We start from the raw sequence: 239,492 nt of genomic DNA, 5'->3' as shown, positions 1-239,492 counted from the left end.
TTTTATTATCACTCAGTTTCAAATGTTCTCTAATGTCCCTTGTGATTTGATCCATGGATAATTTAGAAATGTGTTACTTAATTTCCAAACATTTTTTGTTTATCCAGATATCTTATTATTAATTTCTAATTCAACCATGGTCAGAAAACAGACTTTGTATAATATCTGCATTAGTTTTCTAGGGCTGCCATAACAAAATATTACAAAATGGGTGACTTAAAAAGAGAAGTATATTGTCTCACAATTCTGGATGCTTGAAGTCAAAAATCAAGATGTAGTTAGGACCAAGTTCCCTCTGTAACCCATAGGGGAGAATCCTCCCTTGCCTCTTCCTAGCTTCAGGTGGTTTGCTGGACATCCTTGGTGGTCCTTTGCTTGCAGCTGCAAGACTTCAATTTCTGCTTCTATCACCACACAGCAGTTTTCCCTCATGTGTTTATGTCTCTGCATTTTTTCTTCTCATAAGGACACCACTATCATCTATATGTTATAGCTGTCAGATAAGTCAGACCTATATACATGTTAAATTTCACACAACAATGTTATATCTTTGCTTTAAACACTCATATGTGTTTCAAGGAAATTAAGAGGAAAGTCGTTTTTATATTTACCAGATATTTACCATTTCTGGTAATCTTCATTTGTTTCTGAAGATTCTGGTTTTCAATCTGGTATAATTTCTCCTTTAGCCTGATGTATTAGGCCATTCTTGCACTGCTAAAAATACATATCTGAGACCAGATAATGTATAAGAAAAGGGGTTTAATTGGCTCATGGTTCTGCCGACTATACAGGAAGTATAGTGGCAGCTGCTTCTGGGGAGGTATCAGGAAGCTTCCAATCATGGTAAAAGGCAAAGAGGGGCACAGGCACTTCACATGGCAAAAGCAGGAGCAAGAGACAGATAGAGGAAGGGGGTGAAGTAAGGGCCACACACTTTTAAACCACCAGATCTCATGTGAACTCAGAACAAGATCTCACTTATCACCAAGGAGATGACCCAAGCCATTCATGAGGGATCTGCCTCCATGTTCCAAACATCTCCCAAGAGGCCTTACCTGCAACACTGAGGATTACAATTCAACATGAGATTTGGTAGGGACATGCGTTCAAACTATATCACCTGAATAACGCTATCATTTCTTGAAGTACAGATCTGCTGGAGACAATGTATATTTGTTTTCTTCTATGTAAAACTATTTTTATTTCACTTTCTTTCTTGATGGATAAGTTCTCTGGATATAAAATTCTAGTTTAAGAGATTTTTCCCCCAAAAGATATTGTTCCACTGTATCCCATTATATTATATTTTGTATTCCAGTTTCCTCTAATTCAAACATCTAAATCATTTCTAGATTATCAGAAACATTGTTCCCCTATGTAATGTATTATTTTCTCTGGTTGTTTTGGGGTACGTTCAAGATTTTCTCTTTATCTTTGGTTTTCATCAGTTTGATTAGACATGGTTTTCATGGTATTTATTTTGTTCACTGAGATTCCTGAATCTGTAAATGCATGTCTTTCACCAAATTTGGGATATTTGCACCCATTATTTCTTTTAAAAGTTTTTTTTTTTTTTCCTGCTTCAATCTCTCTTTCCTTTCCTTTTGGAACTCCAGCTATATATGAGTTAGAACTTTGATACTGCCCCATTTGTCTCTGAAGATTTCTTTCCCTTGTTTGTCAAATTGGATACTTTCTATGGATCTATCTGCAAGTTCATTGGCTCCTTACATTGTCATCTACAATTTTTTGCCCATTTCGATTTCTTAAAATTTCAGATATTGTATTTTTCAGTTTTAAATTTTCACCTATTCCCTTTTTATGGTTTCTGTTTCTCTGCTGAGATTCCCAATCTTTACATTCACTGTAAGCATATTTCCTTCATTAAGCATAGTTGTAATAGCTGCTTAAATACCATTGTCTGCTAATTCCAACATGAATCATTTCAGAGATGGTCCTTATGAATATTTTTCTGTTGAGAATGGGTCATATTATCCAGCTGCTTCATACATATACCATATAGTTTTGAGTAGCATCCTGGACTTCATGAATACTGTATTGTGGAAACTCTGGGTAATATTATATTTCTCTGATGAATGTTAATATTGTTATTTTAGCAGGCAACTGCAAACTGACTGATCTAATGTCAGATCAATTCGTTTACCTTTAGCTGAACTGCTTGGAGTCTTCTCTGCATCTACAAAGTTCAGAGGTCAACCAGAGAGCAGAGAGTTGGAAAGAATTTGTTCAGAGAATTTGTGCTTCCTTTTCTTTGTCACTTTCCTTTCTGATAATTCCTCCTCCCTTCCCAGCAGCTTTGGTGGGCCCAAACTCTATCCCTTCACTACTCAATCTAGAAAAACCTGCCAGTTTTCTGTCAGAGCATTAGCTGTTTCCATGGCACAGATTAGGGCTTACCCCCAGGCAAGAATCTGTGAAAGAGGAGACTTAAACCCTTTGCCATTCTCTTTGTCCAGCTGGTGACTCTCCAGAATCTGCCTGCTTTCTGTTTTCCAGTCTCTTAATTGAGTTGCCTTTCAAATTTTGTCCTGACTTTATATTTTTGTCTTCAGGAGGGTTGGTCCAATATGAGTTTACTTGGCCATAACCAAAAGTAGAACCCATGAATTTTTTCAAAAAAAATTTTAATTACAAAAAGGCTATATTTTCTATTCTCCTTGTTAAAATTTCAAATCATGTAGATGGAGCAAAAGTCCCTCTTGTTCCACTCTATTTCATTCTCTTCCCCCAAGGTAGCTATTAGTAGTTTGGTACACATCCATCCAGATCTTTCTCTATGAAATAAAGTATATATGTGTGCATACTAATATAAAATTTTGGAGTTTCACATATGTAAATTAGATAGGTGGTATAAAATGGAGGTTAAGATCGTAGATTATATTGTCAAACTGCTTGAATTCAAATCCACATTGTAGCACTTATGACCTATATTACCTTAGTGAATTTCTTCAAACCTTCTGTGCCTGAGTTTTTCCATTTGTAAAAGGGGGATAATGATATTGCCAACCACGTAGGTAGGGTTATGATAATGGCAATAATTAGTACATATAAAGGATTTGAGACATGTCTGGCATAAATTAAGCCCTCAATAAATGCTATGATTTATTATTATTCTGTAACTCACTTCCCCCTCAACAATGTTTTAAATATTTTAAATATATAAATTTAATTTTTATCCTGCTGCAAAGTATTTCATAATATGGAAGCACCAAGTTTGGCTTTTCCACTACCCTACTGATTAACATCTGGGTTGTTTTTTACTTTTTTGCCTCTTCTGTGAATAAGACCATAAAGAACATCCTGGTACATGCCTCTTTTTCTGCATAGAAGAGCATTCCTCTCAGAATAAATACATAGAAGTAGACTAGCTGGGCCAGAATATATGTACATTTCAGTTTTGTATGGAATAAAGCAAATGAACAATTGAGTGATAGTCTGATTCTATCACTACTGCTACCCATGAGAGCAAGGATTCTCAAGGAGATACAGATGTAAGGTAGAAGAGTTTAATAAAATCCTATGTCATCCTAAGTATAATTGGTAATATCAGTACATACTCATATGGTATTGTACTTAAAATGCATAACAACCAACACAGTAGTAATAAGCATTTTTAGAACTCAGAAGGTGGTCTTGAAAATCAGGTTCCGGCCGGGCGCGGTGGCTCAAGCCTGTAATCCCAGCACTTTGGGAGGCCGAGGCGGGTGGATCACGAGGTCAGGAGATCGAGACTATCCTGGCTAACATGGTGAAACCCCGTCTCTACTAAAAATACAAAAAACTAGCCGGGCGTGGTGGCGGGCGCCTGTAGTCTCAGCTACTTGGGAGGCTGAGACGGGAGAATGGCGTGAACCCGGGAGGCGGAGCTTGCAGTGAGCCGAGATCACACCACTGCACTCCAGCCTGGGAGACACAGCGAGACTCCGTCTCAAAAAAAAAAAAAAAAAAAAGAAAAAAGAAAATCAGGTTCCTTGGAGAAACAGCTGATTAAAGTCCTTTCAGTGGCCTACAAGGTCTAGTATGATCTGATCCCAACCTTGTCCTTATCCCCCACAACTTTCCCCATTACACTCCCCTCCTGCCACACCAATCACCCTATTTAATACTGCAAATCATTCCTTGACTCCAGCACTCTTAATATGCCTCACACTTCTAATGTTTATTTTTTTCCATAGCATTTAGTATCTTCTAACATACCTATATATGTATGTATACATCAATAAATCTATCTATCTATCTATCTATCTATCTATCTATCTATCTTATGATATTAGCCAAGTATTGCCAAAATAGTTTGCACTAACATACCATCCCAATTCTCAGTGACTTAAAACAACAATCATTTGTTTTCAATCACATATCTCTGGATTGAATGGGAGTTGGCTCCAAGCTGCTATTTGTATCTAATCATCCTCCACTTGTTTCTTATCTTCCATGGATGAGCAGGCTACCAGGGACATGTCTTTCTCAAACTTATGGTAGAAGCACAAGAAAGCAAGCCCAAACACACAATCACATGTTAAGCTTTTGTAAACATCACCTCTATCAATATTCCATTGGCTAAAGCAAGTCTTATGACAAAAAACCAACATTAATGGGATAATACACAATAACACACTCTGTCTCTAGTAAGAGAAACTGTACAGCCACATGGCAAAGAGTATAGATAGAAGGAAGGTGAACATTCAGAGACAAAAATTATATCAACTACATTTATTATGGTTTATTTTCTGTCTTCTTCAATTAGAATATAAATTCTACAAAGAATTGTTTTGTCATTGATATATTCCAAGTATCTAGAACAGTACTTGACACCTAACAGGTGCTCAGGAAATATTTCTTGAATTAATATGTGAATGAAGTATTTGTATAAGAATTAATTAATCCCTCATCTTTGCTTCCACAGCACATAGTTTAGACTTCTCAGGTGGCACTCAGTACATCAAACCATGTGTATGGTTTCCTCAGGAGACACTGTGTACCTACTAGTACATCCACATTCTCAGCAGGAAGGGAGAAAGGGAAGAGCTCTCAAGCCTCACCCTCCTACTCTGAAGCCTGAAAAGGCACTGTAGTTTGGGTGGGCATGGCCTGCTACTCTACCCCGTACGCAGTGTTCTGCTTGCAATGACAAGCAAAAAGCAAAGGCCATGACAGGCAGCCAGCTGGGCACTTCTGACTCAAAAATAACAACTATAATCATGATGTGAAATCAAAGGAACAAGAAATGCAGAATTGTTCTTTCTACCCAAGCAAAAATTACCTGTGCCATCTCTCATCCCTGACAAATTCCGTGTTAAGCTAGCTGTCACACTGGCAAGGGTCTGGAACAATTTCCTCTAAGATGTTAATGATTGATAATGGCATATTGCTTTACCTCCTTTGCAGTGCCTTAATCCTAAGGATCTAGAAGGTGAGAGAGAAGCCAGATGTGGGCAAATGGCTTTTCTAATGCTCCATAAGTCATCTAGCAGAGGGCCTGGTCAATATTAGTATTTTTACACACACACACATACACACACACACACATACACATCAGTATGCCTGGGCTCTCAACCACAGACATTCTGATTTAATTGGTCTGGGCATTACAATTTTAAAAAGCAAAGCTCCCAGAGTAATTACAGCATGCAGCAAAGCTTGAGAACCACTGCACATAGCTCAACACAACTGCCACAAACTAGTAAAGACCTGGGGGATGGAGGACTAAGAAATTTCTCTCTGCTGGAACTTCCCTAATAAGTGCAAAAACATATTGTTATCTCTCCTACCTTCAAGCCAAAACTTCTTTTTGACTTTACTTCCTCCTCCACCTATATTTTCTTTTTCCCTTTATAGAAAGACTTATGAATAGGATTGTCTACACTCTCAGCCCCCTGTTTCTTTCCTCCTACACTCTCTTGAACCTGCTCTAATAAGATGTCGGCTTCCACCACTTCTCCAGAACTGCTCTTATAAGGTCACTAGCAACATCCATAATGTAAAATCCAAGTATTACTTCCCAGTTCTCATCCTAATTGATCCATCAGTGCTCTTTCGCTGCTAATCACTCCTCCATGAAATACTTTCTTCACTTGGTTTCTATACGGATATACTCCTTTGTCTTTTACCTTTATGACCATTCTTCTCAATCTTTTTTGCTGATTTCTCCTCATCTTCCCAACCACTAAATGTTAGAGTAACCAGGGCTCAATTCTAGTACCTCTTCTCTTCTTTATCTACACACATTCCTTAGAAGATCTCATTCTGGGTCTTAATTTTATATACCATCAATACAGTGGTGACTCCAACTACCTGTTTGAAATTCACACTTATATGTCAGGTAGGTATTATAAATTTAACATGTTTAAAACTCTATTCCTGGTCTTCCTCCCTTAACCTGCTCCTACTATAGTCTTTTTCATCTCAATAAGTGGCAAATCTTTATTGCCTTTTGCTAAGATCCAAAACCTTGTAACTATACCTCACATCTGATCTATTGAAAATTGTCAACTCCACCTTCAAATTTTATTGAAAATCTGACATCTTCTCACCATGTGCACTATGCCAGTCTGGCCCAAGTTACCATCTTATCTTGCATGGATTATTACAATGACTTTCTAACTGATGTTTTTGCTTCTGTCCTGGCCCACTTTAAACATATTCTCAAGAGAGAAGCAAGGGCAATCCTACTAAACAATCAGTCAGATGACACTCCTTTTCTCAAAATCCCCTAATAGTTTACCTTGTCCCTCAGAGTTAAAACCAACATCCTATCCATGACCTACCTTCGAAGCCCTACATGATCTGGCCCTGTTCCCTCTCTGACCTCATCTCCCTCACTCTGTCTTCTCCAACCACACTGGTCTCCTTGCTGTTCCTTGACTACACCAGGCACTGTCTTACCTTAGGGCCTTTGAACTTGCTAGATTTTCTTCTTAGAACAATTTAATCCCAGATATCCACATGGCTCACTTCTGTAGCCCCTTCAAATGCCACCTTCCCTGTGAGTTCACCCTATCCCAGAATTGCAAACTCCATCTCCACCCTCATTGTATACACTCCACCTGTTTGACCCAACATAGTATATATTACAACATACCACAGTATATACTTTTCTTATTTACCTTGTCTTTTACCTGTCTCCCCTATTCCCACCAGATGTATGCTCTGTGAAGGCAGACATTTTTTTTCTCATTCTTTTCTATTTTTTTAACCAATGGTCCCCAGAGTCTATAAAAATGCTTGGCAAAAATGTGGTGCCTGATAAGTATTTGTTGAAAGAATGAAAGAAGAAAAGAAAGTAGAAGATATATTTTTATTGATACAAATTCTTTATATCATTCTTTATTTAATGAACTAGCTCAAAGATAGAATCTCATTTTTTTTTTTTTTTTTTTTTTTTTTTTTTTGGATCAAGGTAGTTATCACAGTGGTTAAAGGCATGGGTGCTGGAGTGTGGCAGTCTCCATTTATAAGCTGTATGACCTTGGGCAAGTCACTTAACTTGCCTGAGCTTCAGTTTCCTAATGGGACATGTGAGACTCAAGTGAGACAATTCAGTAAATGGTCAGCTTCTCTGCAAAATGGGTCAAAGCATGCACTACAAGCATGAAGAAACAAAATAGTAAAATAGTCAAGTTGGCTCAAAAATATTATGACCAGCCAGACACAGTGACTCACGCATGTAATCTCAGCACTTTGAGAGGCTGAGGCGGGAGGATCACTTGAGGCCAGAAATTCAAGACCAGCCTGGACAACAAAGCAAGATCCCATTTATCAAAAAATAAAAATAAAAATAAAAAATAGCCAGATATGGTGGCACATGCTTTTAGTCCCAGTTATTCAGGAGACTGATGTGGGAGGATCACTTGAGCCAGGAGTTTGAGGTTACTCTAAGCTATGATCATGCCACTGCACTCCAGGCTGGGTAACAGAGCAAGACTCTGTCACAATAAAAACCAAATGAAAAAACAAACAAACAAAGAAAAACACATCGGGACCGTGGACCTCAACTTAGATCTCTAGGCTGAATGAATTTCTACCCTAACTTGAACTAGCTATATCAATTGATTCATCAGAAGCCAAGTTCTTTGAATTCATATGTGAAATAATAATGCAGGGACTTTAGCTGTGGCCTGGATTCAAATCTTAGTTTCATATCATCTTGAGTGAGTTACTCAACCTTTTTGAGACTTAATTTCATCCTCTGTAAAACGGGAATAAAAACAACACCCTGCCTCATACGGTTGTTGTGAGAAGTAAATGAGATAAAGCATACTTAGCTAAGTACATGGCGTATAATATTATTATAATTATTGTTATTTCAATAACCCTCATTCAAATACTACAGCACTCTAATACCTAATAAATATTACATGCTACATAAGTAGTTATTTAATATATGAAGTTTTTCAAATTTGAGCCAAATCAATCTGCTCATTAACACATACCTGGGGATCATCAGCAGAATTTTTTTCTTTGGCACTTATGGACTATAACATAGACACCAAATACACCATTCAGGACCATCAGTGATCAGGCAATTGGTGAGGATAATATAGCAGCATTTTCATTTATGCTTCTAAAGCAACTGAAAAAATACATTCAATTTTTAACATTTCAGGAAGAGATGAGACAAAGTACAGAGGAAAGAACAAATGTTTTTCTATAATAAGAATTTGTCAGTTAACCTGAAATCTAACATCAACATATGTTGGTAAGGGAAACAGGGAGGTGGGGGTCTATTTTCCATGGGAATTCTTAGTGGCCCAGTCTCCTTGATGAGTTAATATTCAACTGGTACAAAAATATGGAAATTGATGTAAAATTGCTTGTGAAACTTTCCTGGTGTTACCCAAATGACAAGAAGATTTAGTAAACACAATGAAAAAGTCACCTAGAACTCTGCCTAGTTGTACATGGTCAAAACACCTAGTTGATTTATTTATTTTTTTTTTTCCAGTTACTTTGGTGACAGGCAGACATAGACCAAATTTTATTTTATTTTTTCTTGTTTTTTTATCTGATGCCTTACTTTTGGCAATCGAAACATCTGAGCTTCCATAAGTTACAACGAATATGACACTGAAGTACCAAGAACAAAGAAAAGCTAGAGATATTTTGAGTGAAACCAAAAATATCAACCTTGGGCTTTAAGAATACTTCTCTTGGGGGTCTGTTCCAAGATGGCCTAATAGGAACAGCTCCAGTCTGCAGCTCCCAGCATGATCGATGCCGAAGTCAGGTGATTTCTGCATTTCCAACTGAGGTACCTAGTTCATCTCACTGGGACTGGTTGAACAGTGAGTGCAGCCCATGGAGGGTGAGCCGAAGCAGGGCAGGGCATCACCTCACCCAGAAGGTACAAGAGGCCAAGGGATTTCCCTTTCCTAGCCAAGGGAAGCCATGACAGACTATACCGGGAAAACCAGGACACTGCCACCTAAATACTGCACTTTTCCAACAGTCTTAGCAAACGGCACACCAGGAGATTATATCCCTTGCCTGGCTTAGCAGGTCCCATGCCCATGGAACCTTGCTCACTGCTAGTGCAGCAATCCAAGATCGAACTGGGAAGTGACAGCTTGGCTGGGGGAGGGGCGTCTGTCATTGCTGAGGCTTGAGTGGTAATCAAAGTGGCCAGGAAGCTCGAACTGGGTGGAGCCCACCTCAGCTCAACAGGGGCAGGCCTGCCTGCCTTTGTAGACTCCACCTCTGTGGGCAGGGCATAGCCGAACAAAAGGCAGCAGAAATGTCTGCAGAGTAAAACGTCCCTATGTGACAGCTCTGAAGAGAGCAGTGGTTCTCCCAGTATGGTGTTTGAGCTCTGAGAACGGACAGACTGTCTCCTCAAGTGGGTCCCTGACCCCCGTGTAGCCTAACTGGGAGACATCTACCAGTAGCGGCTGACTGACACCTCATACAGCCAGGTGCCCCTCTGAGACAAAGCTTCCAGAGGAAGGATCAGGCAGCAATGTTTGCTGTTCTGCAGCCTCTGCTGGTGATACCCAGGCAAACAGGGTCTGGAGTGGACCTCCAACAAACTCCAACAGACCTGCAGCTGAGGGATCTGACTGTTAGAAGGAAAACTAACAAACAGAAAGAAATAGCATCAACATCAACAAAAAGGACATCCACACCAAAATCCCATCTGTAGGTCACCAGCATCAAAGACCAAAGGTAGATAAAACCACAAAGATGGGGAGAAACTAGAACAGAAAAGCTGAAAAGTCTAAAAACCAGAGAGCCTGTTCTCCTCCAAAGGATTACAGCTCCTCGCCAGCAATGGAACAAAGCTGGATGGAGAATGACTTTGACGAGTTGACAGAAGCAGGCTTCAGAAGGTTGGTAATAACAAACTTCTCTGAGCTAAAGGAGGATGTTCAAACCCATTGCAAGGAAGCTAAAACCCTTAAAAAATGATTAGATGAATGGCTAACTAGAATAAACCATGTAGAGAAGACCTTAAATGACCTGATGGAGCTGAAAACCATGGCATGAGAACTTTGTGACGCATGCACAAGCTTCCATATCCAATTCGATCAAGTGGAAGAAAGGGTATCAGTGATTGAAGATCAAATGAATGAAATGAAGTGAGAAGAGAAGTTTAGAGAAAAAAGTAAAGATAAACGAACAAAGCCACCAAGAAATATGGGACTATGTGGAAAGACCAAATCTACGTGTGATTGGTGTACCTGAAACTGATGGGGAGAATGGAACCAAGCTGGAAAACACTCTGCAGGGTATTATCAAGGAGAACTTCCCCAACCTAGCAAGGCAGGCCAACATTCAAATTCAGGAAATACAGAGAACACCACAAAGATACTCCTCCAGAAGAGCAACCCCAAGACACATAATTGTCAGATTCATCAAGGTTGAAATGAAGGAAAAAGTGTTAAGGGCAGCCAGAGAGAAAGTTCCGGTTACCCACAAAGGGAAGCCCATTAGACTAACAGCAGATCTCTCAGCAGAAACTCTACAAGCAGAAGAGAGTGGGGGGCAATATTCAACATTCTTAAAGAAAAGAATTTTCAATCCAGAATTTCATATCCAACCAAACTAATCTTCATAAGTGAAGGAGAAATTAAATCCTTTACAGACAAGCAAATGTTGAGAGATTTTGTCACCACCAGGCCTGCCTTACAAGAGCTCCTGAAGGAAGCACACATGGAAAGGAACAACTGGTACCAGTCACTGCAAAAATGTACCAAATTGTAAAGACCATTGATGCTAGGAAGAAACTGCATCAACTAACGGGCAAAATAGCTAACATAATGACAGGATCAAATTCACACATAACCATATTAACCTTAAATGTAAATGGGCTAAATGCCCCAATTAAAAGATACAGACTGGCAAATTGGGTAAAGAGTCAAGACCCATCAGTGTGCTATATTCAGGAGACCCATCTCATGTGCAGAGACACACATAGGCTCAAAATAAAGGGATGGAGGAAGATCTACCAGGCAAATGGAAAACAAAACAAAAAGCAGGGGTTGCTATCCTAGTCTCTAATAAAACAGACTTTAAACCAACAAAGATCAAAAGAGACAAGGAAGGCCATTACATAATGGTAAAGGGATCAATTCAACAAGAAGAGCTAAATATCCTAAATATATATGCACCTAATACAGGAGCACCCAGATTCATAAAGTAAGTCCTTAGAGACCTACAAAGAGACTTACACTCCCATACAGTAATAATGGGAGACTTTCACACCCCACTGTCAATATTAGACAGATCAACAAGACAGAAGGTTAACAAGGATATGCAGGACTTGAACTCAGCTCTGCATCAAGCAGACTTAATAGACATCTACAGAACTCTCCAGCCCAAATCAACAGAATATACATTTTTCTCAGCATTACATAGCACTTATTCCAAAATTGAACACAGTTGGAAGTAAAGCACTCCTCAGTAAATGTAAAAGAACAGAAATCACAACAAACTGTCTCTCAGACCACAGTGCAATCAAATTAGAACTCATGATTAAGAAACTCACTCAAAACCGCATAACTACATGGAAACTGAACAACCTGGTCCTGAATGACTACTGGCTAAATAACAAAATGAAGGCAGAAGTAAAGATGTTCTTTGAAACCAATGAGAACAAAGATACAACATACCAAAATATCTGGGACATATTTAAAGCAGTGTGTAGAGGGAAATTGATAGCACTAAATGTCCACAAGAGAAAGAAGGAGAGATCTAAAATTGACACCCTAACATCACAATGAAAAGAACTAGAGAAGCAAGAGCAAACAAATTTAAAAACTAGCACAAGGCAAGAAATAACTAAGATCAGAGCAGAAATGAAGGAGATAGAGACACAAAAACACCCCTCAAAAAATCAATGAATCCAGGGCTGGTTTTTTGAAAAGATCAACAAAATTGATAGACCATGAGCAAGACTAATAAAGAAGAAAAGAGAGAAGAATCAAATAGACACAGTAAAAATTGATAAAGGGTATATCACAACCGATCCAACAGAAATACAAAGTACCATCAGAGAATACTATAAACACCTCTATGCAAATAAACTAGAAAATCTAGAAGAAATGGATAAATTCCTGGACACATACACCCTCCCAAGACTAAACCAGGAAGAAGTGGAATCTCTGAATAGACCAATAACAGGCTCTGAAGTTGAGGCAATAATTAATAGCCTACCAACCAAAAAAAGTCCAGGACCAGACAGATTCAAAGCTGAATTCTACCAGAGGTACAAAGAGGAGCTGGTGCCATTCCTTCTGAAACTATTCCGATCAATGGAGAAAGAAGGAATCCTCCCTAACTCATTTTATGAGGCCAGCATCATCCTGATACAAAAGCCTGGCAGAGACACACACAAAAAAGAAATTTAGACCAATATCCCTGATGAACATTGATGCAAAAATCCTCATTAAAATACTGGCAAACCAAATGCAGTAGCATACCAAAAAGCTTATCCACCAAAATCAAGTTGGCTTCATCCATGGGATGCAAGGCTACTTCAACGTACACAAATCAATAAATGTAAGCCATCACATAAACAGAACCAAAGACAAAAACCACATGATTATCTCAATACATGCAGAAAAGGCCTTTGACAAAAGTAAACAAAATTCATGAAAAAACTCTCTATATGCTAGGTATTGATGGAATGTAGCTCACAATAATAAGAGCTATTTATGACAAACCCACAGCCAATATCATACTGAATGGACAAAAACTGGAAGCATTCCCTTTGAAAACTGGCACAAGACAGGGATGTCCTCTCTCCTATTGAATATAGTGTTGGAAGTTCTTGCCAGGGCAATCAGGCAAGAGAAAGAAATAAAGCGTATTCAATTAGGAAAAGAGGAAGTCGAATTGTCCCTGTTTGCAGATGACATGATTGTATATTTAGAAAACCCCATTGTCTCAGCCCAAAATCTCCTTAAGCTGATAAGCAACTTCAGCAAAGTCTCAGGATACAAAATCAATGTGTAAAAATCACAAGCATTCTTATACACCAATAACAGACAAACAGAGAACCAAATCATGAGTGAACTCCCATTCACAATTGCTACAAGGAGAAATACCTAGGAACCCAACTAACCATGGATGTGAAAGGAGCTCCTCAAGGAGAACTACAAACCACTGCTCAATGAAATAAAAGAGGACACAAACAAATGGAAGAACATTCCATGCTCATGGATAGGAAGAATCAGTATCATGAAAATAGCCATACTGCCCAAGGTAATTTATAGATTCAATGCCATCCCCATCAAGCTACCAGTGACTTTCTTCAAAGAATTGAAAAAAACTGCTTTAAAGTTCATATGGAACCAAAAAAGAGCCTGCATTGCCAAGATAATCCTAAGCAAAAAGAACAAATCTGGAGGCATCATGCTACTTGACTTCAAACTATATTACAAGACTACAGTAACCAAAACAGCATGGTACTGGTAACAAAACAGAGATATAGACCAATGGAACAGAACAGAGGCATCAGAAATAACACCACACATCTACAACCATCTGATCTTTGACAAACCTGACAAGAATAAGAAATGGGGAAAGGATTCCCTATCTAATAAGTGGTGCTGGGAAAACTGCTAGCCATATGTAGAAAGCTGAAACTAGATCTCTTTCTTACACCTTATACAAAAATTAATTCAAGATGGATTAAATACTTAAATGTTAGACCTAAAACCATAAAAATCCTAGAAGAAAACCTAGGCAATGCCATTCAGGACATAGGCATGGGCAAGGACTTCATGACGAAAACACCAAAAGCAACAGCAACAAAAGCCAAAATTGACAAATGAGATCTAATTAAACTAAAGAGCTTCTACACAGCAAAATAAACTACCATCAGAGTGAACAGGCAACCTACAGAATGGGAGAAAATTTTTTTAATCTACCCATCTGACAAAGGGCTTATATCCAGAATCTACAAATAACTTAAACAAATTTACAAGAAAAAAATCAACCAACCCCATCAAAAAGTGGGCAAAGGATATGAACAGACACTTCTCAAAAGAAGACATTTATACAGCCAACAGACATATGAAAAAATGCTCATCATCACTAGCCATCAGAGAAATGCAAATCAAAACCACAATGAGATACCATCTCACACCAGTTAGAATGGCGATCATTAAAAAGTCAGGAAACAACAGGTGCTGGAGAGGATGTGGAGAAACAGAAACACTTTTACACTCTTGGTGGGACTGTAAACTAGTTCAACCATTGTAGAAGACAGTTTGGCAATGCCTCAAGGATCTAGAACTAGAAATACCATTTGACCCAGCCATCCCATTACTGGGTATATACCCAAAGGATTCTAAATCATGCTGCTATAAGGACACATGCACATGTATGTTTATTGTGGCACTATTCACAACAGCAAAGACTTGGAACCAACCCAAATGTCCATCAATGATAGACTGGATTAAGAAAATGTGGCATATATGCACCATGGAATACTATGCAGCCATAAAAAAGGATGAGTTCATGTCCTTTGTAGGGACATGGATGCAGCTGGAAACCATCATTCTCAGCAAACTATCGCAAGAACAGAAAACCAAACACCGTGTGTTCTCACTCATAGGTGGGAACTGAACAATGAGATCACTTGGACACAGGAAGGGGAACATCACACACCAGGGCCTGTTGTGGGGTGAGGGGAGCGGGGAGGGATAGCATTGGGACATATACCTAATGTAAATAACGAGTTAATGGGTGCAGCACACCAACATGGCACATGTATACATATGTAACAAACCTGCACGTTGTGCACATGTACCCTAGAACAGAAAGTATAATAATAATAAAAAAAAGAAAAGTCATGGGAGAAGAAAAGTCAATGGGAAAGGAGAGACAAAGGAAACTACAAAAAGGCTAATACTCTCTTCTTACAAAGTGGGAAATCAAGAAATGCTGCTAAAACTGAACCGAACAAAAAAGAGGACCTTACTACATTACTTAAAGTTCTAAAGTAGAAAATGAAGTCTTGAGAGAAGAAAGCATAGGTGAAGGAACACTATAAGGGACTAAATCTTCTTTTTCATTTCTAGGAGTCAGTAGAAACTGTGAAACTGGCAAAATAGGTTTTATCTCACATATTCATTTTCACTGATTTTTGGTGGCTGCCTGGGGCCCTCCTGAGTAGAACTTCATATACAAGGCCCAACTCATTGAGACAGTGTGCTGTGATCAGTTAGTGCTGTCTGCCCAGGTGCAGAAAGGATCAATGACATCATATATGTCATCTCCACTTGCAGCAACACTGGGTCATCTGCATACAGAGGGCGAAGAGAAAGCATTAGCAGCAGTACTAATGGGATATATCAGATTATAGAGAAACACAATGGTGAGGGGCTTAGTAATACAATAAATTCCTATGTGAGGCTTTTTGTTTAAATTGACAACATTCTGAAATATACAAAGGAGATAAGCTGTAGAGAAGACTGACCAAAAAAGGGAGGTTTATATCTGTACTGTGTAAGAGTTGGGTGTCTTAGTTTTCGAATCCTGCCTTTCCCAAGTCTTACAGAAAAATTTAAGCAACAGAGTTTTGAAGACAAGTGCCTCCCTTGGCTGGATTGTATCCAGTGGCTTATTTAAAGTCAGTGAAATGTATTTTGGGTATTGGAAACCTTTGATGGAAAAAAACTTATCATTGCTCCAATAAAGCCTCCCTACTGTATGAATTACCTAAACAGAGGAAGCCGAGATAGCACAGTCCCAGCTGTACCATCACACCAAATCCTGGGAACACAAGCAAAGCTTGAAGTCTTAACTCTACTTAAATCATGTGGAGTCTGGTGACTTTGCTGGTCTCCTGCTCAGCTGCAAACCATGTGAAACCCTGAGCAGACTCCCTTGGTGGCTAATGTCTCTAATAAAAACACAACCTCCCCCCCAAAAAAAATGTGGCACATATACACCATGGAATACTATGCAGCTATAAAAAAGGATGAGTTCATGTCCTTTGTAAGGACATGGATGAAGCTGGAAACCATCATCCTGAGCACACTGTCACAAGGACAGAAAACCAAACACCACATGTTCTCACTCATAGGTGGGAACTGAACAATGACAACACTTGGACACAGGGCGGGGAACATCACACACTGGGGCTTTCCGTGGGGTGAGGGGATGGGGGAGGGATAGCATTAGGAAATATACCTAATGTAAATGATGAGTTGATGGGTTCAGCAAACCAACATGGCACATGTATACATATGTAACAAACCTGCACGTTGTGCACATGTACCCTAGAACTTAAAGTATATATAAAAAAATGTATCAGAAGTTGCACCTAAGAAACTGATATGGTTTGGCTATGTCTGCACATGAATCTCATCTTGAATTGTAACTCCCACAATTCCCACACGTCATGGGAGGAACCTGGTGGGTGGTGATTGAATTATGGGGGTGGGTCTTTCCTGCATTGTTCTGGTGATAGTGAGTGAGTCTCACAAGATTTGATGGCTTTAAAAATGGGCGTTTCCCTGCACAAGTTCTCTTCTCTTGTCTTCTGCCATCTGAGACGTGCCTTTCACCTTCTGCCATGATTGTGAAGCCTTCCCAGCCACATGGAACTATAACTCCATTAAACTTCTTTCTTTTGTTAAAAAAAAAAAAAAAAAAAAAAAAAAAAACACTTCTCCCTCTACCTAGCTTTATTGAGGTGTAATTGACAAAGAAAAATTGTATATATTTAAGGTGTGCTATGTGATGCTGTATATTAGGTTACCAGAACTTATAACTGAAAGTTTGTACACTTTGAGCAAAATACCCCACCTGTGATTTGTGACAACACAGATGAACCTAGAGAATAGTTCTTGATAGAGAATTAGCAAACCTTTGTTTTCCAAATAATCACATTCTTATTTTTATTAAGTATATGTTGCATGTGAGTAGCTCTTTGTCCTCTTTTCCCCAAAGGAGACTTCATATACATTATTTCATTTGCTCCTTAAAAAACTCCTTAAGATCAATAAAGTAATACTCTACTTCCATTTATAGATGAGAAAACAGGCAGAGAACTGGTTAGTGAATTTTTGAAGGTCACTTAGATGTCTAGTGATAGAGTTTAGGTTAGAACTCAGGTTTCCTACATGTTGATCTAAAACTTCTTCCAACAACCACCATACCTCCTTATGATGTAACTGCTTTACATATTTTCCTGAACCTATCTATCATGCTGATCCTCATGAAAACAAATTCTTTCAAGGAAACTATCCAAAATTATTTACCTCCTTTAAAAGTCTCCTTAGGCTGGGCACAGAGGCTCACACGTGTAATCCTAGCACTTTGGGAGGCTGAGGTGGTCAGATCATGTGAGCCCAGGAGTTCGAGACCAGCCTGGGCAACATGGCAAAATCCCATCTCTACAAAAAATACAAAAATTAGCCAGGCATGGTGGCCTGTGCCTGTGGTTCCAGCTATTCAGGAGGTTGAGGTGGGAAGATCACCTGAGTGAGACCCTGTTTAAAAAAAAAAAAAAAAAGTCTCCTTAAATTACCTTACTCTTCTTCCTAGCCTCCCACCACCTTTCCTTCCTATCTTAGTTTGTTTTGTGTTGCCATAACAGCATATCCGAGACTGAGTAATTTTGAAAGAAAAGAGGTTTATTAGCTCAGGGTTCTACAGCCTGGGAAGTACAAGAAGCATGGACCAACCAACATCTGCTTGGCTTCTGGTGAGGGCCTTTGTGCTGAGTCAAAACAAGGCGGAAGGTCAAAGGGAAAGCAGATACCTGTGAAGAAGCAAAACCCAAGGGACTCCTGGCTTTATAACAACCCATTCTCACAGGAACTAATCAATTCCCCTTAAAACTAACCCAGTCTCACTAGAGTGAGAACTCACTCACTACTGGGAGTATGGCACCAAACCATCATTGAGGGATCTGCCCCCATGACCCAAACACCTCCCACTAGGCCCTATCTCCCAACACCACCACATTGGGGATCAAATTTCAACAGGAGTTTTGGTGGGGATAGACTCAAATCATAGCACTGCCCTACCCTCATTCCCACTGACACTCACAAGGAAACCACAGAATCTAATAAATAGTGTGCTTTAGGAATTTGAGGGCCTTCTCTCTAATGTCTAATTTGTTGGGTCTCCCCATTGAACATACAATTTCCTAAATGCCATGCCATATTTTGGATGGAATCCTCGAAGACAGAGAAAGAGTATTAGTGGAAAAACTGGTGAAATCTGAATAAAGACTGGAGTTTAGTTAATAGTAATGTACCAATATTAATCTCTTAAATTTGACAAATGTATTCTACTTATATAAGATGTTAACATTAAGGGAAACCAGTTGAAGAGTACATGGAAACTCTCTGTAATTTGCAACTTTTGCAACATTTCTGTAAATATAAAATTGCTTCCAAATAAATGTTTATTAAAATAAAATTGCAAAGCCATGCACGGCAGCTCATGCCTTGTAATCCCAGAACTTTGGGAGGCCGAGGCAGGTGGATCACTTGAGGTCAGGAGTTTAAGACCAGCCTGGCCAACATGGTGAAACCCTGCCTCTACCAAAAATACAAAAATTAGCCGGGCGTGGTGGTGCACGCCTGTAGTCCCAGCTACTTTGGAGTCTGAGGCAGGAGAATTGCTTGAACCTAGGAGGTGGACGTTGCGGTGAGCTGAGACTGTGTCACTGCACAGCAGCCTGGGCCACACAGTGAGATTCAGTCTTTTTTTCTTTTTTTTTTTTTGAGATGGAGTCTCGCTCTGTCCCCCAGGCTGGAGTGCAGTGGTGCGATCTCTGCTCACTGCAAGCTCCGCCTCCCGGGTTCACGCCATTCTCCTGCCTCAGCCTCCTGAGTAGCTGGGACTACAGGTGCCTGCCACCTCGCTCGGCTAATTTTTTGTATTTTTAGTAGAGACGGGGTTTCACCGTGGTCTCGATCTCCTGACCTTGTGATCCTCCCGTCTCGGCCTCCCAAAGTGCTGGGATTACAGGCGTGAGCCACCGCACTCGGCTGAGATTCAGTCTTAAAGAAAAAATAAAAATTAAAATTAAAAAAATAAAATTGCAAAGTAACAGCAACTTTGCAATTAACTTGTAGTATATCTCACCTAGAATGTATGTATTTCTTATCATTATCAGCACATTTTTATTTTCCTCTCTACTTTTTGTGTACCTCCCATGTTAGTGGGAGTGGGAGCAGTGAATGAAGAAAAAGTACTTTCCCAAAATACTTTTCAACCAATTTCCCCCTTTAAACACCTATCACAGTTACCAGTAAATGCTTCTCAGAGTGCTAAGCACATGACACCAGTCTGAAAAATAAGCCTTGTATTGACCTTGGAAGAGTAAAGTTAGGAAGCAGCAGCTGGCTGCCCCTTGGCTAAAGTTAAAACAGTATCCATCACGTACCTCCCCTCCCCCAACCACCTACCTGATCTTTTCCCTAAATCAAGGTTCATAAGCCACAGGCTGGGGGAATTAAAGGGAAAGAAAATCCTCAAAGCCAATTCCATATTTAAATAATTTTGTAAGCCATATAAACCACCTCCCTTCCTCTTATAAACATACTTCTCACACAGGATCTACAGTAAAATTATTCATTTTCAGCATTTTGCCTCTAAGTGGCACTTGTCAGTATCATGAGGTACATAATTGTGACAGAAAAAGGAAAATATCTTAGGAAATCTAGATTCAAATTGTGTTGACACTAATGATAGCATAATTTTAGTAGACTCAATGTTCTTTAGTAAATGGGGAGATAATCTAAAACATGACTAAAGGATGCTAATTGTAATATTGAGCCAGAAACCACATTCTTTCCTAAACTTTCTCCACCACACCTATCCTGTTTTCTGAGCAAAACTATCAGGAGACAGGGGAGGAGAAATAGGCTAATTAATATACTACATTTTTACTACAAAGATGATGCTCCTGCAAAACAAGTCATTTTGGGGATGGTCTTTCAGTACCTTGGTTCAGCAGCAAGGAGCCATATCTACTTCCTTTTTCCCCAAGACCACTCCTTTTTACCAATGAATATGCTTGGGGTTTGATTAGGTAAAAGCCTTTGAGTTTGAGGGGGATAATTTTTGGTGTATTAAACCAAGGTGTGCTTTCATTTCAGGTGTTTCCTGTTACTCCATTATCATTTTCCCATTTAGGCAGCTTCACTCTAAAGCATCCATTGCCTCAGAGTAGGGCCAACAGAGCATCAATAATGGGGTTAACAAACATCGCATGTTCTCACTTATTTGTGGGATCTAAAAATTAAAACAATTGCACTCATGGACATAGAGAGTAGAAGGATGGTTACCAGAGGCTGGGAAGGATAGTGGGGAGTGGGAGGAAGGTGGGGATGGCTAACAGATACAGAAAAAGTAGAATGAATAAGACCTATGGTTTGATAGCACAACAGGGGAACTATAGTTAATAAAAGCTTAATTGTACATTTTAAAATAAAGAGTGTAATTGGATTGTTTGTACCATGAAGGATAAATGCTTGAGGGGATGGATACCCCATTCTCCATGATGTACTTGTTTTGCATTGCATGCCCGTATCAAAACATCTCATGTACCCCATAGATACACCATGTACCTACAAAAATAAAAATAAAAGAGTCCATTGTTGCCTTTTGAAGTTCAGTAGAAACAAGTGTCAATCAATTTGAGCCTAGATAAATAAGCTGTGATATCGTCACAAGACACAATATCATACAGCTGTCAAAATGAGTGATCTAGAGTCACACACAACAATGTTGATGAAGTTAGTGATATGATTTTAGGTGAAAAGAGGAAGTCCCCAAAGGTAAGATATGATACCTCTTTAACAGAATTAAATATAAAAATTAATTTTTAATTTTTAAAAATCATGGCAGTTTTTAAAAATTAAAAATTACTTTTTATAACACATGGATGCAATAAAATGATATGAAAAAGAAAACAAGAGAATGATAAGCATGGGTTTCAGGATGATTGAGGTAGTGGGTGGTAGGGGAAGGTAGGGATATGATAGGGGGTAGAACACATGACTAGGTGTAGGCTACTGTTAAGGTTCTAATTTTCTAGCTTTTGTTTTGAAAGGAGTCTATTACAACTATTGAAAATAAATAACTAGTTAAAGCAAGAAGAGCCACGTATGGAACAATGATAAGGGTGTATCTTAAAACAAGGATTATGATTAATTCACTTCTGTGCACTTAAGGATCAATTTTTAAATACTTAATAACAAAAAACTCATAGAAATAATTATTTAAGAGCAACAGTTTTTTGTTTTTGTTTTTGTTTGAGACAGTGTCTTGCTCGGTCACCCTGGTTGGAGTGCAGTCACGCCATCACGGCTCACTGCAGCCTTGACTTCCTGGGCCCAAGCAATCCTCCTGCCTCAGCCTCCCAAGCAGCTGAAACTACAAGTGCACATCACCATGCCTGGCTAATTTTTAAATTTTTTTTGTAGAAGAAATTAAGAGTTATTTTTATATTAAGTGTGATGCAAAGGATATTAGCTGCATCTGATGCATTTGAAGTCCAAAGAAGCCCATATGAGAGTTAGAGTTATAGATTACTGAAGCTAAAAGAAATGTGTATGATTTGCCATGTTTCCCAGGCTGACAGTAGCAGGTTCTGAGTTTCCTTATCCCTTATCCCAAGACTGGCCAGAAACAGTGGACATGGGGAGAAAAGCCTTCCTTACCCCCACAACAATATAAAAATATTCCGAATGGGAAAGTCAGAGAGTCAGTGGGGAACCTGGTAGTGTATTGGGTCAGCACAGTGAGCCATGAGCAGGGGTCCTATGTCTGTCACTTCACTGGGAAAAGTTCTGGGGACAGGAAGAACCATGGACTTCCCAACTAGTTTAGGGAACTCAAGAGGAGACTGACCCTGTTGGACGGGGAAGGACACAGGAGTAGTTACCTACAACCCAGATTTATGTAGGATCACAAGAAATGTCTACAGATGGGCCCAAGACAGATGGGCCTGATTCAGCTCCATTTAATTTCCTGAAGCTCCAGAGAGACAAGGAGCGTATGTCTTTGAGGGGCATGGAAATGGTTGAGAAAGACTGGACCTGAAAAGTCCTGTGGTGGCGAACAAAGGACAATGCAACAGTGATCGACTTGAATCCTCAGCCAAGGACTAGATGAGATGTGCCACATCCAAGCAGATGCCAGCATCCCCAGCCCCTACATCACCCTAACCCCATTCTGAGGAAACTAGGAAATCTCCAGAACTTGGATACAGCTGTGGAGCAAGCAAAGGAGCCTGAAATAACCAGGAATAACTAAGATGGAGGGTCTACTACTGGCCTGAAGGAAGACATGGTATTCTTACATAACTGAGTTTATGGCCTGATATATGTTGAAACCCCTGAATGCATAAGCTGTCTAATAAAGCCCTTTGGTTATCTGGGAATATAAGGTATGGAGGCAAAGCAGACAGATTACCCTTGCCTTTACCCCATAACTAGCTGTGTGACCTATTTTAAATCTCTAGGTCTCAGTTTCATTTATATAAAATAAGGGTGATGGCTAGAGCCCAGGCCAAACTCTGACACTGCCAGTAATTCACTGTGTGACCTCAGGCACATCTCTTTTCTTCTTTGGTTCTGTTTCCTCAGCTGTAATACAGGGGAAATAGATGAACTCTACACATTTCCTTTAAATCCAATAAACTATAACTCTAATTCTTATATGGGCTTCTTTGGACTTCAAATGTAGTAGATGCAGTTAATATCCTCTGGGTCACTACGAATATAAAGGTAAATCTTATTTTCTTCTAAAAATTTTATAGCCAAATTGGGTTTGTAGAAGATCATTTAACCAAATCTGCAGCCTGTCACTCAGATGGCCAAAAACAGCTGAGACATTAATATTTAACCATGAATAACCAGCAGGACTCCTCTGGAGAGCTAAATACAGTCAATTTTTGTTATTTTTCTAAATATTAGTGGCTTGGCTGTCTCTGCTACAGAACAGTTTCTAGGGTTATGAATATAATCAAACAACCCTATTCTTCTAATCCAACCACAAAAGAGAGAAGGTGGGTCTGTGTATAATTCTTGGCCCCCTATTTTATTTATTTGCCTGTGAAACACCATAGAGATGGGGAGGTGGGGAGAATGAAACATGGTGGGCACAAGGCTGGTGAGCTAAAAATCTGGGAATAGAGGAATCAGGCGACTCATTATCAGGGTAGTGTGGATACAAGGAAAATAGGGGTAGTGGGGCACACCAAGACATGTGTAGACACATGGGCTGCAGTCTCAAACACACGGAGCCACAGAGCAGGTAGGATAGAGAGGGGTTAAGAGCACAAGTCAAAGATTCAGACAGACATGGGCTTGAGTTCTGGCTCTATCCCTTACTGGCTGTGTGAGCTTCCTCAATTTGTAAAAGGTGGGATGACAATAACAGTACCTATCTCAAAGTATTGTTGTGAAGCCTAAATAAAAGAATACATGTAAAAGTCCTTACCATGCCCAACACACAGTAAATACCTAACAAATGGTGGAGTTCTGATGACTAACAATAAGCTCAATTTCACAGAATCCCAAAGCTAGAAGGAACCCCTGAGATCATTTTACTCAGTCATTTGTTTGCATAGATGAAGAAGCCGAGATTCGGAGAATGGACTTGTCTCACGACACAAAGCTAGCTACTAACACCACCAATACTAGGAACAGGGTCCCCGAAGTCTGTTTCTAAGATCTGTCCACTCCACATCACATACTTATATACGTTGGCAGAATTGTAATGAAGGTCACTTTAGCCCTTTTGTCCTTCTATCCCTCCTTTTTCCATTCTGGTGACTACTACAAAACCATGAGTGATCCCTATTGGGGTAGATCTCTATCCCTAGGAGCCATCCTATCCTTAGGGAAGATCATAGCAGAGAAGAGTGGCAACAGCTGCTTCCTCAGCAGCCAGAGCTGCCTTCTTCGGTGTACATGCACTTTGTGCCAGGCCTTGTACCCAGGATGTCTGCAACAAGTGCCCACTGCCCTTAGGAATGAAAAAAGATTGTTGTCGTTTCTCTCATGAAAGTCACATGGTGGCTTTTTTTTTTTTTTTTCAAAAAATGTCTTCCTCACCACCATCAGCAATGACAATATCATTTCGTGATGTACTTAGGGTGATATCCAAAATAGTTAACTTCTAGTCTAGCATGGGCAATAACCAACTAGAAAAGATGTCAGAAGGCCCATGGATCAGGGGTGAAGGCCTTCTGCCACCCTGCCAGTAGCCCTTTAGTTATGAATTGTGTGAAGTACCCAAGGGTCCCTAAGGAGGGACAGGAGCAATGGAGACTGCAGGGGACAGTTGAGGAGGCTTGGGGAAACAGCCGTTCACCCAGTGGCAAGGAAGTATTTTGATGTTTTAACAATGGTACAACTGCACTGGACTGTACTGTGAAGTACTCAGTAAACTTGGATGTACTCAGGTAAGGTTTTAGGCCTGGGACTAACAAAGGAAACTAGCCAGAGCTAGGCCTGGGACTGGCCCTCTGGAAACTCACATGTTAGACAACTCTGCCCACACCAGGGTTCTAAGACAACTGGGCAGAAGTGTGAAACCTCTGCTGGCAAGTGAGCAATGTACAGCAACTCATGACTCCCAAGGTTAAGAATGCTTCTTGGCTGCCACTGCCTATGTCTTCAAGGGCTGCAACTGGCAAACAGCTCAGGAGCAGTTAGATATGGTACTTAGTACTTTTACACGAAGTCTTATTTTCTTGCAATGGATAGATCTGGTGCTGTTCAGAATAAGAACTGAAGGGAAAGTCTCTGGTCTCTGGGGGACGTCAGACCATCTTTCCTAACACACACACCATCTTTTTTAACCCAGACAATTTGCCATATAGCCACTTCCCTTTTCCTTGTCTCATGACGTAAGGTGTTCCAAGAAACCACAGAAGTACCAAATCTCAACAGTGACTCTCCAGAGAGATATTTAGCCAATGTTATTTAGGAAAAAAAAAATAGAGCTCATCAAATGGGCTGCATAAAGATGACAATTAATTTAAACAAAATTAATCCGAAGAACTGCTATTATGGGATTGGCTGATTACATAGGTAGATAAGATCCACTAACTACCATTTTCCCTGCTGGACTCAAAAACGACATTTTTGTGATATGTGAATAAGTAGTACGAGCAACACAGGTCTGTCCACAGAAGGAACTCCTCTTTATAAGTACTAAGACTCAGGAGTCAGGACAGTCTCTGGGGGTGTGCACTTTGGCCTGATGGCCTCCCCCCTAAATGCCCCTTGCTTTGCTGTGCCACAATTAATCAAGCTTTCTAGGTTTTAGTTAATTTCAGGACCCCAATAAATTGGTTTGTACTGGCATTAGTCCAGCCCTGATAATTTCACAGCCGTGTGCTTGGAAACTGCTGCAAGTTTGCACAGGACTTAGCAAGCAGGGAGCTTGGGGGGAGAAAGCATAAAAGGAACTCTTGTTTGGCTTAAGTTCCATTAATATTGGAGAGAGCTGAACTCTAAGTGACAGAAAAACATGGTTTAGCACATGGACTTTGTAGCTGGGAATGGGTTTCTCTGTGTTCTTTCAACTCTCCCTCCCCTTCGACTCATGGTGGATTTAAAAACAATAAAATTAAATAAACCCAAACCTTTAGTTTGACATTTCTCTTTGTCTGATTGTTCTCAAGTTTTTGTCTCTGATTTCACAAGAGTCCCTTGAGGAATAAGCAGTGGAGCCCATAATCTAGTAAAAGGTTCTTTGGGTTTAGGCATTTTATTTTTAAAGATATGATTCTTTGAGGGTTTTTTTTTTTCAATTTCAGGGAGCTTTTATGACTTGAGAGGTTACCAGGAAAATTCAAACACAGCAATAGGAGGGGTCTCTAATGAGGATAAAAATTGGGGGCTGCCTGTATAAATTAGCTGCAGTGGAGAATAACTCCAACAACTAAGTCTTGCAGTCTTTTAGAGACACAGCTCTGTCTCTGGCACTTGGGTTCCAGAAGGTCCTGTAGCCAGAGAAACACAGGTTGGAAAGGGCCAGTGAGTTGAGTGAATGGACACTTGGATTAGGATTTTACCATGAAAGACTGCTAGAGCTTGAAGCAATCTATGAGATCATGGAGTTCAATTCTTACATTTTACAGACGGGGAAACTGAGGCCCACAGGGAGCAGGGGGTTGGGATATGACCCATCCAAGGAAGAGACAGAATTAAAGCCAAGAGTCATAACTCGCAGTTCAAGAATCCTTCCAGATTCTGATGCTGCTTTCCTTGTGGCAAGAACATTATATTTTCTCTAATATGAAAAGGAGAAAAAAGATTTGGACACTTGGTTATAGGGCCAATGTGAGAGTGACTGTTTAGATTTTCAGATTTTCTTGGCAAAACTCCCTGGACGTGCAGATTCTCTGCTAGGTTTTTAAATCATCCAAACACAGAGAACACTGGAGATGAGTGTTTGACTATGTCTACATGATGCCTAAACAGACAGTTGATTCAGTCAAAAAATATTATTCATGTTGCTGGTTTGGCAACACAACCAGTTGGTGGACTGAATCTTTTGCTTTTTAACTCCTGAGAGGCAGTGTGAGGTAGAAGAAATAAGCTCCAGACTGGCTGTCAGAAAACCTGGCTTCCAGACTTGGTTGTGCCACTTATCTTCCTCTCTGGGCCTCAGTTTTTTTCTCTGTGAATTAATCAGATTTGGACTAAGCTGTCTCTAAGAAGCTTTAGAGTTTTCACCTTCCAGGGTAGTATTCTATGCACAGTCACTTTCCGGTATGGGATAGGACAGGATGATGTCCCCGCCTGTGGTCTTTGCCATATGAATATGAGGTCATAGCCCTGCAGTTCTAGTGTGAGAAGAGATTTCTGGATGTGATTCACAGCCTATTTCAATATCTCTCTGAACTTGGGTTCTAAATGGGCGGCTTCCTGTTCTCTGCAGTCCCTTCCCTTAGTCTCCTTCCCATAAGGAGAAAAAAAGGACAGCATTCAGTTTACAGGAAGAACTCAGCAGTACTATTGGGTTCCTGTACTGTGTCTTCTGACCTCCCCAAGCTATCTCTCACCCTTCATTAGCCCATACTTCCCTCTCAGATTACCCTATGCCCAAAGGCTAGGTAATTGACCAGTGGGATTTTTAAAAAGACATAGAGAACAAGGAAGTAGAGTTGATCTAAAGACAGGTTCCATGTCAAGTGTTGAATCTTACTTTTTCTGGTTGATTTCTGACTCATCCTATGAATAAGATCTCCTGGCTCATGCTCCTAACTATTCCATTAACTTGGTGAAGCTTTTTGAGCAAATTCAAGCCAGTAGTGTTCCAGAGCCAGTTCTCACCAGTTTGTGAGAAGCCATTGTGCGCAGCTTTTACCAACTTCACATTAAGTGACAACACATTGTTAGTCTGAAATTGGCCATGTAGGGGATATTTACATAACAGAAGTCGGAAATTGCTACAAATCAGGGTTTTTTTTTCCTCCCTAAAAAGCCACTTCTCAGATGGTTATCACTGTACATAATGGTTCAAACTCAAACATCTCTAGGGTTATGAAAGTAATGTGAATGAGTAAAACATGCCTGAGGGTAACAAAAGGGTCACAATGGGGAGTGGTGGGGACCGTGGCAGTCGGCAAGCACATATGCTGTCTAAAAGCAGCGGCTACTACTCTATTCCAGTCTGTGTTACCATGGAGAGATGCCGGCCCAGTGTTCCCAGCAAATCTACTTTTTATGAGAAACTGGAATCAAGGTCTTTTATGTAAAATCTCCCAATAATAAAAATTAAAGATTGTTTGGAACCAATTCAAATTTTGAAAAAAAAAAAAAATGTGGGCAGGCTCTCCTCAGCCCTTGGGTCAGCAGTTTGTCATCTTTGCTTTATGGAATCTCTGGTTCCATAAAAAAATGCTCTTATCCCTGGGTTATAGCACTGAATCTAAGTTGCCGGCATCTTTCCTAATGAGAAACAAATTTTCTTTCCTTGAGAACTAATAGAATAGGCAATGTAGATCTGAGAATATCCAGGTGGCTTCTTATGATTCTATTCTGGCTTGAGTCTTGTTTTCTAGTCCATGTGACATGACGCTAGAGAAAAGCATACTAGCCCCAAATCTGCATCTAACATTTTATGATAGTGTCCAGGCACCAAGACAATAGCTAGTGCTTGTGCACCTGTGTGCAAGGAGAGAGTAATTTACATCTTGGCATTAGTTTCTTTACTGTTCCTGTTGAAGGGATGTTGGCACTCCACTCTCCAACTTACTCCCTGCCTTGAAGAATAGGGTGGGAAATTGGGTTAATTATTGGTTTTCTCTTCCTGCTTTTATCCCCACTCTCTTCTAAAGACAGACAAACTGAAGCTTGACTAGCTAATAAAGAACTTTACTGAATGTGAAATAGCTTTCACATTTGGACTAAGTGGATGGAAGCAGGGAGGGGAGAGTGAGGATAGAAACAATTATTGTGCACCTGCTATATTCCAGGCACTCCACATACATTAGGCCATTGAACTGCCACAGTTACCTTATCATCATCTCATTTTTACATACTATAAGGAAACAAGCTCAGAAAGGCTATTTGACTTTTTGGGATTCTAATTCAAGTACGCTTGATTCCAAAGTCTTAGTTGTCTTGGTTCTTTGTGCATCATGTTACTTCCCTGAGGAGAGCTAGATGCTGTGGTTAAGATAATTAAACATTGATTTTTATTGCTTCTGCTGAAAAATAATAATAAATCAATCTGCTGCCTAGCTCTGGGAATAAAGGTGAATAATCTAGGAAGTTCATGGTGGTTCTAGGGAACTGTGGATGTTTTGAGGTCCTATAGTAAGCTATCTAGGCAAATGAAATTTGATAAAGTGAATAAACTTTCTATAGGAATAGAGCTTCTAGAGGGGCAGTTTCTATTCCACCATATTGCATTTTTCTATGCATAGCATAACACTTGGACATATTATGTCTCCGATTTTTCATGACATCTTTGATTAAAAGTTTTAAACACCTTTGTATAACTGCTTGGAAATGCAGTTAAACTATCTGAAACAAATCTTCAGTCAGAAGTGGTGTATTTATGCTCTGCCCATATGACCCACTCATGGTGATGGTGAGGCACACTATAATTTTGCATCAAGAAATTCACTCCTTTCACCTTTTAGGTAGTTAATATAATCCTGTATACTATGATGAGTTTATCTTGATTTTAAAACATAAATATGTTCCTGAAATTTTCTGTAAGCCAAATCTTGCTTTTACAATGGCCTTTATTATAAATCTGGAGATGTGTTTCTTTGGGAAAGGAATCACTTAAAATGCTTCCAAAAATATCTTAAAATCATTTAAAAATTATTTCTATAAGATAATATTCAGATATAACACAAAGCACAAATAAAAAATATTTTGCATTTTTTTTACAAAAATAATGTTTTTGTAAACGTTAAGTGTGTAAAAGTTAAGTTACAGCTTAACTTACAAGAATACATTAAACCAAAGAGAATCTGCTCCTTTTAATTCCACCTTCGAGAATCTATAACCTACTCTTGCTATTTACTTATTTGTTTTTCCTAAAATTTCCTAAAATTCTAGGAAACAGAATTGATTTCACTGATGCTAACAGACAGTATTGAAGGTTATACTGTAAAAATAAGCAACACATCACTTTTGTTAAGATTTCATTAGCCAAAGCAAATCCAATGGCCATGCTTAATTTCAAAAAGGGAAGAGGAGTAAAATCCTACCATGAGCTCAAAAGGAAGAAAGCTGGAAATATTAGATGAACCATACCAATTCTTTTTTCTAGCAGTTTTAGAAATGGCTAGCAGGAAGAAAATACAACAGAGAAAATTTTCAGTAACAAACAAGAACATATACAAATAACAAAGGGACTCATTAGAATATAGCTGAATAATCCTAAAGGGTCTTTAGAGAGAATTGTCAACTTCTATATATTGAATCAAGTGTCTGATTAATACAAACTCTAAGTTGGTGGCAGCTTTTCTAAAAAGAGGTAAACCTATAGTACAATATACTCATCAATCTTTATGTATTCTGCCATTTTTTGAAAGTTAGTTTAATAACCTGAGTTTTCTATGTCCCAGTGGGACAAGAAGCACTTAAAAGGCAAAAAGTCAATGCTATCAAAAAATTGTTTTGTATATAATCATTTCATAATACTTTGACTTACATATTTATTTTTTAATTAAGTATGAGTTCTGCAACACATACAGCATAGAAGATCAGCACACAACAATTACTTGTATTCATATATAATAGCAATGAGTGTGTGGAAACTGAAATTAAAAATACAATAACATTTACAATTGCTCCACAGAAAAAGAAATATGTAGATACGAGTCTAACAAAATATGTATATAAGTCATATGCTGAAAACTACAAAACACTTGTTAATGAAATCAAAGAAGACCTAAATAAATGGAGAGATACTGTGTTCATGGATTGGAATGTGCAGCAAATTAAATCTGTCAATTGTCCCCAAATTGATCTATAGGTTTAATGCAATTTCTAGCTAAATTCCAGTAAGATATTTTGTAGGCATAGACAAGTTTATTCTAAAGTTTATGTGGAAAGGTACAAGACCTAGAGTAGCTAAAACAACCCTTAAAAAGAGGAATAAAGTGGGAGGACCCACTCTATTTGAAATTCAGGCCTACCATATGTCTACAATAATCAAGACTGCATGATACTGGTGGAGGCATAGACACATAGATCAATGGGACCGAATAGAGAAGCCAAAAATAGATTCACACAATATGCCCAACCAACGTTTGACCAAGGTATAAAAGCAATTCAATGAAAGATAGCTTTTTCAACAGATGATACTGGAGCAATTGGACAAAAAAGATAGGCAAACTATGAACATCAACCTAAACCTCATACCTTTTATAAAAATTGACTCAAAATATATCATAATCAAATGTAAAACTTAAGACTATAACACTTTTCAAACAAAAATATAGAAAAAAATATTTGGGATCTAGAGCTAGGTAAAGATTCTTAAACTTAATGCCAAAACACGATTTATATGACAGAAATTCGATACATTGGACCTAAAACATTAAAAACTTTTGTTCTGTGGAAGTTCAAGGGAAGAGGATGAAAAGAAAAGCCACAGACTGGGATAAAATATTTGTGAATAAGATATACAGGTGTCAAATAAACAATGAAAAGATGGTAGATATCGTTAGGTATTAGGGAAATGCAAGTTAAAACCACAATGAGATATCACTCTATACCTACCAGAATGGCTAAAATAAAAAATAATGACAATAAAAGATGCTGGCAAGAATGCAGAGAAACTGGATCTCTCACACATTTCTGGTGGGAATATAAAATAGTACAGTTGCTCTAAAAACAGTATGATAGTCCTTGCAAAACTAAACATGCATTTACCATACAACCCAGGAACTATATTGTTGAGTATTTATCCCAGAGAAATGAAAACTTATGTTTATGCAAATACCTGTAGACAATGTTCACAGCAGTAGTAACCAAAATCTAGAATCAACCCTCCAATAGATGAATGGTTTAAACAAATTGTGATATATTCCTACCGTGGAATATCACTCAGCAATGAAAAGGAACAAACTATTGATACTAGGAACAACCTGAATGGGTCTCCAGAGAATTATATCAGGGCGGTGAGAGAAGAGAGAAGAGACAATCTCAAAAGGTTACATACCATATGATTCCATGTAACATTCTTAAATGACAAAATTATAGAGATGTAGAACAATTTAGTTGAGTAGTTGACAGGGAGTAGGGAGCAGAGGAAGGGAAAAGATGGGTGTGACTATCAAAGTGCAATACAGGGTATCTTTGTGGTAATGGCACTGTTCTATATTTTTACTGTGGTGGTGGTCACATGAATGTACACATGTGATAAAATTGCATAGAATTATATACATAGGCAAATGACTGGATATAAAACTGGTGAAATCAGAGTAAGATAAATGGATTGTATCAATGTCAGTGTCCTGGTTGTGTACCATATTTATGAATGATGTTATCATTGGGGAAAACTGGGTGAAGAATATTTGAGATCTCTTTGAATTATTTCTTACAACTGCATGTAAATCTACCATTATCTTAAAATAAAACTTTTTAAAAAATGAGTATGATATTATGCTCTCATCCCTATTTAATAAGTAGAGAAAATAAGGCATGAAGGTAATCATCACTTAAGTTTCTATAAGACCTGGTAGGATTCTAGATTAGGACCCACCCAAATGGGAGTTCCCAATTCAGAAATCAAGATTGGAACTAATACAAAATACCAGGATGACTAACATTTACACTAATGGAAAGCCTTTCAGAGATAAGAGATAAGCATAAGAGATCCTAAGCAAGTTCAATAGAATCAACTCAATAGAACCAATTGAGAATAACTGCTTGCTTTAAACCACTAGGTTTTGGGATGGTTTGTTATGCAGTAATTAGAATTCTACACCAAACAAGGGGAGTGAGTGGTTGTAGCCAAACAGACGAACTTTTAAATCCCAGTGAGTCTATTTATTTTAAATGCCAGAATTTATGTTTGTCTCAGACTATCCCTTGAAACTCATTTTCCAGAATACTCTGTAAGCATGTTGGAAGTAATGATGGGAGTTGGGTAATGCACGCACAAGGGAAATTGAACAACCAGTCCTTGCCCTTGAAGAACTCACAATCTAGTAAGACAAAACATCACTGCATTAAACAGCATGAGAACAGTTGTAAGGCAACAAATCAGCAAATTCAAACCGATATACTACAGCACAAATTGAATGCATGTGGCAGTGTATGGCTACCCAGGCAGCAGGACGGAGGAAGACATTTTGGGCCCTGAAGGCAACATTGCAGTAAGGGCCCCCTTTCCTTTGTTAACAGTGAAATAAACATCTCCAGCAATGCAGGGGCTAGTTGGATACTATTAACACTTCTGAAAAAGAAAAAGGAGGTAACATCCAGGGACAATTATTCTTGTTTTAATTTTTCTTTGTTCTCTGTTCCTGATAAGTGTTTTGGTTTTTTGGTTTGTTTGTTTGTTTGTTTTGGCAAGCCACAATTTCTCTGAGCATCAATTTCCTCATCTACAGACTGGAGATAACAACCAGAGAGTAGTGGGTTGAAAGTCAGGGAATCTGGATTGGAATCTCAAATTTGTCATTTACTAGCTGTGTGACCTGAGACACATCATCCTCTTCCCCCAATTTAGTTTCCTCTTCTGTGAAATGATGAGGTTAAGCTGAATGGTTCAGAAGTTCCCCACCAACTCTTAACACTTGAGACCTCAGGTAGTTCGGTTGGTTTTGAGAGTAAAAAGTAATGTTGATGTATGTGAAAACACTCCGTAAGCCATAAAGTACTATACAGATGTTAGGAATATCAATATTTATCTAGTTCATCTAGAAAAAAGCCCTGCGTTTCTTCTCCAAATTTAGGGGCTTAAAATATTGTCTGTCAAGGCAGCACTTTCTTGGACCTTAGAAGTTTCTGACAATTCTTTGCAACTATCACTTGTTGAATAAACACAAATTTGGAGTAGGCAGGCCCACCAAGGCATCAGCAGTGCTACTGTGATTTCAAAGTTGAGCTCTTGGCCCAACTTAGAAGCTTAGGGACTTAACAAAAAAAATAGTGGGTATGGTGGGTGGCACCATGTTTTCTTCAAGACACTTAACAGTTAGAAGAGCCCCTTTCCATGAGGCTTGGGAGCCCAGTTGGTAAGAGAAAGCGGATTTCTAATCCCTGACCCTACACACACCCATCTCCACTCCGCCTTTAAGGACACCAAACCAAAGCTTTGTCACTCTACTAGCCACAGTGTGGATCTGGGAAACCCCCTGAAATGATAAGCAGCATGCTAGGGCATGATTTGCGAGGCCAGTTCATTCTGAGTCCAGGACACCAGCTCAGGACCAGACCAGGTGAACACCTCGGAAATGCCTTGGTGCCAGAGGAGAGCGGGTGTGGGCTTCCAGGCAGGGGAGTCCGAGGGTAGTCGGTATCTTCAGGGCGTGCGCGAGTGGTGGGGAGCTCCGAGGTGCATCCAGTGCAGAGTGGGAGGAGGGACCGGAGGAGCTGTGCGGTCCCTTTAAGACCCCAACGCTCTCCTAGCCAAAGGAGGGGGGCCTGCAGTGGGGGCGGTGTGTGATGGGAAAGTAGCCGGCTGAGTCTCACACTTTCTAACGATTTTTAAACTTTCGGGCCGGGGGAGCAGAAATAAAGCCATTGTGCCGGGGCGGAGAAAGGGTGCGTGCTTGCAGCGGCTGCGTGCTTGCGGACTTCCCGCCAGCGCCGAGTGGCCGCCTTCTTGGGCCAAGTGGGGAGCGAGCGAGCGAGCGGGCGGGCGGGCAGGTGGCCCCGGGCCGCGGCGCCCGCGCCTTGGCTCTGCCCCCGGGAGCCAAGCAAGCCGCTGCTCCCTCGTGGTGTGAGGGCGGTGATGTTTTTCCTCCCACCCACTTTTGAGTTCCCCCTCCCCCCTCGCGCGCACTCTAGCTCTCGCCACAACCTGCGAGCCCCAGACCTCGGACGAGAGCGCCCCGGGGAGCTCGGAGCGCGTGCACGCGTGGCAGACGGAGGAGGCCAGTGCCCAGGTTAGTGAGCAGTGCCCGGCGCCCGCTTCCCTCACCTTTTCCAGCCTTTGCACAGGTGGGTTGCCTTCTCTTAGTCGGAGCCGTCCCTGGAAGTTTCCCCAGGGTGCCCCAAATTCCCCTGCCACCCCAGCCGGTTCTATGGTCCAGCAGCTACCAACCTGGATGGAGGTGGGGCCCAAGGCTTCTGACCAAAGCAAGTTGGGGATCTCTGAATTCGAACTCACAGCTCGTCCCTCCCCACTCGGCCTGCATTTCTCTCTGCTCTGACGCTTTGAGAGGTCACTTGGGTACTCCACCCTGAGCTACCCAAGGGGCTCTGCAGTCCCTTTAATCACTGCCTGTGTTCCTGAGCCTGTTTTCTCATTTTGCTGATGAATATGTGGTAAAGTTAATGTAACAGAGTAGATGGGCGAAAGGCTCCCTATCCTGTGCTCTGGCCATCTGCCTCATTTTTTGGCCCTGACTACGGGGGTCAGAATTTGAGACACTAGGCTCTGAAAGCAACGTGGTATATTGCCAGAGCATAGGGCCCGGAAAGGCTGCTTTCCAGTCCCTCCCAGCCCTGCCACTAAAGATATTTGAGTTCTCTGTGTACCCCCAGTGCCCATTTTGAAGGTGAAGTTGTGTGGAATGAAATGAAATGATAGAAAGGTGTTTTGCAAGCCAAATGCGAGGCATTGTTTGGCAGTCATAAGCAGCAATGAAGGCATTTCCTCCAACAAGAGATACCCTGGGTTAAAACTGCCATTTTCAGTGGCAACACACCACCAGTTAACCGAACTTTTCTTGCTGGGTGGTAGAGTGGGGAGAGGATTTCAGCTGATGGACAAGGGCCTGAGACTGCAGTGTCTTTCTTATTGTTTGTCGGAAAGAAAATTGCTACCCTAGGGGCTGTCCCACAGATGATAGTCAATGTGAGATTACAAGGTCAGTCAAGCCTCTCGGGAGGATTAAAGAGACACTGTGGGGCGTGAAGAACTGGCTGACATGTGTTCATCCCTTATCCTTCCTGTGGGTATGTCTCTTTGCTTCTGTTCTACCCAGGAGACCTGTTCTGAAAGTGGGCTCCTGACACTTGATGGCCCAGATTGCCTTGCAGTCACAGCTGGGCGAGGAGCAGTTGATCCCTTTGCTTAACGCAAATGAACAATGTGAATACTTGTTTCATGGAAGCACCTTAATAAATACCTTTCTTTTGGTACTTGATACATTTCTTTATCTTGTAAAACACAGGAATTCTCCCATCCCACCTCCACTACCAGTGTTGCAGAGTTTTGGTTTTTTTGTTGTTGTTGCTTTCTTGTTGGGTCCTGGATCCCCTGAAACATGTCAATGGCTGTATGTCTAAGTAACCTGTAAAAGAGCCAGTGCGAGTTCAATGGCACAACAGCCTGTGTGAAGCAGACAGAGAGTTAATGCAGAAATAACTCCAGTTAACTGGGTCAAAGTATAATTTGAAAAATTAAGGACAGTTTGGCTCTTTGCAAGAATAAGAGTCGGCTAAGTTTGCTGAGCAGTGCTTGCTTCTGTTTACTGCTGCAGTCCCAACACATGTTTTGAACCACCCCCTTCCCCAAAAGAAAAAGCTGAAGAGATAAAGAGAAATTGAACAGTGAGGAGATCTGGGGAGGGAGCTCTTCTTGGTTCATATTTCTGCACAGAATACAAAGGCAGGACTTCAGGATCTTGTAAATCAAAAGTGAATATTTATAAAGCGATTCATTTTCTGATGTTCTCCATCACAGCCTGGGAGGCCACACAGATGACAGGAACGCCAAAAGAGATTAATTGCTCTCTAGTTACCAACTTTTTTATTTGCTTATAATATTAGTTGGGACCTAAGAAAGGCAAAAAATCTATGAGCTGCTTTCTTGCCAACTTGAGTTAGGAAGCAATGCTACTGTTCACCGAATCGCCCAACCATTGTACAAGAAAAGCAGCCCTGTTGATTCTTGCATGGGGAGACCCTAAAACCATGGTTTCAGAAACACCCACTGAAATCCAAAGTGGTTAAAAATCTTTCTCTTTCAGAGGCTTGGGGAATAAACTTATTAGAGTAGGCTCAGGAAGAACCTCACTGAGGTGGGTAGCTGTGTTAAATTGTTAATGAAAATGTTTTGTTTCAAAGAAACATGGTAGCCCTCAAGGGACAGTGACATTCTGAGTGATTGAAAGTGGGCCACAAACTCACAGAGGGGACCAAGACATCAGAACTCAGGACTTTGGATGGGTAGGAACATGTCCTAAGAGAATTTGGTTCTTTAAGGAGCAGGGAGGAGGTAAAGAAAGAAGGCAGACAGTGCTGCAAATTTTGCCTGATAGCACAAATTACTCTATCATCAGTTCTTCCTTGGTTATGCATTCATGATTTGAAACCGTGGATTTTGAATGACCCAGGCAACTTCATAGCATTTAAATAGGAGCTGTGCACCTACTTCAGAGCCCAAACATATTCAGCTCTCCAAAATGATCGTTTTGCATTCCTTCAAGTTCTTTATGTGCAATATTTAGTTTGGACTCTCTGGAAAGATCAATGAGTTCATTTCCCATTCAGATTGAATCTGGTGTTTTTAGAACATTTCAGTATTTTCAGATCACCCATTGGAAGAATTTTGCATACTCTAAAGTCTGTGGAAATGACCCATGACTAGATATGAGCTACTGCAAACTTTCTGTGTTCCAAGGTTGAAAAGGTTTAAGATTTCTACTCCTTATACTGGGAATGCCAATCTCATGTTTTGAAGAACTGTAGTTGTTTTAGTGGTTTTTTGCATGGTGGTGCAAGGTAAACAAATTATCTATTTAATTTGCCCAATTTCCCCCAAAAATGGCCCATTTGAAATCTCCATTTTACGATGGACTTCATGGGGGAGGAATATGTCTGAAACATTTTAAGCAATAAAACTTTTCAGGTGTTTAATTGCATCCATTTGCTAATTACATCTATCTTTTCCAACATTAGCTGCCAAACCAAAGATCCTTGTAGATCTCATAGAGGACAGACAAGAAACTGATCAATTTGTACTTCATTCCTAAAGGATTAATGGTAAAAGTAGTCTTGAAGCTAAGATTAGTTAACTTTCATTTCAGAAATTGCTTGGTCTCATGCCTGTTACTTTTACCTTGTTTGCTAAAATAACCGCTTTTGCAAACTAAAGTTTCCCTTTTCTCCCAAAAAAATTTCTTGAGAAATCAACTTTAATTCCCTTAGAAAGGAAGATTTCAAAATTTATTTTCATTTTCCTATGACTTGCCTGTAAGGACTTAGCCTCAGCTTTGGATAGGAATGCACCCTCTTTCACTTGAATTTTCGCCCACAAGCTTTGCAAGACAGGAGAGGCAAGTCCTTTATCTTGTGCAGGCAAACAATACTTACACTTATGTAAATTCTCTGGCATTATTTTTTCTAGCAGGTTAGAAGCCTGAGCATCAGTGACCTCTATCAGTTCCAGATCTGTGTTAAGTCTTTTTTCTGCTTTCTTCCCAACAGCTTGAAGGTTCTGTCACCTTTTGCAGTGGCCCAAATGAGTAAAAAGTGGAAAATGGGAGGCATGAAATACATCTTTTCCTTGTTGTTCTTTCTTTTCCTAGAAGGAGGCAAAACAGAGCAAGTAAAACGTAAGTGTCTTGCATTTGGAAAATAATACACTTCTTATAATGTCTTTGAAAATGTGGCTATAATCTGTAGCAATTGTGATTTAGCCCAAATGTGGCCGTGCCATTATTCTAACAGAAGAAAGTGAATGTTACTGGTTTATGCATGAATTGATAAAAGAATGAGAGCTTTGAATCAGGCCAACTAAATTTGGGGCTGTTTTTCTGATTATCATGTAGTCTTTGTCTCATAGAACATATGACACATTAGCTTATTTTCTCTTTCCTGTTGTAAACTATACAAATCTCATTACATTTTACGTAACTCTAGAAATATCTGACAGATGAGCTGGAATTTTCCCAAATTTCAGACTCTTCAGCAAAGGCTTTCAGTTTATGAAAAATAATGACACAGAAAAAAAAAAAAGAAAAAGAAAAAGAAAAGCAGTCTCTGCCTATTCCCTTACGCTGAAAAATGAGGAAGGACGAAACCTTCCTATGAACTGGGCTCAGATGAAAAATCCTTTGAGGAAATTGAGATTCCAGGGACCGTTAGCAAATTGGATGCCATTTATTGAAAAGAACATCCCTGCAAAGCCAGGGAATATTTCTAGAAAGTCAGCGATCCGTGTAATGGGCTAACACATTGGAGAAAGCAGAGAGTGGCAGGAAGTGGGGGCGGGGGGATAATTAACCCTCCTTGCTGCCACGTTTAGGAGATTTATCAGTTACCATCGACATCTCCGTTCTTGCTGCCTTTGCACAGTGTGGGTCTTACCTTCTTTGGGCCACTTGCAGCCACCTCTGAGGTAGATACTTGCTCTAAATTTGAAGGAAAAGCCTAAGCTCTAGTTCTCCTTTTTGACAGCATCAAAAGAAGCACAAAGTGGAATTGGTCCAAGAGGGGCATTCTCTGCTCCACTGAACTTATTCATGAGAAGGAGCTGTGAAAATATTCATGGTAGGAACTGAAGCAGCATCTGAAGCCCATCACTTAAACCTTTATCTCTTTTATCACATAAGTTAAATAGATCAGGCAGAAGGCTTGCTGACAAGGAGAACAGTGCCAAGCCTATTCCATCCTTAAGTGTGTTTCTGTCCCACTACAATTTTCATAGTAAATGTCGTCTTCTTCCTGGGAGAAGTAGTGTTTAATAGTGTTTTTGATTAGGCTTTTGAGCATAAGCGGTCTATGGTGATATCTAGTATGATTGGGACACAAAAGGAAGTTTAGTGGGGCATGATCTCAGCAAGGAAGCTTGGATCAGCCTTTACTCTTGTATCCCTCAAATTGCATCCTTCTTCTACCGCTTGAATATGGTTCATCTCAGAATCCTCCTCTTCTAGAAGCCCTCCTTGATTTAAGTGGATGTGACAGAAGCATCCATGCATTGTCAGCTCAGCTCACAATTAGCTGGGCTTAGGGATGAAAAATTACTCAATAAGTACAATGTACATTATTTGGGTGATGGTTACACTAAAAGTCCAGACTTTATATCCATGTAACAATATATCCATGTAACAAAACTGCACTTGTACCCCTTAAATTTATACAAAATAATCTTCCTGTCTTAGAGAGAAACTTCCCTTATAGCCTGTTAATGATGACCTCATGGGGAAAGCTTGTAACTCTCAGAAGACCATCTCTTATGGAAAGCCTTTCATATTTATGAAGAATTGAATAATATTGTCCATGAAACTTAGACAAAGAAAGATGTGACTTAAAAAAAAATTATAAACCCAAATCGACTACTTTCTAATATTTCCTTGTGCAGATGAATTTGTTCCAAGCCCTTTTGATATTCAATTGGTGCCAAATTGATTATGTAACAGATGGCCTAGGGCACCAGATCTGGTCCAGTGTTTCAGGCTTATTGTCAGATGATGAGGCTAAGGTCATGGTCCTTCCCTTAATGAGCCACTGAGCATCATTATTTGTGTCCACGCCCAAGCTAACTGTTCTGAAGACATGCAAAATCATCTCTGCTAAAGGGAAAACCTCAAAGCATATGTCCTATGTATGTTGCCTTGATATATACATGCACATACACAAACACACACAATATGCATGCACAGAGATTTATATTGCAGCTCTAACAGTGAGAAGTTAGAAGCAGTGGAAATGTCAGTTCATAGATAAATAGTTACAAAAATGATCCAGGTAATGTAATGCCACCATTAAAAACACTGTTTATTGAAAATTTGGCGGCCCTGAGAAATGCTTGTTAACTTATTTTTAAGTTTCTTAAATTATAAAATTAATGTGTATGCTTATTATGCAAAACAACATGAAAGCATCTGAGCTTCATATGGAACATGTATCCCTAAACTCCCATTCCACTCTCCTGGGATAACCATTATTAGTGGTTTGCTGTGTGTTCTTCCAAACTACTTTCTTTGTTTTATAAAATTATACATACATGTCTGTACAAGTTTTTGTTTTACAAAAATAGGATACTATATACACTTTTCTGTGACTTGCTTTTGCTCAATAATGTGTGTAGGACATCCTTCCATGTCAATACATTGCAATATAATAGTGCCGTATTCTTTCTAATGCCTGCATAGTTTGCAGTTGCGTAAGTTTGCACTGGGTTGTTTAACTAGTCTATATTTGTAGATACTGAGGTTGTTTCCGGTTTTTGCTATTAAAAGTAAGGCATTATGAACATCTTTAGGCACTTATTCAAGTATTTGTGAGAAATAGTCAAAGTGCATGTTCAGTTTTAATCTTGATAAGTACTGCCAAATTGCCCTTCATATAAGTTGTATTAATTTATGCTCCCACCATCTACGTATGAAAGTACATTTCTAATTCCTTCACCAAGATTACAATCAATCTTTATATTTCGGGGCCATTTTAATAGGACAAATAATCTGTCAGTTTTTCTTGGTACTTTTCTGTTTCTACAGCATCTTTTCAATTATGTATTAGTTCAATTTTATTTCTTCAGTGTATTGTCTATTTTTTAGTTTGGTTGCTTGTGATATTTATTTGTTAAAAACTTATTAACCTTTTATATTTTAAATATTATTTTTGATATGCCGCTTGTTTTAATTTTTAAGTTGTATCTTTCCCATATAGAAGTTTTAAAATTTTATGTAGTCAGACCTGTCATTCATTTTCTGTATGGCTTCTGGATTTCTTATTCCTAGGAAGGTCTTTCTCACCCTGTATTTTTATATTTTCTTCTACTGCTGCCATAATTTTATGTTTTACCCATAGTTCTCTATTCCATCTGAAATTTATATTCCCGTATGGTATGCAATGGGGAACTAATTTTTTTTAAATCTCCGGATGGTAGGTTTATGAATGTTATTTTTGCTCACTTTTATGCTTCTGTCTATTCCAAAATTTCCACAATTGGCAAGTTTCACTTTTAAAACAGGAGAAAAGCTCTTTTTAAAGTAAAAGTACATCTTATTTCCCATATTTTTACTGTGCAATTCTAGAGACAAGTTGGTATGGGAGTAGATGAAGAAATAGAGGGGTTTTCTAAAATTAAAAAGGAAAGCAACTGGAAAAACTTCAGAAAATGGGTAAGAGTAGGTATGGGTCATAAACTCTTCATGTCTCTCCTTGTCTGACACCATCTTACCAAAAGAAGGCAAAGTTTTTTATCTTGCAGGGGCTGGTTAGAATATAAGCTTTTAGGTCAAGAATTGGGCTTTGTAGCCTGTTTGCTCTCCTATTTGGGGCATCAGGGTGGAATGACGGGGGATGCCATTATGATCAAAGATGCTCACTCAGTTGATTCAGAAATCTGAAGATGTGGAAAAAATGCTTTGTTTGTGGAAAGCTCATCACAAGGAATGGTGAAGGTGGGTGCTGCCACTTGCTGGTAGCTAATTAGCCATAGTTACAATTTCTCTTATAAGAGGCAAGACAGGCTCAGGAAACCCGAAAATACTGATAGTGCGTTGCAATGGATGAATGAGCCATTTGTTGCTTACATAAAAGTTTGTTACTGTTCAGCATCAGCAAGGTTTGAGGTCTTTAGCTGGGAAAAGGTCCTTCTGTATAACTCCATTATGCTCTGTTGTTAAAGTTGTAGTCAATGAGGCCAGGAAACTCTTTTGAAGTTCAAAGGAGCGTAACATTCACAGCATAATATTCATGCAAATATGGGACAAATGGGCTGAAGAGTTTGCCCCTTTGGCAGATCTAACTTAGGTAATGAACTATTGATCAAAGTGAGGTTGAAGAATTGAGTTGTTAAGAATATTCAATTATGTATTTCTAATAGACCAGCCTGTGCCAAGTCTGGCAAAGGTTCTGGAGAGAGAAATTGTTCATGTATTTCATGGAGTCCACTCCTGCTTTACAAGGTGAGTTAACTGGATCTTCAAGGAACCAGATTGTCACTTATTTTTCTCCTCAAGAGAAAAGCTTCCAACATTCAGATTTGGCTAAAACTGGGCCTCTGGACTTCTCAGGAAAGGCAAGCCACCAAAACATTGAAGGGAAGGAAGAAGATACTTAGAAAGTTTGAAACATGTGAAGCCCACTTAGAACTTCTCTGTCTATTGTGAGAGCCAGCCAGGAAGGTGTGAGTTTTCCTGCTCCAGATTCTCCCTTGGACATTTGAGGTGATTGTTGAACAAGCAAATTAGTGGACCTGTTCACATCTTAGAAGTTTAATTAAGTGGAAGTAGAAGAAAGGAATACTTAAAATTAGATAGCTTAATGCTTTTCAAAGTATACTCTTAATTCTTTTTTATTTTGGTGAGGGGGCAGTAGGTTTTGTAATGGAGGCTCTGTAGTTAGCCTAGATCCAATCCCCAGCTCCTTGACTTACTTACGTACCTTGGGAATGTTACCTAACCTCTCCAGCTTTAGTTTTCCTATCAGTACAGTGGGGGAAATAATAGCATAATGAGCATGAGCATTGTCGTTTGAAGAAGAAACGAGATTGTGTACACCAAATGCTTTGCATAGTGGCTGACACATAGTAAGTTTTTCGTAAGTGGTTGCTATTAGAGCAACTCTCTTACAAGTCAAAGATATTATCCCCTTAATTTTAAGGTGAGAAACTTGAAACTCAATGAGGTCAAGTGACTTTGTACAAGGACAAGCAGAAAGGCCCAGCCATAGCTAGAACCAAAACCCAGGTCTCCAAATTAAGTGTTCTGTTCACTATGCCTATCTGCCTCCTGGAATTCTTTGAGAAAGTCAGTTCATTGTCTTGAATAGAAGCCCAGTCCTTTATACATGGCAGCCACTTAATACATAAGAGATGACCCAAGTAAATAAATGAAGATTTTCTAACCCAAATTCCTAAGAGGGGTAGTATACTATTTGGGAATTAAAAGACTGAGACAAGGACTAAAAAAATTTTCAGGAACCTACATTAGCTGAACCAAAGGAAAATTGTGAGGAAGGTTAAAAGTATGTGCCTCTATGTCTATGCTTCTTATATTTCCCTGACTTCTCAGTAGGATTGGAATGTTTTCATAGTTTAATGGAACGAGGACTATGCTTAAAGTCAAGAGACCTGGTTTCTGGTCAGTCTTCCATTGTTTGTCATGTGGTATTGGTTGAGTCATTCGTGTTCTTTGAAGTAAAGATTCACTACTTACAAATTGAATAGAATTATTGACTTCTGGACTGAAAACTAAAGAATAGTATAGGGGCTGGGGAGATGGAACAAGGGAAACAAAGGCCCTGGTTTTGTGCACTTGGAGCAAACCATATGGATGTTTAATATTGTCACAAGATAATTGCAAAGAATATTTTATCCATTTAAGATTTGTAGCCTGTCCGCTTCTAGAAAGATTAGATACACATTAGAGATGAAAGAATAGGAGCAAGATAATGTTTTTAAAGATGAAATAAAATAGAGGCCATCTGAAGAAAATCGAAATAATAGATGTTTTTAACATTTGGTTTAGTAGATTATAGCATTTATAATGTAAATTTGGCTTATGCCTCCCAAAAGGATGAAAAGAGAAACTTTGGGTTTGTTGTCAAGAGAAAATTTACAGTTTCATCTACAGAGATTATTCCCACCTTTAACCCACTCAAGCAGTATTGATCATGGGATGTTTGAATAAGGTACATTCTGGGTATCCTTGGTTTCATAGAAAATAGAATTGTCTGTTTGGCGTTTCTTTACTGACCCTCTGTAAAGGAAGAAGGCAAATATTATAATTCAATAAAGGACTTTCTATAAGCATAAGGAAATGCATTCCAGGTACTTTCCCTTTGAATGATCTAAATTGGAGGATAGAACATGGAAATGTTAAATAGATGTTTAACACGTCTACTAGACTGGATTGTCAACTATCAGATGCCCTAAGCAAGCTTTCTATTAACATGATTTGTTTCTGATTTTAAAATAGATGCTCATTGTTAAACATTCAAAAGGTGCATAAAAGTATAAGGAAAACAAAAATGAGCAGTAATCACAATGTGTATGGATAACCATAGTTAATTGATACATATACTTGTAGTCTTTTTTTCTAAGCTCAGTTATACAAACATACTAGTTTACAAAACTGAAGCACTTTTTAAACAGGATGGATCAGGGTTTGTTTATTTATTTATATAAATTTAGGGGGTACAAGTGCGGTTTTGTTACAAGGATATTTTGCGTAGTGGTGAAGTCTGAGCTTTCAGTGTAGCCATCACCTGAATTGTGTACATTGTATCCAACAGGTAATTCCTCATTCCCCACACTTCTCCTACCTCCCACCTTTCCACATCTCCAGTGTCTATTTTTTCCAAAATGTATGTCCATATATACACATTATTTAGCTTCCACTTGTAAGTGAGAACATGCAGTATTTGGCTTTTTGTTTTTGAGTTGTTTCACTTAAGGTCAATTCACAATGGGAGTCTCTAAAATGCACCTGTAGTGAAGAGATATCCCATGATGTCTGTAAGTGAAAGCTGGGTGGTTTAGATACCAGTTGCAGGATATACATATTTGATTCTATTGTGGAAAGTTCAAGAGCTCAACTTTTATTCTTTACCAAAGGGAACAAAAGTATTCCTGATCAAACAGAAAGTCTCCCTTCACAGAGATTTGCACCGCTACAGTGCTGATAGGAAGAACAATTTGGTTTTTTGAACAGGCATTTTTATTTTTGCCCAAAGTCCTAAGTCATATGACATGGAAGAGATGATATTTGTCTGAAAAAATATTAAGGTCAGATTTCACCAGCTTAGCAGCCTTTCTGTAAAAGGATCTCCTTTTGATGGGTTTGCCCACCTGCTAATAGGAAAGTGAAATAACCACAAAGCAAGTAGTGAGAGGGCCATGCTGTGGGAGGCCCAGGCAGGTGAATCACAAGGTCAGGAGTTCGAGACCAGCCTGGCCAACATGGTGAAACCCCGTCTCTACTAAAAATACAAAAATAATTAGCTGGGCGGGTGCCTGTAATCTCAGCTACTCGGGAGGTTAAGGCAGGAGAATCACTTGAACCCAGCAGGCGGAGGTTGCAGTGAGCCGAGATTGTGCCTCTGCACTCCAGTGGGTGACAGAGCAAGACTCCATCTCAAACAAAAAAACATAAAATACTCAATATATAATTTTGGGCAGGAGATCCAGCAAGAAGGAAAAAGATAATTAACTTCTGAATGAAGGAAAAAGCTGCATACACAGGATGGAGAATTTTGCTGCTTCATTACTTTCTTCTTCTCTGGTGTCCGCAGACTAGAAATGAAGTCTTAAAGTCCTGAGAAAATATGACACAGTCTTCAACTCTAGAAATCCAGTTGTCAGAGAAATAAGAAACGTTTTCCCCTTAACTACTATATCTTGCCCTTCCTACATTCTACTTCAAGTTTGATAAGTGACAGAAGAGAAGCACTTATGCCTTTATTTTTTCTTCACTCTTCTAGTAGCCTTTTTAAGAAATAAATAATTTAAAAGGAGTTTGTTTACTTGATGTGTCCGCTCATATAATGAATAGCAGAGATTCATCTTTTTTTTCCACTGACCACGTGTTATAATAGAATAAATATTGTTGTAATACTTACATGACAATGTGTCTACAGTAATAGCTCTTATCAAAAACAGTTCTTGGGAATTTTTTCTTGATTTTGGACTGGTGATGAAGTTACTGACCTTTGCCTAATCCTGGGAGCTGGTCAGTAATGATTGGCAAAACATTGATGGCATAGTGACACGTATCTGTTGTTGTTTACTTTTTTATCATCATTGTTCCTATTAACAGGGGCCCCTAAAGTAGCAGAAATAGCCACCTCTAATTAGGGCAAGCTGATACGTTTGAAAAATAGCTGTGATGTTGCAGGTTGAAGGTCCATCTCACATGTTGGAATTCCTTTGGGACCAAATTTTACTCTCAGACACCATTAGTTAGCAGTAAGTCATGCATCCTCCAGTTTCTATCTCTCTGTTATTGGCAAGTGATCACCTTAATTTTCTTGCACGTATCTCCTGGAAGCTGGCGAGGCATCCTTATTTCAATAAAATGAGCTGATTTGTGCTTTTTGTCCAAGATGATATACTGGAGTTTTATGTATTATTGATTATACTGCATAACTCACTAAATTATCTCCTGGGTAATGTCAACAACTTTTTAAAATTTCAAACTTATAAGCATGTACTGAAATTGACTTTATCATAGTTTCTCAAATTTAGTGATTGTCCAATGTGTTCATGGTGAAATTAGTATAATTGTGCTAACCACTCAGTATTGGACAACCATGCTCAAACTTGTCTTAAAAATTATGGTGTTCCAGCACTTTTGGAGGCCAAGGTGGGCAGATCACCTGAGGTCGGGCGTGGTGGCAGGCGCCTCTAACCCCATCTACTCGGGAGGCTGAGGCAGGAGAATTGCTTGAACCCAGGAAGCAGAGGTTGCAGTGAATAAAGATTGTGCTATTGCACTCCAGCCTGGGCAACAAGAGCAAAACTCCATCTCAAAAAAAAAAAAATTATAGTGTTTACTTTTTTGATGTGCTATAAAAATATGAGTGTCAGTAATTGCAGAAGCATTGTTTAATAGCACTAATGGCATTACTGTTCAGCTCCTTGTCTGCCTTCAGTTCCTAAATTTACTCCTTCCAGGAGCTGTAGGTTTCTGTCTGGGTCATAATTAGCCAAATCCCATGTTGCTGAGATAATAAGACCAATACAGTTGATGAAATACCATTATGTTTTCATTTTAGATCAGGTTTCTATCAGGTTTCAAACACTTAGTGTTTGAGTAAGATATTTGCATCCTCAAGAAGCATAGTTTGGAAGACACTGGTATGTGGGATAAATGCCACGTGAACAAATGAGGAAAGTGCTGTTAGGTTTAAAGAGAATGAAAAATAACTTTTAGCTGGGGTAATCTTGTCTTCCCATCAAGATTTCAAAGCCCTTAAAAGCATGAGCACTATTTTATGCATTATGTATTGTCACTGATATAAATACAAAAATGCAAAATAGTCTCTGCCAGCTGCACTATTTTATATAGTCTTTGTTGAGTATTACTTGACTTCACTACAAACAACATTGATTTTTAAAAGGTGATCAAAGCTGTATTAAAAAGGTATAGTGGAAAAATAATTTGAGAAAAGTTTAGTAAAGAATATGTGGAAGCTCTTTACTTTCCAAGTTCTAAAAACAGTGACCTGCACCTTACCAACTATGTAGCAGGAGAGGCAGAATTCTGTAAAGGTTATTATAGTCCTTGGTTCTAAAGCTACAAGATATAGGTTTGAATTATATTTCCATACCTTGATTAGTCATGTCAACTTGGGCAAGTTACCAAACCTCTCTGTGCCATTGATTCCTCAGTGGTAAAATGGGGCCAATAATGAGACCTACCTTGTAGGGTTGTTGTAAGAATTTAGTGAATTGAGATATGTACAACCCTTAGAGCAGATCCTGCCTCATAGGAAATGCCCAACAAATATAACTTGTTTTTATTATTGTTATCACCATTCTCATTTGGTTCTATATTTTTCTTGCACTTGGTTCCCTGGCTGCTTTTTACACTTATCATCTACCTCCTAGCCTTTGAGCCAAATTAGGGGCAGAAAATTCAGATGGCTCAGCTTTCAAACTTTGTCTAATAATACTCCTTAGAGGCTGAATTTGGGGAAGGTGTAATCTATTGGCTGAAATCAGTTATTTCGGTTATCTGTGGTTTTCAAGAATAATGGTGAACTCACATATATTGAAGCGATCCATTTAATAGTATCAGTGAAATAATCTATCTTAAAGACTTTTTAGAGAATAGATAGCAACTTGGCTAAAAGTTACATATTAAGAATACCTTCCTCATCACATCAATATATACTGTCCTTTTGGAAGCAGACTTTCCTGCAAGTCAGAATCTTAAACAGTTTGGAAGAGAGTTTTGGAAATGTGGAAATGTGCAAATGCACTTGAAACCCACATTTGTATAGCTTGTTTTATTTTAGTGCTTGAGTAGTCTTTTCAGTGGTCTTTATCTTTTATTATCCCCTTTCTTCTTTATCAAGTAAGAAAAGGGTAGGTTTTTCAACCATGCAGAACATATAGCTGATAGAAAAACTTATTCAGTTTCATATTTTAAATAGGTAAATATTATGTCAACCTCTGAGCTAATCCAAGCAAGAAAAATAATTCAGAATCAAATGCATAATATACAGGTTATAGCTTACTCTGCAAAATGGATTTAAATCTACAAAGTAACTTTTAGCTTACCTCCATTCAAGTTTTAGTTGCCCCAGACCCATGTAAGTATGAATATTTATGCTAGCCTAGTAATGCCATTTGAAGGAGCCACCTTGTAGGATTTGCTTCCACATGTATACTCAGATTCTTTCTGAAATGTTGAAGTAAGTTGTATATGTGAAAAGCAAATCACTTAAATGTTTGTCAGTGAGACTACACATTTATTGTACAGAAACAGTAACTCTCATCTCACCAAAATGGTAGAGAAAGATGCCTTATTTAGATGTTAGTCTTGGGAAATTCATAATCATCTCTCGTCAGTTAAATATGCTGGGATTATTAACATATTTAAAATATTTCTTACCATGTCCTTGAATGTTGTGGAGCAGAAGTTTAAAAAGTATTGCTAAGACTTGACTGAAAAACACTCAAATTCTGCCTTAAAAGTATGTTCTGTTTTCTTTCAACTAATAAATATTTTGAGCACCTACTTTTAGCCCACAAATAGAGATTAATATAACAATGTTGACAATGATGATAGTATCATAAAAGGGGAAATAAAAATGGTTACTAAAATGAATATATATTCAACCTTGCTGATAAGAAAAAGAAAGAAATATTGGTTCGATTTTCCCTTACTTACCAAGTTGCCAAAACTTTAAACAGTCCGTTGCTGGGCAGTCTCACTCACTGCTAATGGGAAAGTAAATTACTGCAGCTTTTCTGGAAGGTAGTCTGGTAACGTAAATAAAAATTTTGAAAGTACTCAAAACATTTGACCCAAGAAATCTACTTCTAAGATTTTGCATTAAGAAAATACCTAATGTTGCAAACAGAACTTTATGTATAAGGATCTTTGTCATAATTTATTTAATGGAAAGAAATGGAAACAACCCAGTGTTCCAAGATAGGGGATTGGTTAATAAATTGTGGTTCAGCTGTGTATTGGTTTAGAACTATGTAATTAGTCAGGAAGTATGGGGAAACTATTTAATGTCACAGGAATGTTCTGATATGTTAATTTATAATGTAGTTTATAAAATGTATATAATGTATGCTGTTAATTTTGTAATAAAACCTTTATACACATAACACATGGGAAAAAAAATCAGAAAGAGCTTCCTGTTTCCAGTCTGATACACAGTGATCTTGGAGGTTGCTATTCCTGTTGTCACAAGAAAAAAAAACTGAATGAACTGAAAATCAACAATAGATGCAGTAAGATGGGAAATAGAAATAAAAGGTATACAGACTGGGAAGGAAAAAACAGCATTACCTTTGTTCATAGATGACATGTTTTTCTGCGTAGAAAATCCCAATGGATCAACAACAATGACAAACACACTCCTGTAACTAAGAAGTGATTATAGCAAGGTTGAAGTATACAAGGTTAATATAAAAGTCAATTGCTGTTCTGTCTACCAGCAATTAACAAGTGGAATTTGAAATAAAAAATACAATATTATTTCTATAAAGACTCCTTAAAATGAAACAGGTATAAATCCAACAAGATATGTACAATATCTATATGATGAAAGCTATAAAACTCTGATGAAAGAAATAAAAAACTAAGTAGAATGGAGAGATACTCCATGTTTGTGGTTAGGAAGACTCGATATTGCCAAGATGTCAGTTTTTCCCAACTTGATGAATAGATTCCATACAATATCAGTAAAAATGCCAGCAAGTTATTTTGTGGATATCAACAAACAGACTCTAAAGTGTATATGCTAAGGCAAAACCCAGAACGGCCAACACAATATTAAAGAAGAACAAAGTCACTACCCAACTTCAAGACTTACTATTAAACTATGGTAATCAAAGTTATGAGTTATTGGCAAAGTAATAGAAAAATAGATCAAGGGAATGTAATAGAGAGCCCAGAAATAGACCCAAATAAACATCATCAACTGATCTTTAACAAAGTAATTAAATGGAGAAAAACAGTCTTTTCAATAAGTGGTGCTGGAACAACTGGGCATCCACATCCAAAATATAAATAAATCTGGACATGGATTTCACACCCTTCACCAACATTTACTCAAAATAGAACACAAACATGAGTGTCAAATGCAAAACTAAAAAACTCTTAGAAGATAATATAAGAGAAAAATTTAGGTAACCTTGGATTTGGCAATGACTTACTTTTTTAACTTTTAGTTTAGGTTCAGGAGTACATGTGCAGGTTTGTTAATACAGACAAATGTGTGTCACGGGGGGTTGGTGTACAGACAATTTTGTCCCCCAAATACTAAGCATAGTACTCAATAGGTATTTTATCTAATCCTCTCTCTCCTCCCACCTTCATGCTTCAAGTAGGTCCTAGTGTCTGTTGTTACCCTCTTTTTGCCCATTGGTTCTCATTGTTTAGCTCTCACTTATAAGTGAGAACATGCAGTATTTGGTTTTGTGTTCCTGCATTAGTTTGCTAAGGATAATGGCCTTCAGCTCCATCCATGTTCTTGCAAAGGACATGACCTCATTCTTTTTTATAGCCTCGTAGTATTCCATTTGTGTATATGTGCACATTTTATTTATCCAGTCTACTGTTGATGGACATTCAGGTTGATTCCATGTCTTTGGTATTGTGAATAGTGTTGCAGTGAACATATGCACGCATGTGTCTTTATGGTAGAATGATTTATATTCCTTTGGGTGTATACCCAATAATGGGATCGTTTGGTCAAATGGTAGTTCTGTTTTTAGGTCTTTGAGGAATCACCACACCGCTTTCCACAATGGTTGAACTATTTTACATTCTCTCCAGCAGTGTATAACCTTCCCTTTTCTCCATAACCTTGCCAGCATCTGTTATTTTTTGACTTTTTAGTAATAGCCATTCTGATGGGTGTGAGATGGTATCTAATGATGAGTTTGATTTGCATTTCTCTAATGATCAGTGATACTGAGCATATTTTCATGTGCTTGTTGACTGCGTGTGTGTCTTTTGAAAAGTGTCTGTTCGTGTCCTTTGTCTACTTTTTAATGAGGTTATTTATTTTTTACTTGTAAGTTTGTTTAAGTTGCTTACAGATTCTTGATATTAGACCTTCATCAGATGCATAGTTTGCAAATATTTTCTCCTATTCTGTAGGCTGTTTACTCTGTGGATGCTTTCTTTTGCTGTGCAGATGCTCTTTAGTTAGATTAGATTCCACTTGTCAATTTTTACTTTTGTTGCAGCTGCTTCTGGCATCTTTGTCATGAAATCTTTGCCAGTTCCTTCTTCTAGAATGGCATTTCCTAGGTTATCTTCCAGGGTTTTTATAATTTTAGGTTTTACATTTAAGTCTTTAACCCATCTTGAGTTGACTTTTTGTATGTGGTTTAAGGAAGGGGTCTAGTTTCAATCTTCTGCATATGGCAAGCCAGTTATCCTAACACCATGTATTGAATAGGGATTCCTTTCTACATTGCTTGTTTTTGTTGACTTTGTTGAAGATCAGATGGTTGTAGGTATGTGACATTATTTCTGGGCTCCTTATTCTGTTCCAGGCGATTACTTTTTAGATACAACACCAAAGGTTCTATCCAAGAAAGAAAGAGTTGATAAATTTGACTTCGTGAAAATTAAAAATTTCTGCTCTGCAAACAACACTGTCAAGAAAATAAAAAACCACAGACTAGGAAAAATATTTGCAAGGGACATATCTGATAAAGGACTGTTATCCAAAATATACAAAGAACTCTTAAAACTCAATAATAAGAACACAAACAGCTCTATTTAAAAATGGACCAGAGACCTTAGCAGACACCTCACCCAAGAATGTATACAGATGACAAATGAGCTTATGAAAAGATGCTCCACATCATATGTCATCAGGGAAATGCAAATTAAAATAAGAGTGAGATACCGCTACACACCTATTATTATAGAATTGCCAAAATCCAGAACACTGACGACACCAAATGCTGGTGAGGATGTGGAGCAACAGGAATTTTCAGTCATTGCTGATGAGAATGCAAAATGGTACAGCCATTTTGGATGACTGTTTGGAAGTTTCTTACAAAACTAAACTAAACATACTTTTACCATATGATCCAGCAGTTTCACTCCTTGATATTTACATCCCAAATTTTAAAATGTATGTCTCACAAAAACCTGCACATAGATGTTTATAACAGCTTTATTTGTAATTACCAAAACTTGGAAGCAGCCAATATGTCCTTCAGTAGGTGAATGGATGAATAAACTTTGGTAAATGCAAGCACTAGAATATTATTCAGCACCAAAAAGAAATGAGCTATCAAGCTGTGAAGAAACATGGAGGAAATGTAAATGCATATTACTAAGTGAAAGAAGTCAATCTGAAAAGGCTACATACTGTATGATTGCAACTATATGACATTCTGGAATAGGTAAAACTATGGAGACAATGAAAGGATCAGTGGTTGACAGGGGTTAGGCAAGAGAGAGGAATGAATAGGCAGAACACAGAATATTTTTAGGGTAGTAAAATTGCTCTCTTTGGTACTATAATAGTGGATACATGTCATTATATATTTGTCCAAATCCATAGAATGTACAATACCAAAGGTGAACCTTAATGTAAATTGTGGACTTTGAGTGATAATGATGTGTCAGTGTAGGTTCGTTAGTGGAAACAGTTGTACCTTTCTGGCAGGGGATATTGATAATTGGGGACACTATGCATGTGTGGCAGTGGTAACAGGGGGTATATGGGAAATCTCTGTACCTTCCTCCCAATTCTGTGAACATAAGACTGCTCTAAAAAATTAAGTATTAATTTAACATATAAAAATACATAAATACATTTAAAATATTTATACAATACTTTCCCACCCCCCACGGTTTATGGCTACATCAAATTTCTCTTCAGCAACTGCAAGCAAAGAAAGAAAGGAGTGAAATATTTAAGTTGTTGGAACAAAAAGGCTATCAATCTGGAATTCTGTATTCAGAGAATTTATCTTTCAAAAATAAATGATAAATAAAGACTTTCTCAGACAAAAAGTGAGAGAATTTGTCACCAGTAGACCTTCCTTGCAGGAACTATTAACAAAAATTCTTCATAAAGAAGAAAAATGTCGTAGGTCAGAAACTTGGATCTACTTAAAGAAAGGAAGAACATTAGCAAAATAATAAGTGAAATAAAATCTTTTTCTTTTTCTTAATTGATATAATAAAGAACAGTTAGTTCAAAATAAAAATAGCAGTGGTGTCTTACATGTCTGTAGCTTATGGGAAAGTGGAATGAGTGACAGGTGTAATAAGGAATGGAAGGGAGGAATTGAGAAAATTCTGTTAGAACACACCTATGCTACACATGCAGTGGTATAGTGTTATCTAAAAGTAAAAGTGGACTTGGATTAATGTAAATGTATATTGTAAACTCTAGGGCAGCCACTAAAAACTTCCTTAAACAAAGTATAACTGATATACTAAGAGAAGAGAGAAAATGGAATAATATAAAATGTTCAGTTAAAACCAGAGATGACAGAAAAAGAAAGGAAAACAAAAAAAAGTAATAAAAAAACTAGGGCAATGAATAGAAAGTCATTGCAAATACGGTCAATATTAAACTAGCAAATCAATAGTAACTTTAAATGTGAATGGTCTATATAAACCAATTAAAAGACAGAAACTGTCAGGGGATTTAAAATCCCCAAAATCCAACTATGTGTTGTCTATAAGAGACCACTTTATTTTTATAAATATTTCTAATAAATTTTATTGTGTACATTTAAGGTATACAACGTGATGTTGTGAGATACATATACATAAAAATTGTAACTATAGTGAAACAAATTAGTATATTTATTCATCTTACATAATTATCCATTTTCCCCCACAAGAGCAGTTATAATCATATTAATTGAACAATTTGTCCCTTCAAGTCAAATTCATCAGTTCTGATGGGTCAGATTCCTCAATTGTGACCAACCATTGAAGGTGAAATTCAAATTTTATTTTTTTAGTGGTTTTATTTTTGAGAAAATTTTTATTTCACCTCTCCCAATGGATAGACATTTATTTCAAGATACACTGCATCCTCTTATTGTCAATACTTCAAACCTACCAGCTACTGACATCTTGAAACAGCATAATTTGTTATCCATGACTCCTGAAAGTTCCTCATGTCACCAACCCTTATATGACACCAATGTAAAGATGGCTGTTTGTGGAAATGTGCTCACCACATTGCCAAGTGTCTTGGGTCTCCTTTTGAAAAGAATATTTTTTTCACAAAAGCCAACATATCCCCGAAAATGCAGCTTCATCTTCTATTGGTATGGTCTGTGGAAGTCACAGAGGCTAGAATTTCGGTCCATATTATGGTTGATAACTACAATTTCTGTTGCAAAGTATGCAAGCATTACTTTGAACTGCATCTGATGAAGCTTGGTGGTCTAGGCCATTACTTGCAGATTGCCAAATCCTATTTTAGGAACAATGCTTTCAATTCCCTTTTATTACATGTCTCAGAACAATATCCTGTTAACTAATATGATGGTTCATTTTACTGTATGTATGAGAAAAATTTCGTGTTAAACAATATATTTTGACTTTTGGTTTTAGTATGTTTTAGTACAAATATCCAGGGACAAATTCTTCAGTTGAATACATCCAAGAGGCACATTGTTCAGTTGATCTGCTATAATCTAATCATTTAGCAAAAATTCTGAATACAGTACACTATCATTAGCTATGGTTCTCATGTTGCACATTAGATCTTTAAGACTTGTTCATCCTGTATATCTGCTACATTGTATTTTTTGACCTGTATCTCCCATTTCCACCCCTCTACACCAATCATAGTCACCACTGTTTTATTCTGTATCTCTGTGAAGTTGACCTTAAAAAAAAGATACCACATAAAAGTGGGATCATGTGATATTTTTCTTTGTGTGTCTGGCTTATTTCACTTAGTGTAATGTATACCAAAGAATATTTTCAGCTATACAAAAGAGATCCTGTCATTGCCATAAGATGGATTGACTTGGAGGACATTATGCTAATGAAAGAAACCTAGTTTAAATATAAAGACACAGATGGGTTAAAAGTAAAGGGATGGAAAAATATGTACTGTGCTAGCTCTAATCAAGAGAAAGCTGGAGTTGTCATATTAATTTCAGACAAAGAAGACTTTAGGACAAGGAAAATTATCCTGGAAAAATGAGGGGCATTACATATTAATAAAGGGGTATATTCCTCAAGAAAACATAACAGTCCTTAATGTGTTTGCACTTAACAAAGCATCAAAATATGTGAGGCAAAAACTGATAGAAATGCAAGGAGAAATACAAACTATTATAGCTGGAGGCTTCTATACCCCTTTATTAGTAATTTATAGATCCATCAGGTGAAAATCAGTAAGGGCGTAGTTCAATTTAATCATCAGTCAACCAGATTTAACTGACGTCTGTAGAATACTCCATCCAACAACATGAGAATATACATTCTTCTCAAGATCACATGGAACATTCACCAAAATAGACCATATTCTGGGTCATAAAGCATACCTTGTGAAACACAAAATAATAGAAATCATACAATGTATACCTCCACGCCATACTGGAATTAAACTAGAAATCAGTAACAGAAACCTGTACAATTCCAAATTATTTAAAGATTAAAAACCACACTTCTAAATAATACATGGGTCAAAGAAGAAGTCTCAAGAGAAATTTTTAAATATTTTGAGCTAAAAGAAAATGGAAATACAACTTATCAAAATTTGCAAGCTGCAGCAAATGCAGTGCTTAGAAGGAAATATATAGCAAGGAATTAATATATTAAAAGTGGAAAGATTTAAACAATAATACAGACTGCCACCTTGGGAAGCTAGAAAAAGAAGAGTAAATCAAATCCAAACTAATCAATAGAAAATAAATTTTAATGGCTGCAAAAATACAGTTAGATAGAATGAATAAGATGTAGTATTTGGTAGCACAATGGGGTGCTTTTATGGATTGTGACATTGGTCATTTCTAAACTTTTTGCCTAAACCAGAATCACAAAGATATTCTCCTTGTGTGTTAGAAATTTTAAAGAATTAGGTTTTAAAGTCTATAATCCATCTTGAGTTTATTTTTATATATAGTATGTGATGTGGATTAAGGTTCATTTTAGTTTATGTTTTGTATATTACTATCCAAATATTTAGGCAGCATTTGTTGAAAGTACTATCCCTTTTCCATTGAATTCCCTTTACACCTTTGTTGAAAATCAATAATTGACCACATGTGGGTAGTTTTTGAATCTATTTTATTCTGTTGATCCATTTGTCTAACATTTTGCCAACACCACGTTGTCTTGAAAACGTCAGTCTGTTGTTGTTGTTTTTGCTTTTGAGACAGAATCTTGCTCTGTTGCCCAGGCTGGAGTGCAGTGGCACAATCTTGGCTCACTGCAACCTCTGCCTCTCAGGTTCAAGAGATTCTTGTGCCTCAGCCTCCTGAGTAGCTATGATTACAGGCGTGTGCCACCACGCCTGGCTAATTTTTGTATTTTTAGTAGAAACAGGGTTTCACCAGGTTGGCCAGGCTAGTGTTGAACTCCTTGCCTCAAGTGATTTGCCTGCCTCAGCCTCCCAAAGTGCTGGGATTACAGGCATGAGCCACCACACCCAGCCAAAAACTGTAATTTTATATTAAGTCTTCAACATGTTTCTTTTGCAAAATTGTTTTGGCTATTCTACTTTCTTTGCCTTTCCATATACATTTTTCATTAAATTACCAATTTTTATAAAAGATCATGCTGGTAATTGGATTTAGATTGCATGGAATCTATAAATCACATTGGAGACAACTGATATCTTAACAATTTTGTGTCTTGCAATCCATAAGTAAAATGTATCTCTCCATTATTTAGGCCTTCATTGATTTCTTTCATCAGTGTTTTTTAGCTTTCTGAGCGAAGATTTTACACATATTTTGTTAGATTTATACTTCAGTATTTTCAAGTTTTGGGGGAAGCTATTGAAAATAGTACACTTTCAACATTCAATTTCTAATTGTACATTATAAAATATATAAATGTGATTTATAAATTCTCTATAGTAACTTTTTAATAGATTCTTATAGATTTTCTATGTAGAAAATTATGTCCATTTGTGAATAGAAAGTTTTATTTTTTTACTTTCCAGTATATAGGCCTTTTATTTGTTCTTCTTACCCAATTTCACTGGCTATTATCTCCAGGAGTAGTGAAGCAGACATCCTTGTATAATTCCTGATCTTAGGGGTAAAGCAGTCTCTTGCCATTAAGTGTAATGTTAGCTATAGGTTTTTTGTAGATGCCCTTTATCAGGTTGAGGAAATACTCATTCTACTTTGCTGAGACTGTCTGTCATGAATGGATGTAGAATTTTGTCAAGTGATTTTTCTGCATCTGTTGCAGTGATTACACGATTTTCCTTCTTTGGTTTGTTGATATGGTGAATTACATTGATTGGATTTTGAATGTTGAACTAGCCCTGAATTTCCAGGATAAGCCCCACTTGCTCATAAAGTATTATCTTTTCTACATATTGTTAGATTTAGTTTGTTAAAATTTTGTTGCGAATTTTTGCATCTGTGTTCTTAAGGGATATTGGTCTGTAGTTTCTGTTCTTGTAATATATTTATCTGGTTTTGGTATCGGTGTAAAGCTTGCATTAAATATTCAGTTGGGAAGTATTCCCTCCTCTTCAGTTTTCTGGAAGGGTTTGGTAGAATGTTTGATATAATTCACCAGTGGAGCCATCTGATTCTAGAATTTTTTTTGTAAGAAAGTTTTCAACTACAATTTAAATTCCTTTAAAATATACAGGACTATTCAGGTTAGCTATCTTTTTTGTTTTTTGTTTGTTTGTTTGTTTGTTTGTTTTTTGTGAGACAGAGTCTTGCTCTGTCACCCAGGCTGGAGTGCAATGGCGTGATCTCAGCTCACTGCAACCTCTACCTCCCATGTTCAAGCGATTCTCCTGCCTCAGCCTCCTGAGTATGGGATTATAGGCACCCACCACCATGCCTGGCTAATTTTTGTATTTTTAATAGAGATGGGGTTTTACCACGTTGGCCAGGCTGGTCTTGAACTCCTGACCTCAGGTGATCCACCCACTTTGGCCTCCCAAAGTACTGGGATTACAGGTGTGAGCCACCACACCCAGCCTCAGGTTAGTTATCTCTTTTTGATTGAGCTTTGGTAATGTGTGTCTTTCAAAGAATTAATCCATTTTATGTTGTTTCAAGAATTAATCATTCTGTGTTGTTAAACTAACTGACATATAGTTATTCACAGTGTTCCCTTTTTACCCTTACCCTTTTAATGTCTGTAGTCACTGCAGTGAAGTCCTCTTTTGTGTCTCTAATCTTAGTAATTTTTGTCTTCTCTCTTTTTATCTTTGTTAGTCTTGCTAGGGGTTTATCAATTTTATTGATCTTCCTAAAGACCCAGTTTTGATCTCACTGATTTTTTCCTATTGATTTTCTGTCTTCAATTTCATTGATTTCTGCTCTATTATTCTCTCTTTTTTTTTTTTTTTTTTTTTTTTTTTTTTGGTTATTTTGTCCTACTTTTTCTAGTTTAAGATAATGATTTGAGACTTTTCTCCTTTTCCAATATAGGTATTTAATGATATGAATTTCCTTCTAAGTGCTTTTTTAGCTGAATCCCTAAGTGATGTGCTGTGTTTTCATTTTCATTTAGTACAAAATACTTTCTAATTTCCCTTTTGATTTCTTCTTCAACCCACAGACTATTTATATGCTACCGGCTTCTAAAAAGTGGTTATCTTCCTGTGCTGGGATTATGTATAATGTTCCTTGCTTCTTTTCTATTGTTGCCCTTCTTGTGTGTTTGTGTATGTTTTCCGGTTTTCTACATTGAGCATGTATTAGCTTTCTAATTAGAAAAAAGTCAATGAATATAAAATAACACTCTACATTTTATAGCACTTTATAATTTACAAAGTGCTTCATTTAATCCTCTGACGTCCACTTGAGAAACATAATATTTCACAGATGTTGAAAAGGTTGTCAGGGTTTGAGTGACTCACCCAATGAGGTTATCAGGATTTGAGTGACTTACTCAATGTCACACAGATAGAGTAGGTTAGGACTCAAATCTAGATTTTCTGTCTCCCAGTATATTGTTCTGAATAAATTGAAAATAAAGTTTTGAAAAATAAATTGGAATTCACCTTGTGGGTATTTGGAAAGATTCATAGAGGTTCTTTGAAGCAATCATTGATACGAGGCATCTATCTCAGTTTAGTTTTAATTTAAATCTCTGATTACTAGTGAGGTTAAATATCTTTTAATATTTATTCTCTGGTATTGTTTGGCCATGTCGCCACCCAAATCTCATCTTGAATTGTAACTCCCACAATTACCATGTGTCATGGGAGAAACTCGGTGGGAGGTCAGTTATGGGGGCGGGTCTTTCCTGCACTGTTCTAATGATAGTGAATCAGTCTCACAAGATCTGATGGTTTTTAAAAAGGGAGTTTCCTGGCACACGCTCTCTTCTCTTGAATGCTGCCATGTGAGATGTGCCTGTCACCTTCCGCCATGATTGTTAGACCTCCCCAGTCACGTGGAACTATAAGTGCAATAAATCTCTTTCTTTTGTAAATTGCCCAGTTCCAGGTATGACTTTATCAGCAGCACGAAAATGGACTAATACATTCTCTGTTCCCATTTCTTCTTTTCTGAATTGCTGTTTCTATACTTAGATTATTTTTCTATTGGATTGGTTGGTCCTAATTGATTTGAATGATTAAAATCTTCCAATACTAATATTTTGTTTACTATTTGTTCAGAATATCTTCTCTTAGTTTCCTCCTTATCTGTTTTTATTATTTCAATTTTGATCTTCAGGAAAATGTGCACTGGAGTGAGGAAAATTTGTGTGTTTGTTATAAGAGGAGTTCGTGTGTTTGTTATAAGAGGAGTATTGCTTTATTTTGATGAAAAGTGGGAGATAGAAGAGGATGGGATTAGAAGATAAGCCACTTGATCTTGGAAATTCAATTTACCAATCATTTGTCAGTTGCTTACACTTGCATATTGCCTATAATTGCTTATTGCCCACAGTGTACTAGGCCATGTGATGAATAGAGAGTAAAGAATAAATGTTACCTACTTTCAGGGACACTGATGGAGAAATATAACATGTAAAGTAAGGCAGTTAACATGGTATGTGCTCAAGTGAACTGTGGTATAAGATAAGCTGTGGCTCTCAAAATTTCTGTTCCAGCAAAGGGGAGTGAGTGGTTTGAGTTAGTTGGGAGTTGTATTAGTCAGGGTTCTCTAGAGGGACAGAACTGATAGGATATATGTATACATGAAAGGGACTTTATTAAGAACTGACTCACACGATCACAAGGTGAAGTCCCACAATAGGCCGTTTGCAAGCTGAGGAGCAAAGAAGCCATTAGTGGCTCAGTCCAAGCCCCAAAACCTCAAAAGTAGGGAAGCCAACAGTGCAGCCTTCAGTCTGTGACTGAAGGCCCGAGAGCCCCCAGCAAACCCGTGGTGTAAGTCCAAGTGTCCAAAAGCCGAAGAACTTGGAGTCTGATGTTCAAGGGCAGGAAGCATCCAGCATGGAGGAAATATGAAGGCCAGAAGACTTAGCAAGTCAGCTTCTTCCACCTTCTTCTACCTGCTTTTTCTAGCCATGCTGGCAGCAAATTGGATGGTGCCCATCCAAATTGTGGGTAGGTCTTCCTCTCCCAGTCTACTGACTCAAATGTTAATCTCCTCTGGCCACACCCAAAAATACCCAGAGATACCCAGATACACCCATATAGGATACACCCAGAAGGATACTTTGCATCCTTCAATCCAATCAAGTTGACACTCATTGTTAACCATCACAGGAATTGTTTATGCAAGAATTCTGTAAGTTGAATGGGAGCAGGGACTTTGTATAAAAATTTTAGCTCATTTCATCTGCAGCACTTAGCATGTTGCCTGACAGTTAGTGCTCAAATATTTGTTTAATGATTGAGTGATGTTAACATGTGTAGGCAAAGCCAATTATAGAGACCTAACACAATGCATAGTCTATCGTTCCTATACCACCAACAAACAGCTCTGAGAATGTTCTGATACATCCACATTTCAGACATTAGCTTGCATTTCCAAAGAAAGGGAACACAACCTTTTCAAGAAAAAGAACACGTGATATGCACCCTTTATCATTGTAACAGAGCGGTAGTTAAAATTTTGTATTGCTGACTATGGCCTTACAGTATAGTTTGAAATCAAGTAGTGTGATGCCTCCAGATTTGTTCTTTGTACTTAGTCTTGCTTTGGCTATGTGGGCTCCTTTTTGGTTCCATATGAATTTTAGAATTGTTTTTTCTAATTCTATGAAGAATGAGTGTGGTATTTTGATGGGGATTGCATTGAATTTGCTGATTGCTTTTGTCACTATGGTCATTTTCACATTATTAATTCTATCTGTCCATGAGTATGGGGTGTGTTTCCATGTACTTGTGTCGTCTATGATGTCTTTCAGCAGTGTTTTTAGTTTCCCTTGTAGAGGTCTTTCGACTCCTTTGTTAGACATGTTCCTAAGTGTTTTATTTTATTTTATTGCATCCTTTGTAAAAGGAGTTGAGTTCTTGATTTGATGCTCCGCTTGGTCGCTGTTGGTATATAGAAGAGCTACTGATTTATGTACATTAATCTTGTATCCAGAAACTTTGCTGAATTCTTTTATCAGTTTTAGGAGCTTTCTGGAAGAGTCATTAGGGTTTTCAAGGTAAACAATCATATTGTCAGCAAACAGGGACAGTTTGACTTCCTCTTTACCAATTTGGATGCCCTTTATTTCTTTCTCTTGTCTGATTGCTCTGGCTAGGACTTCCATTACTTTGTTGAAGAGGACTGGTGAGATTGGGCATCCTTGTCATGTTCCGGTTCTAAGAGGGAATGCTTTCAACTTTTCCCCATTCAGTATTATGTTGGCTGTGAGTTTGTCATAGATGGCTTTTATTACATTAAGGTATGTCCTTTGTATGCCGATTTTGCTGAGGGTTTTAATCATAAAGGGATACTGGATTTTGTCAAACGCTTTTTCTGCATCTATTGAGATGATCGTGTGATTTTTGTTTTTATTTCTGTTTATGTGGCACACCACATTTATTGACCTACATATGTTAAACCATCCCTGCATCCCTGGTATGAAACCCACTTGATCATGGTGGATTGTCTTTTTGATATGTTGTTGGATTCAGTTAGCTACTATTTTGTTAATGATTTTAGCATCTATGTTCATCAGGATATTGGTCTGTAGTTTCCTCTTTTGGTTGTGTCCTTTCCTGGTTTTGGTATTAGGGTGATGCTGGCTTCATAGAACAAATTAGGGAGGGTTCCTTCTTGCTCTATCTTGTGGAGCGGTGTTAAAAGGATTGGTACCAATTCTTCTTTGAATGTCTGGCAGAATTCTGCTGTGAATCCACCTGGTCCTGGACTTTTTTTGTTGGTAATTTTTAAATTACCATTTCAATCTCGATGCTTGTTATAGATCTGTTAAGGGTATCTAATTCTTCCTGATTTAAGCTAGGAGGGTTATATTTTTACAGGAATGTATCCACTCTTCTAGGTTTCCTAATTTATGTGTGTAAAGGCGTTCATAGCAGCCTTGAATGATCTTTTGTATTTCAGTATTTGAAGATACTCCTGTTTCATTTCTCAGTGAGGTTATTTGAATTTTCTCTCTTTTCTTGGTTAATCTTGCTAATGGTCTATCAATTGTATTTATCTTTTTGAAGAACCAGCTTTTTATTTCACTTATCTTTTGTATCTTTTTTTTGTTTCAATTTCATTTAGCTCTGCTCTGATCTTGGTTATTTCCTTTCTTCTGCTGGGTTTGGGTTTGGTTTGTTCTTGTTTCTGTAACTCCTTGAGGTGTGACCTTAGATTGTCTGTTTGTACTCTTTCAGACTTTTTGATGTAGGTGTTTAGGGTTATGCACTTTCCTCTTAGCACTGCCTTAGCCTTATCCCAGAGATTTTGATAAGGTTCTGTCATTATTATCATTCAGTTTGAAGAATTTTTAAATTTCTATCTTGATTTCGTTTTTCACCCAATGCTCATTCGGGAGCAGGTTATTTAATTTCCATGCATTTGCGTGGTATTGAAGGTTCCTTTTGGAGTTGATTTCCAGTTTTATTCCACTGTGGCCTAAAAGAGTGCTTGATACAATTTCGATTTTCTTAAATTTATTGAGGCTTATTTTATGGCCTATCATATGGTCTGTTTTGTAGAAAGTTCCATGCTCTGTTGAATAGAATGTGTATTCTGTGGTTGTTGGATGAAATATTCTGTATATATCTTGTAAGTCCATTTGTTCTAAGGTATAGTTTAAATCCATTGTTTCTTTGTTGACTTTGTGTCTTGATGATCTGTCTAGTGCTGTCAGTGGAATATTGAAGTTCCCCACTATTACTGTGTTGCTGTCTATCTCATTTCTTAGGTCTATTAGTAATTGTTTTATAAATTTGGGATCATTGTACTGGTATAAAAATAGGCATATTAACCAATGGAACAGAATAGAGAACTCAGAAATAAACCCGCTTACAGCCAACTGATCTTCAACAAAGCAAACAAAAACATAAACATAGGGAAAGGACACCATTTTCAACAAATGGTGCTGGGATAATTGGCGAGCCACGTGTAGGAGAATGAAACTGGATTCTCATCTCTCACCTTGTACAAAAATCAACTCAAGATGAATTGAGGAATTAAACCTAAGACCTGAAACTATAAAAATTCTAGAAGATAACATTGGAAAAACCCTTCCAGACATTTATCGGGGAACACACCCCCAATATTTCAATGTAGGTTCTTTCTATTTTCCATAAGTGTCGGCTGGCTGAGAAATAAAGAGAAAGAGTACAAAGAGAGGAATTTTACAGCTGGGCCACCGGCCAGGGGTGACATCACATATTGGTAGGATGGTGATGCCTACCTGAGCCACAAAACCAGCAAGTTTTATTAAGGATTTCAAAAGGGGAGGGGGTGCAAGAACAGGGAGTAGGTCACAAGATCACATGCCTCAAAGGGCAAAAAGGAGACCAAAGATCACATGCTTCTGAGGAAACAGGACAAGGGCAAAATCAGAAACTCCTGATAAGGGTCTAACAAAGATCACAAGGCAAAGGGCAAAAGCAGAATTACTGATAAGGGTCTATGTTCAGTGATGCACGTATTGTCTTGATAAGCATCTTAAACAACAGAAAACAGGTTCGAGAGCAGAGAACGGGTCTGACCTCAAATTTACCAGGGTGGGGTTTTTCCCCACCCTAGTAAGCCTGAAGGTACTGCAGGAGACCAGGACGTATTTCAGTCCTTATCTCAACCACATAAGACAGATGCCCCCAGAGTGGCCATTTATAGACCTCCCTCCAGGAATGCATTCCTTTTCCAGAGTAATCCTTGCTAGGAAAAGAATTTAGCGATATCTTCCCAACTTGCACATCCATTTATAGGCTCTCTGCAAGAAGAAAAATATGGCTCTTTTTGCCCGACTCCGCAGGCAGTCAGACCTTATGATTGTCTTCCCTCGTTCCCTAAAATTGCTGTTATTCTGTTCTTTTTCAAGGTGCACTGATTTCATATTCTTCAAACACACATGTTTTATAATCAATTTGTACAGTTAACACAATTATAGTGGCCCTGAGGTAACATACATCCTCAGCTTATGAAGATAACAGGATTAAGAGATTAAAGTAAGACAGGCATAAGAAATTATGAAAGATTTTTTGGGAGCTGTTAAATGTCCATGAAATCTTCACAATTTATGTTCCTCTGCTGTGGCTCTAGCCAGTCCCTGTGTTCGGGGCCCCTGGCTTCCCGCAGCAGATATTGGCTTAGGCAAGGATTTCATGACCAAAACCCCAAAAGCAAATGCAATAAAAACAAAGATAAATAGCTGTAGCCTAATTAAACTAAAGTGCTTTTGCACGGCAAAAGGAACAGTCGACAGAGTAAACAAACAACCCACGGAGTGGGAGAAAATCTTCACAATCTATACATCTGAAAAAGGACTAATATCCAGAATTCACAATGAACAAATCAGTAAGAAAAAAAAAAATCCTACCAAAAAGTGGGCTAAGGACATGAATAGACAATTCTCAAAAGAAGAAGATATACAAATGCCCAACAAACATATGAAAAAATGATCAGCATCACTAATGATCAGGGAAATGCAAATCAAAACCACAATGCGATACCACCTTACTCCTTCAAGAATGACCATAATCAAATGCAATACCACCATACTCCTTCAGGAATGACCATAATCACAATGTGATACCACCTTATTCCTTCAAGAATGACCATAATCAAAAAATGAAAAAACAGTAGATGTTGGTGTGGATGCAGGAAATGTAAACTAGTGCATCCACTATGGAAAACAGTGTGGAGATCCCTTAGATAATTAAAAGTAGAACTACCATTTGATCCAGCAATCCTACTGCTGGATATCTATGGAAAGGAAAAGAAGTCATTATTCAAAAAAGATACTTGCACATGCATGTTTATAGCAGCACAATGCACAATTGCAAAATCATGGAACCAACCCAAATGCCCATCAGTCAACAAGTGGATAAAGAAATATATATATATATATTTTCTTATATATATATATTTCTTATATATATAGAGTCAGTATATATATATATATATGTTTCTACTGAACATATATATATGATGGAATACTACTCATCCATAAAAAGGAATGAATTAACAACATTTGCAATGACCTGGATGAGATTGGAGACTATTATTCTAAGTGAAGTAACTCAGAAATGGCCAACCAAACATCATATGATCTCACTGATATGTGGGAGCTAAGCTATGAGGATGCAAAGGCATGAGAATGATACAGTGGACTTTGGGCATTTGCGAGGAAGAGTGGGAGGGAGATGAGAGATAAAAGACAACAAATATGGTGCAGTGTGTACTGCTAGGGTGATGGGTTCACCAAGATCTCACACATCACCACTAAAGAACTTACTGATGTAACCAAATACCACCTGTACCGCAATAACTTATGGAAAAATAAAATAAAATTTAAAAAGATTTTGTACATCGTTGTCAGACAAACCTGGGTTTGAGTCCCATCTCAGCTTCTTACTGGTTATATGACTCTTGATTTTCCTTATCTTTAAAATGAGACTAATAGCAATGTCTACCTTATGGGTCATCGTGGTGAGGATCCAGTGAGTGAAGTATATATAACACTAATCCCCCAATAGGAATTATATAAATACTCACTATGCCTCTTCCCTTGATGTGTAATAAAATGGGTGGAACTTGTGATTGCTTTTGAATTTTGTGACTTGGTTGATGTTTCCTAACAGGCATATTCTCCATCTCCTTCTTCACAGATTCAGAGACATATTGCATGTTTCAAGACAAGAAGTACAGAGTGGGTGAGAGATGGCATCCTTACCTGGAACCTTACGGGTTGGTTTACTGCGTGAACTGCATCTGCTCAGAGGTACAATCTCTCATGACATGTGATTTCCCAGTTTGCTTCTCAGCATGCAGAGAGGCCTTCAGTGCCCAAATGGCCAGTCACTGTGGGTGATAAAATCCTGAAAGAAAGTAAAGAAGCAGACTGGTTGCTCTGTCTCATGCCTATAATCCCAGCACTTTGGGAGGCTGAGGCATGTGGATCACTTCAGTCCAGGAGTTCGAGACCAGCATGGGTAATATGGCAAAACCCCTTCTCTACAAAAAGTACAAAAATTAGCTGGGTGTGGTGGCACATGCCTGTTGTCCCAGCTAGTTGGGAGGCTGAGGTGGGAGGATCACTTGAGCTTGGGACTTCTAGGCTGAAGTGAATCGAGATTGCACCACTGCATTCCAGCATGGTTGACAGAGCAAGACCCTATCTCATAAAATAAAAGAAGAAAGTAAGAAGAAGATTGCAAGGAAAAATAAACATTTTCTGTCTTCTGTCCTCTCTTGCTTTTTGGCTTGATTTTTATGGGTTCTCTGAGTATTTGCTATGGACAGATATTTATGATCTCTTAGCCTAATGATATAGGGCATGGTTGCAGAAGGCAGAAGAGCCTGATAGTGGGAGTGGAGGTGAAAGCTCAATAGAATGTTTAGATTGTAAGACAAAGTAGTTTTTGAAAATTATTTTAAGGCTGACCTTTAGGGAGAATATTAGGACAAATTATAAACTGGTTCATTGGGAGAGTGGATTTTATGTTGTCTCAGCCAATAACTGTAATTAAGACTGAGTTTGTGAAACCTTGGCCTGTACCTCTTAAGGATTAGAGTTCCCTTGGCTTAGCCTTGGCTCCTGTCCAGTCATTTAGAAAGGATTTTGCATGGCTTGAGTGCCATCTTTGCAATAGGTAAAGCAGGTTGTTCCATCTTCTTCCCATGGTCTTGACCCAGGAGCATAGCTCTGGTCCATCTTTCTGAACAAACCTCTACCATCATATGTTAGGCTAGAGTTTCTTGTTGTCTGCACTATAGATATTTGGTTGGGGGCTGTCCTGCACATTGTAGGATGTTAAGCAGTATCCCTGGCCTCTACCCATTGGATGACAAGAGCACCATCCCCAATCATAATAACCAAAAATGTCTCCAGACCTGGCCAAGTTGCCTGGGGAGCAAAAATCACCCCTGGTAGAGAAGCGGTGCACTAGGCAAATTGGAAAGGGAGGCCTTGTACTAGGCATTGAGAATTCTGAACTTACACAATGGATCTTCAAGACCAGCTTCTTACTTGAGACCTTGTGTAAGGACTGCACCTCTTCCCTCATGCCCAGCTAGAGCAGAAACAATCACTTGCAGCCTGATTCATTTACCATTTGAACATAATTTTGGGCTGTCAGAATTTTGAGCATGTGGAAACATAATTATCAGGTAACATCAGGCAGTATTAAGAGGCTATGAGGTTCTAGAACAAAGACAGACCAAGTTTCCAACCCTGCCTCTGCCACTTATGAGCCACTGGACAAGTTGCCTGACCTCAGTGATATTCGTTCATCTTCCTCTTTTTATAAATGGGATAGTGATATTGCCATTTCATAGGGTTCTGGAACGGATTAAATTTACAAATCCATTTAAATCATTTAAAACAATGCTTAGTCATGGTAAACATTCAAGAAATGTTAACAGCTGTGATTGTCATCATTGCTGTCCTTATCATTGTGGTTGTCATCATCATTATTATTATTAATCTATTAACTCTAGAACAGAATTCAGTATGTAGCATTAAGGAGGATTCCATTTAGACCTCAGCTGGGAGGTGTGGTTTCTGATGTGCTTCAGTGATCTCAATTCAAGATTATACCACCTGCCTCTGAGAAGTGTGATACGTGAGGAGCTTCTGTGTGTTGCCAAATGCAACACTCCAAAAAGATTATTCTAGAAAGTACACAAGAAAAGGAAAAGGTTGTGATAAGGCAATTCCAATTTGGATAAAAGAAGCCTGCCTCTTTAAATGGTTAGGGCATGTATTAAATAGATCATTTGGGGATTGATTAACTGCCTGAGATGGCCTGATTTTGTCGGATTCTTGACGCGACACATTGAAGATGGACAGCTAACCATTGGGAGCTGAGGCTTCGCTGTCTGCAAGGCAGTCAAAATGTTAAAATGATTGATCCCAATGCCAACAGCTCAAGCACAAGGCATCTTCTATTTCTAGGTCCTCTTCACTACTTTATTCCCCCACAACAGCCTGACAAATACAAGTAGCCCTTGCTGCAAATGATTTATGGATGGTAAATGTAAATGAAAAATTTATTTCCAGAGTATGTCTTTCTTCTAGAAATGATTGTGAGCTGTCAGAGCGAGGGATCTTGGAATTGTAGATCAGGCAGGGACGCAGTTGCCCCACCCAGGCATACTACCTAATCAGCTAAATTGCAAACTCTAGCTTGTTCTCAGAAGAATTTTGGCTAAAAAGGAAATGAGAAGAATCACTCGGCCCACTGGGCCAAGGCAGAGTTATATGGAATCCAGGATCCATCTGCTAGGGATGCCTCCTTGCCCAGGGCTGGGTAGCAGCTCAGGGGACCCATTGCTCATTGTGTCTTTCATGTTATTGGACAGGTGATTATGAAATCAGAGTAGGTTCTTGGAAAAGACATGCAGCTAAAGCTGGGGAATGGTAGAAATACCATAGAGCCAGGCCAGAAGAAGCCTGTCACAATTAATGGGAAGCTTTGAAAATTGGAGGAGTGGTGATCTCAGCCTTAGAAAAATATGCCAGTAAACTATCAACCAACCCAGGAGAGGTGCTGGTGATGAGAAAAGGGAAGAAAATGTTGAATGCATTCAGCTTATTGGGAATGCATTATTCACTGCCTGGGTGAGTCCCTGCATGACTGTTTCCCAAACTGGCTTGATCCCAGCGACCTTTGAAAGACATTTATTTTTTCTCATTGCCTTCTCTTTTTCAGAATGGGAATGTGCTTTGCAGCCGAGTCAGATGTCCAAATGTTCATTGCCTTTCTCCTGTGCATATTCCTCATCTGTGCTGCCCTCGCTGCCCAGGTAAAGCAGTTTGTCTCTTTCTTTCCTAGCTGTGGTTCTCTATCTTCCCTCTTCACCCAACTCATCTCATCTCCATAATTCCCCAGAAGGGAAACTTCCAGACAGATAACAATAGGAACCTTTAGGCAGTCCAAACTGGCCTCTAAATACTTTTTATAGCCCAAATGGGGTACATTCTAGGCTCTAATAAGTTATTGGGTACCCAGTAACAGATTTTTATTGGCATTTTAATCATTTGAAGGTTGGTGTCAATCGGAGATGGAAATTGTGGCCCAGAGATTTTCTGCTGTAAGCAGCCTCTTCCTGCCATGGGCAGCAGGCACCAGGAGAGTTGCAGCATGGCGGCATGTGTCTTATGCAATTAGTGCTGGAATTGCATCCGAGCATAGCTTCTAAATTATGAGGGGGCCGTTCATAAATCAAAGGAGCTGACCCAGTGAGGTTTATGACAGTATAAAGCTGCCTGCCTGCTGAATAGTCACCTCCTCCAGACTGCACAGTTATTATGTACACATTGTTAAAGAGTAATTCTAAGGGGCAGCCAGGCAGAGATTTTTCCCAAGGCTGTTAGGATGTCTACTTTCACGATTTGCAGCTAGGATATTTGTCTGAGGCAGGGGCTCCCTCAATGACACTTTGTTCACGTCTGACTGGGGCCTGATTCCGACCCCAAAAGTGTGTGGAATAATTCAGAGAATGCCTGTGGGCCCAATGGCAGTCCTAGAAAAAGCTACTTGACACTCTTGGGATCTGTCAAGTACAAGTCTTATCATCCTGTAAGTTGATTCTATTTCTCTTTAGGGTGGAAATTCTTGAACTAGGGTTCCTGGGTGGGCTTTTGAGGGTCAAAGAACCCTTTAAAATTGCTTGCAGTTTTTGATGTAACTATGTATATGTGTAAATTCCTTTAGAGAACATCCGCAGCTTTATTGTCAGTCCCAAAGGGGTGTTCACGAAGAACCACTACCCTAGCTAAGGTATACACGGTGCTTTTTAAGTGGTGAGGAACTTCCAGAACTTATAAGAGAGAAACCAAATGTATCAGGGCAAAAAATCTTAGGAATAAGGCTGGGAATGGGGTTCAATGAAAACCCAGTCAACTGAAATGTTCCAAGAGTGGAGGATTTTTTTTTTTTTTTTTAATGGAGAAGAAACACCCAAACTCTTTTTGTCACCACCTTTATAATATATATTTTCCTGCATCAGTAAATACACCCTAATGAACAAAAGTGATTTATTTCCAGATGGCAGATCATGCCATATCACAGGTTTTTAAATTGTGAGTGTTGGTGCTGATAGTATATGCTTTAAGATGTCAGAGAGTGACTCGGCATATGACCAACCTAAAAGTTGCTGGGGTTTTTTTGGAATAAGTCCCTAAGCGAGGCTTACTGTTTCTGTATGTGTTCATTTGCTGCTTCTTCCTAAACTGGATTGCAAAAATGTGGTATGGGCAGCGGGGTGTGGGGGTGGGGGTGCTCTGGTAAATGGGAACAATGTTTCTGATAAAGTTGTCACTCTGGAGAGCTTTTTTTTTTTTTTTTGGTCAACCTGCCAGGTAGCCTGTCAGATAGTCTTATAAAAACTTTTTATTCCCCAGAAGTCTCCAAAAGTGGTCTAATGTCATAGGAACTTATCTAAACTGTGTAAAGATTGGTCTTCCCTGGGAAGAAGGTTGAGGCATGACCCAGACCCAGAGCATACGGCAAAAGAACATAGAATAGAATATGGCTGCACCTACCCCAGATGCCTAACAGGAGGCAAGTATTGAGAAAAAGGGAGAGTATAAGCTAGCAGTTATTTTGAGAGAAAAATAAAGTGTTAAAAGAACTGAGCTCAAAAATTCCAGAGGTGAGAACATTGAAAGAAATAAACACCATTATCGTTAAGACTTAAAAAGCTCATTTTATGGTATGGAGGATAGAAATAAACTATTCCTTTTCTTTTCCTTCTTGCTCTTGCAGCTCACTTCTCCATAAGTTCATTTTTCTTCTTGTTAACTATAACCTTTAACAGCTCTTTCTGTGGGTAATAGTCCTAAAATTCCCTAGTCCTTATATACCAAAAAAGTATTTACTTTGCAATCATTCTTGAATGATAATTTGGCTGGGTATGAAATTATATGTGTATGTTCATCTCCCCTCAGCACTTTGAAGATACTACTAAATGGTTTTTTGGCTTTTTTGTTTGCTTGTTTATTTGTTTGTGGTTAAGAATTCTGCTATTTGTAGTTCTTTTGTGGGTTCTTCTGTTTTTTGTTTTTGTTTTTTCCTTCTAGCTTTTAAAACTTTCTTCTTTTCATTGATGCACACAATGGGATGTGTAAGTTTGATTATTCTCTTCAACCTGCTCAGCAGATGATTTTTTCAGCCAAAGGAGTCAAATTTCTCATCAATTTTTAGTCAGTTTTTTGAAAATTATCTCTTCGCCTTCTTATTTTTTCTCATTCTCAAACTTATCTTTGTTGTATATTATTGCATCTCATTTAATTTATCCTTTATGTCTCCTTTAATTTTCCCTCCTGATATTCTCCCTAAAATGATATATTACTTCAAGTCTATTCTCCAATTCATGAATTCTTTCCATGCATACTATTTAGGCCATCTGTTGGGGTTTGTTTGTTTCCTTGTTTATTTTCAATAACCTTGTTTCCCCTCAGGTTTTCAAGTTATTTAAAAAGACATCTACATGATGCTAATTTATAACCTGTTATTGTTTTGGGGGATCTTATTCTCTTTTTTACCTCTTTAAAATATTTAAATGTTTATTTGAAGTCCATTTCAGATTGTTGAAATATCTAAATATTTTTAGATGTGAATTGTCACCTTTGCTGGGTTTCTTGACAGCTTTTCTCAGTCCTGAATTTTCCTTGGTTTTCTACTTTTTCTTTCAAAGCTCATTATCCATGGGTGTTTTTGTTTGTTTGTTTTTGTTTTTGTTTTTTCTTGCATGAGCCCTTCCTTGTGGAATGGTTGTTGCAGGCTTTATAGTTCACTTTGCTCTAAACCAGGTCATATATTAATGACTCGGTTTGGGCTGCCTCATGCCCGAATGGTCTATTTCTACCTCTGTTTTCTTGTGCACTACTAGTCTCTGATAATGATCATGGACAGAGACCTCATCTACAACTGCCTACCTTGGACAATCAGTGTTTTTTAGGGAACACTGAATGGGGAGAGCTATGTCAGCCCCTGTTTACGTGTGAGTACTATGACCCTAGTCCCCAACTTCGCATGGGAAGCCACTTGCAAGCTGCAGTTTCTCCTCAGCCATTTGGATCCAAACTACCCATATTCAGTCCCAGCTGCTGATGGACCATATGGCTTTGGCTCCCACTTATTGCTGTACTTTCCTCCTCTATTTTATTCCACAAAGAGTTTTTTTATGTTTCTGAATATGATTTTACAGTTTCCACATTTTATTTATTTATTTTTCTAGTTCCACATTTCATCTCTCTTTGTTTTGAAAATAACAGGGATTTCTCATGTGCTCTCTTTGCCATATTGAACCAAAATGCAACCAGCTATTCTTTCTTCCTACTGAAGATAAAGCAAGAGTAAATAGCTTTAAATCATAGCAGAGAGGAATGGAGCTTTACAAAAGGAAGAACTTTGGAACACCATGGCTGTTAAATCCTAGAATAAATGACTAAGGAGAATTTTAATCTCTTTACTTAATATTTCTAGAAATAAAAAGGTACCCACCCATCTGAGATAGAGTTGGCACAGTCGTACTTTGAGACAGGGCAATGGATGTGATGACTCCTCTGTGTTCCTTCCACCCCAGTGATTATTAGGCATGAGGAAACTCATGCCTTCAGGGTCACAGAAATGTTTGGTCAAAGAAAAGGGCTCTGGTTTTCTGTCTTAACCCAATGGAAGGCACTGTGATGAAAATGTCTTCATTTAAGAAGAAAATATTTAAAGCCAAGATGATGAATAAGCTCTGTATAAAAAGGAGAAGACAAACAAGCAAACCATATACTCCAGATATTGGCTTTACATACTGTCCTATAGCAGTATTGACTTAGAGGAGCTTTTGCCTAGGTAGTAACAGACTCAGTGGAAGTGTCCTACCTATCATGCTTAGAGCTTAGTTTCCATTGAAGGAGACAGAGGAGCCATCTCATTTCATTTGTTTATATATTTCCCATGGCTCTTGCTTTCTAAACTCTACCTCTAAAATTTCCAAGGATCCCACCTATATTTGAAATTGTCTCCTACAGCTCCTGCTAAACCGTGGAAATCATAGTATGCAGGCAGCTCTTCCAGAAATACCAGAGAGAAATCTATGCTGATTCCCACAAAGAGCAAATAAAACTATTTTCATCAGCACTTGTCCAAGTCTTGGCAGAGGTCAAGTCTTAGTCACATACCAAGTGCTCTACTGGGCCCAAAGAGGCTACATGGAGGCTGGAACATTCTTAATGGAAAAGTCAAGACTGCATAGGACTCATGAATGTCATTAAATTCATCCTGGTCTCTAAGCAGGACTCTGTGGAGTCCCTGATAATTAAGAGATTTTAGAGATTTGTAGGAATTAAATTCCCTATCTTCTCTTTTGGGGGAATGAAGTGGTAATGCTGGAAGGGAAAGTAAAACAACATGACTTATTTTCATAATATGTGTGTGTGTGTGTATAAAATATATATATTTCATCATATATTTATTATATATATGCACAGAGAGAGAATTTTATCACAAAAAGAAGACTTTTATAGTGATCAGGAGTCTAAATCGTATTATCTAAGAGGGCTTTTTAAAATGGTCATTCCACTGAGAATTTGCTGTTCAGAATTAATAAATTTGGGTTTTCCTGGAAGTATTCCAGCATTCCTGTGTTATTAAAGAGCTCTTATAAAATTGCCAAAATAACTGATTTGATCTGGTTAGCAGAGACCTAACCCACAGTGTTTCCTTTTGGCTAGGTGAAAAAGTTTGGCACTATGAATGGTTTTAATAGGAATAGTGACAGTGTGGTTTTGCCAAGAGAGACAACCCAATCTTAGATATTCAAGGTAGGTGAGGGAAAAGACCTTACCAGTGTTGCACTATAGTGTGTGTTCCCATAAGGAGAATGTGGGAAGCCCTGTGTCATTTCTCTTTCAACAATGGTTGGGTTGTGAGTGAGCTAGCAAACACAGGTATTTCTGCCACAATATGATAGGCACATATCTGAAAATCCTCACATTCTATAAAATAGTACACTGAAAAATAACAGGGCTTAAGGAAAAAGTAGCATTGGAGAAAACCACTCAAAACGTATGCAGCTTTGTAAGCAGAATACTAACAAAGCAACTGTACTAATGAAATACTAACACAGTTTAAAAAGGCATCTTACATTTCTAATAAAATATTACAGTAAATATAGACTTCTAGAATTCACCTTTTAAAATGGTAACATTAGCTTGAAGGAAGGATGTTTAAGGAAGAATTGAAGCTGCTGAGTTATAGAGACAACAGTAAATTGCTCAAAGATCAGGGAGAATCATGTAATAAGCACTTATAAGACAGAGCATGCGGCCCAACTGAGGCAAGAGGAAGAATGTAGGGCAAATGGCTTGCTGATTTCAGTTGAGTTAGTGTACTTGGCTTTTAGCTGCAGTCACTTGGTAGTGCAAAATATTAATTTGCTGGGTAATCATATATGAACTAATGCAATTTCTATTTTATACCAACTTCATTCCCTTATGTAGCACTCACATATGAACCACTTGTGTTACACAAATCCACACTATAGTGCAGACTGTGTAAGCTGAGGTAGATACATGGCATTTGACTTTAGACAAGTTTAGAGTAAGAGTTGAAAATCACTTGTCTACTCTGAATTTGCTTTTTTTGTCTTTAATCACTGACCTATCTGCCCTTGTGTTCCCCTTTTCTCCCATCCATGCATTTATATTAAAAAGGAATCTAGAGTCTAGGTCTATGACTATGTCTGTCTATATCTGTGACTTCCACTGTTACAGTAACCAAGTAGACAGGCCTTTTGTGTTTCCTCCAGTTTTTATCTAGGGCAAAGGTTCAAAAGAGAGATTTATTTATTTTTTTATTGTGGTAAAACATGCACAACATAAAATGTACGATTTTAGTGAATAATTCTGTGGCATTAAGAACATTTACAATATTGTACAAGTGGTAAGAACATTTACCACTAATCTAGTTTCTGAAATTTTTCACCACCCCAAAAGGAAACCTACAGTCACTCTCCATTCCCCTTTTTCCCTAGCCCCTGGTAGCCATGAATCTACTTCTCTATGGATTTGCCTATTCTGGATGTTTTGCATAAGTGGAATCATACAATTTGTGGCCTTTTGCATCTGGTTTCATTCACTTAGCATAGTGTTTTCAAGGTTTACCCATGTTGTAGCATGTATCAGTATGACTTTTCTTTTTAGGGCTGAATAATCTTCCATTATTATGAATAGATCACTTTCGTTATCCATTCATCTGTTGGTAGTCATTTGGGTTGTTTCCACCTTTTGGCCACTGTGAATAATGCTGCTATGGACATTTATATACAAGTTTTTGTGTGGCATATGTTTTCAATTATTGTGTATATACCTAGGAGTGGAAATTCTGGATCTTATGGTAATTTTGTCTTTAATTTATTGAGGAATCACTCTTAAATTTTAAGGTTGCCCCATCTTCTTTTAGTTCATTTCTTTGAGTACCTACTGCCAGCCATCCCCATGGTTGCTGCTGATTTGCTGCTGTTGCCACCATCCATATCTGATCTCCATTGCTCTCTTCTCTCTTCTATTCTCTTCTGAATTCTATATTCATTTGTGTCTTGGATTTTATCAAAAAAGATCAATTCCTTGTTAACAGTAACAGTCAATTCACATATTGTTTTCCTTAGTAAGGTGACTACAATAGCTGTAATGTGCAAGATGATCAATCAGGGTCCACTCCTTTGCCTGCAAAAGATTGGTATATATATTACACATAATAATTTTATATATGTATATATATACACACACACACACACGTATATATATATATACACACACACACACACGTGTGTATATATATATGTCTTTATGGGTCCAGAGTTATCCAAAAGCCTAAGGATTCTGAAATGTTGGTGTCTGGAGAGCAGATATTTTGCTTTATTATTATTATTACTATTTTAGGTTACTGAGGGGTTGCCAAAGGAGATGTTCACTTTTGATCACTAGACCTTCCGTGTCCATACTGACTGTTCTCTTAAACCCCTTTAACTATCTTCTATGCCTTATTTCCACTATTTTTCTCATACCATTGGTCCTTGGACACTTGACACAGTACAAGGGGTTAAAACCTTCTTCAAGAAAGTAGCATTCACTGGGCGCGCTGGCTCACGCCTGTAATCCCAGCACTATGGGAGGCCGAGGCAGGCGGATCACAAGGTCAAGAGATTGAGACCATCCTGGTCAACATGGTGAAATTCCATCTCTACTTAAAATACAAAAAATTAGCTGGGTGTGGTGGTGCGTGCCTGTAGTCCCAGGTACTCGGGAGGCTGAGGCAGGAGGATCGCTTGAACCCAGGAGGTGGAGGTTGTGGTGAGCCAAGATCATGCCACTGCATTCCAGCCTAGCAACAGAGTGAGACTCCGTCTCAAAAAAAAAAAAAAAAAAGTAGCAGTCAGTTTACCTTTACCAGATGAGGTGATCTTTGTCTCTGGTAAACTCTGGGAATTTAATTTCTTTTTAAAAAGAATGTGATTTCCTTTTGGTATGCTAGAACCCTTATGTCGTGTAAGAACAAGGCTTTTAGGCGCATTATGGCCTTCCATTATGATAGAGCAGAACTCTTAACTTCTATTTCTTTCAGTGAACATTAACTAAAGCTAGCCTCACACAAAAGTAAAGAAGGCGATACCACATTGAGGGATATCAAGAGGCCCATTGGTCCCAAATAAATCTTTCATTTGCTTTCTATATGCAAGAAACTGCCACCATTATAATAGTTTTCCAGGGTTAAGATAGTGTTTCCCAAAATTTGCTCCAGAGAACATAATTTTGTGGGATGGTAATTGAGTTTACTAGGGAAAACATTTGTATGGTAAAATAAATTTGAGTTTCTGAATTAGAAAAAGTTCAACGTGTGATTTTCAATGTAAGACTTCTCAGAGTCACATATACACACACACACACACAGACATATACACACATTTATAATTTAAGAGGAATAAGTTTTTTATTTTTTAATTGACACGTAATAATTGTACAAATTTATGGAGTACAAAACATAGGGATATTTTGATACCTACAGTGTGTAGTGATCAAATCAGAGTATTAGCATATCCATCACTTCAAACATTTATCATTTCTTTGTGCTGTGAACTTTCAAAATCCTCTCTTCTGGCTGTTATTGTGTATCATTTAACCAACCTCTCCCTATCCTCCTCTTTCTGCTACCCTTCCCAGCCTCTAGTAACCACTATTCTACTTTCTGTTTCTATGAGATCAACTTTTTTAGCTTCCACATATGAGTGAGAACATGCAGTGTTTATCTTACTGTTCCTGACTTATTTTGCTTAAGTTAGTATTTTCAAGGCTCATTCATGTTGCTGTGAATGACAGGATTTCTTTCTTTTTTATGACTGAATACTACTCCATTGTGTATGTATACCACATTTTCTTTATCTATACTTCTGTTGGTGGAAACTTACGTTAATTCCATATCTTGCTATTGTGTGTAGTGCTGCAATAAACATAGGGATATAACTATCCCTTTGATATACTGATTTCCCTTTTTTTTTTTTTTTGGATATATACCCAGTAGTAGGATTGCTGGATCATATAGTAGTTTTATTTGTGCTTCTTAAAGAAACCTCCATACTGTTTTCCATAGTAGCTGTACTGATTTACATTCCCACCAACAGCATATGAGTTCCCTTTTCTCCACATCCTCACTAGAATCTATTATGTTTTGTCTTTTTGAACATAACCATTCTAACTGGGCTGAGATGATACCTCATTGTGGCTTTGATTTGTATTTTCCTGGTGATTAGTGATGTTGAGCATTTTTATATACTTGTTGTCTGTTTATATGACAGAGCCTTGATACATTAGTATACATTATGAATCTACCAGAGAGGTATATGGGATGTAATATTGTCTAAACTTATTCAGCCATAGGACCTATTTTTTGGAGGCACTTTGCAGAATTAGGGTTCTTTATTATGTGCTTCGAGAAGTGTTGTATTTTGCCATTCAATTTCTAGGAGTAATTTATGTTATAGCAATAAGCTATTGGAGAAGTTTGTTAGGGTAGTAGGCAATTTTAGCCCAAGACCCTAAACTAGTACTACTCAAATTTTAACGTGCTCAAGGATCACCTTGGGAGATTTGATAAAATGCAGACTCCCAGACCCTACACCAAAAATCCTGAATCATTTAGGCTGCAATGGGTATCATGCATTTCACACAAGCATTGCAGTTAATTCTAATGCAGTCGGATTGAGGACTGCACTACAGTAATAGGGCCCAGGGGAGGTTTTGAGAAAGGAGGTCAAGAGAACTGCCCACAGAAAGCCGTTCTGGGTAAGATCTTGCAGCAGTGGGATCTCCAGGGGGCTGTGGGCAACATGACAACATCGTTTCACTGATAATGGAGCACATAGACACTCTGGAAACACATTTTCCTTGTGTGACATTTCCCCAGGACCAACCCTGCAGTAACATGTGCACAATGTGCCATCTGGCCTGCCCCTCTGCTTTCCCAGAGCTCCCACCCAAAGGCTGCCTCCTCTGCCATCTTCCACATTCAGAGTCCTTGGCTGTCATGTCCAGAAAGCAAGACCCTCCGTAGGGAGCTTCCCCCTCTACCCCGCCCATTGTTCATGACTTGTTGTTGGCGAGAAATGAATGGCATTTCTCGGAATTAGCCCAGGAATTTCTGCTGATAAACAAATGAAACTCTCAAAGGGAAAAGCAATCAACATAGTTTGAAATAAAATCAGCGTTTTCAGCTTAGTCTGTTTTTAACTTAGTTTGAAATAAGAGTCACATCTAGGGTACTTTAAGGAAAGAATTAGCAAAATATCCTGTGGTGGGCTTTCATATGAATTGCAGGATTGACCCTTGAACCAGGGCCTGTTTTCTTCTTCAGTAAGCAGAAGAAGCAATTATTACCTTGATTTCCTGTGACCTGTGATTCTGAGACCTGTCCAGCCATCGGATCAGCTCTGCCCAAGCCCACCCCCACTTCCCTGCCAAGTTGCCTGACACCTGAAATTGTCATTACAGCTTAATCTTTTAAATTTAGGCCTTGTCCTGATAAATTCACCAATATTTGAAGGTAGTAACTTAACTCTTATTAATCATTTTTAATTTCATCTGAACACAGGATTTAGAAAGCAGAATTTGATTGTAGAAAGAGGAGGCAGGTGTTGTAGGGGAAGATCCCGAGGCCGCTAAGCTCAGCTGGGCACCTGAAGAGTTACAAAGGGATAGGGGCCTGTTGAAGGAAGGGCCTAGGGAGTCAAGCTGTACCTACCCCGAAGTCCTGCAGAACACCAGTAGTATTGAGGATAAGTTCTTTATTTGTGGCAGAGGACACAGTGGTTTCTAGGATGAGTTGCCAGCTCTCAAGTTTTTCACTTTAGAGTTGTTAATTTAAAACCAATATGTTCTCAAAGTAGCCAAATATCCTTGCTATCTGTTGCCTAGAGCCAAAGAGTTTCGCTTCAGGGTTTTGGACGCGAAATGACTATAACCCAAAAGGTTTGCCAGATTATTTGCAGCCACTAAGATAAGCAGTTGTCTTTATTAGAATGATTTTTGTCTGATTTTTGTATTTAGAATTTTATACTATCAGCTATTCCCTAAAAGAGATTTTAGGAACTGGCAGACTTAGGGTGACAGTTACTGAAATCTGTTCCAAAATCCGTCTCCTCACAGGACTCCATTTTTGGCCATCAAAATAGTCTATTTTATAAATGTCTTGATGTGTTGTCTTTTGTCTTTGCCACATACACTCTAAGACACAGAAACTGGGAAGTGGTTCAGCAAATATATGTATGGTTAGGGTAATACTCCCAGAATTGGAGATAGGCTAAGAAATATATATACTGTATCTCTCAATAAAGGGCTAAATCAAAGCTGTCTGCAGGAGGGGGAGGAAGAAGGCTGTTTGGATTTTAGTTTAATTGGGAAGACAGAGAAATACATCAAACTTGGGAGTTGAGGTTGTTTTTTGGAACATGAAGATAATGTAAGTATCCCCACAAGCTCTTTCTCTTTTCTTCAATAAATTCATCCTGTTTTGATTTCTCCACATTCACAAGATTGTGCCCTCAGGGATCTAAGGCCAAATCAGAGTCCACACTCACCATCATACCTTTTATATAGAATATTCATTTATTATTTTAATAGGAGAGAAATGGATATTGAGAAAGAGAGGGCAAGGAAATGTGGCATGCTTTCTTCCTTGTTTTCTTTCTTTGTTTCCCTTCTTTCCTTCCCTCATTCCTTCCTTTTTTATTTTCATTCTCTTTTTTGTTTAATTTGTGATTATTTTCTTGTGCTAAAATATCCATAACATAAAATTTACCATTTTAACCATTTTTGTGTGTACAGTTCAGTAACATTAAGTACATTCACACTGTTGCACAACCATCACCACCATCCATCTCCAGAACATTTTCGTCTCCCCAAACTGAAACTCTGTACCCGTTAAACACTAACTCTCCACTTTCTACTTCCTGTCTCTATGAATTTGGCTACTCTCAGTACCTCATATGAATGGCATTATGCTGTATTTATCCTCTTGTGGTGTATGTTTTTTGCTTACCATAATATCTTTAAGGTTCGTCCAGGATGTAGTGTGTCTCTTTTTTAAATGGGGAAGAGAGAGAAGAAATTTGAGAAGAGGCTGGTGGTAGAGATGAGGAAGTGAAGTCAGGAGACAACTAAGGAGTCTTAGAGGAATCTAGCAAATGTTGTTTTCAAAGCACTTTTTTTCTGGAAGACTCCAGAGACCACACTGTCTTTGAAAATGACAGGCATGACAAGCAGTAACTAGCATTGCTGCCTGTGTGAAATGCTAGGTTTCGAAAGATGTATTCCTTATTAACATTCCCCAGGGAACTTCAAGAGTGTCATCTATTAGGAGGTGATTACTGGCAAGTTTTGTCATCTGCTTTTGGAGAAATCCATAGGAATAGAACAGTACCCGTGTTTCTTTTTATCTGGAGAAGTACTTTTCCAAAAGGGCCTCTTCTGACATTGCTTTCTGAGGGAAATTGTGTCTGGAGCCATTCAACATAGCTTTATTAGAAAGATTATTAAAGGATTAGAGTATGAAACCTATGAGTTGATGTTGAAGGAAAACTGTAATTACTGAAACTGGTGAAAGAAAGACCGGCCTTCACTAAGTTTCAGAAACATAAATGGGTCTTAGAGGAGGCTGATCAGCTTTCTCCTTCCACCTCCAAAGGGGAAGAAAGAGTAGAAGTGAGCTTCAGTATAAGAAACTTAGGCACAAAAAAGTAGTTCTGGGCATAAATAAGGGGAATGAAGTCATTTTATAGTCAATATATTAATAGCTCAAACTCAATGCTGAGTAAACACAAGACACACATAAATGCACAAACGCATGCAATATGATTCCATTAATATCAAGTTCAAAATAGGCAAAAGTAAACTATATTGTTTATGGATGTGCATAAATGTGATAAAACTACAATAGAAAGTGAATAATTATCACAATAGTCAGCATGGTGATGAGTTGACCTCCATTGGAGGGTGCTTCTGGGGTGCTGGCAATGCACTCTTTCTTGATCCATGTGGTAGTCACATGGGTGTTTGCTTTGAAAGCATCAGTACAACTCTACATTTATGTTTTAGGTATGTAAGTTATATTTCCAGTATAATATAAAGTGGGATTACATTTTCATTTGTTCCTGATGGTTCTGATTGGAGGCAAAAGTACCAGAAGACCTTGCAAGATTACAACCAAGCATAGGATTTTTATGTGCATATGGCAGTTTGGGGGGTTGTTATATTTGTCTACTTGTTTGCATTGTTTTGGTCTTCTTGATGTTTGGCTTTTGTGTGTGTGTATGTGTTTTGTTTTTTGGTTTTTGGTTTTTGGGGGTTTTTTGTCACAAAGAAGAGAAGTACCAAAACCTAGAGAAAGGTGTGTTCCTTGTCCTTTAAGTGGGCTCTTGGAATTAGTAAGTGGGCATTGATTTCCAAGTTGTAGAGTGCACACTATATCGGCATCTGGATGAAGTCATCTGGCTCCAGGCTTTTATCACTGACCAGAGGACCAGAGGGCATGTTTGGCTTCCAGGAAGTCAGGCTGGTCAGGACCACCTTTGGGAAGGAAGGAGGGCTTTGGACCTGTGGGGTATGCCTGCCCTCCCTCAAAGTGAGGTTGTATTGTGTTATCATGGGGGGAGGAAGGCAGGGGGGCTAGTAAAGAGATGGAGCCTAGCTCTGCTCTCCTTCCAGTTCACTGTGGGACGTTCACAGAGCTGATTAACCTCTTTGTACCTATTTTCTCAGCTTGTAAAATGAGATGATAATTCCTGACTTCTCTTAAAGTTTGCATTGACAGCAAACGAGAAAGTTGATACGGGAAATTGCTTTGAAAAGTGTAAGGAGGTATATATAAGCAAGGCAGTGCTCAGCAGTGAAAAGAAGGTATTTAAATCCTAGGTCCCCAGATTTCATCTGGGCATATCTGCAATATGGGCAAAGCCTGAAACCATAGCATTTTGGTACGTGTTCCTCTAGATCCCAATGATAGCAGCCTCATAACCAGGCATTGACCATGTGTCTCCAGCCTCAGGGAAAAGATGAGGGGAGTCTAAAGGAAACAAGTAACAGGTTTAATGACTGTCAGGCAAAAGGTATTAAATTAATGGCATCACCTCTGCCTTACCTTTCTATTTCCTTCTGATTAGATTTCCAGAGGTGCCTGTATGAGTATGCTGCACAATAATGCTGATATTCTCAAAGCTGAGTGAGCTCTTAACAGAAACATAAGGTAGTGTTGTGAATGCACTCAGAAACAAGGTAAAAATCTCTGGACTGCCTTGAAAAATTGAGAGGGATTTTTCTGGGGGAGGACTAGAACTGATACCTCCTCCCTCCTAAATCATAAAAAGGGAGTGCAAGATTCACCATTATGTGTTGATTAGGCTGCCTTATTCCTGTTTGGTTCCTACCTTCTGCTAATTCGTGCTCTTGCTAGAGGCTGTCATCTGGCGCCTCTTGCAGGAGCACAGTGTGCCCCTACTGCAGGGGGCCTCTCAGACCACTGGGATCAGGGAAATGAGCCATTGCTGTAGTGTTACTTCCAAACCAGGGAGGATCAGCACACACACACACACCCCTTCTGCCCCCACCAACTTCTCCAGGGCTTTAGAAATGTCTGAGGACTGTTTTGTTCGTCACAGTAATGGGAGGATGTCATTGGCATTTAGTGGGCAGCAACAAGAGATGCAAAATGTTCCACAATAAGTAGGAACACAGTGCATGGAAGAAGTGTCCCACACAAAATTCCAGTGGTGGCTCTATTGAGAAATACTGGACAGCAGCCTTAGTCAGAGAAGCCTGGGGAAAGGAGTCTCTTCCTAACCAGAAGTTGGTGGTGTAGGTCCGCTCATTCATTCATTCATTCACTCACTCACTCATATTCATTTCACAAAAGTTTACAGAGTATAAGCTTTGAGACAGATCCCATGTTGGTGCTGAGGTTTCAGAGTTCCTTCCTCGAGGAGTTCACAGTCTAGTGGAGGAGACACGCATAACAAGATTATTAAAATGTAATGTGATGAGTACTCTGGTAGAAGTGTGGACAAGGGCTATGTAGGCAGAGAGGGGAGAAGACAGGTACTCTACAAGAGCCAGGAGTCAGGCACAGTCCCAGAGGGGAGTGGACATTTGAGCTGGGTTCTGACAGATGAATGGCACTTTGCCAGATGTAGAAGAGGGAGGTGGGGAGGGCACATGCAGAGGCATGTGTGGGATCCATGACTGCAGTTGAGTATGGTCTGTGTAGGAGGGAGGAGGCTGGAAAGGTCAGATTGATGGAGGCCCAGTCTCAAAGGACCTTGTACATCCTGTGGGTAGACATTATTTTGCAGAGCCAGCCCACTGCAAAAGTAGGGAGGAGGTGCAGTTTGTCTTTAGTGTTCTTGGATGTCTTTTTGCACCCCCTTTCCTCTCTTGCAGTCCCTCACATCCTCACCTCTCTCCCAGCCACTTACATAGGCAGCTGATGAGACTCCTTCCAGCAGAAAGGTCTTAGCTTAACTATAAGAATTAACTAAGGATAGAATTCCAGATGTCAGTGGGAGAGTCTTTGGGCAGAGAACCTGGAAGAACTGAGCACTATGGAGATAGGGCAGAGGAGCTTTGTTCAGTTTACACACACTTGATGTAAGTGTAAGTGTATGTAAGCATGTGGGTGAGCGTGTATGTTGGATTAGGTGACACTGTGTGGTATGTATTTGTGTGTGTGTGTGTGTGTGTGTGTGTGTGTGTGTGTGAATGAGAGAGAGAGAGAGAGAAACGGGACAATTATAGTTCCTATCTCAAAGGACTGTTGTGAGGATTAACTGAATTAAGATATCTAAAGGAGTTAGCATAGTGCCCTGCCCGTAGTATACCCTCAATAAATGCAAGGTATTGTTGGTATTATTTTAGAATGCAGGGCCAGAGTTCAGTCTGGAGGAGGGGGAACATGCTTACTACCAAGATGGAGATGAAGATTTTACACTAAGACTTAGTGGCTATGTCTGACTAGTTTCAAGTATGTACCTAGGACACATTCTATCACTGGGATAATATAATTTTGCAGCGTGTTGGCTTATCAGAATGTTCATGTTCCCAAGTGGAGTCATAGCATTATACTGTATATATTTGGGTACTTTCTCTCTCTCTACTCATAGAACATATGGCAGGTGTTTTACAAATGATGTGGACCTGTCTTGAGGCCCAGATCAGCTGGTCTGTCCTCATGTATAGGAATATAAAATAGAAGAGCCACAGCACTAGGGCCAGAGCCAGGGAGATGCATTAGAAAGGAATTAACTTGAGAGGATCTGAATTAGGGAACAAAAGTCCTAGCCGGAGAAGGAAGGAAGAAGCAAAAAGGGGGAAAAAAAAAACAGGACAGGATACATAAGATCATCCAGCTGCCCCCAAACTGAACTTACAATGTTTTCTGTGTTCTCTTTGGAAGAGGAGTTGGCTTGTCCAGAATTCAATGGAAACTTGTTGATTGACACTGAATTGGGCACAAGTTCAATGTGAGTGCGCCTTCAGCTATTTATTTGATTTTTTTTAAATGCACCCTTTGCAATAAGACTGTTTAGTTTCTACTGGCGCCCTGGGGCAGTGAGTTTAGATTGTTAAAATAGCAGCCATTAACACTCTCTGTGTTATGACACTGTCCTTCCTACCCCCCTTTAGAGGAATCAGGCATGAGGTTGTTTTACAAAAGTTTAATTCTCCTCTCCCCACCAAAAGAAACTGAGATTCCTCCTCTGAGTCAGAGGCACGTTTGCCCAGCCCTAACCCTGAAAACCTCCAAGTCTGCCTACCCGCCTCACCACCGTCCCCACAAACACACACACGTGACTCTCATGTACATCTGGAACACACACACTTTCACATACACTCTCACAGGCTCACACCCACACCCATCCCACAAGCTAGAGGAGCCCTAGGGAGCCCTTGTGCTTGTCTTGCTGTTCTTTTGTTTTGCTTTCCTTTATTTGCTTTGTTTTGATTTGAAATCAGTCTTTGGGATTACATTGGACAATTTTTTCATGTTATTAATAGTGCTGTGCAGGGAGCATGTAAGGACTTCCTCCTCAGTCCTGGCCATGCTTCCTTCTCCAAATACAATGCTGACTCTCATTGATCAAACTGATCTTTGTCAGACTTTGCATACAATACCTCTTGGGCGAATAGCTCAGGGAGCTCTAAAAGATGCATGAATTCTGGGATTATCTAGACTATTCATGAGTCTGCTTAAAAGGAAATTTTTCATGAGAGGAGTGGATCGTTATGGCTTTCCCAAAGGCCCTGGGGAAAAATCAAAGGAGCAGAGACAATGTAGAAAGTGTGGAACTGCTCAGCTCCCAGAGCAAAGCAATAATCTCACCAATCACAGAGCCCCCACCCCCACCCAAAGTCAGCATTGGTCAGGCTGAACGGCCATCATGAGCAGAAGCCTAGGAGGCATGGAAGGGAAGTTCTGTGTTCTCTGGACATCTATGATACATGTTGTCTATACTAGCACTGTCCAATAGAACTTTTTGCAATGATGGAAACATTCTGTATCTGCACTCTCCAATGTGGCAGCCATTAGCATAGGTGGCTGTTGAACACTTGAAATGTGACCGGTGTGAGACTGAGAAGCTGCGTTTTAAGTTGGATTTAATGTTAATCAGTTTAAATATGAATAGACATATGTGACTAGTGGTTACTGTAGTGTATGGCACAGCTCTATCCCATTCACTGGATACTTTTGTGCTGCACTGAATTTAATTTTGTACCTCTTCTCTGTTCAGTGTCTTGCAACTACATCATAAACTTCTTGAAGGCAGGAATCATATATTCTACAACTACAGAAAGTTATACCTTGAAAAGATATTTTTTTCCAGCTGCCTCTCCCCATATTTGACAAATAGGGAGACTGCAAAAGACTCTGTAACTTCCCTGAAGTGACAACACTCATTAGTAACATTACCTGAGCCTGGAACCCAGGTCTCCTTGCCTCCCGGACTGTGCTTCTACCACTTCTGCCTTGTAGACAAGTTTTCAAAAGAGGAAGAGTTTTCTTCCTCTCCACTTTCTTCACTGTCTATATCTGAGATTCAGCCCCTGATACTTGGAAATAATTTGGACCTCAAGTCTACATTTATCTCCTCATCTGCCAAAGCAAAAAATAGGCTCTGGACAAATGTCTATGGGGTGAATTAATTCTCTAAGGTCTTTCTGTTGCCTGTTATCTTCTGTATTTTTAAAGAAAATCTGTTTCTGCCTCAGTGTGTTTGAGACAACCATTACTTATGCTGTCTCAGCCCAGGGAGATGGAGCCTCTGTAGATGCGGCCCTGGCCTGTGCAGGTGCTCAGGTATACATTAGAGAAGCCTATGCAGTGGCCTGGCAGGCTGATAAAAAGACTGTAGCAGTTTGAGACCTGAGCCCCTCTGTCTTCTAAATTCTCTGGACATGATGGTAGACAAGGATGTCATCAGACATAGCGCCCTCCCTTCACCACATTTTCATAGTAACCTAGAACTAAAGGTGCCTCAGGGAGGACTCCAGGGCCACATCTTACTGGTTACTTTAGAAAGTAAGAGAAAATACCCAGTAGAAACTAACCTCAGAATCACCTCCTAAAAGAAAGAACAATTCAACTTGTAGGTCCAAGTAAAGTATCCTTTCATCTCTCTTCTCCTTTCTCTGTTTTCCACCCCAGGCCTTTGCCCTCAACCCAGAGCCAACCTACAGTAACACAGCAATAGCTGAATTGAAGCAAAACCTGTTAACAGTCATCAAAGGCTGAGTTTCAGCCAAGCAGATAGCTCCTCCAGGCAGCCCTTTCAAGAGCCAGTCAGAGACAAGGGGGCAAATAGCCTGTGTCCTATCTGCAGTAGAATGGCCAGATTGTTTGGTGGTACCACCAAATGAAGGAGTGATCTGGTACTAAGATAGAAGGCTTCCAGAGACCCTCCCAGCCCTAAAAATCTTAAGCCCAAGTATAGTCACCAGATGCCAAGGACACTGGAGAAAGTCTCTGGAGCATGTAGAACACCAAGCCAATTGGAGTGCCTGCTAGGCCAGCCCAGGATTCCTAGCATTCCGGCCACGCCATTTACACCCCCACCCCCGAAGGGCAGCCAATGGCCACAGCAGAGGCCTCAACCAGCAGGCTGAGACCCTCATCAGACCCTCCAAGAGCCTACTTCTTTACTTCGGGCCTGCCTGCTTGCACTGTGCTGAGTTCAGGGAGGTGGACAAACTGTACCTCCCACTTTAGCCTAAGAATCTGACTTGCCATGGACTCTCCAGGCAATGAATCATTTTTAGCAAGCACTTAAGCAACTTTCCACTGAGTCATTCTGAGGACTGTCAGGTTTACTAATCCTGATATATACTGTGTATACCCTTTGTTCAGATCCCATACCCATCCTGATATTGGAGGAGAGGGGTTATAAACAACAGAATATTAAGGATGCGCTCATTAGAAGTCATTTGTATTAGGGTTCCCTTTGTCCCCTGTCTCTAAAAAGACCTGAAGCACTAAGAGAAATCCTGCTGGTACCAACTTTTGATCTGTGTATGCTTTTGGTTACATAGCTACCTAGAGTATGTACTCTTTACTTGGAGTGGCAGTGCACATTGGATGTCTTTTCCAGACCCTCCATGGATCTGTTTTCCTTTGGCTTCTTTTAGACCAGAGGGCAGCATTTTTTTTTTTTTTTTTCTGTAAAGGGCCAAATAGTGTATATGCTAGCATTAGCAGGCCTTGCAGTCTCTGCTGTAGCACCTCTTGCATTGTAATATGAAAGCAGTCATAGGCAATATGTAAATGAATGGGCATGTCTATGTTCCAATAAAACTTTATTTACAAAAACAAGTTGCCGGTCATATCTGGCCTATAACCCCTGTTCTAGACACAACAGGCTAAGTCAAATTAGTAGGTGAGACTTAGTTTCAGCTGCTAGAGTGCTTGTGCATGTCACATTGGGGAAAAATCACTCTTATCCTCCATTCCTTTGGGGAAGAGAGGTAGAAATTGTAGGAATATTTTCATCTTTCCCATTTTGAATATCAAAGCCCATTCCTCATCAAATATTACATACTCTGTAGTAATCAGAATTGGCTAAAGTATGATGCAGTAACAACCTACAAAGTTCAGGACTTAAAACAACAAAGATTTATTTCTTACTCATACTACCTCTTTGTCTTAGGTTGGTGCATGTCATTATCACCAACGGACCCTGGCTGACAGTGCCTTGCCATCGGGAATTTAGTTCCAAAACTATGGGAAGGGAATATAACAAACTGTGGACAAACTGTGGCCTGGCTGTTTAAGACTTTTGGCCAGGAATGACACAGGTTACTTCTGCTCCTCTGGCATTGGCCAGAGCCAGTCACACGACCATGACTTGACTTCTACAGGACAGGGAAATGCAATACTACCATGTGCCTGGAAGGAGGAGAATTTGAATATTGATGGAAAGCCCTAATGACAACCACACACTCTAAGAACTCCTTTTCAGTTTCTTCTTCATGTGATTCCTTGCCTACCTTTAGGTTATCTGGCCTAGTTGTATCTTTTGTCTGACCCTACCTGGCCTTCCTCAGCCATGCTTGTCATTGACATTGATACATGGGGGAGGGACAACTTAGGGACTAAAGCACTGGGACAGCAATTATTCCCTAAAATGCTGTGTAGACCAGCATGAACGTGAAGTCAGGCCTCAGAGCCAGGTCTTACATGCCATTGGATCCAAGGGTTGATTGCCATTGGGCAGCAAGCCTAGGAAAAATTGGACCTCCCGTAACTCTGGTTTTGATTTCACTTTAGTTTATTTTTAATGGGAATTTAAATCAGAGAGGAAGTTCTAAGCATATTGACTTTAGGCAGTTCCTTCCCTTAGTGCTATGGAGAGCAGTTATCAAGAGGGAAGAGGAATATGGAATGTGAAAGGTAGAAAGTATAGGTGATATTAATGCAGTATTATGGGCTAAAGTGAAATATATGGCCCATGATTTTAGAAGAAGGAATATATTTGCAAAGACAAAAGAATTAATTGGGGTAAGCCAGTTGCTCTAACAGTCCCCAAATCTCAGTGACTAAAGACAATGAATGTGGGAGTGGAGGGGCCTATAGAGAGGGAGGGCTTTTGCTCCATGCAGTCATTCAGGGACCCAGGCCCCTTTCACTCTAGTGGTCTTTCCTTCCTCTAGAGTCTCACAGTTTATCACTGGAGCCTCTGGTATGTGGTCCTTAGTTTAGGGAAAAGAAAGCAAGGAGAGTTTTGCAGGACGTTTTATAGGTCAGTCTTCTAAGGCATGTTTATCATTTCTTCCCACATTCAATTGACTGGAACTCATTCACATGGCTCCACCTAACTGCAGGCGAGACTGTGGAATGTAGTGTAGCTGGGTGCCAGGGATGGAGGATGGAGATGCGTTTAATGAGCACACAACATTGTGTATTCTGCTGCATACTTGTCTTGAGCAAGGGTGATTCTTTGTAGGAAGGGTTCAGTCTGACTCAGTCTTGACTGAAGTCTTCACTAACGTACTCTCAATATTGAAAAGGTTGCCCCTTACAGAGCGTTGTAGGCCTTGGTTGAATGGGAGACTAGTCCTGACCGCAGAAGCCTTAGATAAATGCAATTTCCCCAATTCTTACATTTTACTTCATAATTCACATGGCCTCTGGACCCATATGTAAGAGCACTTGCATTCTCACTGATACAGGTTTGGGATATGTATCCTGGGGCAGGAACGTGAAATAGATGACATTCAGTGGTATCATGAGCAGTGATCCTAGGAAATTCATTCTGAATCCTAAACTGGGCATAAACCATTCTTAAAAAGTAAAAGGAAACCATTAAAATTGGAACTATAGAACTAATCTTTGTTTCATTTTTGGCCTGGCTACTGGGGCATTCAGAGTCCTTTAACACACATAGAAGAATTATGTTAATCCTATTCATTTTTTTTTTTGAGACGGAGTCTCACTCTGTCACCCAGGCTGGAGTGCAATGGCCGGATCTCAGCTCACTGCAAGCTCTGCCTCCCAGGTTTATGCCATTCTCCTGCCTCAGCCTCCCGAGTAGCTGGGACTACAGGCGCCCACCACCTTGCCCCCTTTTTTTTTTTTTTGAGAAGGAGTCTCTCTCTTGCTCAGGCTGGAGTGCAGTGGTGCGATCTCGGCTCACTGCAAGCTCTGCCTCCCGGGTTCACGCCATTCTCCTGCCTCAGCCTCCCGAGTAGCTGGAACTGCAGGCCCCCAACACCACACCCGGGTAATGTTTTTGTAGTTTTAGTAGAGATGGGGTTTCACAGTGTTAGCCAAGATGGTCTCGATCTCTTGATCTCGTGATCTGCCCACCTCGGCCTCCCAAAGTGCTGGGATTACAGGTGAGGTATTTCTTATAGCTACTTCTCGGTTCAGGTTTTTTCTATTTTCAATTACTTCATGATATATGTTGTTTGTTGAGAACAGGAGGAAAAAAGAAAGCATGGCTTCTTCTTGTTTTATTTAATGCTCGGTTTGAAGACTGGTATTTGTGAAAAAAGATTTTTCTGTGTCTATCGTGACTTCCTGAGCAGTTGGTTTTATATGGTGTAGTTTTGGAAATGAACTTCAGCTCAAAGAAAGGCTCAACTCTAAGTTTGATGTGAGCCAAAGGAGTGCATCACCTCTTCGAGGACAGCTAAATCTTTGCTCTCTAATCTAAAGCTGTTCACAAGAATGGTAAAAGCACTTTTATGTTCCTTTTCTCCCTAGCTATATTTCAAACATTTAGGAATTAGATGATTTGTATCTATTATTTTTTCTAGTACAGAGCTTCACAAACACTTTGGGGCCAGATAATTCTTTGTCATATCATCTATCCTGTGCATTGTGGGATATTTAGCAGCTTCTCTACCCACTAGATGCCAGAGTACCCTTCTCAACTCGTGGCAACCAAAAATGTCTCCAGACATTGCCAAATGTCCCCTGGGAGAAAGTTGGCCCCAGTTGAGAAGTACTACTGTAGTTGTAAAGTTGTTTTTTGTTTTTTTTTTTTAATTGGAGGTAGATACCCTCACTTTCCTAGAATCCTGATCTGTATTTGACATTTCTTGCAGAGATGGGAGTTGGAAACAAAGGTTATGGATGGCAAGGAGCTCAGTTCTAAGATTGCCTGAATTTATACCTCACTGGCGTGTGGATTGAGGCCATATGGAACAAATATGACATATGTTTGTCCAGTACAGGTAGCAAAAAGGTTTCTCAATACTCATTAACCTTTGAGAAGCTGACTTGTTTCTACAGCATTATTGAAGGTTCTAATTAAGATGAACTCTTAGAATCTGAATCACTGGGAATCTTATTGAAGTGCAGACGATGATTCAGTAGGTCTGGAGTGCGGGTGTGAGATTCTGCATTTCTAACCAGCTCTCAGGTGGTGTTAATGCTGCTGGTCCCCATACCACACTTTGAGTAGAGGGTTGGTGGTCTCTGGAGAAGAGGAGCTGGCTATCTAGACATGATTTTTAGGTTCTGCAGAGGGAGTTGTTCTTTCCAAGATTGTTCTATTGGCCCAGTAAATAGTGAAGTAATCTGCAGTTCTTAAACATTCCTTCCTTCTCCTCTCAAGAAGGTACAACCTGCAGTGATAGTCTCCCTCCCCTCTCTTTCATTCTCTGCAGCCATTTAAAGGTAATATGAGATAAGTTAGTCAAGTACTTCCTTTTGAGTAGCTACCTCATATTCTTTGGACCTTCTATATGCTCATGTGTGAGGGAGAGTAGTTTCCTTTCTGGAGGAAATAGTGGGAAAAACTTAGGAAAAGCCATTACAGTGTCAGAAATAGGTGGCTATTTTATCCTAGCTGAAGTTTCAGATAATACAAAATCCATCTCTAGAGAAATATAGTATAGCTCCACTTCTGGGGTCACTTCTGGTTTGACCACTTCCTAGCCTTTGTTTCCTCATCTATAACTGTAGGTAATAGCAGTAATCACCTTAGAGGGTGAACGTAGGAAGAAAAAAACTAATGAATATCAACTTGAAGCTCTGAGCACAGAGCCAGCTCAGTGTAAGCACAAGCCAGTAAATATTAGTTCCTAATCTTATTGGTGTGATTATTGTCATTATTGGAACTGTGACCCTCAGACTCTTTTTGCCTCTAAATTGTTTGCATATGTTATACTCCTATCAGTGACATCTTTCATCATGTGCAGTGATTCTCAATCAGGGATGAGGTGGTAGGTATAGTTTGAAATCACTCCCACCAGATACCATGGTCTCCTTGTTCCCCTTTTGAGAATTATTGGTCTAAAGCAATGACTGAATCTCATATTGTTTTCCCAGCCTTGGTAAGTCCAAAGATGATAATATACCTTATTTATTTGTTTGATCTCTGACCCCTATCATCACTTTTCACTCTAATCACTTTAATATGAGCATCTGGCTGCCAAAAGAAGAAGCCCAGTTTCAAACTGGAAATTTTTATTAATATTTGACATATTTTTACTTTTCACACCTTTCTTTCCTAAGGAATTGTCACCATCCCATGGCAATCAGTGGTGGAGTTCTTTAGAATCTAGATTTCCTAACACCTTCCCTTTCCTTTCTGTGTATTGTGTAGTCTTAACTAAATGACTCTCCCCGCATCAGGAATTTTGGTCTGGGTTCTTAAAGAATTTCCTAGGAGAAGCAAAATGATACTTTGTCTTTTCCTCTAATAGTTCCATGACATGGGAGATGAGCTGCTTCCCTTGGTCTCCAGGAAGAGGTAGACTGGATATTCCTAACAGCATTCCCACTGCTCTAGCAGCCTGGAGCCTTGTGTGCCACCACCTTCCTTGCAACCTCTGCCAGTGGCCTCCAGGGGCCACTTTCTGAAACCAGCTGCTAACAGTTTTCCAAACAAAATAATATGTGCATTGGGGGATAACTTTTCTCAATTAATCCTCAAGTACTGAATGCCTCTTTTCTTCCTTTAGTGCGTAATCTGATAGCAGTGGGCTCTTTCAGTCACCTCCTGACATATTCTGCCCCCAAGTTCATTATCTCTTTTCTAATCATCTCAGAATAGTTTTTCAAAAATGTAAATCTCATCAAATCATTTCACTACTTAAATAACTTCCCTGGCTTCTCATCATATACGGGAAAAATATCACCTCCTGGACTTGACTTCTTTGTGTCTCCAGGTGCCTGATGTCATTGGGCTGTTGTTGCAAGTGGTTCTGGTTATTAGCACTATACAGTATTTCACAGGGGAGCATTTTCTCTTGATTTATAGGGCTTGCTAATGAAAGAAAAGATATTGGAGATGCTATCAGTCATCTAGGAGAAACATGTTAGGTCTTAGCTGAAGGTTGAGTGTGACTAAAGTTGGGAGTGGGGTCCTGGATTTGGCAGATAGTAGTGTCCACAAGATGGCGAATATCCAGATCCTCAAAATATCTAGGTTTTGATGTGGTGCAGGGCAGTGCTTTCCAAGGAGTTTTTCTGGGGCGTTCATAGTTTTTACTTAGGTGAAAAAAAGAGTCTGGTGGATAAGTAAAGTCAGAGAAAATGCTGAGTTGTTATTAAACAGGTTTCTTTACTATGGGACTTGTGAGATCCTTTTAACACATTGAAAGGGACACTGTGAATGTTGAATATGGATCTTTTCCCAACCTCATTTAAGCACAGAATTTTGTTTTCACAGAGCATCTTGTGGACTAGTAGTGCTCTGCAGAGCAGACTTGGGAAATGCTGGTGTAGGCAATACAAAGGAATGCTTGACTGAACTCCCCACTGTCTCATCCAGATGCCTCGCATTGTTTCTGTAAATGCTGCTTGAGGGTAGTGACTAATTTGTCCATTTCAAAGGGTCACTGACCTTCAAAAAAAAAAAGCCTAGTTCTCAAAGGATTAGAACTAACCAAGTAATAGTAGGACTCATTCTTAATTTATTCAGGGAGAAGAGGAAGGCAGTGAGTGACACATTACCACACAACCTGTCATTAACAATGAGGCATCATGAAGAATCATTGATTTAACATTACACCTCCTGGTAATTAGAGATTTTTAAAACCCATAGTACAGTAGCAAAGGAATAATACAAATCTATCAGATTCACCACGGAAGGGATTCTTTTTATTGAACTACATAATCCAAGTTCACATGAAGATTTGAGGTTGAGGAATTAGCTTCTGAAAACAGAGAGATTTGTGTTTTATCTTCCTCAATTATTAGACTGGATTTTAGTGGGCTTCTCTAGCCCTCATGTTTTGTGGCTCTAGGTAAAATGAAGAGACCTAAATTTGAATCGTTGCTTTGGCACTAAATAGCAGTGTCCCCTTGGCATCTCTGGGCCTCATTTCCTTCTGTCAAAAGAGAAGGCCATTTCCAGTTTCCTCTTGGAGATAGAACCCTAGGAGGCTTATGTAATGAGATTGGAATGGTCCATGAGCTGAATAATGGAGCTGATGATAAAGCTGTTCAGTAAAGTGAAAGAAGAAATTTTGACAGGAAAGAACATAAAGATTGTCTCTGAAGATTGGATTATGAGAAACTTTCACAAGTAAGTACTCTCAGCACACAGAAAGCTGAAAACAAGTGTGCATAACCTTAGAGCCATAGAATCTGGACAGAGTTGCTTGCAGAGATCTCATACGGCTGAAGTGAAATCCACAGCCCCCCTGCTTTGTATGGCAATAGAGAGGGTACTTCTTTTGGGTCATGAAACACTGAGAATCATGAAACACTGTGGATTCTGATTGAACCCACAGACCCTTTTCCCAGAAGAAATCGATTCTGTAACTCATGTCTGAATCACTTTTGAAAATCATACTTATTTCTCTCCAGCTATCTGGCCTTAAATGAAGAACCACCTTGCCTCTGGATATGCGTATTTATATGTTAATGGAATTAATACTGTATTAAAATTAGCATGTATGACTATTTGAATATTTGTTCCTTCTTGCCGTGCTCTGTTCTTTTTTTTTTTTTTTTTTTTTTTTTGAGATGGAGTTTTGCTCTTGTTGCCCAGGCTGTGCGATATACAGCACAAACTGTGCACTACAGCAGTGTGATCCCGGCTCACTGCAACCTCTGCCTCCCAGGCTCAACCAGTTATCCTGCCTCAGCCTCCTGACTAGCTGGGATTACAAGCACCTGCCACCACACCAGGCTAATTTTTGTATTTTTAGTAGAGACAGGGTTTCACCATGTTGGCCAGGCTGGTCTCGAACTCCTGACCTCAGGTGATCCACCCACCTCAGCCTCCCAAAGTGCTGGGATTATAGTTGTGAGCCACTGCGCCCAGCCAGCATGCTGTGTTCCAATGCTAGAGCCAGCAGGAGATAGAGAAGTAGAAGGCATAAACCCTGTTTCCTTTGTACTTATTGATCAGTTAAAAAGCAGCATACTTTTATATTAGGTGCTAGACTGTAGGATACAGACAGGCAGACCATGAGAGTTGCTGCAGAAAATCACAGTGTATTTGATGGGCCCTGGGGGCTGCATGTGAGTAAGCAAAGAGTAGTCTGTGGGGAAAGTTGGGGCTAGCATGAGTCAGGGCAGAATTGGCCAGTCAGAGGTAGAGCTTTCTTTAGCCAAGTGGCATATCCTCAGGGGATACATTTTTGACATGAACTTCATGACCCTGGCTGGGCCATGCTGTGATGTGGCTCCCGCACATGGAACTCCAACCTTTGGGTGTGCTTACTCACAAGTAGGTGACGGACACTACAAGACTAGAGTTGCTACCTGTAAGGCAGCACATCACAAGCTGAAGGGACTTTTCTAACTTCTATGGGATATAGTAACTCTGGACACTGGACCACCAAAGCAGACAAAATTATACATCTCTTTTTGCCTTCAGATAGAATGTATTTGGTAAGCAGGAGATAATCATAATCAGTTGGCTTTGTTGTATGTTGCTTCTTTACTCCCTGAACCTTTTAAAAAAACATAATCATTTTTGTTCTTTATAATATATCCCTGTGAAAGAGAAGCAGGTGAAATGATTACCTCCGACACACACATACACATATCCACACAGAAAGTTCTTTAGAAACTGAAGCCCAGAGATGCAAAGTGATAGCAGTTCCATCATACAGCAAGCAAATAGTGAAACTTAGCTAAGAATACATGGGCTCTCCCCCCGCCCCCCAAAAAAAGCCCAAATCTATACCATTTGCAAGCACTCTGCTTCACAGAGACATGGCCCTTTCTTGCACATTCTCTCCTCAAGCCATCCTTCCTAGCCATCTGTCTGACAAGATGGCATATTCAGGCAGGGTCAGCTACTGACTGACAGCAGCTGAAACATTGACGGAAGTGGGATGAAAAACAGCCTGCAGATGGGGTCCGGATGAGGAGGGGGAGAGCTGGGATTAGACTAGGGTGTGAGCTTTCAGCGCCCTCTTCCACTCTCTTCTCGCCAGCTGGAGCAGCAGATGACTGTTTCCTCTCACTCGGCACCTTCTTGGTTGGGACAGAGTGTTGTGTCTGTCTGTTTAGCTGCAGAGTGATCTGCTGAATCTGCTACAAGAATTTCCTGGCCTGGGACCTCACTGGGGGTTGGGCCAATGGTAGAAGTAGGGAGGCCACTAGTCTTGTTGAAGATGTGATCCCACAGAGTCTCCTGGAAGCTTTCAAGCAGGAAAATCTTCCCCCCATCACCCCCTCCTTTAGCTGAGCTGTTTGGCTGACCCACTCCATCTCCCAAAGTGGATACACCATGGCTGGTGGCACTGGGCAAAATTATGACTTGAGATTGATGCCCTCTACCCATTTGTGATTCTCCTTTTCTTTTTAATTTACCTTTCTCTTCTTCACCTGCCTATCACCTACAAAGCACCTTCATTTTTCCCAGGCCTGCTCCAGTCTGATACCCAGCCTTTGTGTTTGTATTGTATAATGTTTGGAGGTTAGTTTTTTTTTTTTTTTTTTTTTTTTTGGTAACAGCTTTATTGAGGTATACATACATACTGAGGTTTACATGCTGTAAAATTCACCCTTTTATGTTGTAAAGTTAAGTTGGTTTTAGTATATTTACAAGATGTTGCATCCATCGCCACTATCTAACTCCAGAATATTTTCATCATCTCTAAAAGAATCCCCATACCTACTAGTAGTCACTCCCATTCTCCCCTTCCCCAGCTCCTGGCATCCACTGTTCTTTCTCTCTGTGTGGATTTGCCTATTTTGGACACTTAATGTAAATGGAATTATATGGTATGTGGTGTTTTGTCACTGGCCTTTTTTTTCACTTAGCAGAATTTTTCAAGATTCATCCATTCTAACAATAATATTATATTTTATGGATATACCATATTTTGTTCACCCACTCATCTACTGATGGACATTTGCGTTGTTTCCATCTTTTAACTATTATGAATAATGCTGCTGCTATAAACTTTCATGTATACATATCTGTTGCAGTTCCTTCTTTCAATTTTTTTGTGTATATACCTGGGAGTGGAATTGGTGGTTCATATTGGTAACTCTGTGCTCAACTTTTTGAGAGACTGCTAGATTATCTTCCAAAGCAGCTATACTATTATTTTTTTACATTCTCACCAGCAGTGTATAAGGGTTCCAATTTCTCCACCTACTTGCTAACCCTTGTTATTATTGTCTTTTTTATTATAGCCAACCTAGTGGATGTGAAGTGGTGTCTCATTGTGGGATTCCCCCCAACAGCGCCTTTCTCTTTACTGGGGAATAGTTCCAGTCTTGTGCACTCATTACTGTGAAGATATTAAACCTCTCGGAAAGATAGGGCCCTTCTCTAACTAATGATTGAATCTGGGAGCATTTCAGGCATTTTGGCAGAGTGGAGAGGAAGAAAGTTTAGGGACATGATGAACTTGCCACTTTTGGAAGCTCTACCATCGCAGGAGCAATCTGCTCTGCTGATTGTTTTCCCTTCCCACAAAGAGACCATCAAGTGCAGAAGTAATGAAGTGACGTTTTCTTGAAAAGGCAAGACAAGAGCTGGGCAATGAAGGGTGGGAGGCCAAAGGATGCCTGAAGGGGGAAATGGAGAGGCTTCCTAAACCAAAAAATATTAAATCCTTTCTGAAAAGCACCTTCAATAGTGACCTAAAACAAAGATGAAAGTCAAACCAATCAACGATTACTTTTGTTTAGCAAATCTGGAAAACATGTTGCAGGAGGGGACGCTGGAAACGATGGTTAAAATACAGTGGGAGCCATGGCAGTTCGAGCCTGTAATCCTAGCATCTCAGGAGGCTAAGGCAAGAAGGTCAGTTGATCCGAGGAGTTTGAGGCTGCAATGAGCCATGATCACACCACTGCACTCCAGCCTGGGCAACTGAGTGAGACCCCAACTCTAAAATTAATAAAATAAAGTAAAATAAAATTGGAGTGTTGGCCAAGGAGTTCACTCTTTCTCTCTCTTCCATGCCTTTTAGGACTACTCGTAATCACAAATAACATTTGTGACCCTTCTGAGCATAAATTCACCTGTCTGGGGTCCTCAATAAGTCCAAAGTAGAGTCTTAGTGTTTGGTAAATAGCTCTGGCTAGAAAGCAACTGCTTGGCTAAATCACGCCTGATGGTCTTCCCACTGAGATGGGAAAATGGGGCAGATGGTGTTCACCCAGGAGCTGCGGCATAAAAGGATTCTTAGTGGATGTGATGGCTCAGAAGTGAATCTCTAGTAACCACTTGGGATCTGACAATTTTTGAGAAGTTTTACAGGGCAGTGAAAGACTGTGAAAGACTGCACGGGGTAAAAACAAACCTTGTCATTACATTACAGGTGTTGAGAATTTCTAAAATTTACAGTATATAATACTGACTGAAAAGTAAATGTCACTGCTACTTTGGAGTTCAGCATAAGCCTTATACAGAGGCAGGGTCTGCCAGTGTGGTAAGAGGATGACCACTGTAAGGGTTAAGTAGCCCCACATCTCTTTCCCTACCAGCCTGCTTTCTGCCCTCCAGAAACCCTACCATTTATAGCTAGTAGTAAAAGAACAACAATTACATTTATTGGGCATTAATATGTACTTGGTGCTATGCTGAACAGATTATACGTCTTACTTTGTTTGATCATCACAGCAACCTATGGGGTAGGTACCATTATCATCCCCATTTTATAGATGGGGGAACTGAGACTCAGAGATGCTAAGAATTTGCTCAGCTAACAAGCAGTAATTACTAATGGAGCTTTAATTTGAATCCAAATGGGACACTATGAAGTAAGGCTTCCCCTCCCCCTAGGACAGGTCTTGGAAGCTGCATTTTCAGCAAGTTCCCTCATTCAAGTCTTAAGTTCTAGAAAGTTTAACACTCTTTACCCTATGTTCTACAGCCTCATTATGAATAAAACATCAAAGGCCTATGTTACAATGTAATTATCTAGCAAAGGACCCTGTTTTAAAACACTATCTTCCATTTTCATTTCAGTATAAATTACTTAATGGGATTAGTATTAAGGCCTGCCAGCATGACCTTAATGTGATGGGCCACAGAAGAGTTAAGTTTTTATGGGGGAGGAGAGTTTGGGGAAAATCTAGAAATCATTGGACTCTACCCAAGGAAAGCAGATCTAGTTAAGTCGTCACATCAAGAGGCCCAGGGGAAAAGGAAGTGATGGCAGTTGGAGTGCTGGGGGAAAAAAAAAAAGAAATCTAAAGGTAGGCATCACTGATTCAACTGATGGACCCATTTGAAGCAGGGAGCATCCCAAGGAAAACGTCATCTGAATCCACATAGCCTCAGAATATGAGCATTGTTACTTTTTGGAGGTTGGGGGAGGCTGCAGACACCCACTGTTCTTTGTTTTTGTTTTTGTTTTGAGACAGAGATTTACTCTTGCTGCCCAGGCTGGAGTGCAGTGGCACAACCTCAGCTCACTGCAACTTCCGTCTCCCAGGTTCAAGTAATTCTCCTGCCTCATCCTCCGGAGTAGCTAGGATTACAGGCTCCCACCACCACGCTTAGCCAATTTTTTGTATTTTTAGTAGAAACGGGGTTTCACCATGTTGGCCAGGCTGGACTCGAACTCCTGACCTCAGGTTATCCACTACCTCCACCTCCCAAAGTGCTGGGATTAAGAGGTGTGAGCCACCGCGCCCAGCCCACTGTTTTTGATACATTCATTCTGCAAGATGTGTTGCATGCCGGATGTATGCTCTTACTCTGCCTGACTGAGATGCAGCTAGATCCCAGTGGCTCCTCCCTCCATTGCAGCGGTGCTCTGGTAGAAGGCCATGGGTGGTTTCCCACTAGCACCCTTGTTTGTCTGTGTTCCTTCCATTTGGGCCAAGGACTGAAAGACAGCTCAGATTTACACAATTACTTTAACACTGTTTAAGAAAGCAGTGTAACAACCTCCACTTTGCCCAGAGGGAGGGGCTCGATAATGTCGGTGGAGAGAACCCACTTATTGGAATAAGACTGGGAACACAAAGTCATAGCTAGAATCTCTCCCACTAGTAGGAATACAACCAGGCTTCTGTTGACCAGCTTTGTAGGATTGATTTTCTATGGTTGGAAGGGACCCAAAATGTTCACCTAGTCTAGTCTATGGCCTTCAAGTAGAAGTTTTTTCAAACATAGTCTTCAAATGTAATGAAGAATACATTTATATCGTTCAAGAATATGAATGCATATGTATATGTACATGTATATATGATTATATATCTAGGTATACATATAAAAGAATGCAATAGAAGATCTTATTCACCTGACCCACACTCACCCAATTCTTATCTTCTCCCTACAACATGTAGTTCCCCCATAACTTTTAGTAGTTATATATCTTTCCAGATTTTTATGGAAATGTAAGCAAATATAAATATATATATTTTTAAAATATTTTTTCATTTACATAAAAAGTAGTTTATTGTGCGCATCATTTTACACCTTGTTTTCATCATTTAATAATATATCTTTCTGTATTAGTGCACAGAGAACTTATTTTATAGAACTACATAATATTTTGTTATAATAATGAGCCATCATTTATTTAACCAGATTTCTATCAATGGACATAGAAGTTGTTTCCATATTCAGCCATTACAAACAATGCTGCAATGAATAACTTTTATATGTTTCACATGTGCAAGTATATTTGTAGAATAAATTCTTAAAAATGGGATTGTTGGGTCAAATATATATGTATTTTTAAATGAACATATATTGCTAAATTACCCTTCATTGTGTTTTAATCAATTCTTCACAGACTTACCAAGAGTGTTTTATTCAAACTTTTGGATTTTTCTAAATCTGATAAGAAAAATGGTATTTCATTGCAGTTTTAATTTATATTTCTCTAATGAATGAGGTTGATTTTTTCATGTCCAAGGGTCACTTGTAGTTCCATTTCTGTCAACTGTCTATTTATATCCCTTTTTCATTTTTACCGTTGGGTTATGAATCTGTTTCTTGTCAATTTCTAGAAGCTCTTTATATATTAGGGACAAATAGGATTTTAATCCCCAAACAGCAAATATGTGAAGAGATTCTATTCCAGTGTTTTACAGTGTCTTATGACAGCAAACCCTTTCTTCAAATGAAATCATAAAAAACTAATAAAAACACATTCACTAATAAAGTAAGACGTATTCTGTTGAAGTAGAAATGGGGAAGGGATTTTTTTTCAGATCCCTCAAGTACGTCTGAAGAATCCTAAAGCAGCGCAGAACCTAGTTTGAAAATAATTTCCTTACATGCCTAGTTGGCCTGTGGTTTCAGTTTCTAATAACCCTTTCAGCAAGGAATATTTTTTAGTATCTAACCTGAATCCTTATTGATGCAGTTGATACTCCTCCCCACTTAACAATGGCAATTTGTGATTATCTGACCTCTCTTCCTTTATGAACCTTTATGTGTTGTTTATATACATTATCATTTAACACCTTTTTGTTCCTTCCCCTCCAATGAAAGCAGGATTTTACTTGAAGTCAGGGGAATGTCCTATTTTTCTTTGTAGCTTTAACGTAACGTAGTGCCAGGTATTGTCAATGTATAGTCAAGTATCTATTAGTGCCAGGTATAGTCAAAGACCTCCACAAGTGCTTGTTGAAGGAGTAAGAAAACAAGAGAGAAATAGTGTTTTGACTCATGTCTCCATAGCACCTACCATACACATCAGTACAAAGCAAATGCCTTTCAATTAGTTATCCATGGAAATTGGGAAAATTCCTTCATATTCTTCAACTTTACTGCTTTCCTCTCTGTGCCCTCTTTCTAGAGCAACATCGTCTACCATTTATTGTGAATGTTATGTACCAGATACTTTTGGGCTTTTAAAATTAATTATCACTAGCCGGGCGCGGTGGCTCAAGCCTGTAATCCCAGCACTTTGGGAGGCCTAGACGGGCGGATCACGAGGTCAGGAGATCGAGACCATCCTGGCTAACCCGGTGAAACCACATCTCTACTAAAAAATACAAAAAAACTAGCCGGGCGAGGTGACGGGTGCCTGTAGTCCCAGCTACTCGGGAGGCTGAGGCAGGAGAATGGCGTGAACCCAGGAGCGGAGCTTGCAGTGAGCTGAGATCCAGCCACTGCACTCCAGCCTGGGCAACAGAGCGAGACTCCATCTCAAAAAAAAAAAAAAATTAATTATCACTAAACCTCACAGCCATGTAAAGTAGAAGGCGTACTGAAACCTTCCTAAGATCACAGAACCAAGACATGCCAAAGTTGGTGTCTTAGTCTGTTTGAACTGGTATAACAAAACACCATAAACTGAGTAGCTTATAAACAACAGAAATTTATTTCTCACAGTTCTGGAAGCTGGAAATCCAAGATCAAGGCACCATCAGATTTGTTCTCTGATGAGGGCTTGGTTTTTGGTTCAGAAACGATGCCTTCTCCCTGTGAGCCTATATAGTAGAAGGGGCAAACAAGCTCCCACAGGCCTCTTCTAATAAAGACACTAATCTCATTCATGAGGATGTTGCCCTTATAACCTAATAACGTCCCAGAGGCCCCACCTCCTAAAAGCCATCACCTTGGGGGTTACGATTTCAACATATGAATTTCAGAGGCACACAAATATTCGGATCATAGCAGCTGGGACCTCAGAGACCAATGTCTGCAGACCCCAAAGACCAGGCTCAGTTTTTTTCTCTTGCATCGCTGTGAGATACGCACAAAGGAACAGCATCCTATTCTAGGGGTTTCTTTCGTGGCCTTTTTGTCATTCTCTCTTCCCATATATTTCTGAGACCCGGGGTAAAGCCCTTTACATGATATAGTTTTACTTTGTTGGATGTATGTGTCTCTCTGTGTGTCATGGGTAATTAAAGAGAATATAACCTCTTCTTTCTAGCCTTTACCTTCATTTCCATGTCGCTTCTCCACCCACCACCCCCCCAACAGCCTGCAAATGTTCCAGGACTGTATCAGTAGAATGACAGAGAACCAAAGAAATGCTAGAATCAGGCTCAGCCATCAGAAGAAAAGTAGGAACCAAAGTAATGGCAGTAATGGCAAAAGAAAAGATGGCTTGGCATCAAGGAGATTAGCAACTGATCTCTGAAAGCTCTGGGGAGGTTCGTATTTATAACATTGGGAGTAGATTTTTCTCCTGACGTGCAAGCTGCTTTTCTGACTATCCAATAACTGTCCTACTATGGAAATGATCATTTTATAGGGTGGGGAGAGTGGGGAAGAGAGCAGTCAGTATGAGGACTTGGTTCCAGCGTGTGGGAAGAAGGGTAGCACCAGGAGAGGAGAGAAGGTGTACAAAAAGCAGTGAAGTGGAACCACAGACTTCGTGGTAAAATTTGCCAGTTGCTCTGAAGGACCAAAAAAAAAAGGTCTGTGGCAGTTATTGACACTGGGGTGTTAGTTAGTGACAAGGTGTAAGTGTACCCTCTCATAGAAGTCTTGGGATTATAAAATCTGATTGCAAAAGGCAGCCATTTAACCTAGAGGAATGGACTTCCAATAGTGGCATTTTAAGCATCAGTGTGAGAAAAGGTGGTAAGAGACATTTAGGATAAGGGGGTATTTTTTGAGCATCCCGGAAATCATAGTTCTACTTACATATGAGATCATCCCTCACTTGGGGAGAAGAAACCTCCTCTTTCCCAACACATCTGTGGTCACATGGCTTAGTGCTTGTCTGCTCACCCTATGATGGTTTTTTCTCCAGTTCTCCTTTTAGTGCTAGGTGGGAATTTGACTGGAAACAGAAGAGATGGGGGAGGCTAGAAGTCATGCAGCCTGGTCCTTCCTATTGTAGCATTCCCTGAGGGGCCCTGTAACCAGCTTTGCTTTGAAGTGATTTTCTGCTAGTTTTCAGTCAGGAACCCGGAATGTGTTCCAAGGATAGTTGGTTACTAGCCCAGCCAACTTTGAAAATCTGGGAGAGGAGAAGGTAAAGTGTGAGGTGGCTTTTCTTCCTTCCGCAGTTAGGAAGCATGCTGTGTTGGCCCTCTAAAGATGCAAGGGGAGATTTGAGTCCATATCGCATTCCTAGAAATATTGAGGCTTAAAGAGGTAAAGTGCCTTGTACAAGATTGTGGGGAGTCGGTACCACTGAGTTGGGATTATGACTCAGTGATCCTACTCTGAAGCTTTAACACCCATTCTGTGAAGAGCACAAATTTGAAGGCAGGAAAGCTATGTTTCTGAGTTGGCTCTCCTGTTAAACAGCTGTGTGACATGGGACAAATCTTTTGGAGTACTAGTAGCCTCATTTTCAGTAATTCGCCCCCACCGCTAACATATACACCATTAAGGTTGTTGGAAGAATGAAATAAGAATGAGAAGATGTTAAGACTTTTATTGCATAAAACTAGCCTTAAGCATGACCATAATTGGTTTCTTTTTCTTTGATTCTACTGTGTCTTCCTCTCTTTCTCTTTCTCTTTCTCCTTATCTCCTATTGAGTAGAATAAGACTCCAATGCCAGGTTACTCAGAAGACTATTGCAAGGAAGATTCTCAAGATCATTCTTTCTCTGGAAAATCTCACCCTGCAGTTGCCTTGCCATTGATCCCTTGGTAGAAGGCCTGGTTCAAAAATCAAGCCACATTCTTTTGAGGCAAAATAATTCCAAACTTCTTTTTTTGTTGTTGTTGTTTGTTTGGTATTCCAAACATCTGCCAGCTCCTGTAAGAGCCATGGCAAATATTATTTTGTAGGTCACTGTAGTTTTCCTTCACCACATAATGCTGAGATTTGAAATAATTAGAGCCCAAGGGGCAAATGGGTCTGCTTCTGTCCTTTCTCTGATGGGTTTCACTCATGTCTGCCAGCTGCAGCTGTCTGATTGTATACGCTTGTGGGCAGGGGCAGGGCCTCTTAGCCCAGACAGAGAGTCAATTAGTATGAATTAAACTCTTTCTAGGAGCTAAGGCTGTCTTTATAGGCAAAAGTAAGGAACTTTCTTTATATCCTGTAAAGGGTCATTAATAAGTAGTTAACACTCTAAGAGTGAATTGCTCAGAAATAGATGTTAGATCAATTTATATAGCGAAGTATAGAATTGAGTTAGTTACCCAAATCACTGAAGCCAAAGGAAGCGCATTGTCTGTTGTCTGGGTATTTTAGGCCACAACATTAGGGACAGCATAGCCTTCATGTTCTAGTGGTTTGGGTTTTGGTTTTTAATTAAATGGTCCCTTCCTTATTATAGGTTTAAAGTGATTGGCACTCTTTTTGATAGTGGCTATGAGAGAAGGTTCTAGAATCAGTCAGACATCAATTTGTATCTTAGTGCTGCTACTTGCAAGTTGTGTCACCTTGGGTAAGTCAATTGATCTCTTAAGCCTTAGTTTCCTCATCTGCAAAATGGGCATAATCATAATGTCTACATCAGAACATTATTAGTAAGAGCCAATGAGATTATGTATGTAAAAGCACTCACTCCTGCCTGGCACATAGCTAGGGCTTGATAAATGGTATCTATTATTGTATTATTATTATTATGGATGTTATTATTGTTAGCCTTATCGTTTTCACTACATCCTGAGAATGATTTCATTCTTTTGTTTGTTTGTTTGTTTTGTTTTGTTTTATTTGAGATGGAGTCTCGCTGTGTCGCCCAGGCTGGAGTGCAGTGGCACAATCTCGGCTCACTGCAAGCTCCACCTCCTGAGTTCATGCCATTCTCCTGCATCAGCCTCCTGATTAGCTGGGACTACAGGCACTCACCACCATGCCTGGCTAATTTTTTGTATTTTTTAGTAGAGACAGGGTTTCACTGTGTTAGCCAGGATGGTCTCGATCTCCTGACCTCATGATCTGCTCGCCTTGGCCTCCCAAAGTGCTGGGATTACAGACGTGAGCCACCATGCCTGTTTTTTTAAACAGTTGTATTGAGGTACAACTTACCCACCATAAACTAGATTCATATTCCTTATAGTTTTGACTGATGGAAAGAAAGGATGGTTCAACTCTCTAAGCCCCTCCTTAATGAAACATACAGTTCCCCTGATTTCTCTCCTTCCACTGTCTCATGGCAGGCACTTTCCAAGCTCTGGTTGTATCTATTGTTGGTTTCAGTTCCTTTTTTCACCACTCACTAGCTTTGTGACTTCAAATAATTCACATAACCTCAGCAACCCTATTTCCCTAAAATGAAAATGAAGGTAAGAATTTACCCTACTTGATTCACAGGGTTGTTATAAAGCTCCATTGTAATAATATATGTGAAATCTCTTTGTAAATGGTCTGCTGGGTTACTATAATTCACAAATATGAGTTTCAATAATATTCAAATGTCATATTGTGTGCTTCAGACATTAGATGCCTTGAGAGGTCCAGATTGTGGCTGGAGTTATTTAGAGAATGCTTCGTGGAGGAAAGGGGGCATAAGCTGAACCTTCAAGATCAGATAGGACTTCAATGGGTAGAAAAGAGTCGGGGAGTGGGCAGTCTTGGTGGAGGGATTAAAAATAAGCAAAACCACAGAGGCTGGAACAAATAGATAAGCACAAAAGTGATTTAAAATGTGGGTGGTGGCTGGGCGCCGTGGCTCACACCTATAATCCCAGCACTTTGGGAAGATGAGGCAGGTGGATCAATTGAGTTTGAGACCAGCCTGGTCAACATGGTGAAACCCCATCTCTACTACTACTAATACTAATAGTAACAAATAGCCAGGCATGGTGGCAGGCGCCTGTAGTCCCAGATACTTGGGAGGTTGAGGCACGAGAATCGCTTGAACCCAGGAGGCAAAGGTTGCAGTGAGCAGAGCTCGCACCATTCACTCCAACCTGGGCAACAGAGTGAGACTCAGTCTCTAAATAATAAATAAATAAATAAATGTTGGAGGGAATAAAGTTACCAGGGCAATTATAATAGATGGGTCCCCTTCTGAAGCAACCGGGGGAAAAGATTAAATAGAGGTAGCATGGACTCCTTCCTTTGAGGAAAGATAATATCTTATTCATCTAGGAATATTAGCTCCGTCTAGGCAGGGACCTTGTCCGTGTTCTCTGATCCCTCTCTAACACATATTACAAATCCCGGCACATAGTAGGTGCTCAGTAAATGGTCAACAAATAAAAGAATGGATAGATGGTTGGATGGATGGATGGATGGATGGATAGATGGTAATGTCAGCTGCTATATTTGTCTGGCTATTTTAGTGTTATTTAAAATCATTGGCCACTGGAGCAAGGACTGTCTTAAAACTCCCTCTATGTAGTACAGGTCCGTCTGCTGTTGGGATTTATGAAATTCTTTTCAATGATGCCAATACTCAGTGTAGTTTTTCTCCACCCTGTTCTAGAAGACTCCTTGCCCCCAGTGAACAATAAGGTGACCAGCAAGTCTTGCGAGTACAATGGGACAACTTACCAACATGGAGAGCTGTTCGTGGCTGAAGGGCTCTTTCAGAATCGGCAACCCAATCAATGCACCCAGTGCAGCTGTTCGGTAAGACCATACATCTTAACATTCCTGCCAGGCCCTACCCAAATACAAGAGCTTCCTCTGTATTTGTACTTCCATTTGTGCCTGCACTGTCAGGTGTTTGAATAAAACATGAGTTGCATTAAATCATAATCATAAATTTAGGAGAATTTCATTGTGGACTTGCTTTCCTAATGGCCTTCCAGGAACCCTTCTAGCCCTAGAAGAATATGCTTCTAAGAACTAAGAACAAGGTTTAAGGAATAACATTTGGAAGATAGAAATTTAGGAAATCAGGATTATTGCAAAGACAGACCAAGTAAATTTTATCCTCTCCCTTGCCTTGTGCAAGACTGAGCTGTGACCATCAGATCATCTTGTATAGTTTTGTATTATCCCAGAGAGCTTGTTCCTTTGGTTTGGAAGGGAGAGTCTAGTGAATATTACAAATGAAAGCTATGAAATAAATCTTCATTCCTTTAAACCCCCAATCCAGCTGGGGTACCAAGGATGCCATGAAAAGAGAAGAAAGAAACAAGACTATAATTGGTGGTTCAAAGGCTCAATGGCATCCCTGACAGACTACTTTGTACCACCTTAGACCATGATGCTCGACTAGGATTGCTAACTTTTCTGTGACTTAGTCTCTGGCATGGAGGAATTGTAGGAGAAAAAAAATAATGTGTAATAAAATGTAGGAAGTACTGAGAACTGACAATGGGAGAGCTGGGGGGAAGGACATGCCATGTTCTGAGTCCCTGCTCTATCTCAGGTATTAAGTGAAGCCTTTACACTTATCCTAGATGCTTCTGATCTTAATTCTATTTCTCCTTGGCAGGAGGGAAATGTGTATTGTGGTCTCAAGACTTGCCCCAAATTAACCTGTGCCTTCCCAGTCTCTGTTCCAGATTCCTGCTGCCGGGTATGCAGAGGTAGGTGTGTTATATCCCAAGAGCCCTGGGTGGTGCTATCCTGTGTAGTAGAATTCAGAAAAGAGGAAAATGCCTGTCCAGTGTCCTAGGGAAAGGTAATTTTTATGGTAGCCTTAGTTTTTAAAGGTAGTTTAATTAACAAAGGGCAAAAGTAATTAAAACATTGATTTTAAAGACCACAGTCTTAAAAAAAAAAAAAAAAAACTGCACTGGATGGATTGCTGTGCTTCAGGGGAGGATGGGAGAGAGTCATCAAATGTGAAAGTGAATATATTTATTTCTCCATCCTTAATCCCTTCTAGCTTGGCCCTTAAATTATTGTATCATAAAACACAGACTATTTTCGTTCATAGCCTTAAAAGGAAGAGTGGACCTTGCAAAGAACTGATGTGGCCATTTTGAAGACTGTGCAGGGCAAATTTAGGTATATTTTTTAAACCCCATAATAAGATGGTGACAAACTCAGTAAAAGCAAAAACAGAAAGCATTTTCTCAAATTATATTCAAAATTGAATTATCTTCTCACATCAGTCTTTTCTTCTTTAGGTTTCTCTCTCTCTCTCTCTCTCTATATATATATATATACACACATATACACACATATATATATACACATATATATATATATATATATAGGCACTAGTTTTTTTCTGTAGGTTCCTGGGATCAAATGTAATCCCCTTTAATTTCTCCTTTGTTACCTCTTCTCAAATTACCAAATCTGTCGGCAGTTATCTGTATCTCTCCCTTTTCCCACTTTCCCACTGGCAATATCCTAATTTTGTCCTCTTTCCTTCTGTCCAGTCAACATATTTTTTGACCATCTACTGTATGCTCAGCATTGTGCTAGAATTGGGGTATTTATATTGATAAATACAGTAGACATATAGGGCGGTGCTAGACCATATGTCATCTTTATGTGAGTTACAAAAAGGATTCCCTTACGTAAGATACTTTATTGCCATTTTTCAGAAAATCCCAAGGAATGCACCCCTGTAGCTGTGGCATCCTTTTGCAGTACACAATGTACACAACAATATATATATAGCATACATAGCAGCCAAGATACGTTCTTTGCTCTTATGGAACTCACCAGAAAAGACAAATAATAAGCAAACATGAAAATACAGACAATGTGAGTACTGTGCAGAAAATAAACAAAGGACTGAGACAAAAAATAAGTAGTTTATTTAGATTGAGTTGTCGGGAAGGCCTCTCTGAGAAGGTGACATTTAAGCTGAGACCTGAAAGATAAAAAGGAGTCATCCATGCAAAGAGCCCAAAGAAGAGCATTCCAAGTAGAGCGAAAAAAGTTCAAAGGCCCCAGGCAGGGAAGAGCTTAGAGCATTCAAAGAGCCTAAGGACCAGTGTGGCTGAAATGTAGTGACTGTGGTTGAAACTGGCATGGGATGAGGCTGGAGAGGTGACTAGAAGTTAGACCATGCGGGACTCTGAGGGCCATGGGAAGGATTTTGGATGCTCATTTTTAATGCATTGGGAAGCTATTGGAAGGTTGTGAGAAAGAGTATGAAGTGATCCAATTAACATATTATAGGATCTCACTGGCTACTGTGTCCAGACTAGATTGGAGGGAGGCAATAATGCAAGTGGAGAGACTAGCAAGATGGTTAGGGTAGTACTCTTTTCAGTGTGAGAAAACGAGTGCTTGGACTGGGAACACAGTAGTGGTTCAGAGTGGAGCCTTTGGAGCCAAACTGCCTTGGTTCTAATCCCAGCCTTGCTACTTTGAAGTTGGATGACTTTATTCAACCTTTCTACCAATCTTTAAAGTGAGGATAATGTTAGCTCCTACCTTCAAGATGTTTGTGAGATTTCAATGAGATAAGAGAAGGACCTGGCACAGTGTCTTGTATATACTGAGGACTCAATAATTAGAAGTGGACAAATTTGAAATATATTTGGAGCCTTGGTTCTCAACCATGGGTGCATATTGGAATTACCTTGGTAGACTTATACCAGATCAGGAGGAGGAGGAGGTGATTCAAATATGCAGCTAAGGTTGTAAACCACTGAGTTAGAGGAAAAAAATTATAGGATTTGCTGGTGGGGGATGCGTAGGTGACTCCTATATATTACTGCCATTTTAATCTTCCAAAAAGTGATCCATCACCGTGTTACACCCCTGTTCAAAAATTGTATTCCAACATCTATTTGGACTTACTATATGTCAGTCCCAGCTCTAAGCATTTTACAGATATGAACTCACTTAATCTCATGACAACCCTATGTGATGAGTACTGTCGTTCTCCCTGTTTTATGGATGAGGAAACTGAGGCAGAGAGAGGTTAAGAATCTTACCCAAGGTCAGGTAGCTAGTGAGTTGAAGAGCTAAATTTGAATCCTGGCAGCCTGGCTCCATATTTCAGGCTTTTAACCACAGTGTTCTGCCACTGAAAGGGATGACTCCCTGTTGCCGCTCAAATACATATCAAACCCCGACTCTGACAGTGAAGGCCTTTTGTGGTCTAACCTCAAGTTACCTTTATAGGTCAATATTCTTCCATTCATGCACCTCAGGGCCCACTGCATTGTTCCTGGGCTCTCACCTTTTTACCTTTGCTCTGTCCTCTTCCACTCGATGTTTCTCACACCTTAGTGCACTTCAGAATTGCTCAGAAAACTTGTTGAAGTTCAGATTCCTGGATCACACCTGCAGAGAATCTGATTTAGTGGCCTTGGAGTGGGATCCAGGAATCTGCATTTAAGCAGATCCCATCATTCACTCTGATGCAGAATGGTAGTCTGTGGACTGTCACTTTGAGAAATCGTTCCTGAGACCATGTAGGTAACTTGGGACAACCTGGAACCATGGTTTTTTTTTTTTTTTTTTTTTTTTATTCTGAGTTTAGTGCACTTAAATTGAGCCTATTAAAATTCTGAAACCTCAGTGAACCAATGGAAAAGCAACCAATTTCAGTTTCTGATTGGTTAAAGCATCTAAGTCCAACCATATGGCAACCAGTTTGGGATGAATGAGTGGTGGCATTTCATGATAAGGAACTGTGAGAAAAAGGAGACAAAAGGGCTGCCTAAGTAACAACTGCACATGTACAGGTGGGATGGAGAAAATGTTTCCTCTTTCTGGAAAATTCTTTTTCTCCATCCCTGCCTGTGGAAATCCTGCTAGTCCTTCAAGACCTAGCACAAATGCAGCTTCCTCAGATTCTATTGCAGGCCGTCCTCAGGTCACATTTTGATAAGTAGTAGTTGGAAGGCCTTTCTTTTCTGCCTTCCCACTTCCGTCCCTAATTTCTCCACCCATAAATCCTGCTTATCCTTCAAAATCCAGTCTAAATGCCACTTCCATGAAACGTTTTTAAATCCTGCAAGCTAGAAATAAACCTGTCTCTACTCTAAGACTCCTCAGCACTTAACCTGTGCTTCACTGGGAGCATTTATCACCATGTCAACTTCTGTTTTTTGTTATTTGTGCGCATGTACTATCGTCCGTATCAATGCATAAACTCTTTAAGACAGATACTCTTTTTCATTTATCTTTATTTCCCCCACTGTGCCAAAGTAGGTGCTCTTTAAATGAATGCACACTAGATTGGAATGATTGCTAGAAATTTAGTCATGATTTGAATTAGGTGCTACCAAAAAAAAGAATATGGTTTTTGTGCATTTTTCCCCCTGAATTACTGATTGACTGTGGTAGATGGTGTTGACTATACACTGATTCCTGGTCAGTAGGAAATTACTTGGTCTCATTCCTGATCTCCAAGTTGTTGTTTTTCCCCCATACCACTTTAGGACACTACAGTTAACATTGCTTTTTGGAAGGACTGACCTTGTTTGGACTACCAGTGTATGCTCATCCCTTTTAATATGCTATTTGTACCAGCCCTCATAAGTCAATATGCATTTAGTTACAGCCTAATTTAACTTATGTTTTGGTAAGGCCCTGGATCTTTCCATATATGTTTCTCATAATGTGTGTGTGTGTATATGTCTGTACTACAGTGTAGCTATTACATTCCAGTCAAGAAAGATGGATATTTTGTTCCTCACCTCCTTTCTCATCTTTGCCCCAACTTAATTTCAGTGTGGCTCAAAAGAAAGAAAATCCATACTGAGCAGAGGTGTACATGTGGTTGCTAATATAACCAGCTGGTCACTATAATCCAGCTGTTAGGCTGAGATTATTCCCTTTGGGGAAAAGGATATGTGGAATCTAAACTGAAAAACAATTGATAATAGAAAGGAAAGGCAACAGTGAAAAGACATGTCACTGCAACCTAGAGGCAATACAGTATAATGCAAAGGACAGAGGCTCTGAAGCCAGAAGGTCATAGATTTGACATTGCAGGGCTACCACCTACTAGCGCTGTTATCTCGGACAAACTATTTAACCACTCAAAGCCTTGGTTTTGTCAGGTATAAAAATGGAGATTATGCTTAGTACCTATGAAATGGTTATGCAGATTAACTGAGATGGCATAGAGTGCTAGGAGAGGGCCTAATACAGAGTTATTGGTTTATGAGTAATAATTATTATATTTTATATAGTAATTACTATATTTACCCTCGAGTTAAGTAGCATTGCACCTTCTCCTCTATCTCTGATAGTTTTGCCTTTTTAAAATTTAATCTCCAGACAGAATTTTAGTTCTAGTCCTTTTTGTGGTAACAGATCCTGGAACTAGCTGTTTTCTCTACTGTTCTCTTGTTACAATTTAAATTTCTTTTCTTTTTTACGTCCTCAGAAGCAACAGATAAAAGCTAGTTATTACTGGCCATGTATTGTCCCTTTATGTACTCGATAATTCATTAAGTTCTTTCTTTGCAACCTCTTATCCAGCCTAAATGCACAATTTTCTTTCATCTTCCTTTATAAAGACTAAATCCTACACTTTCATAAAAATTGTTGTTCTTTCATTGCCTCCAGTTTCTTTGCATCTTTCAGCTGTATATAATGTGGTTGAAACTCCTTTGAAGTTCTAACTTTTGAGGCACCTAGTTATTTTTTTCCCATGGAAATGACGTTTTTACAACAATGTATCTTATATAAGCATATTACTCATACAGCAGGGAACCCAGACACCTCTCCCCTATGCTGGCCACCCTAACTGCAGACCAAATACTGAAGAAGAAATAATCTTTTGACTGGTGAACTTGCAAACCTTCATATAAAGGGCATTGAAATAGCCTTTCTGCACTGTCCCCAAACCCTAATGTGTGTCTTTCTTCCTGGGTCAGACAGCAATCCTAGGCACGGATTGAATCTCAGCCCTAGCCTCTGTTGGCTAGACATGTCTTTGAGGCTAGGACAGTCAAGAAGAGCGTTGGCACAATGTGTGTCATTGCTGGCACTTCAGCAAACCTCATTAGGACTGGAAGCACAGTGCAAACAGTCACTGGAACCTTAAGGGAAACTTTGTCAGAAGAAAAAATCTCTTCAGAGATTATACTACTGCCACATCCTGGGAAGGCAGGCTTCAAACCCAAACCCACACCCAGCTTCCCTCCACCACTGATCATTTCTACTTCCTGTCTCCTGCTTATTTTGTCAAAGCAACAGGGAAGGCTATGTACTTGGACACTAGACAAGGGAAAGGTATTTGGGGTAGGTATTAACTGTATTGAAAGCCAAGTATGCATTTAGCAAATGGCATCTAAATGTAGCACGTACAATGTGCCAGACCATGTTCTAAGCACTTATGTGTGGAAGAGCTCACTTGATCCTTGCAAAAACAATAACAACTATTTATATCCCCATTCTACGGATGAGGAAGCTAAGGCAGAAAAGTTGAGTGATTTGTCCAAGGACAAATGGTAGTAAGTGGCAGAGCTAGAAATTTAACCTGGTCAGTCTGGCTCCAAAGTTTCAAGCTCCTAACTTCTATACTACCTTTTGGGACCCATTCATAGGAGTATGACAAGGATATCTCCTAGTACAGGGGAGTAAAGGGAAAGAGGGGACATGCATGGCACATTGTTACGTGCAGATACTCCTAAGAGAGTATCTTACCACACTTTCCATCTTTTCCCATCAAGGCCTTAACTTACCCTTCTCTCACTCTAGGCTTAAAGTGTAAATAAAGTGTCTTGAGTGTAAATATCTACTTTCTTTCATTCAGCAAACATTGTTAAGCAGTCACTAAGAGCCTGTCACTGCACCAGTGCTAGAGATACAATGGTGAACAAAAATGGACATGGAACCTGCCCTCATGGAGTTTTAGTGGGGAAGACAGACACCATATCATGATATAGGTAATTATAAAATTGCAACTGTGCCACATGCCACAAAGGAAAGGTGTTATAAAAGCTAATAATTGAGAGGGGTTGACCTAGTCAGGGAGGTGAAGGAAGACTTCTAAGACTGTCTCTCCAGCCTCAACTCACACCACATTCCTCCTTGTTCTCTGCACTCCAGGGTGAGGGAAGATTGGCTCAAAAATTAGGGAGATAACTGGTGGCAGTCATACACTTCTGGGATCTCCAACTTCTGATCTGACCATGAATCCAGCCCCTCCCCAAGGCTGTAGGTGTCCATAATGTTCTTTCTACATTATGCGTGATACATAATACCCTAATCTAGGAATTTTCTTTTACTCTTCTTTCTTTTGGCTGTTTCCTCTTTTTCAGAGACAGGGTCTCACTGTCACCCAGGCTGTAGTGCAGGCACAGTTGTAGCTCATTGCAGCCTCAGCCTCCTGAGTAGCTGGGACTACAGGCCTGCACCACCATGCCTGGCTAATTTTTTTTCTTTTTTGTAGAGGCATGGTCTCGCTATGTTGCCCCAGGCTGGTCTCAAACTCCTGGTCACAAATGATGCTCCTGCCTCAGTCTCCCAAAGTGCCGGGATTACAGACATGAGCCACTGTGCCTAGCCTAGGAATTTTCTTCTTGAGAAACTACTTGATCATGCTACCATTCTTACCATATTATCCAATCTAAATTTTTCATCTTGTTTTAAAGACCTTCTGTGAAACAGTCTGATCCTTCCTTAACCTACTTTCCAGCCTCATTTCTCTGACACCAACACACACATCTGCTTTAGGCTGGCTGGCTGATCTCTCTGTTCTGTTACATGCTATGTTTCTTCCTACCTTCCCTCCTGTTATGTGCTTCACTTACACTGTTACTTTTCACAAGCTTGGAATAGCCCCCCCTCCTCTTCTACCTATTCACATCCCACTCATCTTTCAAGGGTCCAGTTGAAGTTGCACCTCTTCTAATAGTTTTGCCTAATCACTCTAGTTCTCATTGATCTTCTTTGACCACCTTCAGGGCTTCATCTGGTTCATAGAGTTGAGCATTCAAAAATATATTCTTGCACTGTTATTGCTTTGTGTCTTCCTGTTTCCCCTAGCATAATATTAATCATATATCATGCTGACTGATTTATTTAAAACAAAGAGAGCCACAGTCACAAAAAGCTCTTGACAGCATTCCAAGTGCAGACGCAGTAGGGAGGGAGGAGAAATGGCCGAACTCACAATTTGCTCAACCCAACCCCATTCATCCAACATATGTCAAATGAGCCCAGGGAGAAAATGGAAGTCACTTTTTATGAAATTGTGATATTTCTGCTAACTCCTTCAAGGTAAATGAAACTGGAAGCAACTGTTTAAAAGTAATTAGTCAGTGTTCAAGATAACTGCCATTTTACCTAAGACACTTGATTTCTCTTTCCAAAAGAGCAGCAAAATTGCACCTCAGATCCCATCTCGGCTAGAATCCGGGATCTTCAGGGAAGTGGTATGTGAGATACTTCATTGATTTTAAACATCATAAAAATTGACCAGATTTTTCAAAGTTTTCAAAATCAAAGAAAACTGAAGAAAATAACAGCAAATCCAAATATAGATTCTTACAAATCAGTCTCAAGTTGTTTTTGTTTTGGCCCACATTTTCTGCAGAAACACCACCATCTCCTGGTCGTGATGATAGGAAAGAAACATTGTTAATGAGAAACACTACTTTAAAAAATGAAAATTCATCTTATATAACTGAAACCTTATGCCTGTTGATTAGCAACTCCCGACTTCCCCCTCCAAGGTGAACAAGTTCTATGGATCTGCAGTACAACATTGTGCGTATAGTTAACTATATAGTATCGTACACTTAAGTTTGTTAAAAGGGTAAATCTCATTAAGTGTCCTTACCACAATAAAATAAAAAAATAAAATTAACTCAGTAATTTTTGAGTTTATATGTTCTCACCTAAACTTCAAAATACAGTCTGTCCTCTATATTCACTGGTTGCACATCCATGGATTCAACCAACTGCAGATAGAAAATAATTTTTAAAAACACGTTAACAGTAACAGTACAACAATTTTAAAAATACAAATTTTAGAAACCAATATAGTAAAATGACTATTTACATAGCATTTACATTGTATTACATTTTATAAGTAATCTAGAGATTATTTAAAGTATATGGGAGTATGTGTGTAGGTTATATGCAAACACTATGCCATTTTTTATCAGGGACTTGAGCATCCATGGATTTTGGTATCTGGGGGGTGGTCCTGGCACCAATTCCCCATGGATACTGAGGGACGACTGTGTATTGAGATACTCTGATCTTTTCATAGCTATCAAAGAGTCTCGCTGTCATTAGTAATACCTTTTCAAAAGTGAATCATTTATGTTCATGCGTATGGGATCATTTTAGAGATTTGCCATCCTCACCTACCACTCCTCAACTTCTAAATCCCAACTGGATCTCCTTCCATGGAAACATTCCAGATTATTTTTGCTTTCTCTCCATCTCTTGTGCTCAAAATTCATCCCCATGTGCTTGCTGACTGTCCCAGGACCCCGTCCCTCTGAGGTCATCATGTTCCTTCTTGGCATGTTTCTTATGTCTAGAATATTTCTTGTTGAATAGAAAGTCATTCAGACAGTGGATGGGAAAGCGTTGACTTTCATATTGAGTTTAACAAATTAGTAGCAGTGATTCCTAATCGGCCATCTGCGATGTCCTCTCAGGGTCAATAATACCCCATTCTGTTTCTGGGATTGGAGGACTTTTGTGTGTGTATATGAATCTGTTTCTACAATAAAAATAAGGAATTCCGAGTGAAGCATTTCAGAGCAATTATTTCTTCATGAGTGGTTAAAGCCACTCTTTCTTCAGTCTTATTCTTTCTAACTCCATCAGGGAATTCCATAGCTGCCCAGAAACACCATTGGATGTGCCCATTACTCACATTAGAATAGTCTTTGTGAGCTTAGACTCCAACAATTCATAGAAATCACCTTGATTTGTTGACTGACAGTGCAAACAGAGGTAAGAGATATATGAGAAAGAAGAGCAGTGTATACAACTGATTGCTTTTCATTTTCAGGTTGACCAGGCAGTCAACATGGGTAGGTCATTGAGTTTCCCCTCTGGGTCCTGCTTTTTATTTTGAGTTCATGGATGTGGTAGCACAGGACTCTACTTTATTTGGGTACTTGGATATTTTTTTAAGACAGAGTCTCACTCTGTTGCCCAGGCTGGAGTGCAGTGGTGTGATCTCAGCTCACTGCAACCTCTGCCTCCCAGGTTCAAGCGATCCTCCCACCTCAGCCTCCCAAGTAGCTGGAACTACAGGTGTTCACCACATCTGGCTAATTTTTGTATTTTTAGTAGAGATGGGGTTTCCCCGTGTTGTCTAGGCTGGTCTTGAACTCCTTACCTCAGGTAATCTACCCGCCTCAGCCTCTGAAAGTACTGGGATTACAGGTGAGAGCCACCTTGCCCGGCAGGTACTTGGATTTTTAACACTTCACTTTATAACTTTGTAAATTGTACTTCTACCAATTAAGCAGATATCTGTCCTGTCAAGCCTCATTTTTAACCAAGAGAGAAAAGAGATTTTAATTAAGATGCAAACTCTTTTTTAAAAAATTGGAAATAGAGGACTGGCATAATTATGAGAAATTCTAAGCCAGTTTAGAAGGCACGAGCCGAAGAAATCTCTCTAGTCATTTTTTAAAATATCTCCAGGACCCTGTCTTCCAATGACTTAGAGATGAAAAGATTCCTTTTCAGTATGTAGGCATACAGTTATATTTGCTAAGCTTTGTTTGCTTGCTTGTTTGTTTGTTGGTTGGTTTGATTCAAACCCTTTTCTTTGTTAAATACATAGCACACTTGTGGGAGTCCCTTAAGCCAGATATTCCCCCATGTGTAAGCTACCCTTGAGGAGAAGGAGGAAAAAGAAGTGGAGGCAAAGAATGGGAAGAAAGGGGATTAGGAATAACAGCTAACATTTAGCTGACACAGTGTGCCAAGCACAATTCTAAATGCTTTGCATATACTAATTCATTTAATCTTCACAACCCTATGAGGTAGGCATTATTGTCTCCATTTTAGCAATAAGGAAACTAAGGCACATAGAGGTTAATTCATTTGCCCAAAGTCACATAGGTAGGAAAGAGCAGAGCCAGGATTTGAATCCAAGCTGTTTGGCTCCAATCTGTTCTCTTATCCATTATATTATACTGCCTCGCAACTTGGGGAAGCAAAGCAAATTTGGAAACTCTTACTTCTGAGGCTACTGGGAGGAACAGACTGTGTGATGACCATCTTTCCGGGAGCCAGATATGGTAACAATCCAGCAGATGCATTGGGACTGCTCTTGGAAGGAAAGAATCTGTTTCTCACCATAAACTTGGATCTGTTTAACCACATCTCCTTTGAAAGAACAGAGTGTGGATGGTGGGCACCATCCAGCTCATAGTTTCTCTATTCCCTCTCTTCTGATTTCCTCCTGAAAACGCATGCATTCTCACAATGCACTTTTTATAAGTATTTATGATTTTTCTGGACAAATAATTTTGTACTTTTCTTCAGATTTGGCTTGCTACTATTGGCAGGAAGTCCCCCCATTGTGTGTGTTTTGGTATTTCTCAAAGAGCTATTTTGTTAAAAATGCCAAGATCTTATATTGACAGCCCAAACAATAAAGTACTTCATTTGACAATAAAGTATTTTTTAAGAAAATAACTCTCTGATCCTTTTTATGGCTGTATAGTATTCCATGGTGTATATGTGCCATGTTTTCTTTATCCAGTCTATCATTGATGGGCATTTGGGTTGGTTCCAAGTCTTTGCTATTGTGAACAGTGCTGCAATAAACATACGGGTGCATGTGTTTTTATAGTAGCATGATTTATAATCCATTGGGTATATACCCAGTAATGGGATTGCTGGGTCAAATGGTATTTCTGGTTCTAGATCCTTGAGGAACTACCACACTGTCTTCCAAAATGGTTGAACTAATTTACACTCCCACAAACAGTGTAAAAGTGTTCCTGTTTCTCCACATCCTTTCCAGCATCTGTTGTTTCCTGACTTTTTAAGGATCACCATTCTAACTGGCATGAGATGGTATCTCATTGTGGTTTTGATTTGCATTTTTCTAATGACCAGTGATGATGAAATTTTTTTCATATGTTTGTGGGCCATATAAATGTCTTCTTTTGAGAATTGTGTGTTCATATCCTTTGCCCACTTTTTGATGGGGTTGTTTTTTTTTTTTTTTTTCTTATAAATTTGTTTAAGTTCCCTGTAGATTCTGGATATTAGCTCTTTGTTAGATGGGTAGATTGTAAAAATTTCCTCCCATTCTTTGGGTTGCCTGTTCACTCTGATGATAGTTTCTTTTGCTGTGAAGAAGCTCTTTAGTTTAATTAGATCCAATTTGTCTATTTTGGCTTTTGTTGCCATTGCTTTTGGTGTTTTAGTCATGAATTCTTTGCCTATGCCTGTGTCCTGAATGGTATTGCCTAGGTTTTCTTCTAGGATTTTTATGATTTTGGGTCTTACATTTAAGTCTTTAATCCATCTTGAGTTAATTTTTTTATGAGGTGTAAGGAAGGGGTCCGGTTTCAGTTTTCTGCATATGACTAGCCAATTTTCCCAGCACCGTTTATTAAATAGGGAATCTTTTCCCCTGTTGCTTGTTTTTGTCAGGTTTGTCAAACATTAGATGATTGTAGATATGTGGCATTATTTCTGAGGCCTCTGTTCTGTTCCATTGGTCTATATATCTGTTTTGGTACCAGTATCGTGCTGTTTTGGTTACTGTAGCCTTGTAATATAGTTTGAAGTCAGATAGCATGATGCCTCCAGCTTTGTTCCTTTTGCTTAGGATTGTCCTGGCTATATGGGCTCTTTTTGTTTCCATTTGAAATTTAAAGTAGTTTTTTCTAATTCTGTGTTTTACCGAACTGGCAGATTTCTTGTAGTGCTGTATATCATCATTGGAAGCTCAAATGCCTATCAATGGAGAATCCTTATACTAGTTTCCTTTTAAAGCTTCTTTCAAATTTCAACACACTTGCTCCCTCCCAGCAGAATTTATAGAATTACATGTTTGGCAGAGGCTCCCTAAGGTCATCTGCTTCTACTCACTTCTTCATCTCCAGCTTTGGTATGGAGCACTGGCATTAAAGTGCTCCCCCATGGAACCCAGCACATGGTAAGGAGAGACTTCACAATGGGTTTATTCCTCCCTGTTGTCTTCCACTTTGCCCTGATTCTGCGGATTTCAACTTCTCCCTCAAAAAATACAGAGAATACTTCCCCTGTCTCAGGGATTTGTCTCATGTCCCTTTGCCTTATGATTAGAGTGACTATGTAATTTACCATCTCAACCAAGGCACATTTTGAAAGCAAGAGCTGCAATCTTAATAATTATGCCTGCCAGAAAAACAGGCAATAAAACTGGATGGTCTGAGATAAATCCACTCTATGGCTACCCTATTTATGTTGTCTTGTATGGTTCAAAAGTGGCCACATGCTGGCTTAGTTTTGCTCTCTGAGGCTTATCTTCGTGGGTATCTCAGAATCTCATTGTACACTTAGTGCTTTTGAGAGAACAGGGTTTACTTCTCTGACCTGCTCAAGCCACCAGAGATTAATGGAAGCCATGGGAGTTAGAAACAGTCTGAATTTCAGCCTAGCTTTTGGCCACTTTTCAAATACTTGTTCTCCATTTCTCCCACTACCAGAAAGCCAACCCATTACAGCTTCATAGGGTACCACTCAGAGTATAGCTGAGGTTTGAATAAACAATACATGTGGCTTTTAAGGTTAAATGAATATTGTTTGACATACAGTACACTAGAGTTGTTTTTCATTTCGGTTCAAAAAATTGGTTAAAATTGTATCTTATTGCTTCTCGAAATTAACTAGGATCCATCTGTATCCATTAGAATCACTATTTTTTATTTTGTTTGGTTTTTTACAAAAAGCCTTGGCTGAATGAAAAAGCCTCCATCTCATTCAAGATAATTTTTTTTCAGAAAGAAGAGAAGAAAGAAAAGAAAGAAGAAAGAAAGAAAAGAAAAGAAGAAGAAGAAAAGAAAGAAGAAAAAGCAAAAAAGAAAAGAAAGAAAAGAAGGATCAGACAAAAAGAGCAAAGAAACAGATTTTTTAGGGTATTGGTGCCTACTTTTTTTTCAAGATATAATATCTAAGATTGCAAACAGACATACCTATTTTCAGCTATCCAGATAGACTATACCCAGGTCTAGAGAACCACTTATAGCTTTATAAAATGTCAGCATCTGAGACAATAATTCCAGTTTAATTATGGGTTTAATTAAATAGAATAACTCAAATGTTAAAACCTTTAGCAGATACATTATAGACTTAACAGAACATTCAAGTTTAGAGAATGCAATTTTGATGACTTTGAAAGCTTGGAGACAACAGAAATGCTAACAGTCCCTAGTATTTATATATTTAATATATATAATTTATAATGTATATAGTATATCTTATATGTAAGTATAGTGTATATATACATATATGTGTGTATTTATATTCAGGTTAAATATCCCTTGTTGAAAATGCTTGGGACTGGAAGTATTTCAGATTTCCGATGCTTTTGGATTTTGGAATATTTGCATTGTACTTACCAGTTGTGCATCTATAATCTGAAAACCCCAAATCCAAAAATGCTCCAGTGAGAGTTTCCTTTGAGCATCGTCAGCACTCAAAAAATTTTGGAGCATTTTAGACTAGGGATACTGTATATCATACAGGTGTAGTATGATATATATTATATATCATACAGGTTTAGTGTGTGTGTGTGTGTGTGTGAGAGAAATGAAATAGGGAATCTTTTCCCCCCTTGCTTGTTTTTGTCAGGTTTGTCAAAGATCAGATGGTTGATATATAGGCTCCATTAGTTTTTAATGAAGTGTTGAAATTTAGGTATGCATTCTTGTCTGCAAATGCTCATCAAATACACGTCACAACACACTCATCTGATTTGTGTTCCAGGGTATTAGTAGTCTGCTCCTATGCCTGATAGTGAGTTGCCTCCTTGATTTGCCATCTTACCTCTCTGCTCATTTGTAACAGGGGCTATGTGCTTCTATAATGCTTTGAGATTCTGACTGGACTATGAGTATTTAAAGACACTCTTTAATTAAAATCCTTTTAAAAACTCTAGGGTATAAATTCAATAAACTGAACTTCTCAGAAGGCCAGCTAAGTAAACATTTTATGTCAATACCAATCATCAAATCTACATTTTAAAAGGACATTTGATGAAGAGAGCTAGTCTATCGTTTTTCTTTTGCAACTTGTTTTCTCCCTTTTAACTACTTAAATTAGGCTTGAAACCACATTATATAGCTTTTACATTTTGTTTTACCATTTGCTGGTAAATCTTTACTGGTTTCTATTCTTCTCTCTAGTCCCGTATTTTATTTGGCCCAGCCCCACTACTGCCCACTGAAACAAAGGGGACAGGTAAATCTAAGCTCATCCCTGCCCAATCACTGTCCCCAGCTCTCCAGATTTGCAACCCAAGAGTTGTCAGATACTGATCTCCCCTTTGCCTTCTTTCCCCATCATCAAATCTTCCTTCAGGGTCTCGTCAGTTTCTTTTTATCTGTAGGAGTCTCATTCAATCCTTCTTGTGTGCACAGATGCTCATGGCCTATTACATATTACTATAGCAGCTTCCTGTATGGCCTCCCAGATTCGAGTTACTCCCCAACTAGTCTGCACTCCATTGCCAGAATGGGCTTCCACAAATATCATTTTTACCATAGGAACCCCTACAAAAAAATTGTCAACAGAATCAAATGTGAATTCTTCAGCCTTTTACAAAATTATATGTTTTTTCGAATTTTTACTGTTTGCTTTTTAAAATTTAATTATTTTCTTAAAATTTTGTGGGTACATAATAGGCGTATATATTTATGAGGTACATACGTTTTGATGCAGGCGTGCAATGTGAAATAAACACGTCATGGAGAATAGGGTATCCATCCCCTCAAGCTTTTATCTTTTGAGTTACAAACAATCCAATTACACTCTTTACGTTATTTTAAAATGTACAAGTAAGTTATTATTGACTATAGTCACCCTATTGTGCTATCAAATAGTAGGTCCATGAAGCAATTATTTACTACCCCTATTTACCTCAACAACCCACCCCACTCTCATTCTCCCTCGCTCCCTCCTTCGCTCTCCTTCTCCTCCCTTTCTCTCTACATGTTCAATTATCAGCGTAATTTATCTTGTTTTCATATCTGAAGTTTCTACTCAAGCCACACCTTGCTTGCTGTCTCCAGTATGTGACTTGCTGTTTACAAAGCTCTGGTCCTTTGCCAGTGTCACCCCCTTTGGTTGAGGTACTCTGCCTGTATCACTGTCTGTTTATGCTGTACAGCATCTACTTCTAAAAATGTAACTTAATGGTTCTTTTAGGAAGCTTTCTACGATTACATCTGACTGAGCACTCCTCCCTTCAGTGTTGCCTAAGCATGTGTATTTCATTTGTATTTGCTTTTTGTGTGTGTTTTTAGGCTGTTTCCTATATTGATTTCCCATCACCTCCAACCTGGGTGTAAATATCCTGAGGGCAAGGGCCCAGCCTGATTTTTTCCTCTTTCTGCTGTAGTATCAGGCTCTTCACCCAAGAAGTGTTCAGTGCATGTTAACTGACTCTTGGGCATAATTTTCTAGTTATAAACATAGTTGAAATCATCTTTGTTTTACAGTAGTCAGTCAGGGTTTCTACAGAGTTCAGCTTGCAGTCTACCATCTTTACTCAGACATGGAATAAAACAGGCAGACGAGAGTATATATACTATTGACCAAGCACTTAATTCTGTATCTTTTACTGCAGTTCAATTCAATACATATATTGAGCGCCTGATGTGTACCCAGCAATATGCTAAGTGCTCCAGCCTGGTTATTCACAAACTCCTGCATCCATCAGAATCCCCTGAAAGGCTTGTCAAAACCCAGGATCACCAGCCCCCACCCTGAGTTTCTGACTTAGTGGGTATGGGTTGGGATCTGAAATTTGGCATTTCTAACAAGTTTCCAGGTGAAGCTGATACTGCTAGTCCAGGAAGCAGATTTTGAGAAGCAGTGGTCTAGGAGATACAGAGGTGGTCTAAGACATAATCTCTCATTCCAAGGAATTTACAGACTCTCTAGGGAGACAAGGAAAGTCCAGAAAACATTTAACAGTAATAAATATTGTACAGTGTTTTAGTATTTATTGATTTGGCAAATATTGAATAAGTACTAACTATGTCTCCAGCATTGCCCCAGATGCTGGGGTTACATCAATAAACACAATAGACAAAAATCCCTGCTGTCGTGGGGGGATTCTAATAGGGGAAAACAGACAATAAATAAAATATAAGAAATATGAGATAGTAATAAGTGCTAAGGAGAAAAAGCAAAGAGCAGGCATAAATATCAGATGGGCGTTGGAATTGTAGATAGGGTGGTCAGAGAAGGCCTCCCAGTTCCATCATTTGACAAGTATTTATTGAGCGACTGCTATGTATCAGGCATGGTTATAGATGATAGTGATATAGTAACACAGGTAATGAACCCTTTTCTTATGGAATGGACATACCTATTTGGGAGCCAGGTACCCTGGGGCTTTGGTGTTAATTCTCACAAACTCATTATTAGACTCTGAATGGCGACTTCCCCTCTCAGCCATGGTTTCTCCATCTGTTAAATGGAGCAGTTGGACAAAGTTATGCTTGACGTCCTCTATACTTCTAAAACTTCAGGACGCTTAGTCCTTTAGGCAATCAGAAATATGTAAGAGTGTTGGAAGAAGACTTTGTAGACGAGAGAAAACCTAAATGGTTTTCACAGGCATGGGGAAGCTATGGGGTATGGGAGATGGAAGGTAATTTCAGAAGAAGAATAACATGAGCTAAAGCACGGAAGCAACAATGGGAGTCCCGTGTTCAGTGAAGAGCAAATAGCTCAAAGGGTTCCCATTGTAGAGCAGCTGAGATCATTGGGTGGGAGGTAGGTGTTCAATAAAGATGAGGTAAGGGGTGATTGTAGAGAGTCTTGGTTGGGAACCCACTGAGGATTTTGATCAGGGAATGACACGATTATACAATCAAAGTGGTGTTTTACTGTTTTACGAAGATTAACCTAGAACTAGTTAAATCTTCAGCATTCATTATTTTTTCATCAGATAATGTTTGAATTATGAAGATTCACAGCTATACTTTGTTATAAGTCACTGCCTGATTCTAATATTGCTATCAAACTAATGTTTAGGTCGTTTTCAAGCCCTAAAAGCCTATGATACTGCGTAATCTCCCCTAACACTACTACCACATGCTTGAACCGGTAACATGTTACTCTGTGTGTGTGTGTGTGACAGAATCTGGCTCTGTTGCCCAGGTTGGAGTTCAGTAGCATCATCTCGGCTCACTGCAACCTCCACCTGCCAAGCTCAAAACAGTTCTTCTACATCAGCCTCCCAAGTAGCTAGGACTATGGGTACACACCACCATGCCCGGCTAGTTTTTGTATTTTTTGTAGAGACAGGGTCTCCCTGTGTTGCCCAGGCTGGTCTCAAACTCCTGAGCTCAAGCGATCTGCCTGCTTCAGCCTCCCAAAGTGCTGGGATTAAAGGCATGACCCACTGCACCCAGCCTGTTACTCTTATGAAGGCTTGAGAGAGTAATCAGAATAGAAAATTCTTAGTACTTACACTTTTTGGTGTTGCTGGTTATCTTATAAAATATTTGTTGAATATTAGGTTTATCTTCAGCCATATGTACAATTTAAATAGTACTCATTTCAAGTGATGCAAACATCTCTAAGACAAGGCTCTTCCCATTTGCTTGCTTGGTCATAAGTAACACAAGAGCAATATTCTTGGAAATTAACCTCTTGTTTTTTAATTAGCTGAGGTATATCCACATCTCTTGTGTGTTCATTGCTCTAGAAGCTGAAAGTAGAATATTCTTCTTATAAGCAGTTACTTTGGAAGATAATGATAAGGAGTTCTCTGTCCAAAGAGTGGGTCATGTAGACCTAGAGAAAGGTGTGTCATAAGAAATTATGACAGATCAAATCCTCAAAACTCATTGTTTAATGGTAGTTTAAACAAAAGTTAAATATGACCTACAAAATACTTAACTGTCATGAAGTAAAATGAGCAAAAGTGACAATGATGGCTAAATTAGGTGGAAAGTGATTATTTTCCTTTCATTTTCCAAATTTTGCATAATGTTGCTAGGTCATCTATTTAGAAAGTGGCAACTTTCTTCAGAGTTGTTTTGGAAAATGAGGCACACCCAGAGAAATCTTTCACAACCGCTTTTTGAAGGACAGCCACAAAAGCAAAAACACTTCGAGAACTTTGGGATCATAGTATCAAAATGTTGCTGGGTCACAAGGGTGATATCTTTCCCTTCTATGAATGTGATTTGCTCTTTATTTCTTTTTAATAAACAGGGGATGGAGAATTGTCATGGGAACATTCTGATGGTGATATCTTCCGACAGCCTGCCAACAGAGAAGCAGTAAGTGTGAATAGCTCAAATAATTCAACACTCCACAGCATCAGGCCAAGCTTTCCTCTCCCCATGGCTACTATTCTAGCAAATCCAAAAAAAAAAAAAGACCCCGATTTCTAACACCATTTTTCTTCCCTTTTCTTAAAGTTTTGAATGTCATCACCAACTGGAAACCATTTAAGTACACTGTAAAATTGGTAACTGGAAGCAGGAAATGTGCACAAAGAAACCATAGCCCCAGCCCTTTGTCTAGGTCAGAAGTTGGTATTCTTTTAGGATGACTTGCCAAGTCTATGTATGTTCTCTAAGGAAGCCAGGTCACTCCTCCTGTCCTCAACAGTGAGGACCTTCTGTGGGGTTATAAGATACAACCATCTTTTTGGTTGGATTTGGTAGGTACTTCAGATGTGTCCACATAAACTCTCTCCCAAGCCTTAGGCGCTCAGTCATGCAGTTGGAAGAGAGGAAAGGTAGCAGTCTGGATTCTCCTCCCTTCAGCCTGGCAATGTCTCCCTTCTGTTCTCTGCACTAATCTCAGAATAAGCCTCACAAGTAGGCATCTTTCTATGTAAGTAATAGCATCTTTTGTTCTTTTGTATTTTGAAGTAATTTATAAACTAGAATTCCTCTCTAAAAATATATGTCTAAGAAGAGTTACACTTCAAATTTCTTAAAATCCGAAAAGGAGATGTTCCAATTCAAAGAATGTATCATACAAAATGCACAGTGGTGACCATTGCACATAAATAGGTATTCATCACATCCTTGTACAAAAAAAGTATGCAAGGACATTCATTGCATTGTTGTTTTCATAAAAGCAAAACAAATGGAGACAACCTAAATGTCTACTATGGACTTGGTGTGTACATCCAATTAATGGGACACTGTACAATTGTTAAAAAGAATATGGTACGTCTAAATGTAGTAAAGTGAATCGAGCTCCAAGATATATTAAGTAACAAAACAAGGCGCAGAATGAAATTTTACACTACCACTTCTTTATGTAAAAATTGTATGTACATGTGTATAAATGTATATAAACCAATCTGGAAGGTCACATACCAACATGTCAGGTGTGCTAATCTTAAAAGAGTAGAAGCAGGCAGGTGGAAAGGTAGATTTTGACTCTTTATATTTTCTGTATAATCTGATATTTTCCCATAAGCATCAATTATTTTTGTAATAAAATATAATCGATTTTCTAAAATCTTAGAACATCACAGCAAATATTGTATATAAGGCAGGAGTCCAGGGAATTACAGGGCAAGCCTGAGGATATTGAGCATATGAAGAAGGTGTTGATAGGGGATGCAGTAGAATGACTCATACAAACATCACAGTGCTGCTGAGGCTGGGCTTCCCGGTCATCACATGGGCCACTTCTGACTTGCATGCTCCCAGCTTGCCAACACCCAACCCAATGATTAAGCAGTGAGATGGAACCATTTCTATTTGTCTTACTGTCTATCAGTATTATTTTCTGGACACTGCTGTTTCTGAATAGTTGCAGAAGAATTGGGGAGAAGGGGTTTGGAGAACAGTACTCTGGAACTCTCAAAAAATCAGCATCCTGCAAGAGAGGGTGGGCTTCCCTGTTTGCTGGTTAATATAAACCCTGAGGAAAGATGTTCTCCATGCAACTCTATCTGCTTTATAGTGAGTGAGATTCCTTCCAGAGCCTGACAGGAGATGACGTCAGTCTCAGTTTTCTGTGTTGTGTGTTCCTCTTTTTCTCAGCCCCGATTTTTTATTGTGGTAGGAAGTTGAGCGTGGCTGAATTAGTGACTGTCAACCAGATGTCATTCTAAAACAAATTTAGGGTTCAGTCACCTTAAGCTGTGTGGCTTATTCCCTGAGAGGCCCCCACACTAAGCACTGTGGCCACCTTAGCAGTCTTGCTGGTAATGCCATGAATTAGCCTTTCTTCTTGACTTCATTTTACACTGTCCTCAACTCCAACGCTTATCTTTCAGCTTCATTGGCAGGCCTAGTGATAGTACTTCCTGTAGCAAAAAAGGTCAGGTACAGAATGTGGGCCCTTGAAATAGTTGTTGATTTTCAAAGTTCAAGACCTATCTTTAGAAACAAACATTTGGGCCTGGTAGACCAAAATGGCCATATGGTTTCACTTTATTATAAATAAATATTTTCCTTTGTTCTGAAAGGGATAGATATTGTGGGATATGATTTGAATAATAAATAGCATCTGTAGTAATGGAAAAATATATACCTGGCACGTAGTAGTCACCCAATAAATAAGTGTTGAATGAATGGGTGTGGGAGGTGGCGTAAAATGTGTGTGATGGTATAGTGGGGAGGGGGCTCCTCATTAATTTTAATGCACAGGAATTTGTCTCAAATCAGAAATAAACTCCAAATTTGTTGTTTGCTCTTGACCAGCCTAAAATGAGAAAATAGGAGAATCCCTTCTGAATATCCTTTGCAGGCCCAACTTCCTCAGGGGAAGAAGAAAAGGCAGCCCTAACAACACATTTCCTATCCAGTAGACTGTCCTTTTCGTAAACTGTTCCTATTTACCCCAAACCAGCAAAACCTCTGTTCAACAGAAATACAGCTGACTGGTTTCTTTTGCCAAGTGGTCTGAAAACCATCAGCTTAGCAAGTTTTATGAAGTGCACAGGAAGGGGAACCAGTGGTTCAAATATGACCCCTTTGTAAAAACCTGAAACAGTTTTTGTTTGATTTCTAAGTTGTAATTTCTCATGAATTGGTCCTCCTGCCATTGATGGGGAGTATGTGCACGCGTGCACACGCTTGCGTGTGTGTGTGTGTGTGTGTGTGTGTGTGGAGTGGTGTGGTACGTGGGGAGGAAGAAGTAGGCACAGACTAGAAAGCCAAAACATGAAAGCATGGATAATTTTGTTTTGGACAACAGCCAAGCCCTGATTTTTGCCCCCAGTAGATTACATTGAAATGTACCATTAAACAAAGTGAAAGGGTTTGGGATAGAAACAACATGAAACAGATAAAAATCCATGTCTCATTCACATTGTCAGAACAATGGTTTGGGACGGAAATTGGCCTAAGTGTCTTCCAGCCAGGGATAGTCCTAGGTTCGTAGTGATTAAGATACAATGTTTTAATGGCTGTATGGATTAGAATATATTCTGAAGCCGCTTTTTAAATTAAACTTTTTTATTTTGAGATAACTATAGATTCACTTGCAGCTGTAGGAGATAATACAGAGAGATCCCATATTCCCTTTGCCCAGCTTCCCCAAATGGTAACATCTTGAAAATCTATAGTACAATATCACAAACATGAGGGCCCTTTCTGGACCCTGATGTTTTCTTGTCTGCACCAATAAAACTCTTACATTGTAGACTTTAGAACATGAAATTCCTGGGGAGCCTCTACAATAGTGGGGATTTTTCAACACCAGAAAAGAATTGTTTTAGAGCCACCTCTGAAGCCTGAAATATTTTTCAGTCTTTCAAGTAAGTAAATCAAAAAATACCAAAATACTGAGCAAAATAAAAGATCATAGCTATATGGTCATTTCTAACTGGTTTTGACCTGCTCTCTCAAGCAGCCTATTTGCAGCTAATTTTTAAGATAAGCTCCAATTTCGCTTACTTCAGGGCATTAATAACCTTTTTCTCCTTTGCTCTGAGTTACAAGGTCAGAATGGCCCCTCATAAGTCTCTTTCATTTGTTTACGGGAGGAACTCTTAAAAGAACCATTACCCTTAAATCAAAGTCGCACACCGCCACCACCCACTCCAGCCCCCAAACAGAAGATCCTTTATGTCAGTGATTCCCAACCTTGGCTTCAAACCAGAGACTCTTGGGGAGTATATAAAAATCCTAATGCCCAGGCCTTCCCCCAAACCACTTACATAAGGATCCCTCGGAGTGGGACCCAGGTATGAGTATTTTTTACAGCTCACCAGGTAATTTTAGTGTATAGCCAAAGTGGAGTATGTGGTATATGTGGTGGTGAACATTGTAGCTGAATGAACTTCCGTATCTGAAAGAACTTGTCTTTGGAGCAGCTTTTAGTCAAATGGTTATAGACCACTGAGTTTGACTGGACATTCTCTCTTCCACTTTCTCCTTCTTCTCCTTCTCTTCCTCCTTCTGTTCATCTTCCCCCCACTTCTACCATCTCCAAAACTCAATCTTCGTAGTCAGCTTGAATAAACTGCCTCTCCTCCCTGGCTTCACTTTGTAAAACAAAAGACTTCAACAAGATTAGGTTCTAGGGGACTGACTGGTCTACAATAGGGTCTGTGATCAAAATTCTTGAGGATTTTTTTTTTTTTTTTTTTTTTTTTGAGACGGAGTCTGGCTCTGTCGCCCAGGCTGGAGTGCAGTGGCCGGATCTCAGCTCACTGCAAGCTCCGCCACCCAGGTTTACGCCATTCTCCTGCCTCAGCCTCCCGAGTAGCTGGGACTACAGGTGCCCGCCACATCGTCCGGCTAGTTTTTTGTATTTTTTTGAGTAGAGACGGGGTTTCAACGTGTTAGCCAGGATGGTCTCGATCTCCTGACCTCGTGATCCGCCCATCTCGGCCTCCCAAAGTGCTGGGATTACAGGCTTGAGCCACCGCGCCCGGCCGAGGATTTTTTTTTTTCGTCATGATCATTGTCCTACCATTATGATATGTCCCAGGTCTGAGACGTTGGTGCTAAAGAATAGCTTTTTATTTTGTGTTCACCATCATGAGTCAGAGAACTTCTTGTACTTGCAGCTTATCCTAGGTCAACAACCTTCCCTCTCCAATTCTATCCCAGTCTAACTGCTTCTTTTTAGGATCAGTGGGACACCAACCAGCCAAACTGTCCTCTCTGTGTTCCTTTGGCAAAACTTTGCCAAACTTCAAAAAGGACAGAGCAACCTGTAATGGCCTTTGTGGAATGTGAGCAATTATGGCAGAGAAGTACGAGCCATTGTGGGAATGAGGAATATTTGCACTGAGAATCCTATCCATGTGCATGAAAACAAATTGATGCAGATTCTTATTTGTGTGAATTTTGATAGCAATGCACCAGCGTAGGCTCCTCTTAGATAGAGAAAATAATGTCTTTCAAAAGGCTAAAAACAGTCCTCTTACTTCAGCTCCTGTTTACTCTCCCTTTCCCCTACCAGTGGCCCCTTCCTGCCAGGAGAGCAATAATAGTTCCCAAAGCGAAATTTGCAACATGTGTGTCTGGCCCATAACTTTAATCAGTGTTTTATGGGATGATATGGTCAGGGGACCCCATAACTATCTTCCCAAGGTTCCTCACTATTTCTGTCACTGAATATAAAGATCTTCCTTTTCAATTGCCTGTGAAAGATTTTTTTAATGGGTTCCCCCTCCTTCACCCCTAACAATTGCGTACAAAATACAATTAATCTTACTTGGCTTTAAGCCTTAAGGTTCCATTCTTCATTCATTTCATCTTTTTCTACCCCCAGCCTACTTTAGCTTCTGGGAGAGGGGTGGGTAGCACAATAGTCTGGTCATCATGTGTGTTGAACCCTTGCTGAAAGATTGCTTGTATGACAAGACTCTAAGCTTTTCTTAGGTGCCAGTTTTGTTCACTCAACAAATATTTGATGAGCACCTTCTAGATGCCAGGCACTAAATTCTAGACACTGGAGATGTAGCAGTGAACAAAAAGTCCTTGATTTGTAGAGCTTACATGCCAATACTGTCGTGTACTATCAATTCTTCTATCTATAAAATACCTAGGGTATTTGTACTGTGCTGTATTATCTTATGCCATTACCTGTGTTTAGAGTCTCAGTACATCTTATCAAGACTATACTCGAATCTCATCTTTTCCTCCTATCCAGTTCACCCAATGCATGATCAGGATTCAATGCTCTGAAACAGTTCCAATTACATTACTTCTCTAACTTAAAAAAAAAAAAATCCCTCAAAGCCTTCTATGCCCTCACCTCTATTGCTTACCAAATAAAGTCTTCACCCCTTAGCCTGTAATTTAAAGTCCTCCATGATCTGGCTTCAACCCACTTTTGGAATGTTATCCTGCAACTGTTCCCTTTTATGGACTCGATGTTCTCTGCTTCACCTTCTCAACTTGGAAACCTCTGCCTGGACTACTCCCCTTATACTCTGGCTGTAAAAAAGTCTACCCATCCTTCATGGCCCAGATCACAAACCCTCCCCAACTAGAAGCTCTCTCTTTCTCCTCCTAATTTGCGCAGGACTTCTTACTTCTTCTGCGGCCTCTATTTACATTCTGCCTTGCGTGCAGACTAATGTCTTAACTCTTAAACTGAAATGTGAGAGTCTTGGCAGCAGGAAGGACACTTTAACCTTTTTGGCTCTTTTCTCCCTAAGAAGTTTGCATGTGAATCTAGTCCTATCTTTTAGAAGAAGAGAGATAAACCTCAGCATGTTGCCAATGATGCTTTTACATGACCACATCCCTGTTTCTATTGGTGTAGGTGAGCATGCGGCTGAAATAAGAGCTCACCACTATAAATCAAAATTATTGAATGACTTCTAATGTGTATAACTTAATCTCTGTGATCTCATTGGTGGCTTTTGGATGAAAATTGTTCTTGTCATTTTACAGAGACATTCTTACCACCGCTCTCACTATGATCCTCCACCAAGCCGACAGGCTGGAGGTCTGTCCCGCTTTCCTGGGGCCAGAAGTCACCGCGGAGCTCTTATGGATTCCCAGCAAGCATCAGGAACCATTGTGCAAATTGTCATCAATAACAAACACAAGCATGGACAAGGTAAGGGGCATCCTTCTTTTGTATACTTCCACAACAGGGCCTCAGCAGCCCTGGTCTTTGCAGGGCTGGAGCTGGGAAAGGACTCTTTCTCCCAGGAATAGCCCATATTCACTTGTGGCTCATTTAGCATCAAGTCCATAAAGTGGGTATAGTCAGGTGACTCCAGGAGACTCTTTGGACTTCCTTAAATGCAGCCAAAAGAGCATAGTCTGGCCCCTTTTGTGCTTATGAAATAGCCTCTTGTATTTTCTCAATTGTCCCTGGGGATTGTAGGTCATTTGGGAAAATTCCTTGGGTCTTTAACAGAAAGAGTGATTGTCTGTGTTTTAGTAGGGGACCCAACATTCAAAGGTACTCAGTGCCCAACATCACTGAAGCTCTTATCTATACCTTAGAAATAGCAATTCTCACACCTCAGTGCACCCCAGATTATCCTGGGCTTCTCGTTAAAGATACATATTCCTGGCCCCACACTCAGATTCTGGTTGAATATGTAGCATATGAGACTGTCCTTAGAAATGAGTAATCCAGGTGCAGTGGTTCATGCCTCCCAGCACTTTGGGAGGTTGAAGCAGGAGGATCACTCGAAGCCAGGGGTTCAAACTAGGCTGGACAACATAACAAGACTCTACAAAAAAAAAATTTAATGAAAAAAAATTAGCCAAGTATGGTAGTGAGTGCTTGCAGTCCTAGCTACTTGGGAGGCTAAGACAGGGGGATCACTTGAGTCCAGGAGTTCAAGGTTACAGTGAGCTATGATTGTGCCATTACACTCCATCCTGGGTGACAAAGTGAGACCCTGTCTCTAAATTAAAAATTTTAAAAAGGTAAAAGAGTAATCCAGTGAGAAATCCCAAAACCACCTGGCTGAGCACCAGGAAGACTGATCAGGTTAAGACTGACATGCTGTCCACTTAGTTGATCAACTGGCTACAACAGGCACCCACAGACTTCCATAGCTTCCAATTTCTTCTTGCACAGCATTTTCTGGCCTCCACCTGCTCCCTGCGCCCCCGCCCCGCCCCGCCAAGCACGCACATACCAGTAGCAGGAGTCAGGGGAGGAGAAACTCAATCAAACAATTGACTGCTTCTTACTTTTTTAGGCCTCCTGTCAACTAGCTCGTTGGAGCAAGGGCTCAGCTGGTTCCTTTTATGAAACCACAAACATGTTTTGTTTCCTTTAAAGGGAAAACAAATCAAAAGCAGTTCTCTGAATGGGTTAAAAGCAATAAATTATTAAACCAAATGATTGAATAACATGGGTGAAAAACAATCCGTTACAAAGAACTCCTACCATAAATCTCAACAAAGCTAGTCAAGCCAAAGCTAGTTGATCACATCTGTTACTAGTTAGATGTAAATTTCAGATTACAGATAAAAAAATTAAATTGCTTTTGAAATTTGCAGGCTTAAAAAAATTCAAAATAAAACTGTTAATGGAAAATGGTGATGTATTAGAAGAATTGGAAATACTTACTATCGATCTGTGTTTGATTTGAATTTTATTATTTTTAAGTTCCAAGGATTTCTGATAAAAGTTTATGAAATAAGGAGGGAGAGTTAGGTTAAGATAGTTTGATTTTCAATTCTAAATTGCCTCCAATAGATTCCATTTGTTGTGAAAGTATTTCAAAGCTTTTTAAAGGTGTAGGGAAATGGATTTTGAAAATCCTAAATCCCACAATTTCCACAAGGTCTCTTTAATTTCAGGGCAGAGGCTCATCCCTTGATTTTCTCCATGGCCTACAAAAACCCCAGCTGGTTTACATTTATTCATTTGCCCCCACTGATTTGGATGCAACAGTTCTATTCTGACCTTTCTAATATAGTTCACTGAGGAATCACTTGTCCCCACCCCCAACTCCCAAGCTGGATGATTCAAAATCATCCCGAGAATTTTTTGGGTAAGGAGAGGGTTGTGTTTCCTTGTCGAGAATTAACCTCACCCCATTCCACTGCAGAGTTTGAGCTCTCACCCAGTCTAGACCATTCCTTTAGTCCAAATGTTCAGGGGAGAGGGAACCTAGCCATATAACACTGGGAGTCCTGCCTGCCCTGCTCAGCATGGGTCGTTCTTTTCCTTAGATCTCTTGCTAATAATGTGGTCCTCTGATATATCTACTTGGCTCCTTGTTAGCATCAAATAAGAAAAATGATAGGACTCCACCATTTTGAACTTGAATCCAGCCTAAATTTTCTTGAAGCATACTATATATCCACTTGATCACACTGTCTAGAAGGGAACATCACTGTTTGGGGAGAAAAAAAGAGGTAGGGGCAGGAAAGAGAACAGCACATCTGGCCTGTCTTGTGTGATCCTGTCCACAGCCCTGACCTCACAGTTGAGGTGTCAGCTCTCCATTTTGTCTCATTGTAATATTGTGAGCCACTCCAGTTTAGGTTATTGGAAATCTTTACATGGGTTGACCACTTAGAGTGTCCAGTATTCTAGCAGCTCTTGCAAAGGACAGGAAAAGGCAGCCAACATTATTCTTATATCTTAATGCGACTCAGTGGACTTGATGAGAAAGAGCCCAGTGATTCATCCTTCTGAGGCCATTGTCTTGCAGCCAAATCAGCCAATTCCTAGAAATGCCTCAAGTGGGACTGTGGGACTATTTCTCCCCAACAGCCCAGCCTAAAGTGATACAACCCACCCTAGAGATGTTGTTGATTGGGATGCCCACAGGTTTCCCTGGGTGTGATGAGGTGATGGGAATAATAAGAAACACACTCAGTCCTAGTCATGACTTGAAATCTCCACAATGTCTCAGCACTCTCAAAAAAGGAGATAACTCATCCTCAGACTTCCCCATCTGCAGCCCTGTGCAGTTCTTATCTTGGAGCCTAGGTCCATGCCTTATAGTAGGAGCCAGATATATTTGGTGTTGATTTGCATAGAAAGATGCTCCTGTGGCCCCTTCCCTTTTTAGGCCCCTCAGCCTGCATCCCAGATGCTTGCTCCGTTTTTTGGGTGTGTCAGGGGAGGGGACAGGGTCTCGCTATGTCACCCAGGCTGGAGTGCAATGGCGCCATCATGGCTCACTGCAGTCTCGACTTCCCGGGCCCAAGTGATCCTCCCACCTCAGCCTCCCAAGTAGCTGGGACTACAGGCATGCACTCCCACACCTGGCGATTTTCGTATTATTATTTTTGTAGAGACTGGGGTCTCTCTTTGTTTGCCAGCTGGTCTTGAACTCTTGGGCTCAAGGGATCCTCCTGCCTCGGCCTCCCAAAGTGTTGGGATTACAGGCAGGAGCCACCACACCCAGCCAGATGCTTGCTCTTTTAAGGCCCTTCAGAAGACATGGGGCCAATGACTTAACTTCCCACTTAACAAATGTCAGACTGCCAAAGGATATCTGTGAAGCAAGCAGTGATCAGCTGTAGCCAAATATCTATAGCCACTATGAGGTGGGAGACTGAGGAAACTGCCTGAAGATTAGAGGCATAAAAGGCTATCCTTTCACAAGTTACCCAGGAGGCCGGTTGGTCCTTTCTCAATCTTGACTTACCACCTTCCTTCCCACACCAAAGAGTGCCCAACACCATTAAGCTTCATACTTATATATGTTGGTGGATCAGACAGACTCATAGCATTTGACATTCTGAATGGATTTGCTTCAGGATCTGGAAGAAACTGTCCCTTTGGGAAGAGCAGTAATTTTTGCATCTAGCCTCCATGGAAAGCAAATCTCCCAAGGAAATTTTCATGCCTGGAAGCACATCCACTTGAGGCATACAAATTTTCTATAGAATTGAAAACACTAACATTACATTCTACTAGAGATAGAACTCTGCTTTCATGCATTCATTTATTCTCTCATATATATATATATATATATATATATATATATATATATATATATATATATATCTGGGCTCGGTGGCTCACGCCTGTAATCCGAGCACTTTGGGAGGCAGGCGGATCACGAGGTCAGGAGATCGAGACCATCCTGGCTAACACGGTGAAACCCCGTCTCTACTAAAAATACAAAAAAAAATTAGCCTGGCGTGGTGGAGGGCACCTATAGTCCCAGGTACTTGGGAGACTGAGGCAGGAGAATGGCGTGAACCCGGGAGATGGAGCTTGCAGTAAGCCGAGATCGCACCACTGCACTCCAGTCTGGATGACAGAGCAAGGCTCCATCTCAAAAAAGAAATATATATATATAGGCTGTGTGCGGTGCCTCATGCCTGAAATCTCAGCACTTTAGGAGTCTGAAGCAGGTGGATCTCTTGAGTCACAGAGTTTGAGACCAGCCTGGGCAACACAGGGAGACCCCATCTCTACAAAAATTAAAAAAAAAAAAAAGTAGCACAGCATGGTGGTGCATGGTAGTCCCAACTACTCGGGTGACTGAGGTGGAAGGATTGCCTCAGCCCGGGAAGACAAGGCTACAGTGAGCCACGATCACACTACTGCAGCCTGGGTGACAGAGCAAGATCCTGTCTCAAAATACATATATATATAGACTGCCTACTATGTGTGAGGCCATTTGTAAGCATCCAGAAGCTGCTGCTGAAGAATTTGGAGAAACTGCTGTGAGTAGAATATGGCCCAAGCTGTTTTTTGGTCACAGATACTACTCGGTAAACATAGCCCCATGGCTATGACAAGAACAAAAGATGGTTGATGTGTTAAGTAGTTCAGGGCTTGGGTTCTGAATATAGGGTTCCATTTTAGCTCTTTAGCTTTTAATTGCTAATACTACATTCTCTTTCAGTGTGTGTTTCCAATGGAAAGACCTATTCTCATGGAGAGTCCTGGCACCCAAACCTCCGGGCATTTGGCATTGTGGAGTGTGTGCTATGTACTTGTAATGTCACCAAGCAAGAGTGTAAGAAAATCCACTGCCCTAATCGATACCCCTGCAAGTATCCTCAAAAAATAGATGGAAAGTGCTGCAAGGTGTGTCCAGGTAAAAAAGCAAAAGGTGCGTTGGTTGGAGGCCCTGCCTTTGGTTGACTGAGATTCCCACATAGTCTTTCTAAGCTTTCTTTGGGCATCAGAAATATAACCTTTCATATAATTATAATGATAATATTTCTAATAATAATGAATTTCATTCTCTCCTCTCTTGAAAGACTGAAAAGACAGTTGCTTGGAAGAAATTTACTACCCAGAAATATGCTTGTGTCTACCACACCTCTCATGTATCCCTGAGTGTTGAACTTACCTGCTTTTCTAAATAGTAGAGAATTTAGGCTATCATGTTGATTAGGAAGAACAGTAGCAGCTTTCATTTATATCACTATTAAACCCATCAAAGTACAATCACATCCATTTCCCTTTTAAGACAGGACAAGAGGCAGGTGAGTTAGAGTAGAAGGAGACCAGGTTCTGATCCAAGCCTAAGGTGTTGAGTGACCTTGGAGATGTGCCATATCCACTCTGAGCCTCATTAGCCTTATCTGTACAATTGAAAGTTTAGAAAAATTATCTGTAAGCTCCCTTCTAACACTAGAATCCTATAATTATAGTGTTATTTATCTTTTAAAGATAAGAAAACTGAAGTACATAAAGTCAAATGACTTGCCCAGATTCATTCAACTAATGGATCATAAAACCAAGGCCTATAACCCAAGTCGCTTCCAGCCCATTGTTTTTTCTATGCCAATAGAAAATATTGACTGATAAAAAAAGACAAGTTAATTATTTAAATTGTAGTTTTTAAAACATGAGCTAAATAAAGTATTTTTTTATCATTGATTGATACTAGGATTTATCAATCCCTAATAATGGGGTTGACAGAATATAGGATGGGTAATCAAGCATTCTGTCTCTGGTGTGCCACAGGTTTCCTGTGTGATCTATAACAAGTCACTTCACCCCTCTGAGCTTCAGTTTCCTTCTTTGCAAAATGAGAGGGTCAGAGTAGATTTTTTGGGGGGCCCTTACAGCTCCAGCATTCTAACAGTCAATGATTTAGTCAATCCCAGGCACATGAATTCATCATTTTTTATGCTTTCTGCAAAGCATTTTTATAAACAGAGATGAAAATTCAAACATTTTAAAAAGCAGGTAGAGAGCTAAATTATATACTTCTTCAACTTAGTTCCTCATGACTAGAAGGCAAACATGCCCTGAATCAATGTATATTTTTTGAGCATTTTCCTGCAGGCCAGTGGTACTCAAACTTGTCTAAATATTGGAACCCCTTGGAGAGCTTCTACATATACCTGTGTCCCATCCCCAGAGACTATAATTTAGTTGATTTGAGGTATGGTCTGGGCTGTGGCATTGTTAAAAGATCCCAAAGTGAACATTATGTGCAGAAAAGTTTGAGAACTACTGCTGTAGGCCCAGGGTCATTTATGGTCTTGCTACTCAAAGTGTGGTTTATGGACTGGCAACAGCTAGGAGCTGGTTAAAAATGTTGACTCTCAGGCCCCCACTCAAGACCTACTACATCATAATCTGCATTTTAACAAGAACCTCAGGTGATTCTAATGCACATTACAGCTTGAGAGGCACTGATTTTGGGACACAGAATCTTCCTCAATGTAACAACCCCCATCTTCCAGAGTACATAGGGGGCAGGGTGTGGACAGGAAGGACAGGAGCTATTTGATAAGGTGTAGAGAACGGGGCATTGAAATTTATGAGAAAATGTATTTATTACGAGTACAGAGAGAACACATTCTTTTTTTTTTTTTTTTTTTTTTTTTTTGAGACAGAGTCTAGCTCTGTCACCCAGGCTGGAGTGCAGTGGCACAATCTCAGCTCACTGCAACCTTGCAACCTCCGCCTCCTGGTTCAAGTGATTCTCCCGCCTCAGCCTTCTGAGTAGCTGGGACTACAGGTATGCACTACCACACCCAGCTATTCAAACTCCTGAGCTCAAGTGACCCACTCGCCTCAGCCTCCCAAAGTGCTGGGATTACAAGTGTGAGCCACTGCATCCGGCCAACAGAGAGCACATTCTAAGGATGATATGGACATCTGGGACACCCAGCAATGATCACCTATTATGACTTCCAAGTCTGTGGTCTCACTGGATCCTCAAACCTTTTAGTGTCACATAGTGGTAGTTTCATGAACACAATTTTCTCTTCTGTCAGGAGTCTAACACTTAATAGTTTAAAAAGTAATGCAACAAGATAATTTCAGACAAAAACTAATATTTACGTAGATTACCCATGATAACATAAAGCTTCTCATTGTATAATATTCCAATTTTAATCTCGGGCCTTCAGACCAAGTCTTATTTCATTGTGTGCTTGAAATTTTATTGATGCTGGTGATTCAATTAAAAAGTAAAATAATCAAAAAGTTGTGAGGACGGGACAAACAAGTCATTGCTTTTAAAACAATTGTCCTCTCAGGTTGGTAATGTTTATTAAAACATTTGGTGGCCGGGTGCAGTGACTCACACCTGTAATACCAGCATTTTGGGTGGCCAAGGCAGGAAGATCTCTTGAGCCCAGGAGTTTGAGACCAGCCTGGATAACATGGTGAGACCGCTATCTCTACAAAGATAAAAGAAAATTAGCCAGGTATGGTGGCACATGCCTGTACTCCCAGCTACTTGGGAGGCTGAGGGCTGAGGTGAGAGGATCATTGCCTGGGAGATCATGGCTGCAGCGAGCCACAATCACACCACTACTCTCTGGCCTGGGCAACAGAGTGAGACCCTATCTCAAAAAAAAAAAAAAAAAAAAAAAAGGCTAAAAAATTCCACTTCTAGGAATCCTAAGTAATCAGAGACATACACAAAGATATACAAATAAGAATTTTTGCTACAGTGCTGTTTACAATACTGAAAAATTGGAAACAATCTGAAAGTTCACGAATATGGGAATGATTAAACAAATTATGGTGTATCTGTACTGTGGAATATTAATATAGCCATTAAAACTCATTATAGACTAAGATTGAATGGCAGACAAAGATGTTTGCAATGTATTTGTTAAGTAAAAATAGCAAGCTAAAAAACAATATGTATATTATGATCCCACTTTTTGTGTTAAAAAAGAAAGCATTGACCAGGTGCAGTGGCCCACGCTTGTAACCCCAGCACTTTGGGAGTCCAAGGCAGACAGATTACTTGAGCCCAGGAGTTCAAGACCAGCCTGGACAACATGGCAAAACCACGTCTCTACCAAAAATACAAAAATTAGCCAGGTGTGGTGGCATGTGCCCATAGTCCCAACTACTCCTACTTGGGAGGATGGGTTGAGCCCGGGAGGTGGAGGTTGCAGTGAGCCAAGATCGTGCCATTGCACTACAGCCTGGGCAACAGCCAGACCCTGTCTCGAAAGAAGGAAAGAAGGAAGGAAAGAAAGAAAGAAGGAAAGAAAGAAGGAAAGAAAGAAAGTGTTTATATATGCTAAGACAAAAAAGAAAAACACAAAGACTGGAGGAGCATACAGCAAAATGTTAACAGTGACCATTTTTAGGTGACTGAATTATGGGTAACTCTTATTTTCTTTTTTATTTATTTGTAGTTTCCAAATTTTCAATAGTAAATATGTGTTACTTTTGTATTTAGAAAACGTAATAAAATTTATCATGTAAAAAACTGCCCACCAGTATCCCAGTTGACAATGTATTGAAGTCTGAATGATTAAACCAATTTTTCTGGAAGAGCTATTTTTCCCACTTTCCTACTCTGCTCAAGTATGTGGAGATAGACGATTGATTGAGCAACATGGAAGAAGAGAATTTCTGTCTCATTCTGTGTATCTGCCTCTCAGTGAGCCAGACATGGGTGTCTGCATGTTGAATCGCTCCTTAGTCACATTGCCTGAGAGTCAATATCCACATAGCCAAGGGCACCTGCTCCAGGTACTCTGCAACTACAGAGCATCAGAAGGCATGCACTTGCTCATGCATTCAATCTGGAAATATGTTTTAAGTACCTACTGTGTGCAAGACACGGTTACACGCACTGAGGACAGAGATGTGAACAAGACAAAGGCTACTTGCCAGCATGGTCTTTACATTCTAGCGGAAAAGAAAGACAGTGAACCCAAATCAGTAAGGTAATTTTAGATTGTGATGAGTGCTGTGAAGAGAAGCCAAACAGGAGCAAGAGAGAGTGAATGGGGCAGGAAGCACTTTTAAAGGAATGGTCAGGGAAGGCTTCTCTAAAGATATTTGAGTAGAGTCCTGAATGACGTGAAGAGGTGAGAAGTGGGATAATCATGACATTACTGGCCTTTTAAAAAAATGACACATGACACAGAAGAAAAGGAACAAGGCAGTGAGGAGAGAAGTAGATGGAAGGAAGAATGAACGGTAAATTCAGTTATGTTGAAAAGGGAAAAGAGATAAATAAAATTCTCTGATAATCCAGCCACAAGCTTCATTGTAACAAGTGATTGCAGGCTCCTACGATAACAAACTAGGACCAATATTAAAGATGTGAGTTTCCTCTCTCTCTCTTCCCTTTGCTCTGGTAGAGGCTGACCTTGCCTTGCATATCAGTGGCCACCCACGGGCTTGGGTAAGATGTCCACTTGCTGAAGGTTCCCCAACTCACTTCTCACACTGACGTGCCAAACCCCTATTAACCTCAGTAGGGAAGGCACCAGGTTTAAGAGGCCAAAGAAAAGATCCAGAGCCAGCAAACAAGACATGGAGTTTTATTAGGGGCTTACGTACAGGGGAGAGAGTCCAGTGGAGGTGGGCTGGACAGGAGAACCACCTTACATATAGAAACAGTCCAGTGGCAGTGGGTTGGGCAGGAAAACTGCAACCTCTTGCAAACAGCATGCAGTTTATATAGCATTTTCACTGAACACTCTCCCCTTAACGACGACCACCTGGCAACCTTCATCTAACCCAAAACTCAAGGCCCCAATGCCCTGTGCAGCCCCAGGGATGAGCCTGGGGTTCAGATGGTCCTCATAGACAAGGAAATAATCTCCCAGTTGGCCACGCCCGGATTCCCAAGCTGGGAACACACATTCAGATGCGTCTGCCATACAGGGTCATTCTAAGGGTACACTTAAGTTATTGCTGTCATGAGCATTTACCATACATACAACCACAATACCATCCCAATAACTGGAATTTCCATAATTACATACTCCTTTTAGGTTATGGCATTAAAAGTCCCTATTAAGACTTAAAAGTTTTCCCAGCTGGGATAATACCTCTCCTTCATTACCCCTTCCGCAAGGAATTCTGGAAGGCTCAGGATGGGAACATTCTCTTGGGCTGTGGAAATGGCCAGAAATGACTTCAAGCACATCGTCTTCCCCAAAAGAAAATGAGAGTAGGTGGACATGTAGTGATCAGAAAGCATCTTGAAGTGCAGAGTGTGAAAAATGGCGGATATTGCTGAGTAGGTAGTTCTAAAGACAAACTTTGCTTTTCTTAGCATTTTCAAGTACCAGCCAGGGTTAAGTCAATAATGAGTTTTGTTGTTTGTAGATCCCTTCAGTCAAGTAAATTAAGCTCTTGGAGGGAAGGAGGCAGTGGTGCAAGATGACTCTTCAGGCTACTGGGAGAACTTTTAGTATATTACAGGTACTGCCAGTGCCATCATGGATTTCATGTCAGCTATAGCTGTAGCCAATATTAAACTGGTGAGCAAAGTTTGAGAAATGAATTTGGCTGTCATTCTAAAGGTAGTAATTGAATACATAGAAGTCTCTGTACACTCAGTGACCTCCTCCCTCTCTCCAACCCATGTAAAAAGTGCTAGCACATAGCCCTTAATTACCTAACATATCACCAAAAAGACTGGCCCACCAAGTAAATAAATAGCTAAAAAGGACAAAAGGAGGAAAACAAAAAGCTTGATTCCACAATAATCCACAAATTGAGTTTTCCAATCTGGAATCGTCAAGAGAAGACTATGGTTTTGTCCTTGCAATGCCAAATGGTGGTGGGGGTGGGAAAGCTAATCAGGTTACCAAGAGACATACAATAGCAATTTGATTACAACTTCTAGTCCAAATGTGTCTGATTGGCTAACAGTGAGTCTCCCTAATTAGAGTCACAGACCCAAAGCATTCAACACTCAGTGGTTTCATCCTCAACAATTCAGATATTCTTACAGATGGCATCTGTTGTTCTGATTTGAGTGTACACTTTAAGTACGCAGCTCAAGAGAGTACTGATTACAAGGCCAGCAAGGAAACTTAACTCACTGATAACCAACAAGAAGAAACTTTTTAAAACAGGGGGCTGAGGAAAGAGGAGGGTGGAGTGAAATGGAGAGTATTAGGGGGTTGGTGCCTCTATGCCTGCAAGCTGAAATTCAACAGTTTAGTTTACACATTAAATGATCCATAGTTGAGGGACCTGACCAATTTTTTGTGTCTCCCAACCATTCATTTGGCATAGCATACATATGACTAATCTGACATCTAGATTTTGGCACTGGTGCTGATCCGGTATTATTGTTCCCCTTACAAACAAATCAAAGAGCATTCAGAAATGTCAAGCCAATTTGGATAGATCCTTTGGTCAAGTATATGCACATAAATGAGTGTCATGAATGTTTTCTAAGTATACCAAAATGATGTCAGGGATGTTAACCAAAGCCCTTTTTCAGCCCATTCCCTGGGCCTCACCTGGCAACACTGAGCTGGACAGAGCATGATCCTGACCCTGTATGGAAAATCCTATGTTCCCGTAAGTGCCTAGGAGATTTGTACCTGGCTACATTTTTCCTCATGAAAGTCCATGTCTCGGTGACAATAGTAGGGGGCCAGTGTTCCAAAGAATTTTGAATTCTGTCAACACATGGACTTCAATCAAAGGTTATGTGCTCCTTTGTGATTTGTGGCTTAATCTGTGGCTTGTTGCAGTGGCAGCCTAAGCTGGGCTAATCAAGTATCGGTGGAATTTCTGTCTCTCCAAGAATGTTCTTGTTAATTGTCCACTTTTGATAAATCTAAGATGTTATGAACAATGAGATACATAAATGTAGAAGTTCACTTCTAGCTTTAGAAAACCATGACAAAATTCTACTTGCTTCCTGATTCCAGAAGAACTTCCAGGCCAAAGCTTTGACAACAAAGGCTACTTCTGTGGGGAAGAAACAATGCCTGTGTATGAGTCTGTGTTCATGGAGGATGGGGAGACAACCAGAAAAATAGCACTGGAGACTGAGAGACCACCTCAGGTAGAGGTCCACGTTTGGACTATTCGAAAGGGTGAGCAAGACAACATTAATTTCTCATCTTTGTAAGGGGGCACAGAAAAGGATGAGAGGACTCACTTTAATTTTGCTTCAACCTGTTCCTTCGTTTGGATTAGAAGTTTTTTTGATTGCTTGGAAACTGACACATCTAACGCTATTGTCATTATGGCCTTTCAAATTTAACGATGGCCTATGCTAAAGATCACGTATTGACCCTTGGGTTTCCAAAGCTGTCTTTTTCACACCACCAAAAGCTGGAGAAGTGATTCTCAACCCTGGCTGCCCATCAGAATCATCAGGGAGAGTTTTGGTTTCCTTTAAATACCAAATATCTGGGCCCTACCCCCAGAAATTATGATTAGTTGATCTGGAGTGGGGCATGGGCATCAGTGTTTGTTCGTAATGCGTCTTAGGTGATTGTAATGTGTAGCCAGGATTACAAACTATCAAACTGTAGTCTGTCATTCTTTCCAGAGTAAAGTTCAACAACCATGGAAACCCATTCATTCAGGGCAAAGCTAAGTCCCTAATATTGTGATGTGTATTATGGGGTAAAACAAATTTAAAACATCCTCCCTGCCCTCAAGAGGGTTATAGTCTTACTGGAGAAACCCCAGTCACAATGTTCAGTTCCTTTTCTGATTATTCGCAGTGACTACCACAGCAAGCCACATTCTGTTCATTGTGATCGTACAGCTCTTCTAACTTTTTGCAGGCTCAAGGCTAGTGCTGATTTAGTGTAGTCAAGGTTCCTCGTACTCCAAGTGGATAAGTGAGATTTCAGCTGGAAAATATACACATCTTTTTGCTACTGGCTCTCACATAAGGCTCAAGAGTACTCAAACTTCTGTGTGCTTCAGCATTACACAGGGAGCTGGTTTTAAATGCGGATACCTGGCTCCATCCCAGAGATAGGAATTCAGTAGACCTTGGGTAGAGTCCAAACATTTGCGTGTTTAACAAATAGGCAGATGATTCTAATGCACGTGGCACTTGGACCAAGCTTTGAAAAAGACTGCTCAGTGTCTATGAGGCTTTTTTCTCTCCCTTTAGACAACAGTCTTTATCTAAAGAATGCATTTCTTCCTAACCCTTAAAAAAAAAGATGCTTGAACATGTATATGTTTCTCATTCATGCTTATTTTTGGTCTATGCCTAGGAGTGTTGCTTTGCCATCTTTAACTCCCTAGCTCATCCATAACAGGACACCTAGGACTAGGCACTGGTTTATTGCGATTCCCCAGCAGTGGGCCCACTATTCATCATCCCACATCTTTCACCTCTCAGAGGTGTGCAGATGAATTTCAACTTGCTAATGTAGCATCTGAATAGCCCCCTGTTCACAGTGCTAGGTTATCAAGGTCTATGCTTGGTGGACACAAAAAAAAGAGGCTTAATCTACTTTACCCGTTTAAATGGGCTGGTAACATGTTGCTCCTTAACTATAAGGGCAGTTGCCAGTTGTCTACCTGTTACTGTGATAAAAGTTATTCAGGCAAGGTTGAGACTGTGGAGGGCACTCTATTTTAACTCTCCCCATTTATGAATAAGGAAGGCTGAAGGATCTGAATATTTCCCAAAGGAAAATATGCTTTTCAGTGGGTTCAATGACAAGGGTGGCTTCTCCATTTACAAAACCAACCTGCCTGCAATCCCACTGCAGGCTCTCAGTGCTTAGCCAGGAAGGCAGCCCAGTGGTTTGGCATGGACACAAGTCTACCCAGGTTGGGGGCAAGGGCAGAATTTCTAATACTGCCTTTAGCTGAAGAAGCTCCAGTAAGCACTTATGCTAGATTCCATGTGGCTTTCCCTAGGAGAGAGTCCCATGGTCAGCAGCACTATCTCCATCCACTGGAGAAGCCGAGGGGAAGCCAGTAAGCCAAGGAAACAAATGGAGTCAATTATAACCCTTGAGCCATCCAATTTGCTGGTTAAGCACATTACACAGCCCAGCTCGATACTCTTAAGCCCTAGTAATGAAATGATATGCTGAGCCTGAGCAGAAAAAAGGGAGTTGATGGTTCCAGATTGAGTGCCTGACCACTTGCTCCACTTTTTGCTTGGCCCTAGGCATTCTCCAGCACTTCCATATTGAGAAGATCTCCAAGAGGATGTTTGAGGAGCTTCCTCACTTCAAGCTGGTGACCAGAACAACCCTGAGTAAGTAGTGCTTTTCTTGACTGCTCCCTGGAAAGCACATCCAGTTTTCAATTTAGCATAGCCACAGCTAAAGTCCCTCTGCAAACTCAGTGAACATTAGCACTGCTCAGTATCAACACTACAGGATGTTCCATCTCTCTTCTGACTGACTTAGCAGTGAATGGGGTGTCTGAATGTAATCTGAAAAGCTTGGACATGGTGAATACAAACCCAGATGTAGTCTGAGTGTAGGATACCTCAGGTCAAGGGTTCCTTAATGTCTTTAATGAAACTGCTAAACACAGAGTCTCAAGAGGGTTGGAGAAAGCTCATAAGATTCCAGGTCTGGTATATTTGTGGAGACTTCACATCTGGAAGGGTGTGTCCTCTGGTGGTGGGTTTGAAAGGCAAAGAGAAATTGAAGGCATATCAATTCCTGTGTTGTGTGAAAGCTCTTTTACTCGTTGGGAACTGCCCCTGGGTGGTCATGTTTCCTTAAAAGCATTCAGGCACTCAAAAATACTTGCAGCTCTCCCACTTTCCACACTAGATGGAGCCTAGGGACTAAAATACTGCTAGGCATTGGGGCGGGTGGTGAGCACTTCTAATGGGCTAAAAGGCACACAGTTTCTATCCATAGGGAATTATAATGGATGAGACAGAACATGAAACTGCCTTCAGTATGAATTAGTATAGTTCTGAGGAGTTAAATATCAAAGTGCTCAGGGGAATTTGCAAAGAACAATGAGATGAGAGCCAGGTGGGCTTAGTTGGGGAAGGCTTCGGGGAGGAGGTGTGTTTTGAAAGAGAAGGGTATGACTGGGCAATGGGTCAGGAAGTCAGTCCAAGAAAAGGGTGCAGCCTAAGAGAAGACTCAGACAGGAGCAAACAAGAAATGTGGGTAGGGGAGAGGAATGATCACAAAGGCCACAGAAGGTGCACTAAAAGATTAGAAGATTTGGAGGTAGAAAGCAGTCATAGGGCCTGAAAAAAGCCAGTAAAATGTTTAGACATAAGGCAAGTAGCATCTGTCGTTGCTGCAAACTTACAAATAGCATAGAGATATCAATACGGTGCTTTGGAAAGATGTCTTTCGGCTATCAGATGCATCTATTACATTAAGCACATACTTGATGAAACCAGATTATGAAGTGCCCAATTTATCATGCTAGGACATTGGAATTGATCTCCAGGCCAGAGAATGCCAGTGGAGGTTTTTAAGCAAGTGAATGGTGCATTCAGGTCTGCTTGCTTGCTTGCTTGCTTGCTTCCTTGCTTTCTGTCTTTCTGTCTTTCTTTCTGTCTTTCTTTCTGTCTTTCTTTCTGTCTTTCTTTCTTTTGGAAAGAGGTCCTCACTGTGTGGAGTGAAAGGTGGACCCTTAGTAAGAGAAGTGGGATAGTCTGAATTAGGAAGTAATTATACTATATTAAATCAGTGAGACAGGGGAGGAGAGGTCACTGTGAGAAACATTTCTGAGGTTAAATCAACAAGATCAGCATCAAGGAGAGAAATGAGTTTGGAATGGGTCTGATATTCATAACTTGACTGGGTGAATAGTAATACCATTCACCAACAGTGAAACTGTGAAGAATAAGCAGGTATTGGTGAAAAAGAGTTTCACTTGGAACATGTTTAGATTAATATGCTTAAGAGCCATCTGAGCAGAGTTATCCAATAGGCAGCTGGAAAGAGAGCCAAGGCAGTCAGTTGCTTGTCTTTGGCAGGACTAATAGAAAATAACAGGACAGTATGATAATTCAAATGGAAAAGTTGGGAGTCCTTACATGTGAGTAAGAAAGGAGGCAGAGTCTAGGATCCTAGGATCAATGACAGGACTTTTGAAGTTACTTGTTTTAGTTCATACTGTGAACAAGGCATTATGCTAGGTTCCAGGGGACTTAAAAAATGATTTAGATGTACTCTGTGCCCATGGCAGGATTTGGGGTATATAATGGAGTAGAAGGTATGTGCCTCAAACTGTGTGTAGCTGAAGGAAGTTGGTATGATCCTACAGAGTCACCTAGGAGCAAAGAAGAACAAACCCAACTCCTTTATATAATGTGCATAGCAGAGCGCAGCACATTATAGAGATTCAGTAACAGCTGGTTCCTTGCCCAAATCCTCTTCTCGTTTTTTGTTTTTCCTTCTGTCTTCCCATTGAGTCACAGAGAATGGGGAAAAGGGATAAATCCAAGGGAGAAAGGAGCAGATAATTCAAGCCCATAGGGAAGGTGGGTCATGTTCTCATGTGGCTAAGGGAAAGAAAAGAGGTTCAAGACAGGTTTGGGCTTAAGAGGAGTTGGCTTAACTTGGACTAGGAGTTCTCCAGTTGCAGTACCATGAGCACAGGAATAAAAAGAAGACAAAAGACAGTATCCAGGTGGGCAGAGACAACAGGGGATGGAAGGGCTACAGCCAAGTTTACTCTGAGTGGAAAGGGATTCCATGGGGTATGTAAGAATGGATGAGGAGCCATGGGAAGTGACTTAGGGTGCTAAGGGGGTATAAGGACAGCATGTGGACATAGGAGAAAGCAACGTCAAGAAGTTTTTAACAGAAGATAGCAGGAATAGAGAAAAGAGTGATACATAATCAAATAGTAATCAAGTAACCCAAACCAATATTTGGGAACCCTAAGGGTGAGCAAAGCCCCAGTAATACAGTAGGTGCTGTTTTCCAAAGTGCCTTTTTGACCTGGTGCCAAGTAAGCTGCCTAAATAGCTAACAAGCAGATATTGAAGCATTTTGCAAATGCTAAATATACTGTAAAAATTCCAAGAATAACACTTAGGTTTTGCTCTTGAGGAGGGGCAGTTCTGTATTATTCTTGGGATTCTTACAAATGCTATGGGTTGAAATGAAAACTTCATTTCCCATTTTCCATATCTGCCACTAGAAAAGGGTTTTGGGGGCATTTTTTGAAACCAGCTGACATTTGTATTCCAAATCCCCTGGTAGGTCCATGAGTAAGTGGGTAAGCATGGGGTATATTGGTTCTATTCCTAATTTGCTCTGCTCTCCTCTTACACACTCCCGGCCACTTTGTGTTTATTTGCCTTTTAGGCCAGTGGAAGATCTTCACCGAAGGAGAAGCTCAGATCAGCCAGATGTGTTCAAGTCGTGTGTGCAGAACAGAGCTTGAAGATTTGGTCAAGGTTTTGTACCTGGAGAGATCTGAAAAGGGCCACTGTTAGGCAAGAAAGACAGTATTGGATAGGGTAAAGCAAGAAAACTCAAGCTGCAGCTGGACTGCAGGCTTATTTTGCTTAAGTCAACAGTGCCCTAAAACTCCAAACTCAAATGCAGTCAATTATTCACGCCATGCACAGCATAATTTGCGCCTTTATGTGGAGTGGTGTGTCAGCCATTGAACATCTCCTCCAAAGAGACTAGAAGAGTCTTAAATTATGTGTGGGAGGAGGAGGGATAGAACACCACAACACTGCTCTAGTTTCTTGGAGAATCACATTTCTTTACAGGTTAAAGACAAACAAGACCCCAGGGTTTTTATCTAGAAAGTTATTCAAGCGAAAGAAAGAGAAGGGAATTGCTTAGTAGGAGTTCTGCAGTATAGAACAATTATTTGTATGAAATTATACCTTTGAATTTTAGAATGTCATGTGTTCTTTTAAAAAAAATTAGCTCCTCATCCTCCCTCCTCCCTCCCTCCCTCCCTTCTTCTCTCTCTCTCTCTCTCTCTCTCTCTCTCACACACACACACACACACACACACACACGTCCATACTCACATTAAACTAAAGCTTTATTTGGCAAAGCTGGCCGAGACTCTATGTTACTTTTCCCTTGACTGGATCCCAAGTAGCTTGGAGGTTTTGGTGCCCAGGAGAGTAAATAATTGTGAACAAAAGGCTCTGCCCTTAGGTCTTTGTGGCTATTTAAGTCACCAACTATAGAGGCAGGGTGAAGAATAAGAACACTATTTCATGGCCTCATTCACTCACTTAGAAATGGTAAATAATTTTTCCCTAATGATACCACTTTTCTTTTCCCCCTGTACCTATGGGGCTTCCAGAAAGAAGTTAAATTGAGTAAAATGATCAGAAACTGAATCCATGTAAGACAAAATAATTGTTGAAGAAAGAAGCTGATAGAAGTCAAAAAGGCCATCTTTTTGCTTTCACATCAGTAAAATTTACCAAGTAATAGATCAGTACTCACTAATATTTTTGAGACCATAGTTGTCTGGCCAGAAAAATGTTATTAAATTACTAAATTCTAGAAGCTCTTTAAAAGGGAAGTTTTCCTTCTTCTCCAATTACAGGAGTTGATTTTTACTTTGCAAAGTGGCTTGTTCCTCATGAGTATCTGCATGTTGGCTCTTCAGTTAAGAAAATTATTGATCATTTAGGGAGCTGGATGTTCTGATATTTTTATCCTAAACCTTCCTACTATCCTTGCCTTATTCATCAAGCAGGTATTTTAGCTGAGAATTCTAGAGAAGGCTTCTCCTAAAATGTCTACTTGCAGCCCAATACCAGAGCATAAATTATCCATTCTGTGGTCTGGCTTTAGAAATCATCTTTGTGGGAAGACTTAATTCTTCACAGCAAGGCTCTCAGGCATGCCTTCTAGATTTGTTCCCTCTGAGGGGCAGGAATGAACTGTAGAAATGTTTTAAGGACCCAGAAACCCCATATGTCTCATTCCATGACTATAGGTGAGAGAATTTTTCCTAAGAGGATTTGACACCAATAGGGGAAAATGTAAAATGTTCAGTCTTTATGACAACCTGGCATAAAGGAGTCAATTTTTATAAAAGAAACACAAGGGCCTTATGGCCAGGGCTTCTGGGGACAAGACTCTCACCAGTTCATCACACACGTTCCCCTCGGAAGAGAGAAGCAGGACATCCCTGTTGAAAGGTCACAAAGCATTTGTGTGTGTGTGTGTGTGTGTGTGTGTGTGTGGTAAAGGGGGGAGGGTGTTATGCAGCTGCTCCCTACATCCCAGAGGTGGCAGTGTTTCCATAATGTGGAGACTAGTAACTAGATCCTGAGGCAAAGAGGTGTTTCTCCTTCTGGATGATTCATCCCAAAGCCTTCCCACCCAGGTGTTCTCTGACAGCTTAGCCTTAAGAGAACATGCAGAGAGTTTCCCTAGATATACTCCTGCCTCCAGGTGCTGGGACACACCTTGCAAAGTGCTGTGGGAAGCAGGAGCTGGGGAGCTGTGTTAAGTCAAAGTAGAAACCCTCCAGTGTTTGGTGTTGTGTAGAGAATAGGACATAGGGAAAAGAGGCCAAGCTGCCAGTAGTTAGTAGAGAAGAATGGATGTGGTTCTTCTTGTGTATTTATTTGTATCATAAACACTTGGAAAAACAAAGACCATAAGCATCATTTAGCAGTTGTAGCCATTTTCTAGTTAACTCATGTAAACAAGAGTAACATAACAGTATTACCCTTTCACTGTTCTCACAGGACATGTACCTAATTATGGTACTTATTTATCTAGTCACTGTATTTCTGGATTTTTAAATTAATAAACAAGTTAATTTTGAAAAATCATCTGTAGTCTTGTTGCATAAGTAATTGACTCTCTGGTCAATACTGACCTTGGACAGGGTAATAGGTCATGGGTGGGTGCGGTAGTTTCACAATCACCTTGACATTCTTATACTATAGCACAGTGGTTAAGAGTGTGAACTTTGCAGTCAGACTATTTAGATTTTTAAGCCCAGCTCTGTACTTACCAGCTGTATTTGTCAGTCTCCCCAACTATAAAATGGTATAATAGTGGTATTATTTCCCTTTGCCTGTAATCTTGCAGTGAGCTTTAATTTAGTCATTGCATATAAAGTGATTAAAATAGTGTCTGGCGCATAGTGAGTATTCATTTATGACCATGGATATTCACGGATGTCATGGCACTGAAATTGGCTGTTGATTTCTGATCTCCCTTTAGGTCAAGATACTTAAGAGATTGGGTACAGAAGGCCATTGACTTAGGTTTCAGTGTGGCCTCAATTTTGGTCTGCTGCTCACATTATTTTTTTTACAAGCATTTGTATAGGGATCAGAGTAAGAGTTTTGTCACATATGTTGATCCAAACCAAATCCCCTCAAGCTCCCAATACTAGCTAAATTTGTGCTATCACAGAAGCCAAAATATGAGAGTGCTTCAAGAGAGTAGTCAAACGTGTCAGGTCCTGCTGAGAAGTCAAATAATATAGATACAGAAAAGTATATATTGGTGTTAGCAACACAGAAGAAAAGTGTTGGTGTAGTGATTGGAACAGAAACCAGATGGGAGTGGACTGTAAGAAGTGTGTGGAGAGATGAGGAATTGGAGACAGCAGCTAAAGACAACTCTTTGGAAAAGTTCTACTGCAGAGTATGGAGAGATACGGTGAAGGAAGGAGCTGGAGAAGGATATGAGGTCAAAGGAAAGCCATTTTGTCTTAAATGTGGGAGCTATTTGGCCATATCTGAATACTGGGGTGGCAGGGTCCTATAGAAAAGATTGAAAATAATGAGGAAAAGGAGATTAGCCTGTCGTGTGAGATGCATAAGAAGCCATGCCTCCATGCTGCACCCCTGGAACTCACAACAGTTCTTGACCCACACCCTGGATGGAATTTTGGCCTCTGGTTGCCAACACTCATGCTGAGCTGTGCGTAGTACCCCTTTACACCCAGCATACTTTCTTCTGAAATGTTGGGCTTTAGATCCCAATATTGCTCCACCTCCATTGAGGGAACTGCAAATAACTCAAACCAGACAGCTTGGCCCTCTTTCTCCGCTTAGCCACATCCGCATTCCACCCAGTCCTGTCAATTTGGTCTCCTAAATGTAGAAAATGTTTACAGGTTTTTCTTCCCTATAGTCTCCTCACCTGCCGCCACTGTGATTCCCAGGAAGCACTGAGAAGTTCTGCCTGTTACAACATGTTACCCACCCTTTCATTCCTTTCTTGCTTTGACCCTTGAAGAAGATCAGAATATGACACCCCCAAATATGACACTTTGGCAGAAGGATTATTTTGACCTGCAGGCAATTGAGAACCAACAGATATAGACACAGTTATCTGCCTTCCCCTTATCTGCCTAAAAGCAGGGGATGAATTTCCCTTTGAGAAAGATGCTGCCCTAATATGGTTTTGGTTTATGTCCCCACCCAAATCTCAGATTGAATTGTAATCCCCAATGTTGGAGGAGGGGCCTGGTGGGAGATAATTGGATCATGGGGACAGATTTCCTCCTTGCTGTTCTTGTGATAGTGAGTGACTTCTCATGATACCTGGTTGTTTAAAAGTGTGTAGCCCCTCCCCCTCCTCTGTCTTTTCCTCCTGGTCTGGTCATGGAAGAGATGCCTGCCTCTCTTTTGCCTTCTACCGTGATTGTAAGTTTCCTGAGACCTCCCCAGAAGCCATCGTGCTTTCTGTAGAGCCTGTGGAATCATAAGTCAATTAAACCTCTTTTTTTTAGTATAAATTACCTAGTTTCATGTATATCTTTACAGCAGTGTGAGAATGGACTAATACACCCCCATTCATACCAGGGAGAGAAGAGTGACTCTAATCATTGAAGATTGGAAGTCAGCAACAAGATGAGTTTGCAGAAACAGACTGCTATGGTTTGGATATGGTTGGTTTGGCCTCACCAAGTCTCATGTTGAAATTTGATCCACTGTGTTGGAAGTGGGACCTAATGGGAGGTGTTTGGGTGATGGGACAGATCACGCATAAATGGCTTGGTGCTGTCCTTGTGGTAATGAGTGAGTTCTTACTCTTGGTTCCTTGGAGAACTGGTAGTTAAAAAGCCTGGCCTCTCCTCCTCTGTCTCTTGCTTCCTGTCTCACCATGTAATCTGCACACACAAGCTTCCCTTCTTCCACCATGAGTGGAAGCCACTGGAAGCCCTCACCAGAAACAGTTGCTGGTGCCATGGTTTTTTTTGTATAGCCTGCATAATCATGAGCCAAATCAACCTCTTTTGTTTACAGATTACCCAACCTCAGGTATTCCTTTATAGCAACACAGACTAAGACAAAGACTTTACTAAACTAGCCCTTACCCTCCATTAGTTCCCCTGTATATGTTCTAGTCACTTTCCGACATTTTATCCTCCCTTGAATCCCAAACCTTTCCTTTGTTAAAAGGCCCTAAGTGTAACCACTTGAGTATCACTTCCTTTCTATGAATTTCTGTGCATGTAAATATTAATAAAAATTGTGTGCTTTCCCTTCTGTTAATCTGTCTTTTGTTAGTTTAATCCACAGTCTCCTAGTTACTGAACCTAAGAGAATAGAGGAAAAGTTTTTCCTCCCCAACACCCACTTCCATGATGGGCTCTGCTAGAAAAAGAAAAAATGTCGATTGACCGCCTGTACCACCACACATATCAACACTGCTGCCAACTGCGCTATTCCTGGTAGGGGTTCTTGCTGCTGGTCTAGAGATGCCACCACAGTGGTGATGCTCTGGAATCCTCAGCATTCTCAAATGGTACCAGATCCTGTGCACAAGTAGAGAGAGTACCCTCTTTCCTCCCAACCTGTGATGTTACACTCTATCAGCTTATGTGAAACCAGTTAACAAATAGTTCTTGAGTGTGTATTATGTGCACCAAAGCAGGGTCTTCCTGTATCTCAGAGTCTCGCAGTTTTTTATGGAAACAAGTCATTCAGATTCTACTTTTATCCCTTTTGCCAGTATGCGGAGTCTGTGCTGAGTACAAGCCTCCAAGACAGACAGACTACTGTCTTCCAAATTCCTCTCCTTTTGCGGGCACATGTACTGCTTCCATTCCCCTCTGAAACCCTCACATAATTTGACATCAAGGGGCCCACCCCACCAGCCTAGCAAACATGCCCAGACACCTTTGAAAGCTCCACATGGGAGAGGTAGCTTCTTGAATGCAAAGCTCCACCTACAGAACACTGTCCCCCAAATATTTCATATGCATGTACAACTTTGTGCCTTTGAATATGCTCTTTCCACCAGTACAGTGTTCTTTCTTCTTCTGTGACTGGTCAACTTTTCCACTCATCCTTCAAACATCACTGCCCCTGTGGAACCTTGCCTGCTCACCTCCTGGTTTGCCACCATGTTCCCTTTCTCCTTATGTACCCTATCTTCCAACCATGGCAGGCAACTCAGGATCCTGGAATTTACCACATTCTCAGGACTTCTGAGCCTTCATACACAGCTCCCTTTGCCTGGAATGTTTATTCCCTGATGTCTCTACTTAACAAACACCTACTAATTGTTAAAAGCTCACATTGCGGCCGGGCGCCATGGCTCAAGCTTGTAATCCCAGCACTTTGGGAGGCCGAGACGGGCGGATCATGAGGTCAGGAGATCGAAACCATCCTGGCTAACACGGTGAAACCCCGTCTCTACTAAAAAATACAAAAAACTAGCCGGGCAAGGTAGCGGGCGCCTGTAGTCCCAGCTACTCGGGAGGCTGAGGCAGGAGAATGGCGTAAACCCGGGAGGCGGAGCTTGCAGTGAACTGAGATCCGGCCAAGCCTGGGCGACAGAGCGAGACTCCATCTCAAAAAAAAAAAAAAAAAAAAAAAAAAAAAAAAAAACCTCACATTGCTCAGCTCTGAAAACTTGAAAACTTGTCCACCTCCTTCAGGCAGGTTAGTTAGTTCTTCCCTACCCCGTGCTTCCAGGAAATAATCACTAAAGTATTCCTGTGCCAGCCACTATAGTAATCAATTGACATTCATGTTTTTTCATTTAATCCTCACCACAGCCCTGTGTGGGAAGTATCATTATTGACCCTATTTTAGACTTGAGAACATTGAAGGCATTCACCTTTTACATGCCATTATATGTAAAAACATGAAATGTTTGCTCAGTCATGGTCTCCATGATTAGATTGGAAGGCGCTGAGAAGTAAGGGACCCAATGTCCAGCACGTCCAGACATTCAGTAAATATTTGCCAAGTGAAGAGTCCATCTGGTGAGATTCTTTCTCCATTTGGGAGAGCAAGCAGTTCAGGGAATACATAAATACGCAGAGGCTAGGCAGATTTTCAGGACATTTTCTCTGTACCCTACTCTAAAGAAAACTAATAAAACTTGCGTTAACAAGTACAAATGAAGAAAAGTTCTTGTTTGCTTTACAAACTGATTTGCCATAAGATGTCTTTCAAAATAAATGATAAATATTGGATTTACACATTGATTTTTCTAAATGCTTAAAGCAAAATGTCCTTGCATGTGCGGCATAGGCTTCACAGTAATACCAAGCTGTGAAGAATTTTTGCTAAGACTTCAATATTGTGGATAAGTAATATCTATATTTCTACATATGCTATCTATAATAGAATATAATATTTATAATAGCTATAATATACATCACAGGCCAGGCATGATAGCTTATGCCTGTAAGGGCAACATAGTGGGGCATCCATCTCTACTAAAAATTTAAAAAATAGCCAAGCATGGTGCACATGCCTATAGTCCCAGCTACTCAGGAAACTGAAGCAGAAGGATCACTTGAACGCAGGAGTTCAAGGCTGCAGTTATCTATGATCATGCCGATCATGCCACTGTACTCCAACCTGGGTGACAGAGCAAGACCCTGTTTCATAAATATATATAAAACAATACTTATATATCTTTATATCTTTCTCTGTGTGTGTATGAATACTTACGCTCCAACATGGTGTGTATGGAGCCTTCACAAAATGGCCCGTACAACAGACCCAATGCCTGACTTCAAGTTGATGTAGACAGAAGGAATTCTAAATTGCCTCCCAGTCTAAGTAGTCCCCAATCTAAGAATAACATATTGGCCAAAAGTTTAGAATTCAGCATGCATTTTCTTACTGAAACATCATTCTATTTGATCCTCAGATTCCCAGGCCAGTCCACACAAGCCTCTTGAACCCTGAATATAGCCAAGTTATATATAGTACTAATTAGTACCCGCTTAAGCTCCATCCTGGGGGCAGGGGCAGGTGGTGAGGAGAGGAGTGAGCAGGGAGTTTCCTCTCACTTTTCTGGATGGGATGGATGGGAGGGAGGCAAGGCACAGGCCCTAGGCAAAACCTCAAAGAATACAAAGTTTGTATTTGACAGCTTCTTCTCTCCATGTCATCATACACTCTCTGGGTTCTCAGTGCCCTCATTCCTCTCTTCAACTCCAGCTATCCCACCTGCCTTGTTCCACAAAGAACCTCAGGCTCCCCCATTAACCACCTCACACAACTATCAAAACCTAACTCCCTCCAGGGCAGCTGTCTGGAATTAGGAAGAAAGCAACTTAAGTGAAGTAAATGATAATTGCTTAACCCTCAGATACCTTTTCACTTTTAAATACTTTATTATTCTTTATTACCCTCAAAATGCATTCCCCAATTACAAAAATAAAGGCAGAGGGCTAAAGTGAGTGAAAACCTTCTGGCAGTGGAAACAATAGAAGGGAATTTTGGGGATGAGAGGGATGAGATTTTGGTTGATGGTAGAAGTAGGCAGCACCAAGTAAATAGGCCATACCTGTCCTTCCTAAGCATCCGTAATCCGGGCCTTCTCCCCTTACAAAGAGTGCTAATATTATTCCTGCTCTTCCAGCTTTCTCTCTCTTTCACTTCTGAACCTGCTACTTCTCTAAAATGCCCGGGTTTGGGTTTATTGTGAGATGTAGCAGCCTGCATGGCAGCCAGAGGCCCTGGTGAGGAGGAAGGGGCTAATGGTCTACATGTGTTCCTGAAAACTGTGCCATTGTCCTCTGGCATTCACATGGGCGTTGCCATAGGAGGGAGCAGCTCAGAAAGGAATTCTGAAGCTCTGGAATGCATCCGCATAGGGAGCCCACTTCATCAAGAGGTAAGTGGGGGAGGGGAAGGAAACGCTGCAGAAGGGCATTGGCCCTTTTCAGTCCTTCAATAAAGCTGTTCACTTCTGTTCAACTTATCACCAAAATTAATAACAAAATAACTTTGGGGTCAAAACTATTGAGGAGTTCACCCCAATCAGGGAACCAGGAGAAGACAGAGTTAATACACGCAAACAATTCCTATTTCTTGTTTCGTACATCTCTTAATCTTTGTTTCCTTATCTGTAAAATAAGGATAAGAATAATCTCTATGCCATGGGGTTCTTGTCAGGCTTAAATGAGTTAATAAAGTGTTCATGAGAGTGACTGACGTATAAATGCACAGTAAATGCCTTTTAAAAAATTAGACCAGGTGTAGTAGCTTATGCTCGTAATCCCAGCAATTTGGGAGGCCAAGGCAGGAAGATCACTTAGAGACCAGCCTGGGCAACATAGAAAAACCCCATCTCTAAAAAAGTTAAAAATAAATTAGCTGTGTGTGATGGCACATGCTTGTAATTCCAGCTGCTTGGAGGCTGAGGCAGGAAGATCACTTGAGTCCAGGAGTTCAAGGCTGCAGTGATCATTCCCACTGCACTGCAGCCTGAAGGACAGAACAAGACCCTGTCTCTAAAAAAAAATAATAAAAGAAAAATAAGTTTTAAAAACTAGGGGAACCCTTTGTTCTTGAACTCTAGTAGTTAAAAGAAAAAGGAAAACAGTCTCAGGCTGGGTTAACTTCAAACAGAAAGTGGAACCTAAGCCTGTCTTTGAAGGAAGTGCCAACCTGAAATGGCCAACCAGGAGAAGCCTTTTTGGGGGTCCTGGTATAAAACAGGAGAGGAGGCTGTCCCTACAGGGCTTCAGTCAAAACTTAGTAAGAAGAAGAACCTGACTGTAGTGCCAAAGAGAGGAGGAAAAATCTACACACTAGAAATTGGGAGTTGTGGCTGTTGCATTTAGTTTTAATTACATGACTACAAGGTGGGAAAACTGGTTAACCACACTTCTTTTCTAAAAAAAAAAAAAAAAAAAAAAAAAGATCTTGGGGTTGTTTTTGACCATAATTTCAATAAAAACCCACAGTATAACATGTGACATGGTTATTTCCAATGTCCGTTTACTCATAGGCTATAATAACAGAAAAGCTTTCATTCATTCATCAGCTATTTATGGACCACATACAGTGGGCCAAGCACAACACTTGTTTCTGGGGTTCCAATGGTGAACAAGATAGATGCAGTATCTGCCCACATGGAGATTACAGTCTACTAGGGAATACAGACACTAGACAAGTTATTACACGTGTGATGGGTAGTATGAAAGGGCGAGTCCAAGGTGCTGTGACTAAGTCATAGGGACTTGTCCTCATCATGGAGAAGTAAGGAAGACCTTCCAGCGGAAATGACACTGAAGGTGAGACTTAAAGAAGAGTTAGGAAATGGGGTTCCATACCATATTTTGTTTGAAAACAGAGTTTCACTGCCTTAAAAGAGAACAACCATTGGACTAAAGCATTGATTCTTCAGGTGATTCCTGTTATAATATAGGTGCCCCTGGTAGAGACAGCTGGTAACCACTATAAATATTTCCCTATAAATAAATTCCACCAAGGAAAATAAAAAGTAGAGCCTTAGGGGGTTAGAGCACAAGACAGGAACATTTTGATGAAGGGAAGGGATATAAATCTGAAGTATTATCTGAAAATTCAGGCTTAAATGTGGCTCTCCAAGGGGAGATGAGGGAATCACTTAGGAGCTGGAGTGGGGGCAGTGGTGTACCAAAGTGAGAAGTATTTTATCAATGACTGTTTAGAATTGCCAGCATGTGGTTACAATAAAAGTCTGACCAACTTTTAGTCGGTTTTAATATTGTTTTTAAATTATTCATAAACGATGCACCAGCTTATTGATTGAATCCTGTTGGAGCACTCTCCACGCACCCCACCCCCCCGCCACCACCCTGCATGCCACTAGATGGCAGTCACACAGAAGTTGGAGAAAGGCAAACACTAGTAGTAGTCAGCACAGTTATCAGGAGCCCTTTGCTCTGCAATTCTAAGAAAATCAGCTCTCTGGAGTACCTCTTGGGATATGGCCTCTTCTCAAGCAGCTGAAGTCATTATTGTACACTTGCCGTGTTTGTGCAGGGGAAAGTAGCCATTTATTGCCCTGAACTCATGTCAGGCAGAGAGGAGAATTGAGGCAACTATCTGGTTGTCAGGCAACCAAAAACCCCTCCTGCAAGGACTAGCTGATTGTTTTCTCAAATGTCCCTTTTGCTTTGGCTAGCAGAGACCCAGTCTGAGTACGATTACTCTCCTGGATCTGAAACAAAGGCATAATCACATGGGGTGGGATTGGAAAGGACCAGATATTAACCCCAAGCCACAGGCAAGGGGATGTCTGGAGCAAGAAAACAGGCTTGAGAAGGCTCTGATGCAATGCAATGGGTAAGGAGGAGGGTGTTTGGGTGAAAGGAAAAGGTCAGTGTGCATTTGAAGTCAAAACTGTGGCCTATGGGATGCCCTGAAGTTTTGGAAACTGAGGACAAGCTCCAAGAATATTGAGACATTCTGGCAAGTTTGGAGAGGGAACACCTCCAGAAAAACACAGACAATTCGAGCTGATTGAAAGGCTTTGGATACAAAATGGGATTCTGTGTTGGATGAGAGGGGAAATTTTGTAAGCAAGTATAGGGGAAGGAAGTTCTGGGACGGAGCAAAAGGAAGGGAGGACCTCAAAAGTAAAGGAATTCTAAACGTCTTTCCAAGATGGTAGTCTGCTAAAGTTTTGGGGTAAATATGACTATCTCCTTGCCCTCCCAACAAACTAAAAAATAGACAAATTTGGTCTTGGCCACCTATTTTGCTGTCCCCTCGTACCTTTTAGCTCCCATCCCTGGTGCTCAGCACCCTCTTTTTTCCCTTGGAGTGTTTTCCAACATTGGTAGAAGTTAGAGAACATTTGGGGTTTGGCTCTTTGGAGTGGTACTAACCAAGCAATAATTCATCTATCAAAGTTTGACTACTATTATACGTATAAAAACTGTCAAATTCCTGAAGCACACATGGCACACAGAAGACTAATTCTAACCCACTAGACCTGCTTGGAGCCATTGCTGATCCCCATTCTGCTTTTAGGATGAAAGTGTTTAATGCCTTACCCTGAAGCAAGCTGATTAATTCAGACTAATATGTCAATGACTGCTAATAAGTTGATGCCCTACTAAATGAAACATTTGTACCCTATGAAGAAAGGTCTTTGTTTAATTTAGTGGTTCCTAAACATTTTGAGTCCATATAACTTATTTTATCTATCAAAACTATCTGATTATCCCATGACGGTAGTTGTACTTCTAGTGTCTGCTGATTGAGAAAATATATAATGAAAAAAGTTACTATACAGTTAAAAAGTTACATATGCAGAAGGTTTTTTCCTTTATTAATCACAACAGTACCATGTATGATTGAGAAATAGTAGCAAACATGTGTAAGATATATTTAATCAAAATAAAAGCCTTGTTCACAAGCTGATTTGCAGGTTTCTCACATAACTCCTTGGCTCCCCAGAGTATTGTGGCCCCAGATTAAGAACCACTGTCTGAACGAGAACAAAAATGATTGAAGCAGAAACTTTAAATCTCTTTGAAAGCTTCATACTGAAGATACTTTAATGTCAGGAGGGTAGGGTAGAGCCTCTCCCCAGTACCTCACAGATGTATTTTCTGTAGGAGGTCTGGGCAGGGCTAGTTAATAGCTAACAAAATAAAAATAAAGAAATGTTCCTGTTTCAGGGAGCCACCCTAAGTGCTCATGTGAATAACTTCCACAGAGACCAATGCTGGAGGAAGCTGGTGGAATATTCAGGGTTTAACTTTTGGAAGTAGAGATTGCCAAACAATAGACCATTCACTAAAGTTTGGCTACCATCAAAATACAAAAGAATCAATTTCCCCAAACAGGGCTAATGGAGAAAAGCCACACAACTGTGAATATACAAAAACCCACTTAATTGAACACTTTGAAAGGATAAATTGTATGACATATGAATTATGCTCATTAAAAGTGTTATTTTAAAAACAAAATGAGTATCATCAGGAGCACTTAGTTCAACACAGTTGCCAATATTAAGTTCCCCATATCTGAGCACCTTGTACCTCCAATATCCAGGGCCTGTGAATTTAGGCTATCCTCAGCTCCGCAGAAGGTGGACTCTTACTGATATTGTCCATCTGACTTTGTATATTCTGAGAGGAGATGATAATTAAAAACATCAGATAGTAAAGTAGAGTAGAGTGGAGGGGTTAAAATACCAACACTGAAATCAGTCAACCTGGTTCCCTGTCCTTGCGTATGACTTTGGGTATGTCATTCCGTCTCTGTGAGCTTCATATTTTAAATCCATGTGTTTCATCACATTGCTTGCTCCTGCCTCCTGACATTGCTTTATATAGAAGTGTTTTCTTTCATCTCTGAATATTTGAAGATTTTCTAGATATCTTTGTTATTGCGTTTTAGTTTATTCTATGAATATCACTGTATGATTTCTATTCCTTTAAATGTCTTCTTTTTTGCTACTTTATATCTATATATTTTTCATTTTAGATTCAGGGGTACATATGCAGGTCCCACAATATGCCCTCTCTTGGAATGTGTTCCATATATACTTCAAAAGAATGTGAATTCTCCTGTTGTTGGGTGAAGTGTTTTACAAATGACAACTAGGTCAAATGGTTGTTAGTGTTGTTTTGGTCTTCTGTATTTTTAAATTTTTTTTAAATTTTATTTATTTATACTTTAAGTTCTGGGGTACATGTGCACAACGTGCCGGTTTGTTACATAGGTATACATGAGCCATGTTGGTTTGCTGCACCCTTCAACTCATCATTTACATTAGGCATTTCTCCTTATGCTATCCCTCCCCCAGCCCCCCCACACCCCCACAGGCCCCAGTGTGATTCCTGCCCTGTGTCCATGTGTTCTCGTTGTTCAACTCCCACCTATGAGTGAGAACATGTGGTGTCTGGTTTTCTGTCCTTGTGACAGTTTGTGTAGAATGATGGTTTCCAGCTTCATCCATGTCCCTGCAAAGGACATGAACTCATCCTTTTTTATGGCTGCATAGTATTCCATGGTGTATATGTGCCACATTTTCTTAATCCAGTCTATCATTGATGGACATTTGGGTTGGTTCCAAGTCTTTGCTATTGTGAACAGTGCCGCAATAAACATACGTGTGCATGTGTCTTTATAGTACCATGATTTATAATCCTTTGGGTATACACCCAGTAATGGGATTGCTGGGTCAAATGGTATTCCTTGAGGAATCGCCACACTGTCTTCCACAGAGGTTGAACTAATTTACACTCCCACCAACAGTGTAAAAGTGTTCCTATTTCTTTACATCCTTTCCAGCATCTGTTGTTTCCTGACTTTTTAATGATTGTCATTCTACCTGGCATGAGATGGTATTTCATTGTGGTTTTGATTTGCATTACTCTGATGACCAGTGATGATGAGGGTTTTTTTTCATATGTTTGTTGGCTGCATAAATGTCTTCTTTTGAGAAGTGTCTGTTCATATCCTTCGCCCACTTTTTGATGGGGTTTTTTTTTCTTGTAAATTTGTTTAAGTTCTTTGTAGATTCTGGATATTAGCCCTTTGTCAGGTGGGTAGATTGCAAAGATTTTCTCCCATTCTGTAGGTTACCTATTCACTCTGATAATAGTTTCTTTTGCTGTGCAGAAGCCCTTTAGTTTAATTAGATCTCATTTGTCTATTTTTGCTTTTGTTGCCATTGCTTTTGGTGTTTTAGTCATGAAGTCTTTGCCCATGCCTATGTCCTGAATGGCATTGCCTAGGTTTTCTTCTAGGGTTTTTATGGTGTTGGGTCTTACATTTAAGTCTTTAATCCATCTTGAGTTAGTTTTTGTACATGGTGTAAGGAAGGGATCCAGTTTCAGCTTTCTACATATGGCTAGTCTGTTTTCCCAGCACCATTTATTAAATAGGGAATCATTTTCCCATTGCTTGTTTTGTCAGGTTTGTCAAAGATCAGATGTGTGGTGGTATTTCTGAAGACTGTTCTATTCCATTGGTCTATATATCTGTTTTGATACTAGTACCATGCTGTTTTGGTTACTGTAGCCTTGTAGTATAGTTTGAAGTCAGGTAGCATGATGCCTCCAGCTTTGTCCTTTTTGCTTAGGATTGTCTTGGCTATGCAGGCTCTTTTTTGGTTCCGTATGAACTTTAAAGTAGTTTTTTCCAATTCTGTGAAGAAAGTCAGTGGTAGACTGATGGAGATAGTATTGAATCAATAACTTACCTTGGGCAATGTGGCCATTTTCACAATATTGATTCTTCCTATCCAAGAGCATGGAATGTTCTACCATTTGTTTGTGTCCTCTTTTACTTCATTGAGCAGTGGTTTCTAGTTCTCCTTGAAGAGGTCCTTCATATCCGTTGTAAGTTGGATTCCTAGGTATTTCATTCTCTTTGTAGTAATTGTGAATGGGAGTTTACTCATGATTTGGCTCTCTGTTTGTCTATTATTGGTGTATAGGAATGCTTGTGATTTTTGCACATTCATTTTGTATCCTGAGACTGCTGAAGTTGCTTATCCGTTTAAGGAGATTTTGGGCTGAGATGATGGGGTTTTCTAAATATGCAATCATGTTATCTGCAAACAGAGACAATTTGACTTCCTCTTTTCCTAACTGAATACCCTTTATTTCTTTCTCTTGCCTGATTGCATGGCCAGAACTTCCAATACTATGTTGAATAGGAGTAGTGAAAGAGGGCATCCTTGTCTTGTGCCGGTTTTCAAAGGAAATGCTTCCAGGTTTTGACCATTCAATATGATATTGGCTGTGGGTTTGTCATAAATAGCTCTTATTATTTTGAGCTATGTTCCATCAATACCTAGTTTATTGAGAGTTTTTAGCATGAAAGGCTGTTGAATTTGTTGAAGGCCCTTTCTGCATCTACTGAGATAATCATGTGAGTTTTGTCATTGGTTCTGTTTATGTGATGGATTACGTTTATTGATATGTGTATGTTGAACCAGCCTTGCATCCCAGGGATGAGGCTGACTTGATCGTGTTGGATAAGCTTTTTCATGTGCTGCTGGATTTGGTTTGCCAGTATTTTATTGAGGATTTTTGCATTGCTGTTCATCAGGGATATTGGACTAAAATTCTTTTTTTGTTGTGTCTCTACCAGGTATCAGGATGATTCTAGCCTCATAAAATGAGTTAGGGAGGATTCCCTCTTTTTCTATTGATTGAAATAGTTTCAGAAGGAATAGTACCAACTTCTCTTTGTACCTCTAGTAGAATTCGGCTGTGAATCCGTCTGGTCCTGGACTATTTTCAGTTGGTGGGCTATTAATTATTACCTCAATTTCAGAACCTGTTATTGGTCTATTCAGGGATTCAACTCCTTCCTGGTTTAGTCTTGGGAGGGTGTATTTGTCCAGCAATTTATCAATATCTTCTAGATTTTCTAGTTTATTTGCATAGAGGTGTTCATAGTATTCGCTGATGGTAGTTTATATTTCTATGGCATCGGTGGTGAGATCCCCTTTATCATTTTTTATCGAGTCTATTAGATTCTTCTCTCTTTTCTTCTTTATTAGTCTAGCTAGTGGTCTATGTATTTTGTTGACCTTTTCAAAAAACCAGCTCCTGGATTCATTGATTTTTTGAAGGGATTTTTGTGTCTCTATCTCCTTCAGTTCTGTTCTGATCTTAGTTATTTCTTGCCTTCTGCTCACTTTTGAATTTGTTTGCTCTTGCTTCTCTAGTTCTTTTAATTGAGATGTCAGAGTGTTGATTTTAGATCCTTACTGTTTTCTCTTTTGAGCATTTAGTGCTATAAATTTCCCTCTACACACTGCTTTAAATGTGTCCCAGAGATTCTGGTATGTTGTGTCTTTGTTCTCATTGGTTTCAAAGAACATCTTTACTTCTGCCTTCATTCGTTATTTACCCAGTAGTCATTCAGGAGCAGGTTGTTCAGTTTCCATGTAGTTGTGCAGTTTTGAGTGTGTTTCTTAATCCTGAGTTCTAATTTGATTGCACTGTGGTCTGAGAGACAGTTTGTTGTGATTTCTGTTCTTTTACATTTGCTGAGGAGTGTTTTACTACCAATTATGTGGTCAATTTTAGAATAAGTGTGATGTGGTGCTGAGAAGAATGTATATTCTGTTGATTTGGGGTGGAGGGTTCTGTAGACGTCTATTAGGTCTGCTTGGTGCAGAGCTGAGTTCAAGTCCTGGATATCCTTGTCAACCATCTGTCTCGTTGATCTGTCTAATTAATATTAACAGTGGGGTGTTAATGTCTTCCATTATTGTTGTGTGGGAGTCTAAGTCTCTTTGTAGGACTCTAAGGACTTGCTTTATTAATCTGGGTGGTACTGTATTGGGTGCATATATATTTAGGAGAGTTAGCTCTTCTTGTTGAATTGATCCCTTTACCATTATGTAATGGCTTTCTTTGTCTCTTTTGATCTTTGTTGGTTTAAAGTCTGTTTTATCAGAGACTAAGATTGCAATCCCTGGTGTTTTTTCTTTCCATTTGCTTGGTAAATATTCCTCCATCTCTTTATTTTGAGCCTATGTGCATCTTTGCATGTGAAATGGGTCTCCTGAATACAGCACACCAATGGGTCTTGACACTATCCAATTTGCCAGTCTGTGTCTTTTAATTGGGGCATTTAGCCCATTTACATTTAAGGTTGATATTGTTATGTTTGAATTTGGTCCTGTCATGATGATGTTTGCTGGTTATTTTGCCCATTAATTGATGCGGTTTCTTTATAGGGTCAATGTTATGTACAATTTGGCATGTTTTTGCAGTGGCTGGTACTCATTGTTCCTTTCCATGTTTATTGCTTCCTTCAGGAGCTCTTGTAAGGCAGGCCTGGTGGTGACAAAATCTCTCAGCATTTGCTTGTCTCTAAAGGATTTTATTTCTCCTTCACTTATGAAGCTTTGTTTGGCTGGATATGAGATTCTGGGTTGAAAATTCTTTTTTTTAAGAATGTTGAATTTGGCCCCCATTCTCTTCTGGCTTGTAGGGTTTCTGCCAAGAGTTCCGCTGTTAGTCTGATGGGCTTCCCTTTGTGGGTAACCTGACCTTTCTCTCTGGCTGCCCTTAACATTTTTTCCTTTGTTTCAACCTTAGCGAATCTGACAATTATGTGTCTTGGGGTTGCTCTTCTCGAGGAGTATCTTTGTGGTGTTCTCTGTATTTCCTGAATTTGAATGTTGGCCTGCCTTGCTAGTTTAGGGAAGTTCTCTTGGATAATATCCTGAAGAGTGTTTTCTACTTGGTTCCATTCTCTACGTCACTTTCCAGTACACCAGTCAAACGTATGTTTGGTCTTTTCACATTGTCCCATATTTCTTGGAGACTTTGTTCATTTCTTTTCACTCTTTTTTCTCTAATCTTGCCTTATTGCTTTATTTCATTAGTTTGATCTTCAATCACTGATATCCTTTCTTCCACTTGATTGAATCAGTTATTGAACCTTGTGTATGTGTCATGAAGTTCTTGTGCCATGGTTTTCAGCTCCATCAGGTCATTTAAGATCTTCTCTACACTGTTCATTCTAGTTAGCCATTTGTCTAACCTTTTATTCAAGGTTTTCAGCTTCCTTGCAATGGGTTAGAACCTGTTCCTTTTTTTCTTTTTCTTTTTTTTTTTTTTTTAGAGATGGAGTCTCGCTCTGTCGCCCAGGCTGGAGTGCAGTGGCCGGATCTCAGCTCACTGCAAGCTCCACCTCCCGGGTTTACGCCATTCTCCTGCCTCAGCCTCCTGAGTAGCTGGGACTACAGACGCCCACCACCTCACCCGCCTAGTTTTTGTTTTTGTTTTTGGTTTTGGTTTTGTTGTTTTTTTTTTTTTTTTTGGTAGAGATGGGGTTTCACCATGTTAGCCAGGATGGTCTCGATCTCCTGATCTTGTGATCCGCCTGTCTCGGCCTCCCTAAGTGCTGGGATTACAGGCTTGAGCCACCGCGCCTGGCAGAACATGCTCCCTTAGCTCAGAAAAGTTTGTTATTACTGACCTTCTGAAGTCTACTCCTGTCAACTCGTCAAACTCATTCTCCGTCCAGTTTTGATCCCTTGGCAGCGAGGAGCTGTGATCCTTTGGAGGAGAAGAGGTGCTCTGTGTTTTGGAATTTTCAGCTTTTCTGCTCTGGTTTCTCTCCATCTTTGTGGTTTTATCTACTTTTGGTCTTTGAAGTTGTTGACCTACAGATGGGATTTTCGTGTGGATGTCCTTTTGTTGATGTGGATGCTATTCCTTTCTGTTTGTGACTTTTCCTTCTAACAATCAGACCCCTCAGCTGCAGGTCCGTTGGAGTTTGATGGCGGTCCACTCCAGACACCGTTTGCCTGGGTAACACCAGCAGAGGCTGCAGAAAAGCAAATATTGCTGCCTAATCCTTCTTCTGGAAGCTTCCTCCCAGAGAGGCACCCGCCTGTTTGAGGTGTCTGTCGGCCCCTACTGGAAGGTGTTTCCCAGTCAGGCTACATGGGGGTTAGGGACCCACTTGAGGAGGCAGTCTGTCCATTCTCAGAACTCAAACGCAGTGCTGAGAGTACCACTGCTCTCTTCAGAGCTGTCAGACAGGGACGTTTAAGTCTGCAGAAACTGTCTGCTGCCTTTTGTTCTACTAAGCATTGCCTCCAGAAGTGGAATCTATACAGCCAGTAGGCCTTGCTGAGCTGTGGTGGGCTCCACCAAGTTTGTGCTTCCAGGTCTCTTTGTTTACACTGTGAGCTACTCAAGCCTCAGCAATGGTGGACGCCCCTCCGCCCACCAATCTACAGTGTCGCAGGTCAATCTCAGACTGCTGTGCTAGCAGTGAGCAAGACTCGGTGGGCATGGGACCCACCGAGCTAGGCACGTGAGGGTATCTCCTGCTCTGCCAGTTGCTAAGACTGCAGAAAAAGTGCAGTATTTTGTCAGGAGTGTACCGTTTCTCCAGGTACAGTCTGTCACAGCTTCCCTTGACTGGGAAAGGGATATTTCCAGACCCCTTGCACTTCCTGGGTGAGGCGATGCCCTGCCCTGCTTGAGCTCGCCCTCTGTTGGCTGCACCCATTGTCCAACCACTCCCAATGAGATAAACCAGGCACCTCAGTTTGGAATGCAGGAATCAACCATCTTCTACATAGGTCTCGCTGGGAACTGCAGACCAGAGCTGTTCCTATTCGGCCATCTTGGAAGCACCCTCCAGTCTTCTGTATTTTTAATGACATTCAGTATACTTGTTCTATCAGTTACTGAGAGAGGAATATTGAAGTTTCCAAAAATAATTGTCTATCTTTATTTCTATCAATTTCTGTTCAAGTATTTAAACTTCTGTTGTTAGATGCATACATATTTTAAATTGTTATATCTTCAGGGAGAATTGACTCCTTTATAACTATAGAATGTCTCTCAGTATCTCTAATAATACTCCTTGATCTGAAGGCTACTTTACCTGATATCATTATTCCAGATTTCTTTTTTTTTTTTTAATTTTAAGTTCTGGGATACATGTGCAGGATGTATAGGATGTGCATGTTTGTTACACATGTAAACATGTGCCATGGTGTTTTGCTTCACAGATCATCCCATTACCTTGGTATTAAGCCCAGCATCCATTAGCTATTATTCCTGATGCTCCCCCTTCCCCTGTCCCGCTAACAGGCCCCAGTGTATATTGTTCCCCTCCTGTGTCCATGTGTTCTCATTGTTCAGCTCCAACTTATAAATGAGAACATGCAGTGTGTGATTTTCTGTTCCTGCATTTGTTTGCTGAGGATAATGGCTTCCAGCTCCATCCATGTCCCTGCAAAACTCATGATCATGCTCTTTTCTATGGCTGCATAGTATTCCATGGTATGTGTGTACCACATTTTCTTTATCCAGTCTGTCAATGATGGGCATTTGGGTTGAATCCATGTCTTTGCTGTTGTGAATAGTGTTACAATGAGCATATGCATGCATGTATCTTTATAAATGAATGATTTAAATTCCTTTAGGTATATACCCAGTAATGAGATTGCTGAGTCAAATGGTATTTCTTGTTCTAAATCTTTGAGGAATCACCAACTGTCTGCTACAATGGTTAAACTAATTTACACTTCCGCCAACAATGTAAAAGTGTTCCTATTTCTCTGCAATCTCACCAGCATCTGTTGTTTCTTGACCTTTTAATAATCGCCATTATCACTGGCATAGGATGGTATCTCATTGTGGTTTTGATTTTACTTTCTCTAATGATCAATGATGTTGAGCTTTTTTTCATTTTTTTTTTTTTTTTTTTTTTTTGGCTACATAAATATCTTATTTTGAGAAGTGTATGTTCATGTCTACTTTTTTAATGGGGTTGTTTTTTTCTTGTAAATTTGCTGAAGTTCCTTGTAGATTCTGGATATTAGATCTTTGCCAGATGGATAGATTGCAAAAATTTTCTCCCACTAGGTAGATTGTCTGTTCACTCTGATGATAGTTTCTTTTGCTGTGCTCTTTAGTTTAATTACATCCCATTTGTCAATTTTTGCTTTTGTTGCAATTGCTTTTGGCAGTTTTGTCATGAAATGTTTGCCCATACCTATGTCCTCAATGGTATTGCCTAGATTTTCTTCTAGGGTTTTTATAGTTTTGGGTTTGACATTTAAGTCTGTATTCCATCTTGACTTAATTTTTGCATATGGTGTAAGGAAGGGGTCTAGTTTCAATTTTCTGCATAAGGCCAACCAGTTCTCCCAGCACCATTTATTAAATAAGGAATCTCTTCCTCATTGCTTGTTTTTGTCAGGTTTGTCGAAGATCAGATGGTTGTAGATGTGCAGTCTTATTTCTGATTCTCTATTCTATTCCATTGGTCTGTGTCTCTGTTTTTGTACCAGTACCATGCTGTTTTGGTTACTGTAGCCTTGTAGTATAGTTTGAAGTCAAGTAGTGTAATGCCTTCAGGTCTGTTCTTTTAGCTTAGGATTCTTTTGGCTATACAAGTTCTTTTTAGTTCCATATGAATTTTAAAACAGTTTTTTTCTAATTCTGTGCAAAATGTCCATGGTAGTTTAATGGGAATAGTATTGAATCTATAAATTACTTTGTGCAGTATGGCCATTTTCACGATATTGATTCTTCCTATCAATACGCATGGAATGTTTTTCCATTTGTTTGTGTCTTTTCTGATTTCCTTGAGGAGTGGCTAGTAGTTCTTCTTGAAGAGATTCTTCACTTCCCTCGTTAGCTGTATTCCTAGGTATTGTATTATCTTTGTAGCAATTGTGAATGAGAGTTCATTCAAAATGTGGCTCTCTGCTTGTCTATTGTTAGTGTATAGGAATGCTTGTGACTTCTGCACATTGATTATTTACCCCGAGACTTTGCTGCTGTTGCTTATCAGCTTAAGAAGCTTTTGGGCTGAGACAGTGGGGTTTTCTAGATATAGGATCATGTCATCTGCAAACAAAGACAATTTGACTTCCTCTCTTCCTATTTGGATATGCTTTATATCTTTCCCTTGCCTGATTGCCCTGGCCAGAACTTCCAATACTATGTTGAGTAAGTGTGGTAAGAGAGGACATCCTTGTCTTGTGCAGGTCATCAAGGGGAATGCTTCCAGCTTTTGCACATTCAGCGTATTACCTGTGGGTTTGTCATATATGGCTCTTATTATTTTCAGGTATCTTCCTTCAATACCTAGTTTATTGAGAGTTTTAACATGAAGGGATGTTGAATTTTATCAAAGGCCTTTTCTGTGCATATTGAGACAACCATATGTTTTTTGTCATTGGTTCTGTTTATGTGATGGATTATGTTTATTGATTTGCATATGTTGTACCAGACTTGTATCTCAGGGATGAAGCCAACTTGATTGTGGTGGATAAGCTTTTTGTTGTGTTTCTGGATTCAGTTTGCCAGTATTTTATTGAGAATTTTTGCATCAATGTTCATCAGGCATATTGACCTAAAGTTTTCTTTTTTTGTTGTATCTCTGCCAGGTTTTGTATCAGTATGATGCTGGCCTCATAAAATGATTTAGGGAGGAGTCCCTCCTTTTTAATTGGAATAGTTTTGGAAGAAATGGTTCCAGGTCCTCTTTGAACCTTCCAGATTTATTTTGTTTAGTGTTTAAGTGGGTTTGATATAGAGAGCATATAGTTGACTCTTATGTTTTTATGTATTCTGAAAATCTCTTTTTTTGACAAATAGAAATTGTATATATTTATGGTGCACAATGTGATTGTTTTGGTATGTGTATACACTATGAAATGGTTAAATCAAGCTAATTTAGATATCCAGCTCACATACTTATCATTTTTATGTGGTGAGGATATTTAAGATCTACTCTCTTAACAATTTTCAAGTGTACAATACATTATTAACTGGAGTTACCACTCTGTACAATGGATCTCCAGAACTTACTCACCCTGTCTAATTGAAACACTGTACTCTTTGATTTAGATTCCACATATAAACAAGATCATACGGTATTTGTCTTTCTGTGCCTACTTTATTTCACTTAGCCTAATGTCTTCCAGGTTCATTCATGTATTCACAAATGATAGGCTTTCTTTCTTTTTTTAAAGGCTGAATAGTTTTCCACTGTGTGTATATATGTGTGTGTATTACATTTTCTTTACCTATTCATCTGCCAATGGACACTTAGATTGATTCCAAATTTTGACTGTGGTAAATAATTCTGCAATGAACGTAGAAGCGCAGATATCTCCTCGACATACTGATTTCCTTTCTTTTGGATATATGCCCAAAAGTGAGATTGCTGGATCTCATGGTAGATTTTTTTTTTTAAGAATCTCTGTACTGTTCTCCATAATGAATATACTAATTTACATTCCCACCAACAGTGTGTCAGAGTTCCCTTTTCTCCACTTTCTCACCAGTAATTGTTATCTTTTGTCATTTTGATAAAAGCAGGTGTGAGGTGATATCTCTTTGTGGTTTTCATTTGTATTTCCTGATGATTAGTGATGCTGAGCATTTTTTTATACACCTCTTGGCCATTTGTATGTCTTCTTTTGGGGAATGTCTAGTCAATTCCCATTCTTTAATCCGATGATTTTTCTTGCTGTTAAGTTGTTTGAGTTTTTTATATATTTTGGATATTAACCTCTTATCCAATATATGCAAATATTTTCTCCCATTCTGTTGGCTGTCTCTTTGCTCTCTTGACTGTTTCCTTGGCTATGTGGAAGTATTTTAGTTTGACGCAATGCCGTTTGTATATTTTTACTTTTTTTGCCTGTGCTTTTGGTGTCATATCCAATAAATCATTGCCCAAATCAATGTCAAGAAACTTTTCACCTATATTGTCTTCCACTAGTTTCACAGCATCAGGTCTTATGTCTAAATCTTTAATCCATTTTGAGTTGATTTTTGTGTACGGTCTTAGATAAAAGTCCAATTTCTTTTTTCTATTTTTTTTTTCTTTTTTGCATGTGGATATTTAGTTTTTTCAACATCAATTGTTGAAGGTATTATTTTTTTCTCATTGTGTATTCTTGGTACCTTTGTCAAAAATCAGTTGGATGTAAAATGTATGGACTAATTTCTGTGCTCTCTATTCTATTTCATTGGTCTGTATGTGTGTTTTTATGTCAGTACCATGCTGTTTTGATTACTATAGCTTTGAAGTAGATTTTGAGAATGGGTACTGTGATGCCTCCAGCTTTGTTCTCTTTGTTCAAGATTGCTTGGATATTTGGGCTCTTTTGTGGTTCCACGCAAACTTTAGGATTGCTTTTTCTATTTCTGTGGAAAATGCCATTGGTATTTTGATAGGAATTATTTTGAATCTATAAGTCATTTTCAGTAATATGGATATTTTAACAATATTAATTCTTCCAATTCATGAACACAAATATTTTTCCATCTATCTGTCTTCTTCAGTTTCTTTCATCAATTTTTTATAGTTTCCAGGGTACAGATATTTCACTTTCCTGGTTCTCTGTCTTTTGATAAGTGTGTTTTGCACCACTTACATTAAATGCAATTAGTGATATGGTAGCATTTAAGTCCATGATTTTATTATTTTCTGTGGTTGTTCCTCTGTTTCTACTCTCTTGCTTTCTTTTGTAATCATTTGGATATTTTTCAGTATTCCATTTTAATTTGTCCTTTGAACTTTTAATAAATATTTTTGTATATTTTTAGTAATTCCTGTTAAAATATACATCGTTAACTTTCCAAAATTTTAATTTGTAAATTAATATTTTATCATTTCAAATGTACTACAGAAATCTTTCCACTGTATGGATTCCCTTACACTCTCTCTGTATGTTGTAGTCATTACATATATATACAGACGAACCTAGTTTTATTGCACTTCACTTTATTGCAGTTCACAGATAATGTGATTTTTTACAAATTGAAGATCTGTGGAAACCTTGTATTAACAAGTATATCGATGCCCATTTTTCCAACAGCATGTGCTCACTTTGTATCTGTGTGCCATATTTTTATAATTCTCACAATATTTCAAACCTTTTCTTTCTTATATCTATTATGGTGATCAGTGATCACTGATATTTGATGTTACTATTGTAATTGCTTTGGGGCACCACAAACCATGCCCATATAAGACGGAAAACTTAATTGAGAAATGCTGTGTGTGTTCTGACTGCTATACTTACCAACTGTCCTCTCATCTCTCTCCCTCTCTCCTCAGGCCTCCGTATTTCCTGAGGCACAGCAATATTGAAATTAGCCCAATTAATAACAGCACAATGGTCTCTAAGTGTCCAAGTAAAAGGAAGAGTCACATGTCTCTCACTTTAAGTCAAAAGCTAGAAAAGATTAAGCTTAGTGAGGAAGGTATGCTAAAAGCTGAGATAGGTCATAAGCTGGGCCTCTTGACCCAAACAGTTAGCCAAGTTTTATGCAAAAAAGAAAAAAAAAAAAACAGTTCTTGAAGGAAATTAAAAGTGCTACTTCAGTGAGCATATAAATTATAAGAAATTAAAACAGCCTTATTGCTGATACAGAGAAAGTTTCACTTGTCTGGATAAAAGATCAGACCAGCTAAAACATTCTCTTAAATCAAATCCTATTCCATAGCAAGGCCCTAACTCTCTTCAATTCTATGAAGGCTGAGAGAGGTGAAGAAGCTGCAGAAGAAAAGTTTGAAGTTAACAGAGGTTGGTTCATGGGGCTTAAGGAAAGAAGCCAACTCCACAACGTAAAAATATAAGATGAAGCAGCAAGTGCTAATGCAGAAGCTGTAGCAAGTTATCCACAATATCTATTAATAGCTAAGGAAAAACTCTTCTGTACATAGGCCTAGGCAAAGAAATTATGATGAAGACCCGAAAAGCAAATGCAACAAAACAAAAGTAGACAAATGGGATTTAATTAAGCTAAAAAGTTTCTGTACAGCAAAAGAAACAATCTACAGAGTGAACAGACAACCTACATAATGGAAGAAAATATTTACAAATTATACCTCTGGCAAAAGACTAATATCCAGAATCCACAAGGAACTCAAACAACTGAACAAGAAAAAAACAACCCCATTACAAACTGGGCAAGGACATGAATAGACATTTCTTAAAAGAAGAAATACAAGCAGCCAAAAACACATAAAAAATGTTCAACATCACTAATCATCAGAAAAAAAATCACATTAAAATCACACTTAGATATTATCTTACATCATCAGATTGGCTATTTTTAAAAAGTCAAAAAACAACAGACGGTGGTATAGATGCAGAGAAAAGGGAATGCTTAGAGACTGTTGGTGGGATGTAAATTAGTTCAACCTCTATGGAAAACAGTGTAGATATATCTCAAAGAACTAAAAATAGGACTATTCAACCCAACAATTCGACTACTGGGTTATTTTCCTTTCCCAAGGGAAAATAAATCATTACGTTAAAAAGATATCTGCACTTGTACTTTTATTGCCGCACTATTCACAATAGCAAAATCATGGAACCAGCCTAAGTTTCCATCAATGGTTGATTGGATAAAGAAAATTTAGTATATATACACCATGGAATACTATGCAGCCATAAGAAGGAATGAAATCATGTCCTTTGCAGCAACATGGATGGAGCTAGAGGCCATTATCCTTATTGAACTAACTCAGAAAAAGAAAATCAAATATCACATATTCTTACTTATAAGTGGGAGCTAAACAATGGGAACACATGGGTGTAAAGATGGAAATAATAGACACAGGGGACTCCAAAACAGGGTAGGGTAGGAGAGGAATAAGGGTTAAAAAATTACCTATTGGGTACAATGTTCAATATTTGGTTTATGGGTCCACTAGAAGCCCAATCCCCACCACTATGTAATATACAATGTAATGTGCCCATGTAACAAACATGCACATGTACTTCTGAATCTAAAGTACATTTAAAAATAAAAGATCTGACTAAGATAATTGATTAGGGTAGTTACACAAAACAACAAATTTTCAATATAGACAGTACAGACTTATATCAGAAGAAGATGCCATCTAGGACTTTCATAGCTGGAAAGAAAAAGTCAATGAATGCCTAGTTTCAAAGCTTCAAAGGACAGGCAGATTGTCTTGTTAGGGACTAATGCAACTTGTGACTTTAAGTTGAAGCCAGTGCTTATTTACCATTCCAAAAATTGTAGTACAGGCAGAGTATATTTAAGAATTATGCTAAATATACTCTGCCCATACTCTACCAATGGAAGGGCAAAGCCCTGTTTACAATGAATGTGGTTTATTGAATATTTTAAGCCCACTTCTGAGACCTCCTGCTGAGAGAAAGAGATTCTTTTCAAAATGTTACTGATCATTGGCAATACACCTGACCATTCAAGAGTTCTGATGAAGATGTATAAGGAGATTAATGTTGTTTTCATGCCTGCTAATGCAATATCCATTCTTCAGCCCATGGATCATGGAGTCATTTCTACTTTCAAGTATTATTATTTAAGAAATACATTTTGTGAGCCTATAGCTTCCATCAATAGTGATTACTCTGATTGATCTGAACAAAGTACATTTAAAAACTTCTGGAAATAAATCTCCATTCTAGATGCCATTAAGAGCATTTGCGATTCATGGGAGGAGGTCAAAATATAAACATTAATAGCAGTTTGGAAGAAGTTGATTCCAACCCTCATGGATAACTTTGAGGGGTTCAAGACTTCAGTGGAGGAAGTTACCACAGATGTGGTGAAAATAGCAAGAGAACCTGAATTAGAAATGGAGCCTGAAGATATGTTTGAATTGCTGTAATCTCATAAAACTGAATGAATGAGGAGTTGCTTCTTATGGATGAGCAGAGTGTGGTTTCTTGAGACGGAGTCTACTCTTGGTGAAGATGCTGTGAATATTGTTGAAATATGGATTTATAATATTATATAAACTTAATTGATAAAGCAGCAGCAGGGCTTGAGAGAATTGACTCCAATTTTGGAAGAAGTTCTACTATGGGTAAAATGCTATAAAACAGCATTACATGCACAAATAAATCTTTTGTGAAAGAGTCCATTGATGCAGCAAGCTTCATTGTTGTCATAGCCATAGTCACCCCAACCTTAAGCAACCACCACCCTGATCAGTTAGCAGACATCAGCATTGAGGAAAGACACTCCACCGGCAAAAAGAATATGACTTGGTGAGGGCCCAGATGATTGCTAGCATTTTTTAACAATAAAGTATTTTTAAATGAAGGTATGTTCATTTTTTTAGACATAATTATATTGCACACTTAATAGACTACAGTATAATAGAAACGTAACTTTTATGTATGCTGGGAAACAAAACAATTTGTGAATTTGCTTCATTGAAGTGGTCTGGAACTGAACCTACAATATTTCTGAGATATGCCTGTATTACATTTACATACAATAAAAACAGTGTTATAATTTTTGTTTTCAAACATTATAAGACATGTTTAAAACCAAAGAGAAGAATAATAGTCAATTATATTTACCCACATAGTTACCATTTCTCTTGTTCTTCCTTCATCCTTGAAAATCCAAGTTTATTCTGGTATTATTTTCTATTCACTTCAAGATATTATCTTTGGTTTTTAGAAATATGACTATGATGTATCTATGCATGATTTTCTTTCTATTTATCCTATTTCAGGTTCACCGAGTTTCTTGAATCCTTCACCAAATTTGGTACATTTTTGGCCATATATCTTCAAACATATTTTTTCCACCCATTCTGTTCTCTCCTGGGACTCCAGTTGCATTTGTGTTAGGTCTTAAGGTAGTGTCTTATGGGTCCCTAAGACTCTATAGGTTTTTTCCCATCTTATTTCTCTCTTTGCATCACACTGGATAATTTTTATTATGCTATCTTCAAGTTTACTAGTTCTTTCCTCTGTCATTTCCTTTCTGCTATTAAGCTTATCCAGTGAATTTTCATTCCTTATGTAGTGTTTTTCAGTTTTAAATTTCCATTTTGTTCTCTTTTAAAAAAATGTTTATTTCCCTGCTGATAAATATTATTTCATTGGTTACAAGCATATTTTTGTTATGTAATTGAGCACAGTTGTAATTGCTGCTTTATATTCTTTGCCAACTGTCTTAGCCCATGTGGGCTGCTATACCCAAACTGGGTAGCTTATACACAACAGAAATGTATTTCTCACAAGTCTGAAGGCTAGATAGTCCAAGGTCAAGTTGCCAGCAGATTCAGCGTCTGGTGAAGGCCTGTTTTCTAATTCATAGAAAGCATCTTTTAGCTGTGTTCTCAAATGGTGGAAGGAATGAACAAGCTCTCTGAGGTCTCTTTCATAGGAGAACTAATCCTATTGACAAAGGCTCTCCCTTCATATCTTGACCTTATTACCTGTCAAAGGTCTCACTTCCACATACCAACACATTGGGGATCAAGTTTCAACCTGCTGTCAGTTTGGAAGAGTCACAAACATTCAGACCAAAGCATCCACTAATTCCAACATCATGGTATCTCTTGGCTGGTTTCAATGGTTGTCTTTTTTTTCTTAAAACAGGATCACATTTTCCTGGTTCTTCATATGTCAAGCAATTTTGTATTACAGCTTGGACATTATGAATGCTAGGTTGTAGAGGCTCTGAGATTCTTATGTATTCTCTTGAAGAATATTGATATTTAGCAGTAAATCAACATGATTGGACTGAAGCTGCCAATTCTAATGATTTAGCTGGGCTGCTTTGCATCTGTCCCACATATACATGGTTCAGGGGTCAGTAATGGACTTGAGAGGAATTTGATGGCCCCATCTCTGAGTCTGTCCTTTCTGGAATTACCCTCTCACTTTCCATTGGCTGTGGTTGTCCAGAGCTCTGTCTTCTGGTTCTTCAGTTCGGAAAGACTACTGGCTATCTGTCAGAGTGTTAACTGCTTCCCACAATCCAAACATTGGCCTACCCTCAGGCTAAAAGGAGTAAAACGTGGGAAACTCACTCCCTCCCTTCTTTTTTTTCATGTCCATGGTTTTTGCTCACTCATCAGTCCTTTGTGTCATTATTTATTGTATTTTCTTCAGAGCAGTTGATGGCAAACTTTTTCTATACAAGGCCAGATAATAAATATTTTTAAGCTTTGTGGACCATATAGTCTGTCATAACTACCCAATTCTGCCACTATAACATGAAAGCAAAAATGCATATATAAATGAATGGGTGTGGCTGTATTCCAACAAAGCCTTATTTACAAAGACAAGTGACAAGCCAAATTTGGCCTGTGGGCCATGGTTTGCCAAACCTTACTCTGTTATTTTCAAGAAGGTCAAATCTGTTAGAAGCTTACTTGGCTGTACCAGTAGTTGAAACATCTCATCAAATATTTTGTTTTAGCTAATTCATTTTAGGATACTTACACATTAATTGGCTACATAGAAATAAATTAAAATTAATCCAATTTAAAGTAGAAGAAATAGAAAAAGGTACATAAGAGAATGTCAAAAAATCACATAGGGGCTATAACCATCTTTTCATATATGCAGTATGAACTTGATGAATACGAGTTAGGTCAATGCGTGATTATGAGGCTTTTTTTAAGATTGTTTGACTTTATAAAGTACAAGATTCATTACTTTACTCAGTGAAAGTTCATTGAGCATATAATTTGTCAGATATTGTGCTAGGTAATGGGGATACAATGGTGATCCAAACAGCATAGCATAATACTTAAGAGCATGGACTCTAAGACCAGACTCCCTAAATTTGAACCCTGGCTCTGGGAGTCATTAGTTTTGTGGGCTTGTCCAAGTTACCCTGCCTCTCTGGGACTCAGTTCCCTCCATATATATGACAATAATAATGTCTCATGAAGCCACTATAAGAATTAAATGAGGTAATTATAAACTACTGAAAAATTACCTGACACATAGTAAAACTTACATAAGTGTTTGTTAAACAATACAATCTTAGGCAATCTGTGCCTCCTAGGAACATACAGTCTTGTGGGAGAGACTGACTTTAATTTGTTTAAAAAAGCTCACAAGCAAATATAAAATTCAAGTGTCGGTTAATGCTACAAGGGAGATTTACATGGCGCTATAAGAGTTTGTGTTACAGAGATTTGACCAGGGAAGGCATCTCTAAGGAAGTGATATTTGAGCTGAGGATAAGCAGGAGTATATTAGGCAAAAACATGTTTGGGGAAGAAGCAGGAAGGATGACACTATTTCCTGTCTTCCTAACCAAGCACTCTGTTTAATGATGGCATGGCCCAAGTCTCAAGCTTCTGTCTTCTCCATCATACCCAGTAGACATGGAGATGACCCTCACTAAGTGTGCCGGGCAAGTCTGATGATGTTTGTAGCAAGAAAGGGCTGCCATTCTTGAGGATTATTCTCCTCTTGCCTGGCTACCCCAAATCTGGGGAAAATCTTCACAAACCAACTGTACAAAGAATGCTTGGGGGTATTAAAGCATTTGGTCTAGAAAGCAAGGCCACTGAAGAAATCCAGCAGTTCAGATGATGAATGTAACTCTCCCTGTTAGCACTTTGGCTGTTGTATTGTTTCAAAGGCATTTGCTCCACAGATTCAGCCTTGGGAATCAAAGGAACTGTGCTGAGAAGACACTGTGGGCTGAGGCTCCTCGTGCTTCTTCGTGGTGTTCAATTCCTAAGCCCACGATCCTCTGGAGGGGCATTCTTTTCAAACCAAGGTCTCTATTTCATCACATGTGGCTAATGGATCAGAATCATCAGCCACCTGCAACAATTTTATTTCCAGGGTTCTCTCTCTTGTCAACTACAGATCAGGAAACAAATGTATGAAAGTGGATATCTTTTTTCCTTTTTCAAAATAGGAGCAGGTGATATTATTTGCAGTATGGAACTGCTGAAAACCTTAAACAATTCATTTCAGGGCACTTTCTGGGGAACATTTCCATCCGGTGTAGTGATGTGGACCAATCCAACCCACCCATTTTGTTTAGTGCACTGCTATATTTTAAAATGTTTCTTGCTCATTTTGAGAAACCAGATAAAAATTATAACAATACTTTATTTATGATGGAATTCTTTGTTTGCAATTCACTGAAAACCTGCCCAAGTAGTCTCAACCAAACAAAAAAGGAACTTACTGAACAATGTAACTGTATAGTTTGGTGAAAACTGAAAACCTAGCCTGAGCCTTATACTGCTCATTCAGTCTCTTGCTCTCTTTCTCTATTTCTCAGCTCGACTTCCTCAGTGAGGACTCCATTCTCAGGTCCAGTCTCTCTTCTTGGTCTAAAAGAGGGACGTGACTGCTACTTCCAGGGGTGCACACTACCCCATTCGTGTCAAAGAAAAGCATTTCCCCCCAGTATTCCAAAGCCAAAGTGTTAAGATTCAGTCTGATTTGAACATTTTGGGTTATATGGCCACCCTCAACCAAACACTGTGTCCAGGGGATGAAACAAGAGTCTGGCTTATACTAGTTTGTGTTCCATAAGTCCATTGGTCAACTGCCTCAAAATTACATGTATCCTCAAATGGGAATCAGGATTTTTGGGAAAGGAGAAAGTAGAAATGAGTGATGGAAAGGCAAACAACAAATGTCCACTCTGTGCGACACAAATTGTCGCTTATATTAGGTAATTGTTTTAACTTTAAACTTGTCTAAACCCCTTCACACCCATTAGCACACTAGAGCCTTGCAACAACCCTAACAGGTAATCAATACTGGAAATATTGTCCCACTTCACAGATGAGGAAACTGAAGCCCAGATGAATCAAGTGAATTCAATAAAGCTGCACTGTTGCATAGTGTTAGAGACACTTGACCCTTGGGTTGTAGAAATCTGATCCTCTAACAACAAATCCATATATTTGTATGAATTATGTTCATTGTATCTTATTTTTTAATCCCATAACCCACTCCCATTCCCTTCCTTCCTAGTCTCACAACCTTTCTAAGATATTAATATTTAACATGTAGTTTTTGTCTTAGATTGTGTTCTTTCAAACTGTGTATTGGTTTTTGTGTGCATATCTTCTTAACCTATATAAGTAGTACGATCTTATGTTGCTCTTTCTGCTTCCTAGATTTTTCTCTTTTTTTCACTTTAAAAAAAAATTATTTTACTTTAAGTTCTGGGATACATGTGCAAAATGTGCAAGTTTGTTACATAGGTATATGCATGTCATGGTGGTTTACTGTACCTACCAACCTTTCATTTAGGTTTTTAGCCCTGCAGGCATTAGCTATTTGTCCTGATACTCTCCCTTCCCTCCCCTCACCAACAGGCCCTGGTGTGTGTTGTTCCCCTCCTTGTGTCCACGTGTTCTCATTGTTCAACTCCCAATTATGAGTGAGAACACGCAGTGTTTAGTTTTCTGTTCCTGTGTTAGTTTCCTGAGGATGATGGCTTCCAGTTTCATCCATGTCCCCTGCAAAGGACATGATCTCATTCCTTTTTTATGGGTGCATAGTATTCAATGGTATATATGTACCACATATTTTTTATCCAGTCTATCATTAATGGGCATTTGGTTTGGTTCCATGTTTTTGCTATTGTAAATAGTGCTGCCAAAAACATAAGTGTGCATGTATCTTTATAGTAGAATGATTTATATTCCTTTGGGTATATACCCATTAGTGTGATTGCTAGGTCAAATGGTATTTCTGGTTCTAGACCCTTGAGGAATCACCACACTGTCTTCAACAATGATTGAACTAGTTTATATTCCCACCAGCAGTGTAAAAGCGTTTCTACTTCTCCATAGCCTCGGCAGCATCTGTTGTTTCTTGAATTTTTAATAACTGCCATTCTGTCTGGCGTGAGATGGTATCTCATTGTGGTCTTGATTTGCATTTCTCTAATGATCAGTGATATTGAGATTTTTTCATATGTTTTTTGGCAATATAAATGTCTTCTTTTGAGACGTGTCTGCTCATGTCCTTTGCCCACTTTTTGATGGGGTTGTTTGTTTTTTGTTTTGTAAGTTTGTTTAAGTTCCTTGTAGATTCTGGATATTAGACCTCTGTCAGACAGGTAGATTGAAAACATTTTCTCCATTCTATAGATTACCTGTTCACTCTGATGATAGTTTCTTCTGATGTGCAGCTAGCTTTTGGGTTTGTTTGCTCTTGCTTTTCTAGCTCTTTTAGTTGTGATATTAGGATGTTGATTTGAGATCTTTCTAGCTTTCTGATATGGACATTTAGTGCTATAAATTTCCCTCTTAACACTGCTTTAGCTGTGTCCAAGAGATTCTGGTACATTTTCTCTTTGTTCTCATTGGTTTCAAAGAACTTCTTGATTTCTGCCTTAATTTCATGATTTACCCAAGAGTCATTCAGGAATAGGTTGTTCAAATTCCATGTAGTTGCGTGGTTTTTAATGAATTTCTTAATCCTGAGTTCTAATTTGATTGCACTGTGGTCTGAGAGACTATTATAATTTCAGTTCTTTTGCATTTGCTGAGGGGTGTTTTACTTGCATTTATGTGGTCAATTTTACAATAAGGGCTATGTCGCACTGAGAAGAATGTATATTCTATTGATTTGGGGTGGAGAGTTCTTTTTTTATTATTAAAAAGTAAACTTTAATGTCAAAAATGCAAAGTTGGGGAAGACAGAAAAGATCACACACAAGGCTGTCACTTCGTACTTGGAAGGTTGCACAGTGGCAGGGCAGAGGCGCTCCTCACTTCCCAGACAGGGTGGGGGCGGACAGGGGTACTCCTCACTTCCCAGACAGGGCGGAAGCTGGGCAGAGGTGCTCCTCACTTCCCAGACAGTGGGCAGCTGGGCAGAGGCGCTCCTCACATCCCAGACTGGGCGGCAGCTGGGCAGAGGCGCTCCTCACTTCCCAGTCAATTGGCGGCGGGGCAGAGGTGCTCACTTCCCAGACGGTGGGGCAGCCGGGCTGAGACGCTCCTCACTTCCCAGACAGGGCAAACCCCGGGCAGAGTCGCTCCTCACTTCCCAGACGGTGGGGCGGCCGGGCAGAGATGCTCCTCTCTTCCCAGACGGTTGGCAGCCGGGCAGAGGTGCTCAATTCCCAGATGGTGGGGTGGGCGGGCAGAGGCGCTCCTCACATCCCAGTCAGTTGGCTGCCAGGCAGAGGCGCTCTTCACTTCCCAGACGGTTGGCGGCCTGATGGAGGTGCTCCTCACTTCCCAGGTGAGGTGGCCAGACAGAGACGCTCCTCACTTCCCAGTCAGTTGGGCAGCCGGGCAGAGGCGCTCCTCACGTCCCAGAAAGGGAGGCCACCGGGCAGAGACGCTCTTCAATTGCTAGACAGGGCGGCGGCCAGGCAGAGGCACTCCTCACTTCCCAGACAGTGGACAGCTGGGCAGAGGTGCTCCTCACTTGCCGGATGGTGGGCAGCTGGGCAGAGGCGCTCCTCAATTCCTGGACGGTGGGCAGCTGGACAGAGATGCTCCTCACTTCCCAGACGGGGCAGCGGTGGGCAGAGACGCTCCTCACATTCCACACTGGGCGGCGGCAGGGCAGAGGGGCACCTCACTTCCTAGATGGTGCGGCAGCCGGGCAGAGGCGCTCCTCACTTCCCAGACAGTGGGGCGGCTGGGCAGAGGTGCTTCTCACTTCCCAGACAGTGGGGGGGTGGGCAGAGTAGCTCCTTCACATCCCAGATAGTAGGGTGACTGGGCAGAGGCACTCCTCTCTTCGATTTGGGATGGAGAGTTCTGTGGATGTCTATTAGGTCTGCTTGGCCCGGAGCTGAGTTTAAGTCCTGAATATCCTTGTTAATTTTCCATCTCATTGATCTGTCTAATATTGACAGTAGGGTGTTACAGTCTCCCCCCACTGTTATTGTGTGGGAGTCTAAGTCTCTTTGTAGGTCTCTAAGGACTTGTTTTTATGAATCTAGTTGCTCCTATATTGGGTGCATATATATTTATGATAGTTAGCTCTTCTTGTTGAATTGATATGTTTAGCATTATATAATGCCCTTGTCTTTTTTTTATCTTTATTGGTTTAAACTGTGTTTTATCAGAGACTAGAATTGCAACCTCTGCTTTTTTTTTTTTTTTTTTTTTTTTTTTTTTTTTTCTGCTTTCCATTTGCTTGGTAAATTTTTTTCTCCATCCCTTTATTTTGAGCCTATGTGTTTCTTTGCACATGAGACGGGACTCCTGAATACAGCACACCGATGGGTCTTCATTCTTTATCCAATTTGCCAGTCTGTGTCTTTTAATTCGGACATTTAGTCCATTTACGTTTAAGGTTAATATTGTTAGTGTGAATTTGATCCCGTCATCCTGGTGCTAGCTGGTTATTTTGCACACTAGTTGATGCAGTTTTTTCATAGTGTCATTGGTATTTTGGTGTGTTTTTGCAGTGGTTGGTACCAGGTTTTCCTTTCCATATTTAGTGATTCCTTCAGGAGCTCTTGCCAGGTAGGCCTGGTGGTGACAAAATCTCTCAGCATTTGCTTGCCTGTAAAGGATTTTATTTCTCCTTCATTTATGAAGCTTAGTTTGGCTGGTTATGAAATTCTGGCTTGAAAATGCTTTTCTTTAAGAATGTTGAATATTGGCCACCACTCTCGTCTTGCTTGTAGGGTTTTGATGAGAGGTCCACTGTTAGTCTGAAGGGCTTCCCTTCGTAAATGACCTGGCCTTTCTCTCTGGCTGCCCTTAACATTTTTTCCTTCATTTTGACTTGGAGAATCTGATGATTATGTTTCTTTGGGTTGATCTTGTCATGCAGTATCTTAGTGGTGTTATCTGTATTTCCTGAATTTGAATGTTGGTCTGTCTTGCTAGATTGGGGAAGTTCTCCTGGATAATATCCTGAAGTGTGATTTCCAACTTGGTTCTATTCTCCCAATCTCTTTCAGGTACTCCAAGTAATCATAGGTTTGGTGTTTTTATACTGTCCCATATTTCTCAGTTTTAGTTCATTCCTTTTTATTATTTGTTCTCTAATTTTTTCTGGAGGCCTTATTTCAGCAAGATGGTCTTGAAACTCTGATATTCTTTCTTCCGCTTGGTCAATTTGGCTATTGATATTTGTGTATGCTTCACGAAGTTCTCATGCCGTGTTTTTCAGCTCCATCAAGCCGTTTATGTTTCTCTCTAAACTGGTTATTCTAGTTAATAGCTCATATAACCTTTTATCAAGGTTCTGAGCTTCTTTGCAGTGGGTTAGAACATGCTCCTTTAGCTCAGTGGAATTTGTTATTACACACCTTCTGAAGCCTACTTCTGTCAATTCATCCATCTCACCCTCCATCCAGTTCTGTGTGATTATTTGGAGAAGAGGCACTCTGGTCTTTTGGGTTTTCAGCATTTTTTTCATTTATTCTTTCTCATCTTCATGAGTTTGTCTAGTTTCAATCTTTGAAGCTGTTGACCCTTGGTTGGGATTTTTGTGGGGACTTTTTTTGTTTATGCTGTTGTTGCTTTCTGTTTGTTTGTTTGTTTTTCTTTAAATGGTCAGGTCCCCCTTCTGTAGGGCTGCTGCAGTTTGCTGGGGGTTCACTTCAGGCCTTCTTCATCCGGTTTGCTCTCACACCTGAAGATATCATTTGAGGAGGCTGGAGAACAGCAAAGATGGGTGCCTGCTCCTTCCTCCGGGATCTCTGACCTTGAGGGGCACTGACCTGATGCCAGTAGGAACACCACTGTATAGGGTGTCTGATAACTCCTATTGAAGGATCTCACCCAGTTGAATGGCACTGGGTGCAGGACCCATTTAATGAAGCACTTTGACTGTCCCATGGTGCAGGGGGTGTGCCATGTTGGGGGGAAACCCACTAGTCTGGGCTGCCTGGATTCCTCAGAACTAGCAGGAGGAAAGACTAAGTCTGCTGGTCCATGGAGAGTATGGCCACCTTTCCCGCTAGGGGATCAGGCCCAGGGAGATCAGAGTTCTCTCCCTAAGCCCCTGGCTGGAGTTGTTGGAGTTCTTGCAGGGAGGCCCCACCCAGTGAGGAAGGATGAGTCAGGGACAGGCCTGAGGAAGCATTCTGGTGGCAGTCTGCCACAGCCAGTGTGTTGGGCTGCAGGGAATACCTCTTGGGACCAAGCAGTCCAGCCTCCTTGGCTTTTGCAAGGGAAAAGCACTGCCTGGAGCTATAGAGATGGCTGCCACCCTTGCCCTGCCCTGGAAGCTTAGTGTGTTAGGCAGCTAGCAGTCCCAGTGTTGGCTGCCAACCATCCCCCAAGGAGCTCAGATGGTTTAGACAGCAGGCAGGCACAGCTGTGGTGATGCTGCCCCTCCCCGCAGGAACTCGGCAAGCTTAGGCAGATTGTTGCTGAGTGACTGTTGAGAATCTGTGCACCTCCACGGTTGTGACCCTAGGCCCTGGTGGCATGGGCTCAGGAGTGGGATCTTCTGATCTGTGAGTTGCATAGTTCTGTGGGAAAAGCATGATTTCCCAGACTGGGTAGCATGCTCTCTCACCACCTCCCTTGGCTGGGGACTGGGGGCTCCCCTGCCCCGTGTGGCTCTCAGGTGGGCTGCCACGCCACACTGGTCTTCTTTCTTCTCTGTGGGTCACACGAGCCACCTAGTCAGGCCTGATGACAGAACCTGGATACCTAGGTTGCCAGTAGGGGATTTGCACAGTGTTTCAGTTCTTTTCAATGGGAGCCTACAATTGCTGCTGCTTCTAGTTGGCCATCTTGGCCCCGCCCCACCCCCCACCCTCCCATTTATTAGTTTTTTCATTCAACATCATGTTTCTACATCAATCCATGTTGCTGTGCATACATTTAATCTGTTACTTATAAGTGTTATGTAATACTTCATGGCATGCCTCTACCACATTTTACCTATCCACTGGTTCAGTCAAGGACTCCCCCAGGGATTCTGCTACCTTCCACCACCACAAATAGCACTCTCATGAACATCTTCATACATGTCTCCCCATGGTCTTATGTAAGGATTTTCCTGGATAATATACTCAAGAGCAGCATTGTTGGGTCATAGGATATATGTATATTAATATTTTAATGTGACTACATTAGTTATATGACCCTCAAGCCAGTGCAGCCTTTCTTGGCCACTGTTTCTTCAATTGCAACTCCTATGAAACATTTCAGATTCCCCCTTTCTTTTATATAGGCATACTATTTTTTAGCTTTTATACCACATTTTTACTGTGCCTTTTCTATGTTTAGCTACGCGAATACTTACAACTTTGTTACAGTTACCTACAGTATTCAGTATGATGATATGCTGTACAGGTTTGTAGCCTAGGAGTAATAGTTTATACCATAGAGCTTAGGTGTGTAGTAGGATATACCATCCAGCATTGTATAAGTACACTCTATGATGTTCACAGAAAAACTAAATCACCTAATGACACATTTCTCTGAACATATCCCTGTCATTAAGTGATGCATGACTGTATGACTGTGTATTTTATATGTATATAGGTGTTATTAATTTTTATAAAACTGCATTACTACCAACAACAGAAATGACCAAAAATCCCAAATAAAACATGACCAGACATGATTGTAGAAAGATTTCTCTGGATATTCCATGAAAATGCCTTGTAAAGAAACAAGATGACTTAGGAAGCTACTGCACGAGTTCTGATGACAGAAAATGGTGGATTGGACTAGGGAGGTGGCAATGAGAATAGAGAGAAGTGAGTGAATTAAGAAAAAGAAGATTTACAAAATAGAATTCACAGACTTGATGAGAGAATTGGCTGTGGGGAGTGAAGGAGAGGAGGGCATCAATGATAACTCCAAGGTTTCTGCCTTGGATAGAATATTTGTGTCATTCACTAAGATGAGGAGCACAGGAGAAGTGAGTCGGGAGGAACTGATGTGATATGCTCAATTTTGAACACGTTGATTGCCACGTGCCTATGAGATAACCAAATAGGAAGGGATGTCAGAATAGAGGCTGGGGCTCAAGAAGTCCCAGTTTTACTGCTTAGTGACTATGATAACTTGGACAAGTCATTTTGAGAACTGGAGCCTCAGTTTCCTCATCTGTAAAATGGAGTAACAAAACATTCATCTTTATTAGTGTTATTAAAGTTATCAAATGTAAAACTTTACGTGAGAAGGTGCTTTGTAAATTCTAAAATTCATATAAATGGTAATAATAAATATTTTCATGGGGTGTGAAATGGATGTGGGGAGAAAGGGAGATTTTCCAGGGACATTCAGGAATTCTTTGGCCTGCAGAGAGACTAGAGAGCTCTGTCTGATTCATGGTGGCATCACCAGGCAAATTCCAATCTCTGGGAAACTTATTCCTATAAAGAAATTATTTCCAGTGACTTGGTGTCATGGCAATTTAGCTGACTAGGGCCAGGATTGGAAGAATTGGAGGGAGGCTGCTTAATCCTGGCAGTGGGAAATTGGGATGAGGCCAATGCAAATGTGGCAGATTGAGAAACATTTTTGCAGGCAGAAAGCATTTTTTAAGATTTTTATTGTGGTAAAATATACATAATATAAAATTTACCATTGTAATTATTTTAAAGTGTACAGTTCAGTGGCATTAAGTACATACACATTGTTATGCAACCATCACTGCCATCCATCACCAGAACATTTTCGTCATCCCAAATTGAATCTCTGTACCCGTCAAGCAATAACTCCCCATTTTCCCCTACTCTTGACTCCTGACAGCCATAATTCTACTTTCTGTCTCTATAAGTTTGACTACTCTCAGTACCTCTTATAAATGGAATCATATATTTGTGCCATTTTATTTGGCTTATTTCACTTAGCATAATGTTTTCAAGGTTCATCCATGTCATAGCATGCATCAGAATCTCATTCCACAGAATTGCCATTCGACCCAGCAATCCCATCATTGGGTATATACCCAAAGGAATATAAATCATTCTACCAAAAAGACACATGCACACATATGTTCATCACAGCACTATTCACAATAGCAAAGACATGGAATCAGCCTAGGTACCCATCAGTGGTGGACTGGATAAAGAAAATGTGGCATATATATACCATGGAGTACTATGCAGCCATAGAAAAGAATGGAGTTATGTCCTTTGCAGGAACTGAAGGCCATAATCCTAAGCAAACTAACACAGGAACAGAAAACCAGATACCACATGTTCTCACTTATAAGTGGGTGCTAAACACTGAGTACACATGGACACAAAGAAGAGAATAATAGACACTAGGGCCTACTTGAGGGTGGAGGATGGGAGGAGGCTGAGGGCCTACTTGAGGGTGGAGGGTGGGAAGAGGCTGAGGATCTATAAACTACCTATCGGGTACTATGCTCCCTGCCTGGGTGACAAAATAATACATACACCAAACACCTGTTACACACAATTTACCTAGATAACAAACCTGCACATGTACCCCGGAACCTAAAATAAAAGTTTAAAACTAAATACATAAATAAATAAATAAATAAATAAATAAATAAATAAATAAATGTGCTTTTATTATACACAGTTAATCAACATGGCAATATTTAGTGATTTATAGAAGATGAGTGAAATCTTATCACTTTATTAGCTCATGGGAGACCCTTTTACTTTTCTATGCAATTATGTTGCTGACTTTTTATTAATGAATTATTTGAATTTAATTGTAGGAGTGCTATTTTAACATTTTCCTCTGGCCCTCAACACAATAAAGAAAAGTATTACCACAAAAAAAGAATCTCATTCCTTTTTAAGGCTAAACAATATTCCCTTGTATGTGTGTACCACCATTTATTATATATTTGTTGATTGATGGACATTTGAGTTATTTGTACCTTTTGGCTATTGTGAATAATGCTCCTATGAATAAGGATGTACAGATATCTATTCAAGTCTTTGCTTTCAATTCTTTTGGATATGTACCTAGAAATGGAGTTGATCGATCATATATGATCGATCATATAATAATTATATGTTTCTTTTTTTTTGAGGAACCACCGTACTGTTTTCCACAGTGGCTACACCATTTTACACTCCCACCAATGTGTGCAAGGGTTCCACTTTCTCTATAGCCTTCCCAACGCTTATTATCTTCTGGGTTTTTGTTTGTTTGTTTGTTTAAATAATTATAATAACTAAATTAATGGGTATGAGGTGATATCTCATTGTGGTTTTGATTTGCATTTCCCTAATGATTAGTGATGTTGAGCATTTTTCATGTGTTTTTTGGCAATCTGTATATCTTTTTTGGAGAAATGCCAATTCAAATTCTTGGCCCATTTTTGAACTTGGTTGCTTGTTTCTTGATTGTTGAATTGTAGGAGTTCCTTATACATTCTGAATACTAACCCCTTATTAGATATATGATTTACAAATATATTCTTTCATTCCATGGAATGACTTTTCACTGTGTTAATAGTGTCCTCTGATTCACAAAATTTTTAGTTTTGATGAAGTTCAATTTATTTCTTTTTTTCTTTGTTGCCTGTGCTTTTGAGGTTACACACAAGAAGTAACTGCAAAATCCCATGTCATTAAACTTTTCCTCTATATTTTCTTCTGAGTTGTATAATTTTAGCTCTTTAATCCATTTTAAGTTAATGTTCGTATGGAGTATAAAATAAAGCTCCATCTTTATTCTTTTGCATGTGAATATCCAGTTTTCCCACCACCAGTTGTTAAAGAGACTGTCCTTTCCCCATTGAGTGGTCTTGGCACCCTTGTTGAAATCATTTGACCGTAGATGCATGAGTTTGTTTTTGGCCTCTTGATTCTAGTCCAATGAAAATGTCTATATGTCTGTCTTTATGCCAGTACCATACCATTTTGATTACTATAGCTCTGTAGTAAACTTTGAAATCAGAAAGTCTGAGTCTTCCAATTTCGTTCCTCTTTTTCAAGGTTGTTTTGGCTATTCTAGGTCTTTAGAGATTCTATGTAAATTTTAGGAGTGATTTTTCTATTTCTGTAAAATTATTGTTGAGTTGCATTGAACCTGTACATTGCTTTGGGAGAAAGAATTTTTGAGTCATTTTCAAAGGTGATATTTCAGTTAAACCAACACTTGTGTTTCATTTGTTGCTTATAAAAAGCACACTCGTGAGTAAAAAATTTAGGAAAGGCAAAATGATAATAATAATGATAAGTATCTGGAGAACAATGTTCTGGATGGAGAGTCAGAGATCTTGGGCTATGCAATATGGTTATAGACACAGCCTGTGTCCTTTTGCAAGTCAGTAGCATATACTATGCCTTGGTTTCTTTTCTTTTTTTTTTTATACTTTAAGTTTTAGGGTACATGTGCATAACATGCAGGTTTGTTACATATGTATACTTGTGCCATGTTGGTATGCTGCACCCATCAACTCGTCAGCACCCATCAACTCGTCATTTACATCAGGTATAGCTCCCAATGCAATCCCTCCCTCCTCCCCCATCCCCATAATAGGCCCCGGTGTGTGATGTTCCCCTTCGTGAGTCCAAGTGATCTCATTGTTCAGTTCCCACCTATGAGTGAGAACATGCGGTGTTTGGTTTTCTGTTCTTGCGATAGTTTGCTGAGAATGATGGTTTCCAGCTGCATCCATGTCCCTACAAAGGACACAAACTCATCCTTTTGTATGGCTGCATAGTATTCCATGGTGTATATGTGCCACATTTTCTTAATGCAGTCTGTCACTGATGGACATTTGGGTTGATTCCAAGTATTTGCTATTGTGAATAGTGCCGCAATGAACATACATGTGCATGTGTCTTTATAGCAGCATGATTTATAATCCTTTGGGTATATACCCAGTAATGGGATGGCTGGGTCATATGGGACTTCTAGTTCTAGATCCTTGAGGAATCGCCATACTGTTTTCCATAATGGTTGAACTAGTTTACAGTCCCACCAACAGTGTAAAAGTGTTCCTATTTCTCCACATCCTCTCCAGCACTTGTTGTTTCCTGACTTTTTAATGATCGCCATTCTAACTGGTGTGAGATGGTATCTCATTGTGGTTTTGATTTGCATTTTCTGATGGCCAGTGATGATGAGCATTTTTTCATGTGTCTGTTGGCTGTATGAATGTCTTCTTTTGAGAAATGTCTGTTCATATTCTATGCCTTGGTTTGTATCCACCCTGAGACCCAAAGGGCCTTTGAGGTAGCTCCAATTGGCCTGTTGTGGAGCTGTAAAGCTGCAGTGATATGCAAAGAGACTTCACAGGGAGGCTTTATTGGTGGCTCATAGCTGTTAAATCAGTCACTCTAATTGAACCCAAAGGAAATAAAATGACCATCTGTTTATTGACATGATGGATATATCGGCCTTATCTAATGAAGTCATCTACAAGTCTTGAAAACTATCCAGAAGGAATAATTTGGAAGGATGTGAAGAACTTTGGAAAATGTGTGCCCCCACCCCAAGCTTAACTCACCCAATTCCAAACTTCCTGTGCCTGGACAAGCTATATCCCTTTGACCATATTACTATTAACAATATGAACATTTATAAAACAAACTTAAAGCCAAGTGAAGCCAAAATGCAGATAATACCCCCTTCAAGTTTGGGCCTTCCCTACTCTGAGATAAGAGGCAGTACCTACAACCTCACCCCTAGAGTATTTCTTTGTGTTGTGACCTATAATACCTTACCCTATAGCTCCTGTTTTAGTTATATATTGCTGCATAACAAGTTACCCCAAAACTTAGCGGCTGCAAACAACAAGCATTGACTACCTTAAAATTTCTAGATACCAGGAATCCAAGAACAGCTTTACTGAGTGGTTTAGTTTCAGAGACTCTCATGAGGATGCAATCAAGGCCTCAGCTGGGATTGTAGTCATCCAAAGGCTCAATCAGGGAGGATCTGCTACCAAGCTCACACACATGGCTATTAGCAGGCCTCAGAAGATCTTCCAAGCTCACTCACATGTGCCTCCCCATAGAACTGCCTCATAAATGGCAGTGGCATACCCCAGAATGAGTGATCTAAAAAAGAGTGAGGGAGAGCCCCCAAAATGGAAGCCACACAATCTTTGTATAGCCTAACCTCAGAAGTAACATGCCATCACTTCTGCCATATTCTATTTGTTAGAATTGAATCATTAAATGTGGCCTAAAAAGTAAAGAATTACATGGGGGTTCAAATCCCAAAGGGTGGAAATCATTGGATGCCATCTGAGAGGCTGAGGACCACAACCCTCGCCCTGTCCCACATTTCTGCAGCCTTATTTTGGGGCCATCAATCCTATGACTCTAAGGACTCCCAGCATATAGGCTATTTTCACTTTCTCATACTTGCCATGCTCCCTTTCCCCCAACCCCATGACAGGACCTCTGTTCAAGTTGTTTTATCTCTGCCTGGAATACTCTTCCTATTCTCTTCATTTACTTAATGTCTGCTTATCTTTCAGGATTCAGCTCAAGAATTAGTTTTTTAACACCTCTTTTTCATTGATAGCAGTGGTATATTTATAATTTGGGTATGATTGAGGAACATCTGTCTTCCTCAAAAAACAACATGAGAATAAGAACCATGTCTGTTTGTCTTTACCATTGAACTATCAGTACCTATCAATATTCCTGACGTATAGTAGGTGCTTAATAAATATTTGTTGAGTGAATTAATGAATGAACAAATAAATAAAATACCATCATCTGAGTAATATGAAAATAAGGGCTCCAAATATCTACCAAAGTAATAATATACACAAGCAAATGCCCATGACCCCCTGACTTTGTGATGTGATTGTCATCAACAGGGCTCAGACTTCAGGCCTTTAGTTGAGATGTTCACATGCTTGGAGGTGACCTTATATTGACTTTGAGAAGAGTAGAGAGTGGAGCTGCCAGATATATCTCTAATGGGATCGAAATTCTTATTCTTAGAGGAAAGCAACACTTTAATTCTCAACACAGGGAGGGATAGAGCAGGTTGCACAATCACTATTGCCAAAAAGTTGTTTTTTAATAGCAAAAATAGCAGAATGTTTTACCCATCTAGTCTTGCCCTCACTTGGAAGCAGGAGAATGGCATGGCATTTTGATGTGCTTTCTGGTTCCTAGGGTTCTAAGGCATTCGTCTCCTTAACCAATATCCTCAGTAAGTGGTAGAGATTAGCTTGGTCCTAGAAAACCTCTGTGAGAGGAAGATATCGAGTGCCTCTGGAGCTTCTCCTGAGAAGAGCTCCTGGATTTGAAATCAAACATTCCTGAAAACAAGGCCAGCTCTGAAGTGGAAAAGAGTGAGCAGACCCTTTGTGCTCATGTAACTCACTCATTCTCCCAAGAGCCTTTTAAGGGAAGGAAATGGTGAAAGGCCCCACTTACCACAGCATAATTATTCAGGCTGATAAGCGAACAAAGAGACCACTGTCTCAATGGGGTTTGCCACCAAAGAGGGGGGTCTTTGAGCTGGATTTGCTCCAGCATCCCAGGGCTGTTGAAAGATTGGATCATTAAAAGTTTATGGCCTCATGGAGCTATTTTAAGCCTGTTCCATCCCTCAATGCTGGCCTCAAAGCTGCCACAACTTCTTTCATCCCCATGAACTGTGGCTTGGAGTGAACAAAAGTGAGACTGCTCCTTTGGAGGGAGAGGAGCCTGGGGCTGAAAGATGGGGTTGCAGGGGAAAGGGTTTGTTGTACCTAATGAGCTGCCTGTCAGCACTGTTGTCACTGCCATTGCCACCATGCTACTCAAATATTCTCAGGAAGCTCAGTAGATGGGGCATGCTCACATGGAATCAGAAAAGAAAGCAACTGCCCTGCCCACTCTGAATAAAGCAGAGTGTACCAAGTAAGAAAACTGAGTCCTAACCTCCTTGCTTGGAGGAAAAGAGAGTGGAGAGGGAGGAAGATAGGGCCTCTCCAGGGATTAATTGGTTATTCTGGAAGCAATGCAAAATGTTAAATTTGAGCTGAGGGCTGAGGTATCTAATGCCAGAAGACTATGCCTTATGTCCACAGACCTACAGTCCTGGGCTTTTCTTATCAGATGCTCCCTTTAGAGGTATACAGAATAAGTAACTATTTTGGAAATACATAGTAATTATGTTAGTGAGTGTTCTAAAAGATTTTCAAAACCCATGGGGCTCCCACTAAAAATAGGTTCCCAATAACTCATTCAACAAATATCTTTGAATGTCTACGATATGACAGAAAGTGTCCTAGGCCAGTTGAATGTAACAGTGGACAAAGTAGACAAACGTCACGACCCTCATGGAGTTGATATGTTAGTAGGGGGTGACAGACCATAAGTAAGATAATTTAGTAACTAAATACTGTGTTAAATGATGATGGATACTATGAAGAAAAATGAAGCAGGGCTAGGAAGGATACTAAATACCATGCTTGGTGGTAGGGGTTCATGATTTTAGATAGGTCAGGGAAAATGTCATGGAGAAGGTGACATTTGAGCAGAGACTTGAAGACAGTGAAGGAAGGAGTCATGTGAATGTCTGTGGGAAGATTGTTCCTGACAAAGAGGAGGTCATGTGGTAAGACCTGGCATGGTTGAAGAACAGCAAGGAGACTAATGTGGTTAAAATGATGCAAGGGGAAGAGGTGTGGCGGGAATTGAGATTGAAGAGGTAACAGGGGACCAGATGGTGTAGTGCCTAAGGATTTGAACTTTATGATGAGTTAGATGGGAAGCCTTTCAGTAAAGGAGTAACACAATCTTACTTACATTTTAAATAGATCACTCTGGCTGCTACTTGGAGGATAGACTATAGGGAAGTGGGAATACTATTAGGAGAAAACTACAGAAATCCAGGCAAGTAAGTACGGTGATTTGAGCCAGTAAGGTGGTAGTGGAGAGAAGAGACATACTGATATATAGAATTTGATATACAAATTACAATATATATAGAAAGTAGAGTTGACCAAAATTGCTAATGAGTTAGGATGTATATAATATAAAGAAAGTTAGAAATCAATAGATCACTAAAAGTTATTCCTCCAGTATAACTGAAAGTTTGTAGCCTTTGATCAACATCTCTTTTCCCCATCCTTCCTCCTCCCCCGACCCCAGTCTCTGGTAACCACCTTTATTACAGTGACATTGATGGTTTCTTTCTTTCTTTTTTTTTGAGATGGAGTCTTGCTCTGTCACCCAGGCTGGAGTGCAGTGGTGTGATCTCGGCTCACTGCAACTTCCACCTCCCGGGTTCAAGCAATTCTCCTGCCTCAGCCTCCCGAGTAGCTGGGACTACAGACACCCACCACCACGCCCTACTAATTTTTGTATTTTTAGTAGAGACAGGGTTTCACCATATTGGCCAGGTTGGTCTTGAACTCCTGACCTTGTGATCTGCCCGCCTCAGCCTCCCAAAGTACTGGGATTACAGATGTGAGCCACTGCACCCGACGACATTGTTGTTTTTATATTCCGCATGTAAGTGAGAAGATGTGGTTTTTGTCTTTCTGTGCCTGGTTTACTTCACTTGGCAAAATGTCCTCCAGGTTCATTCATATTGTTGTGAATGACAGAATTTCCTTCTTCTTAAAGCTATATAGTATTCCATTGTGTATATACATCACATTTTCTTTATTCATTCATCAACTGATGGACACTTAGGTTGGCTCCATATCTTGGCTATTGGATGATGGTTAAAGAGTACAAAGCCCCAGTTAGACATGAAGAGTAAGGTTATTTTCTTCTTTACGATATATTGAACTACATGGTGAATATACTAAATAATGTATTGTACATTTCAAAATTGCTAAGAGAGTAAATTGCAAATGTTCTCAACACAAGAAAAGATACGTATTTGATGTTATCGATGTGTTAATTAGCTTGATTTAATTCTTACACATTGTGCTCACAAGTCATAAGATTACTTTGTACCTGACAAATACATAAAATTATAATTTGTCAATATACAATTTAAAGAAAGAATGTTTGAATTCAAAAACGACAACGAAGCTTTTGGCCTAAGCAACTGGAAGGATCACCTTGTCAGCAACTGAGATGATGAAGATAAGTAGAGAAGCAGATTTGAGAGGTGGACATCAAAGTTTGGTAACTATTGAATTTGTGTTTTCCCAGTCCTGGAGGGACCAGAAAAAAAAATGGCAGCAGCTGGTGGCTATATTGAATGGGTCATGGAAGAAAATGGACTCGAATAACCTCACCATAGTTGCAGAAAGAGCTGGTTTGTGGTAGATTGAGGAAACAGACCGACTTGGACCTGAGCCTTCCTCTGCCTCTCCCTTCTCTTGCCTGGATTCCAGTGCCTCCACTGCCCCACACTCATCCTGCTGGTCAGTCCCTTATGCTGTATTCCAGGGGTTGATAAATTTTCTATAAAGAGCCAGATCATAAATATTTTAGGCTTTGTGGGCCAGTTGGTCTCTCTCACAGCTACTCAACTCTGTCATTGCAGTGCAAAAGCAATCATAGACAACACATAAATGAATGAACATCGTTGTGTTCCAGTAAAAATCTATTTTCAAAACCAGACCATGACCCAATTTGGCCTATGAGCTGTAGTTTTTCATCCCCTGCTCTAGACCTCTGTTGACCTGTCCACCGAAACACAGGCTTCATGTGTCCACTCAACCTTGTGACACAATTGCAATCTAATTTCAACATGAAATATTAAATGGGCACCTCCAGTAGCTATCCCTCAAATATGGCTGGATATTAATGTCTTGGTGGCAGAACAAATGCTCTCATTGGCGTTATTTTACTCTATAAAGTAAATAATCCGAATCAGACCCCAAAGAAGATCTTTTCATTTCAAATACAGGGAAAAAAGGTATCTCACAAACATTTAAATTTTTCCTGAATTTACCCTTATTTTTTAGCAAAAAGTTACTGGCCGCTGCTCTACAACTATCTCTGTCCTCTCCAAGCCAACAAACATGTCCTCAGTCCAATTCCTCTGAAGACCCTGAGAGGTGACTTTATAATCCAGTTATAAGGTGTTAATGGCTGCCACTTCCCAGAAAGGTTACCATCCAAAACTTACTTTTGAGGGTGCAGCACTAAATGGTCTGCCCTTTCTGGGGTCAGCACAAATTGGTTGACCTGTAAAACATCCAGCGCCAAGTGTAAGGAACAGCTCAGTTTACATGTGTGATCATTGGAACTTGGTGGACCTTTGCAAGATGGACTGTTACAATGAGCAAATTTGGATAATGCTCTTAATTTATGAAGAATATTAGATATTTTTAAAAGATGTACAGAAAAATATAATGAACACCTACATACCCAAAACCCAGATTAAGAAATAAAATATTATAGATATAGTCAAAGCATTTTTTAAACCACTCTGATCTCTTATTCTTATTTTCCTCTTATTCACACAGAGGTAACCTCTGTCTTGAAGATACCTGTGTCCCTTCTTTGTAATTTTTTTGCTTATAAATATATGCATAAGAATGTATCCCTAAATAATATACAGCATTGTTTTTCATGTTGTTAACCTTTGTATCAATGATATAATAACTATAAATATGTTTTCAAGTTGGATCTATAATTGACACATGTACTTCAAGTTTACTCATTTGCACCACTACAGCCTTCCATTGTAAGAATAACCTGATTTTATTTATCTATTATTATTCCATCAATGATTTCTTAGGCTGACACCAATTTTACACTATTTCAGGCAATGCTGCAAGGAACATTCTGATTCAGTCTCCTGGTGCCATATGTGAGAATTTGAATGCTGCTTTTTTGCTGAACTTCTCAGTCAATGTTCATAGAACACCCACTCTATATTACAGTGGCACATGTGGGAAGACAAAGTTCTCTCCTGGAGGATCTGGTGACCAAAATGCTAAAAGGTCTTCAGAATTCTTTTATCTCATTGTGGTTGGCCAAATAGTTTTGACCTAAACCAAACAAACAAGCCAGGAGAAGATGAAATGGCAAGGTCAAAATAACCTTCTTTCTTTATTCTCATATCAGTATCTTGGTCCCTGAGAGTCAAAGCAATTTATTCTTGTTTGGCCACAGACTTTTCTTGCTTGGCCTGATGGATCTGCATGCATCAGCGATGGAGGGAGACTTAAGTAGTCAATAATAATCAGTTTCTAATGTCATTTCATTAAATGCCACATATGACCAGAGACTTCCAGATGGTAGAGTCAAACCCAGGCTGTCTTGCAGTGCAAAGGCAGAAGGTAACTGAATAACTAGCCAACTCCCAGATTTCCAAATTGCTCCCCAGGCATTTCCTGCTGTTGCTGTGTTATGGAGCTAGACTAAAGGGTATCTGATGTTTACAAATTTTTACTAAGGAAGACTCATGCTGTAAAGTCAGTGAGAAACTTGACAGTTTGGACATTAATGTGGACTGACGTTTTTTCTTAAAACATTTCCCAAAGATTTTCTGTTCCTCACTGTGTTCATGTTTGCCACCTTTACGGAGTTTCCCCTAGAGACTGTCAATTGTCTAGGTCTGGCAGAAACAGGGAAAAAATTTTGAAGCATCAGTACAGATTATCACTTAAGTCAAGTTATAATGGAGGTATTTTCTCCCCTCTTGCTCCCCACTATTCATTGCATACTTTATCTCAAAAGTATCCGATACTACTTACTGTTTTTAAGAACCCAAGGAATCAATGCAACTCTATTATCTACAGATGGCAGCCCTGCATTTTGGCTAGTCTGAAAAAAAACCACTGTTTAAATCCTTACAGACACATTTACTTTCTTAGATTAACCCCTTTACAACTGCCACATAATTTCTCATGATCTCCCTTTAGGTATGCAGCCCAAAGCCTAGTAGGGAGCTCTGAGTTACCTTAATAATTCTCATGCCCCATTCCACACATGAAATCTATTTTCCTTTTCCATACGCTAGTGCTTTCTCAGGAAAAGACTGAATAAAATATGTCAATGTTAGGCTGTTTCAATGTGATACTTAATCAAGGTATTAATTAGAGTAATTCCTATTACATAATCATATGAAAAACACAATAAAATAGATCTCTTGGGACTGTGGTCAATCATTTCTGTAAGTGTAGTATTTATTACTACCAGCAAATGCTAAATGAAAGCTGGTAAACAGAATAAGTTTATTTTTTAAATTTATAATGTATTTTGACATGTACTAGAAAAATACAACTACAGTATTATATCAAGCCCATTATTTCAGAAATATTGCTGCTTAGGATGAAGCTACATTTTTTAATTGACAAAAATTGTATATGTTTATGATTTATAACATGCTTTCATATATATGTATAACATTTTTACATATATGTAATGTCATGGCTAAATCAGGCTAATTATCATATGCTCACATACTTATCATCTTTGTGGTGAGAATACTTAAAATTTACTCTTTTAGCAGTTTTCAAGTATCTAGTACATTGTTACTAACTATAGTCACCATGTTGTACAATGGATCTCTTGAAAGGCTACATTTTTTAAAGTGAGCCAATTTGATAAAAAATATTAAGTGAATAATAGCACAGATGTTTTACAGATATAGCAAAAATAGTAAAGGTGGTATGTAAATGAGTGATGCTTAGAAAACACTGATGTAGGTAAATGTTTTTGTTGCCTTCCAAGGATTCTGAAAAAATGACCCAGGAGTTCTAAAATCTATTTAGATATCATTTAAAAATATTTGCAAACAACTTAAAATTTTTAACTAAAGAAAATTAAACTAAAAGCAATGCATACACTCAAAAATGTTATAGATGCCAAATTTTAACACATTGAAGACCAATAGTGCATTAACTTGAGCTCCTCAATAGACTCATTTTTGTGCAGAATTCAAAATAAACTTTGTCATTCAGTTTAATTAAAGCATATACCATAATTCTACAGCATACTGTTGGATAAGGGAATAGAATGCCATTTGCAAATATTTATCTGTGTGGGTCAGAATATTAGAGTATTCTATATATAGAATATAGAATACTGTGCAACCAAAACAAATTACAGAAATGAATGGCTACAACTGCTTCGTAACTTCCTATTTCAAATGTTTGTGTTTATCAAAATAGTCATATTTATTAATTTTTATAATTATGTATTTGGGTTATCAAACATCTTAGTAAATTACTGCTTTTATCTGATTTGTATATTCAGGTCATGTATAGAATTTTATTTGAAAAGGGAGTTTCATTAATTAACAGGTGTGAAAAGCATTGGTGGAGATGAAGCAGCCAGTTGAATTACTAGAATTTTCACTAATGCATTGGGATTTTATATAGAATGAGAGAGGAAGATTCTGCTTAGTAATAAGAGTTAACATCCATTTAGCACTTCTTATATTTGTCAGGATAGATGAGGTTATGTTGCAGTTACAAATTACTTCAAAATTTCAGTTGTGAACCACAAGAGTGTATTTCTCACTTACGCTGCATATCTCTCATGGCTTGGTTAAGCCTCTATTTCATGCTGTCTTTACTCCAGGACTCAGACTAAAAGATCAACCTCTGTCTGGAACATTGCAGGTATATTGCAGAGGGAAAAAAGGAATATGACAAACCACATACTGGTTCTTAAAGCCCCTGCTTGAAAATAACTGGGCATTTTTGCTCATATTTCACTGACCAAACTGAGTCACATGACCACACCTGCATTCTACAGGGCAGAGATGTATAACCATTCCATGGGGAGGAGCACTGCCAGAAGGGGCACAGAATATCAGTAAACAGCTCTACAATCTACCTTACTTATTATGTGCCAGGCCCTCTTCATTTATGACTTACAGCAACCTGGTAGGGTAATTACTATAATTACCCCATTTTAGAGATAAAGAAATGGAGGCTCAGAGAGTTTAGATGACCTGCTGAAGGTCACACAGCTGAGTAGTAGACAAGCTGGGATTTACAGCGCAGCCAGTCTGGCTCCAGAGCCTGTGCTCTGAACTATTCTATAGTGCTTAGGCTGAGCTTCCCACCAAACTGACAGGTATTGAGCTTCCCACCAAACTGACAGGTATTGCCTTTCAGCACTAGCCCACAGTGGGTACGTTAAATAGATTATAAAATTATAGGGAAGACTAGAACTCCAAAGGAGCCTTCAGTATAATTCCATAGTGTATTTAATGTATTAATGTATGAATTCCACAAAGATGACAGTTTCAGTCATATTCAAATACAAAAATCAGACACACTCAAAATAGTGATAGTTCACTGCAGCTCAGATATTTTGTTATCAAAAGGTACTTCTTTTGGTAACAAAACAGTTGGTATATTTATAAAGATTACTGCTAGCCTTAGAATTAACCATAGCATGTAATCTAATTGTCTTCCTTCCTCCATAAATTAGAAATAAGTCACCAAAGGCAGAGGCTCACCCAATCCTGCTTTGGGGGTATTCCTTAATTTATACTCAAGAAAAAAAGGATTCTGAAACAAAGAGCCTCATTAGGCAGACTCTGACTAAGGAAGGACCCATGGGCCTTAGGGTCAGAGGATCTCTATTTTGGGGAACCGTACCACTAATATGGCAGCTTCCGAGTGGAGCCAGGGCCTGAGTTTTTGTATAGATATGATGCCCCTGAGGACCAGTCTATCAGGAAATAAATCACTAACTGGGCTGGAATTTCATCAGGGCAAAAGGCAGCTGGAGTTGTGAAACTGAGGACCCCTAACAAACTGGGGTAATAAACCCTGACCACAGACTGACCAAATTCACAGATTGAAGTCTAGAGGTAAATTCGATGGGTAGATTGCATTGCCATAGTAGCAATCTCTGGACTTCTCCATCCTCATTTCCTAATAATCCTGTCTTTACCTGGAACATTTATAAGCTTTTAAGCAGGTAAGTGAGTAGATAAAAAATTGTTTTTTAATGTAAAATCTGCAAAATGTCCCAGCTGAGCATACCTGTGTTTTAACTCATTTTGTCCCCATAACAACCCCATGGGAAAGATACTCATGTTAACCTGATTTTATAATGAGGATACTAAAACTTATAGACATATGTGAACTCCAGGAAGGCAGAGAATGTGACTATGTCACCTATACTTCCAGCACCTCACAAAGTGCCTGACACATAGCTGATGCTCAAGAAATATTGATAATTGAATGAATGAGTAAGTAATTGATTCCTTTTGCACTATGCACAAGCTATTAGGCCTCATTTATGTTATTTCTTCATGCAGTTCACTCCTTATAATTCTGCCTGGTCCACCATCACTGTCTGACCTTTATTAAGGCTTGAGGTGGGGTGACAGTGGGAGAAAGGTGGTGGCTTAACCAATCGAATTCACATTATTTCTTTCCACATTTGCTTTTAACAGCAAACAAAGTAATGCAGTCCTGGAGAAGGCAAATCTTGAGGAAAATGTTTTCCCAATACTATGTGCCTCATCTGTTTCCAAACACAGTCTCCACAGGCCCCATATATATTTTTAATGTAATTTACACTCCCCATCTAAACAAGGCAGTCTAAAAAGGGCACTATTCTGTATTATAGATTTTGGTCTTGATTTCCAGCCATCAATGGAATTAACCACATTTTGGCCTTGGAGAGGTTGCATTCCTGATTCTCTCTGCCATCTCACTTATAAAGGCAGAGGAGGTAAGCAGGGTGCCAGGGAGAAGGCATCAGCTTGGCATCTGTGGCATAACCACTCAGAAATTCCATTCTCTGCAAAATCGACATCTCCTTCCTGTAGGTCCTGTGGCTGGGGCCCACAATTAGGACAGAGGCCACACAGCTGCTCTCCCTTTAGCCCCTTTTCCTACCCCCATCAAGGGCAGAAAGATGCTGATGCCCAGACATCCAAGGGGGCAGGGACTTTGTCCTCTTGAATCTCCTTCCCCGAGGACTTTAAGAATAAGAAAAACTTTTCTTTGTTGGGACTAAATCCTGAATACACAAGCTCTTCTTTGCCATTCCAAGTAGGTGGTTTTTTGAGAGGTTGATCTTAGAGCCACTTCAATTGCCAGGGTCTTCCACTGGGGCTGTGGTTTTTAAATATTTCTTAGCTATGAAACATTTTCTTTTTTTTTTTTTTTTTTTTTTTTTTTTTGAGACGGAGTTTCGCTCTTGTTACCCAGGCTGGAGTACAATGGCGCAATCTCGGCTTACTGCAACCTCCACCTCCCAGGTTCAAGCAATTCTCCTGCTTCAGCCTCCCAAGTAGCTGGGATTACAGGCATGCGCCACCATGCCTCGCTAATTTTTTTTTTGTATTTTTAGTAGAGATGGGGTTTCTCCATGTTGTTCAGGCTGGTCTCGAACTCCTGACCTCAGGTGATCTGCCCACCTCGGCCTCCCAAAGTGCTGGGATTACAGGCTGAGCCACTGCGCCCAGCTTTAGCTATGAAACACTTTCTAAAAATGAAACAATATATAAAATAGACAAAAAGATAGAACTCTGAAAGCTTTCTCTCCTTATATCAGCCTCTGAACATTCTCCATGTCTGGCTTACTGACCTCTGTATCCCCGCTCTTTATTCAAAGCCTAGTACATAGCGGGAAATCATGATCGTGTATTGAATGAATAGTGGATGTCAGCGATTTGTGGCAGCTGCTGTTGTTACATGACTTGTCCTCCTGTGATGTGTGTCTGCCTGTGTATGTGCACTGAAAGAAAGAGGCACTAAAAGCTGAAGACTGGAGTGCATTGGAGCTGAGTGGCCAAGTCTTTGATGATGAGCTTGCAACAGTTGGAGTCTGAACAGGAGATGAATGGTGAATGGCTCAGCAGGCTGCTAAGTCCTGCAGATTTGCAGGCAAAGCTGGTTGATTTGCTTCATTCACTTGTTAAACCATTTCTGAGTAGCTGCCATGTGGTAGGCTAGCTCTTCTAAGAGATAAAGATGACTAAAACACAATCCCAATCCCTGTTCTCGAGAGGTTCATGGTCTAGTGCAGGAGATCGATACGAAAACAAAGCAATGCCAATAAGCAGTGTAATGAGTGTAATGGCCATAATCCATTTTTGAACAATTAAACTGACATATCGTTTCTTCCCTGGAAGTCTTGATGTCCTAGGTTTCACAGAATCTGTAGGTTCCTACTCTTCAGGGGAGGGTGGATACCAAAAAGTCATTTTTTAGCTTTGACTGACAGATTACATTTTGCTTTTTTAATCTGTAGCTGAGGGTTTAAAAAAAAGGATCCAAAAGCAAAGTACACAAAGTATGTGATACATCTTAATTTTCACCAAAAGTTAGCATTTATGTTCATTACGAATATAGGCAACAACAAAGTAATGTTACCCGTACCCATGACTTTGTCACCAATAAAAATGACAGATATTTTATATCAAACTAATATTCCTATAGTTATCTCAAAATATTATTTACTCTCATCATTACTTCAAAATTATAGTGGTTACTAGTCCTGCCACTAGATCTTATCATTTAATGCATTAATGAACTACAGGTATTATTCTATCATGAAATTGTTTTCATATTTTAATAACTGTATTTCAATATAATTGGCTTTCTTTATAATCCTATATACATTTTTATCTATTTAAAAACAATATTCTGAGAAGGGGTCCAGAGATACCATCAGACTGCTAAAGGAGACTACTATGTCACAAAATGACTATGAACCCTTGTTAGACAAGTTTTAAGAGTGAGGTTTTATCAAGGAAGAGAAGAATTTTCAAATGCCAAAAGCTTCCCTTATATATTCTAAGCAAGCACAGGGTTTTACTCTAAGCCACGAGAGAAAAGAACTTAGTCAACGATGCAAAGGAAGTTCCCACCTGCCTAGAGAGTAAAGACCACTTTTAGGATCTGTGATATGGAACTGTGGAAGAAAGAAGAAAATGAGAGGGGCAAGTAGACAGATACCAGACGGGCCTGATAAAAACCACACAAGCAGTGAGGCATGTTCCTCACAGACTAGGAAGAAGTGATGCCTCCTTAGAGAAGTCCTGCATTCATCCTGGTGTTGAAGCAATCTGACACATCCAGGTGGTAAAAAAGCAATAGGGGAGGAAGTTTTCTAAGAGCATGAATCTGATATAGCACTTCTGTTTCTTCATAGTCTGCCTCTGGCATGCAGAAAATCCAGAGTTTGAAGGAGTAGAAAGGACCAGTGGGTCACTAGAAGCCTGGGTTTGGAATAACAAAACTATAAAATCAGGGAGGTTTGCATCTAGAAACAAATAGCTAAAACCAGGGATTTCAACAACAGGTGCAACCAATGAAGCCCTTAAAAGACTGAAGGGACCTACTGCACATCACTTTTCACATAGCTGTAAGAATTGTTCCAAACCAGCCTCTCCATAGCAGAGAATAGTGAGCATTCAGAAAAATGAGCATGGATCGAAGGCTCCATTCTCCCTAACCCCACTTCCTCCAGATACATTATTTTATAGGAGGGGAAATGAAGTTAAAACATGCAAGACTCAACATTTATCCAAAAAGGCAGCTCTTTCCTCTGGCACAATGAATTATGTGTCTGTACTCCCTCCCCTCTACTCTCATGGGTGGAAAGTTCCTAAGGTAGCTTAGTTCAATTCTAGGGAATATTTTTGCTCATCTGATTTGCTGGGTATACATTCCAATCCCACTGTACATATTTTTGTGTCATGATGTAAAAGTTCAGATTCAAGAGGAAGGCAAAGGGAGAAGTGTTCAGTTCCATGAGAATGTGCATGGTGAGATAGGTGTGTCAGAAAAGGCAGTACTAAGGAGAGAATGCTTGAGATGGATGTGCCTTGAAAGATGAATATGTTCTCTGGAGGCAGTCAGGTACTTTACTTGCAAAATCAACCTTCTTGGTCAAGAAAATAACTGTTTACATGATATGATTTGAAGGGTATCATAAAGGAAGGACTTCTAATGTCCCCAAAATAGCACCCAGAACACCATCACTCAAGATCTATTCTTTTGATCTTGAATGGTTTCTAAACAAGTGCTTCTCAAAGTATAAAGTGCATATGAAAAACTTGCAGATCGCCGGGCGCGGTGGCTCAAGCTTGTAATCCCAGCACTTTGGGAGGCCAAGACGGGCGGATCACGAGGTCAGGAGATCGAGACCATCCTGGCTAACACGGTGAAACCCCGTCTCTACTAAAAAATACAAAAAAAAACTAGCCGGGCGAGGTGGCGGGTGCCTGTAGTCCCGGCTACTCGGGAGGCTGAGGCAGGAGAATGGCGGGAACCCGGGAGGCGGAGCTTGCAGTGAGCTGAGATCCGGCCACAGCACTCCAGCCTGGGTGACAGAGCGAGACTCCGTCTAAAAAAAAAAAAAAAAAAAAAAAAAAAAACTTGCAGATCTTGTTAAGTTGTGGGTTCTGATTTAGTAGGTCTGGGGTGGGACCCGAGAGTCTGCATTTCTAACAGGCTCCCAGGGGATGCTGGTGCTGCTGGTCCATGGACTACATTTTGAGCAGCAAGGTAGTAGAGTACCTTAATATGTGTAGCTAATAATAGCTAACATTTACTGTGCTTATATGTCAGGCATTGTACAAAGCCCTTCCAACACTATCACCTCATTTGATCCTCACCACAACTCTATGAGGAAACAGAATTTACAGTAATCAATTTCAAAATTTTTTCAATAATTTGCAGTTCACTGCTGAGGTGAACCTGGGACGGAATACTGGCCACCCACCTGTCTTAGACCCTAACACTTAGCTATTGCATCCCAGAAGGTATAGCAACTTACAGTGACAGTTTTTGTTGCACTTGGTGTTTTTTTCTAAAGAAGCTAGACCTTTTTATGGCAGCCAGCATGTATAGCAGATATAAATATTATTGATTTGGTTAGCAGGGCTAAGAAAGCCAAAGCCCAGTTGCTTAGCCACCCATTCATCTCCCATTGTGGCCTTCAAAGCACCACCTCAGACCCCTGGGGCTCTAGTTTACAACCTAGTGATTTGAAATCTTATGAGTTACCCTTCCTGGGGAGATTAGTGGACAATTCATTGAGAGTCAACTCAGGGTCTAGATGGAGTCTCAGTAAGGGGCACTGGAAACAGAGAGGGCACCAAAAGGAGAGAGTGGCTGTTACAAACACAGTCACATCCCTGTTTGCTCAGAATTTGTTCTATATTGGTAATGTCTTCTCTGAAGCTTGTATGAGTTTACCTGGTTTCTCCATTTCTCCTCACCATTGGCTTGTGCCCCTGAGCCCAAGAACAGAAATGGCTTCCTGGTTTACTCCTCCTAGCATCTCAGCTAATTGCTACCCCAAAGCCCTGACAACCCTTATGCCCTCCTGGGGCAAGCTTTAGAGCATCTAGTCCCAGGGTTTTAAAACTTTGCTTTGGGAAATGTGGAGCTCCTCTAGACCCTTCAGTCACACTACTGGGTGGATATAAGCAGGAAGGATGAGTAGAGGAGGTCGGCAAGGACAAGTGATTTATCCATCACAGAAGCAGATAATCTGAGAGCCTAAAGAGTTGGGAGTTCCAAAACTGCTGATTTTTGTTTCTGATACAGACCATTGTTGCAGGAAGTCAGGGACCCCAAATGGAGGGATCAGCTGGAGCTGCATCAGAAGAACATAAATTGTGAAGATTTCATGGACATTTATCAGTTCCTAAATAATACTCTTATATTATGCCTGTCTTTACTTTAATCTCTTAATCCTGTTATCTTCATAAGCTGAGAATATATGTCACCTCAGGACCACTATTGTACAAATTGATTGTAAAACATGTGTATTTGAACAATATGAAGTCAGTGCACCTTGAAAAAGAACCGAGTAACAGCGATTTTCAGGGAACAAGGAAAGACAACCATGAGGTCTGACTGCCTACGGGGTCGGGCAGAATAGAGCCATATTTTTCTTCTTGCAGAGAGCCTATAAATGGACGTGCAAGTAGGAGAGATATCACTGAATTATTTTCCCAGCAAGGAATATTAATAATTAATACCCTGGGGAAGGAATGCATTACTGGGGGGAGGTCTATAAATGGCTGCTCTACTCAGGAGTGTCTGTCTTATGCAGTTGAGATAAGGACTGAAATACACCCTGGTCTCCTGCAGTACCCTCAGGCTTACTAGGGTGGGGGAAAACCCCGCCCTGGTAAATTTGAGGTCAGACCGGTTCTCTGCTCTCAAACCCTGTTTTCTGTTGTTTAAGATGTTTATCAAGACAATACGTGCAGAGCCGAACATACACCCTCATCAGTAATTCTAATTTTGCCCTTTGCCTTGTGATCTTTATTGCCCTTTAAAGCACTCCCTGTTCGTACACCCTCTCTCCTTTTGAAATCCCTAATAAAAGCTTGCTGGTTTTGCGGCTCAGGGAACATCACAGACCTACCAATATGTGATGTCACCTCCGGCAGCCCAGCTGTAAAATTCCTCTCTTTGTACTCTTTCTCTTTATTTCTCAGATCGGCCGACAATTAAGGAAAATAGAAAGAACCTACGTTGAAATATTGGGGGTGGGTTCCCCCAATAGACCATCCTGATATAGGCATTCTGAGTCCTCCTCTGCTAACTGTGACCTGATTAATGCTGTGTCTCTTGGTTTCTGATGTGGGCTATGGAATGCTTCCCACTGCTTACCTTACCCCAGTCATCTCTCCTTCTGAAGTCAGGGGAGACTTTCTGCCATGAGTCTCAACAGATTCTGAAAATAAACACTAGATAACACTAAATGCATTTCAACCCTAAGATTGTCTCTGATTATGCTCGCATCTCATTCAACTATCTGTTTCAAATGTCATCTCCTTGGAGGCTTCCAAATGTCATCTCCTTGGAGGCTTCCTTGATCATCCTATCTAAAGAAGCACTCCCATGCCCTGCTTTGCTTTCTCATAGCACTTATCACTAACTGACTTTGAACTATATTTATTGTCTCTCTCCCTACTAAAATGTAAGCTCCAGCTCACTACAGTTTCCTGCAAAATGTAAATTTTTGCCTAAGACATAATGGATGCTCAATAAACATATGTTCAATGAATGGATAGATGGATGGATGGATGGATGAATGGATGGATGGATAGATGGATGGATAGATGGATGGATGATTGAATAAATCCAACTCACACTTAACCATAGACTTATTCATTAGATCTGTGGAGCTTCACTTTTCACAGGAGGCATATAACATGAGTTACACATTCCCTAGAACGTAGCAGTGGCTTAATAACTAACTGAATGAAAAAGAGAAATGACTATAAGGAGAGGAGCTTTGCTTAAACGAATGATTTTTGCACTTGTGAGGGCATTGTGAGCACCCACCTTAGGAGGCTATAATATCACAATCAGAATCATTTAAAAAGCACTAAGGCACTTTCTAATATTAAAAATATGTGGTTCAAATTTAAAAATTACTTATAAATTTAAAATATTATAAAGTGAAAATGTGAAAAAAAAGATTGTTTTCATGATAAAAACTACAAAAGGGACATGAGCTTTTTGTTCATCAAAAAGTCAGTATACCCTATAATGATTGCAGGCAACACTGGACTGGCAGTCTCTAGGGGCACCTCTCACTTGAAAATTCTGTGATTCTAAGCCTAGGCACATCCCATGGCATGTGATCCTGCTGTACAACATCTCTTTCCTAAGGAGTGCCTCTCATGAAAGAAAATGTTGCTCAAATTGTTTTCCCCGTAGAAAAAATAAAAATAAAAAATTACCAAACCACAACTGACCTGTGGTTAAAGCAGTCTTGAATGAGTATTAACAAGAAGAGGATGAAACAAAGGCAAATTTTCCCTCTCCTTCCCTCCCCCATGCTGATCACATTCCGTTTTTCAAGACAATGGCAGCTATCCAGCAGCGTTTAATTTATGCAAATCCACAGCAGCTCATAGGTGGAAATGACATAGCAAGGGGCCACAGAAGGCAGACCTTGATGTTCTAATTGAGATTCTATCCTCGGATGACTGTGGAGAATGTAAAATACCTCATATATAATCTGGGCTGCTTCCACTAGTGTCCAAACTTGCTGCCAGAAGAGGGGAATCAAACACTGGCAGGCTTTGACTTTTGAAAATGACTGTTTAAAATTACACAAATAATACCTGGTCATTGAGAAAACAAGTAGAGTATAAATAAATCAAGAAGTCATAAAAATGATCAGAAACTCAGGGATAACTACTGTTAATATCAATATTCTAGACCTTTTTCCAAGCATACATATACATGTATTTTTCAAATCTTGAAATTATAATGTACATTTTTTTCACTTAGCATATATTATAAAGATTCTTTCTTTCAAGACATGCAGGTCTACATTATAGTTGCAGAGAACAGACAGTGAATATGTAATTATTGGGATGATTATTCTAAAAGTGGGACTCCAGGGTCAAGGAGTATGTTCATTTTAAGATTTATGATCTTACCTTTTCCTGACATTTAGTATTATCATACAAAAATAACAATAATTATTATTACTACTAAGAGCAGCAATTATTGAGATCTTACAATATGCCAAACATTATTTTAAGCATTCTATACATATTATCTCCATTTAATCCTGTAAACTAAAAATAAAATTGTAAGCCCCCCAATAATTGAACAGATGCCTTCTTGGTCAAGGGGACCCCAGAGAAATCTGAAAAATTGAGTTTTTGATCATGATGGTAAGGGAGGTCAAACACACCTCGTTATACCCCCTCCCTTTTTGTGTCTAGGCACAACTGAGCAGTAGTAATGTTAAAATGGAGATGATAAGACTGACAAGACAGAGTCTTCGTGGCAATAAGATGCTTAATTATAAACAAGACCTAAGGCCATGCTAGGGAAGAGTTAAGTCAGACTCATAGTGTTTTCCTGGGTGTGGAACAGGGAGAGAGGAAGAACAAGAATGGGATGACTACTAATGCTTACGCAGTTTCTTTTTGGAGATGATGAAAGTGTTCTAAAATTAAACTGTGGTGATGGTTGCACAACTTGGTGAATATGTTTTAAAAACCCTATTGGATTATATAATTAGAATGGGTTAATTTTATGGTATGTATCTTAGAGCTCAGTAATGTTGTTTTTGTAAAAGCTTATATACATAAAAGTGGTTAAGTTTGCTTCACACCACTTTGCCAGGAGTTTTGATCACATGTGATGGAGTCTTTTTGTGGTCTTAGTAGATGAAGATCAGATAAAAGATCAGTCCCTCTCCTGAGTCGTGTTAACCAGATTGCACCATAGCCCTCTAGGATCTTTGTAATCAAGTTGTCTGTTTTGAGTCTTATTAGTCATGGGAATACTCATTGTCCTGTGGTCTGCCACATTCAGGATAATTTCATGCTGCAAATGAATCATATTAGAAAGCAAAAACCTTGTCTATTCTATTTTCCATTGTATCCACAATACCTGTATGGCACATATTAGGTGCTCAATAAATATCTGATGAATGAATAAATTGATGGATAAATAGACAACAGAATTAGTTGTGGCAAGATTTCGTAACTAGAAAGACTTGAAAATTTGAATCTCATGTCCACTACTTACTAAATATGCAACATCCAGCAAATCACTTAAATTCTCTCAAACCCCATTTCTTGTAAAATAGGGAAAATAATACCTCCTTCATAAGCAGTAAGGTTTAACTGAGGCAATACATGCTATGTGATAACTCAGTAAATGTTAGTTTCCTTCCCTTTTCTTCACCAATTAGAGAAGACTTGAGGCACTGCAGAGTTAACTACTGATAAATAGATTTATGTTCAGTCCTGAGGTGGCAGTAAACATGAGCATTGACACTTTCCTAAGCACAAATTTAATGTCATGTGATATCTGTCCTCAATCGTGGAAGCTGGCAGTGAAATTTGAGCCCATAAAATGCCAGAATTGGGAGGGCTCTTTGTAAGAGATCATCTAGTCCAAGCATTATACTTGACAAAGAATTCTCAAATGCCACGACATTAGTGAGCCATTTGGAGACTCTGGCTTAATAAAAATGAGTACGCAAAGAAGTAGCTGGCAAGGTGAATGGCAGACATCTGAGGGACCATTAGCGAGAAATTCCAGGAATGATTTATTGTCCTCACCCCTGAAAAAGACCCCTGTGATATTTGACAGCTTAATCACCATGGGTGTATTTATACAGGGTGAGGCAAAGGTCACTGTACAAGAGAGAACCACTAGAGGAACAGGTGTTGATCTTCAACCTTCTAAATATATTAGTCAAAGCTGAATGTCTGCAGCTGGAAAAAAAAAAAAAAAACAGTCAGCATATTTATACAAGATCCTGCTTACACTTCAATTTTAAATTTTAAATTTGAAGAAGGACCAAATTTTAGTTTTATCATTCAATCTTGGACCTCGTTTTCGTATGAAGAAACTATCTAAATTTGGTTCCCTGATGTCCAGTGAAAGGTGGTATAAAACTAAAAGAGATAGATAGTATATTTATTATTAAGGTCCCAAATGGAGAATCAAAATGATAGCTAATGAAAGAAATAATTGCCTCATTTGGAAAGTAAATAAAATAATTAATTTACTAACTTGTTTTCCATAGTTAACTTCAAGTGTGACAGATATGTCTATTTTTATTGTATGGAGAAAATGTATGTCACAGAGTCTGTCTCTTTATTTATAAAATACACAGAAGCATCAAGGATGATACTGGAAACCTAAGAGGAAAAACAACACTAGGAGGCAGTAGAGCCTAGTGGTTAGGAGCAAAGGCTTGTTATTCAGTCAAGATCAAAGTCTAGGCTGATGTAGGAAATAATCAAACATTCCATTGACACACACACACACACATACACACACATACCACAAACTCACACATTCTGGATATACAGAAATGTCTTTTTTTTTTTGAGACAGAGTCTCACTCCATTGCCCAGTGGCGCGATCTTGGCTCACTGCAAGCTCCACCTCCTGGAGGCAGAGCTCACGCCACTCTCCTGCCTCAGCCTCCCCAGTAGCTGGGACTACAGGTGCCTGCCAGCACGCCCAGCTAATTGTTTGTATTTTTAGTAGAGACGGGGTTTCACCATGTTAGCTAGGATGGTCTCGATCTCCTGACCTCCTGATCCGCCCGCCTCCGCCTCCGCCTCCCAAAGTGCTGGGATTACAGGCGTGAGCCACCGCGCCCAGCAAGTTTAATACTCTGACTATGGTAAATTTTAAGCTGCCATGACATTACTGGGAAAAGATGCACAACAGCATACCATTATGTAGCATTTCCTCCATTCAGATACAATAGATGTAAATAACCTCAAGAACATAAATACTAGTAAAATGTAGTAAACTAATTAAGGATTGACAGGTTTGGGTGTGAATTCAGTTTGTTTTTAATATAATTTAATTATAATTTTATAAAATGTAATTTTAATAATAGTTGTCTTAACAGCCAGATGGCAAATTTTCTGAAAACATTACAATTGTTCATCGCTAGCTGATAGGAGCTGGCTCCAGCACACCACTGGTTAACTCAAAGAATGTATAAAGAAGGAAATGATAATTAATAATTTTTTTTTTTTTTTTTTGGAAACGGAGTCTCGCTCTGTTGCCCAGGCTGGAGTGCAGTGGTGTGATCTCGGCTCACTGCAAGCTCCGCCTCCCGGGTTCACACCATTCTCCTGCCTCAGCCTCCCAAGTAGCTGGGACCACAGACACCCGCCACCACCCGACTAATTTTTTGCATTTTTAGTAGAGACAGGGTTTCACCGTGTTAGCCAGGATGGTCTTGATCTCCTGACCTCGTGATCTGCCCCCCTCGGCCTCCCAAAGTGCTGGGATTACAGGCGTGAGCCACTGCTCCCGTCCTTAATAAAATTTTTAAATGGACAAATTATAGGGGTGATGAACAAAACTAAAAGCTCCTTCTTTGAAAAGATTAATATAATAGTCAAATATGTGTCAAGACCAATGAAGAAAACAGAAAAGATACAAATAAAGCACATTAGGAATGCAAAATGGGATAAATGCATACATATAAAGCAGAAAGTTTTAAATTATTAGAGAATACTATGTATGGCAATGATTTATGCTGATGATTTAGAGGAATGGATAATTTTCTAGAAAAATTTCATTTAACAAAATTGTCTCAAGAAACCAAAAATGTGAATATACTAATGACCATTAAAGAAAATAGACTTGAAATTGAAAATATCACTCCAAAAACAGATCTGCCCAGGCAGGTTTTGTGGGTGAATTTTACCAAACCCTCAAGGAAATGATAATGTCATCTTTTAAAAACTCTTCTATGAAATAGAAAAAGATTAAGAGATACCCATATTATTTTATTTGCTGGTATAACCTTGATACTAAAACAGAACAAAAACAGTAAGAAAAGTACACATTGGCCTCCTTTATGAACAGAAACTAAAAACAAAATCCTAAATAAAATTTAAATAAAACTCACAAATCAAATCAAATCCATCAGTGTATAGATACAACCACCATCTTAACCAAATATATCCAGGAATGCAAGGATAATTCAACATTAGGAAATCTATCAAGTCACTGGATTACTGGAATCACTGAGAATTGGCCATTGTGGTTGCCATGTTGAACAGGTATCTTCACTAGAGCAGATTAACATGGCTTCAGGTATATAGTTTGTGTCCATTGATTTAGAACATGTATTATTTTCTATCCCCTTCGGAAAAAGGTATCAGAAACAGATTGCATTCACATGGAATGGAAAAAAATAAACATCTACAATTTTGCCCCAGGTACATTTTAACTCTTTTGCTTTCTGTCATAATACAGTCTAAAGAGATCTGGACCATCTTCACATTTCGGGACATCACATAGATTCATTGCACTTTTGACATCATGCTCATTGGGCAGAATGGGCAAAGAGGTGACTTAATCACTGGAGGACTTGGCAAGACACACGTGTGCTGCACATGGTGAAAGATAAATCCTACAAAGTTTCAGAGACCTGCCATTTTGTTAAAATTTTTAAGGTTCCGGTGGTCAGGGACATGCCGAAATATCCATTCCATAGCAAAAGAATACTTGCAGCATCTTGCATTCCTTACTACAAAGGAGGAACCACAATATCTAATACATCTCTTTGAGTTCTAGAGGTGACACATTCTACAGTGGCCCATATGCTGGATGACAGAGAATGCTGTCAACTTTGAGTGGAACTAGGAGAAAAAGAGGGCTCTGCAACAGATTAAGGTTATGATTCAAGCTGCTCTTCTGTTTGCAGCATATGATTTGAAAGACCCTACGACATGGAGGTTCCAGTGGTGAGAAAAAAATCTACGTAAAATTAATGGCAAATTGTGGTGGAAAAATCACAGTGCTGGTCTCTGAGATTCTGGAGCAAGACCATCTGCAGCAGAAAATTACATACCGTTTAAGAAACACCTCTTGGAATGTTGCTGGGCCCTAATAGAGATGGAGCACTTAACTATGTGACATTAAGTGATAATGAACCCAGAACTGCTTGTTATGGCCTGAGTTTTGTAATACTCACCAAGGCATAAAGTCAGTCTGGCCCAGCAGTAGTCCATCATAAGACAGAAATTGTACTCCAGAATTGAGATATAAAAGGATCAGAGGACAATAGTAAGCTACATGAGCAGGTAAACTAGACCCCGCCCCAACCCCCCACCCACTACCACCACCATGTCACCCATGGTGTGCTAGCACTCTTCCTTCGGCTTGCTCCTATGGCTATATGGGTCACAGGTTGGGTATAGGTACCTAAATAATAAACAGATCACAGTATGTACAACATTTTTATGCAGTGTCTTCTAAAACTTTATTGAAGAACATAAAAGTAGACCTAAATAAATTGAGACATAAACCATGACAATTATCTTAAGATTCTTCATAAATGTTAATCAATCCCAAACAAAAATCTCAATAGTGTTTTTTTGGTATAACTTGACAAACTGATTCTAAAATTTGTATGGAAGGATTCAGGTTCAAAATTAGCCAAGAAAATCCTATAATGCACAGAAGAGCTTGCCTACCAAATAGCATGGATTTTTATAAAACAATATAGTGATGGCACAGGAATAGTCAAATAGATCGATACAACAGAAAAAAAATCCAGTAGTAGAATCATATATATATATATATATATATACACATATATACATATATATATAGGAATTTCATGTACGATACAAATAGTTTTATAGATCAGTGGAGAAAGGATAAACTGTTCAGTAATTGGTATTGGGATAATTAACTTTACTTTGTAAGGAAGCAAACCAATTTCCACATTGGCTAAACCATTTTACATGCCCACTAACAAAGTATGAGGTTTCTGGTTTTCTCCATACCTTTACCAACAACTTGTCTTAAAAAAATTTTTTTTTGTTTACTACAGTCTTCCTGGTAAGTGTGAAGTGATATCTACTTGTGGTTTTAATTTGTATTTCCATAGTGAGTAATTGATCAATGATGTTGGGATTTTTTTTATGTGATTTTTGGCCATCTGTATATCTTCTTTGGAGAAATGTATCTGTAAGTTCTTTAGCCATTTTTAAATTGGTTGTTTGTCTTTTTGTTGTTTAGTTATAGGAGTTCTTTCTATATTCTGGATATTAAACCATTATCAGATATATGATTTACCAATATTTTCCTCTACTCTACAGATTGCTTTTTTACTTTTTTTATTTGTAATTTGTAATTTTTGTGGGCATACAGTAGATGTTTATATTTATGGGTTACATGAGATATTTTGAAACAGGCATGGAATGTGAAATAATCACATCAGGGTAAATGAGGTATCCATAATCTCAAGCATTTATCCTTTGTGTTACAAACCATCTAACTATATACCCTTTTAGTTATTTTTGAATGTACAGTTAAATTATTTTTTACTAGCAAATACTGTTGTGCTAGCAAATACTAAGCCTTATTCGTTTGTTCTATTTTTTGTACTCATTAACCATCCCCAATTACCTCCCACTCCCTCCCCCACTACCCGTTCCTGCCTCTGATAACCATCCTTGTATTCTCTATTTCCACGTGTTCAATTGTTTTGAGTTTTAGCTCCCACAAATAAGTGACAACATGCAACAGATGTCTTTCTATGCCTAGCTTATTTCACTTAGCATAATGACTTCCAGGTTCATCCATGTTTTTGCAACTGACAGGATCTTATTCTTTTTTATGCCTGAACAACATTCCACTGTGTATATGTACCACATTTTCTTTATTCATTCATTTGTTGATGAAGTCTTAGATTGCTTCCAAATAATGGCTATTATAGATAGTGCCAAAATAAACATGGGAGTGCAGATATCTCTTCGACATACTGATTTTCTTACTTTTACATATATACCTAGGAGTGAGATTACTGGATTGTATGGTGGCTATATTTATAGTTTTTTGAGGAACCTTCAAACTGTAGTCCATAGTGGTTGTATTAACTTACATTTCCACCAACAGTGAATAAGGGCTCCCTTTTCTCCACAACCTCCCTAGGCATTTGTTATTGCCCAGTTTTTGAATAAAAGCCATTTTAACTGAGGTGAGATAATATCTCATTGTAATTTTGATTTTCATTTCTCTGATGACCAATGATGTTGAGTACCTTTTCATACCTGTTTGCCATTTGTATGACTTCTTTTGAGAAATATCTACTAAGATTTCCTGCCCATTTTTAATCAGATCATTAGAATTTTTCCTATAGAATTGTTTGAGCTCTTTTCATATTCTGGTTATTAACCACTTGTCAGACAGGTAGTTTGCAAATGTATCCTCCCATTCTGTGGATTGTCTCTTCACTTTGTTAATTGTTTCTTTTGCTGTGCAGAAGCTTTTTTACTTGTGATCCCATTTGTCCATTTTTGCTTTGGTTGCCAGCACTTGTGAAGTATTACTCAAAAGATCTTTTTGTTGTTGTTGTTTTGATTTGGTTTTTTTTGTTGTTTTATTTTTTGTTTTTGTTTTTGTTTTTGTTTTTGTTTTTGTTTTTGTTTTGAGACATGGTCTTACTCTGTCACCCAGACTGGAGCACAATGGCAGTGGTGTAATCTCCGCTCACTGCAACCTCTACTTCCTGAGCTCAAACGATCCTCATGCCTCAGCCCCCCAAGTAGCTGGGACTACAGGCATGTGCCACCACGCCTGGCTAGTTTTTGTATTTTTTGTGAAGACAGGGTTTCACCATGTTGCCCGGGCTGGTCTTGAACTCCTGGACTCAAAGGATCAACCCACCTCAGCCTCCCAAAGTCCTAGGATTACAGACATGAACCATTGTGCCCAGCCTACTCAAGAAATGTTTGCCCAGTCCAATGTCCTTGAGAGTTTCCCCAGTGTTTTCTTATAGTAGTTTCATAGTTTGAGGTCTTAGATTTAAGTCTTTAATACATTTTGATTTGATTTTTGTATATGGTGAGAAATATGTGTATAGTTTCATTCCTCTGCATAGGGATATCCAGTTTTTCCAGCACCATTTATTAAAGAGACTATGATTTCCCCAATGTACGTTCTTGCCATCTTTGTTAAAAGTGAGTTTGCTTTAGATGTATGAATTCATTTCTGGGTTCTCCATTCTGTTCCGTTATCTATGTGTGTGTGTTTATGCCAAAACCATGCTGTTTTGGTTACTACAGCTCTGTAGTTTAATTTAAAGTTAGGTAATGTGATTCTTCCAGTTTGGTTCTGTTTTATTAGAATAGCTTTTGCAATTCTGGGTCTTTTATGGTTCCCTATAGATTTTAGGACTGTTTTTTTCTATTTCTGGGAAGAATGTCATTGGTATTTTGATAAGGATTGCATTAAGTCTGTGTTTTGCTTTAGTAGTATAAACATTTCAACAATATTCATTCTTCTAATCCATGAATATGGAATTTTCTTTTCCTTTTGTGTGTGTCCTCTTCAATTTCTTGTGTTAATGTTTTATAGGTTTCATTTTAGAGATCTTTCACTTTTTTTTTTTTTTTTTTTTTTTGAGATGGAGTCTTGCTCTGTCACCCAGGCTGGAGTGCAGTGGCGTGATCTTGGCTCACTGCAAGCTCCGCCTCCCGGGTTCACACCATTCTCCTGCCTCAGCCTCCCGAGTAGCTGGTACTACAGGTGCCCATCACCACACCTGGCTAATTTTTATTTTATTTTTTGTATTTTCAGTAGAGATGAGATTTCACCATGTTAGTCAGGATGGTTTCGATCTTCTGACCTCGTGATCTGCCTGCCTCGGCCTACCAAAGTGCTGGGATTACAGGCATGAGCCACACCATGCCCGGCCTCTTTCACTTCTTTAGTTAAAATAATTCCTAGATATTTTATTTTATTTGTAGCTATTGTAAATGGGATTACTTTTTTTATAGTGTTTGCTGATGGCATATAGACATGCTATTAATTTTTGTATGTTGATTTTTTTATCCTACAATTTTATTGTATTTGTTTATCAGTTATAAAAGTTTTCTCTGTTGAGTCTTCAGATTTTTCCAAACGTAAGATTACATCATCTGCAAACAAGGATAATTTGACTTTTATTTTCCATTTTGATGTCCTTCTTTCTCTTATCTGATTGCTCTAGCTAGGATGTGCACTACTATGTTGAATAACATGAGTGTCAGTGGGCACCCTTATCATGTTCCAGATCTTAGTGGAAAGGCTTTCAGTTTTTCCCTATTCAGTATGATATGAGCTGTGGGTCTGTCATATATGACATTTATTATTCTGAGTTATGTTTCTTCTATACCAAGGCTTTTCAAGGTTTTTAACATGAAGGGATGTTGAATTTAAACAAATGATTTTTCAGCATCAACTGCAAAGATTATATGATTTTTCTCCTTCATTTTTTTGATATGATGTATTACATAAATTGAATTGCAAAGATTCAACCATACTTGCATTCCTGGGACAAATCCTACATCGTCATGATGAATAATTTTTTTACTGTGTTGTTGAATTTTGTTTTCTAAAGTTTTGTTGAGGATGTTTGCATCAATACTTATCAGTGATATTGGCCTATAGTTTTATTTGATGTGTTTTTGTCTGATTCAGTTTCAGGATAATACTGGCATCATAAAATGAGTTTGGAAGTATTCCCTTCTGTCTCCATTTTTGCACCAATATTCACCAGTGATATTGGCCTATAGTATTCTTTTGTTGGTGTGTCTTTGTTTGATTTTGGTATCAGACCTCACAGAATAACTTTGGAAGTATTTCCTCCTCCTCTATTTTTCAGAATAGTTTGAGTAGGATTGTTATTAGTTCTTCTCTAAATGTTTGGTAGAATATAGTGGTTCAGGGCCAAGATGGCCTACTAAAAACAGTGGCATTCGAGGCTCCCATTGAAAAGAATTGTAATAAGAGTGTGAATCCTTCACTGGCAACTAAGGTATCCAGGTTTTCTTATCAGAACTGACTAGGAGGCTGGTGTGATCCATGGAGAGGGAGGAAGAACAGTGTGGTGTGGTGGCCCACCTGAGAGCCACATGGGACAGGGGAGCCCCTTCCCCCCCAACCAAAGGAGGCAGTGAGTGAGGATGCTACCCAGTTTTTCCACGGAACTGTGCAACCCAGGGATCAGAAGATCCCACTCACGCACCTACGCCATCAGGTCGTAGTGTCCCAACGGTGGAGCTGTGCAGATTCTCAAATACCTCTCAGCTAGAATCTGCTTAAGCCTACTGAGCTACTGGGGGAAGGGGTGACCAGCACCACAGCTGTGGCAGCCTGCTGTCTATGCCATTTGAGTTCCTTGAGGGAAGGGCAGCAGCCAGCGCTGGGACCCACAACTGTCTAACAAGCTAAGCTCCCTGGGCAGGGGAAGGGAAGCATCCCTCTGTATAGCTCCAGGCTGCATTTTTCCCTTGCTGGAGACAGGGAGGCTGGAAGGCTTGGTCCCAAGACATGTCACCCACAGCCCAACACACCAGCTGTGGCAGACTGTGACAAGAGTGCCCCTTCAGGCCTGACCCTGACTCATCCTTCCTCATTGGGTGGGGCTTCCCTGCAGGAACTCCAATAACTCCAGCCAGATGCTTAGGGAGAGAACCCAGATTTCCCTGAACCTGAGCTCGTAGGGGGAGGGCTGCCCACAGTCTCTGTGGACCAGCAGACTTAGCCTTTTCTCCTGGTAGTTCTGAGAAATCTGAGCATCCAGATGAGTGGGTTTTCCCCCAGTGAAGCACACCACCTCCACCAAGTGACACAAAAGAGACTGGAGGCCAATATTTAACATCCTTAAAGAAAATAATTTTCAACCCAGAATTTCATAACCAGCCAAACTAAGCTTCATAAATGGAGGAGAAATAAAATCCTTTACAGACAAGCAAATGCTGAGGGATTATGTCACCACCAGGCCTCCCTTCCAAGGGCTCCTGAAGGCATCACTAAACATGGAAAGAAAAACCCAGTACCAACCCCTGCAAAAACACATGAAAATATGAAGACCAATGACACTATTAAGCAACTGCATCAACTAGTATGCAAAATAACCAGCTAGCATCATGATGACAGGATCAAATTTACACTTAACAATATTGGCCTTAAATGTAAATGGCTAAATGTCACAACTAAAAGGCACAGACAGGCAAATTGGATAAAGAGTGAAGACCCATCGGTGTGCTGTATTCAGGAGTCCCATCTCATGTGCAAAGACATACATAGGCTCAAAATAAAGGGATGGAGAAAAGTTTACCAAGCAAATAGAAAGAAAAAAAAAGCAGAGGTTGCAATCCTAGTCTCTGACAAAACAGGCTTTAAACCAACAAAGATTCAAAAAAAAATAAAATAAAAAGACAAAGAAGGTCATTACATAATGGTAAACAGAACAATTCAACAAGAAGAGCTAACTATTCTAAATATACAAGCACCCAATACAAGAGCACCCAGATTCATACGAGTTCTTAGAGATCTACAAAGAGACTTAGACTCCCACACAATATTAGTGGAAGATTTTAGCACGCCACTGTCAATATTAGACAGATCAACGAGACGAAAAATTGACAAGGATATTCAGGACTTGAACTCAGCTCTGGACCAAGAGGACCTAATAGACATTTACAGAACTCTGCACCCACCCCAAATCAACAGAATATACTTTTTTCTCAGCACCACATAGCTCTTATTCTAAAATCATCCACATAATTGAAAGTATAACACTCCTCAGCAAATGTAAAAGAACGGAAATCATAACAGTCTCTCAGACCACAGTGCAATCAAATTAAAACTCAGGATTAAGAAACTCACAATGATGAGTTAATGGGTGCAGCACACCAACATGGCACATGTATACATATGTAACAAAACTGCATGTTGTGCACATGTACCCTAGAACTTAAAGTATAATTAAAAGAAAAAAAGAGTCCTTTTAGAAAGAGGAGCAGGATGCTGGGAAAGGAAAAGATGAGAAATAGGACAGTTATAACATTATTAAATTTGTATAAATCTGACTTGGAACAAAAACTTAAAGAAGACCAAATCATGTGAGATAAATATGCTGAAGTATTAAAATGGGACTCTTTTTCTAGCAGTTTACAACTGACAATAGAAATTAACATTCATGTAAAAGTACAACAAAAATCTGTACAATAAACTGAGATGTAATAATAATGGACAAATACAAATATACATGCTTTATGTGATAAGTTTAAAAAAAAAAAAAACTCACTCAAAACCGCACAACTACATGGAAATGGAAAAACCTGCTCCTGAATGATTGGGTAAATAAGAAAAAGGAAGGCAGAAATAAAGATGTTCTTTGAAACCAAAGAGAACAAAGACACAACATAACAGAATCTCTGGGACACATTTAAAGCAGTGTGTAGAGGGAAATATATATGCCCACAAGAGAAAGCAGAAAAGATCTAAAATTGACATCCTAACATCACAATTAAAAGAACTAGAGAAGCAAGAGCAAACAAATTCCAAAGCTAACAGAAGACAATACATAACTAAAATCAGAGTAGAACTGAAGGAGATAGAGACACAAAAAAACCCTTCAAAAAATCTGTGAATCCAGGAGCTGGTTTTTTTGAAAAGATCAACAAAATAAATAGACTGCTAGCCAGACTAATAAAGAAAAGATAGAAGAATCAAATAGATGCAATAAAAAATGATAAAGGGTATATCACCACCGATCCCACAGAAATACAAACTACCATCAGCGAGCACTATATATACCTCTACACAAATAAACTATAAAAGCTAGAAGAAATGGGTAAATTCCTGGACACATACACCCTCCCAAGACTAAACCAGAAAGAAGTTGAATCCCTGAATAGACCAATAACAAGTTCTAAAATTAAGGCAGCAATTAATAGCCTACAAATAAAAAAAAAAAAAAAAAGTCCTGGACCACATGGATTCACAGCCTAATTCTACCAGAGGTACAAAGAGAAACTGCTATTATTCCTTCTGAAACTATTTCAAACAATAGAAAAAGAGGGAATCCTCTCTAACTTATTTTATGAGGCCAGCATCATCCTGATACCAAAACCTGGCAGAGACACAACAAAAAAAGAAAACTTCAGGCCAATATCCCTGATGAATATCAATGTGAAAATCCTCAATAGAATACTGACAAACTGAATCAAAAAACCTATCCACCCTGATCAAGTCAGCTTCATCCCTAGGATGCAACACTGTTTCAACATACACAAATCAATAAATATAATCCATCACATAAACAGAGCCAATGACAAAAACCATATGATTATCTCAATAGATGCAGAAAAGGCCTTCGACAAAATTCTACAGTGCTTCATGCTAAAAACTCTCAATAAACTAGGTACGGATGGAATGCATTTGAAAATAATAAGAGCTAATTATGAAAAAACCCACAGCCAATATCATACTGAGTGGCCAAAATCTGAAAGCATTCCTTTTGAAAACTGGCACAAGACAAGAATGCCCTGTCTCTCCACTCCTATTCAACATAGTATTGAAAGTTCTGTCCAGGGCAATAAGGCAAGAGAAAGAAATAAAGGGTATTCAAATAGAAAAAGAGGAAGTCAAATTGTCTCTCTTTGCAGATGACATGATTGTCTATTTAGAAAACCCCATCACCTCAGCCTGAAATCTCCTTAAGCTGATAAGCAACTTCAGCAAAGTCTCAGGACACGAAATCAATGTGTACAAATCACAAGCATTCCTATACACCAATAACAGACAAACAGAGAGCCAAATCATGAGTGAACTCCCATTCACAATTGCTACAAAGAGAATAAAATACCTAGGAATACAACTTACAAGGGATGTGAAGGACCTCTTCAAGGAGAACTACAAACCACTGCTCAAGGAAATAAGAGAGGACCACAAACAAATGGAAAAACATTTCACACTCATGGAAAGGAAGAATCAATATCATGAAAATGGCCATACTGCCCAAAGTAATTTATAGATTATATGCTATCCCATCAAGCTACCATTAACTTTGTTCACAGAATCGGAAAAAAACTACTTTAAATTTCTTATGGAAACAAAGAGGAGCCCATATAGCCAAGACAGTCCTAAACAAACAGAACTAAGTGGGAGGCATCATGCTACCTGACTTCAAACTATACTACAAGACTACCGTAACCAAAACAGCAAGGTACTGGTACCAAAACAGATATATAGATCAATGGAACAGAACAGAAGCCTCAGAAATAACCCCACACATCTACCACCATCTGATCTTTCACAAACCTGACAAAAACAAGCAATGGGGAAAGGATTCCCTGTTTAATAAATGATGCTGGGAAAACTGGCTAGCCATATGCAGAAAGCTGAAACTGTATCCCTTCCTTACACCTTATACAAAAATTAACTCAAGATGAATTAGAAACGTAAATGTTAGACCTAAAACCATAAAAACCCTAGAAGAAAACCTAGGCAATACCATTCAAGACATAGACATGGGCAAAGACTTCATTACTAAAACACCAAAAGCAATGGCAACAAAAGCCAAAATTGTCAAATGGGATCTAATTAAACTAAAGAGCTTCTGCACAGCAAAAGAAACTATCATACGAGTAAACAGGCAACCTACGGAATGGGAGAAAATTTTTGCAATCTATCCACCTGACAAAAGGCTAATACCCTGCATCTACAAAGAACTTAAACAAATTTACAAGAAAAAAACAACCCCATCAAAAAGTGGACAAAGGACACGAACAGACACTTCTTAAAAGAAGACATTAATGCAGTCCACAAACATACGAAAAAAATCTCATCATCACTGGCCATTAGACAAATGCAAATCAAAACCACAATGAGATACCATCTCATGCCAGGTAGAATGGCAATAATTAAAGTCAGGAAACAACAGATGTTGGAGAGGATATGGGGAAATAGGAATACTTTTACATTGTTGGTGGGAGTGTAAATTAGTTCAACCATCGTGGAAGACAATGTGGCAATTCCTCAAGGATCTAGAACTAGAAATACCATTTGACTCAGCCATCCTATTACTGGGTATATACCCAAAGGATTATAAATCATGCTGCTATAAAGACACATGCACACGTATGGTTGTTGCGGCACTATTCACAATAGCAAAGACTTGGAACCAACCCAAATGTCCATTAATGACAGACTGGATTAAGAAAATGTGGCACATATATACCATGGAATACTATGCATCCATTAAAAAGGATGAGTTCATGTCCTTTGTAGGGACATGGATGAAGCTGGAAACCATCATTCTCAGCAAACTATTGCAAGGACAAAAAACCAAACACCACATGTTCTCACTCATAAGTGGGAATTGATCAATGAGAACACTTGGACACAGGAAGGGGAACATCACACACTGGGGCCTGTTGTGGGGTGCGGGGAGGGGGGAGGGATAGCATTAGGAGATATACCTCATGTAATTGACAAGTTAATGGGTGCAGCACACCAACATGGCACATGTATACGTATATAACAAACCTGCACATTGTGCACATGTACTCTAGAACTTAAAGCATAATAAAAAAAAATAGAAGATATTTATGCAGCCAACAAGTATATGAAAAAAGCTCAACATCACTGGTCATTAGAGAAATGCAAATGAAAACAACAATTAAATACCACCTCATGCCAGTTAGAATGGTGATCACTAAAAAGTCAGGAAACAACAGATGCTGGAGAGGATGTGGAGAAATATGAGCACTTTTACACTGTTGGTGGGAGTGTAAATTAGTGTAAGACAGTGTGGCGATCCCTCAAGGATCTAGAACTAGAAATACCATTTGACTAAGCAATCCCATTAGTGGGTATATACCCAAAGGATTATAAATCACTCTATTATAAAGACACATGCACATATATGTTTATTGCAGCACTGTTCACAATAGCAAAGACTTGGAACCAACCATTTCTAATTACATTGTTTGATTTTTTACCATTGAGTTTTAAGAGTTCTTTATATATTCTAGATACTAGTTCTTTTTGGCACACATAGTTTAGAAATATCTTCTACCAGTCTGTAGCTTGCCTTTTCATCCTCTTCATGTAGACTTTACATAACAAATGCTTTTAATTTTGATGAGGTCCAATTCATCAGTTTTTCCTTTATGGAATATGTTTTGGTGTAAAATCTAAAAACTCTCTGCCCAGTCCTAGATCCCAAAAATTTCTTCTCTGTTTTTTTCTAAAAGTTTTATAGTTTTAAACCCTGAAAGACAACTGGGCAATCCCATTCAGGAGATAGGCATGGGCTAAGATTTCACGACGAAGACACCAAAAGCAATTGCAACAAAAGCAAAAATTGACAAATAGAGTCTAATTAAACTAAAGAGCTTCTGTGCAGCAAAAGAAACTATCAACAGAGTAAACAGGCAGCCTACAGAATGGGAGAAAACATGTACAGTCTATATATCTGACAAATGCCTAACATCCATTATCTATAAGGAACTTTAACAAATGTATAAGAAAACAAACAACCCCATTAAAAATGGGTAAATGACATGAACAGACACTTTTCAAAAGAAGACATATGTGCAGCCAGCAATTATATGAAAAAAAAAAGCTCAGTATCACTGATTAGAGAAAGGTAATTCAAAACCACAATGCGACACCATCTCACACCAGTCAGAATGGCTATTATTATATAATATGTATTATATATAGTTTTATTATATGATAAATGACTATTATTAAGAAGTCAAAAAATAACACATGCTAGTGAGGTTGTGGAGAAAAAGGAACTCATACACTGTTCGTGGGAGTGTAAATTAGTTCAACCATTGTGGAAGAGAGTGTGCTGATTCCTCAAAGACCTAAAGACAGAGCTACTATTTGACCCAGCAATGCCATTACTGGGTATATACCCAAAGGAATATAAATCATTCTATTGTAAAGACACATGCATGTACATGTTCATTGCAGCACTATTCACAATAGCAAAGACATGGAATCAACGTAAAGGCCCATCAGTGATAGACTGGATAAAGAAAATGTAGTGCATATACACCATGGAATACTATGCAGCCATTAAAAAATATCTTTTGCAGGGATATGGATGGAGCTGGAGGCCATTATCCTTAGCGAACTAATGCAGGAACAGAAAACCTTAATGTTCTCCCTTATAAGTGGAAGCTAAATGATGAGAACACATGGACACACAGAGGGGAACAACACACACTGGGGCTTATCAGAGCATTGGGAGTGGGAGGAGGGAGAGGATCAGGAAAAATATCTAATGGATACTAGGCTTACTACCTGGGTGATGAAATAATCTGTGCATCAAACCCCCATGACACCTGCGTAACAATCCTGAACTTGTACCCCTGAACTTAAAAGTTTAAAAAATAGAAGTTTTATAGGTTTATGTTTTACATTTATAGTCTATGATCCATTTTGAGTTAATTTTTAATATTTAACCATTTTTTTATATTGGGTACCCACAGATATAAAGATGGGACCAACAGGCACTGGAGATTCCAAAAGGGAAGATCGAGGGGGCTACAGGTTGAATAACTACCTATTGGGTACTGTGTACACTACTTGAGTGATGAGATAAATAGAAGCCCAAACCTCAGTATCATGTAATATACTCATGAAACAAAACTGCACATGCATACCCTGAATCTAAATTAAAAAATAAAAATAAAAATGAATTTAAAATAAACAATTTTAAAAATAATTATATCAATTTTTGTAACTTTTTGAGGATGAGGTTTTTATTTTTTGCTTATGGATGTCTAGTTGCTCTGACTCTTTTTATGTAAAAGGCTATCTTACTTCTATTGAACTGCTTTTGCAACTTCGTCAACAATATAATTGTGTGTGTTGCTCTTCTATTCCATTATCTATATGCCACCTACCTATGTGTCAATACCACACTATCTTAATTATTTTAACCGTAGAGAAGGAGTTAATATTACAGTAATTTATCCCACTTTATTCTGTTTTACAAGATTGTTTTAGCTATTCTAGGACCTGTGCCTTTCTATGTAAATTTTAAAATAAACCTGTTGGCCGGGCGCGGTGGCTCAAGCCTGTAATCCCAGCACTTTGGGAGGCCGAGACGGGCGGATCACGAGGTCAGGAGATCGAGACCATCCTGGCTAACACGGTGAAACCCCGTCTCTACTAAAAAATACAAAAAACTAGCCGGGCGAGGTGGCGGGCGCCTATAGTCCCAGCTACTCGGGAGGCTGAGGCAGGAGAATGGCGTGAACCCGGGAGGCGGAGCTTGCAGTGAGCTGAGATCCAGCCACCGCACTCCAGCCTGGGTGACAGAGCGAGACTCCGTCTCAAAAAAAAAAATAAATAAAAAAATAAACCTGTCAATGTCTACAAAATAAATACCTTGCTAGGATTGTGATAAGAATTGTATTAAACCTAAATATTAATTTGATGATAATTGACATTTTTACTATGCTGAGTCTTCTGATCCATGAAGACACTATGTCTTTCCATTTAATTAGGTCTTCCCTGATTTCTTTTTTTTTTTTTTTATTATTATACTTTAAGTTCTAGGGTACATGTGCATAACATGCAGGTTTGTTACGTATGTATACTTGTGCCATGTTGGTGTGCTGCACCCATCAACTCGTCAGCACCCATCTACTCGTCATTTACATCAGGTATAACTCCCAATGCAATCCCTCCCCCCTCCCCCCTCCCCATGATAGGCCCTGGTGTGTGATGTTCCCCTTCCCGAGTCCAAGTGATCTCATTGTTCAGTTCCCACCTATGAGTGAGAACATGCGGTGTTTGGTTTGGTCTTCCCTGATTTCTTTAATCAGTGTTTTCTAATTTAAGCATTCAGATCCTATGTGTTTTGTTAAGTTCATACTTACATATTTCATTTATTTCAAAGTAACTGTAAATAGTTTGTGTTTTTAATTTTATTTCCTGCATGATCTTTTTTTAGTATATAGAAATGCAATTTATTTTTGAGTTTTGATCTTATATCCTGTGACCTTGCTAAATTCATTTGTTAGTTCTAAGGAAATTTTTTGTAGGTTATTTGGGGTTTTCTACGTAGACAGTTCTGCCATCTGTAAATGAGAACATTTTATTTCTTCTTTTCCAACAGGTATGCCTTTTATTTCTTGTTCTTGCCTTATTGCAGTGGCTAGAACTTCCAGTATGATGTTAAATAATAGTAACGAGATGAAAATCCTGGCCTTTTCCTCAATCTTAGGAAAAAGAGGATTCAAAATTTCACTATTAAATATGACATTAGCTGTACTTTTTTTGTAGATGCTCTTTATCAGGTGTAGGTAATTATTCTTTGTTCTTTGTCCTAAGTTGCTGAGAGTTTTTATCATGAATTGGTGCTAGATTTTTGCCAAATGCTTTTTGCACATCAATTGATATGATCATATGATTCTCCTTCTTTAACTTGTTGACATGTTGGATTACATTGACTGAATTTTTAATGTAATTTTTATAATTATTATAAGTAGTAACTACTGAACACTGATAGTCTTATCTCATTTATAAATAGCAATAGTCATGTGAGATGGGTACTATTATTATCAGCCTAATTGTACAAAGGAAAAAAATAAACTTAGGTTAGGGAACTTGTGTAACATCAGTCAATAAAAGGCAAATTTGGGAAGCGAACCCTGGACTGGTTTACATCATTTACTTTGCCTTCCCACTCTGTTAGCCTCCCTTCAAGTGCTTATCAGAAGTTCTTTAGTATGGGAGCTTCTACTATTGCGTAAATAAACGAGGAACTTGACTATACTAATTTTGGCTCTTCACAAAGATTAGGAGCCTCTCCTTTCTTGTTCTTGAACTTGAACAACAATCCATTTCCTGGAAATCGTTAAAACTGTTGCTGAGTCAGAGCCACAGCTCTTGAAAATGTCTTCTTGAGAACTGTGGATGGGTGGGGGTCACAGAGGCAGTGATGATTAAACTCAATTATTCCAATTTCAGGATTAGCTTGAGTGGCTGACTGAGCCTCCCATCCTAGAGATAATACTGTCTTATCGAGCTGCCCTTAAAAGGATTCATATGTGTGCAAAATCCGTCATTCTCCTTTAGCGACATACTGGAATTACGGATCCTCTGATGACTCAGAAGGGGCTTTCAAAGCAGAGTAGGAAAAGCTACTTCATGTAATTATTTTCCCCAAATGATTAAATTAAGCTTATTTCTCTGCTGATGGAATTTTCTTCATTTTTTCAAATAAACAACCGCAGGATTTTTTTTCCCTCTAGTTTGCTGAATACTATACTTACAGACAAAAGAGATGTCTGACATAAACACTTTGGTAGCAGAATTTACAGTGTTTATTAGATTTCCCTTTGTTTTCTTGATTAATCCAAATAAACATTTCCCTCCTCTTTTAAAGGAAAAAAGTATTTGGGGCCAACTCTTTGAGATCATTTCTCTCTCCCTCTCACTCTTGCCCTTGCTCTCACTCTTGCTCTTGTTCTCTCTCACTCTCTTTGTTTCTTTTTAACCCATGACCCCACCCTCTGTATCTCACATGTATCTCTTTCTTCACAAGCTCTCCTCCCTAACTCAGTTTTTTTTCTTTTAATTTCAGATAGAAATTTTAAAGAAAGACCTGTGTCCCAGCTTCTTTAGTTTTTATTCCTCCAAAAATGGCTTCAATGACTATGTCTCATAGTATTTTGCTCAGTGGACTTGAGTTTTGCACTTACCTCCCTTCCCCTTAAAAGCTATGATGCCCACCGCGGATCACGAAGTCAGGAGATCGAGACCATCCTGGCTAATACGGTGAAACCCCGTCTCTACTAAAATACAAAACTCAGCTAGGTGTGGTGGCAGGTGCCTGTGGTCCCAGCTAGTTGGGAGGCTGAGGCAGGAGAATGGTGTGAACCTGGGGAGCGGAGCTTGCAGTGCCACTGCACTCCAGCCTGGGTGACAGAGCAAGACTGTCTCAAAAGAAAAGAAAAAAAAAGTTATGACCCCCACCAGTTCATGGGCAGTCGGGAGCCATTTCACCCTGAAGGTATCAGAAAAGGGGCTCACTTCTTGACTTCCCTCCAGTGAGTCCAAAGCCTGAGGGATCTCTTTTATTTGGTTTCCTGGGCTCATTTATACTATCTCCTCATTTTCCATCTCTGTCTGAGAACCTTAGTCAATTGAACAAGCTCTCATATGTTCATCCAAAGCAGAAGTAAAGAAAAGAAAAAAAGCAAAATGAACCACTGCATCCAGTTGTTTGTGATCCACATTCTGTGGAGGTGAAAGAACCCCTTTCTAGAAAAATAATTGGGCCAGCCAAGAGCTGCCATTTAGTGCTGGCAAAGTGGACAGCTGCCTCCTGAGGACTAATAACCAACGTCCGTACTTACTCAGAGTCAGATCTTTAGATCTCTTTCTGTCCCAGTCATGGAGGGCCTGACAGGGCAGATATAAGGAAGAGGAGAGGCACATTGGCTGTCATCTTCCTAGAGAGGGAAATTACCTGAGCAGGTGCAGCCATAGGAAGGAGGAGAGAGAGCTGAGGGGTACAGTGTCCCAGGCCCTTGTAGGCAGTGGATGAAAAATCACACTGCAGCATGAGGAAGGCCTCAGGAAGAGTGAGCTGAGGTTTCTCTAAGCTAACAGTAGCAATATTGCAAACTTGCTCTTGGCTCACTCTAGCCAAAGTCTAACCCCAAATCTTGTGTTTTCCTTGGCTAAATAATGTTCCCTGTCATGTCCAGGTGATTTCCCCAAGGCCTCTTCAGAAGTATTTGTGTGTCCTGGCCATCCGACCTGCTGCATTTTTTTTTTTTTTTTTTTTTTTTTTGAGACAGAGTCTCACTCTGTCACCCAGGTAGAGTGCAGTGGCACAATCATAACCTTTACATTCTGTAACCTTTAACTTCTGGCTGTAATCATATCAACCTTTAACTTGACTGTAACCTTTAACTTCTGAGCTCAAGACATCCTCCTGCCTCAGACTCCCAAGAAGGTGAGACTACATATGTATGCCACCATGCCTGGCTCATTTTTAAAAATGCTTTGTAGAGACAGAGTCTCACTATGTTGCCCAGGCTGGTCTTGAACTCCTGGGCTCATGTGATCCTCCCACCCTGGCTTCCCAAAGTGTTTGAATTACAGGTAAGAGTCACGATGCCTGGCCTCCAAATTCTATTTCTCTCACAGAGAAGAATTCCATAAGGAATAGTAATGTGTAGCTGAGTGAACCTTTAGCTGGTAAGATATTCTGGATTCTGACAGCTGCAGGATAAGAACACATTTCGTGGCCACCATTAATGAATGTGTTTGTGGCTCCAGCAATGTATCTCCAAAAAAATATATGCTGATTGGCTAAACCATAGAAGTTAGTTTGGCCTG

At 39.5% G+C, this 239,492-nt stretch overlaps 1 protein-coding gene across 10 annotated transcripts; it reads left to right on the top strand.

Annotated features, from left to right (window-relative positions):
• The first annotated feature begins 34,721 nt into the window (after positions 1 to 34,721).
• Positions 34,722 to 156,502, top strand: CHRDL1 (chordin like 1). Of its 10 annotated transcripts, none has more exons than XM_050776550.1 (12): positions 34,722 to 35,044; positions 38,535 to 38,662; positions 67,608 to 67,720; positions 70,653 to 70,746; positions 110,168 to 110,313; positions 111,128 to 111,221; positions 129,946 to 130,013; positions 136,563 to 136,731; positions 141,461 to 141,670; positions 148,683 to 148,850; positions 150,908 to 150,997; positions 154,041 to 156,502. In XM_050776550.1, the coding sequence occupies exons 2-12, from the start codon at positions 38,569 to 38,571 to the stop codon at positions 154,169 to 154,171; spliced, it is 1,377 nt and encodes a 458-aa protein (XP_050632507.1). In that variant the 5' UTR covers positions 34,722 to 35,044; positions 38,535 to 38,568; the 3' UTR covers positions 154,172 to 156,502. The 10 variants fall into 10 exon arrangements, with proteins under 10 accessions (XP_050632507.1, XP_050632516.1, XP_050632512.1 ...); XM_050776559.1 differs by having other exon boundaries at positions 34,805 to 35,044; positions 110,171 to 110,313; positions 141,461 to 141,655; XM_050776555.1 differs by having other exon boundaries at positions 34,805 to 35,099; positions 110,171 to 110,313; positions 148,686 to 148,850.
• The last annotated feature ends 82,990 nt before the right edge of the window (positions 156,503 to 239,492 follow it).

This window comes from Macaca thibetana, chromosome X (assembly GCF_024542745.1).
Source record: "Macaca thibetana thibetana isolate TM-01 chromosome X, ASM2454274v1, whole genome shotgun sequence".
Lineage (NCBI taxonomy): Eukaryota > Metazoa > Chordata > Mammalia > Primates > Cercopithecidae > Macaca > Macaca thibetana.
The sequence above is the reverse complement of the archived record's forward strand: the minus strand, read 5'-3'. Positions and strand labels throughout refer to the sequence as shown.

What these genes read in the sequence shown, in the direction of transcription:
- CHRDL1 (XM_050776550.1), top strand. Translation starts at nt 38,569, where the DNA reads ATGAGTAAAAAGTGGAAAATGGGAGGCATGAAATACATCTTTTCCTTG. An exon ending in CTGCTGCCGGGTATGCAGAG is followed by an intron (nt 111,222 to 129,945) that starts GTAGGTGTGTTA and finishes TTTAATAAACAG; the next exon opens with GGGATGGAGAATTGTCATGG. An exon ending in AGCCTGCCAACAGAGAAGCA is followed by an intron (nt 130,014 to 136,562) that starts GTAAGTGTGAAT and finishes GTCATTTTACAG; the next exon opens with AGACATTCTTACCACCGCTC.